General features: G+C 49.4%; 8 protein-coding genes and 1 non-coding gene across 16 annotated transcripts in view; 4 read left to right on the top strand and 5 right to left on the bottom strand.

Annotated features, from left to right (window-relative positions):
* The window catches only part of WDR3 (WD repeat domain 3), a 32,788-nt gene extending 17,706 nt beyond the window's left edge, over positions 1-15,082 (bottom strand). The window contains exons 1-9 of one of the 2 annotated variants that reach the window (XM_078598598.1): positions 14,994-15,082; positions 7,242-7,427; positions 5,174-5,422; positions 4,759-4,877; positions 4,342-4,420; positions 2,994-3,191; positions 2,773-2,874; positions 1,687-1,784; positions 505-615 (exon numbers count right to left, since the gene is read on the bottom strand). In XM_078598598.1, the coding sequence (XP_078454724.1) occupies positions 505-615; positions 1,687-1,784; positions 2,773-2,874; positions 2,994-3,191; positions 4,342-4,420; positions 4,759-4,877; positions 5,174-5,422; positions 7,242-7,412 (1,127 nt within the window). In that variant the 5' untranslated portion in view covers positions 7,413-7,427; positions 14,994-15,082. Of the gene's footprint in view, positions 1-504; positions 616-1,686; positions 1,785-2,772; positions 2,875-2,993; positions 3,192-4,341; positions 4,421-4,758; positions 4,878-5,173; positions 5,423-7,241; positions 7,428-12,714; positions 14,394-14,993 lie in introns of those variants that run through there. The other variant, XM_078598599.1, reaches the window with a different exon arrangement.
* Positions 15,083-15,857: 775 nt separating this feature from the next.
* Positions 15,858-21,837, top strand: SLC35E3 (solute carrier family 35 member E3). Its single transcript, XM_078598597.1, has 6 exons — positions 15,858-16,744; positions 16,882-17,271; positions 18,318-18,428; positions 19,444-19,602; positions 19,805-19,887; positions 21,112-21,837. Exons 2-6 carry the CDS (start codon positions 16,888-16,890, stop codon positions 21,299-21,301), a joined length of 927 nt encoding a protein of 308 aa, XP_078454723.1. The 5' UTR covers positions 15,858-16,744; positions 16,882-16,887; the 3' UTR covers positions 21,302-21,837.
* A 2,789-nt stretch (positions 21,838-24,626) lies between these two features.
* On the bottom strand, positions 24,627-44,752 carry DDX20 (DEAD-box helicase 20). The gene is made up of 11 exons (XM_078598596.1): positions 44,084-44,752; positions 43,642-43,736; positions 41,698-41,866; positions 41,192-41,306; positions 39,677-39,819; positions 36,984-37,122; positions 35,958-36,016; positions 34,560-34,642; positions 32,609-32,714; positions 28,502-28,603; positions 24,627-27,555 (listed from the first exon to the last, which is right to left on the bottom strand). The coding sequence occupies exons 1-11, from the start codon at positions 44,319-44,321 to the stop codon at positions 26,060-26,062; spliced, it is 2,745 nt and encodes a 914-aa protein (XP_078454722.1). The 5' UTR covers positions 44,322-44,752; the 3' UTR covers positions 24,627-26,059.
* Positions 44,753-46,454: 1,702 nt separating this feature from the next.
* Positions 46,455-72,875, bottom strand: TSPAN12 (tetraspanin 12). The gene is made up of 7 exons (XM_078598595.1): positions 72,623-72,875; positions 68,678-68,760; positions 64,020-64,155; positions 62,327-62,395; positions 60,582-60,689; positions 60,144-60,287; positions 46,455-52,403 (listed from the first exon to the last, which is right to left on the bottom strand). The coding sequence occupies exons 1-7, from the start codon at positions 72,686-72,688 to the stop codon at positions 52,017-52,019; spliced, it is 993 nt and encodes a 330-aa protein (XP_078454721.1). The 5' UTR covers positions 72,689-72,875; the 3' UTR covers positions 46,455-52,016.
* SAXO6 (stabilizer of axonemal microtubules 6) lies at positions 71,259-97,517 on the top strand. 4 transcript variants are annotated; one of them, XM_078598590.1, is made up of 16 exons: positions 71,259-71,561; positions 71,873-72,077; positions 72,270-72,366; positions 72,727-72,863; positions 75,806-75,872; positions 79,083-79,570; positions 80,696-80,830; positions 81,473-81,594; positions 82,606-82,708; positions 84,570-84,608; positions 87,117-87,295; positions 87,792-88,124; positions 88,767-88,885; positions 91,468-91,595; positions 94,634-94,772; positions 96,017-97,517. In XM_078598590.1, exons 2-16 carry the CDS (start codon positions 71,880-71,882, stop codon positions 96,139-96,141), a joined length of 2,409 nt encoding a protein of 802 aa, XP_078454716.1. In that variant the 5' UTR covers positions 71,259-71,561; positions 71,873-71,879; the 3' UTR covers positions 96,142-97,517. The 4 variants fall into 4 exon arrangements, with proteins under 4 accessions (XP_078454716.1, XP_078454717.1, XP_078454718.1 ...); XM_078598591.1 differs by lacking the exons at positions 71,259-71,561; positions 71,873-72,077 and having other exon boundaries at positions 72,092-72,366; positions 72,603-72,863; XM_078598592.1 differs by lacking the exons at positions 71,259-71,561; positions 71,873-72,077; positions 72,270-72,366; positions 72,727-72,863 and adding an exon at positions 74,639-74,904.
* Positions 97,518-121,593: 24,076 nt separating this feature from the next.
* On the top strand, positions 121,594-188,188 carry LOC144721188 (calcineurin-binding protein cabin-1-like). Of its 4 annotated transcripts, none has more exons than XM_078598588.1 (38): positions 121,594-121,681; positions 122,153-122,242; positions 125,876-125,989; positions 126,526-126,666; positions 127,502-127,682; positions 129,363-129,492; positions 130,699-130,851; positions 132,403-133,318; positions 134,407-134,602; positions 137,001-137,169; positions 138,743-138,876; positions 141,554-141,771; positions 145,490-145,580; positions 150,394-150,560; positions 151,625-151,825; positions 153,401-153,658; positions 160,193-160,423; positions 161,352-161,526; positions 162,943-163,097; positions 164,177-164,344; positions 166,866-167,075; positions 167,505-167,650; positions 170,179-170,434; positions 171,165-171,341; positions 172,330-172,419; positions 172,557-172,720; positions 173,670-173,773; positions 174,761-175,188; positions 176,569-176,898; positions 177,092-177,205; positions 178,750-178,913; positions 179,446-179,545; positions 181,167-181,285; positions 182,025-182,169; positions 183,461-183,538; positions 184,109-184,286; positions 184,661-185,463; positions 187,106-188,188. In XM_078598588.1, the coding sequence occupies exons 1-38, from the start codon at positions 121,679-121,681 to the stop codon at positions 187,328-187,330; spliced, it is 7,722 nt and encodes a 2,573-aa protein (XP_078454714.1). In that variant the 5' UTR covers positions 121,594-121,678; the 3' UTR covers positions 187,331-188,188. The 4 variants fall into 4 exon arrangements, with proteins under 4 accessions (XP_078454714.1, XP_078454715.1, XP_078454712.1 ...); XM_078598589.1 differs by having other exon boundaries at positions 173,670-173,920; positions 174,761-174,978; XM_078598586.1 differs by having other exon boundaries at positions 173,670-173,920.
* Positions 128,903-128,984, top strand: TRNAS-GCU (transfer RNA serine (anticodon GCU)). The gene has a single exon. It is a non-coding gene; the product is annotated as a tRNA-Ser (tRNA).
* A 5,024-nt stretch (positions 188,189-193,212) lies between the features above and the next one.
* On the bottom strand, positions 193,213-259,200 carry LOC144721187 (integrin alpha-6-like). The gene is made up of 25 exons (XM_078598585.1): positions 258,578-259,200; positions 235,583-235,710; positions 233,192-233,271; positions 231,524-231,785; positions 230,403-230,540; positions 226,983-227,193; positions 221,785-222,038; positions 220,567-220,655; positions 220,257-220,390; positions 218,525-218,617; positions 218,041-218,102; positions 216,667-216,851; positions 215,971-216,114; positions 213,700-213,812; positions 211,919-212,081; positions 210,857-210,940; positions 210,051-210,130; positions 207,985-208,062; positions 207,533-207,635; positions 205,639-205,830; positions 203,695-203,799; positions 200,028-200,156; positions 197,763-197,870; positions 194,923-195,048; positions 193,213-194,020 (listed from the first exon to the last, which is right to left on the bottom strand). The coding sequence occupies exons 1-25, from the start codon at positions 258,748-258,750 to the stop codon at positions 193,910-193,912; spliced, it is 3,345 nt and encodes a 1,114-aa protein (XP_078454711.1). The 5' UTR covers positions 258,751-259,200; the 3' UTR covers positions 193,213-193,909.
* A 4,997-nt stretch (positions 259,201-264,197) lies between these two features.
* On the bottom strand, positions 264,198-287,976 carry LOC144721186 (keratin, type 1 cytoskeletal 11-like). The gene is made up of 12 exons (XM_078598584.1): positions 284,234-287,976; positions 283,814-283,896; positions 283,084-283,240; positions 281,852-282,016; positions 280,753-280,878; positions 273,792-274,012; positions 272,286-272,359; positions 271,285-271,416; positions 269,083-269,232; positions 268,446-268,577; positions 266,093-266,125; positions 264,198-264,983 (listed from the first exon to the last, which is right to left on the bottom strand). The coding sequence occupies exons 1-12, from the start codon at positions 284,624-284,626 to the stop codon at positions 264,880-264,882; spliced, it is 1,770 nt and encodes a 589-aa protein (XP_078454710.1). The 5' UTR covers positions 284,627-287,976; the 3' UTR covers positions 264,198-264,879.
* Positions 287,977-288,358: the final 382 nt, after the last annotated feature.

Genomic DNA, 288,358 nt, shown 5'->3' with positions numbered 1-288,358 from the left:
CAGTTAAAAATTTCACGGGGCCACAATTCTCCTCTGCGCCAACGTGCCACCCGTGGACACGTGTGGGCAACCAGGGCCGCCCGTGGCTACGCATGGCGCTGCGTCGTAGCTTATCAGCTGTCCGTCTATTTTGTTGTGATTCTGACAGCGCCACACAGAGAAACAGGCAACTTAGTGAAGTTATACCGAGTCTGACCGTGGCTGTGGTTCCCCTAACCTCCTACTTTCCATCGGCCCCCTGTACTTCACTAACCGCGGATTTGCCTACCACGGTCTTTTCCAGGTACCCAACCCCAATGGTTGGTGAGGGATTTCTGTATTCTGATCCTGCCCCATGGTGTGTCGTGCAATCCCCAGCTATAATTATCCACCATCTCCCCAGCCTCTCTATGTATCGGGAAAACCATTGCCAGAAATGTAACTTATTCTATACGTCTCCTCATTAAGGCCCCATGCACGGTGTTATTATTGACCCAGCGACGAGGGCAGTGGTGCAAGACAAACCGGATCTTTGCAGAGGCTCTGATGTTTGCAACGCGGACGATTTCATCCTGCACAGTCCTCTCCACCACCTCCTCCTGCTGTTGCATGTCGTTCCCAGCCTCGGCATTCCGCCTACACCCAAACACACAAATACCCAATCACACAAAAACCCAAACACACAAAGACCCAAACACACAAAGACCCAAACACACATATACCCAATCACACAAACACCCAATTACCCAAACACACAATCACACAAGCACCCAATCATACAAGCACCCAATTACCCAAACACACAATCACCCAAACAACCAAAACACACAAACACACGCGCAGGCCAGGTAAGCGACACGAGCCGCAAATACTGGGTAAGCGTAATGCGTGCAGGGCTCTCGCGGCCAATATTATGACTCACAGTTGATTTTTGGGTCAGACCGCATTGGGAAATTGTGTCGTACACCCTCCTCCACCTTACAAAGTCACGTGAACAAACGTGCCAATTTATTACTGCTTTAGCAGCAGCACCGGTCGGTGTTAGACAGCGATCCACACATCTTTTAATAATTGAGTACGACCAGCATCATCGCCACTGTGTCAAGATGTTAACTACCTCGCTTGGTATACAGGTCGTGGGTTCGATTCCGACCCCCACGCCTGTAGATTTGGAGTTTGCATGTTCTCCCTGTGGTCGGGTCCTCCGGTTTTCCCTTCCACATTTTAAAACAAGGGTCCAGAGAATTTGGCTGCTATACATTTCCACACGATAAGCCACTTCATTGAGTTATCATTTTTGGCCAGGTCGCTTCTGAAAAAGAGCTACATAGCTCTGTGGGCCTTACCTGGTAAAATAAAAGAAAATTAGTTTTTTACTTAGTTTGACTGTCCATAATATTTTAACATCCTTTAAAAAAATGTATGTTGCTACTAGTTTGCTTGGTGTTGTAGGGTCCTGGTAAAATACGTTTAGAAACGTTTAGAAAAAATAAAGAGTTTAGCCTACCATCAGGCAGTTGCCAGAATTTGACGATAAATCGGCACGTTTGTTCTTTATGAACTGGCCTTGTCGTGTGCAGGAGGGTGTACGACAACATTACATACGCGACCCAATCCGAACATCTATGGGGCTGCTCGGCCAGTTCCCCTCTCCTGGTCGAGAGGGTTTGTTGTTTGTTTTCCGCCTGCGCGCGACGCTCGACTCACGCGGCCCGCTTGCGCTGCTTCTTCCTCCTCTTGTCGAGCACCTTCTTTATCTCCTCTTCCGTTTGGATGCGGAAAACCTCCAGTGTCTGATCCAGGCCCTGCGAGTCCGGCACAGCGCACATTCCGCATCGGCGCCAACCAGGGTCAATCCACCGCCGGATGAAGGCCTCCACCCCAAGCGGCTTGCGATGTAACAATCCATTCAGCGCCAGCACCCTACGAGCTGATCTCAATCGCTCCTCGATAGACGTCCTCTGGGATGCATTGCACCCCTTGGCTGCCGCTCCGCTATTATTCTCGACCATCGTCCCCTCTTATAACTGTAATACATCCTGCCCAAGCCCGCGTACTTTTATTAAACTTTGGATCACGTCTTAAACCTGCGGGAATTCTCTAATCCGCATGTTCCTCTATCTCTCATTCGAACTCCAAGAGCTCATCACTCCTCGCTTATTTCCATACTTGTCGATTTTTTGTGCTCTATACATCCCACACACCTCACAGCGCACACCTCACCCAGCATCCCACAGAGCACGATGCACACCGCACTTCCCAGAAACACACAAACGGCAGCATCCCACACACAGATCTCACTGCACGCATCTCACAGCTCACGACACTGAGCACACCCAATGTTCCAAACCACATTTCTTCATGACGCACCTCGAACCACGCTGTGCGCACACATAGTTCGGCGCATGCCCCACGCACGGCCCAACGCACAACGCATTCACTCTGCCAGCACTGCCACGGAAGCTGTCGGCCCAGTTACCCCACCTGGTGATGCAGCACTTGGGTATTTTCAGGGTTTGCCATCCTGAGAATGGGACTCGTGCACAAAAACAACACTGTACCAGGGACTAACACGCAAAGCAAGTAATGAAAACCTCTCAACAGCTCCTAAGCAATCACTCTCAAGGGCCACCACTCCAGTAAATGCAGCAGTGAGGCTTCTCTGTGATTGGTTGGTCTCAAGTGGGGAACACAGTGAGGCTTCTCTGTGATTGGTCACTCTGGATAGGGGGGGACCTGACATGTACGGACACGGTGGGTGGGGGGCCACGCCCTGCAGGCTGTGCGACTCACGTGACAGACCAGGAACCTCCCCGTCGGGTCTGTCGCCATGGAGACCACACGGTCTCTCCCCTCCCTGAGCAACGATCCGAGCTTGTGAGCGGCGACGATGCGCTGTCGACAGAGTAGCAGAACCGCGCGCGGACAAGCAGCAGCGTCAGCAGAGTTACATCAACGGAACTTTGGTGTTTCACCGCTGCGTTCGTTTGCATCGCCGTGGAGCGAATAGATACCTCTTCTTCCTCCTCCTCCTCGGCGTTCGCATCGTCGGACAGCTCCCCGTCTTGTGTCGCGAGCCGCGGCACCGCGGCGCGCGGCCTCTTGACGCCTGCGTCGCTGTCGGGGCACAAAAGCTCCCAAACGCGCAGTTCGCTGTCGGCGGAGCCCGTCACGAGCCGCGTGTCCTCGCCAAACGTCGCCAGCGACCACACCTGCGGGCAGCAGCATTGCATGAACACCGCAGCGGCGGGCAGCAGTCAAACGGCAACTATGTAAACGCCAACAGAACTGCAACACGGCACGGTCTGAAAGAAACCCGATATCGACTGCACCATGACACAGGCAGCCATCACAGAGCAACAGACACAGACAGTATCTTAACCCTTTACGAGACGTCTGCAAATTGGAGGGTGGGTCCCGCTCAATGCTGAATCTCGGAACGCGCAAGCAGTTAGCGTTAATTTTATTTAGAGAGGCAGAGCGCCGCTGTTTTTAAAGACATTGTACTCCCCGCAGAGAACTGTAGCGACACGACCGCACTCGATGATAGCTGGCGCGAAACTGCGCACACGCCCTCCCCGCATGGCCTTTGACGTGTACGTCATCGCAACAGAATCGAAAGAACTGATAATGTACACGTACGTCATCGGAATGGGAAAGGGTTAACATGAACAGCAAGAGGAGCTTTACAAGAACAGTGATTGCAGTGCTTTAACCTTAACCCACACTGCCATCGCTCAGAGAAGCCACAGGATGCGAATGTTGCTCATGTCCACAAACTCAGTGGAGAAGGATGCAGAGAGTGTCTGGGCTGGACAGAGAAGATGCCCAATGAAGACATCTTGAATGGCATGAAGTAAAGAAGACCGATAGAGGAAGTCATTGGGAGGAGAGAGGAGATCTGGACTGGACGCATTCTACGTGGGCACCGGTTGATGACGAAGGACATTATTGAAGAACGGAAGGGAACAGAATGCGAGGAAGGCCGAGGATTGGAATGGAGGAGCTGTACAAAGACTCGCACACATTCAGACACACTCACACAGATCCCCAGTATAGCCTTTACAGACTGTTGGGGAAAGTAATGTTAGCGAGCACCTATTAAGGCTGGCACGGCACACGAGTGGGTGGGTGGTTAACACTACGCCCGGCCACCTTTGTCTCCCCAGTGTTGATATTTACACACCGCAGAGGTACTCATTTTAGAGTCGATATAGGGGATGCCCAGAACCTTTTAAAATATTTGTCACTGTTGTTGGTCGTGAATGGGATTTGAAGTCAGTCTGCAGGGTTCGTAGCGAAGCACACAAAACGATGCGCCACCGTTCCCCGCGCCTGTACAGAGAGTCACACTCAACACACCTCGGAGCGGTGCCCAACCAAGGTCTTGAAGCAGTGCTGGGTGTCCAGGTCCCAGAACTTCACAAAAGAGTCTTTGGAGCTGCACAAGAAGAGAAAGAACCCCCCCCCCCACAACCCGCGTTAGTCCACGCACCGACAGAGGCGGCGGCCGAGTCATCACCCGCGTTTCCCTTGACAGCGCTCGTTTCGTGCACGCGGCGATCCCCGTCTCGCCACTCACACGAGGCTTGGGCGGTCCTCATGCCTACTGGTGGAAATTCCACATTCCTGTGGCACAGACTGGTCGCTCCGTAAACAGCCGATGCCGACTACCCACACAAAAGCCCGGGAACGCGGCATCTTGGGTCTCCTGGGCCTTCGCCTCCCCCTAGAGACGCCGTCCTCCATGCCACTGCGAGCTGCCGGCGAGCGCCTCACCCGGTGAGGAGCACGTTCTTTGTGGAGAAGAAGCGCGCCGAGGTGACGGCATCCTTGTGGCCCTTGAGACGGTAGAGGCCGCATTCCCCGACCACGTCCCACACGATGACATCCGTGTCCTGCAACGAAACGGCGGCGGTCATCGACATGGCGCTCGCGGGCATGCCGATACGATCTTAATATGCGCGGAGGACCGCAGTGCTTTGGCAATTGTTGGAGCCGGCTAGCTGCGTGGGTGAATTTCCCGCTCGTCTGTGGTTCCACCTCGCGCCTCTAGTTGTCCTCTCTCTCTACGTGTGTATTATCTGCACAATACTCATAACCCGAACCCCAAGTATGGTGACCCGGCGTGGGGTCGCAACCCCCAGATCCCCCACGCCCACCCTTGCGAGCCCCCCCCCACCAGCGGGCATACCTGCGAGCCGGAAACGAGGCGCGTGCCGTCGGGGTGGTACGCCAGCGCCGTGATGGCGGTGCGGTGGCCTGTGAAGGTGACGCGCTTCTCGCCTGTTATCAGGCTCAGCAGGCGCACGGCCCCATCCACGTGCCCAGCAGCCAGCTCCACACCCGCGGCATAGCCCTGCTCCTCCCGACCGTGCCGACCCCGGCAAGGGGCAGCGGCCAGCCGCGTAACCTCCGACTTGTCTCCCGGGATGACGAGCACCTGCACGAGCACGCTTCGTCAGCCCTGCTGCAGCTGGCAGTGCCACCCTGGTGCTACTAATGCCACGTGGACTACAGTGCCGGTGACACACGGCCTCCTGGCAGCGCGTGTTAGCTGCTTGAGCCGACCCTGATAGGTGTTCACGGAGTGAACTTGCCAGCGACAACCCAAGGATCATGAGGAGCGCGTCAGTACTACGGGGTATTCACTGTACAATTTCATGTTGTCCGCTTCACAGACCATGTTCAAAATCCCTTAACGTCATTTAAAGCGAGTTGGCCATTGCGTGCCGGCATCACGGTGCAAATTTTATATTTTTACCCTAATTACCCAGGATTACACATAGCAACATCTCCCCCGACTATGAAAGTACTGTCGACTGCGTCTTGTGAAATGTGGCGCCTACGTGATAGCCTTGCGCTATGAGCATGGCGCAAATACCAAACGTGCTAAATTATTACAATAGGCACCGTGCCCAAGAGTGTCAGCGGGTGCCACCACCCACAGTGTGCCTGGATGCACTCGCGCTTGCGATGCTAAACCCTGGCAAAACTTTTGCTGTATTTCCAGGGCCAGCAGGAAGCCGTGCCGAGCTGAGCCATCCACCCACGGCCACGAAAACATGGCCCGTGCCTGAACACGCAACCCTCCCGTGCGTTTACATTCAGTTGGATTTACACGAGCATTGTAAGCTAGGGATTCTGCCCCAACGCCACGCTTCTCGCCCGGGTTCATCGGTCTGCTGGGAAAGGGCTGGGCTGTGCAAGGAGGCCACCGGCGCGCGGCAAGTGTTGCGCCAGGGGCCAACCGCGCGAGGAACTGCTGATTGGGTTTCGTTTGTTGTCCTTCACCCGCACCTCCGCTGAGCAAGGTTGGCTACGTATGGTGGTATATCCAAGTCTGTTCTCCTATAAGTGCGTGTTGTTTTCATGAGACTTGGATATAACGTGATGAATGTATCAGGCAACACATTTTTAATAATGAAGGTGCGAATTGGATACAATGCGATTGAGTGAACAGAATGACGTTACGCGAGTAGGAATCCGCAGTTGTACGGCTGCCTCAGCGTCGCATCACACAAGGCCGGATGCTGCTGGATGCTTCCAGATGCTAACCACGTACCTCAGTATTTGTTCAGCCTTAGCCGAAATTGTATAACGCGATTTTTACATAACGCAGTGTTCTTCAGGAACACAACGACTACTTCGTAATAGAACACATACATACTCCGCGGACCCCACGTGGAGGTGTGCGGAGTGCCGTGAAGTAGGGTGGGGTGCCGCGGTGGCGAGATGTTAACTACCTCGCCCAGTATGCAGGTCATGGGTTTGATCCTGACCCTGCCGCCTATACATTTGGAGTTTGCATGTCTCGCTCTCCCCGTAGTCGCGTTGATTTTTTTGCCGGGTCCTCCGGTTTTGTCCCTCCACATTTAGAACAAATGTCACACGTTTAGAATATTTGGCTGCTGCTATGCATTTCCACCTGCCGATAAGCCACTACTTCACTGAGCTATCATTTGTGTTGGCCAAGTTCCCTTCTGAAAAAGAGCTAGAGCTCAGTAGTGGGCCTTACCTGGTAAAAATAAAAATAGCTTAGTTTAGAGTATAGCCCTATGTACACAAGCGTGTGTAGATCTCAGAGCTGCCATTCAGCCTCGATTATTTTGGTGCTATAAAGTCCAAAATAATGGGCAACTTTCGAGCTATCATTTGTGGCCGGGTCGCTTCTGAAAAACAAGTAAATACCTCAGTGGGTCTTACTTGGTAAAATAAAATAAAGTTGTTTGTTTGTTTGAGTGGCGCGGTCACCCTCTCACCTTCTCGCCCTTGCGCAGGTCCCACACGACCACGAGCTCGCACGTGGCCACGGCGGCGAAGCGGGAGCGCTCCCCGCGCAGCGCCACGAAGACGGCGTTGGCGCGGGCCGACGCCACCAGCCCGAACACGGCACCCGGCGCGTAGCGCAGATACTGCTTCGTGAGACCCATGCTGGAGCCTCAAAGCTGTGGTGGTGTGTCATGGAAACCACACAACCACCATTAGAAACCCCCCATGGCCAGCGTGAGAGGTGGCGCCGCAGCGGTGGCTCACGCACAGCGCAGTGAATATTCTTGGTGTTGGCACAACCCTCCCCTGAACATCAACAGCGCTTGTTGCGATGGGGGTGGCCGTGAACTTCCGCACCGTTGAGACAAACGCAGCGGATTCCACTCTCGGCACACGCGCAAAGCCGAACCCGGTGATGGGTGCCAACCCTGAGGGTCGTCCGTGCGAGTTCACCAAAGGCGTCTCCATCCGGATGTAACGCGCACGGCCCCAGCTGTGACATCCACGTTCTCGACAGCATTGCGCGGCGTTCAGCCGTTTGCGTTTACAGACCAGTGGTGGAAATTCCACATTACTTTGACGGGGGGGGGGGGGGGTGGCAGTTTATCCAAAAGCCAATCGATGCCGACTTCACAAGTGGCTGTGGCAATGTGATCAGTCCCGGGGGGTGCGTGCCCGGTTGACGCTGTCGGTGCGATCGACAGCGACGCCTCACACAGCAGCAGCACTGCGCCGTTTGCCAGAACTCTCAGTCGCATCCCGGGTCATAGGCCGTAAGGTGAAGACGTTTTACGTTTAATCCCGTTCCCATATATGGGGCACTAAATTCCTTTCATTCTAATAAAAAGATCTATTGTTTTTGGGCGTGAAAATAAAAGTTCTCCATGTCTAATCCTGCAGTTTATTTTTTATTACTGTTTAAAGTCGGCAATATTTCTTTCCTCGCGTAATCATATTTTGATCATCAGTGATGAGGCTTCGCGGAACAATCGTCACGTGCTTCCCGCTAGACCAATAAGGTGGCCGCTTTTTTGGGACGAGACGTAAACAGTCCAAGATGTCTGCGCCCTTGTTGTCAATATCGAGTAGTGAAGAGGAGGAAATTACGGCCAAACCTCCTTCAAAAGTCCGTAAAAAGTATTTTAAACAATGCTACATGCATCTCACGTCCATAAAGAAAGAAGAATCAAAGGATTTTACACGCACACGGTGGGATACATTCAGAAACTGCGTCAAACAGTGGCTTTTTTTGCAAGGTGAGAATCGGAGAATAGCAGAAACATACAAACATTGTCTAGAAATCGAGTTTGACAATGTTCCCGAAGACGCTGGATTTCACTCCACTTACTACAGGCGTTTCATTGACAAAAAGCGCTTGGATGCGGCCGAGAAACGGGCCACAGTGTCCTGAAGCTCAAGATCAAGGCCAGTCTGTGACATCGGGTAGTAACGTTAGTATCGCTGTAGTTGATTGTCCCGCAAAAAAACTTAGGTCCAGGACCGGCCTGCCAGTAGCTTGTGCTGGTCCTGTGCTTTCTGTCTTGTGCATAATTTGTAATAAAACGGACAAGTACATTCCTGTGGGAGGCAAACGCCAGAAGGACCATCTTTCACAGGCAGAAACGTCAGCAGGTAGGTAAAAACAAAACACACACACAAACACACACGTTTGAACTTTTATTCCCTTATGCTGGGTACCATGGCTAACTTTCAATTACAATTACATAATTTATGTAATGTTTATTTTACAGTCAGAGACAGATTTGCATTGTTTTGCATACAGCTACAGCCAGAACACTCAATATTGTTTAACTCTTAACACAGTTTTTTATTAGTTTAATTAGGTTTTATTTATTTATTTACAGGCAATTTGCTGAAAGCTGCTGAGATGAAAGAAGACACTAGCATTCTTGTGCATATTCGAGACAAAGACTGTGTGTCTCTGGAGGTGCGATACCACAAGTCCTGTTATAGACAGTACACCAGGTTCTTGACAAAGTCTAGTGCATCAGTTACTGTGACCTCAGAAGAACAGTGAGTTAGCAATATTTTATATTAATAAATATTAATTAATAATTCCCTCACATTTCACATTTCAAAAGTAGGAGGTTGGCCCGTGATTTCCCCCAGCTGGTGTTTCACTCCCCCAAGAAACGCAACATAAGTGAGATGGTTTTCGTTGAGACATTGTCTGCAGATAAGCTGATAGACAGGCTACCTCATCCATCAGGTACAGAAACAACAGAGTCAACTGAGGTAATTAGCGAAAGTGACTGTGAAAACAGGGCTAGTGCAAAAGCTGGTCCACAAAGACCAAGTTCAATGGCCTCCATCAATACTGCAGAGGACACGAGGACACTTTACAGTGCGGCATTAATATTAAAGATGCTTCTGTGTGATTCTCCCGGTATGAAATGCCCGTGGCCACCCACATCAGATGACCTAAATGTGAGCGAGGCAAAATCTGTCGTTCCAATTGAACTGTGCAATCTGATTTCCTGGATTATTGGTGCAACTGAGGAACCAACACTGGCCCATTATGTTGATATTCCAGATGATTTGAACCTAAAAGTGATATCTATCTGTCAATACATTGTGTATCTTGCATCTAAGGGTCGGAGGCAGACCCCTAAATCATTGTGTCTTGGTCTAACGGTTTGCCATTTAACAGGTTCATCACAAATTGTGTCACTTCTAAATAGACTAGGACATTGTGCAGCATGGGACACAGTTGTCAGTCTAGACAACTAGCCTTGCCCAACTTCAACTAGTAGATGGCAGAGACAAAATACCAAAGGGATTCTCAAAGAAGGTTCCTACAATACTTGTGTGGGACAATATTGACTTTGGGGAGGAGACACTGTCAGGTCGTGGAACTACCCACCACACAAATGGGATTATGCTCCAAAGTTCTGTAGTTGAACCTGTGTCAACAACAAACAGACAACCACTACAGAAGGGAAAACCCTCATTGAAAGTACCCCCTATCATCCCTGTCGAACAGTACCATCAGTCTAATAGACAAGGACCACAGAACTTGTTTCATCAGGAAAGTGTTCCATTACAGGCGGACACATACAAATTGAACACGGTGTCTGCTGTACAAACTGAACTGGCATATGTTTTTGAAAAGTCCATAGATGCTGAAAGATGCACAATACCAAGCTGGACAGGTTTACATACATTACTTCAAGGTGATGGCACTCTGCAAAAGTCAGCACTGTATTATCTTCCAGTCATTGAGGCTTCACCGACAGAGATGTCAACAGTAAACACAATTCTGAAGCGAAGTGTCCAAATTTATAATCAGCTAGAACTGGACCATATAGTGTTAGTTTTTGACAAAGCTATATATGCCAAAGCTCAGCAAATCCGCTGGAAAGATGATGACTTTACTCAGCGTAAAGTGATTAGACTAGGTGAATTTCACACATGCATGTCCTACCTGAGCATTCTAGGAAAAAGGTTTGGAGATGCAGGACTGCAAGACATACTCATTGAGACCAAAGTTGTTGCCCCAGGATCCATCAATGGAGTGATCAGTGGTCATCATTACAACCGCAGCATGAGGGCACACAAACTTCTGTATGAGAGTCTGCAACGCATGAGACTTCTCACCTTCTTAGATTATCTGCCACAAGAGGAGAGATATGAGTGTCTGGATGTCATCAATGAGATAAAATGTGCATTCCCGGACAGAACAATGGTTGTTTTGTGTGCAAATGAGATATTTGACAAAATGTGTTCGAAATATGAAGACTTTGTTAAACGAAGAAGTGCAGAAAACCCAACGTTTGCCTTCTGGAGTTCATACATCGACATGGTACAGATACTCCTTCTATTTGTGAGAGCAACACGAGAATCGGATTGGCAGCTTCACCTGTCAACAGTGCGCTTGATGATGGCATGGTTTTTTGCGTACAATCGTGTAAATTATGCCAGGTATTTATCTTCTTACTGGCTGGAAATGATCAATTTGCCCCTCACACATCCTTCTTGCCACAGTGAGCTCAGTGTTAAAGACCAGTGGACTGTCCAACGTCAAAGTGTCCATGGATTTGCCTCGATTGCTTGTGACCAGGCCATTGAGCAAACATGCAACAGAGATTCCAAGACAAAGGGTGTTTGGACAGGGTTAACACAGAATCGGGCTGCAGTATATCGCTGGATATTGTCGCAACATGAAAGGGCTGCCATAGCAAGACAATGTGAGGCAATCGCAGGTAAATCTCCCGATATAAAGAAACGAAAAGACCTTGACAGCACACGAATTCATGCTGATGAAAGGGCTGTGACCAGAATCATTTCCACCCTAGATTCCATGCTGAATCCTTTTGACACACACCAAGATGGCATTGTGTGTCTTAGCTCTGGGACAGTAGCAGCTGAAGAAATCATGTGGGATTTGCTCGCAGCTCCGGAAAAGGGGGAAATGCTGTCAAAGAGTTTATGGACCAAAGACTGTTATCACCATCAGTTGACATATTTGCTCCCATCAAAACACAAAAACTCAAGACCTTTAGTGACCAAGCAAAGACAAAGAAAACATCTGCAGCAGGCAAGGAAGTGATTCTACGTGCCGACAAGAAACTATTCTCCAGATTACTTGTCATAGGTCAAAGTAGAAAAATTGACCTGCGGGAAATTCTGTCTTGCTCCTTGGGAACTGTGTCATATCCTTTAGGCAGTGCTGATGGTTCACTTGCTAAAACAAACAAATCAGCTCTCATGGATTTATTGGAAACCAAAGGTGGAGACTGTTTAGTTGACAAAGTTCCGACAAATGGAGCTATTCTCTTTGATGGCATGGCAGTCATTCAAGCCATTCGGTCAATACCAAGTAACTTTGGAGAGCTTGCAGAGACCATACTGCAGTACATAGTCAAACTTGCTCTGAAACACAACTGTACACGGATAGACTTTGTGATTGACCAGTATCCAAAAATGAGTATTAAAAACCTAGAACGGTCACGTAGAGCTGGTGGTGGTACACAACTGGTGAAAATTTATGGACGGGATCAGAAGACACCAACACAATGGAAAAAGTTTATATCAGATGGAACAAAGAAGCACTGGCAGAATTCCTCTATGTTGTGTGGCGAGAGGCTGATCTTACCACTGTGGGAAAGGACTTAAGCTTGTACATAGCACATGGAGACCTGTGTCACTGCGTGACTGTAATGGAGGGTTTACATACTCTCAGTGCTGTTGAAGATCTGACATGTGATCATGAGGAATGTGACACCAGGGTGTTTTTCAACATGCTGCACAGGAACATCAAACTGTAGTCATCAAGAGCCCTGATACTGATGTGGCAGTGATTTCTTTAAGTCTGCAGCCAGATTTACCATGTAGGTTGTATATTTTCACGGGGGTTGGCAACAAAACAAGGCTCATTGACTTAGCTAAGGTGTCGTCAGCTCTTGGCACAAGTGTCTGTTTGGCACTTATTGGGATCCATACCTTCTCAGGTTGTGACTCTACAAGTGCCTTTTATGGCAAAGGCAAAAGAAAGGCATTTTCTGTTGCTTGTGAGAAAGAGGAATACAGTGATACCTCGGTTCACGAACGCTTCTGTTCACGAACAACTCGGTTCACGAACAGAAAAGTTCATAAAAATATGCTCCGGTTCACGAACTCCGCTTCGGTTCACGAACAGGAGCCGCGGCCATTTTAATGCTATTTCCAGGCTGTCACATGGTCGTGACTTCCTGTAGGAAGATCGTGGAGAGAAGAGGAGACACAGAAAAAAGTACTGTGAGTACTGTGAAGACACTTTCATGACTTTTTGCTTTTTGTGTGCGTTTTAGCACATACAGTACTGTACTACTGTACTGTACAATACTGTACTTACTGTATTGTACAGTTCACCCGTTTGAGTGCTTACTGAAGTCATCTCAAGCAAGGTTAGTGTTCTCTCTTTATACATTACTATACTGTACAGTACTAATGTGTATTGTAATTTGTTTCATATTTTTGTGCTTCAAAAACCAAAAAAAAAGGTCAGAACGGATTAACCGGATTTACATTCAACCCTAGGGGAAAATGTGCCTCGGTTCACGACCAATTCGGTTCGCGACCAGAGTCAGTTCACGAATTAAGTTCGTGAACCGAGGTATCACTGTATCTGACTGCTTTTACAAATCTGGGTATCAGTTTTAACCTAGACCAGTCTACCTTTGAGCTACTTTGCACATATGTGTGCCACCTGTATGGCCAGTCATCTGCCGAAAATGTGAACGATGCAAGATACAAAGCATTCTGTATGGCATCGTCAGCTTTTCCAGAACTATCCATGCCCCCGACAAGTGACGCCCTGTACCAACACTGAAAAAGGGCAAACTACCAAGGAGCCATAATGAGACATTCTCTGAAAGGTATAATGTGTGCCCTTTCACCCGTTGGCAATGGATGGCACCTCGAGGATGGTGAGTTAACAGTGACCTGGATGACTAGAAATCCTGCTCCTGAAAGTGTGTTGCAGGCAGTCCACTGCAGTTGCAAGCATAGTAAATGTGAGACTGGAAGATGTTCCTGTATATCTGCAAGACTGTCTTGTACTGATTTATGGCGGTGCCAAAATTGTGCAAATGTTTCACAGGAAACAGAAGACCTACATGGGATGATGGCTCTGATAGTGATAGGGATGATAGCGATGATTAAATATGCGCTGTTATAATTTAAGGTGATTTTGAGCTGTAAAGAATCTGTGGTTGAATTGTAATTTTTTTTGGCAGCATTCTAAAACAAGGGGACAGTGTAGCATTTCGAGTCATTTCAGCCAACTTGGGCCAAAGTGTGCTTATATTTGTATCTTTCTGTGATTACACAGTACCTACTGAAAATTTTGATGTACAAAACATCACAGTTTTGCTAAATTTAAAATGTTTATGTTTAATTTTGCTTAGTGCCAATCCGTGAAGTTGAAGCATAGTTTCTACAAATGTGCCATATTTCATGGTCTACATTCACACTTGAGTATATAATGCACCAAAACCTGTCTCAAGTGTTTAGGTACATGTATAAGTGTCAGTTTGAGAGATATTTGGTGTTGCTAAAATGTATATAAATAAAGTTACAAACAAAACCAGCAGCATAAGATTTTCGTTTTTTCCAATTCACAATTATATACATTTATGGATTTTGAAAAAAAACTGCAGGATATTTTGCGGAGAACTTTTAACATAAAGTCGAAAATGGTTTTGTCTATGAAAAAAATCATTTAAAAAGTAGTTCCTAGGTGTGGGAACGAAAATCATTTTCTACCCACTTTTTCCTAGTTCACCTTACGGCCTACAGGTTCGACTCCGGCTCAGGTTCGAGCGCGTCGCGGCTCCAGGCCACGCGCTTAACGCGAGCCGTCCTAACCTGAGCCATGATCCCAGGAGCCGTACTCTAAAGGATTTCCACGAGCCTGAGCCAAGCAACGGGGGAGCCGCTCACTCGCGCGCGTCCGTGGAAGCGGCTGAGGGCCTCTAGGCCGAGCCGCACTTGAGGAGACCGCGGGGACCGGCGAATCGCACGCGGGGAGCGCCCCGCTGGCTTCGCGTGCGGCCCCGCTAGGCCTCAGCAGCAGCGCACCCCCCCCCCCCACCCGCTCAGCGCTCATTCACTCCCCGGCAGCAGCAGCAACACGCACCCGCCGAGCACAAACCAGTGAGTGAATGAATGAGAGTGAGTGAATGTGGATGAGAGAGTGAGTGATGGTGAGTGTTAATGAGTGCCCGGAGTGTTACCCGCACCACGAGGCCGCTGCACGTGCTGTGCTGCCAGGCCGAGCAGTCGATCGCCGAGCAGCCTGGGGGCGGGGCGTGGGGTGGGGGCGTGGGGGGGGGGGGCGTGCGGGGGCGGGGCGCGGGGGAGGTGATCCCCAGGCCGCAGCAATCGACCGCCGAGACAGCAGCTCGGGATGAGTCGGATGAGACATTTAAACTGGAGGAATCCGAAGAGCTCCGAAGCTCTTCTTCAAAGCTGTCCGGTGGATGCACGCACACGTTCACCACGGGTACACGGCCCGCGACAAACAGCACCGTCGCAGCTGTACAAAGACAAAGATCCCCCGTGTAGCCTGTAACAGGCTGTAGGGGCAAGTGCTGTTAGCGAGCAGCAGCTGTGAAGGCCGGCATGGCACACGAGGGGTGGGTGGCCGGAATCACGCCCGGCCGCCTTTGTCTCCCCAGTGGTGATGTTTTTACACCGCACCAGGTACTCATTTGAGGCTGAGTTGACCTAGGGGGAAGAGGCCCAGGACCGGTTCAGACAATCGTCTCCGGTGTTGGCCGTGAGTGGGAATCGAACTCGGGATGCCGGGTTCGCAGCGCAGCGCGCTAACCACTACACCCACCGCTCCCCACAGACACAGTCACAGTCCGTCTCTCTCCGTCTCGGGATAATTCGACGTTCCTCACGCGACCAGCAGCAGCAGCGGCGGCGATTCGCCTCTGAATGGCGAGATGAGTGGATCGCAACCGCGACGCCGAACTGCGTTGACCACCTCCCTTGGGGTGAATGAGTTGGGATGGGGGATGTTTCCTGAGCTCAGCCCCGGACAGCTCCGCCTGCCACGGCGGGGAAGGGGGAGGACGAGGGGGGAGGGGGGGGGTGCCCCGCGTCATCAGAGCGCGCCCCCGACTCCCATTGAGGTGGCGGCGCCGGGAGCGCCCCGATCCTCACTCTGACACCAACACCACCACGAACATCACCATCACTCCAACACCACTAACATCACCACGAACATCACCATCACTCCAACACCACTAACATCACCACCCAACATCACCATCACTCCAACACCACTAACATCACCACGAACATCACCATCACTCCAACACCACTAATATCACCACGAACATCACCATCACTCCAACACCACTAACATCACCACCCAACATCACCATCACTCCAACACCACTAACATCACCACGAACATCACCATCACTCCAACACCACTAACATCACCACGAACATCACCATCACTCCAACACCACTAACATCACCCAACATCACCACCCAACATCACCACCCCAACATCACCATCACTCCAACACCACCACTAACATAACTCCAACATCACCACCAACATCACCACTAACATCACCAACACCACCACCACTAACATCACCATCACTCCAACACCACCACTAACATCACTCCAACACCACCACCAACATCATCCCAACATCACCACCACTAACATCACCACCACCAACATCATCATCACCCCGTGAGATGCGCACGCGTTGCGCTGCTCCGCGGCGGCTTCGCTGCGCATCCCGACGGGAGCCGGCGCCCTAGAGCGGGACCCGGGGACCCCCCCTCCTCGTCCTCCTCCTCTTCGCCGAGCCCCCCACCCCCCTCGCCCTCCTCCTCGCCGAGCCCCAGGCTCCCTCGCCCCCCACCCCACGAGGTCCTCCCGCGATCCGCGGCACCCGGAGTCACGGGGCTCCAGGTCCTCGCCACGTCTCCTCCGCGTCCCGAGGATCCGGACACGCAGGTTCGAACCCCACGCCTCCTCCTCCTCCATCACCCACCTTCTCTACCATCTCCTCCATCACCCATCTCCATCACTCATCTTTTCCCGCACTCCTGCCATCACTGAGTATCGCCCTGGCCGCTGTGATCTCCACGCAGGAGGAGATGCCTCCGACGCCGAGGCGCGTGGCGTGCGCCATGCTGTGCAACTTCGCGTCGTCCGTGGCCGTGGTGTTTCTCAACAAGTGGCTGTACGAGCATCACGGCTTCCCCAGCCTGAGCCTCACGCTCCTCCACTTCGCTTGCACGGCGCTCGGCCTCGAGCTGTGCCGCCGCATGGCGCTCTTCGCCCCCCGGACGCTCTCCCCGCGCCAGCTGCTGCCCCTGGCGCTCAGCTTCTGCGGATTCGTGGCGCTCACCAACCTGTCACTGAGGAGCAACACGGTGGGCACCTATCAGCTCGCCAAGGCCATGACCACGCCGGTCATCGTGGCGCTGCAGACCGTCTTCTACGGGAGGCGCTTCTCAGCCAAGGTTCAGCTCACGTTGGTGAGTGGCAGATCCTCTCAATGCTTCCCCTCCCTGACCCAGGTCTCCCTGTCCCAGGTCTCCTCGGTCTGGTCTCCCTGGTCTCGGTCTCTTTAGATCCCAGATCTCCCTGTCCCAGGTCTCCTTGGTATAGGTCTCTTTAGATCCCAGATCTCCCTGTCCCAGGCCTCCCTGCCCCAGATCTCCCTGTCACAGATCTCCCTCTCCCTCGTCTCCCTGTCCCAGGTCTCCTTGGTCTCGGTCTCTTTAGATCCCAGATCTCTCTGTCCCAGGCCTCCCTGTCCCAGGTCTCTCTGTCCGATTGGTATTACATATTGTGTTGTATTCCAGTTGTGCCCCTCCATAAATGTTTTCCCTGTGTTTGTGAAAACATCCACGACTCGCATGTAGTTAACCACTGTACTGTTAACCATGTATTATTAAAATAGTGCACCTTAAGGAATGCATATTAAGGGAAAATGCTCACTCATGATTTTACTTGTCAGCACCAGTGGACGACTGTCACTTTGCTCAAGTTGTCAGCCGAAGACTTGTCTGTGAGGCTCACTCTTCTGGGCGTACGAGTGCCATCGCCTGCATCCAGTGACACCCCGTGTGTGGACGCGAGTGCGGGGTTTTCATTGCGTGTGCGCTCCTCCTTGAGGATGTGCACGCCTGTGTGTATGCTTGTGCACCACCGTGTAGAGGTTCGCGTAGCGGTTAGCGCGCTGCGCTACCAACCCGGCGACGCGAGTTCTATTCCCGATCATGGCCAACACCTGTGACGATTATCTGAACTGGTCCTGGGCCTCCCCTAGGTCGACTCAGCCTCAGATGAGTACGTGGTGCGGTGTGTAAACATCGCCACTGGAGAGACAAGGGCGGCCGGGTGTGGTGTTGGCCACCAACCCCCCTCGTGTACCGTGCTGGCCTTCATAGGAGCTCGCTAACAGCACTCGCGCCAACAGTCTGTTAAGGCTACACGGGGTACCATTGTCTTTGTCGTACATCAGTGAGTTCAACCACGCTGACTTTGCCGCGTTTCCTGACACCCCTCTCCATGACAGGTCCCCATCACAATGGGCGTTGTGCTGAACTCGTTCTACGACGTGCGGTTTAACGTCCTGGGGAGCGTGTATGCTGCCCTGGGTGTCGTCGTCACCTCTCTCTACCAAGTGGTGAGCTTTGGGCAAACGCGTGGCGAGCGACTGCGCGTGGGGCCCCGCTCACCACCCACCCCTCCCCTCCCATTTAACGTCCCTGCCTTCTACGGTTGAAAATTGTGCGACCGTCCCTCCGATCAGCAACGGAGAGAGTTACCAAGAAGGTGCGTGCCAAATTGTTTCTCGAGCTGCGAGTCTTGTCTCAAGCGGGGCCTCCTCCCTGTCGAGCACGTCATCCCTCGAAGCGAGCACGGTGAACGTTTCTGCTTCGTGGCAGCTCCCTCCTCTCGCACTGCGCCGTACACATCAGTGTTTGTTGGAAATTTTCATTGATTCTCCCGCGCCTCTAAAGTTCAATTTCTGAGAGAAAATAACTTGGTCTGCACCGGCACTGCATTTTAAATGTGGTCATCATCGCAGCTGTGTGAGAGGCCGCGTATTTACCCGGGCGCCGAGGCACAGGGCAGGCCTTTGTGGTCCATCGCACACGTGCACACACACGGAGGCTATGTGGCGGCCCGTGCCAGGATTTGCGCGTGAAACACTATGTGTGTACGTGGCCGCCACGCCTCGTGCCACGTGGCCGTGTTCACGCCTCTATGTGTGTGTGGTCTGTATACTTTCTATAACCAGGAGATGAAATGTACCTATTGAGACCCATGAAACATAATTTCCTCTTGAGCAAGAGCAACCTTGCAGCACCAGTCGTGGCTTGCTGCTCTCAGTGGTAGCGCCACCTAGTGGTGGTGCATTTACTGCTTGTGGCAGAGGTTTGTGATTCGGAGCTGGCAGGTCGCTCTGGTTAATACTGCATTAACCCTAAATACGCACTGTCTGCTTCACGGTAATTTGGTGGACTAATTTTAAAGTTGACGATGCTGCACGTAATCTCCAGCGAAGCGTCGCACAAGATTTTTGAAAATGTTTGTTTGCTTTTCAACATTCCGTCGTTTCTCTGAAAAACTGGTCCGTATGTCATCGTCGCCCAGCAGTGACTAACGGCCACTATCGTTGTTGCGTGCGCACGCAGTGGGTGGGGGAGAAGCAAAAGGAGCTGCAGGTGAACTCCATGCAGCTGCTCTACTACCAGGCACCCATGTCGTGCGCGATGCTGCTGTTCGTCGTGCCCCTGGCCGAGCCGCTCACGGGGCCAGGCGCCCTCCTCTCCCCCTGGTCCCTTGGCACCGTGGTGAGCCACCGCCCCACCAAATGTACTTCATTATTATTCGTTACGAGTGTTACTGATACCCCACTCATGATACTTCACTAAAGATAGTCCACAAGCGCAGCTCCACTCATAATACTCCACTAAAGATAGTCCACAAGTGCAGCTCCACTCATGATACTCCACTCATGATGCTACCTGGCTCACAGTCTGGCGTCGCCCACAGGTGCTGGTGCTGCTGTCGGGAGTGGTGGCGTTCTCCGTCAACCTGTCCATCTACTGGATCATTGGCAGTACCTCCCCCGTCACGTATCCTCCGCCAGCAGCCGCTCTCCACTTTGTTGTCGTCTGCAATGGGGTTCCTTGCGGGTTTGTGCAGGGGGTGGCCCTGGATCGCTTCAGATGTTACCTGCCACTGGTGTTATCCGTGGCATACAGTCAATGGCAGGTTGCTGGGTTTATTGTGCAACGTGCGAACCACTATGCCTCCATTGTATCTACATTACATGTATGAGGATACTGTGGATTTGGAGTTCATTATTCTCGTCAATGGTTCACCTGAGCCTATCATCCTTTTAGGGGCCGATAAAGTGAGTACCAGATTAGTACCAATTTTTTTTCGGAAGCCAGCACAGGGTTGAACACCCCTGGTTTGGGGCTGTGAATGGGAGATGAGCACGGCTATGTGCTCATTGAAACTTGACTGAACTATTTTTATTTTATTTTACCAGCTAACTGAGCTATGTAGCTCTTTTTCAGAATTGACCTCGCGACACATGATAGCTTAACGAAATCGCTTGTCACGTGGAAATTTCTAGCAGCCAAATGCTCTAAACTCACGTTGATTCTGAATGTGGAGGGAACATTCCACATGGTCACGGGGAGAGAGAACACGCAAATTCCAAATTTGCAGATGTCAGGGTCGGGATCAAACCCACGACCTCCTGTATATCCGGCGAGATAGTTAACATCTCGCCACCGCGGCAAGTATTTGAGTGGGACACCAATGCCCGCGTCGCTCACGTACCTAGACCGGTCCAGTGCGATACATGGACAATGGGGATTGTCCGTGTCAATTTCAGCAGGAAATTTACAGCATTTGCAGCGCTGCATTGTTTCTCGAGCACTGCTGGTATGGGGCCAATGGAATGCACCTGACCTCGTCAGATCTCGGAAGCGAAGCAGGATGGATACTAATTTGGAGCTTTCGTGACTGCAGGAATTACTCTTTGGTTCTTTCGGTAAAGTCACATATAAAGAGAAAATAATAAATTAAATACTAGCATACGACGTTTCGATTGCAACACAAGCAATCATGAAGCAGGATGGAATCGGAGAATGCAGAGGAAACCCACGCAGAACATGTGGAGAACATACAAACTGCACACAGAGAAGGCGCCCGAGTTGGGAATCAAACCCTGGTGCTTCTTGCTGTGAGGCACGAGTGTTACCGCTGCGCAACCACCCTGATTTATCAGGTTAACCACCATGCGCGCCGAGACATTGGCACATTTTCCTGAGTCCTGGAGCCAGGTACAACATGTTCGGGCACTTCAAGTTTTGCGTGACGCTGCTGGGAGGGTACCTGCTGTTCGAGGACCCGCTCTCCGCGTACCAGGCGCTCGGGATCCTGTGCACGCTGGCCGGCATCGCGGCCTACTCGCACATCAAGATGTCGGAGCAACGCGAGGCAGCGCGTAGCCGCCTGGGACAGAGGCCCTGACCACGTGTCTGCCTGCCACGTGTGTGTCGGTGTGACCGGGGCCAGCCGGGGCCAGCCGAGGCCATCAGGGGTCAGCCAGGGCCAGCCAGGGCCAGCCAGGGCCAGCCAGGGCCAGCCAGGGCAAGCCAGGGCCATCCAGGGCCTGCCAGGGTCAGCCAGGGTCAGCCGGGGTCAGCCCTGGGCTTAACTGCCGCTCGCTGGAGTGCGCATGCTGGCAGTGGGGCCCTTGGAGAATAAAACCCAAATCTTCGTATTTAAAATGACCCTCAGTCTTTGAACTCTAACCTAAACAAGTAAATCAACGTGCCAATTTTATTTTGTAAAAAGATAGGTTTTAAACGTTTTCATTGTATTTAAGTCCATTTATGACCGCACCGTTTCTAGCCGCTGCCGCTCCCTGTTGAGCCGGTAGCGAGTGATGCGTAGATGCGTAGTGTGGAGCGAGGATGAAATTAATCACGCGGGGGTCACAGCGCTGACCGGGCAGCGTCTGCCTGCATCTTGGCCACGCTCTGCCATTAAAACCGAAGCCACGATCCCTTGTGTTGTCACATTCTGTCTCGAGTTTTACGGAACTCGTGGTCAAATCGAGTTGCTTTGAAAAGTGGAGTGGTCAAGCTGCGTGACCTGGAGGCATCGCAAAGGGCAGCTGGCCAGCATTGCTCGGGGGTGATTCCTATGTTCAGAATTCTCCAGTCTCGAGCATTTGATCTTAGTTCTGCATTGAGCCCTCGGGCCCAGAAGTTGCTCTCGTCATTGCCACTTGAGGTGGCATCGCTTCAGCGGTTAAAATTTCTTAATGTGCCCAATAACGGGCGGCGCCAGGGTCGCGAGATGTTACCGCCTTCACCTGGCATGCAGGACGTCGTGGGTTCGGTCCTGACCTTGATGCCTGCTCTATAGTTGGAGTTAGCATGTTCTCCCCGTAGCCAGGTGGATTTCCTCCCGTTTATCCATACACATTTAGAAACATGCTTTTAGTGTATTTGGCTGCTTGAAATTTCGACATGAGCCACTTCGTTAAGCTACCATTTGTAGCCAGGTCGCTTCTGAAAAAGAGCTATATAGCTCAGTGGGCCACACCCGGTTAAATAAAGAAAATAGGTTTAATAGTTTGTTTTAACACTGAATTACGTGATAACCACATGTGTGTGCCACTCTATGGAGAAGTTAACAGTGAGTGGATTACCACCTTGCCGCTCACTTGAGCAGGATTCCCCAACTCCCTGGCTTGTCCTGTCAACTTTTAGGGTTGTTCCTGCGAGGTTTTTCGTTTAATCCTCCTCGAGGGTTTCTGACGAAACACGGCAGCCGCCGTGTTGTTGGGAACGCTGCACTCGGGCTGGGCGCGTTTCTCCTGCAGCGAAGGGCCGAGACCGGCCCCCGGTGGCGCTGTGCCCCCAATTCCTGGTGCCCCCCGCTCAGGTGGCTGGAGCTGGCGTGTGCAACTTTTTCCTACCTCCCCCAACCCATTTAGTCCAGTCCTGCAATTTTCACATCAGGGCTCTACGATACATTCGACCACTATTGAGTGGTGACATAGCCAACAGTGGCGTGTAGTATAGTATCGACAAGGCTCAATTATTGCAACTCACTCTGTGGGATGTTTGGCAAAAACATTGCCAAGCTGCAGCATGTACAAAACTCTCTGGCACATGTTGTGACGGGTTATGCAAGATCTGACCATGTCAGTCTAGTGTTCGCTGAGCTACATTGGCTTCTGGTTGCCGAACGAATACATTGAGGTCGCATTCATTCCACACGAAGTCCTTGCCACAAATTAACCACAATACCTTGCTGATCTTGTCAAGGAGCATAAACCATCACGCGAACTCCGGTCATCCTAACAAGCTTTTGGCTGGCCATCGAACAAAGACCGTCACTGCATCGTGCGCTTTCAGATGCGCTTCTGATGCTGTCTGGAACGCTCTTTCTTCTGATATTAACAAGCTAATGGAGCTATGCACTTTTAAATATAGACTGAAAACTCATTTCTTTAGAACTGTTTATTGTGTTTAGTTTGTCCTTCCCCCAAACATCCCATTAGCACGGTTGGCTACATACGGTACATATGTAGTGGGTATTGTTAGCGTTACATGCGGTTACCACTACTCACCTGGTGTAGCGTCAGCCACTGGTCAACAGTGGGCAACGGTGGGCAACGGCGAGTACGGCCTGTATCAAGTAACGCCGTTAGGCCAGGGTGGTTGGGAACCAGAGGTACACACCCCAGGCCCCCAGTGGGGGCTGGGGGATTACGCAATAGTCCAGGTCCCTCCAGAAGGTTCTCGAGAATAGGCGTGGCCAGGGGCGGAGTGAGCCTGGGAGCTGTATATAAGGCGGACCCCTGAACGGGTTTGCCAGTCGTCAAGCTGAAGACCCGAAGAGCCAGCCTAGCATAGGATCCTGGGAACCCCCGGACCCGCCGTCCTTCTCAGGGCCGAGACTGACTGGGGCAGTGGTCGGACCCTGGGAACCCCCGGACCCAACGACCTTCCAAGAGCCGGGACCGAGCGGGCCAGTGGCCGGGAACTGAGGACCTTGGCTGGGTCGGGTCAGCTAGCCTCCCCAAGGTCCCCCTAGCCCAGGGGTCGGCAACCTACGGCTCCGGAGCCGCATGCGGCTCTTTACGGGCTGCTTCTTGACGATATGTACGTATGTACAGTATGTACTCAGATGCATTGCGGCTCTTGAAATACTGAATTTTGTACCGAATTGGAAAGAAATGGCTCTTCTTGTTATTTTGGTTGCCGACCCCTGCCCTAGCCGGAGGGCTGATATAGAGGAAGTGGTCCCAGTGAGTAGGACACGCGAGCCCGGAGGCTATACTATACTTCCCCAGGGTACCGGGCGGAGGGGCCGATAGCCCTTTGTGCTAAGGACCTCATGTTATAGTTGTTACTGTTAAATAAACGTGTTGCCTCGAGAAGAAGACTGTCTCCCTCATTACCACTACACATACATAAATTTGGATCTACTAGAATTCCAGGCCATTTACCTCAACGCTTAGCTCATTCCCTCACATAGGTATATTTCCCCTCGCGCATGTGAGTTTTCTCCAGATTTTCTGGTTTCCTCCCACATGTTAGCACTAATTAATTGACGATAACACCTTCATAGATGGAAGACCACAGAGCTTGGGCAATTGTTGTCAGTGGCTCATTGCATGGATGCTGCTGCTGCTGCTCATCCGTGGCTCCTCGTCAAACCTCCGAGTCGTTCTGTCTACAATCTACAACAGCCAGTGAACACACCGAGTGAAAACTGCGAGCGCATACTGAGTGAACACTGAATATCGTGAGTGAACACCATGCGGCGCCACACGTTTCATTGACTAATCACTTTATTTCAGTTCCTTCGCAGATATAGACACAGAGGTTGCCCAACACACCATCTGCATAAGCTTTTCCATCTCTTTTGTCCTTTATGAACAACCATCGTGCGGACCGCAACCCGGTGAGCTCTGCCTTGCACGCGGGGGGCTCCGAGCCACCCTCGCGCTGCCCACGTCGCACCGAGAGAAGTCGTGCGTGAGTGGGGATCGTGTGGGGAGCTGCAGGAGTGCGGATGCAAAATGTGCAGCTCTAAGTGTCGGGGGCTGCTGATGAGACCCAGGCAAGGGGAGATCCCTCACCCCCGTGACTCCAGAGGCGGATCTAGAAACTTTCCAATGGAGAGAGGGACATGGTCCCGAAATGTCATGGTATACATTAAAACAAAGTACACGACACTTTCCGCGTGTTTACACCGTGTCAATAAAACAAATGTTTGCAGGGTTTCATCCATCACCCCATTTGACCCCCCTCTGCCCACCCCTGCTGTAGCTATGCTGTGTCGGTGTGCTGTAGGTGTGCTGTGTAGGTTTGCTGTAGCTGTGCTGTAGCTATGCTATGTAGCTGTGCAGTAACTATGCTGTAGGTGTGCTGTAGCTATGCTGTGTAGGTGTACTGTAGCTATGCTGTGTAGGGGTGCTGTAGCTATGCTGTGTAGGTGTGCTGTAGCTATGCTGTAGGTGGACCGCTGTCAACATTCCCACCGCATTCCTCCTAGAACAAGACAAGCCCCACTTCACGAAAACAATCGTCACTTTGTGCCTGCGCAATAAGTGACTCCCAACACATCTCAAACATTTGAAAGGGGCACCCCCAGTGGCAGCTGTCCCTGTGCAACATGAGGCGACTCGGGCACCTGGCCTGAAATCGGAAGTTTATTCTGCCTGTGGAGGGTGGTGGGGGGGGCGAAGATCGTGATATGTACACCAATCACAGTCAACTCACCTGCGTTGGTATTTTTCAAATGTACGTGTGTATGTTGAAGTTCTTTCACAACCGTAAGTAGCCAACCTGGCCAATTAAAGGCCCGGGTCACTTTGCACAGTGAAACCGGCAACAAAAGTTTACTCCTTTCAATCGACGTCAGGAGATCTTTAACGTCCAACATGAAGCAGAAGCCGCATATGTAAGGGTAAAAAAACAAACGCACAAAGTATAAACCAGTATCGGCCCAAAACATCCCAATTGTGAAAATTAGCCGCAAACACTCAATTGAGATCACTCAGCAGCAGCAGAATCGCCCCCCTACTGCGACAACTCGGCAGGACCCTCCTCAAATATGAGTATCGCCAGCCCTGGCGAGGCCTTCCCGGATAAACAACAATAATAACAATAACAACGATAAGAACGACGGGCGGCGAAGGCGCAATCGCTGGGCCGCCACCACCACACCGCTCCCCCCTGCAAGCACCATCGCAGGCGCCCGCTAACAGCGCTTCACGAGCTCCCTTGTGTACACGGCGTTGGCATAGTACCACCACTGCCAGTAGTGCCGGTACCAGGCGCTCCACCCGCCGCCGGCCGCGTACGCTGCATGGCGACCGTGAGGGTCGGCGTCATCCCCCGCCGGCCACGCTCCCTCTGCGGCCCCTGCTGGCCACGCTCCCTCTGCGGCCCCCGCCGGCCAAGCTCCGTCAGCGGCCCCCGGTGCCGCCCGGTAACCCACCGCCGCCCGGGGCCTCGCTTCTGTGGTTCTCGGCCGGGCAGATGCCGCGTCTCGCTCAGCCGCGGCCTTTTGTTTAAGCGCAGGCCTCGTGGCGCTCGACGGGAAAACGTCGCGCTTCGCGTCTCTTTTTGGAGTGAACGGCGGATGCCTGCCCTTGGCCTCGTAGTTCTTCGGAAAGAAGTACGAGTTGTAGTCTAAATGGCTCCCACCGGCGGCTCTGCCGGCTGTCGCGCCACCCGCCCGCGCTGCCGCGTCCGAGCCCGACCTCCGCTCGGCTCGCTCGGCCCGGATTCCCGAAGCGGCTCCGTCCCCGCGCACGGCAGTGCGTTCCAGCCGCGGGTCGTCGTGTTGTTTGCTCGGTGCAGCGTCGTCTCCACCGGCCTCGCGCACCTCCTCACTGTCCATCGTGTCTGTGCTGCCCTCCTCCTCTTCCGCGTCATCCATTTCCTCGTCGCTGCTCTCCTCCTGCTCCTCCTCCCGCTCCACCTCTCTCTCACTGTGCCTCCTCGCGTGAGTGCCAACGCTCTTCTCATCGTCGTTGCTTTCGTCGCCCGCCGACCGAGGAGCAGTGCTGCCTTCCGTCCTGCCGGCGCACGCGGGCTCACAGGAGTCCGACTGCTGGGGGTCACTCTCCCCACGGGACGTGGGCCGCTTCTCCGCCTCCCCCACGCCGCCGTCGCCGACCGCCGCTCTGGCCTCGGGGGGCTTACCGACGCCGTGGCACAGAAAGTATTCGTAGTCGGCGAGCGCCTCTGCGAAATTTCCGCTCTGCGTGGAGGAGCTTCGTTTAAACAAAGCCAAGGGAGGAACTTGCGGTAAGTTACTCTCCGATGAGCTGCCGGCTTCTCGCAGCCGATTTGGAGGAAGCGGGTGGAGTGAGGCCGGCTGCCATGACAGGCAACCACCACCGCCGCCGCCGTTCTCAGCCACACGAACCTTGGTCGCGGCCTGAGCCGGCCGTGCGGCCTCACTCGAACCCCCTGCGCCAACCCTCCTGCAGCTGGGTTCGTCTTCCTCCCAGGGCCCGGCCGGGTGAGGTGCCCCACCCTTGTGCTGCTTTCGAGCTGAGGCCTTCCCGCTGTGCTCGGCCCGCACCCGTTGGGCCGGGACTTGCGGTCGCGCCTTGTGCTTCGCCGAGGAGGATCGCGACGAGGGCCACGCGGGTGGCTGCACAACGGCTGCCACTGGAAGATCCCCGGGAGCGTCCTCCTCCTGGTCAGCGAACGCCTCGGCCATGAAGTCCGACGAGATGGTTTCTAGGAGAACGGCACGGACGAGCGCTGGTTACACACACTCAGCCATCGGAAACAATGACGGGCGGCCGGGTGGCACGGCGGTAACACCGGAGCCTCACAGCAACAAGGAGCCTGGGTTAAATTCCTTACTCGGCCGCTTTTCTGTGTGGAGTGTGCGTGTTCTCTCCCTGTTCTGTAAATGGTGTTGACCAAACATCCTAGAGTAGCAGGACGCTCTTTCCTGGGTCATAAGTAATTATGATTCGTATACAAATGTAATGATTCAATGACGTATGTGTACGTCATCAGTACAGACCCGGAAGAAAAACTTAAATAAAATAACTTTATCAGTACCAAGGCTCCCACAAGGCCATGCGGGAGGGCGTGTGGCACAGTTTGGCGCCAGCTATTATAGGGTGTGGTCGTGTCGCTATGGTTCTCTGCGGTGAGTGCAATGTTTTTTTAAAAACAGCAGCGCTATGCCTCTCTAAATAAAACTAATGCTAACCGCTTGCGCGTTCCGAGATTCGGCTAATGCTAATCGCTTGCGCGTTCCGAGATTCGGCAGTTATCGGGACCCCACCCCCCAACTTGCAGTCGTCTCGAGAACGGGTGAATGTAATGCAGGTTTCCTTTGCTGTAATTTGTTTCTCCAGTGGCGCACGAAGCCACGTCAAAGTTTACTCTGACTGCAAACACCGGAAATCTCTTTCTGATCAGGCTGTTTACGGAATTGACACCGGTTTACACAGCGGTGTAAATGGGTGCACCGCAGTCGGGCGACCAGCCAGCGACAGCTCGTGGAATCGCAGCTAGGGTCGGTGCAGTGTATCGATAAACAGGGGCGACGTCGGGCTGCTCCTGGCACGCGTTTGCATGTGTGCGTGTACCCAGCCTGCCACAAGCGCCGTCGTGACGCCACCGCCACTTAAGTGGTGGATGGTGGTTGTTGTTGGGAGGCACACACCGGGCAGGGCCTGCAGCTGGAGGTTGCACTTTGCAGCGATCTTCATGAGCAGGTTCTCCTCCTCGCCCTGGCTGCAGTACGTCACCACCAGCCCATATGTGCCTGCATCACACACACAGCTCACTCAAACCCCTCTCCCAACGGTCCCATACGTGCCTACATCATACACACAGATCACACGATCCCCTCTCTCAATGATCCCACAGGTGCCTGCATCGCACACCGTCACCACAGCACTTGTGCCAGGCTATGTGCCATAGGTCGACTGACTGAGATGACTGGCTGACGCACCACCGATGCCTCCCACTGTGCCAACATGCTGTGTTTTAGCCGCCCGGCGCTCTGCTCATTGTTGTGAGAGTCGCTCCTCTGCCCTCCGTTGTTGCTGGATGGCGACTGCTTCCAACTGCCCAGTAGCGTCCTTCACGAGCCTCCACTGAGGCCGATGTTGACACTACAGGTACCAGTCATTAACAAGTCCACTCAGCTCCACATCCTCTTGTACCTCATCACTCAATCTCTTCTCTAGCCTGTGCTGTACCCATTGAGCCCTCTCTATCTGGCCGAACAAAAACTGTTTAGGCATGCGGTGGCTGGGCATGCGGGCTACATGACCCAGCCTTGCCTGCCGGAAGAACTCACCGATGCGACTTTGTCCAGATCTTTCAAGGATTTGTGAGCACCTCACACAATCCAGCCCTGTTAAACCCAGGATGGATCATAGACAGGCCAGCCTAAATGTTTCTAATCGGCGAATATGTTCCATTAGGGTGGGTCCACTTTCGCAAGCGTAGACAAGGGACGGTAAATGCCTATGGCCGAGAAGACCCGAAGCTTCGTGTGGAGCGACCGACCAGGTAGCTTCCACACAGCGTTACGCAACCGATGAAAAGATAATGCTGCTCGACTGATTCAGAGTGAGACCTCTGCTGTCAAACCGGAGCCGGTCATGAGCACACTGACCAGGTATGGGAAACTCTCCATCCTCTCCACAATTGCCCCATCACCAATTGGGAGTTGTGGGGGTGGAGTGTCTGATGGCACAAAATACCCAGGCAGGTGTTTGGTTTTGGTGGTCTTGATGGGAAGGCCCCACCTCGTAGTGGCATGCTCCAGGTTCAGCAGCAGCGCCTCCAACTCCTCCTCTGATTGAGCAGCAATTACCAGATCATTGGCATACATTACATGGTTGACCAATAGGGAGTCATCCCTTGACCGCACCCGGGCATCGATCAGCCTCCCATTGTATCTGTACCAGATGGAAATTCCTCCGGTACAGCAATCGAAGGCTTCACGAACTACGTGGTGGGAATAGATGTTAAATAATGTGGGAGCACTCCAAGGTGAACAGGGAATGGCTCCGATTCCCGGCCACGTAGTTTTACCCGCTCATTATCATAAAGGTTCTTAATGATTGTGAGCAGAGAGTCAGGGACTCCAAAAGCACGAAGAATAACCCAGAGCCCAGGCCTACTGATGGTATGATAGTCTTGACCAGGTCAATAAAGCAGATATATAGGTCTTGTTGGAATTCCCTACACCTCTGCTGTAGCAGATGGACAGAAACTTTGCCATCTGTGCAGGACCGCCCTTTCCTGAAACCATATTGGGGCTCTGCAAGCCTCTCCTCAGCGTGCCTGGAAAGGTGATGTTGAATAATCCTTGCCAGGACCTTTCCCGGCACACTGAGGAGTGAGATGCCCCTGTAATTGTTACAGTCTGTGCAGTCCCCCTTCTTAAAGAGGGGGACCACCAGGGCATCCTTCCAATCCTGCGGAACCTGTCCAGTGGTCCAGACTGTTATTATGATGTCATGTAGGGCAGTCTGTGCACAAATGCCACCCCTCCATCAGCATTTCGCTTGGGAGATCATTTCTGCCCAGTGCCTTTCCTCGTCTCAGACTCTGGATCGCCTTCATTACTTCCTCAACAGATGGCACCTCAGCCAGCCGCTCACAGGGCTGGACAACTTCTATTTGAGGCACCATAGCCTCAGCAGGGTCATCCCCCCACTTTGCCTCATGATGTTTTCCAAGCTGACGGATTTTCCCTCCCTCAAGACCTCACCGAAATGCTCAGCAAATCTGCAAACCTGTTCCTGGGGGTCGGAGATTGGATCATCGATGGTGATAGGTGTGGCGCTGCAAGTTACTTTTTTTATGGAATTAAACAGTGATTTGTGATTTCAGCCCACGTAGGCAGATTCCATCTCCTCAGCAACCCGCGACCACCATCCATCCTTGCAGCACCTCACGGCTCTCCGAACCTCCGAGTGAAGGCTGCGGTAAGCCTGTCAGACAGGGTCTCTGGGGAGATCTGAACCATGTACCCCACCCATCCATTGCAGCTGCATGAGCCGCAGTCCTGAACCTTGCCCATTTCCCCTCGGCATCAGGAGGAGTGGGGGACGATGCCAACCCCAGCTGCAAGCGATGATGAAATTCTTGCTTGCAACTTTCATGAGCTAGCTGAGGCCAGCACACTATGGGTTTGAATGGGGTCCTGGGTGTACACCCACCACCGGAGTAGAAGAATGGCAGGTGCATCTTACAGATGACAAATCAATGGTTAGTGGACAGATCAGCTCCACAGTAGGTCCTGGTGTCAAGGACATGGGCCCGCATCCGCTGTTCCGTCACTATTTAGTCCAGCAGATGTTCTTACTTGGATCCGGTGTGCATCCATGATGTTGTGTGGATGCGCCGATGCCGGAACAGCGTGTTGGTAACTACAAGCCCATGGGCTGCACAATAGTTTAGCAGCCTCCTACCGTTGCTATTGAGCTGATCTGGCCCATGCCTTCCAATAACTCCAGACCAGGTGCCAGCATCATGACCAACTCAGGCATTAAAGTCACCCAACAGGATGACTATCCCGATGGGCCACTTTAGCTAACACCTGTGACAGGAGGTCATAGAAGGCATCTGACTCATCGGCCTTGCCTGCATCGCTCCACTGATGTTCATCTTCAGTGGGGGCATAAGCAAACACGACAACCACTCCTCACCTCTGGTTGATGGGAAAGCAAGCCCAAAGTAGCCTGGGGCTTACAGCTTCCCACACCTCACCGCGACGCTCCCACATCCCCTTCATTCTTTTGTTCAGAAGAAGAGCCACTCCCTGTTGGTTGTCTCCTGCCCCGAGTAGAGGACTGTCCACCCCCCGCATGGTGCAAGGAGCCAGAGCCGGTCCTCTGGACCTCCTGAATACCGCAGAGATCCAGGCAGTATGGGTCCAGCTCCCAACAGAGTAGTGGCAGCTTCTCCTCCGCAGTGAGCATTTGAACATTCCACGTGGCCACCCGCAGTGGCTTTTTGCTGTTTCTGGAGGAACCCCGAGAGTAAGAATTCAATCTCTTGGCTCCGCCAAATGGGGTTTCGCCAGGAGACGCCATAGACGCCTGTCCACCCGGGGCCTCTGGCACAAGCTTAGTTAGATATTTTTTTCGTAATTTAGTGGTAATTAATTGAAGGTGGAGGGGTTACCAGCCTCTCGCACCCGTCACACACACAGCTCACTCGAGCCCCTCTCCCAACGATCCCACAGATGCCTGTATCACACACACCACACTATGAGACCAGTTGAAAGGGTAAAAACCTATTACTATATTTTGCCACTGGTAAAGGAGGTCTCATAGTGTAAATGCTTACCCGAGCTCTCAATACTCTGATAGTGCGCTGTTTTTGAGTTGTACGCCTTTTGGCGTCATCTGGTCCAACACCAATGGAGACTAGGCTCTAAGAAAAGCTGTCTCGGGTGTGGACCAATCAACTTCAAGGACAGTGCATATCATTATCATTATCAGAGTTGTTTCTTTTTGTTTGCTTTTTGACTACTTGTGTTGTGGCTATTGCAAACATGATGCCTTGTATAAAGGTGTCAGTTTTTTGTACCAGTTGAAAGGGTAAAAACTTATTACTGCACACACCACAGTTCACTCGAATACCTCTACCAACATCACACTCGTATGGTGTAGATGGAATGTCCACCCCCCTCTTGTTCTTAGCCCAGCGCCTGGGCCCTCCAGGGGTCCCATGGGTCCCGGAGCAGTTGCACCGCCTGCGCACCCGACAGCGACGCCTCCCCCCTGGTGAGCGCCTAACTCACCAAAGCGTCCGGCGCGCCCCACGCGGTGCATGTAGGTCTCCCAGTCATTGGGCACGTCCAAGTTGATGACGAGGTTCACCTTCTCGGCGTCGATGCCGCGCGCCATCTGCAAAGATGACGGAACAGCTGTGGCAGGTGTGGCAGCGCCCCTGTCCGCCGCGCAGCATTACGGCTGTCGGGGAAACGCTCCCCGGTTCCCGGTCGTCAACCAAAATCAACGCCAGCCAACGGAAAAAGCCGAAGATTCTCAACAAGACTCTCAGCCAACCTGGCCGTCCTGACGATCGGTTCCTGCATAGGAGAGAGATGGACTGAGGGCAACGCAGTCATGAAGGGATGGCGATGAACGATGATGGTTATTTAGTAATGTTAGGTTGAGTCCACGCAGATGCCACAGCATTTGAATGTATTGACACGTTCACACCAGCAATATCTCTGTGGGTTTAATACGCCTCTACTGGACATCTGTGAAAAAAAGCTTTATTGCTCATCGGTTTCCTCCAGTCTAGATGAAGATTCTGATTGTTTTTGGCGGCATTGTTCAATTGAATTACTGCTGTGGACTCTACCAAGTCCTGCGGTGTCATCACAACACTGAAACTTAATTCTACATAGTGCCACAAGGCCTCACTGCGCTTTGCATAAAATAACCCAACCCACAACAAACCTTTCACAGATAAAACTGAAGAGTGCACAGCATCAGCACTCACGACAACACCAGCAGTAGCAGCAGTCCGGTTCATGAATCCTCATTTGGCATTAGAATCGCCTGATATGCTTCAGGCTTCTTCAGGCTGAGTGAGACTTGGTTGTTTGAACTTGTCTGAATGAATTCCAAGTGCATTTCCCCGCACAATTAGCACGGTTGGCTACATACGGTTTGAGAGAAGTTCAAAATACATACATACAATCTGGCCGAGGTACGGAGGGGGTAAAAGCAAAGATTTTCAGAGCTGCGCGGCAGTGGCAATGGCTCCAATGAGTGCTGTATTGCGACGACATCTCACACATATGCACGCATGCGTTCAAAAGCCAGTTGAGCAATGGACGCCCTGCATTGTGCTGTGTACACCTGGGCACAATGATAATGCGCTTCTAGGTGAAACAGCACAACCGCTAAACACCGCTCGCTCTCCTCCTGTCCCTGCTCCGCGTGTGTGGAACTTCCTGCCTGCGGATGAACCCAGCAAGCGAGCGGTCCGCTGCGGTCTTCGAGAGGCACGCACCTGGGCAGCAGGCACTCGAGTAACAGCTGGGCTTTGGCCCGCGCCTCTGAATCGTGTTGGCGACTCGCTGTGTGAATTATGCACGTGCTATGAATCTGGCTCATTATATTCACCAACCTGTTTCCATTCTCCCCTAGCTCATCCTGCTACTGCTCCTCCCTGCCCCCCTCCCCCCAGCTCCGAGCAGGCCTAACACTATTGTAGAGGAGTAGAGGAGAGTGGTGGCGTCGCGTGCGCTGTCCGGTGCGGTGACATCACGGGACGTGGGGTCGCACGCGCTGGGCAGTGCACGTGACGTCTCGCCTCAGAGGGTATTTAAGGGAGACCCCGTGACGTAAGCGGGGTCACTGGAGGAACGGGGATAGTGGAAGGGGTGAAGAGGGAACCCTTTATAGTGATACTTGTTAATAAACCCTGGCGGAAGCCCCTAACTCACCTCCGTCTCCGAGTACCTCCGTCTACAACCACAACAACTACGCAACACTATGACTACCCCATTCACTACCCCTATCACTACTCCAACCCCTATCACTACCCCAGCCCCACTCACTACCCCTCCTTAAGCTATCCCACCTGTTCTCCTGTAACCATAACTATACCGCCACATATAATAACCCCCACTATTTATTTCAACCGCTATCATCTTATGTACAATTTTCAAATTTTCGTAAGGCGCTGTATAAATGTAAATAAGCTAAGCCTGTCGTCGATGTTGACGTCGTTACCAGGTCAGTGGAGATGAGGACGCGGCACTGGAAGTGCTTCAGCTTGGACATGGCGTCAAGGCGTTGGCTTTGGGTCATGCCCCCTGCAGCAAGGAGACAGACGGAATCGCGGGCTTCATCGCCACCGCATCGAGTGACAGGCGATCACACACAGCGGGGATTATTAGCCACTTTTTTTTTGTCTTGAAACCCTCCACCGCCCGATGTAGCCGAAGGAATAAAATGTCAGGTTTAGGCACGTTAAACGACGCGCCAATGATGATCGTTTCAGCTCACTCACCGGTGAGTTGAACAACGGATCCTCACACCCCGATTCACCAACGACTAAGCCATGCCAAATGCAACGGTTATTCTGACTGCCTGGTTTTAATGACCTGATGACGCTTGATGCAGTTTCAAATTAAAGATGTGTATCTAGTTGCCACGCTTGGCTGTGAGAACCGTTCTTCAACTCGCTGGTGAGCGCGCTGAAACGATCGTAATTAGCGCATCGTTAAACGCTTGAACACCGCGTGACAATTACATTTGTTTGGCTGTGTTAGGTGGTGGAGTGTTTCCTGACAACAAAAAATTGGCCAGATCTTAGTCTGGCCAAACCCGAAATCTATTATGAATGATAAACTTGGCTGAGAAAATCCACTCCACGTGAAGAAATGACTGTAATCACTCTATTGTTATCCGTACTGTAGGCCGACAAGTAATTGTGTACATTAGCTGTGCTTCAAACAAAAAAAAACTAAACTATTTTTATATAACAGTTAATTAAGGCCCACTTGAACTACATAGCTCTTTTTCAGAAGCAACCTGGCCACAAATGAAAGTTCAACGAAGTGGCTTAACATGTGGAAATGTATCTACAACGCATGTTGATTTTAAATGTGGAGGAAAAAACGGGAGGACTCGCAGAAAAATCCAAGCGACCATGGGGAGAACATGCAAACTCCAAATAAAAAGGCGTCAGGGTCGCGATCGAACCCACGATCTCCTGCATACCAGGTGAGGTAGTTAACATCTCACCACAACGTTGTCAAATTGCAGCTACCTCGAGGTGTACGGCGGCTGATGCACCCTCACAAGACAAAGATGCACCGAATAGCCTGAACAGAATGTTGGGGCAGGTACTGTTAGCGACCACCTATGAAGGTGGCCAACACCATGCCTGGCCGCCTTTGTCTCCCTAGTAGTAATGTTTACACACCACACCAGGTACTTATTTGAGGCTGAATCGACCTAGGGGAGGCCCATGACCGGTTCAAACATTCGTCACTTGTGTTGGGCGTGAGCAGAAATCGAACTTGGGTCTACCGCTACACTACCGCTTCCCACAATAACCCACACTGGCACCAACAGCAACACCTCCTAGAGCGTGCATGTGCTGCGTGTGCTGCGTGTGCTTACCAGAGATGCATGCAGCTGGGAAGCCACGCGCCGAGAGAGAGTCCGCCAGGTGCTGTGCCCTGCACACGACACACGCACCATACAAAAAAAGACAAAGATCCCCCGTATAGCCTTAACAGACTGTAGGGGCAAGTGCTGTTAGCGAGCACCTATGAAGGCCGGAACGGTACACGAGGGGGTGGGTCAGCACCACGCGATGTTTACACACCGCACCAGGTACTCATTTGAGGCTGAGTCAACCTAGTTAAGGCCCAGGACCGGTTCAGATAACCGTTACTGGTGTTGGCCGTGAACCCGATTCTCCGGGTTCATAGCACAGCGAACTAACCACTACACTACCGCTCCACACACCACGTGCACACACATACACACACACATTAAGTTCAAGTTCATTTATTAGGTATAGCCCTGTGAGCCATTCGGCTCTTGAATCGGGTGCAACCGCAACAAACAGAAAACAAAAACATGAACAAGAAAACATCTTAAAATTACTATGTGCAAATAGAAAATCCAAGAAAAGACAGCAAAATATTGCAGAAAAAGCACCGTACACCAACACTGTGTACAAAAATCCCAGTGGGATGAAGGTCAAACAACAACAACACCCACAAGACAACTTAGATTAAAGTCATCAGTCTAACTCTGTACTACAACAAACAAACATGGCCAAACAAACAAACATGAACATACACGCACACACCAAAAACACACCGGCTCAAGGTGAAGATGAGTCACGTTACCATGGTGTGTCTGTGGGGTATATGGTACGTGTCGTGTGTGTGGTGTGTGTCCTGTGTGATACGTGTGTCTGTGCTGTGTGTGCGTGTGGATGTATGTGGCATGTGTGTGGTATGTGTATGTAGTGCATGTAGTGTATGTGTATGTGGTGTGTATGTGGTGTGTATGTGGTGTGTGTATATGTGGTGTGTGTGTATATGGTGTGTGTACTGTGCAGTGTGTGTACTTTGTGGTGTGTGTAGCGTGTGGTGTATGTGTGTATGTGGTACGTGCGTGTGTGCGCGCTACCTGCTGTGCATATTGGAGAAAACCAGCGCCTGGTTGAAGGGAATCCGTGACAAAAGCTGCAGCAGCTCCTGGGTCTTGTCGCGCAGGATGTGGTGTGAGATGGCATGGCATGGCACGACCTTGTAGAACTGCTTCAACCCTGTGTTGTGACAGGGGTACAGGACACCGATCGTGTTCACGTGCTACCTGGTGCACACCACAAGCTACCATGCGCTGTCGTAAAAATCGTTAAAATTTTGGCGCCACAGTGGCGAGATGTTAACTATTTCGCCTGGTATGCAGGAGGCCCTGGGTTCGATTCCGACCCTGACGCCTGCTTAATATTTGGAGTTTGCATGTTCTCCCCATGGTCCCCTGGATTTTTGTCCGAATTATCCGGTTTTTCCCTCCAGAAACATGCGTTTAGAGTATTTGGCTGCTATAAATGTCCACATATGCCACTTCGTTGAACCATCATTTGTGGCAGGTAAAATAAAATAATTTGTGGCTGGTAAAGTATATATTTTTAAAAGTAGTTTTAGTTTCAGGAACATAATAAATGGTGCCCCCTTTCCATAAACATTCGTCTCTCCATTTAAACAAATTTAAGAATTTTTTTACACAACCCATCGGCACAGCCTTCTGCGAGTCCATCTCATCATCTGCATTGCTTCAATGTGTAATAAAGGTCGTGGAAGCGACTTCGGGAATCCGGTCTTTATTTGTCTTTCGTTCACAACACTCCTATCTTACTCCTTCACACTGCTGACAGACAGCGTGAGAGGGATAGAGAGAGACACGCGCGGCCACGTGGCAGCCTGGACCCCGCTCCAGCGTGGCCTCACCCTCCGTTCATTCCAGATCTGACCACGTGTTGTCCGTCTCCACCCCTTTTAATACCCGGGTCACGTGGTACCTTTCTACCAATCCTGGTAAACCTCTATGGAATCTTCTAGACTCCATCGTATGTTCCCAGGACCGCGCCCCTGACTCGTCCCTCCATTGGCTGTGGCTAAAGCCAGCAGATCCAATCCTCTACTTACAGATGTCACCTTCCAAATACGTCAGGGCCACGCCCCTAGACTTCCCCCCATTGGCTATGGGCAAGGACTGGTAGAGCCAATCATCGTAACGAGGTGTGATCCATCAACAACCCGGATATATCCTCACATTACTTCTGCAAGAAAACTTGAGTCGAAACCGGTCCAGAGTATTGCTTGTCTTCTTTGTTCTTTCGGTAAAGTCACGTAGAAGGGAAGTAATAAAATAATAAAAATAAAACATAATAAAACAATTCTCACGACGTTTCGGCTACAACGCAAGCAGCCGTCTTCAGGTGAAGAATGAGACACTGCCAAGCTAGGAGCTTATATATAAGCTGAGTTGGAGGTGGAAGAAGAAGAGAGCCTTAACAAAAGAATGTGCATATCAAGAGGAATTTAGCATATTCATGGGAAATGCGTAGGAGGTGGGCGGGGGGGTTTTCAAAGTCATATTATGCCCATGCATTATGCAGGATCAGCTTAATGCCAGTGAGTGGACTGCGGTCTGAAAGTCACCATAAACGTGAACAACAATCAGTTAAGATCCGAAGTGGTTTATTACGTCCTTCCAATGATTGCTGAGCCAGAATCCATCTTCTCAGTTGAAATTGTCTCTGTGTTTGTATATGTGGATCGCCTCATGAACGAATCTCTCATGGTAGCCAGAGATTCGTTCATGAGGCGATCCACATATACAAACACAGAGACAATTTCAACCGAGAAGATGGATTCTGGCTCAGCAATCATTGGAAGGACGTAATACACCACTTCGGATCTTAACTGATTGTTGTTCACGTTTATGGTGACTTTCAGACTCACTGGCATTAACTGTGTATCTTGTGTTCTCCACAGGGAATGCATTATTTGCTCCGCTGCGGATCTCCTGCCACCGTTTTCCCATTCACATGTGTCATTGCTTCTACATACTATTAACATGCCCTCCCTTTGTTAATGTTACCCCCCCCCCTCCCTTTGGTGCTGCTGATCCTGCATAATGCATGGGCATAATATGACTTTGAAAACCCCCCCGCCCACCTCCTACGCATTTCCCATGAATATGCTAAATTCCTCTTGATATGCACATTCTTTTGTTAAGGCTCTCTTCTTCTTCCACCTCCAACTCAGCTTATATATAAGCTCCTAGCTTGGCAGTGTCTCATTCTTCACCTGAAGACGGCTGCTTGCGTTGTAGCCGAAACGTCGTGAGAATTGTTTTATTATGTTTTATTTTTATTATTTTATTACTTCCCTTCTACGTGACTTTACCGAAAGAACAAAGAAGATGAATCCCTGCAGTCACGAAAGCTTTAAATCTAAAAGTATTGCTTGTGTTTAAACCAATGCTGCTGAGTGAGTTTGGAGAGGCACAGTATCTGTGAGTGAGGCTCTCTGAGCGAGTGAGGCTCTCTTGAGAGAGTGAGGGTCTCTGAGTGAGGCTCTTGGAGTGAGCACGGCTCTCTGTGAGCACGCCACACCAGGCGTGGGAGGGACAGTACATTTTAAATGTATGTTGTCATTGTATTGTTTGTTGCGGTTGCACCCGAATCAAGAGCCGAATAGCTCACAGGGTTATTCCAAATAAATGAAATAAATAAATGAAATAAATAAATGAAAATGATACTGAAAAGGCTGCTCCTGTGAGTGAATGAGTGAGCGGGAGGATCTGCTCACCGAGCAGGGCCATGTCGCTGGGGTTGAGGCGCACATAGGTCGGCTCGCGCATGTAGTGGGTGAGGTGTGACGCCAGCGACTCGGGGTAGGTGGCTGACAGCGCCAGCACCTGCTTGTTCGCCGGCAGGCTCGAGTAGATCCAGCTAAGGGGGGGAGGGGGTGGGGCGCAGACACCGGTCACTTCACCAGGCGGGCAATCGGGATTCGCCCAAAACGTTCGTTACCCTGATTCTTATCTCACAATTGACGAGGAAATTCAACATTTTACGCAATTATATGAGTAAGGATCCTCACGGTGCAACGATATTGTGCAAGGCGGACGACATCAATACCGTGGTTCTTATATCGTACAGTACAGGTAGTCCCCGACTTACGATGGTCCGACTTACGATATTTCGATCTTATGATGGCGATAGCGATATGACAACATTGTAAAATATTTTACATTTTGCGCGGCAGGCAAACGCAGCAGCATACGAGGTACGACATTGTACGTTGGGACGCTGCCGGGATGTACTGTACGCATCTCCCGCCTTGTGTGATGCCTCACTCTCACCAGCGGTCGACGGAGTTAAGTTGTCACGGTGTTAGCGCGTGTATTTTGTTCTGTTTTTTGTGTTTCAAAGCCCAATTTTTGTGAGAAAGCATGTCTTCCAAACACTTTATCATCGCCATCCTCCTCTTCTGACAACTAAGTCAATGTGGCCATCAACAACCTAAGATCGTTCAAGTATGCAGACGACGGACAAAATCTTGGTGAGTACAGTACAATATGATACGTTACGATACGTTAAATGCATGTATGATACGTAGCTTTAGCGATTTCATTTTAGGGTTACCACGATACGATACAGACGTTCAATGTATGTTAAAATTTTGTATAGCAAATAGGATTGTTTCCTGAAAAACTTTCTATGAAATTGCAGTTCATATAGGTAGGCTAAGAATTTACCTTGTTGTTTACTTTAAGTTTTACTGTGCAATACAGTATTGTAATTAATAAATACATACAGTATATAGTTTATACAGCACGGTACTGTAAATTGCTCTGTTTTGCTAAATGATCACCATTCTTTAATACTCCTGGGTAGGCTAGGCCATTTTCGATTTACGATGAGGTCGTCGTAACGCATCTCCATCGTAAGTCGAGGACTGCCTGTATATTGTAGTAGTAGAAGTAGTATTGTGATTCCGCTCGGTTACTCAGGAAAGCCTCACTGAGCCTCAAGACTCTTTTTCAGGAGGGTCCTGCCAAGTCTTCCAAGTCGGGGGGGCGACGATCGCCGTTTATCAATTAAGTCATGTGGTGAGTTGTCAAATTTGAACCGTGACACCGGCACACGATGACCGACTCACGGGACCTCTCGACCGTGTCCCCCTCCAGCCCGCGAGGCAAGCAGATGGCGCCTCGCGGTTCACGGCAAACTCACCCAACAACATTCACTAGGGCGGCCCGCCAGACTCGAACAGCGAACCCCCCAGCAACTCGCGGAATGGCGAACCCCCCGTGCTCACTTGATCTGCTCTTGGAAGCTGCCCTGCTCCAGCAGCTTGTCGGCCTCGTCCAGCACGAAGAGACGCACCGCACCCACAGAGAGGTGGCCCAGCTCAATCAACTGTTTGACTCGGCCTGCACGCCGCATGCATATGCCCCAAAACTACTACAGGACTGCGCGTACACCTGCCCGCGCTAAAAACTGCAAATGAACACGCGTCATCACTAAACATCAGCAGTTTAACACGTAGGAGGCTTTCCGACCGATATTATCCATAATAGTTTTTTTTGGGTTAGATCGCGTAACTATAAACGTGTCGTTAAACCCACCACCACCCAACACAGCCAATTAGTAAGGTTTGTCACGTAATCAAAGCATGCCAATTAGTCACTACTTCAGCACACCGGTGTGGAGAGTAAACCCACAACATTTACAATTCGAGTACCCGTGACGTTTCTCCGGCGATTACAACAACTACCAGCCTCGTCACCACGGCACTCACATCACCACGCGCACAGCACACACCGGGAGAGCCGATGGCGATGTGGCACTTGCGCAGGCGCTGCTGGTCGAGGGAGAGCGGCGTGCCGCCGATGAACACGTGGCACTGCAGGCCCTCGACGTGCGCGCCGATGGCCAACATCACCGAGTGGATCTGTACCGCGATCTCGCGCGTCGGTGCCAGCACCAGCACCTGCGGCGTGCGAGCACGGCGGCGGCACTGGTGAGAGGGTGCGGCGCAAGGGTCGCGGGGTCGTGTGCCCATCGCTCACTCACTCACTGCTCACTCACTGCTCACTCACTGCTCACTCACTGCTCACTCACTGCTCACTCACTGCTCACTCACTGCTCACTCACTGCTCACTCACTGCTCACTCACTAGTCACGCACTCACCGGTCACTGCAGTGAACAAGAGCAACAACAGCACAACAACAACCACAACGATTCTGCAGTGAAACCACGAGTCGAAGCATTGCACTCCCTGCCACCACCTGAACCAGTAGTGAAAATTTCACCACTCACTGCTGTCTCCTCACCACGTACTGCCTTTCTCACCCCCACTCACCACACACTCTCTCCTCACTACTCCCCACACAGCACAGACTGCCTTTCTCACCCCCACTCACCACACACTCTCTCCTCACCACTCCCCACACAGCACAGACTGCCTTTCTCACCCCCACTCACCACACACTTTCTCCCCACTACTCCCCACTCAGCATGTACTGCCTTTCTCACCCCCACTCACCACACACTCTCCTCACCACTCCCCACACAGCACGTATTGCCTTTCTCACTCACACTCACCACACACTCTCTCCTCACTACTCCCCACGCAGCACGTACTGCCTTTCTCACCCCCACTCACCACATACTCTCTCCCCACTACTCCCCACACAGCACATACTGTCTTTCTCACCCCCACTCACCACACACTCTCCTCACTACTCCCCACACAGCACGTACTGCCTTTCTCACCCCCACTCACCACACACTCTCCTCACTACTCCCCACACAGCACGTATTGCCTTTCTCACTCACACTCACCACACACTCTCTCCTCACTACTCCCCACGCAGCACGTACTGCCTTTCTCACCCCCACTCACCACACACTCTCTCCCCACTACTCCCCACACAGCACATACTGTCTTTCTCACCCCCACTCACCACACACTCTCTCCCCACTACTCCCCACACAGCACATACTGCCTTTCTCACCCCCACTCACCACACACTCTCCTCACTATTCCCCACACAGCACACACTGCCTTTCTCACCCCCACTCACCACACATTCTCTGCTCACCACTCCCCACACAGCACGTACTGCCTTTCTCACCCCCACTCACCACACACTCTCTCCTCACCACTCCCCACACAGCACAGACTGCCTTTCTCACCCCCACTCACCACACACTCTCTCCCCACTACTCCCCACACAGCACGTACTGCCTTTCTCACCCCCACTCACCACACACTCTCTCCCCACTATTCCCCACACAGCACATACTGCCTTTCTCACCCCTACTCACCACACACTCTCCTCACTACTCCCCACACAGCACACACTGCCTTTCTCACCCCCACTCACCACACACTCTCTGCTCACCACTCCCCACACAGCACATACTGCCTTTTTCACCCCCACTCACCACACACTCTCTCCTCACTACTCCCCACACAGCACATACTGTCTTTCTCACCCCCACTCACCACACACTCTCTCCCCACTACTCCCCACACAGCACAGACTGCCTTTCTCACCCCCACTCACCACACACTCTCCTCACCACTCCCCACACAGCACATACTGCCTTTTTCACCCCCACTCACCACACACTCTCTCCTCACTACTCCCCACACAGCACATACTGCCTCCCTCTTCACCGCTCAATGCCTCGCTCGGCACACTCCTCACGCTGCACTCGGCACACTCGGCATGTTGCCCTCGGTGTGCTGCCCTCACCTGCACGGCAAGGTTCTCGGAGACGAGCGCCTCCAGGGCCACTGTGGCGAACACGCAAGTCTTCCCTGTGCCCGATTTGGCCTGCACGACCAGGTCTGCACCGCCACGCAAGGACAAAGTCACCCGCACACGGGGACCACACGGGGAGACAGGACTGGGTGAATGTGACAGAAACATGACAAACGCAATCACACCGAAGGGATTTAGTTGGACGTTTGATATTCGTGTGACATTCTCAGCACTTTGCCACAGCATTACACCTGGATTAGGATGTCAAGTGCTGCCACCACGTGTGGCACCACCACTGGCTTCTCTCTCTGCTGTCAATCAACACTCTCAGCACCATCACTCACGGTGTCCCCTGCTGTGCCCCCCACTGTGTGCCCCCCACCATGTACCCCCCACTATGTGCCCCCCACTATGTACCCCGTGCGTGTCGTACCGAGCCCGCAGCGCGCCAGGGGGATGGCCTTGAGCTGGATGGGCGAGGGGGCTCTAAACCCCGCGGCGCTGAGCCCCGCGAGCACGCGGCCCGACAGCAGCAGCGCCGAGAAGCTCGCGGGGGGGGGCGCAGAGGGGCCCCCCTCGCCCCCCTCGGGGTCCCCGGCCCCGCGCACCCCCAGCGCGTCCCGCGTGCGGCGCCGTGACGAGGCCAGCGAGTGCGCCGTGCCCAGCTTCATGGCACGGCCCTCTCACTCGCACGGACTTCGCGTGTAGTCCCGCACACTCTCGTGTAGTCACTCACAAGTACTCACTCACACACTCTCTCACGAGCACTGTACCCTCTCTCTCACTCACACTCGTTCACTCTCACACTCACACACGTTCACTCTCACACTCACACACGAGCACTGTACCCTCTCTCTCTCTCACTCACACTCGTTCACTCTCACACTCTCTCACGAGCACTGTACCCTCTCTCTCACTCACACTCGTTCACTCTCACACACGAGCACTGTACCCTCTCTCTCTCACTCACACTCGTTCACTCTCACACTCACACACGAGCACTGTACCCTCTCTCTCTCACTCACACTCGTTCACTCTCACACTCACACACGAGCACTGTACCCTCTCACTCACTCGCACACTAACACACTCGTTCTCTCTCTCTCCCCGCCCACGTGCGCGCCCCGCCCGCCGCTCTCCCCACGTGGCCGCGCTGAGTTCGCGCGCTGCCGATTCGCGACTCGAGGCACCGCGGCGAGCGCGGGGGAGGCGGCGACGGCGGCGGTGATGAGGGTGGAGGTGGTGGAGGTGATGGTGGATGCGCCTCGCCCCGCCTTTCACGGTTCCGTCTCTTGACGGGGGGGGGGAGCTTCAGCGCCTCCACCAGCCACCCTAGACGAGACTGGGCCCTGGAGAAGGCTGCTGCTGTCTGGTGGAGATAAATCAGTTTTAAAGTCAATGTCATGCACTATGAGAGCGTGTTCTTTAGATTGCGCGTTCAACACGAGTACTGTGTGGTTAATGCAGACATGATTCCTTGCAAAAGGTTTCTGTTTGGCGTTTTAACATCTTCACACACCCCGTTTTATTATAGCCAGAATAGGTAAAACCAGAATAGGTGAGGTGAAATCTATTCTATAAGAATAGATTAAACCTCTTCTTACACCCGAGTCTTGTTTTAAATTCCCCCTCTCCTGCCGTGCGGCGCAGAACCTCTCGCGAGTGATGAACTCGCGAGAGGTTCCCTGCCTGAGTCCACATGGGCACCGCTCAGAATATTTATTCTGGAGGAATCTGATGAGCTGTCAAGCTCTTCCCACTTGCCCACGGCTCAGCCGCACCGATCGGATGCTCGAGGGCCATTCTCGTTAAGGTGACACGAGGCGTTGCCACCTTTTCCAAAGCCCAAACCGGGACACGTTTTGAGTTGCGCGATGCCACGGTCACTTCGGCTCCTGCCCACGGGACAATTTCATCGCTCCCAGCTCCACGGTCGATGATGACCACTTAGGAGGCCATCGGCACACCACTCGTGGCCGTTCAAGAAATGTCCTGCCCAAGCCTCGCTTCTCTCTCAGCAGTGTGACCCCGATCTTGTACGGTATGGGGCGTCAGGTACACAGAATGTTGTGGGCTCCATCCCGACCCTGACACCTGCTGTATATTTGGAGTTTGCATGTGTATCTCCCCATTGTCGTGGGGATTTTTCACCGGGACCTCCGGTTTTTCCCTCCACATTTAGAAACATGCGTTTAGAGAATTTGACTGCTATAAATGTCCATAAAAGCCACTTCATTGGGCTATCATTTGTAGCTATGCCGATTCTGACATAGCTTTATAGCTCAGTGGGCCTTACCTAGTACAATACAATTCTGCTGTTGCATTGCCCACGCTTCTCATACGTGTCAAACAGCTTGTAACATGTCCCTGAGGCACACCGGTACGTATGTAGTGTAGTAGCGCCGACTGGCGACCAGGAGTAGCAACTACGGGTGTACCCACCCAAGGGGAAGATCCTGAGCAAGGGTCATGGAAGGGATAATAACTGGGCCAAGGGTTATGGAAGATATCCGTCTTTAAGTTCCCAGAACCAGCTATATAGTTCCAGAAGGGTGGACAGGACCAGGCCCCGCTGGAAGGATAAAAGGGGGTGAGAGAGGGAGCTCAGGGCTGTCCATGGGAGTCAGGGTCGTCTCGTCGTCACCGTCGTCGCTTCCGCCTTTGTCATCGCTCGACGTCACCATTGACTAGATAGCCGGCTATCTAGATAGCCGGCTATCTAGTCAGTGCTGTCGTTGCTAGGTGGTCAGTGTTGTGTTACGTGCTAGCGAGTGTAACTGCAAGTTGAGTAATAAAAGTGCCTCTAAGGTGCCTCTACAGTTTATTGTCTTCAAAGTCGTACATTACATGTGCAAAAACATTTTTCATTCCAGAATCCCTTCAGCATCTTCTCGCCTCGATTAATTTCCATTTGCCGGGGTTACGCGGCCCGCCGCTAGCGCGTTTACCGCTCGTGGCAGAGGCTCGCGCGTGAATACCAACAGCTGCCCTGGTTAATACTGCGGGTGCATTAGCTGTAGAAATACACGTTTTGTGCTTCACAGTGGTTATTAAACATCCCCCTGATGTCACACACAAGGGCAGGACATCGCGTCAGGATCCAAATTAAAAAAAATGTACCTCAAATTACTCGATTGGGATTGTACATAGCAGAAATCATCACCCACCTCCCCCTACTGGCAGACCAATACCCCAGGTGGATCGGGTTCGCTTCACCTTGTGCACATCTCCCCAACCACTCATTACCTCATCCTTGTTTTGCCGTGTTTATTTGTAAATATTGTAATTGTTTCGTTATTTTCTCATGATTTCTGCCTGTACTTTTGACGAGTTCGATTCTGCCGCTGCCTGTTCCTCTACGCGCATCACTTTGATGTTTTTTTTGTTCTGTGCCGATGGACTACGGCTCTCCCTGACAAACTAATGGGGGAACTGGCTAAACGCGACTTTCTATGTAACCAGAGTATTTGGCTGCTTTAGATTTCCACATGGAAAGCCACTTCGTTTAGCTATAATTTGTGGTCACGTCGTGTCTGAAAAGGAGCTATAAATCTCAGTGGGCCTTACCTGCTAAAATAAAAAATTGTGAAAAAAAGAATAGTTACCAAATAAACATTGATTGGGGGTCACCCTTACAAATGAAACTCACCCTGGCCTGTTTGAGTATTCACCTGGTTAAGCAAAATAATCTTGATCTTTATTGTCCTAAATGCACACATTCTGATATGTTTTGACATGTGTCCCTTCCAATAATGACTTGGTAAAAAAAAAAGACACGGCCATGAGTCTGCTTGAACTCGAGATGTTTCACTCCGGCATAAATTCTGCACTGGCACACCGTGTGAGTAGAACTTTGTAAACCAGGGGGCAAATTCTTAGAGACATCAGAAAATCCCTTTGATAGTGGGATTTTTTTTTTAAATTGTATTTCAAACGGACGTCGTTCAATAATAATAGAATTTTAAGAGAATACCGCTGGTGTCAATGTTCTGATTCACGAAGCCCTATTGACAGTCACACACAAATACGATTCAACACAATACAACAGTCTTGCCTTCATTCAACATTGCTATATATTAATCAATTTCACGCTTCATTTAACTTGCTTGTTGTCAGTATGACCCATCATACAAATCCACCTCCAGCACTTTTGTCATCCCGCTGCTGGATTGGGGGGCCTCCCCACACCGTGAGGGTCGTGAAGGTTATTTGACTGCATTTCACACTGGTTCAGTGCGGCTTAGGGAAGACAGGGAGCATAGATGTACTGCACACCAATGGATGGAAAAGAGCTATATAGCTCAGTGAGTGTTACCTGGTGAAATAAAAAGGGTTTAGTTTTAGTTCGTTAAGTGAACTGGGCAATGTGACTTTGGTGTATATATACTCTGTGGTGGTCATCTCAACGAAACGCATTCTAAAAACCGAGCACAAAAATTACCCAGCTGGGTACACACGGTGTGGGCACTACATCACTGGGATGTTACAAACTTAGTTTGAAAGGCACAGCATAACTCTCTCAATGCGATCCAGTCGTAAAGACACGTAATACGGTGTGTTTTTGTAATGCACGTTAACCGTAGGCGAGGTATTAATTTCACATCCAAAGTTTTGATCGCTGCAGCTCCACATCGCTCCCTGCATGCCTCGTCACGCGACGCATCTTCACAAGGAGCACTCTGCTTGGGTGAACATTTCATTGGCAATGTTTTTATTAACGTCGGTGCGGCTATGAAAAAAATCACAAGCACCCTCTTACACAGCCCAAAAGCAGTGGTGAACTTCATGTCCTTGCGTCGTGCGCACACCCTAACGCTGCTCGGCATGCCACAGAGGGCATGAACACTGCCGTTTGTAAACCAGTAAACAAAGCAAGGAAACCACTCGACTGAGTAAACCCAAGCAACCCTTGCTACTTTGGCTCGCATTGTGCTGCATTGTTCTTTAGAGGTCTGCAGCTTTATAAAAGATCCTGCTTTTTTTTTTATAAAGGGTTAGTCCCACGATATTTGAAGAGGTTAGTCCCACGATATTTGAAGGAACTGATCCATTCTTATAATCCCGACGATGCCTTTGAGATATTCGTGTTGCCTTCTGAGCACTCCGAGGTCAAGACTGTTCCTGGGGTGATCGGGGGCTTTTTGCCAGTGCAGCTCCCATACAATGGAACGCTTTGCTGTTAAAGCTATTTAATTCTGTATTGAAATCTCACCTCTTTGAATTGGCCTGGACCCTCGAGCTCTGGCCGTTTACCCTGGTTCTGTTGATTTCATGATTTCCATGCATAGTGCATTGGGATATATGGATGAAATGCTCCTTACACCTGTAATTTAATTTTCCGACAGACCTGTTCTTCACCTGAGGACAGCTGCTTGCGTTGTGGCCGAAACGTCGTGAGAATAATTTTATTATTATTATTTTATTATTTCCCTTCTACGTGACTTTACCGAAAGAACCAAGAAGCTGTAATTTATTATTACCATTTAGCTTTCCAATGAGACACGGGGATAATACTGGTAAAGGGAAACTGTTGTACAAAGTGAAAGTTTTTGTCGAAGATATGCGATTTTGTTCCAACCCATCAGGATCGTCATCACGAGCCTTTCCTATTCCGCGCTGTTGCTAATAATAACCATCGCTGTTCGCTACTATGTGGCGGTGACGTCACCAAGACACTTGTGCCATGCTAGGTGCACATTAAGTAATGGTACTCATGACAGGAGCATTTGCATCTACACAACATTTAAAATATATATTTAGGGTTTTTTTGGTCAATATGGTAATTAGGTGATAATATGGCTCATTGTTGAAACAAGAAAAAAACATTGCATTAGTGCAATCTTATGAAAAACATATTTTACAAAACAATTACTATTTATGAACATTTCAGAAGAAAACATTGCCAGATAGTTATAAACAATTTTTTACTTATGTGATGGGGACGTTAAATATTACAACTCAAGAGGCCATTACAACCTATAATATCATTCTTCTGAGATGTATCAGCCTAATAAAACCATCAGCAACTCCATCATACCAAATAACGCGGAAAATCGTAAGTTGCTCACAGACCCAAACGTGGTTTTGTTGAAGCGCCATGGTGGCGAGATGTAAACTACCTCGCCTGGTATACAGGAGATCATGGGTTCGATCCCGACGCCTGTATATTTTGAGTTTCCAAATTCTCCCCGTGGCCGCTTGGATTTTTCACCTGGTCCTCCATATTTAGAGTATTTTGCTGCTATACATTTTCACACGAGTAACCACTTCATCGAGATATAATTTGTGGCCAGGTCGCTTCTGAAAAAGAGCTATATAGCTCAGTGGGTCTTACATGGTAAAATTAAAGTTTTTACTTTAGTTTTAGTTTGTTAAATGAAATGGGCAATGTCACATCGATGTATACATACTCTGTAGTAGTCATCTCAACGAAATGCATTTTAAAAACTGAGCACAGAAATTACCCAGCTGGATACACGGTGTGGGCACTACATCGCTGGAACGTTACAAACGTAGTTTGAAAGGCAAAGCATAGCTCTCGAAATGCGATTCAGTCATTAGCAGATGATGGTACACTTCAATCACCATGCTCATGTAAATCAAAAGCTGAAAGTAATAGTTTAGCTGCCCAACGCTCAGATGTGACTTAAACGCAGTTCTTCGTTGGAGTGACAACACCCTGGTCACGTTCAACTGAGCCAAAAACAGTTACTCCCCTCATATTTAGCAACGTTATTTTTAGCCATAGTAAAACAACTTATCTGGTTTTCACAACAGTCTCATCTGAGCTGTCCTGGAACGGACTGTTACCAATTTGGCCAAGGAGGCATTAAAAGAAGCGTGGATTTATTTTCCGTGTCAACGTCTCTTACATTCCGAGCAATTGTTACTGCTGCTGTGCAAAGCAGACATTTGGCTAAATTTGAAATCCTGCTGTCATGTCTGGTATGGAGCACCCAGACCTCGCTACAGTTCATATAATTCAATGTACACCAGTTAGATAATCCAGAACTCACTGATTAACTCATCACCCACTCACTTTTCTATCACTACTGCCACGTATACTGTGCCCTTGAATTTCACTCATTGAATCCTCCATCCATCTTCTTGGTTCTTTCGGTAAAGTCATGTAGAATGGAAATAATAAAATAATAAAAATAAAACATAATAAAATAATTCTTTTATTATGTTTTATTTAATAAAAATAAAACATAATAAAAATAAAACATAATAAAATAATTATTATTATTTATGGTTTATTTTGATTATTTTATTATTTCCATTCTACGTGACTTTACCGAAAGAACCAAGAAGATGAATCCCTGCAGTCACGAAAGCTTTAAATCGAAATCCTCCATCCATGGTAAGGACTCGGTCGACTAGACTGATTTGTCGCATCCACACTGCAGGTCACAACACAACACTCAACTACACACCCACTCACCCCAATGCAGATCAAATCACTCTACCCACCCACTCACTGACTCACCACACTGCAAATCAAATCAATCATCAAAGCACCCACTCTCCATACTGCAGATCAAAACACTCACCTATACACCCACTCACTACAATTCCCCTATGGCTTCTTCCCTCACACTGCTCGACGTTTGAACTTCCCTCCAATCCTCTCTTTCCCTGAACTCGTGCAAACCTTTCTCCATCAACATTAATGCATCAACTCTTTGTCTACAACGCCTTCAGCGGTGCCGTTTGCTTCTGGCCACTTGGGTCTTTGCACCTGTGCTCGGGTAGGACTGTAACCACTCTTGCTGGGCGCTAGACATCAAGCGGCCATGGCTACTGGCACTGCCCACCACCTGGCACAGCTTAAGGCTGTAGCATCCTGCTCGGTGGTCGACTGCCACACAATCCCCTCGGGGTCGATAAAATAGGAACCGCTTTCTAAGAATTTGTCACTGGTCATGAAGAGAATGACCCCTCTGCGGCAGGAATATGGAATTTCCACCAGGAGCTCATGACTGCCAATGGAAATGAGCACCGCCCAATGATTGTTGGGAAAGAAAGGCTGTTATGCGTCACGATTTATTAATACGAGGTACCTCTTACAAATATACTTTATAAACAATGTAATATTTAAAAGCAATATTAAAACCAAGGCTACCATTATGCTTGTGGGACTACTTTGGCTCTCACTTGCATCGCTTGTCGACCACTCTGTGCAGTGTGAGCACAGGGCAGCATCGTCTCTCATGGCAGCCGAGTCCCAGTTGGATTCTCCGTGTTTAGTGTCAATCAGAGCCACAGGCGGCTCAGTGAACTCCATCACTGGCCGAGTCCTGGCTGGATTCTCTGTGTTCTGTGTCATGCAGAGCCACTGGGAGCTGTTAAACACCTTCACTAGTTCAGTCCCGGCTGGATTCTACGTGTTCTGTGTCAACCGGAGCCACAGGGGGCTCAGTGAACTCCATCATTGGCTGAGTCCCGTTTTGATTATCCTTGTTCTGTGTCATCCGGATCCACTGGGGGCTGTCAAACTCCTTCACCGGCCGATGGCGGTGGCCCCGGCGTGGACCCGCATGGAGCCCAGGTGCTGTGCGTCGGCTCGAGTGGCGTGGGAGCCGCGCAGTGGTCGGCCTCCCGGGAGGCTTGGGAAGCTGCAGCAGCCAGAGGAAGAGTAGGGCGGCCACCATGGCCATGATCTGCGCCACGCTTACGGAGACGTCCAGCAAGCGCAGCGTGTGCAGCGGGTCGCAGCCCTGCAGCAGTCGCAGCAGCGTGGGCTGGCAGCCCTGCAGGGGAAGGCGGGGGAGGCAGCCGATGCTCGAGCGTCATGCTCCTGGGAATGCTCACCGATTCAGCGGTGGAACTCAACCGCTGTTTGTCACGTCGCCGTATTTGCCTCCTATATGGCGTGCACAGTAGTAGCGTAACGAGCGTAGGGGCAGGGGTGCCTTGCCCGCATTTTAAAAAATGTATTAATTTTTATTATTTTTATCAAAATTTCATAATCCGACATATACAACACCGCCCCTGGTGGCCAAAGCTACGAGTTTGGGCCACCTTGACAACCATCATAATATGCGTTTTCAACAACGGTGTAAAAGAACAAAACCTAATTTAAAACGCGGTTTAAATACATTTTCATGAAAACGCTTTCATTAGTAGTGGCTGCATTTTGAAAAGAAGGAGCGCCCCTACAGCGTTAAATGTTCGAGACCGCCAGCGTAATAATGTGATTAGGCAAGAGGAGCTGCGATATATATCCGACTAGCAGGAAGTACCCAGCTTTGCCCGGGGGAAACATTTCTATTAAAACGTGTCTTCTCTTAAAAAAAACATAACATATACATACACACATACTAAGCTATTGTGAAAACCCGACGTTCCGTTTGTCCATTTGTCCGTCAACAAAATTATAAGAGCCTTTCAGAAGTCCTGGCAACCCCCTCCCCCTCCAAAAATCTTTTCACCCCCCCCTCCCATCCAATTTTTATTTTGTAGGCATATATATCTACACACCCTATATACATGAGAGTCAGTAGTATCCAGTGACTAAAGTAGTATCTACTGACTATATTGCAGTATCTACCGACTCATTAGTAGTATCTACTGTCTCTACAGTAGTAACTGCACACATCAGGGTGGTGGGGGCAGAGAAGAGGACATCGCACTGTTCAGGATTTATCTCAGCGTGTGCTTGTGCAGCAGTAACTGTGGTTGTTTGTTTTTATTTTTGGCATTTTTAACGCGAAGGAGAAGTAGGCCGCTGTACGTGAGCTGTATCGTTCAGTTTCATTCCGACAAACGGGGCACTACTTTTTCTTTTGCTCAATATGTTCAACGTTAATAAAAGGTATCCAAGCAAAAAGTTCTCCACGCATTATCCTGCAGTTAATGAGAAAAGTGTAATTTATTGGCGCACTATATTGACTGCGTATTGAGACATATAAAACTGTTGAGCTAGATTTTCAACCAATCAGCATCGAAAACGTAAGTAGGTCAGAGCCAAAATCAAGCCAATATCACTACGCACATGTAAACATGGAGGAGGACGTAAGCAGCGCAGCTTCATCTGATAGCGGCGATCAAGCTCGATTAACTCCCGTAAAGTGTATTCTTCATGTCGGAAAAGATGGTGGGTCACTCCAATTACATTTACATATTGCGTGTGAATGCAATGTAATTCCATAATCAAATTATTTCTCTATAGAAGGGGGCTTTAAATATACATGTCCTATCTAATGCTCTTGGTGCCCTTCACATTTTTCTATACATACAAAAGGATCAAGACTATTTCAAATTAAATTTCAGTGACATCTGATATTCAAATTTAATTAATTACTTGTTTATTTGGTCGTGACAATGCATGTTAATTAATCTCTTACCCCCTGCCTGAACCGAGTGCATTTTTTCCATTTTGGCTTTACCCAAATCTAAAATCTTCTCAACTGGAGAGCAACAGTGTAATGCCTAAAAAAACATAGAAACCAAGGCACTCTCAGCGTAATGCCTCATTTGAAAGCTATGACCTACTAAAGTGATTGTAACTTTGTTGTCACATTGTTGCCGCGTTTTTGTCACATTTTTGTTGCGTTTTCGTCACGTTTTTGTGTCACTTTTTTGTGGCTTTTTGTCATGTTTTTGTCGTTTTTTTGTTGCTTTTTCATTGCTTATTTTCATTGCTTTTTTGCGGTTGAGGTCATTTCTTCAGTCCCTGAGCAACAGCACACTCGTTACATATCAGCCATGGAAGATCTAGTACGAGAGTACAAGTCTGAGGCAGGATTTTCATCTAACTCAGTGTCTGACATTATCAGATATGCTGTCCTGCTATGATAGATATGTACATGAGATGAACTCTGTTAATCCCACCTTTGGACTTTGGAGCTCATACATTGAAATGGTTCAACTGTTACCGAGTTTCATTAGAGCAACCAGAGACTCTGACTGGAGCCTTCACTTAGCAACAGTGAGACGTATGCTGGCATGGTATTTTGCATATGACCACCAAAATTATGCAAGGTACCTATCAGCATATTGGGTCGAGATGATCAATCTTCCAAAGACTGATCCACACTGCTATGAAGAAGTTACTGCAAAAGGAAACTGGACAGTACAGCGTAAGGATGCTAACAGGTTCTCATCCATAGCTTGTGACCAAGCAATAGAACAAACCTGCAACCGTGATTCAAAGACCAAAGGCGGCATAACTGGGATAACATTGAACAGAGGTGCCGTCCAGCGATGGATACTGTCTCATCCTGAACGTTCTGCAATCACAAGGCAGTGTGAAATGATGGCTGGAATGCAACATGAAGAGAGGGGTCATAAATAGTTGGATGCAACAAGAATTGCAAAAGACAATGCTGCTGTTATATCTTTGGTTTCAGCGGTTGAGTATATGATCAATCCCTTCCTGCCTCGTGAAGATTTTGTATGTGTTAGCTCTGGTGTTGTTGCTACAAAGACTGTCAGAGATGACATACAAAGTGCTTGTGATAAAGGTGAAACAGCTCTGAAAATTTTCATCCAAGATCGAGTCCAGTCATCAAAAACAGACTTCTTCTCTCCAATAAAGTCCTTGAAGCTCACTACGTTTGGGGATCAAATGAAGAAATCATCTAAGACAAAAGATGGAAATCAAGTCATTCTAAAAAATGACAGGAGACTCTGTAAACTTGAAAGAGATTCTGACATATTCACTTGGCAATATCTCATCCCCGCTAGCAAGCACTGATGGTTCATTAGCCAAAACAAATAAGGCTGCTCTTCTAGCTTGTTTAGAATCAAAGAACAAGGATTGTCATGTGAACAAGACTGTTGGTGATAATGGTGCCCTACTGATAGATGGCATGGCATTGATCAGGAGTCTCAAGAATATACCAGAAACATTCGGTGAGCTTGCTGATGATCTTCTTCAACTTATGATTAAGATGGGTAGAAAGTCCAGTTGTCCAAGGGTCGATTTTGTCATTGATCGCTACCCGGCAGTGAGCATCAAAAATACTGAACGATCAAGACGTGCTGTTGCTGGACAACAATTACTGCAAATATACAGCATCAAGCAGAAGACTCCAAGTCAGTGGACCAAGTTTCTAGCCAGTGGTGAAAATAAAGAAGCCTTGACAGACTTTCTCTTTGAGACATGGAGAACTGTGCCTTTACAAGCAGCTGGAAAAGACATAGCTATCTTTGTGGCACACAGAAATGTATGTCATCAACTCACTCTTAAAGATGGCATTGTCTGTCAAAGAGGTAGAATCTTTGACTTGTGACCATGAAGAAGCTGACACGAGGCTCCTACTTCATGCAAAACATGCCTGGAGTGAACTTTATAATAAGATAATTATCCAGAGTCCTGACACTGATGTTGCTATCATTTCACTTTCAATAATGGCTAAGCTTCCCTCAGCAAAGATGTACTTTGACACCAACAAAAGACAGGCAAAGAATGTTAGATCTCCAGGCTATTGGTTCTGCTTTGGGTCCTTCACTAACAGAGGCACTGATAGGACTACACACATTCACTGACTGGGACTCAACTAGTTCCTTTTATGGGAAAGGAAAAGAGAAACCACTAAATATAGTGTCTGGAAATGCAGAGTACATCAGTGCATTTGTTGCTTTTGGGAGGCAATTTGAAATGGACAGCACCGCATTTGTGACCATAGAACGTTTTGTGTGTGAGCTGTATGGAGAAAAGGTATCAGATGTTAATTTGGCCAGATACAATAGGTTCTGTGTCCAGGCCTCTTACGAACAGGCATTACCTCCAACAAAAGATGCACTTACAGACCACTTCAAGCATGCTAACTACCAAGCTGCAATCCACAATAGAGCATTGGATCCTTTTATAAATGCTCCCAGTCCAGACGGCTTTGGATGGATTGTCAAGGATGGTAATCTCATCATATCATGGATGACTAAAGATCCAGCTCCTCAACATATTTTGGGGTCACTCCACTGTGGGTGTAAGTCTGGTACTTGTACAGGTGGAAGGTGCTCATGCCACAAGGCTGGCCTGGCCTGCACTGACCTATGTAAATGTGTTCATTGTGACAATGTGAGATTAACTGAGGATATTGTTTCATGTGAATCTGATAGTGAGGACAGTGATCTTGATATTTAGTGATGTGTATATGATAATAAAATTAATATAGGATATATATATATTTAATATAAATCAATCAAAATTAAATCTTGTTTACAATAATCATTCCTGTGAATATGTACATGTAGTGCAGTTACTGCTCATGTATGTGAATTGACAATTCACCATTAAATGTGTTATTTTGAAAAGTGTTTTTTTATATATTATATTTTGGCTTAATTCTATTTGTTATTCAGATTTTACCTCAAATATTACCTTTGAATTGGAACAACATAATGAGAAGTAATTGGGATGTTAATGCTACAGCAGAAGTTTTCTTGATAATCTTATGTTTACTGTGCATAGATAGCAACTTCAGGTATATCACACATTTCAAACTGGTTTATTTTGTACTTCAAGTGGTAATTCTGCATTTTTGGGTTTATATGATAAACAGGTTTGAAAGTGCAAAATTCCCTATGGTTTCCCTTTTTTTCAAAATGGGCACCTTTAGCATCATTTTTCTCAAAAACTGCAAGGTTGTGTGCGGATAACTTTTTCCTAAGGAATCTCTATATATTTCTGATGTTAAATATAAAAAAGTAGGTAGTGCCCCACTTGGTGGAACAAAACCCTATTTCTAGGCCTATTTTAGGCTACTGACAGCGACCTAAAGCTCCATCCCGTTGCCGCTCAGCGAGTTCGTTTGCGTTTTTTGGGGCAACCACGAGTCGGCGTTTCCGCGCATGCGTAGATGCGTGCTTTGGCACGCTCAACATTATGATCAGCGTACATTGTTACAAAGTGTGATTTTCGTAGTTTACATTTGAGCAACGGGGAAAAAAACAAATTCCAAGATTTAATCCTGGGGCTGAGTTTGTTGTATCTGTGTACTTTGTTAAAATGTAAACACAACAGTTTGTCAGTTAAGGATAGGCATCCACACACACAGGCAGACACAAAATACTTTTATAGGTAAAAGGTGCGACCGTGCAAGACAAATAAAATATTGGAAGGCCCCACTTGACAGATTGCCACACCCCCCGATCTTATAATGTAGCTACTAATGCCACTGGGCGTGCGGGACACGTCCGCACTCGCAAACAACTGGTGGAGTCGATGCCTCATTCGCACACAGGGCCTCTGGCAATTGTTAGTGTCCCAGGCACAGGAACATAAATATGAAATGAGCATGCTTTAAAAGCCACAGAGGTTGGCGATTAAAAAAATGTGGGAGGTAAGATTATAAATGACGGCCTCAAGCCTATGGAGGTAGGCGGTGAGGTCGTGAAGCCTGTACAAGTACAGACATTTGGACAGTGCCTGGCCATGAAGTGTTATCTCACTGTGAAGAAGCTATCAACTCAACTTGGATTGAATGAAACTTGGTTTCAAATGAAGGAGCTATGCAGTGTTACGCCTGACATTGAAATAAATGGTCCTCACGAACATCATGCAAAGTATTGTGATATTCACTAAATTTTATATTAAGTTTAATTCCTGGGTGGAGTGGTGGCATAATGGTTCACGCACTGCGCTAATTGAGTTGAATTCCTTGCCAGGGCTAACGCCATTGGCGATTGATATCTAACCAGTTCCTGTATTTTTCTCCACCAATCCACACTAACTAGCGTGATGACGTATGGCCCAACAACCGCTGTGACTTATATGGCATGGAGAGGCTTTCACCCAGCAGTGCCTTATTTTTATGATGTATTCCACATATTAAATTAGATTGTATATTATTCGCAGCCATTAGACAAACCAGTGAAATGTAATTCCTGAATTGCCAGGCACCCTTGGTAATGATGCTGTATTGATAGTTTCCACACGTACGTCTCTCATTTGTTACCCACAGGCCACAGGAGAGCTCACACATTGTAATTCAGTTGCTGTATCATTCCCTTGAGGGATTTGTGTAATACGAGCAGACAAAGCCTACGTAACCATTTTTACCAAGTCGCAGAGTCGTATGTTTATGTTACAGCAGACGCGCTCATTCACATTGAACTATCGCCGCCGAGCCCTTGATGACTACTGAACCATGAATGCCACAAACACTGCGGGTGCGCCAGCGGCTACGCTGCATATTAATGTACAATTAGTGGTCAACACTGAAACTGACGTGAGTTCCCCGGCTCTCTGTTCGAGTCAACATTCTGCCAGCAAATATCCGCAGGGAGTTTACAGGTTGTTTTTCTTGCCAACGACAATCGAACTGCAACCATTGACAAATACCTCAACGATACCCTTTCTGGGATCCCGCTGCTACTGTCACCCTCGTAGAATCTCAGCCTGGATCCGGAAGAATGCTGGCGAATTGAGTGGAACGACGCGAACATCAACAATAATCACACCTCGTTCGAGACCCAAAACATCGCACCCCCCGGTTTAGGCATTTCTCCTCGAAGACACCGGTGGTGTAGCCATCAACCGCATCAGAGTATCAACAGGCTGATGCACACATCTTCATAAAAAGACAAGCCACAGTAGTGCAAATGTGGCCATGGCAACCCAAACTATGGATCATGTAGTAAACCCATAGAGACCCATAGAGATATGTACAGATGCATTAAAGACAAGTCACTGTACGATTGTCACCATGCAACCCAAACAATTCACCATACAGTAAACCACTGCAGTCTGTGCTCCTTCAGCGGAGGAATAGAAAAAGTACACAAACTCTTTCCTTAAGCCCTCCTGTGGCCAGCAGACCTCGATATTGGCATTGAGGTAGCCATGCACAAGACTTAGAATAGTGGTTAAGTGCCAGGATTTGAGGTCGAATGCGACCGAAATATTATTCCTTCCTCAGAGCGTCACCTGTTTACGCGTGGCACCTGGTGAATTCAGGTGCTCTGCCCTTTACCTCGGAATTCCAGTACCGTAAACTCTCAATTATCTGCGTGTGGTTTATTCGATTTGCGGATTAACCACACACCTGAGATTTTGATTTCAATGAATAACATATGGATTTTCCCATAAGCCCAAATTAATAATTTAAAAACTGCTACACGTTATTCTTGGAAATGTTTATTACAAGTCACACGGTGCTCAAATCAAACAAATATGTTCTCCGGTTAATCCAAAATCCACGTGATCACAGTGCACAGAGTTTGATTTTTTTTTATTATTCGCGATTTTGAATTATCCGCGGCTGTCCTCCCCGCCATTAGACGGATAATCAAGAGTCTACTATACCTCCATCCGGGCAGCACTGGGAACACGTGCTGCCCTCAACTAGAAGGTCACGAGTTAAAATCCTAATGGAAGGCCAAACCGTTCGGTCAATGTCCTCCATGGGGGTTGATACAAAATATAGCGGTACGTTGCAGGAAAATTTAATGGTGGTTGTTCATTGGAGAAGATTGGCCCTTGCCTGAGGAATGTGGAATGTCACCTAGTGGCTCTGTGCCGGCGGGTGAAGGGAGCGCTGCACCTGCTGGAAGACGCGCATGAGGTCATGCTGGCTTGCGAGGCGCCCGCAGCCGGGCATCAGGCGCAGGCAGCACGAGTCCGGAGGCCATGGCAGGCCCGGGCCCTCGAGCCAATCGGTGAAGTCACTCACCCCACAGCACTTGTGCTGCTCACTCACACACACATGCACAGCGAGGTCACTCACCCCACAGCACTTTTACATATAAATCTAGATTGAAAACTCATTTATTTAATACAGATTTTTTTGTTTAGTTTGTCCTTCCCTCGCACTTCCAATTAGCATGGTTGCTCCGCAAGCTTCTCAGCAAAAAATGTTGAACGATTCTGACCACACAGTACATGTACAAATGCACATACATACAATGATCACATGACCATCCAGAACGTCAAGCAGCGTGCCACACGTCACTACGGACTTGGCAATGGGGTGACTTAAGACCTGTTGCTGAAAGACATCCCAGGCTTGGGTGTACGATGTATGATTGTCTTGTCCATAGAGTTGCATTTTCTTCTGAAGACTGAGGACATCCTGGTCAGTGAAGGAAACCTGCGGACATGCCGTACATGTTATTACATGCCATGTCCTTCCATTTAGCTCTCTCCATGATACAACTAAAAAACTCTGCATTGGATCATCTTCTTAGGTTTTTTCCGGTAAAGTCACGTAGAAAGTAAAATAAAATAAAAACAAAAATCACGACGTTTCGGAGGCAACACAAGTCTCCGTCATCAGGTGGGACCGTCACAGCCAGATTAGCTGTATCAAGTGAGGCAATGATTCAAGATGTAATCCCTTAAAAGCGAGTTGAGGGGGGAGGGAGAGGGAGGGGGGAGCTCATCAGACTATGGTAGCCAATGAAAGGAACGTATCGGGAGGGAGGGGGGGCGAGGCCAAAAGGGTGGGCGATGGACGTGGAAGCGCTTGTGCGCAAGCGGCCAATTACTGCACACGCCAACACAATGGAGCGATTGTGCGCAAGCGGCCAGCCACTGCACCCGCCAACACAATGGGCAGAGAGGAGGAGGGGAGGTCTAATACACATGATAGACAAAAGAACGAAAATGATGATGGGTACAAACTTAGGGGGAGCTCATCAGACTATGGTAGCCAATGAATGGAACGTATCGGGAGGGAGGGGGGGGGCGGGGGGGGGGGCGAGGCCAAAAGGGTGGGCGACGGACGTGGAGGCGCTTGTGCGCAAGCGGCCAATTACTGCACACGCCAACACAATGGAGAGAGAGGGGGAGGGGGGGTCTGATACACATGATAGACAAAAGAACGAAAATGCCCATGTTTATACCAATGCTGGCTGAACAATGAAGAGAGTACTGTTAAAATAACTGGGGATGTTAACACTCGGTAAAGTACAGTAAAATAGTGCCTGTCAGATAAGATGGTCCAAAAAATTTGTGATTAAGTCTTTTTTGCGTGGTTGATAACATCTTTCCAATGATTACTAAGTTTGTACCCATCATCACGGTTGAAATTATGTCTGTGTTTGTATATTTGTATGGCTTCGTGTACAAACCTTTGATGGTAGCCGGGAGGTTTGCAGAGAACCTTGGTCTCGGAAAAGACAATTTCATGAGAGCCCACCGAGTTGTAGCAATGATCGGCCACGGCAGAAGAATCAGTTCTGCCGTGTTTCAGATCTGACTTGTGCTCGCGGACACGATCAGAAACATGACGTTTCGTTTCTCCAATGTAGCAATCACCACAAATGCAACTCAATTTGTAGACTCCAGGATACTGTAAGTCAGGAACGACATCCTTCACAGATGGAATCAGATCACGGATTTTATGCACTGTACTGAATCGGACTTGGATCTTATGTTTGTTTAGAATTTTGGAGATCTTTTTGGTCACGCCAGCTATGTATGGTAACGTGATGGTTTTGGTCGGGGTTTCATGTGGCTGTTTCTGTGTGGTGGGAGAGACAGCTTGGCGGATAGTACGGTCTGCATTGGATATTCCCAGTTGTAGTCAGTTGTGCAATTTACTTACGTACTTAATTCACTGTCTTCCCTGGCTTCCTATACCTATGGTTTTCTCAGTCGTAAAATTATATTATCTGTTTTCTCATTACATCAATAAGAAATCTAACTTACCTTTGATCTTAATATTTCATGAATAAACATCAACTTTTTAAACGTTATCCTCTTGGTTACACGTGCCAGGGGTACCTTGTGATGCAGGTTCCAGATGCCAGTGGCCACCTCCACACACAGCATCAGCAGCAGACCACCTCCATACTGCCGGGGGCACGTGTGGAGGGACACAATCCACGGCAAACGTATGTTTGTATGTCATATCTGTCAACCCATAGGGTTTACCTGTATTCTTGTACATGGAAATTGAGTTCAGGTCCATAAAGCGTATAGCCGTTTCAATACGGGCACAAAATAATTATCTATTTGTGTTTCTCCCCTATAATTGGACTTTGTAGGATGAATGTTGAGATGTATAAGGATGCGGGGTGAACAATAAGGTCTGAATTGGTCTGTAATAAGATAGGCACTGATACGGAGTTGATAGGTATGGTATGTATGTTGAACTTCTTTCGCACAGTATATAGCCAGCCATGTTAATCGGAGGTGCGACAATGCAGAGCAGTGGCAACTTGATCAAAATTGGAGAAATTTACCAAAATACAAAAACCTGTATTTGCAACTTGCGAGTGTTTTTTTTATTAAGTGTATAACAATAAAGAAGGGTCCAACCGGCTGGAATATCAGAGCCCCCAATTAGTGCTGCAAAGAGGAGCAGTGATTATATGTATGCATGTTGAACTTCTTTCGCACCGTACGTAGCCAACCACGCTAATCGGAGGTGGGGCGGAAATTACATAAACTAAACACAAAAAGCAGTTAGTAAGAAACGTGTTTTCAACCTAGACGCCCATATATTTGGAGTTTACATGTTCTCTCCCTGTGGTTACGTGAAATTTTCAGCAGATCCTCTGGGTTTTACTTCCACATTTAGAAGCATGCGTTTAGAGTATTTGCCTGCTGTAAATTTCCACATGATAAGCCACTTCGTTGAGCGATCATTTGTGGCCAGGCCGCTGCTCAGTGGGCCTTACCTGGTAAAAATAAAATAAAAATTCGCTTGGCAAACAGTGCCATTCAATGGGGCTGGGGTGGATGGTTACATAATAACAATACTCACCTGATTGCTGGGAAAGCACATGCGTTACATACGTGCCTGGGTAACTGGCTCAGCTGCTGCTGTATAAATGGGCTCCAGAAGCTAGAAATCGAAAGGAAGGCAGGAAGCTCTGACTACTGATGGTGGTGATAATGATGATGCCGCTATTGCGAGCCTGAGAGTTAGAGACAAAACTTGCATAATTAACCCTGTGTTGTATTATATATGTTCGGCTTCTTTCGCACCATACTAACTAAACATGCTAATTGGATGTGCAGGGAAAGGACAAACTAAGTGGCAAAATGCAGTTAAAAAGAAATTCGTTTTAAATCTAGATTTAAAAGTGCATAGCTCCAGTGGCTCCCTAATATCGGAAGAGCATTGCAGACGGCCACAGAACACCTAGAAAGCGCACGATGCGATGACCGTCTTTGTTTGATGGTTAGCCAAAAGCCGCTGCGCTGCGAGGACGACCGGAGTTCGCGTGATGGTTTATGCTCCTTAACGAAATCAGTAAAGGCATTGCGATTTATTTGTGGCAAGCACTACGTGTGCAATGAGTGTGACCTTGGAGTTCACCTAATGGCACTATAATGGCCCCCCTTTTTACACCGAGGTGGGGTGAGGGCTCGGAAAATCCGGGCACCCCCCCACCCCCCTCGGATTTCCGTGGATGTGAGGGGGGTCCTGCCGTTGTGATGGACAACATGCACTGCAAAGAGGCCTCACCACCACGAGGACTGCGGTGCGGCCCTGCACCGTGCCCCAGCAGCCCAGGATACCCAGGGGGATGAGTAGGCAAGAGACGGCCACCATCACCATCTGCAGGGTCGACGAGTAGGTCTCCGCAAACGCACCTGCCAGGCTGCCACACCACGGAGGAACGCGTTACAACACGTGATGTTATTCGCACTTCGAGCGCAGCCCCTTGTCAGTCCACTGCTGTGTGAGGGCCTCCCCATGCCATGTGGGTTGTGGGAGGGGGTGGTATTTGATCAAACCATCGCCACATTGATCGGCGCGGGGTTGTGAAGACGGGGAGGCATAGACGCTCGAGCAACGATGCGCAGTAGAATGGAGTCTGCTGCACTGCTCTCTGCAGCCCACCACGATAGCCGCACGGCCAGTAACAACATATGTGTGGCACATTAGGAATGGATCACTCTTTTAATTATGTCCTTGTGCAGCAAGGGAGTAAAGTGTGGTTCTGTGAAAGTCCTGATGTGCTGTGCAGTGCATCAATGCATGTGTGTACAGCAGCATGTGATGACCGAGTCGAGCCTGTAGGTGGCTGGCAGGGTTATTGAATGACCACGCGGATATACCAGTCACATGGTTAATGGCGACTCGGGCGCAAGGCTGGTTATAACACACGTGTTGTTGCATTTTACAGGTAAAGGACCCAAAGGTTGTTTTTGATCGTTATATAAATGTTCTAGACTTGTCCTAGACTTGTTCTAGACTTTAAGCTTGGCTTTGAATTGTTCGTTTGTGACATATGCAATTAGAGGCGTTTTAGCACTGTGCATTGTAAAGGGATGACGCACTGTAATTAGTTACTGTCATTGTAATTCTCTAACTCTAATACTGTTTAGTCTATAACCATGCCCATATACCCAGAGTATGACTACTTGCAATGCTATTGAGAATAGAACACATGTAAAGTAGTAAGCTGTACAATGGTGATATACAGTACGTATACTGTACACATACAGTACATATAATGGGTGGAATATACCGATATAAGTGGATGGTATAGATAGACATACAGCTTAGGATTAAAGTAATAGTCGAATAGTGATGTGCAAATGTGATTGTCAAAGACTATGATGGTTTATATGTAATAGAATTGGGTTTAAGAGAAAGGGTTAATGAATAACCGCACGTGTAAACCAGTCACATGGTTAATGGCGACTCGGGCGCAAGGCTGGTTGTAACACACGTGTTGTTGCATTTTACAGAGTGACGGTGCAGTTCTTCACAAGATTAATATTAACTACAATAAATAAATGTGCTTGCCCTCGATTTGGAGCACCTGCCCACGTCCTTCATTTCGAGTGTGCAACATATTTTGGCGAGCCTGGCAGGAGAGTTTCCCTGAGTTCACTGACGGGGATCAACTCTTCCAATGAGACGGACCAAGCAATTATAAAGGCAGCCTATATAAAGACATTCGTGCAAAGATCTGAACGGTCTTCACATCATGGCACTGGAACAGCTGCAGGACAAGGCCAGTACTGCTTTGAATCAGCTGCAGAAAGCCCAGCTCATGGAAACATTAAGATATTTGAAGTGTTTCAATGATGATGAGACTGGTGAAGATAAAAGCAGACGGGCTTTGATTCGTATGGCAGAAAGAGTACTTGATGAAGTTGAAGACCAAGAAGAAGATGATGAGGCCTGTGCATACGTTAAAAACCTGCTGTCTTTCATTCAAACAATACAGCAGAAAGAGAAAGACAGCAATGGAACAAGTCAAACACTGCCACCATCAAAACTTTCTGAAGATATGGATGGTGAAATACAAGAGTCACAAGAAGAATCCAGAAAAACCCTTGAAAAGAAAATCTCAAGTGAAGGTGGAACAAAAACTACAGCAGCATTGAATCCCATACGAATGGCCAGACTAGGAAATGTGCCGGAAGTCACAATATTGAGAGAATTCAGGATCTGCGGGCAGATTGGTGAAAGAGGGCAGAAAGACAAGTTATCTTACACCAATCTGATGCACCAGATCGACACAGGGGCCCGTAAGGGACATGCCGAGTCTGACATCATTGAGGCAGTAGTTAGAGCAATCAGTCCTGGTCTAAATTTGAGGGACATGCTAGAAATAAAAACTGATTTGACTATTTACAAATTAAAAACCATTTTGAAGGGACACTATAGAGAAGAAAGCACATCTGATCTCTATCAGAAGTTGATGAACATCTCTCAGGAGCCAAGAGAAACTGCACAAAACTTTCTGTTCCGAGCTGTCGAATTAAAGGACAGACTATTATTTGCATCTAAAGAAAAAGGAGCTGATGACCAGTAGAATCCAGATTTGGTACGCACGGAAGTTCCTGAGATCGATTGGCACAGGATTGCTCAGTGACGCTATCAAATTCCAAATAAAGCCCCATCTGGATGACATCAATGTCGCTGATGAGATGCTGATTGAAAAAGTCAATGAAGCAGCCAGCTTGGAACTTGAGAGACAAAATAATCCCAAGGGGGGTCAAAGGCAAGGGGTATCCTGAGGGCAGCAAGGCCCGTGGGGCCGAGGCGCAGCCCAAGGGCGAGGTGAGGGCCAAGGCGCAGAAGGTCAAGAAGAAGGTGCTGCGCAGGGTGTACGCGGTGCGCCACCGTAAGGTGCACACCTTCCCCACGTTCTGCAGGCCTCACATGCTGTGGCTGCAGCTGCAACCCAAGTACCCGGGCAAGATCACACCTACGCGCAACAAGATGGGCCACTACGCCGTCATCAAGTTCCTGCTGACGACGGAGCTGGCGGTGAAGAAGAAGCCCTACAACATGCGTGATCAAGACAAGATATAAGCTGTGGTCATATAGTTGTTAGTTGTTTAAGATGTTTTTTTTTGTTAGTGTTGTGTTTAATATGTTCATAAGGGGTCATTGTCTAAGAAAAAAAAATGGTGAGGAAAAGGTGTCAAGTATGTTGGTAGGCCGATAAGTAAATACCTAAGAGGTAAATTCCACATGGCATTTACACGCTGTAAAGGATTTTATCTTGACAGGTACTGGGAAAAGAATCCTAACCATTTCTGGTCAGTAAAATGTGAAGCATGGTTTAATAATACCAGATTGTCTGGTAATTCCAAAAGCATAATACAATGCTTGGGCTCCTATCTCTTCGTGCACAAAGAGTTGGAGCTCACCCCAAAATAGAGAGCTTCTGGAGTGGCGCTATCTTGGAAGGGATATGATCCCTAGAGAAATTGTGTTCACGATTTCATAAACTCCTTTCATGACCAGTTTAAGGAAAAAGACTGCAAAATGTTTGCAAGGAGAAAGGTGGAGTGTCGAGACGACACTCATTCTGTGGGGGAGAGTGTGGCACATTAGGAATGGATCACTCTTTTAATTATGTCCTTGTGCAGCAAGGGAGTAAAGTGTGGTTCTGTGAAAGTCCTGATGTGCTGTGAAGTGTAGCAATGCATGTGTGTACAGCAGCATGTGATGACTGAGTCGGGCCTGTAGGTGGCTGGCAGGGTTATTGAATGACCACGTGGATATACCAGTCACATGGTTAATGGCGACTCGGGCGCAAGGCTGGTTGTAACACACGTGTTGTTGCATTTTACAGGTAAAGGACCCAAAGGTTGTTTTTGATCGTTATATAAATGTTCTAGACTTGTTCTAGACGTTAAGCTTGGCTTTGAATTGTTCGTATGTGATATATGCAATTAGAGGCGTTTTAGCACTGTGCATTGTAAAGGGATGACGCACTGTAATTAGTTACTGTCATTGTAATTCTCTAACTCTAATACTGTTTAGTCTATAACCATGCCCATGTACCCAGAGTATGACTACTTGCAATGCTATTGAGAATAGAACACATGTAAAGTAGTAAGTTGTACAATGGTGATATACAGTTCGTATACTGTACACATACAGTACATATAATGGGTGGAATATACCGATATAAGTGGATGGTATAGATAGACATACAGCTTAGGATTAAAGTAATAGTCGAATAGTGATGTGCAAATGTGATTGTCAAAGACAAGGATGGTTTATAAGTAGTAGAATTGGGTTTAAGAGAAAGGGTTAATGAATAACCGCACGTGTAAACCAGTCACATGGTTAATGGCGACTCGGGCGCAAGGCTGGTTGGTCAACCACCCACGCACTACCCACGATCAACTGTACGCCCTCGTGGCACCGCGTGCATGCCATTTGCTACGGTATTTGGTGATGATCATCACCGTCAGCCCGGACAGAGCTTCCATCTCATTGTCAGAAGGCTGCCTTGAGCTTAACCCTTTCCCATTCCCATTCTGATGATGTACACGTATGTCATCAGAACAGAACCAGTAGAAAAACTAAAATAAAATAATTTGATCGATACCGATTCTCCCACAAGGCCATGCGGGAGGGTATGTAGCACAGTTTGGTGCCAGCTATCATAGAGTACGGTCGTGTCGCGACAGTTTTCTGTGGTGAGTACAATGTCTTTTTAAAACAACGGCGATGCCTCTCTCTATAAAACTAACAGGAACCGCTTGCTGCGTTCCGAGATTCAGCGGTGAACGGGACCCCACCCTGCGACTTGCAGACGTCTCGGAATGGGAAAGGGTGAACTTTGTCTTGGAACAGAGGGCGACGGCTCGACAATTGACACCACAAGAGCTGCGTGTGTCGGGCATTCATTGCAGCCTCACCTGGTGTCCGTGGTGAGGATCAGAGCTCCGTTCACCTGCCATCTCAGTTTTGCAGTCAGGCACAGCACTGCGAGGGACAGCATCTGCAACAAAGTCACCTGGTGGATACCTCACGAAGCAGTGGGCACAGCAAATGCTGCTTACTTAGTTCTTGTTGTTATTGTGTTGGAGAGGGTCAAGGTTCAACACGTTGTCTTTTTAAATCCCCTCCCCCGAACCCTTAAATTTTGTCCACACAGCACTATACAAGGGTACGGCACAGTTAGTTGATTGGCAGGTCGTGTGTGGCAGTGGGGTAAAGTGTGGGTACTCCCACCTCTTCCAAGGCATGAAAAAAACATAAGAATAGGTTTTACCTTGTCTGGCAATAGAACAGTTGTTAAGATGTTCCAACACTAAATAGCAACCTTTTGCTCACCCGAGCTATAAATGCCCTAATGGTGCATTTCCTTGTACTCTTCGCCTTTTGGCATTCTCTGGTCTGACACTGGTAAGACTAATGTCCTAAAGAAGGCTGTCTCTGGTGTGGACCAATCAGTTTCAAAGACAATGCAGAAACACTACTATCAGAGCATGTTTTTGTTGGCATGTTCGCATCAAGTACAGTATTTGTGGTTCATGCAGACATGATTCCTTGCAAAATGGTTTCTATGTGGTGTATGAAGAAAAATAATAGATCGTGATCTATTATTTTTACCACCTACGTGACTTTACCGAAAGAACCAAAGAGTATGGATTCCTGCAGTCACGAAAGCTTCAAATCAAGATCTTAACACCTGTTTTATTGCCAGAAAGGGTAAAACCTATTATTTTCATACTCTTCCAAGGCGTTTGTCCAGTGTGTGAAAGTAAGCCTAATATAGGTTTCCCTCGCTGCACTCTGTAGTAGTCGTAGTAGTAGATGCGTTCCCAAAAAAAAGGTAGCATTAAGTGAAACCGCCCGAGGAGTCAGCTGCCTGCCGAGTAGCGCTACAATACACACACAGTACACATACAGCGCACATACGGTGCCAACACGGTACACGCACGGTAAACATACAGTACATTCACAGTGTTGTCCTACGTCCGACCGCATAGCCGCATGTGGAGTGAACTTAATTCTACATAGAAGAGCGAAATTGTTTTGGTAGAAATAGTTCAGCTGCAATCATATACAGCGCAAAATCGCACATAAACCTAACCGGGCATAGAGCGAGGGAAACCCACACCCTCTCGAGGTGCTGTCCAGAGCTCCCTCCAGTAGACGCGCTTCTGCCAGCACGGTCGTGGCGTGGGGCGAGAAGATATTTCAGTGCTGCGTCTTTACCTCCTACATACAGCGAACGTTGCGAACCGAAATCGTACGCATCTCAGGAACCTGGAGTCGTTCGTTATCTCGGCTTCTCCGTTTTGTAATCGCCCGGGTGGAAGGTGCAGATGATTTTTGGGGCTTGGTTGCTATGGTGACGAAAGTGGCACCACACGACAGTCGTTGTGTTGCTGGCGGTGAGGGGGATGATAGCACAGTGGTTAGCGCTCCGTAACTCGAAGACCCGAGTTCGATCCAAGCTCACAACCAATATCGGTGGTGAATATTTGAACCGGTCGTGGACCTCCCCCTAGGTCGACTAAGCTCGAAGTTAGTGTCTGGTGTGTAAATAGAACTGGAGAGGCAAAGGAGGCCGGGCGTGGCGTTGCCCACCCATCCCTTCGTGTGCCTTCCCAGCCTTCATAGGCGCTCGCTAACAGCACATGCCTCAATCTAGTGAAGGCTATAGGGGGGATCTTTGTCATTGCTATCAAATGGTCGTGACTTAAACACATTATCTGGTGATGCTTCCTCGTTGGCAGTGGTGCACAAGCAACAATAAAAAAGATACTCCCTCAACAACATTGTGGCCTTCAAATGTAAAACTACACACCTGTCAACCCATACACTTTACTCGTATTCTTGTATAGGGAAATTTAGTTTTCTGGACCATATGGCGTACAGCCGTTCCAGAATGGGCATAAAGAAAAAAATGTCTAATTATTTGTTTCTCACCTTTTGAATGTGACTTTGTAGGATGAACGTTGAGATTCATAAGGGCACGGGGTGACCAATAAGGTTTGAATTGGTCTGTAATAAGGTAGGCACTGATAAGGAGTTGACAAGTATAAAACTATATAATAGGCGACGTTTCGGGCAATGGTCCTTCATAGAAAACACAATGGCGACACGTCAATGTGTCGCACCGATTAGCACGGCTGGCTACGTACGGTGCGGAAGAAGTTCAACATGCGTGTACATACGTACGCATCGGCTGGATTCGAACTGAGCTCATGTTGCTACACTGTATACTTGTGTAGTGACATAGAATCGGTCACGTAGCAGCATAACACTGGCTGCTGGCAGGGAAGGGGATCTGCAGCTTACAGGAGCCCTGACCGACAGCAGGCCACGTGATAGACCAGAGAGGGATCTAGGGGAAGGGTCACGGAAGGGGAACATCGAGAACCCGCGGGTAGGTTCCAGAAAGGGGGCGTGGCCGGGGGCGGAGCCAGGCCACGCTGACAGTATAAGAGGGGCCCCTGAAAGGGCCCTCGGGGCTGTCGTGTGGAGTGGGATCCCCGTCGTGCTGCTGGAGATTTCACCGTTCTTCTCGTCGTCTCCGTCTTCACCATCTCGGTGTCGTCAGCCAGGAAGTCTACCAGCTGTCCTGACTGGGAACTATAGTTACAAAGTGTTAAATGTGAGGCCGTGTTAATAAACAGAGTGCCTCCTACTCTTAGTGTCTCTGAGTCAGTCACGACACTTGCACAACACGTGACGATGCGCGTTGGGACTCGCCGCTGTGCCAGGTGGGCGGAACACGGAATGATCGGCAAGCGGCAGAGGACTCCGGTGTCAGCCCCTGGGGGGAGGGTTGGTGACGCGACCGCACCAGCACTCCGCCACTCATCTGCACCCCCCCCCACTCTCCTCCTTCACACGCGATCATATCTCGGAGGGGGGGGGCAAGCTAGCGGCAATTGTTTCAAAATCGATGAACCACCACAGAAGATAATCAGTTCTCCGGATGAGACGCTGAGCGTCGAAATAGATTTGATCCAGAAGTTATTTTTCCTCCTCCCCCTGCGGTGAACCACTGCCGTTGAAAACTGTGCACTTCAATGTGGCTGATGGGATGTGTAAAGAAATATTGGGGTTTCTCTCTCCCTCTCTCTCTGGAGGAGACGGCCCATGGCAAGGGAGTTCGTGTTGCTGCCCCCTCGTGCGCGCTCTTGCATCACGCGGACTGTGGCCGGCAGCTCTCACGAACGCGCGGTCCCCTCCTCTGAGAACGGAGGCCGGTGGAGCCGAGTGGGGAGGATGGCCTCTTTCCTTGAAAACGCAGCAGCAGCATCGGAAACTCGCCGCCTCCTCCTCTCTTCAAACGAGGTCCTTGAACAGAGCGCGCTCGTGGCCATGGTTTAAGCCTGGCTGCCAGGGCTAACCGGGGTTCAATTGTTGGTTAACCATTACACCACCACCGGCAGTATAACACGGCCATTTGTATGGGCAGAAAGTGAACCTGTGTACTCGCTTGTTTACTCGCTTGTTTACTCCGCTGTGTACTCAACATGGATCAAGGCGAGACGCACAGCAGCAGCAGTGGAGAGAGACTGCTTCTGTCGTCACGGAGGGCGCCATAACCTGTCCAGCCTCGCTCCCTCTCTCTACCTGCCAGGTGTGTTGCCAAGTCCGTTGTGTTCAACCAGGCGAGGACTCAATTGAAAGAGCGATCACAACACTAACAAAAGCAATAATGCACAAACGACGTACAAAACAACGAAGCAAAATAGAAATCTGCCCAAAAACAAACCGCGTATCGTTAAAAACAATCGATTAAAGTTGCCCACCTGTACCCCACGGGTGTCCTCACCACCACCACCACCTACGTACGGCGTGTGTGCTCCATCGCAGCGAGCGCGCTGCCCTCTTACCCAGAAGAGGAGGTTCACAGCCAGCAGGATGTACTTGGCACACTTGAGCAGGTCCTTGGAAGCCATCGCGAGCCTCAGCGCAGCCTCCGCGTGCGGTGGAGCAGATGGCACGCCGGGCAGGATAAAGAGACCAACCGCCCGCCCAGGTGCCACGGACCCGCCCAGGTGCCACGGACCCGCCCAGGTGCCACGGACACGCCCAGGTGCCACGGACACGCCCAGGTGCCACGGACACGCCCAGGTACGACGGGTCCGCCCAGGTACGACGGGTCCGCCCAGGTGCCACGGATACGTCCAGGTGCCACGGATACGTCCAGGTGCCACGGATACGTCCAGGTGCCACGGATACGTCCAGGTACGGAAGGTCCACTCAGGTGCGACAGGTGGGTCCAGGTGCCACGGACCCGCCCAGGTGCGACAGGTCCGCCCAGATGTCACAGACCCGCCCAAGTACGACGGATACGCCCAGGTGCGACAGGTCCACTCAGGTACCACAAGTCCACTCAGGTGCCACAGACCCGCTCAGGTACGGAAGGTCCGCCCAGGTGCCACAGACCCACCCAGGTACGACACAAACAACCCGGCCATTCGCCTCCTTTCCACGCCTGCGTCTCTCCACACAATACAAATACTAGTTTAGCTTTTAGTATTAGCACAGGTAAAACCCAATGGACAGCAAGTGCTCATTTTCTGAACTGCGTGGTTACGCCAGAAAAACCCTGGCGACTACAGCTTAAAAAATATAACACACGAACAAGATGAAATAAAAACAACTGCACATGGTCCAGTTACGAATGGCACGGTCATGCATTCAACGTGACGGTACACAGCCAGCAGCACAAACAACACAGAGGCCGATTCCCGTGGCGAGTGGTTCGTCCAAACCACGTCAGCTCACACGGCCTTGTGGGAGCGCATCATGTCAGCAGCATCGGTTCAACTCAAGAAAGGGAGAGAGAAAAACCCACCACACACACTCAGTCACTCTGAACCCGTGTGGACACTCGACGTCTCGGGGCCGTCAGGCTGCTCAGAGTCCGTGGCGAGCGATGCCGTTCGGGAGCGCAAAACCAACGCGCGTCTCGCGGAGCCACACAAAGACAACGATCCCCCTCCTCCCGTATAGTCTTCGCGTACTGCTCGGGCAAGTGCTGTTAGCGAGCACCCTCCTCCCCCCTCCTCCTCCTTGCCCCCCCCGCACCGCTCCCCGTGTCGGTGTCAAAGGCGCGAGCGTTCGGAACGTTGCAGGCGCTGCGGGGTCACGGAGCCGGTTCGTCACGCCGGCGAACCGAGATGCCGAGTGGATGCGAGTGATTGGGTGGGTGGGCGGGAGAGCGAATGGGAGAGTGGGTGGGAGAGTGAACAGGAGTGCGTGGGTGAGTGGGTGGTGATTGGAAGAGTGGGTGGGAGAGCGGGTGGGAGAGTGGGTGGGAGAGAGAATGGGAGATTGGGTGGGAGATTGAACTGGATTGCGTGGGAGAGTGGGTGGGATTTGAAGAGTGGGTGGGATGGGGAATGTGATAGTAGGTGGGAGAGTGAACAGGAGTGCGTGGGAGAGTGGGTGGTGATTGGGAGAGTGGGTGGGAGAGGGAATGGGAGAGTGGGTGGGAGAGTGAACAGGAGTGCGTGGGTGAGTGGGTGGTGATTGGGAGAGTGGGTGGGAGAGCGGGTGGGAGAGAGTGGGTGGGAGAGGGAATGGGAGATTGGGTGGGAGATTGAACAGGAGTGCGTGGGAGAGTAAGTGGGATTTGAAGAGTGGGTGGGATAGGGAATGGGATAGTGGGTAGGAGAGTGAACAGGAGTGCGTGGGAGAGTGTGTGGGATTGGAAGAGTGGGTTGGAGAGGGAGTGCAAGAGTGAGTGGGAGAGTGAATGGGATAGTGGTTGGGAGAGTGAATGTGGGTGGGTAGGAGAGGGAATGGTAGAGGGTGTGGGAGTGAATGGGAGAGTGACTGGGTGGGGGGGGTAGGTGGGAGAGTAAATATGAGTGGGTGGGAGTGCGAATCGGAGAGCGGGTGGGAGAGCGGGGTGGGTGCTCTTTGGACACAAAGCCCGGCACAGCGCGGGGAGTATCGAAGGACGCGGCGCCAATGGTAGCCAAGGCGACGCAGCCTGCTTGCTACTCCTCACACAGCCTCCATGCAACTCCTCACACAGCCTCCATGCTACTCCTCACACAGCCTGCCACACACACACAGCCTGTTGCTGCTGCTGTTCCTCCTCACAGGCTCCCGCACACACAGGGAGGGAGGGAGCCGCTGAACGTCTCACATCGCATGCGAGGTGAAGTGAATCCTGCGTGCGATAGCGTGTGTCATGTGTGTCACGTGTAGCCATGGTGTGTGTGTCGCCATAGTGTGTGTGTCATGTGTAACCATAGTGTGTGTGTCATGTGTAACCATAGTGTGTGTGTATCATGTGCAGTCAAAGTGTGTGTGTCATGTGTAACCATAGTGTGTGTGTGTCATGTGCAGGCATAGTGTGTGTGGAGTATGGCGGCGCAGTGCTTGGCACACTCCTCTCCCATACGCAGCAATTTGGCACAGTGGAGAGCACAGATGGAGCATTGGTCCCGTAACCTGCTGCTACCAGCGATACGTAAAGACGACACGAGGGAGTCAAAGGCCGTCGGACGTTGTGCTGGCCACCCACCTCGTGTGCTGTGCTGGCCTTCATAGGTGCTCGCGAGCAGCACTTGCCCCAACAGCCTGGGAAAGCTCCACGGGGGATATTTGTCTTTGTAGCCATGGAGTGTCAGGCAATCTGCCGTAGGCGTATGAATCATGCAAATGCTTCACTCCGTCGGCTTCACGGTGGAGTCGAAAGATCCCCCCCTCGTGACATTTGTAAACGAGCAGGGACATCGTGTGACGGTGGTGCGACCCAAATTGGCGTCGTTAACAAATCAGCAGCAAATTACTCAACCGGGATTGCGTGCAGCATCATCACGCCCTGCCGTCAGACTCTTGCCAAAGATGCCCTTTCAAATGCTTGAGCTGAGGTGTTGATGTAAGTCAGTTATCGGCGTTTGAAGCTTTCTCTGAGAATGCCCTGGCGGGAAAGCAAGGCAGCCGTGATCGTACACAAATCATTGCCATCATCATTACGTTTCCACTGTTATGATATTAACCAAGCAGGTGTCCTTTGAAAAGGACATTTCTGATCTCAATCTTTTTTTCCCCAGGAGGGAATGAAGGGAACAAACATGACCAAGAAGGTGGCTTGGGCTGGACTCCGCTCGGATGAGTTGGGTACGTGGACCGTATGCGTCGCAATCTACGTTGCGGGCAACATCGTTACGTGCAACATCGTCACGCGCGACATCGTCACGCGCGACATCGACACGCGCGACATCGTCACGCGCAACATCGTCACGTGCAATATAGTCACGCGCAACATCGTCACGTGCAATATAGTCACGCGTAATATCGTCACGTGCAACATCGTCACCTGCAACATACGACACGGGCAACATCGTCACGCGCAACATCGTCACGGGCGTCGTTGTTGCGGAGATTGCAATGAACGAAATAGCTGGGCCGATGGAGCTGCGTGAGAAAAAATACATGTACAGTAATAATGCATTTTATTGATATAGTACTTCCCTGCTCAACGCACTGAACAAAAGTATTCAATAATATACATACTAAACAAACTATTACAGTAAAAAAATGACATGTATAAAATATAAGAGCAGCATAGAGAGCATTCAATGGACGGAATATGCAGGAAATGCGCGTTGTTGTGGAGACGCTGATGTTCCGTGCTGGAGGAGACGTATCCATCCTCTTGTCTATTTTGTGCGGTGTTTCTGTAAACTTTTTTTTTAGCGTAAAGAAGCCGACAATCATATTACCACATCAATGAAAGGAACCCGTATAGGCCACGGAGAGAGATTGCGTGCACAACTGCCCTTCACGATGTAGTGAGATCTGTGGAATTAAACAACGACTCTGTAATTTTGAAGTCACACATATAACCGATGGGTTAGTATATGAGCAGTGAAATAGTATAAAATCAGAGAGTCTGACCGAACCGAAATTAACTAGAAACAAATATTAACCCATAATATTGGTTTTTTGGGTGATCGCGTAAATATATAAATGTGTCGTTACACCCGCCACCACCCGACACAGCCAACTAGTAAGGGTTGTCACGTAAACAGAACGTACCAATTCGTCACTAGTACAGCACACCGGTGTGTTGGAGAGCCAAGCCACAACATTTACAATCTGAGTACGACGTTTCGCCAGTAATTACAACTAGCTTCATCTTGTCCTTCCTGTCCATTGTGTGTATTAAAATAGCCGTACCAACAGTAATCCCTATTGATCTATCAATGGGCCCGCATAATGCGCATGCATAATGTATGTTGACTCAAGAGCGCAGAAGCGTGGTCACCACATCGACGCCTCTATATAAGGAACGAAACAGGTGGACTTCTCCACAAATCTGTCTGTCGCCTGATGAAGATAGTTGTAATTACTGGCGAAACGTCGTACTCAGATTGTAAATATTGTGGCTTGGCTCTCCAACACACTGGCGGGCTGTACTAGTGACGAATTGGCATGTTCTGTTTACATGGCCGTGTCGGGTGGTGGCGGGTTTAATGATACATTTATATATTTATGCGATCTATCCCCAAAAAACCTGATATTAGTCGCGAAAGCCTACGTGTTAAACAAAATATGAACTACTTATTTTAATGAACTGAATCTTTTTTTGGCATCAATCTAATAAGAATAGGCTTTATCCTTTGTGGCAATAATATAGGACTTGTTAAGATTTTGAAAGATCAAATAGATACCTATTGCATGGCATCAGGTCTTCATTAACCACACATACCTGTGGCAAAACTTGCAAACAATCATGCTCTGATAATATACGCATTGGTGTTTGAACATCTTAACACCTTTTTTTATTTGCAGAAAGGGTTAAAGCCTATTTATAGTTTGTCATCGTCTTCATACTGCCATAAAGGTCCCATAGGTACATCAATCTCATCTTCACAATATTAATTTTCATCATCACGAGCTGCAGCAGCAGCAGCAGCAGCAGCTTCATCATCGTCTGTGTGCGCTGTGCCCCCATTCTGCCGCGTGCACCCGGGTCCCCAGGAGCTTCTAGTTGCAGGAATGCTGTGCCAGGTGTATGGCGCTTGTCCGATGAATGCACGGTTAGCAAACCGGACCTGCAATCCAGAGGCCATCGGTTCGATCTTCCTAATCTGAACCCTAATATCCCCCCCTCCACTTCCACCACCTCGGTCCACCTAGCAGCAGCATACGTGAGTTCACCACAGTCGGTTGAATCGGCAGGTTGCGTGTGGTGGGGTAATGTGTGGGTACGCCTACTTCTTACAAAACGTCAGGCCGGTGTGGAAGAGTAGGTACAATATCCTCTAGAGCAGTGGTTCTTAACCATTACTACCTTTCGGTAAAGTCACGTCGAAAACAATCTGGCACGTCTCGCACCCTGAAAATGGAATCTCGCACCCCCAGGGGATGCGTCTCCCCCAGGTGAAAACCCGACAGCTCTAGAGGATCTCTCTTGAGCTCCCTCTCGTGGAGGCCTCTGTGCCAGCAGTGGCGAGAGAGCGAGCACTCGCAGGGCTGCTGCACCTTCACCTTTTTAAATCCTTTATATTAAGTTCACTTTGCTTGCTTGCTTGCGCGCTTACGACCGTGCAAATACTCTTTGGTTCTTTCGGTTTAGTCGCGAAAGATCGACCGTGCAAATCTTTCGGTCGTTTTTTAACCCACTTCCCGTGATCCAATCGAGCTGACATTTTGCACACAGACTCGTTGTGCGTGACAATTTATTTTCGTGAAATTTTTTTTCCTAAATGTTACACTTTTTAGGAAAAAATAAATTATATTTAATTACCAATTGCTTAATGGTGGCAGGCAATCATCTGACCCATAGGTGGCAGCCATCTCAAGCCAAAGGACGAGAGGACTCTAGCCGCCACGCATATAAAGGATTTATAGTGAAAAACTTTGTTTTTACGGGTTAATTTTTTACCTTTCCGGATGACTTGGATTTTTTTTGTCATGTGACGATCACTGCATCGCGCAGCTTTCAGATGTGCTTTTGTGGCCGTTAGGAACTCTCTTCCTTCCGATATTAAGAAGCCACTGGGAGCTATGCACTTTTAAATCTAGATTGAAAATAATTTATTTGGAACTGCTTTTTGTGTTTAGTTTGTTGTCCTTCCCCCAGCACCTCCGATTAGTATGGTTGGCTACTTACGGCACGAAAAAATGTCACCATACATACGTGCTGTTGTTTTTGCCCTGAATTCTATTTGCTTCGTTTCTGTACTTTATTTGTTTTGCTTTTGTGATTTTGGTGACCCAAGTCACTCTGGCGAATGAGACTTATCTTGGTCTCTTGACCTCTCACCTGGTTAAACAAATAAACCTCAACTTGACCGGAGGCCACCGTGTTCTGTTCCGCAGGAATTTCCCGGGAGCCTGGCTTCATTTCTAAGCGCAGGGTGCCCTACTACGTTCCCCGGGTCGGAGAGTCGCTGCAGTGGAACGCTGAGAGCCACGACCTCTCGGGCCGTGACCTCTCAGGCCGCGACCTCTCAGGCCGCGATGCAAACAACAGAGACATGAAATTCACGGTGGCCTCGAGTGCACGTCCGGTGTCGAAGGCAGAAAGGAAAAGCGCCGTTTCAGTTCCCCTAATCACCTCGCCCAAAGGACAGAGGGTTAAGCGTACGGAAGACAAGGCGGCTGCTGACATCACACCCGCTGCAGAGAGCTTGTCAAACACGGCTACGCGTGCGACTCACGAGAGACCGGCAGAGAAGTCACTTACCGCAATGGTGCCCGCCGCTCAGACAAGTCTGGTCATCCTGTCCCCACCACCTCCCAAGCAAGCACCGAGCGCGCCGGATTTTCAGGCAGCTCGCGCAGTGGAGGCCAATGTGTCCGAAGGGGTGAGTTCGGCTGGGTAGTGAGTGCTGTGAGCGGTTTTGATGTTTCCAGAAAAGAGCTAAAAATCATGTGAATTCATCATTGCTGCTGTTTGTCGTATGTTGCACTTCTTTCTCACCGTATGTAGCCATGCTAATCGGTGGTGCTCATGTTCAAATTATAATATTGCAGATAACTTTGGTGACACGAGTATATAAAAAAACATTTATATATTCTCATCTCATGAAGCACAGTGTGGTGTTAAAATAGCATCGGTGGTGGAGATATGGCCCTGGTTATTGCTGCGTCTGCACTGACCACACGACATTCTACGACGCTGTCTGCTTCACGGTGTATGTTAAAGATCCCGTGACGTCATTCGAGATGAGTAGGCCGTTGTGTTTCGGCATCGGCGTCACGTTGAAAAATTAAACGGCAAATTTTTCAGTTGGGATTAGGCGCAGTAACATCGCCCCCGCTGGTGAAACGACTGCAGACTACGTCTGTGCAACACAGTAGCGCCTTCCTTGGTGATAGCCTCGCGCTATACGAATGGCGCGAATACCAAATTAACTATATTATTAGTATAATTATTAACGAAGCCGTGTTTTAAGGATGGACTTTAAATGAGTTACGGAGGTGCCTGTCCAGAATTTGTAATGTAAGGCTGGAGGAACCTTTTGTGTGGGATCGGTCCAGGTTGGGGAGTGTACTCACATACTGGATGGACTGTGGTGTGTGCCCCTCATAATCAAGTTTCACGTTTGTTTCATGTAATCAGGTGAGGACTCAGGAGACAAGGAAAGTCTCATTTTGCAAGAGTGACCTGGGGAATTCGATCTGCTGGTAGGGGGCGATGATTGCTATGTGTGTAATCCCTAAGTGAGTAATTTGCGGGGCAATTTTTTTAATTTGTCAAATTTGGACCTGACGACGACACACAATAAACTCCTCTTGCAAATGACATTGGGCGTTCTTTACCATCCACCATGAAGCAGAGAGTGCGTAGTATTACCACGGTTGTTATTATCACACCCGCAGTAATAACCAGGGCTACCGATGGATTCAACACCCCAAACTTCTGCAACGACAACGGCCACCGTGGGGTGGCGTCGCCTGCTGATTAGTTGCGTCGGTGTCTTTTCAAGGTGAAGCACGTGCTGAAGAGGAAGGCTGGGATGAACGTTGCACCGAAGCGCAGCTTCCAGCGAAGCTCCGAGTACCAGCACCGCTACGGCGGCAGGACGTACACCAAGATGGCGCCAGTGCTGCTGGCAGAGCAGGTGGGGCCAGACGGTCGCGCAACCTCGCTCGCTCGCTCGCATAGATGCCCGAGCGCTCACCAAACAATGGAGCTTCGCCTGGCTTTCTGGATGGCTGTCAGCGCCTGCTGCTATGATCTCGTCCCGATGATGCTTGGCCCAGTTTATAACGAAAACGTTGCATTTCATTTGTTCTCAAATTCACTCACCAGTGTGCTAATAATAATACGAATAAAAACCTTTATATATGTGACGATTAAATTAGTTCAGAGCCCACCCCAAATATCAACTGTGTGTCCTCACGCCTTGTGGAGACTCGTGAACAGAGGTCACGGATGAACAATTCCCAACATTGTCGAGCTTTGTGATTTCATTTGACTCCATTTGGTCGTTCACAAGCACGAGGCGACCTCCGGTGGGACTCGATGCAGTCGCTGTGGAGTGGCGTCCCCGCGGTGTTGACGGAGCTACGGCGCTGTTTCATGGCTCGTCCTGTGGCAGCCCTCTCGACCTCCCCCAAGAGGACACCGTGACCCCTGTGGGTGCTACTGTGACCCCTGTGGGTGGTGCCATGACCCAAACTCTGGGAAACACTGCTCTAGAGGAATAGCTTTTCTCAATTCTACTTTTAAAGCCAATTACACCAATTAATTATTGTTGCAGCTAAAGAAAACAAAAGCTGACGCCCTGATCAGTAAACGGCGCCCACTGTTGGAAACTCGACCGAGGCCCAAGGATGAGCCGCCGGCGGAGGTGGCGCAGCAGAGAGACGCAGTGAGGATCAGGTGGGTGTCACAGAGCATCCCGGGCTGCGATCACTGCACTACAGTCTGCAGAGCCTCTCTGTCTCTCAACTTGTTTATGATCTGTGTTACAAACCTGGCGACCCGAGCTCAATTCCCTCTCGTGGCCAGCATCGTGACATTTATCTGAACCAGTTCTGGGATTCCTTTAGGTCGACTCAGCCTTAAATGAGAACACATCAGCGCTTGAGAGAAAAGGTTGGCTGGCTGGGCGTGGTTTTGGCCACACCACCCCCTCGTGTGCCCTGCTGGCCTTAATAGATGCTCGCTAACAGCACTTGCCCCACCAGTCTGGGGGGATCTATGTCCTTGAAACTTTTTATGATCTTTTATCTTGTCATTATCGTTTTAAAATCCAAACTCAGTATACAACATGTGGTGTATATCTGCGTGTGAATACATCGCTTTTTAAAATATTTATAACATTGGAAACATTTAAAATCCACTGACAATTGGTTTACAGTCCATTTACTTTCAACACTGCTGTCAATGTTCATAAAAAGTAAAAGTGCCTCCCTGCTGGAATGCGCCACAGTGGGGCTGCAGCCCTCGGCCCACCGTGGGAACTGAACGTTCGCACGGCGAGGGCCGGACAGCATTTGGAGCGACGCCATTAATTCGGAGCGACGCCATTCACTCGGAGCGAGACCGTTCACTCGGAGCGAGACCTTTAGCGGCGGGTCCAGTGGGGGAGGGCAATAGGGGCACCCCACCCCCTCACATCCCCACCCCCCACACCCCCACCCCTCCTTCTTGAGACCCCGAACATTGATATTTTATTTATTTACCAGAGAAAATCCACTGACTGTTTTTCTTTTATCAATGCAGGGCCCTATTTAAGAAGCTTGAAATGTCAGGACCACACCCTCCTTCGGATGTTTCTAGATTGGCCTATGATACAATTACTCTTTAAACGGACACACTGGGTACTTGAGTCTCTATGGAGTTTCCTAGTGCGTGGTTCCAATGCACGACATCTCTCCTTCCCCCCAGGAAACTCAAATCTGAGTACATGGAAAACTTCCGAGCCCCTTGCCACTACAAGTTTGGTGATGGAGGCTGGGTGGGCATTCGGAGCCAGCACTCAGCATTAAAGGCATGCATCTACTTTACAATCTAAATTAACGTATTGGTGGTACAACAATGTGCAGGATAAAATAAGCGAATTTTTTGCAATAATTACTTATTTTCCCGCGATTCGCAAACCCCGGCCAGAAAATCTTGCAGGGTGGTGCGTCAAAATCAGCTCTCGTGTTGTCGAAGCAGTCTGAAGACGAATGTCAGTTCAAATTCTGATTATAGACTGTTTATGTGGACCGGTGTGTTATGCTGCACTGGTGTACACCGCCAATACGTCCAAATACTAACCTTTAACTCTATATGGTGGCGCTTAAATAGCAACTCAAAGCAAACACCTTACAACCTAAATCACACATCAAAGGCCCATTACTTCCTCTCATCTATTTTATCCACATTATCTTCACCATTACATTCATATGTGCCATTGTTAATTCTCTCTAAAGCGGCTTAGTAATTTTTACATGGTGCCTTAGTCAAGGCACTATATAAAATTACGGTAATATAAGATAACAATAACAACCGCCATCCGCCACTAAATTGTGGGGGCATCACCACGGTGCTTGCGTCATGCAAGGCACCCCTCGTGCTGTCCCTGGCCGGCACATGGTAATCACCTGGCCTGCAAGTGGGTATTATTCTGCCAGACGGGGCCGATAATTGTTGCTGTGTATAATCGCAATTGAATCATTTTCAAATATTGGATATTTGTACTCTTTGGTTTTTTCGGTAAAGTCACGTAGGTTAAAAAAGAAAACAAATAAATTAAATCACGACGTTTCGGAGGCAACACAAGCTTCCGTCTTCAGGTGAAACCGTCACAGCAAAATTACTTGATACAGCAATTTCAGGTGTAACCGTCACAGCAAAATTGCTGTATCAAGTAATTTTGCTGTGATGGTTTCACCTGAAGACGGAAGCTTGTGTTGCCTCCGAAACGTCGTGATTTAATTTATTTGTTTTCTTTTTTAACCTACGTGACTTTACCCGAAAAAACCAAAGAGTATGAATCCTTGCAGTCACGAAAGCTTCAAATCTAGAATTGGATATTTGGACTATGACACCCACTGATTTCAAATCATTGCACGGGATCTTTACCATCCCCAGTGAAGTAGATGGCACGTAGTATATTATGGTTAATGCACCCACAGCATCAGCCAGGGTTGGCTGCCAGATTCGAACCGCGAACCTCTGCAACAAGTGGAAAATGCACTCCCACTGGGCCATTGTCACCAACCCACGCGATGTGCATAAGTTACACACTGTAATCCTTCCGATAATAAGAAACCACTGGATGTATGCACTTGCAAATCTAATTTGCAAATGAATTTCTTGAGAACTGCTTTTTGTGTTTAGTTTGTTGTCCTTCCCCCGCACCTCTAATCAGCACGATTGGTTGCATATGGTGTGAAAGATGTTCAACATATGTATGTATGTACGCACGTACACACAACCTGCGCGGCCTTCTTCAGGGGATCTCAGGGTCATGCCCAATGCAGTGACGGCCATTTATCATTATCATCATTATGAGCCATGGTCTATCCACTGCTGGTTGAAGGTCTCCCCATGCCATCCTCCATCTGTCACGGTCCTGCAATGCTACAATCCAGCACACTCCTGCAAACGAGCTGATCTCATCTCCTCGGCTGTCCGGTCCCTGACCCCGGCACGTGGCTAAATCATACACAGCCTCCTCACCCCCAATTATCCTCACGCGGAAGCCATTGGCGCCGTCGCTGTTTGCGGGACACACATGTCCCGTCCCGTCTCGCGTGTGCGGTGTGCCTGTTGTGAACGAACTTGACGCACGTTGTCCGTATTTGTCCACGCCCCGGTTGTGTTGGAATTGCCTTGCACGATTGGCTCTTGTCGTTGTGCAGGGTGCAGAGCAGAGCCGGAGCAGCGGGTGGCTTGCTGAGGTGAGTGGCTGTTGCTGGCAGAGGCTGGTCTACAAACTTCCGAATGGGGGATGATGAGTGGGGGTGCCGAGGGTGGAGGCGATCCTGAAATTTCAAGCTTTTTAAATACTGTAGGGCCCTATATCTCAGCGTATAGAAACATTCAGTATTCTTAGTTTTTTTAAGAATATGAATCCTTGCAGTCACGAAAGCTTCAAATCTAGAAACATTCAGTGTTATTACTCTGATAAATATCAACAAAATGGAAATTGTTAGATATCTCACCGAGTGGGAGATTTTCCCTATCGCCTCACTGGCTGTCGGTTGTTAGTTTTACTGCCACAGTGAAAGTGAGGAAGTTTGGCCTGAAAGCGACATGAGTTGCAGTCATCAGGCATCGCTGATGACCTCTGTCCAGAGGCCACACGGACAGAAGGGTCGTCGTACAGTCTCAATGGCAATCAGAGGCACGGATTGGGTCCATTTTCTAAGCCACCCACCCTAACCTGTGAGGTTGACTTGGGGGTTCACGTAGGGAACTCTGGGTGCAGATCCAGGCTTCAGCCGCTCGTCATTAAACTGGCTTGTATGTATGCACGTTGAATTTATTTCGCACCATATATGGCCATCTGTGCTAATCGGAGGTGCGGGGGAAGGGTAACAAAATAAACACAAACATTTGCTCAAACAAAATGAGTTTTCAGTCAATTTTTAAAAGTGCATAGCTCCAGTGCCTTCCTAATATCAGAAGGAAGAGGGCTCCAGACAGCCACAGAGGCACATCTGAATACACGCGATGCAGTGGCCATCTTTGTTCGATGGCTAGCCAAAAGCCGCTGCTGCGAGGATGACCGGAGTTTGCGTGATGGTTTATGCTCCTTGACGAGATCAGCAAGGTATTGTGGTTCATTTATGGCAAGCACTTTGTGTGTAATGAGTGTGACCTTATAAATGAGGGTGACCTTATAAAATGGCTTCACACGTTGCAGAGATGTGATGGTCTCAGGCCCGTCACCAATGACTGCAAAGATAATAATCTGATTCGTAATTGATTTTTGGGTTTGGCCAAGTAATCACCTGACCTAATTTGTGTCGTCAAGAGCCTTTACCACCTGACACAGACAAGAACGCACTCGTGCAAGCATATAACCACGTGCCGACGATGACTATTTCGGCTCGCTCACCGGTGAGATAAAGAAACATTATCACCGCCAAAGATGAGAATAATCAAAGGTGTACAGGCAGTCCCCGAGATACGATTTTCCGACTTATGAACATCCGCACTCACGAACGAACAGCCATGAAATGTTATTATGCTAACCATTCAACTTGCGAAACTTCAGTCGTACTCACGAAGCGAACCACAGCACTATTTTGTTCCGTGGAACGACCCTCCATGATATATAATGATTACCAGCATCCCACGTGATGCACACCCCTTCTGATACCAAGCCAGCATCAGGACTCAACGTAAGTGAAAATTACAGATTTTTTAAATGTTCATGTTACTTTATATTATGTTTTATTTACTATACCGTATATATTACAGGATTACATGTGTAGTGAGTTCAACCGAGTCGCAGATGTACTCTTTGGAGGCAACACATTTATTAATACCAACACAACGGGGTAACTGCCCCTTAACCAGATAACAGCCTATGGTGGTGACCACCAGGCTAACTGCACTAGTTACACCGTGACTAGCTACAATGGACCGGACCACAGCTCGTGTCCAGGTCCACGTGTTGGAGAGTCTGTAGGACGTAGAACGTAGATTATTCAGGATGAACAACAGCAGCCGGTCCCTCTCGGGGACCCGGCTGATATTCTCTGTGGCGTGGCTGGCCCCGCCCTTAGCCACGACCACCTTCTAGAATCCTCGAGCAGGATCTCGACCCTGACACGTGACCACTCCTAGCCCCCACCTGGGGGCCCTGTGTAGACTTTACCAGTCACGTGTCCTTCAGGGTCAACCAGAGTGCCATGGCGCTTAGTAACCCCATGGCCGACACTCTCACACCCTATACTGTAGGGGTCGGCACTGCACGCAGAGCGTGGTGCCATCCAGCACAGCCAGTCAGCGCTCACCGAGCTCCTCTAGGGCCAGTACTGCACCCACATACTAGTGGTGCCCGCGTTGTCAATACATCGCACGCCGTGCCTCTCGAGGGCCGGCATTACACAGTGACATCCGCGATGTCACTACACATGCAAATGTTCAATAGTTAATCTTATTTAGGAGTTTCAAATTGCTTCCTTTTTGTGTGGAATTGTAACACATTTTATAACGCTGACCAAACATACAATTAAATCTCTAGTTCAAAAATACGAACAAATCGACTTATGCACGTGTCTCGGGAACGTAAACCGTTCGTTCGTAAGTCAAGGTCTGCCTGTACTTTCATTTGCTTAATTTTGGCTCGTTGCATGTATGTATGTAGAACTTCTTTCGCACCATACATGGCCAACTGCGCTAACCGGATGCCTCCTTATGTGCGCCGCAACCGTGTGTCGCACACACGCGCGCAGGTGCGGGACCTACGGGAGAAGGCAGAATTGTACAAGCGGCGCCTGCTGGGCACGCACTTCTCCCGCGATCACCTCAACCAGATCCTGTCAGAGCAGAACGAACGCTGGGACCAGCAGAGCACCAGTAGCGTGGCCGCGGAGGACTTCAGCAGCGCCGTCGAGGCGCTGGACCTGGCCAGGTGACACCGCCGGGCCGATGGCCCCGTTCATCGTGAGAGACGTGCAGCGAGCATTGACTCGTAGCGCGAGCTTGTTTTGAAAAAGAAAGTCAAAGAGATCGACTGCTTCGATTGAGCATTAAGGCATTGGTGCGCATCTCCTGCTTACAGCCCTGCAGAGCCAGCGGTAGAAATTCCACATTCCTATGGTGGGCGAGAGGATATCGAAAGGACAACCACTGGTGACTCCCCGCCTGAGTGGTATTGCTTTTATTGACCACGGAGGGATGATGGGTTGAGTCAACGCTCAACCAGGATTTGGACTCGCGACCTTCTGATTGCGAGATGCTCGCTCTCCCGCTGAGCCACGATCATGTCGGAGAACAAAAGTCCCACACGGTGTGGTAGCAGAACCCCTCTAAGAGTCACACTTGAATCGCCTCTCTGCTGTGTGGGCTGGCGAAATTGAGTTGGCTCACGAGGATGTTATTTGTCTTCTTGTGCTTTGTCCCAACAGAGTGAGAGATAAACAGAGAGCGTGGGCTCGGAGACCACGCGAGAAGGGTGGTGGAGTTGCCGGCACGGCACAAGAGCGACAGGTGGGTAACGGCCGTGCGGACAACTTCAAAGGCGGAGCGGCGGACGAGGCTGATGGCGCAGCTTGCGTGGCGACCGAGGCCTTCGGCAAGCCTCCGGCGGATAGCGCAGCCATCTGGGGGGAGAACGCGAGTGGCGATGCCGCCTCTGCCGCCCCCACCGCCACGTTTGCCGAGACTCGGGAGCTCGTCGCGGATGGCACTCGGCCGCACACTGCGGAGGAGGAAGCAGACGACGCCCACGAGCGCTGGAGGTGACGCCGCCCTGCACCACCGTGCTCTGTGTATGCGAGCAATCTTAGCATAGCCACCTTTCTTTCCTCTGCTGTCTAGGGCCCAGCGTAGAAAGCAACTTTGGAAAAAGCTGTGCTTTTCAAAGTGGGTCCACAATAGAGCTCAGAGCGGACATTTTATTTCTTGTAAAAAACACATTTCCCCACACGGATCACACAGCTTCACCCACCCACACTGTGTGTCCCAGACTGTCTGATGTGAATCGTAAGATTCCTTAATTCTTCTTTTATATGACCTATTTCCTACGACAAGCAACGCCAGTAAAACGCTGGCCAGCTGTACTAATTGGGAAATGGATGCCCTGCTCCGGCTGCTGAAAAATCCGGCTCGCTGCAAAACTACTTACGATCAATGTAAACAACAACAACGACGATAATGATGCTCCTGTCGTGTGATGGGCAGTGTCTAACGAGCTCTGCTGTGACTGTCAGAAGCACACTCCAGGGACATTGCTGCACTGTACAGTGGTCACCGTGTGGTGACGTCGGCTCGAGTGGCACCGCGGGACTGAGAGGTTTGCTGCGAGTCGCTCGAGCGTGAGGAGCGGCATCTTTAAAGAGCACCCACGGCGTTCCCTTTGCAATTGTGAAATCGGAACGCAGCACCGCCTCGGTGGGGTCAGAGGCGAGCGGAGACGGAGGCGGCCGGTTCCCCACCCCCAGGCTGACAGCGCTCGGGGGAGCTCAGCGCACGCACCACGACCTCACCACCCCGGCGGTCGGTAAGGGCGCAGGACCGTGGCCTCGCAGGGCCGTTGGATTGGTCCACCTCACTGCCGCCCCAGTGATTCGTGCGCCGCACTACATGGAGCGCGCCGCGTGAATCACTGGGGCGGCGGTGAATTCGGCAGGCCCGTCCCTGGTTGTTGCATCGTGTTAACCGTACAAATGCAAATCTTTAACGTGTACAATACAAATATTTTACGTGGACAAATACACGTTAAAGATCCAACCAATCTCGTTTAAAACAAGTGGGCCATCATGTGCCGGCGTCATGGTTCACCTTTCCCTCATTTGAAAATGACCCACGAATTATTCAATTGGGATTCCACACGCCAACATCTCCATTTGTAAGTTTTAATTTGGCTGTGAGAATTTTTAATCAACTTACTGGTAAGCCGAACCGATAATAGCTGCTGCCTTAAACGCTCATGCTGGTGATAATTTATTTATTTAACCGTGTCAGGTGGTGGAGCGTCCATAACGACACTAATTTGGCCGAATCATTGCGTGCCCTCAACCAACTACGAATCGTAAATATTGCCTGCAAAAAGCTGCGCGTTACAAATACTTCACGAATGCCGAGTGGACGCCTCTTGCGCATGCGAGTGGTCTGTTTGGGGAATTTAGGATCTCACGGATCTCCCGGAACCCCCCCCCCCCCCCCGTGTTGTAGGAACGCGCGCTTGCTTGAGGAGCGCAGCGCGACACACGGGGGCAGAGGCGTCGTTAAACACGCGGCCGCCGCGCTTCCGCCTGAAGTGCCCACTTTTCCACGACAGTTAATCCCTCCGGCCGAACGGCACCCCCTGCTTAGTTTGCGAGCTCGATGTCCGGCTGTGGTATGGACCCTGTCCCTCACAATTGAGGACCACCTTGTGTGGAGTTACCCACAGTTATGCTGTGGAGATGCTCCCAGGATATGAATCTATCATAGTTTTTTTTGGGGTTAAATCGCGTAAATATAAATGTGTCGTGAAACCCGCCATTACCTGACACAGCCAATTAGTAAAGTTTGTCTCGTAAACAAAACATGCGTTTAGTTACTAGTTCAGCACACCAGTGTGTTGCAGCGTAAACCCAGAACATTTAAAATTCGAGTACCGTGGAGTTTTGCCAGTGATTACAACCAGCCTCATCAAGGGACAGCCAGAATTGTGGAGAAATCCTCCTGTTTCAGTCTTAAATAGACGCATGTGTGAGCGGCGCACAGTGGAGTCAAACGGGTGCGGAGAGAGAGAGCAACCAGAGAAAGGCGACTAAAAGAGAACCATAGCAGTGATTGGCTGGCTGCAAATGCAGACACGGTGTAGGCGTCTTGGAGTCTGCAGATGGAGGCGATCAGCGTGGCAGAGACGCTGCGTGAGCGGAGGCTTAATGACGGCCACCTGGGGTCTTTTAATGAGTGAAGGGTTATAAGGTGATCTGCGGAGACACGCGGGGGAGTTGTGAGTTGAGTTGGTTGGAGTGAAGAGAAGAGTGAACACAGAGTATATAGCGAGAGGCTAGCAGTAGAGAAGCTAGCAGAGTGTATAGCAAAAAGCTAGCCGCAGAGAAGCTAGCAGAGTATGTAGCGAGAGGCTAGCAGTAGAGAAGCTAGCAGAGCATTTTGCAAAAAGCTAGCAGCAGAGAAGCTAGCAGAGTATGTAGCGAGAGGCTAACAGTAGAGAAGCTAGCAAAATGTATAGCGAGAGGCTAGCAGTGGAGAAGCTATCAGAGTGTATAGCGAGAGGCTAGCAGTAGAGAAGCTATCAGAGTGTATAGTGAGAGGCTAGCAGTAGAGAAGCTATCAGAGTATATAGTGAGAGGCTAGTAGTGGAGAAGCTTGCAGAGTGTGTCGTGATAGGCTAGCAGTGGAGAGGCTAGCAGAGTGAGAGAGAGATCAGGCTAGCAGTGGAGAGGCTAGGAAAGTGAGAGTAGGTTAGCAGTGGAGAGGCTAGGAGACTGAGAGAGAGCAGATTAGCAGTGGAGAGGCTGAGAGTGGAGTGAGTGAAGCGAGCAGAGCGGAAGTTGCGATGGAGTTACGTGGTGTTGAACGCGAGGAGTTCTGTTCGAATAAAAGTGGTATAGGAGGAAAATAAGAACTCTTTGGTTCTTTCGGTAAAGTCACGTAGGTGAAAATAAAATATATATTTTTTTTTATTTTATTCGGTAAAGTCACGTAGGTGAAAATAAAATACAAAGAAATTTTTATTTTATTAATAAAATAAAAATAGAGTTTAATTTTATTTACCGAAAGAACCAAAGCGTATGGATCCTTGCAGTCACGAACACTTCAAATCTAGAAAAATAAGAAGTTGTCCGCGTGAAATAACACCACTACACATGCACATTATGTAAGTACATGAAGCATGTATATGAATGTTTCCCATTTCTTGTTGTGAGCTTGGAGACACATTGACCCTCATTTTACCGCATACAGTAGCACCACCTGCGACGAATAGATATCATTACGTATGGTGCGTATCCATCTACTGCAATAAATAAGTAAACAGACGTCGGCCCATGGGCTTTGTGAAACATCGGCGCTTGTCGAGCGGCGTTAGTTTACCGGGCCCGTGACGTTCGCTTCCACCTGCCGCAGGGGGTGCCCTGCTGGTGTCTCCTCCCAAGGAGGGGCTGGGGTCCCAGCGGAGGGAGACGCCACTGGGAAAACCGTTCTCGCCGCACAAGTATCGCGATGGAGCCAGCGCGGCTCCACCTCGCTCAAAGGTGAGGGCTCCTCCTCACACGAAGCTGAGGGCCTCGCTCGCAGGTGAGGGCCGGCCAAGGCCCACCGGGCGCGTGGGCTGGGGCTCCGGGCCCTCGTCCTGCGAGCAACGATCAGCAGGCTGGCTGGGGTTGTGTCCTTCCAGAAAAAAACCCCACATGCTTTCTGAAGAGCGTGCCCAAAGTGTGCTTACGAATGTAAATACAATTGGACGTAAAACAAACAAAAAAAACACACTGACTTTTCTCTCACGATATCAGGGAAAGTTATTGACATTGCCAAGATGAATGCCTGTGTTGGTTCATCCGAATCCATCAACAAAAACCCAGTCGCAATCTACAGTACATGCAACGATAGCGTTGCTTAAGCAACACACGCAGTCACACCTGGACGGAGATGAAGTATGTAGTGTATGCCACACGCCACGGGAATGGGGAGTAGAGTCAACGATATAATTTATGGAAGCAAAAAAAGGAACAAGGGGAGGGAAGAGACAAGAGAGAGAATGGAAGAGAAGGATGGGAAAGGAACAGAGAAACGGAGCCAAAGGGTCAGGAGAGATGAAAGGGAGGAAGAGCCTGCAGCAGGGTCTCGACGCTGCTGTTGCACGGAGGAGCAGCGTGTGTTTCCACAGCGGGCGGCGGGGAGAGGGGAGGGGTTCAGAGTGGGGGTTGGCCACACAGAAGTCAGAATCAACACATTCCTGCGGTGGGAGCTGGTAGGAACGTTGGGTTGCTCGGTCAATGGCCAGGGTCAGCGGCGGCGTGGTGTATTCCGCAAATATGGCCGACTGTGAGGGCGGGCACAAGCCGGCGTGAGTAGGTTAAACGTTTAAGGGCACCACGGGGTGACCAGCCCCTCCCCACCCAGCCCCAGTCCACCCAGTCCCACCCCTCCCACCCCCCAGCCAGCCCCTCCCCACCCTCCCCTCCCCACCCAGCCACTCCCCACCCTCCCCTCTCCACCCCTCCCATTTTTGGATGCAGGACGGACGGACAGAATTATCCCCTGTGGGCTGATGTAACCAGGAGGTTCCTACCAGTATAATATTTTTTGATCCTGGAGGAATCCGATAAGCCAGTTGGGGTGGGTAAGAACGTTACAACGAACAATACAAACACGATAGGAGTGCAAAGTACAGCAAAGGCAAACACCCAAAAAACATACAAATAAAACTAAACCATCCCGATCCTACCAGACAAAGCCCACTGAGGTGTTAACTTAATTTTTAAGATGCGACCAGGCCACAAATGATAGCTCAACAAAGTGGCTTATCATGTAGAAATTTATAGCAGCAAAATAATGTGTCGTGTTTTTATTCACGCGGACAAATTCTTCTTTTTCTCCTCTGTCACTTTTTATTGAACAGAACTCCTCGCGTTCGACACCCCGTAGCTCCGTCGTGATCTTCCCGCTCATGCTGCTTCGCTCCGCTCGCTCCGCTCCCCCTCGCTCTCCTAGCCTCTCCACTGCTAGCCTGTTCTCTCTTTCTCTCACACTCCTAGCCTCTCCACTGCTAGCCTGTTCTCTCTCTCTCCTAGCCTCTCCACTGCTAGCCTGTTCTTTCTTTCTCTCACACTCCTAGCCTCTCCACTGCTAGCCTGTTCTCTCTCTCTCCTAGCCTCTCCACTGCTAGCCTGTTCTCTCTTTCTCTCACACTCCTAGCCTCTCCACTGCTAGCCTGTTTTCTCTCTCTCCTAGCCTCTCCACTGCTAGCCTGTTCTCTCTTTCTCTCACACTCCTAGCCTCTCCACTGCTAGCCTGTTCTCTCTCTCTCCTAGCTTCTCCACTGCTAGCCTGTTCTCTCTTTCTCTCACACTCCTAGCCTCTCCACTGCTAGCCTGTTCTCTCTCTCTCCTAGCCTCTCCACTGCTAGCCTGTTCTCTCTCACACTCCTAGCCTCTCCACTGCTAGCCTGTTCTTTCTCTCACTCTCCTAGCCTCTCCACTGCTAGCCTGTTTTCTCTCTCCTAGCCTCTCCACTGCTAGCCTGTTTTCTCTCTCCTAGCCTCTCCACTGCTAGCCTGTTCTCTCTCTCTCTCATAGCCTCTCCACTGCTAGCCTGTTCTCTCTCTCACTCTCCTAGCCTCTCCAATGCTAGCCTATATACTCTGCTAGCTCCTCCACTGCTAGCCTTCCTCTATATACTCTGCTAGCTTCTCCACTGCTAGCCTCTCACTATTTACTCTGCTAGCTCCTCCACTGCTAGCCTTCCGCTATATACTCTGCTAGCTTCTCCACTGCTAGCCTATCACTATACACTCTGTTAGCTTCTCTACTGCCTCTCACTATACACTCTGCTAGCTTCTCTACTGCTAGCCTCTCACTATACACTCTGCTAGCTTCTCCACTGCTAGCCTCTCACTATATACTCTGCTAGCTCCTCCACTGCTAGCCTTCCGCTATACACTCTGCCAGCTTCTCCACTGCTAGCCTCTCACTCTACACTCTGCTAGCTCCTCCACTGCTAGCCTCTCACTATATACTCTGCTAGCTTCTCCGCTGCTAGCCTGTCTACCCTCGCTCCTCCATCCTCACCCCTGCCTCCAGCGGGGGACCAGGCATCCCCGCTGGAGAGGACGAGGTGTTGAGAGCGGGGCCCGGACTTGTCTTCACTCCAACCAACCCAACTCACAACTTCCCCGCGTGTCTCATCGCCTTATATCCCCTCACTCATTAACTCCTCATTCATTAAGCTGGCGACCTCCCGTTGCCTCAAGCCCGTGGCTTCCGCCGCTATCGCCTCAATCTCCAGACTCCGAGGTGCCTACACCGTGTCTGCATTTGCAGCCAGCCAATCACCACTATGCATCTTAATTGGTCACCTTCTTTGGTTGCTGTCTCTCTCCGTACCTGCGTGCCCTGACGTGATTTCACTGTCAGAAACTCACACAAATGTGGTTTACGGGAGGCTTGATGTGCTTTAGACAAGGAGAGAGAGGCAAAATATTTTGAGTTGCTTCGAGTCGCCGTTCTTTTAACGGCACAGCTCGATAGCGCCCACCCGGTCGGGTGACTCCCCCTACGCTGCCGCCCCACAGAGCGCAGCGCGAGCGCCGGACCTGCTACCGTGCGCGGGCACAAGGACTTTTGACCCGCTGCCCCTGCGCGAGGAGCCATGGCCCAGCTCCCCCGCGCGGGAACCGCTCCTCCACTCCGCTCCTGCCAGACTCCTCCCGGGTGAGCTCTCCGTCATCGCGCCAACAACAATCTACAGCGCATCAGCCAGCATCGCCCTCATTGCACCCTGTCAATGAGTTTAGGAAGGTCGTTTATATCGTTCTAGGGTACCATGTGGATTTAAATTGTATCGTGGTTATTTTATATTGGCAGATTCATACATGATTAGTCGCCAAATGACTCTCGTGTATGATATAATTGCACACACGTTTATAAATAACCTCACGTACCCCTTGGGACATTGCCACGTACTCCCAGGGGTCTGCGTACTCCTGGTTGAGAACCACTGGACTAAGGCATGAACTATCGTACCACCGCTCTCCAGGTTGCAATAGCTAATGGCCACTATGATGCGCTTTGCTAAATATCACCCCATGGGTTAAAACATTACCACTCTGTAAACAACTACCACTGATGCAGTTATAACTGGGCACAATGACAAGAGTTATCACTTGTTTTCTGCTGAAATTATGCACACCCAGAAGGCCGTATGGATGATTGAATGTGTAAAAAAAAAAATTTACGTGGAGGGACAGGCATGTCATGGAGAAGTGTCTGCTTATTTATTTTGTTATTTATAATCTACACAACGACACTAATCGTTTTGTGTTGTTTATGAGAAGGGTCTTCGCCTGTAAACATCTCGCAGTTTACCAGCATGGGTCCAAGCGAGCCAGACTGCTGATGAAATACTGCGTGCAGAAACCGGTCCAGAGTTTGCTTGCATTAAACCAATGCTGCTGACATGATGCATTCCCAGAAGGCCTTTCGGCTGATGGGATGTGTACAAATTACTTTCTTTCAATGTGGAGGGACAAATATGTAAAGGAGGGGGTATTGACTGTTTATAGATGTTGTTTCTCACATGGAGCAGCAGCTGTTTGGTTCTGCCAGCGCTCATGACCGTGCGCCACGGTGGCGAGATGTGAACTTCCTCGCTTGGTATGCAGGAGCACATGGGTTGGTTCTCGACTCTGTAGTTTGTATAATTGGAGTTTGGATGTCTTTCTCCCCGTGGTCACATGGATTTTTCTCCGGCTCTTCTGGTTTTTCCCTCCACATTTGTAATCAAAACGCGCTAGAAGATTCTACGTGATGATAAGCGACTTCGTTGAGCTATCATTTGTGGCCAGGTCGCTTTTGAAAAATAGCTACTTTATATAGCTCAGTGGGCCTTACCTGGTAAACAAAAAAAATGCAGTTTAGTCGTGCTCAAGGAAGGTTCGACGTTGTCCGTGCTTCAGGCGCCGAGGAGCGGATCGCGCTGCTGTCGGCGCGCTCCGAGGCATCGAGCTCCGCGGCGTCGGAGCTGCTGGAGAGGGCGGTGCAGCGCCGGCGCGACGCGTGGACCAAGAAGACGCCCGGCTGAGCGCGACTCGCACGCGGACTCCACTGTGGACTCCGCCGCAGACCACGCGGACGGACGGCACCATGGGAGCGGGGTCGTTGCGTTTTGGCGTGACGTGTGAAGCGATTCAACACATTTATGCCCGTTTTTGTTTGGATTTGGGCCATAATTATTTAAATATTCTCTTCTGACCATTATCGTGAGTGATATGGCTGTATAAATGTCCGTGTGTGCAGTGTGTAAATGTCAGATTCCACTCTTATGGAATCACAGCACAAACCATCACACCTGGTGAGATCGGTCGCCACCTGTCCTGTGTCTGACCTGGACAGTTTGGGAATTGGCACCTGTATTTGGTTGACTGGAATTGGTTTGTGTCACATCATAGCTTGTGTTACATCATAGCTTGTGTTACATGATAGCTGGTGTTACACCATAGCTTGTGTTACATCATAGCTTGTGTTACACCATAGCTTGTGTTACATCATAGCTTGTGTTACACCATAGCTTGTTACATCATAGCTTGTGTTACATCATAGTTTGTGCTACATCATAGCTTGTGTTACATCATAGCTTGTGTTACATCATAGCTTGTGCTACATCATAGCTTGTGTTACACCATAGCTTGTGTTACATCATAGCGTGTGTTACATCATAGCTTGTGTTACATCATAGCTTGTGTTACATCATAGCTTGTGTTACATCATAGCTTGTGCTACATCATAGCTTGTGTCACATCAGCTTGTGTTACATCATAGCTTGTGTTACATCATAGCTTGTGTTACACCATAGTTTGTGTTACATCATAGCTTGTGTTACATCATCGCTTGTGCTACATCATAGTTTGTGTTACATCATAGACTGTGTTACATCATAGCTTGAACAGCACATAGAGATTTGCCTTGCACAAGAGCCTTGCCTTGCACAAGAGCCTTGTCCAGACCACCAGCTCAGAATAGCTGAATATGTGGCCATTTGCCATTTTACCAGTTCCAATCGCCGAGGCACAGTAGAGCGTAATGCGTGAAAGCCCGACTGGGGTGTCTGTTTGTGCTTGTGGTTCTGTGTCTCTGTGATGTAACTGAACAAACTTTCTCACATTGCTCTGAGTGGTGTAATAATTAGTTGTGACTTTTATATCAATTAATTGACTGCTCTGGCTCATAACATGGTGTATGTTTTTAAGGGTTGCTATGGTTCTGATATTTGTTGAAGAGTTGCAAACGTTACAGATCCTACAAACGTTGAGTGTTTGCTCTGCGTCCGTAATGTGGCCTTGTTGATGCTATGTCTTAAATTTGCTTTATGGTTTTTGTAAAAACAAAACCTGTCGGGCGGGAATTATCCAGAACACTTTTATATAATTTTATAAGATTTGATAAAACTTTTGAAAGACACATTATTTCTAAAGTGTCAGTTTCTCTGTAAAAATTGTCCGTCGTTGGTACAAATTATTCAGTGATGCTGATGGGTTGACACTCAGAAATAACAAATAATCGGCGATGTTTCGGTCAACATAATTCCTGGGTTAGTTACGCCGATGATATAATTGTCCTTTTAAGACAGTGTTACTGACAGAAAATTTGGTTTCCTTGTTGCTACGCCTCTTGTTAACCAACTCCCAGCAGCCACGTGACATCATTCTGCTGCTTCATCCAAACTCTGGCTCGAGAGCAGAACTCCAATCATCTCTCCGCTCTGCTCGGTGGACCGAGTAGGGGGTGTGCGCTCGCCACTGTAATCGGTGGAGGACTGTACTGAGGCTTCTAAGGGCCCTTTCCCACGCTCAAGCTCGGGTAGCGGTGGCACACAGCGTTGGTTGTTGTATTCAATGGTGGTGCCCTCTGAATATTATTCCATTGTATTACTTCTCTCCATAGGCGAGGTTTGACTTCTATATTTCTGGGGGGGGGGGCAGGGGTTCGCTTTGTCCCCCACATTAGGAATCGCGGATGCATATGTAATGTTCTCGAAGGAGACGGAGACTTCTTAGAGGCCACACGCTTTTATTCACTAACAGTTACGACATCTTGACACACTGGGGAATGGCCCCTTTACCACCACCTAGGGAGGTACAGCCTCTGGGCTATTCTAACCACACTCCCTACTCAAGCCCTACGGCTCTTTAGCCTAGGGGAGGCTAACCCACACTGGCACCCCGCTCAGCCCGGCCCTGTCAGAGGACATCGGCGGCTTGGAGTCCAGGGTCTTCGGGCGGCTTCTTGCTTCAGCTTGAGATGAACTAACTCCCGCTCTCCGGGAGCCGTCTTATATACTCCCTTTCTCTGAGGGGCGGGGGTTTTGGGGCCCGCCAGCTCTCGCCAGCCCCCTCCCCTCAGCGCGGTTCCAACCGCCTCTTGCCCGACCGGTTCGGACCGGTTCAGACCGGTACCTACTCCTCCCCTAGGTTGTGGAGCGTGTGTCTATCTTGACCACCGCATCACCCCCCCCCCCTCCTGTACAGCACGCAGCCGTCCCGGCTGCAACACAATTCACAACCCCAACAACAATTTAAGAAACAGAAACTCGGAAGCGTGAAGAGAAGAACAATGCGTGAGCCTCAACGCAACAGTAACAACACAACAACAACAGCAACAACCCACAATAATTTACCCTAACCGGCCTGTACATATGAACACTGTGGACACACCACACCAAGGACCTGTGTCAACCGCACGCCCACACCCCCCACTGAACGCCAGGGGCCCAGGGAGGAGGGGCGGTGTGTATGCGTCGGACCAGGTCTCAAGAGAACCTGGGACACTTCGAGCGAGTCCGTGTGGCAGGTCCATCGTAAGAGTTCAGTGTTCTCTGCGGAGGGTCGGGAGGGGCCAGACGATGGGCGTTCAGAACGTCCCGAGAGGCCGGGGACAAAGCCCGTGAGCCGTCTTCCTGCAGGCCAGGCGGTCGGGCAGCTCCCCGATCCTCCGGTGAGGCCACCCTTGGTGGACTCACACCTGCAACATCCGAAAGAGTGGCAGGGGGGTGCGAAGCAACACCAGGATCACGAGAAGCCTCCCCCGGCATGCCGGACACATCACGCAATCGGCCCCTGCGAGATGAAGATGTGTGAGTGCGCGGTGCGACATAGGGTTTCAGGCGCGAAGGGTGAACGTACCACGAGCGCCGTCCGCACGCGACCCTAATACATTGGTCCCGAACGACCCGCACAATGTCCACCGGATCTCGCCAGGGCCTGAGCAATTTGGATGACGTTGACAGCGGCACCTGAGGACAATGCAGCCATGCCTTATCCCTTATGGACCATTTGTATACTGAAACCCGGCGATCATACAGACGCTCATTCGCCCGTTGCCTCGCCCCGGAATTTTCCTGCGCAGCCACCCGCGCCTCGACCAACTTCCGAATATTAAATTGAACGTGGTCGGACAGTTTCGAGCGTGACGCAGCAGCCTTGACCTGCAATTGCACCTCCATGGGTGGGTCAACATCCCTGCCATACATCAAGTAGAAGGGCGAATAGCCCGTGGCCACATGAGGTGCCAACCGATATGCGGCCAGAACTCCAGGTATACGCAAGTCCCAATCCAACTGTGCCTCATCCACCTGATGGCACAACATTGAAGTAATAGTACGGTGCAGACGCTCGACCATACCATCGGTCTGCGGGTGGTAGGGAGAAGTTCGCACCTTCTGCGTACCCAAAAGGTCACAGACCTCCCGCAGAAGGTTAGACGAAAAATTTGTCTGCTGGTCGGTCAGCAGGCGTTCCGGGGCGCCCTTATCCAGGACGTAACCCTGGAGGAACGCCTCCGCAATGGCTGCCGCCAACTGTTTGGGGAGGGGCCAGGCCATAGGCCAACGGGTGAAATATTCAACCCCAACCAGCAGGTACTTATTACCCCGAGCGGTGACAGGAAAAGGACCCAGAATGTCAAGTGCCACCAGCTCGTTGACCCGGGACACCCGAATTGACTGAAGGGGCGGGCAGGCCGCCCTAGCCGGGTGTTTCCGCCGCGCACACTGCGTACAACTATTTAACAGGTCGGCGACATCGCGCGCCATTCCAGGCCAAAAAAAATCCAATTGCAGTGTGGCGAGCGTTTTGTGAATGCCCAAATGTAGGATGCGTTCGTGCGCCGCCCACACGGCCCTGCCCTGCAGAGCGGTGGGGATGACGATTTTATAACGCCGCGAGCTGGCGTCCCATGACATGAGGAGACCATCACGCAACACGACAGTTCCCATACCCTCCTGGCACTTTCCCGCACGCTCAGCCCGACGGCGTAACCTAAGGAGGGAAACATCCTCCATCTGAAACCATCTCCTTTCATCCAGGGGCAGGTCGAGCAGTGAATCGCGAGCGACCAACTCCTGCGAGTCAACAACGGGGACAGGCTCCTCGTCGAGCAACCCTGCCGCCGCCGCAATGGGAGAAGCCGGTATAGCCACCGTGGCCGACTTGCATCTCCCAGAGCCCAAAAAACACGCACAACCATCTCCCGGAGGAAGGCGCGATAGGCCATCAGCGTTTGAATGTCGCGTACCCTTCCGGTATGTTACCATGAACGTATAGTCCTGTAGGACCTTGAGCCATCGTGATAACTGGCCAGATGGCTGGTCTATTTTTAGCGCATACTGCAGTGCCGCATGATCGGAATGAACCGTAAAATGCCTGCCGTACAGGTGTAGGGGTGTTACGGAGGAGCTGTATGTGTAGGGGTGTTAGAGAGAGAGCCGTTATGCATGGCAGCTTATGGGAAACAAACACAGTGGGCGGGGCTACGTGAGTGCACGGGGGGGGTGCTCTCAACGACGTCCGCACCAGGCAGCCCGGGGCCCCACCCCTCAGCGGGGGTGGAGTATAAAGGGGGATGTGTCAGAGGGCTCGGGGCAGAATGTTTAAGTAAACTCTTGAAGACCGAAGACTGCCTAGCTAGAGCCCTGGACTCCCCTGGGACGCCGCCCTTGTCAGGGCCGCGCAGGACCGAGCCAGCGGCGTGGTCCCGTGAACCAGAGCCAGGACTCTGGGACTCCGGGTACCGTAGCCCGACTGACCAGTGTCGGGCCAGACAGCCTCCCCTAGCCCAGTATTTGGAGGATTAGGAGGCAGGCTAGGGGTAGCTAGCCGTGTGTTCCCAGCTATCCGGGTGAGGGGGCCGATACCCCCTCCAGTACTGTATGTCCCCAGTGACTGTTGTGAAATAAATACGTGTGCCTCTACTCGGGTGTCCACGCGTCCTCAATGGTACTACATCTGGTGACAGAAGTGAACAACAACGAACATGGACACGCGCCGAACAGCTCGGGCCGGGGTGCAGGAGGCGGAGGACACCGCGGGAAGTGCGGTGCCAGAGACGGCTGATGGAGGCAACGAGCAGCCGGGGCCGAATGCATCCTTACCGGGGCATCGGGAGGAAGGGGAGTCGCCATCCGACGGACTTCGGCTGGCGCACGCGAGGCTGGCGGAGCTGCTGTATGCTGCTGCCGCCACACTCGAGAGCATCACTCGGCTGGGGGCTGCTGGACCGCCGCGGGGCGAGGACGGCCGACGACCGTTGCGCCTTCCCGCCATTTCTACTGATTACAACTTTGAATCTACCGCCATCGCCGCAACAGCTGCCGAGGGCGTGGCCAGCCTCAACCTGGGGTCCGACATCGGCCTCGCAGGGGCTGCCGCGTCACCACCAACGGACGGAGCGTCACCATCAGCGCGACAGGCGATTCCATCTGTCGTTCGTGCCGACGCTCAGCCGAGTTGCGGGGACAGTAAAGCGCGGGCCTCCACGGCGATCGCTGCGCTACGCCAAAGGCTGCCCCCGCTGAAAGAGTTTGTAGCTGAGGAGGGCGACTGGGGGGGGTTCCAGCGGCGCTTCCTCGCGCACCAAGAAATGGCGGGGTGGTCGGACGCCGAAGCCCTCTGCGCGCTGCCGGCGCTCCTCGACGGCGACGCCCTCGCCGCTCTTACGTCGGCACCGAGAGACAAGCGCTCCACTCTTCAGATGGCGCTGCAGTTGCTGGCTGGGGTCTACGGACCTTCGGCGGAATGCAGACAGCGATTTTACGATCGCCAGCGGGTGCAAAGGAGTCGCCCCTCGCCTACCGTACGAGCCTTCTGGTGTTGGCAAAGACGGCCTTCCCTCGTATGGATGACCAAGGCGTGGACGCGATGGTCACTGAGAAAATTCTTCTGCTGGCGGACGACCTGGACATCGCCATCGTCGCACAGGAGGACACGGAGATGGGTTCCCTCCAGGCGGCGCGGCTCCTCCACGCTAACCTCCTGTCACAGCGACGGAAGGCCAGCAGGGCAGCGGCCGGGCGTACGGTGGCTGCCGTCACCCCCCCGACGGAGGAGGTCTACGCCGCCGACTTCCGACAGCAGCAGAGGGTGGGAGTACGGGCGGGCCGGGATGGGTCGGGCCGCTCCGACCGTCCGTCATCACCGCCTGCGCTCCCGCGCTGCTATAACTGCGGCATCCGGGGCCACGTCGCCTCGGGGTGCCGCTCTCCTCGACAGCGGGGGACGACGCCTCGCCGGGACGCCGGCCCTCCTCCTCCTTCCAAGCTCCATCAACATGACCCGGCGAGTCGCGGCACCCCACATGTTTGGCCAAAGCACACACCCGTTACACACAAGCACACCGCAACGAACGGGGGGCCAACATTGCGCACCGTCGGGCCAACACGCACCACTATGGGGACCCAAATCGAACCCAGGCAGTGGTCCGTGTTGGCCCACCGCGTTGTGGCGGCGTCGTCGGGGTCGTCGGCCGTAGTAGGGCACATTGACGGGGTCGAAGTGCGTATCCTCGTCGATACAGGAGCGTCGGCGACTATCATTTCGGAACTCATATACAACATTCTCCCCGTCCAGAGTCGTCCTTTGCTACCGGTTAATGTCCCATTCTACGCTGCTAACGGGGGCTCATTGGGTATCATGGGTCAGATTCGCGCACAAATTTCGATCGGTGATATTAAATTGTCCGGCCCCATTTTTGTTTCCTCCTCGCTGGCGGTTCCGTGCCTGCTGGGGACGGACTTCTTGGGCAAAATGCCAATTCGGATTTTGATTGATCAAGGTTGCATTGAGCTCCCGTCGGGACGACGGATGGCGTTTTTGCCTTCCCCTACTGCGGCTCGGTCGGCGTTCGCGACGGTACCGGCGTTTGTCGTTCAAACGGTTCGCGTGCCGCCGGGGGCACAAATGTTGGTGCCCCTAAAACTTCGTAGGCCCTTCGCTAAGGGTGTTGGGGACCAGGGTGTCCTGCTGGGGCCATCTAGGGCCGGGGTTAGCGGGCCGCATTTAATTCCCGCCCAGACCATCGTAAGGGGGGACGGGGACCCTTTCATCGCGGTCCTCAATGTGGGGTCGCAGGCCGTGGTAATTCCTCAAGGGACCGTGCTTGCTCACGCAACGCCGGTGCCCTGCGAGGAACCTGTCGCCAATCACGTTGGCACTGCCACTCTGCCGCTTCCACATTCGGACACCGATGAAGGGTGGCTTGAGGCGCTTTGTGCGGGATCGACGGACCTGTCGGATGTAGAGCGTCAAAAACTTAGGACACTCCTGCGCGAATTTGCTGACGTGTTCAGTCAGAACAAATTCGATTTAGGCTGTACCCATTTGCTGCGTCACCATATTGATACGGGTGACAGCGCGCCCATACGCCAAAATCCCTTCCGGCTGAGTCCCGCCGAGAAGGACCATGTCAAATCGGCTGTTGATGACATGTTAGCCGCCGACATCATTTCTCCCTCTACCAGCCCGTGGGGAGCGCCGATCGTTCTGGTTAAGAAACAGGATGGATCGTTGCGGTTTTGCGTCGATTTTCGCCGCCTCAACAAAATTTCCGTTGCTGACGCATACCCGCTTCCCCGTATTGACGAATCGCTGGACGCCTTGGCGGGGGCGCGATTCTTCTCCACATTGGATTTGCTTTCGGGATTCTGGCAGCTTCCTCTGGACGATGAATCTAAGCCTAAAACTGCATTCCGTACACCACATGGTCTCTTCCAATTTAACCGGTTGCCGATGGGATTACACTCGGCGCCGGCGACTTTCCAGCGATTGATGGAATTGGTTTTGGCTGGATTGCAGTGGGATTCGTGTTTAATCTATTTTGATGACGTTATCGTCTTTAGCAGAACATTTGACGAGCATCTCCAGAGGTTGCGGGCCGTTTTCCTCAAAATGCGGGCTGCTAATTTGAAATTTAGACCCCAAAAGTGTCATTTATTGCGCGAATCGGTACGTTATTTGGGGCACATCGTTGGACGCTCGGGTATTGCTACCGATCCCGCCAAAACGCAGTGCGTCAGCTCCTGGCCGACTCCCACCTCGGTGGGAGAGGTCAGGAGCTTCGTTGGTTTCGCGTCATATTACCGACGCTTTGTCGCGGACTTTGCCACCATTGCTAAGCCCCTGCACGCTTTGACGTCAAAGGGGGTCCGCTTCCATTGGGGACAGGAGGAGGAGGCTGCGTTCTGCTCCCTTCGGGACGCTCTGGTTAATGCCCCTCCCCTGGTTTATCCCGATTTTTCAAAACCCTTTGTGCTCGATACCGACGCGAGCAACACAGGTATTGGGGGCGTGCTTTCCCAGGTGGTTGAGGGCGTGGAACGGGTGGTCGCGTACGGTAGTCGAGTGTTGTCTCCAGCGGAGCAACGATATTGTGTCACCCGTCGGGAACTGCTGGCAATTGTCTATTTCATCCAGCAGTACCGGCCATATCTGTACGGGCAGCGTTTCACCGTCCGTACAGACCATGCGGCGCTACAGTACACCCTGCGAGTCCAACAACCATTGGGACAATTGTCTCGATGGCTGGAGGTTCTCCAGGATTTTGATTTTGAGACCACGTACCGTAAGGGCGTTCGCCACACCAACGCGGACGCTCTGTCGCGCATGCCAACCACCCCCGAATGCGCATGCCTCCTGGGGTCGGGTCGGTGCAGGCATCCTGGTGAAATGCCTGTTCCGGTCTTGGCGGCTGCTGACGACGCAGCGTCGATGACGAATTCCATCACACAACAGGGATCTGATTCCCTGTTGGGGTTGTCTGCCACGGAATGGGGGCGTTTGCAGATGGAAGATACCTCCCTCCTTGCGTTGCGCCGCCGCGTCGGGGACCGGGGATGGGGGAGGGGTGATGCCGACGCATGGGAAATGCTCGGTGGGTTGTTAATGCATTGGGACGGGAAATCCCATCGACACCGGCTGGTGGTCCCTTCGGGGTTACGGGGTAGGGTGGTGTGGGCCGCTCACGAGCGCCTCCTCCACCTGGGAACCCAAAAGACCCTGGCCTTGCTCCAACTTGATTTTTTTGGGCCGGGCATGACAAGGGATGTCGGGGATCTGTTAGGGTCGTGCCCTAGGTGTGCGCAGCGGAAACCACCAGCGAGGGAGTCGAACCCGCCCCTGCAGTCTATCAGGGTCTCCCGGGTGAACGAACTTGTCGCGCTGGATATTCTGGGACCGTTCCCCGCCACCCCCAGGGGAAATAGATATTTGTTAACCGGGGTGGAGTACTTCACGCGCTGGCCTATGGCCTGGCCCCTGGCCAACCAGTCGGCAGCAGCCATCGTGGAGGCCTTTGTCCAGGGATATGTCCTTGACAAAGGTGCTCCCGAGCGGCTGCTGACCGACCAGGGTAAAAAATTTTCTGGCAAATTGCTCCAACAGGTCTGTGAGATCCTGGGCACGAAAAAGATTCGTACCTCTCCATATCACCCACAAACCGACGGGATGGTCGAGCGGTTGCATCGTACCATCACGTCGATGTTGTCACAGCACGTTTCGGACTCACAGACAGATTGGGACTTGAAAATTCAGGGGGCCCTGGCAGCGTACAGATTGGCCCCCCATGCTGCGACGGGATTTTCCCCCTTCTTCCTTATGTATGGCCGCGAACCTGACCCACCTGTTCGGGCCCAGCTGCAGATCCCAGCGCCACAGGGAAAAACTCAATTGGCCGAACATGTTAAATTTAACCTGGAAAAATTGACAGAGGCGCGGGATGCTGCCATGCAGAATTCTGACATGCGGCAGAGGGCTAATGAGCGCCTCAGACTGGGTCGCGCGCATGTGCTACAGTGGAAGCCGGGGGACAGGGCATGGCTGCACTGTCCCCAGGTACCACTCGCGACCTCCTCAAAACTGGTGCGGCCGTGGCGGGGCCCCATCGAGGTGGTTGAGGTCCTGAGACCTCAGTGCGTACGCATTAAATGGGGGAAGCGCCGGTGGTTTGTACACCCCTCCAGGCTCAAACTGTTCGTTGCGGTGCGAGGTCCCACTACACACGCGCGTGGCCAAACATGTGGGGGGGTGACCGACTCAAAGAGTTCGTCTCCGCTGCTCTCGCCTGACGCGTTGCCAGCTGTCCCGCCCCCAGGTGCACCGGGAGTGACGGGCTCACGCCCGACGACCCCCACGGGGGATGCCGAGGGTCTTGCGACGTCAACAACAGACTCACTCGGAGATGGACACTTGCCACCCGACGGCCTGCCAGCCGGGGTTATCCCGTGTGACGGGCCTGGGGCGAGGACGCGCGCAAAAATGCGCAGACTCTTGTGACGCACGGAGTGAAAATGGGAAAAAAAAGGAAAAAAAGAATTGTTTTTTTTGAAATATTTTTTTTCCTGTGTACGTTCACATGTTATGCTCACTGTGTGCGGCGTCGGTGGTGTGCTCCTGGCACATTGCATTGTACGAATGTTGTGTTCGCTGTGTGTTGTGTGTGTGCTGGGGGGTTTCCTGAAAAAAATGTATATACGTTGGTTGTACGGATTTCGTATTTATTCGGGGGTGGGGTGCGTCGGGTTATTTTCCCTTCCTGTTGTTCTTCTCGTTGCGTTATTGTTGTAAAAATGAGGCACACGCTGGGGGATCGAGGGGTGAATAAACTTTTATTGTCAAGGTTGCAGCCGGGACGGCTGCGAGCTGTACAGGGGGGGGTGATGTAGGGGTGTTACGGAGGAGCTGTATGTGTAGGGGTGTTAGAGAGAGAGCCGTTATGCATGGCAGCTTATGGGAAACAAACACAGTGGGCGGGGCTACGTGAGTGCACGGGGGGGGTGCTCTCAACGACGTCCGCACCAGGCAGCCCGGGGCCCCACCCCTCAGCGGGGGTGGAGTATAAAGGGGGATGTGTCAGAGGGCTCGGGGCAGAATGTTTAAGTAAACTCTTGAAGACCGAAGACTGCCTAGCTAGAGCCCTGGACTCCCCTGGGACGCCGCCCTTGTCAGGGCCGCGCAGGACCGAGCCAGCGGCGTGGTCCCGTGAACCAGAGCCAGGACTCTGGGACTCCGGGTACCGTAGCCCGACTGACCAGTGTCGGGCCAGACAGCCTCCCCTAGCCCAGTATTTGGAGGATTAGGAGGCAGGCTAGGGGTAGCTAGCCGTGTGTTCCCAGCTATCCGGGTGAGGGGGCCGATACCCCCTCCAGTACTGTATGTCCCCAGTGACTGTTGTGAAATAAATACGTGTGCCTCTACTCGGGTGTCCACGCGTCCTCAACGGTACTAAACAGGTACGGACGATATTGTTGTATAAACACGACAATAGCGAGCAGTTCACGGCGAGTCACGCAATAACGCTGTTCCGCCGGAGACAGCACCCTACTGCCGTAGGCAACGACACGTTCGACCCCGTCCACGACCTGCGAGAGCACTGCGCCAATGCCGGTATTACTGGTGTCAGTGTCCAGAATGAAGGGCAATGCAAAATCGGGGTAACACAAGGGAGGGGCCCTGACGAGGGCATCGTGAAGCGCCTTGAACGCCCTGTCCTCTGCATCCCCCCAATGGAACTTGGCCCCCTTAGCCATTAGAGCATGAAGAGGTTTCGCGATCGTCGCAAACCCCTCAACAAACTGGCGGTAATAGGACGCGAAGCCTATAAAGCTGCAGACTTCCCCTACAGACTCGGGCGTCGGCCACGTCCTTACACAATCAGTTTTGGCGGGGTCGGTGGCTATACCCGTACAACTGACAACGTGCCCGAGGTACCGCACCGATTCCTGCAATAGGAAACACTTCTGGGGCTTGAATTTAAGGTTAGCAGTCCGCATCCTAACAAACACAGCCCTCAATCTCTCCAAATGTTCCTCAAACGTGCGACTGAAAATAATCACGTCATCCAAATAGATGAGACATGAGTCCCACTGCAGCCCAGCGAGGACCAGTTCCATTAACCTTTGGAACGTTGCCGGAGCCAAGTGCAATCCCATGGGTAACCAATTAAATTGATAAAGGCCTTGTGGCGTACGGAACGCGGTTTTTGGTTTAGATGCCTCATCCAAGGGCAGTTGCCAAAATCCAGATAAAAGATCCAAGGTGGAAAAATACCGCGCCCCCGCCAAGGCATCCAGTGACTCGTTCATGCGAGGGAGCGGATACACGTCTGCCAGCGAAACTTTGTTAAGTTTTCGAAAATCGAAGCAAAATCGCAAACTGCCATCATGCTTCTTCACAAGCACAATCGGTGCACCCCATGGGCTGTTGGAAGCAGCCACAATGTCCGCGGCAAGCATGTCATTCACCGCCAACCGGACATGTTCTTTCTCTGCCGGGCTCATCCGAAACGGATTTTGCCGAATGGGAGCGGAATCGCCCGTATCAATGTGGTGGTTCAATAGATTAGTGCACCCGACATCAAATTTGTGCTTACTAAAAACATCGGGGAATTCACGGAGTAACATACGCAATTTCAATCGCTGGGACTCGGAAAGATTTTCAGCCCCCGAACAGAGAGAATCCATCCAACCATCATCGGTATCAGACTGCACCACGGACCCAGGCGTATCATCGACATGAGCCACGACGGAGTCAGTGTGGAGTGGCAACGATGCATGGGCAATCACAGCCCCCTGGTGCACAACCTTTGTCCGCAACCCTGCATTCAACACCTGAATGAATGGTTACCCCTCAGTAGGCATAAGCGTTTGTGTTCCCACCAGCTCCAACCCCCGTACGGCCGTGTTGGAAGGAGCCAGCAAAACACCCGACATAGATTCTGCCCCGAGCGGTTTCCGTAACCGAAGCGGAATTAACATTTGCGCACCCGGCGGAATTCGTACGGTTTGGGATGCCCTAGCCGGAACAGTCGCGCAGGCCGTGCGTAGCCAGGTGGGTGAGGGCAGGAATGACATCCGGCGGCCCAAAGGGAGCTCAATGCAGCCTTTGTCGATTAAAATTTTAATGGGCATTTTTCCGAGGAAGTCCGTGCCCAGCAAACAGAGAATGGCAAGGGTCTCAGAAACCAAAATGGGACCCGTTAATTTAATATCGCCAATACAAATTTGCGCCGTTATTTGTCCGATAATTCCTAAGGAACCCCCATTCGCTGCAATGCAAGGGACGGAAACTGGGGCGAGCGCCTGACACTTCTGGGGCATGTTGTATATGTTGGTTATAAAAATTTGTTATGTTGTATGCGTGCGTGGGTGAAATTATTATGTTGTATATGTGGGTTATGAATATTCAGTGAAAATAATACTAATCAAATGAAATTTGGCCAAATGTGTAATTATCCGGAAATATATTAATTTATGTAATTATGCACATTTAATTATGCCAATTCGAGAGGTAATCGTAGTAATTATGCGAGTGGGTGTAATTATGATAATGCAAGTCGTTATGATAACCAGACCCCGCCTCGGTGACGAGGGTGGGTTATCGATCGGAATAAGGCAATTAATCGTATGCAGTTATGCAGGTGTGGTGTAAGTATGCAAGATTAACTTAGATTAACTCGGCATCGTTGTCTAGGTTCGTCTCATTCTCGCTTTAACATTCCCAGAGTGGGTATTCGTGGTTATATTTTAGGTCCCCGGTTCACCCCGTTATCGCTTTAACATTTACTGAGTATGTATTAGTGTGTTTATTAAGGTCACCAAGTTCAGATCTCAACGCAGAAGCAGATCTTATGCATAGATTTCAGGAAAGAATCACACAACCACTTCTGTATTAATCAATGTATTACTAATTCAACCTCAACTATGATATAGTATGCGAACTCTCAATCCCGGAACGTCAACACGGCATCAATACAGTATCATCAACGATTGTCTGATTTCACTTTGACAACGGCACATGGATCCCGCATAACGCGATGGTTGTTAGTGAGAGAGAGAGTCGTTAAAATATGCAAATACTATGCTAAGAAAAACCTTAACGTTAATGAATGATTATACTCAATATTGTTCACGCAATACCGCACTCCTTATTGATCATACGCAACCCTTATCACGTTGTTAGCACCTTGGGTCACGGGACAGTTGAATATTCTGTAGAGGATGCGAGTACGTGCGGCGATTATGACTGAAAGATACTTGAAAGATTATACGGCGATAAAAAAACACAATCAAAAACAGTTATTATTCTTAAAGGCACCAATCTCAACAGATACATCGGCAGGTTATCTGACAACAGAATGGCTCGGAGTAAGGGCCTGCGACGGTGCTCCTTTCCCGAAGATCGTTATCTTATACCAAGTTTACTAATTGGGGACCAGATCACCTGATAAGGATCTGGTGGGCCACCACTCCCCACGTGAGCGTGGCTCGGCGGAAGGAGGTGCCAAGAATCAATTCGTATTGATGGATTTGTTGGGAATTTATGCGATTAAGAGTACAGCCCACTAAATATTAAAGATAAAAATTACGAATACACTTATAAACGACGGATGGCCATCACTCGGTCTCGTGATGCCTTCACAGCCACGGATGGCTTATGGGTTCGAGTGTGTTTGAGTGGTAAGAGTTGTCTTGAATAGTCAGTGTTCGGAGTCGGTTCTTTATGTCAAACAGACGCCTGGTGGTCGTGTGGTGAGGGGGCGGTGCGCGTCATACGTATCAGTCGCTCCCCTGTCACCGTGGCGAACTGGTTCGGATGCCCGTTGATACGCTGTCGCAGTTCGGAACCCGGTCGGTAGGTGGCGCCCACAGCTCGCTCGCAGCGTGCAGTGTTGGGTCGTCGACCAGGGTGAGCACGGAGCCTTGTCGCCAAACCGCGACCCTCACCACTCCGGCGGCAGCAGAGACCTCCGACTCGGCAGAGGTTGACCCACGCAGGCCGAGTTGAGCTGTCAAGCGGGTCTTGCCCGCCTGCAGAGGAGATGGGGAGCCGCTTGAGTCGAGCCCCGAGAGCCGGCTCCGGTGAGCCGATCGAACTCGGCTGAGTCCCAGACGAGCTGAAGATGAGTCGAGCCGACCCGCTGGTCGCAGCTCGCTCCTGAGTCGACCCTCCCGGTCGAGCTGGTTTCCAATACTCAGGGTCCTTTCTTTTATGCCGAAAAATCCCTTTAGATCCTGCCCACAAGGCGGGGTTTCTTTCGATTTACTGTGTCAGGATCTGTCCGTAGGTAGGTGTGTCCATGTGTGTGTCCGTACGTCCGTATGTCCTTGTGTGCATCACCCACGGTATATTCCGTTGTCATACTCCCTCCATAAAATCCACGAGCAAACAATCAGGTGTTACAAATTGCCTCGAGGTCGTCTCTCTGTCTGGGTGCGATATTATCTCTTGTCTGGCCTTCTTCATGAACCAAAACACAGACGTTACAAATCGTCTCATAGGCGTCTTTGTCCGTGTTGCACCACCTGGAGGGAGGGGCAACACTCCCTCCGACCCTCACCGACGCACAAAGAAATGGTTAAAAAGTTTTAACATTTGTCCCTTACCATTTCACAGTTATGATTCTGTATGTAACCTAAGGTCTGTCGTTTCCCATCGTGGTGCTTGACTCAAGTGGAGGTGTTTCCCCGAGCGTATACACACTCCTATCCCGCTCTGCGGGGATACAAAGACGGCCGGGATCTCCCTTTCTCTCCGACCCTGGGTTTAACATCGCTCTTTTATTATGTATTTTATATTCGACCTGGTGGTGATTCATCCCGCATATGTTTCGGGTCGAGTTGTATAAAGTATTAAAGTATGGAAATAACATTTCATATCAATAACTTTAGCCTACCCTGTTGTTAAATTCCGACTTTAACGTTACTTTAATAGCAATACAGAATAATTGAGCTTTTTGTCTTAACTAGGCGAACGCGAACTTCTGGTGACCCCCGCAGCCTTGTTGTTCAGCTGAGTCTGCATCCTTGAGAGATACACAACACTCTTATTCTCGTCTCACTGTGGTCATCCAACCTTCTGCTCTGGGAGTGTTATTCTTAATCAGCTCCCTCCCCGGTGCACACAGCCTTGAGCTAACCCACTTCCTTGGCCTTTTTGGGTTTATCTTTTTGCTCCCTCAGCTGCAGGAGGACAAGGCGTATTTCTACCTCCTCCCTGTGTGCACGTGTTCCAACTAGCTCGGAATCCCTAAACACACAATCAGTGATGATTCCTGGCTTTCTGTGGTTGTGATTTAGACAAAGGCGCCTCTGTTTCCTTCCATTGCCTTTGAGTTGACACTGCCCTATTATTCGCCCATGTGCTGAGGTCATAGAATTCGTTTTGACTTCAGTAATATTAACATTCAGTATTGGATTAGCAAATGGGCAATGGTTCATTGATGTAGCTCGCAGCCTGGTCTCCAATTTGAGCGAGCGCGAGGATCGATAATTTAGCCTACTCTGTTGTTGAATTCCGAATTTTGACGTTCCTTTAAAACCATGCAGGATGGTTGGGCTTTTTGCCTTAACTATGTCTGGCTGACTCTCCCACTGTCTCTGCCGCCTGCATGGGTGACATGTGCCCGTTCATCAGGCCTTATCTTTCCTTGAAGCAAGGTTGCAAATTCTGCCATCCTAGCCCTCCTCCAGTTCATTACTTAACACCTGGTGTTTTGCAGTTTGCTGCGCTTTGGTGTGTTTTCATTCATTATATATCAATTTTGGAAGAAGGGGTTAGTATACAACAGGCAACACATTGTATATGAGGTCCAAAATTATAGTAGCCTAAGCGCCCGTATTGACCAATAATCGAAATTCAACCCCCTCAATGGCGCCAAAAATAACCGACGAGCCTGTAGCCGTGGCGACAACCCTGTGGGCCAACTCCGACCACTGAACTGGTCGGAGTGGCCGCCGAACGTCAACCCCCTCCCGGCTCTGACCACTCGACCCAACGTGACTGAGTGGTACGTGAACCCGCGGTGTATGAGATGCGGGCAAGGACCGTATGCGTGAGGTGTCGCGACATGCCTGCGGTTCTTGTGGAGCGGCAGGCGAGCGGGCAGACGATGGCGGGCGACCCGGAGCACGGCGACGCGGATCGGGGCAGCCCGATGCCAGGTGACCCTGCTGGCCGCAATTGTAGCACGTGACGCGGCCCCATGCCCGCGGGGAGCCGTGTCTCCGCCGGGGTTCACCTTGGCAAGGCCGGTCAGCCGCTCTCCAGCTTGCGGCGTTAAGCGATGCGAAGGCCTTGGTATCCAGGACCTCGTCTTCCCGCGCAGCGACACGCATGGCACACACCGCCACCTGCCCGTCCCGCTGGAGGAGCAGTTCCGTGTGTAGATAATGGGCAGCACCCAGTGAGGAGAGATTCGCCTCGTCCTTGACGTGAATGGCGATCCGTAACTCCCGGGCCAGCAGCAACATCTTCTCGAGCACAATGGAGTCAAGGCCCACGTCGTCCATCCGAGGGTAGACCGCTTGAGCCAGCGCCATCAACGCGCTCTGGTAGGCTCCCTCCTCCGGCTTGCGAAGCGATGCCTAGTTTCCGATAGAGGCCCGTACACCAAGGCCATCCGATCGAGGGCATCTTGTAACGTGGAGCGAGCCTTCCGTGGGATGAGGAGGAATGTAGCCAGAGTGACGTCGTCCAACGCGGAAGGCAAGGCTCCGTGAGCGATGTTCGCAGTCCACCCTGCCGTCTCAGCGTTGGCCACAAAACGTCGGGCAAAAGCTGGCCAGTCCCCACCCTTGGCCGCGAAGACTTGCAGAGATGGTAAGCGCTGTTGCAGTCCATGGATGTAGTCTCCCCCCGAGGCGAGCAGCAGCCCGAGCGTAGAATTCGTAGCGTCGCCCAATGACAAAATGTCCGCCAGAAGCGGCGGTCGCATCTCGGAAGACAAGGCTGCCTCGAGTAGGAGGTCTCCAAGGCCGGAAGTGACGCGCGCCCCCTAGGCCACGCGACTTCCGGGGCAGTTGACGTCATTTCCTACGGAAGTGGTGAAACTCCCGGCGGAAGTGACGTTGCCCCCGGCAGCAGCATTCCCGGCGGAAGTGACGTCTCCCTGGCCGGAGATGACGTCAAAATTTAGCGCGGGAATCTTGCGTTTTTGGGCGGGAAGGGCTCCCACCCTCCGGCCTGGTCCTCCACTCGCCGCCCCTGCTCCCCCCAGCGTGAACTCGTCGAGGATGGAGGCAGCGGCATGCAGGAGATCGGCCAGCCGAACGTGGGCCGACTTGATCGCCCATCCCGACGATGGCGGACTCCCGGAGGGGCCCGGAGAATGCGAGCCCGCCGCCACGGACCCGTCCCCCGGAAATCGCGCTCCCGCCTCCAGCTCAGCGTCGGCATCGACCTCCTTGTCCGGGGCCCTGGTGAGCGCCTTCTGTCTGGTCTCCATGTCGGCGAAGTTCTTGGTCACTACCAGTTGTAATGTTCTCGAAGGAGACGGAGACTTCTTAGAGGCCACACGCTTTTATTCACTAACAGTTACGACATCTTGACACACTGGGGAATGGCCCCTTTACCACAACCTAGGGCGGTACAGCCTCCGGGCTATTCTAACCACACTTCCTACTCAAGCCCTACGGCTCTTTAGCCTAGGGGAGGCTAATCCACACTGGCACCCCGCTCAGCCCGGCCCTGTCAGAGGACATTGGCGGCTTGGAGTGCAAGGTCTTCGGGCGGCTTCTTGCTTCAGCTTGAGATGAACTAACTCCCGCTCTCCGGGAGCTGTCTTAAATACTCCCTTTCTCTGAGGGGCGGGGGTTCTGGGGGCCCCCAGCTCTCGCCAGCCCCCTCCCCTCAGAGCGGTTCTAACCGCCTCTTGCCCGACCGGTTCGGACCGGTTCAGACCGGTACCTACCCCTCCCCTAGGTTGTGGGGCGTGTGTCTATCTTGACCACCACACATACATTGAATTATTATTAATGTGAATTGTAAACGACTGAAAATAAATTATAAAGGTGTCCAGTTTGGGGCGCCCCCCCCCACCCCCCAAGGAGCTGCCCTCATTAAAAAAAGCACTCACATTACAGGAGCAGACATTGTTTTGCATTGCACACAGAGAGAGAGAGGCGTGTTTGATTGCTCTAGAGCAGTGCCTCTCAGAGTCCAGTTCCCGGACCACCAGTGGTCCGCTATGGTCCTCCAGGTGGTCCGCGGGGCTGTTATGCAAATGTAGTGGGTACAAATGGAGAAGGAGGCTTCTCTGGAGGCAACACGTTTATTATAACAATACTCGCTAGCACAAAGGGGTAGCTGCCCCTTCCACCAGGTAACCTGGTGAGGTAGTCCCTCCGGGCTAACTCGCCCTAACACAACTGGGGATACCGTCAAGCCCAAACCTCGACTCGCTAGAGTAGATGTAGCTCTCAAGGGCCTGAGTCACATCGCTGCAGAAGTAGCAAGATCTGAAATCTCTGCAACCCTCAAAAACGCTAAGATGCCAGCTAGCAACATCAGCAAAGATGAGCGTTTTGAATTAGCTCAATTAAAAAAGAGGGATGACATTGTCATCTTCTCAGCCGACAAAGGCAATGCCACTGTCATCATGGACAAAATAGAATACAACAACAAAATTCAAGAACTACTCAACGATGGCAGCTATTCAAAAATAAAAAGAGACCCCACCAACAGCCTCGTCTCTAAAACCAAAAAAATAATTTCTGATTCAACCGCATTAATTGATCAGACCAAGCAGTTCTCGTTGAAACCTTCTGCAGCCAGGCCACCAAGATTATACGGCTTGCCAAAGATACATAAAGAAGATACACCTCTTCGTCCAATTGTCTCTACTATCAACTCCCCCACCTACAAACTGGCTCGTTTTTTGTCTAAAATCCTACGGCCTTTCACTGGACAAACCACCTCTGCGGTACTAAACTCTACTGACCTGGTATCGACAATCAAGGGGATTTCCCTGTCCCCACACGACCTGCTTGTCAGTTTTGATGTGGTTTCCTTATTCATCAAAGTTCCTGTACCTGACACCATCGCAATCATTGAAGACTTGGTTCATCAAGGACTGAATGCTGGGGTACCCCCCCCTGGTGAGACACTGCTTAACCAATACATACTTCACCTGGAATGGAACTTTCTACAAGCAAACTGAGGGCACCCCAATGGGCTCCCCCCTATCTCCGGTTGTAGCCAACGTTTTCATGGAGAAATTTGAGACTGACGCCATCCAGACTGCCACTCTACGACCGACCTTATGGAAGAGGTACATAGATGACACTTTTGTTATCTGGCCACATGGCCGGCCTGCTCTAGACCAATTTCTCGACCACATCAATTCCATACACCCAGCCATCAGATTCACCATGGAAGTCGAAAAAGATGGCAAGCTACCCTTTTTGGATGTCCTAAATAAAAGGAGACCTGATGGTTCAATGAGCCACTCTGTCTACAGAAAAGCCACCCATACGGATGCTTACCTAAAACCGGATTCCCACCACCATCCATCCCAGAAGAATTCCCTCATCAAGACTCTATACCTTAGAGCCCAATGCATATCCGACCAGGAACACATTGCCAGTGAACTCAAACTCGTACGCCAAGCTATTAAGGCTAATGGTTACTCCGACGACACAATCCGCAAAGCCATCACTCCAACCATCAAGAAGGATCCTGTTGAGGAGCCTTTCAAGACCATCACCTTACCCTACATTGCTGGGGTCACAAAAAAGATCTCCAAAATCCTGATAAAACACAAGATTCAGGTCCGATTCAACACAGTACATAAAATCCGTGATCTGGTCCCGTCTGTAAAAGATGTGGTTCCAGACATACAGTACCCTGGCGTCTACAAACTAAGTTGCCTCTGTCGTAGCAGTTACATTGGAGAAACCAAACGACATGTCTCGGACCGCATCCGTGAACATAAAGCAGACTTGAAACACGTTAGGACAAACACATCAGCCGTGGCAGATCACTGTTACAATTCAGTGGGCTCACATGATATTGACTTCTCCAAGACAGAGGTTCTCTGCAAGCCATCTGGCTACCATGAGAGATTCGTTCATGAGGCGATCCACATATACAAACACAGAGACAATTTCAACCGAGAAGATGGATTCTGGCTTAGCAATCATTGGAAGGACGTAATAAACCATTTCGGATCTTAACTGATTGTGTTCACGTTTACGGTGACTTTCAGACCGCGTTCCACTCACTGGCATTGTATTCTCCGCAGGGAATGGATTCTTTGCTCCGCTGCAAGTTTCCTACTACTACTCTCCCATTGACATATTTCGTTGCTTCCTCTTAGTATCTTTCACACGACGGTCAATGGTACAGTGTATAATAACAAATAGTATAACATTTATATGCTTAATACAATGTACAAAGTAATATATAGTATCGTAATTGTATAGTGAATATAGAATAGTGTGATATATATTAGGGTGGGTAGAATAATACATAGTGTAATATTACAATGTATAAGGTGGTTTATAGCAATACCGTATATAATTTAATGTTGGGTTTGTCTATGGCAGTATGTAGTACGGTGTAGACTCGTGTGATGTAAGAGAATAAAGTTTAGATGGAAGCATATTATATATTTTTTTACGACGTAGAATTGTAATGTATTACTTACTGTTAGTAACTCAGCTTATTGTAGAGTTATTTAGTAGTCTGATGATACTATGTAGTTTATACTTTAGTTGTTTACGTGGTGGTTTTAGTTACTGCAGCTACATACTATTAACACTCCTTCCCTTTATTAATGCTACCCCTATCCCCTCCCTTTGATGCTGCTAATCCTGCATAATGCACGGGCATAAGTAGTACTATTCACATACCTGCATTTCCCATATCCCCTCCCTTTGATGCTGCTATTCCTGCATAATGCACGGGCATAAGTAGTACTAATCACATACCTGCATTTCCCATATCCCCTCCCTTTGATGCTGCTAATCCTGCATAATGCACGGGCATAAGTAGTACTAATAACATACCTGCATTTCCCATAAATGTGCTAAATTCCTCTTGATATGCATATTCCCAGTCCCGTCACCTCCTCCGCCCCTCGGCACGCCTCCCTTCTCGGCACTTCCAAAGGCCCCTGGAACCGGTCCCGGGGTCCCCCAGTCCCCCGCTTTGGGTTCATGCGGAGTGCCATGGCCCTTTGTCACCCCTGCGCCGCTCCAGGCACTCTCGCCCCCTAGCCTTCAGGGGCTGACACTGCACACGGAGTGCAATGTCGCTCAACTGCTGTGCTGTAGGTGGTGTGAGCAGTGTGTCTCCTGCTGCACACACAGGCCGGCCTTACGTTGCATGCAGTGGCATCCCCCGATGCCACTACCCCCCCCCCCTCGTAGCACTCAGCCATCCTGGCTGACCACTCCCCCAGCTGACCCATAATGGCAATATGACAACGTGTGCCTCAACAGCGAACAGGATTATAACAAAACATCCCCAGCAATAAATACCCCAGCCCGCCTGTACAAATGAACACTATATACAATTATACATATCAATAAAATGGGTAGGGGAACAAAACAAGTGCGCGAAACACACGACCCCGCACACCACCTCGTATACCATCACTCGACGACAATAAAGTAAAGGACAAAAACGGCCTGATGAGTGAGGCACTTGATGAATGGTGGGGGGGGGGGGGGGTGTGGTGCCATGACCGTGGAGCAACTCCAAAAGCACCGCGACTCCCTTCCACCCCCCGCACTAAACACACACTCACACGCAGCGCACCCACGTAGTGCCCTGGCGGGGGGTTGCCTGGCACATCGCGTTTTAATCCGTAGGGCCTCTAGGGGGAGAGTCCCATGGTTTCCCGGTGCCAGGAGATTGGCCGACCCCCACAGGACAAGTGACATTATGGTGCCCCTAAATTGGCTTAAAATTGTATGGGCGCAAAAAGAAAAGGTTCCCTGGGCCAACCGCAATGAGTTACACGCAACATTGGGGGGAGGACTGAGGGTGGAATATTAGGCACCCTGAGCAAGGCACCCTGAGCAAGGAACAATGGGTAAAGAGCGAAAATAATGAAAAAAACTGAAGGCTCGAATAACTGGGCACGGGAGAGCAATGGGTGGGCGGGGCGGCAGCAAGAGTATAAAGGTGGGAGCCCCGGGACGATTGGGTTAGTTGTCTATAACCTCTGGGCCGTCCAGACCGACTCCCTGCCGTCCTGCCTCCGAGAGCCACTCGCAGTATCCGTGTGATGCCAGCGAGTGCTGCTACGAGGCAGTGATAGGTTAGGTTTTCGCTCGTCCCTCTCCCTCCGACTCTCACAGCGTCCATGCGACGCCGGGAGTACAGCTATGAGGTACGTGGTAGATCGCTTGAGTGACTGGGCTCATAGGCAAAATTACGCTAGACTCCCCTCGCGAAATATTCCTCCTCCAGGCAGTGTGTATTGGCGCCATTAATAAAATTTAGTTTTAGAATATCAGTGTAGTGTGATTTTTGTGTGTGTGGGTAGAACCTCGGCGTGGTGTCTGTGATTTGTATGTGGTGCGTCTACGCGACAGGATCGGGGTGCGTGAGAGAGCAAGCGTGGAGCTGCAGAGTTTTGGCGCGGGTTTGGTGATTTGAGCACGTGTGAGGCGCGCGTGTATTACAACATATACGGCCGCCGTTACGCGTGTATACGTGCGTGCGTGTGGAAAACGTGAGCCTGCAGCGCCGCGTGAGTAGGGAGGGGGCGGGGTGCGATACACCCGCTCGCTGGCACTCGTGCGCGGTGTACACAGCGTATCTACACAGTAAAAATAGCATTAACGGTGAGGCGTGCACCCATTGTCCTACCGGCGCCGTTCCTTTTCCTTTAGCATTAGCCTTTGTTGAAATGGCGGATTAAGGCTTAACCACTCGGGGGGGGGGGGGGCGGGGGGGGGGGGGGGGCGCGTGCATATTCATACAGTCCTTTAGCATTAGCCTGTGTGTGCAAGCGGATTAGGGTTTAACCCCCGGAGGGTGCACGCGCATATTCATACTGCCGTTTTGATCAGCACCAGCCTTTGTGAGGGAAATACGCGCCTGCAGGGGTGTGCGCATGCACGCCTCCACGTTCGTTTTTGTGTGGTGGGGTACGTGTGCGTGGGGGAGATAACCCCGGGCGGTGGTGAGCCAGCCGAGTAGCGATGTCCCTCAGAGAGGGCGCTGGCGTGGGGGGGGCCGACCACCCAATCGGCGGGGGCGTGGTGAGAGGCGGCTGAAGAGGAGGAGGGGGGAGTGGAGGGGGTGGACATCGCTCCCCGCCCACTCACGGGGAGCGGGGAGGTGGACGTCGACCCCCACAGTTTGACTGGAGGGGGTCATGAGAAGCGAAGAGTTTTGGACCGAGTCCTCGTGGCCGCACCCCCGGTGGAGGTGGGCCCACTCGCCCCGGAGGAGCCGGGGGGGGGGGGGGGGCTGGCCCGCACGGTAGATCAGCCGGTTCTGCAGAAGGAGCATCCAACGGGGCAGACGAGCTCCCGGCGGCCGGAGCCGGGGACGTAGAAGACGGCGGTGGCTGAAGCGGCATTAGTTGCGCGGCATTTGTGGGTGGAGGCACAGACTTCCGCTGAGGGTCCACCCCAGCAGGTGCACACCCCGGCTCGTCGGACACGTCACACACTCGGCCCTGCAATTGTGGAGGTAAGATGGGATTTTGCGGCACAATGAAGGGCTTGAGGCGCGACGGGTGGACGAACCAGCACCGGCGGCCACAGCGAATTTGTACGCATTGCGGTCGGACGACGCGGACAATCACGACAGGCCCCCGCCAAGGCCGGAGCAATTTCGGCGACGTCCCCACCAGAACTTGAGGGCAGTAGAGCCATGCCTCGTCACCCGCACTCTAAACATGACGAGAAGTACACCTAGCTTGTAGACGTGAATTATAAGTAATCCTCGAAGCTTCCGGTGCCTCGGACAGCTTCTGGATGTTAAAGCGAGCCGAATCTGAAATATTGGATGTAGTTTTAGTCAGTGGTACGCGCGGCTGAACGTTGATTGGGGGATCGTGATCCCTGCCGTACATGAGGATGAATGGCGAATAACCCGTGGACGCATGAGGGGCCATACGGGTCTGCTGCCAATGCTGCCAACACGGCCGGAAGTCCCAGTCCAGCTGAGAGTCGCTGACCTCGTGGGTGCAGCGCGCGGCGCGCCCTCGCGGTGGCGCGCGAGCGGCACCAAAAGATACCGTTCCGAGGAGTGGAGACTCCGAACGCGGCCTCCGTCCGCGCCACTGGAGCGCGCCGAGGTGGAGATTCAGAACGCGGTCCCCGGCCTACCCCGCCCCCGCGCCGCCTAGACTCGACCACGCGCTGCGGTCGCACGCAACGGGGGTCGGGGAGACAGCGAAGGGGGTCCCGGGGTGAGAGGGGGTCTCGGGGTGAGAGGGGGTCTCGGGGTGAGAGGGGGTCCCGGGGTGAGAGGGGATACCAGGGGGTCTCGGGGTGAGAGGCCGCGGCGAGAAGACGCCGGTGGAAGGATACGCGGGCGAGTTCATCCATCGACATGGTGAGACACGGGGGGGAACACAGAGACCCAGGGACACGGGGGACACGGGGACAGTGGGAGACAATGGGGAGACACGGGGACAGTGGGAGACAATGGGGAGACACGGGGACAGTGGGAGACCATGGGGAGACACGGGGACAGTGGGAGACAATGGGGAGACACGGGGACAGTGGGAGACAATAGGGAGACACGGTGACAGTGTGAGACAATGGGGAGACACGGGGACAGTGGGAGACCATGGGGAGACACGGGGACAGTGGGAGACCATGGGGAGACACGGGGACAGTGGGAGACAATGGGGAGACACGGGGACAGTGGGAGACAATGGTGAGACATGGGGACAGTGGGAGACAATGGGGAGACACGGGGACAGTGGGAGACAATGGGGAGACACGGGGACAGTGGGAGACAATGGGGAGACACGGGGACAGTGGGAAACAATGGGGAGACCCTCGCCGCCTGTGCCCCCAGATTCGCATCGCAGCGCTGAACGAGGCGGCCGCGCCGAGCGGGGAGCGCGGCGCCTTCGAGGGCGCCAACTCGAGAACCAAGGAGGCGCAGGTGACCCCAGCACACACACAGCATGCAGCACACACACAGCATGCAGCACACACACAGCATGCAGCACACACACAGCATGCAGCACACACACAGCATGCAGCACACACACAGCATGCAGCACACACACAGCATGCAGCACACACACAGCATGCAGCACACACACAGCATGCAGCACACACACAGCATGCAGCACACACACAGCATGCAGCACACACACAGCATGCAGCACACACACAGCATGCAGCACACACACAGCATGCAGCACACACACAGCATGCAGCACACACACAGCATGCAGCAAACACACAGCATGCAGCACACACACAGCATGCAGCACACACACAGCATGCAGCACACACACAGCATGCAGCACACACACAGCATGCAGCACACACACAGCATGCAGCACACACACACCATGCAGCACCATGCAGCACACACACAGCATGCAGCACACAAACGCACAGCACACACACACACCATGTAGCACACACACCATGCAGCACCATGCAGCACACACACACCATGCAGCACACACACACACCATGCAGCACACACACACACCATGCAGCACACAATGCACACACACACAGCATGCAGCACACATACACACACACCATGCAGCACACACACACCATGCAGCACACACAGCACAGACACATAGCACACACAGCATACGAACCATGCAGCACACACATCATGCAGCACCCACAGCACACACACAGCATACAGACCATATAGCGCACACACAACACACACACACCATGCAGCACACACTCACGGCCATACAGACCATACATCTCACACTACACACACACAGCACACAGCACCATGCAGCACACATACAGCATATTAACCATACAGCACACACAGCACAGTAACCATACATCACACACACACATCATACTAACCATACAACACATACACACAGCAGACTAACTATACAGCACATTCACACAGCATACTAAACATACAGCACACACAGCATACTAACAATGCAGCACACACAGCATACTAACAATGCAGCACACACAGCATACGAACCATATAGCACTCACCATACAGCACACGCCATACAGTATGCACCATACTGCACACAAAACAGCATACACACTACAGCTCACACAGCACACATGCTACATACACAACATACACACTACACACCCTATACACAGCACTTAGAGCATACACAATATATGCAGCATATATGCTACAGAGCATACACACAGCATGCACCATACACAGCATGCACCGTTCACAGCATACACACAGCACATACACTACACACAGCACATATTAGACACAGCACACACCATACACACAACATACACTTAGCACATATGTAGTGCAGTCCAACCACGCGGAGACAAAGAATCCCATAAGCGCTGGTAACCGTTTATTAATACATGTTCTCACACTGCCTCCTACACTCACACCAGTGTAGGTGCACTCTATTCTCCATCCTTCACTTGGACCTGGGATAACTATACGTCGGGACTACTTCGACTACCCCTAGGCTCCCTCGGGGATACTATATACGTTGGGATCTCTTCGGCCTCCCCTAGGTTCTCTCACCCGTCTGCCTGGGGCGGGGGATCAGCCAACATCGCCCCGCGACGAGGAGAGAGACCTCTTCCAGCCGATCCTTACCCTGGCTCCCCACGACGACCACGTGTCCCTCACGTGGTCTCCCTTAAAATATATTTGTGGCTCCTTTGCGAAACTGGAAATGGCCCCAGGATATCAAGTGCCACCAGTTCCTTGACACGTGATACCGTGATAGATTGCAGTGGGGGTCGATCGTGCCGGGTCGGCTGCTTACGGCGAGCGCAATCATGACAACCCTTGACGAGAAGCTCCACATCCTCCTCTATACCCGGCCAGTAATAGTTACGTTTAATTGTTAGCAACATCTTTCGAGCTCCCAGGTGCATCACCTTCTCATGAATTTCATGGGCAAGCTTCCCTCGGAGGACCATAGGCACCACCACACAATACCTTAGCAAATCAACCGCATGAGGAGGCCATCATGAAGAGCTATGGCCGGGGACCTCGCTGGTGTGGCAATGTGATCGACCGGCGTGACGCGGCGTCGCATTCCCAATAGCGAGGCATCTTCCATCAGCAACCGGGACCGTAATCCCCAGGTAACAGCCCACTATCGGATGGAGCCGCCGCGGCAGTTGCTAGGCCTCGGCAAGGTAAGGTAATTTACCCTTTTTACCGGGTAAAAGGGTAAAGGTAAAGGGTAAAGGTGTCGACCATGCCAAGGGGTAAAGCAAAAGGTAGGGTAAAGGTAGCGTGGAAGAATTACCTGGTAGGGTAAAGGTAGCGCGAAGTATTACCCGGTAAATACCCTGTTAACTGCTCGCTAAAAGCTCTGTGGCGCAGTCTGTGGCCTCCATTTAAAATTGGAATCATTGATGTCAGACCAGTTGGAGACGGACCATGTTCTTGAGGTAGAGGATGAGGTCGAGGATGCCAGCAACGGCATTTTCGGGGTCGCTGCTAACAGCAATCGAAAGAGGTAGCGGCGTGCGTTCCCGTGGGAGCACACGCACGATTGGATGCAGGGTGATCCCCATGTGCAGCAAGGAAAGCGGCAGTGTGTACACTCCGCAAGTGGTTTTCCTCACGTCGGGGTGGAAAGCTCACCTCAAGCACAACGGGCTCGCCCCAGGCAGCGAGGTCGGGACGTCGGCGTCAGGGTGGAAATCTTTTTCATGTGTAGTATCCCAGTAATTGGGTAATTTGTACGGGGTAAGGGTAAAAGGTAGGGTAAAGATAGGCTTGTTGCTTTTGAACTTTTACCTGTTACCTGACCTTGCTAAAGGGTAAAAGGTAAGGGTAGAGTGATTGTATCGTGGTAAGGTAAAAGGTAGGGTAAAGGTAGGCTCGTTTTTACCTTACCTTGCCGCGGTCTAGCAGTTGCCACCAATTGAGGCGTACCCACAACCGCAGGCCTACAGCGACTGGCGCCCTCTGTACAGGCACACCTGGCGCCTGGCGGAAGGCACGACAAGGCATTCGCTTTACCTTGCCGTGCACCTTTCCTGAAGATGACCTCGTAGGAATACTCTGTTTACGTGACAACCCTTACTAGTTGGCTGTGTCGGGTGGTGGCGGGTTTTAACGACAAATTTATATATTTACGCGATCTAACCAAAAAAATCTCTGTTATGCACAGCATATATGTTTGTATATTGAATTGATTTTGCCAACGTGCTTGGCGGAGGTGCGGGGGAAGGACAAAAACACACTAAAGCAGCATATGCACACACCACATACAACATAGAGCACATACACTATACACAGCATACCCACTCCATACACAGACTAAATACACACACAAAACACAATGTATACACCACATCCACACAGCATACACACCGCACACAGCAAACATATTACTAGTGTGCGCCTTGACGGATTAAGACGTTACACTCACAATTTACTTATTCCACCATGAGTGAGTGGCTGAGTGTGCGAGTGAATGAATTAATGGGGGAATGAGTGAATGAGTGTGTTATTGTGACCTGCAGTGTGATGCTTGAACACAGCACAGTGAGTCTGGAATTGACCGAGGTTGTGTGTGTGTGTGCGCAAACGTCACCTGAGTGTTCCTCTTTGCAGGAGGCAGAAGCGTTTGCAGTTTACAACAAAGCTCTGGAACTTCAGAAGCACGACCGAGTCGCGGAAGCCACGGAAGTTTATCACAAGCTCCTCCGCACCCCTCTGCTGAAAGAGGTAATGCGGGGCGGCTGCCGCGCAAGGGGAGTTGAGGTGAGGGTGGAGCGAGCGGCTCGCCATCGTAAAGGTTGCGAGTTTCAACTCCTGGTCGGGGAGGTGTGCCTTGGCCCATCATGCGGACTTTACACCACTGGCTCAGCAGGTCTGTAAACAGGAGATGGGCACCAATGCCTCAATGCTCACTTGAGCTGGAAAAATCGCTTTGGTGTTTTAAAGTGTCAGAGCACCGGGCCGGCACTGCCGATAATCCTGGGTATGCATTCATGGTTTGGACTCGGAGAGTCAAAGTTGGCCCATGGTCCATGGCTTGCCTCTGGAAATGTTGGTCCGAAAGGCACCATCGGCTGACGGACTAAGAAGCTACGATATTTGATTTTGCCTAACGAGACACCCCCCCCCTCCATCCCCCCCATGTCTATTGATGTTTTCATCTACATCCACAGTAGCACACGGTGAGTATTATACAACCTCGGGAGAATGTGGAACGGTGTGCTTGTGGTGAACTGCTCGTTGTTGCTCGCTGTTTTGTGCAGGCGGTTCCCAACGACGATGAGCAGCAGGAAGGGGTGCTCAAAGGCACCGGGTTCATGCTCAAGTATTCCGCGTACAAGAACCTGGCGAGCCTCTCGGCCCAGTCGGGGAACCTGCAGACCGCTCTGGATTACTACCTGGAGGTGCGACTCCTGCACAACGCACAGTACATGCACACGAAGACCGTTTGCGATACCTGTGCGCTCGCACAAACCAGCCTTGGATACTCTCACTTAATTTTTCGCCGAAAACGGAACTTGATTGTGAAAAGCAAAATTCCAGTGTGCGAGGAGGAAAGTTTTGAATCCATGCGTAGTACCCGCGATGACTCGTAGATCAGAAACATGGACGCTGACAGAGCATGGAACAAAAGCTCAAAAATGTACGAAGAAGCACGGACAGATGCATGCAGGGGATTACAATGAGAGACAGAAAGAGGAGTGCGTGGATTAGAGAACATACAGGTTTAATGCATTGTTTTGACTGTTAAGAAGCGTAAGAGGGCTTGGGTAGAACACGTCTCTATAAGGGGCGATGAGCTGTGTGTCTGTGTGAATAAAAGGTTAGTGCGCTGCATTATAAACGCGGCGACTCAAATTAGATTCCCGCTCACGACCAATTGCAGTGGCAAATATTTAAATCGGTCCTCGAATGAGGACCCCGTGCAGTGCATAAACATCGCCACTAGGGAGACAAAGGCGGCCGAGTATGGCGCTGGCCACCCATCCCATTATGTGCTGTGCCGGCTTTAATAGGTGCTCCCTAACAGCACTTGCCCCAACAGTCTGTTCAGCCTATAAGGGGGATTTCTGTTTTTTAATTATTACTGAGTGGCGGTCAGAGGGAAAGCACCCAGGGAAGACATCCACCACACAAATGAAGAAATTTAGTTGGCTGTTGTGCCGAGTTCAGCCTGTGCTGTCGCCGTGTTCAGGCCGCTTTGTTGCCGTGTTCACTCCGTGCTGTCACCTTGTTCAGGCCGTGCTACTAGACGCCTCGGACGTGACGTTGTGGTTCAGGATGGGCAGTGTGGCGGTGCGGCTGCTGCGGATGCCGTTGGCACGGCACGCCTTCGAGGAGGGCCTGCGCTGCAGCCCCGCGCACTGGCCCTGCCTCGACCGCCTCATCACCGTGCTGTACGCACTCGGAGACTACGGCTGTGAGTGGCCGCAACGCACCAGCGCGCACCGCACCAGCACCACCACTCACTGCACCAGAACCGCCGCTAACTGCGCTAGCACCGCCACTCACTGTGCCAGACTGTACACCGCACTAGCGCGTGCACCACACCAAAACGCGTGTACCAGCACTCACTGCTTTAGAACGCACATTGCACCAGCACATGCACCGCACCGCCACTCACTGCACCAGCATGTAAACTGCACCAGCACTCGTGCCGCACCAGCACTCATTGCACCAGCATGCACACTGAACCAGAACCCACCGCACCAACTCTCACCGCACCAGCACTCGCCACTCCAGTACGTGGACTACACGCACACCTCACAGCCTCCTGCACATGCAGTGCTGGAAGCGTAATGGCAGATTCCACTCACAGAAACATTCCGTTTCAGTAGCACATTCTGCTCCGAAGTTTCACTCATTACCACCCACGATATTCCTAGACTGCACAGAATACATTGTTCACAATGGTGCCAACAACGCAGGAGCGATTGTTGTATAAGAGGCTATACTCTGCTGATGAGACCTGATAAGTAGAAACAGCGCCGAGGGTTTGGTTGCTTAAAGAAAAATCATGCTGCAAAATCATTGGTTCAGAAGGCCAATCGGCTGATGGTCTACCGCAGCGATGGGCAACCTGAGGCCCGCTGGCTGCATGCGTCCCGTGGAGCCCCTCGTGGTGGCCTGGTCTCAGTGTGTCTGTAGGGTGATGCGTTGGGTCATGGTTAGTGCGAAAGCACGATGTCAAGCTTGTGGCCCACCGAGGTGTGGGGGACCGCTCTCGTTGCCCACGGACTTGTCTGGGTTGCCCCTCGCCTCCAATTAGCACGGTTGGCTATGTACGATGCGACATATGTCCAACGTACATACATCACTGGTCTACAGTGTCATATTTCTATTTTTAAATCCTTTATATTAAGTTCACTTGCTTGCTTGCTTGCGCGCTTACGACCGTGCAAATCTTTTGGTCGTTTTTTAACCCACTTCCCGTGATCCAATCGAGCTGACATTTTCCACAGACTCGTTGTGCGTGACAATTTATTTTAGTGAAACATTTTTTCCTAAATTTTACACTTTTTAGGAAAAAATAATGGTATGACTGTGTGTGTGTGGGGGGGGGGGGTCTGTTTGTATGTATGTGCGTGCAAGTCTTCATCCTGGTTCTGGTTGTATGTGCTTGCGTGTGTGAGTGAGTGAGACGAGGTGGCCGAATGGTTAAAGCGATGGACTGCTAATCCATTGTGCTCTGCACGCGTGGGTTCGAATCCCACCTTTGTCGCGATTTTCTTTTTTAAATCCTTTATATTAAGTTCACTTGCTTGCTTGCGCGCTTACAACCGTGCAAATCTTTCGGTCGTTTTTTTTACCCACTTCCCGTGATCCAATCGAGCTGACATTTTGCACACAGACTCGTTGTGCGTGACAATTAATTTTCGTGAAAAGAAATTCCTAAATTTTACACTTTTTAGGAAGAAAAAAAAATTATATGAAATTACCAATTGCTTAATGGTGGCAGGCAATCATCTGACCCATAGGTGACAGCCATCTCAAGCCAGAGGACGAGAGGACTCTAGCCGCCACGCATATAAAGGATTTATAGTGAAAAACTTTGTTTTTACGGATTATTTTTTTCATTTTGTAACACACACACATTCAGGTTGCCTGTACTACATCTACCAAGCGCTACAGAAGGACCCCGGCTATGGCAAGGGGCTTGTGCTGATGGCAAAGATCTTCCAAGAGCAGCCAAGCCTCAAATATGACTCCTTCTCTATGTTCTCCAAGTGGTAATGCACCCTGCTGTGTGTGCTCCAGCTCGCACACCTGCATGTGTGTGTATATACACAGGTGTGTGTGTGTATATACACCACGGCTTAGCAGCGCCGTAACGTGGCGAGCGAGTACCAGGATGCAAGTCGTGGGCTGGTAAACCACGCTGTGCGCTCACAGTCGCTCGGTCCCCTCTTCTTCCCCTACCGCTGTATCGCATCTTTTGGCAGCTGAGGCTCAGTTCTGCCTCTGGAGCCGAGTGTCCGTGTCTCGGACCTCATTGCAAGAGGGGACATTTATCCTCCTTGTTCCTCGAACTGCACCCAGCTGGACTTCGGAACGCGCTCACGATAATAATTTTAGGACATTTCGTATTTGCGTCATTCTTCTTGTGCGAGGCTATCGCGAAGGAAGGCGCCGCTGGGTTTCACGGAAGCAGTCTGCAGTGGTTTCACAGTAGAGGGCGACGTCGCTACGTGTAATCCCAATTAACCGGTGGTGACAAGTTGAGTTTCGAATTTATACTTGTGTCACCAGGTGAGAACTCAAGAGGCCAGGCTGCCAGTAGTAGGGAGCTGTGTTTGCTTTGTGTGATCCCAATTGAGTAATTTGCAGTCGATTCGAATTTGGCAAATGTGGACCGTGACGAAACACAATGGCCTACTCTTTTTCCAATGATGTCGCGAGGTCTTTAACGTCCGCCATGAAGCGGACTGCACGTATTTATACAGTTTGTACACCTGGATGGCCCGCTGGATTCGAACCGCATATCTGAGCAACGAGCAGTGAATGCCCTACCGCCGAGCCTTGTGAACCGCCCCGCGGCGTACAGCGTGACTCGGCTCAACATGCTCATTGCCGGTTCCCACCTCCCTGCTTCGCCACCACTGCCTGCTTAACAACAATGCCTTGCGTGAGGCCTACGAAGTTAGTCCAGGAGAGGTCCGTTTGTTCTTAGAGATCAGGAAACATGGGTCGATGAGACGTGGAATTAATCGTAGTCGCTGCTCGACAGCCCGAGTTGGTGTGGTTTGATGTGGGTGGATGTGTGATTATCAGTACCGTATGATAATTATCTGTACCATGTGATTGTTGGCGCTGTCTGTGTGCGCCGTGTATTATTTTTTTTATCGTGTGAGCTATGTGTGATAATGCCTGTGCTGTGTGCTTGTCATTGCGTGCGCTGTGTGATGGTGTGCGATTGTGCGTTTGTGCGTGTGTAGTGACCCCCGCATACACTCGGCGCGAGTGAGCGAGGAGGAGGCCAAGGCGTTTGTTGACGAGGCATTGGAACTGAGGGAGAAGCGCCGCACCTTCTGGGAGCCTCAGGAGGCCGAGGAGGAGCCCACCCTGGCGTACCCGCTGCGTGAATTCACGTGTGTCACAAAGATCCCTCGTTTCGACTTTAACAGACTGTTGGGGCAAGGGCTGTTAGCGAGCACCTATGATGACCGGAAGGGGACATGAGGTGGTGGGTGGCCAGCACCTCACCCGGCCGCTTTTGTCTCCCTCGTGGTGATGTTTACACACTGCATCAGGTATTTATTTGAGGCTGAGTCGAACTATGGGAGGCCCACGACCAGTTCAGATAATCGTGTTGGCCGTGACTGAAATCGAACTCAGGTCGCTGGTTTGTAGTGCAGCATGCTAATCACTGTGCCACCGCTCCCCACACACATGTACACACGTACAAGGACAAAGATCCCCCCGTATAGCCTTAATGGGGCAAGTGCTGTTAGCGAGCACCTATAAAGGCTGGCACGGCACACAAGGGGGTGGGTGGCCAACACTATGCCTGGCCGCCTTTGTCTCCCCATTAGCGATTTTTATGCATCGTACCAGGTACTCATTTGAGGCTGAGTCGACCTAGGGGAGGCCCAGGATCGATTAAGATAATCGTGTTGGCAATGAGTGGGAATCGAACTCAGGTCGCCAGGTTCGTAGCGCAGCGTGCTAACCGCAACACTACCGCTGCCCACACGTACACACACACAACAACGTCGTAACTCGTCGCCGCACAGTCTACATTCACTCTCAGAAAGAGAGCGAATGATTCAGAGGCGCGGGAAACCACAGACGAGAGTGGTAAGGCAAAAAAAAACGGCACCCTGCAATGGAATGTTTGGCCCCATGAGTGAGTGTTTATATACGTGGGGGTAAATCGGAGTGCTCAGAGAAAACTTACGCATGTAAGGTGGTATACCGATGGAAATAAACCCACTTACAATACTGCCATACCCGGCTAGCAGAGACAGAGTCCCCCCACCACTCCACCATGGCTATGACTGTGACTGGTTGATGTATCTAGGGGTGTCCTGCCAGTGGTTACTTCTTCAGACGTAAAACATCGTTTCTTCATAACTGCTTTTTGTGTTTAGTTTGTTGTCCTCCCACACCTATTAACATACTATACATACAACTGAGGAGTGGTGTGTTCTCGTGTTTAAGTAGCGTTCGGTGACAATAGCCAAGTGTAATCCCAATTGAAAACATTGCAGTTGATTCAAAGTTGGCATGACGAAACACAATGGCCTCCTCTTTTCAAATGGTGTTGCGTGGTCTTTACCATCCGCCATGAAGTGGATAGCACATATTTGTACGGTTCGTACACTCGCAGTAATAACCAGGGCGGTCTGCTGGATTCGACCCGCAAACCTGTGCAACGAGCAGTGAATGCCCGCCAGCCTCAAATTTTAGTGTACAATGTTTTGATGCCCCCTTGATTGGAGGTGATATTACATTTAAAATTAATACGGTTGATGGTTACGGCTTGCATGAAAGGAGCAACACCGCGCGTCCTCTTAACTCGGCACTCGCTGCCCTCACAGCAGCGCCTATCCTGCTGCTCCGCGCTTCGTTGAAGAGCGGCGACGTGAGTGAGCGGTCTTATCGTAAAGTTGACACGAGTGGCCCCATGTTTCCTGCAGCTGGAAGAGTCTGGGCGTTTGCCTCCTGGAGACGTTCAAGGACTTCACGGTACAGGAGCTGCCGTGTCCCAGCCTGGGCCTCCACGTCGACCTCTCGGCCTATGTCAGCAAGGAGCTGCTCGCGACAGCACCCAAGGGAACATCCTCCTCCAACTCCACCTCCTCCGCCACTACCGCCGCCTCCTCCCCCGCTACCGTTTCTCCCGACGCTCCTCTCGCCGGGGTCGTCCAGGCCATGCCTGTGCCCACACCTCAGGACGCCGGCGCAGCGAGCCAAGCCCAGGGTTCGCACCGGGCCGAGTCCCCGGTGGCGGCGGTTGTGGGGGCAGCAGTAGCGGCGTTGGTGGCGCCACCCCCTGGGCACCCATCCAGCGACTCTGAGCTTGTCCTGGACACAGTTGTGGCCGAGTGGGGCCTGGCATGGACCACGGGGCCCATGGGGGCCACGGAAACAATGGGGGCCACGGGGCCCGCTGGGCTCACGTGGACTGCTGGGCTCACAGAGACCATGGCACCCATAGGGTCCATGGGAACCATGGGACCCACGGAGTCCTCTGGGCCCACAGGGATCACGGGGCCCATGGGATCCATGGGACCGACCGGGTCCATTGAGCCCATGGAGACCGCCGGGCCCATGGGAACCACGGAACCCACGGGGTCTACTGGGGTCGCAGGGACTGCGGGACCCACGGGACCCGCTGGGCTCATAGGGACCATAGGGACCATGGGATCCACAGGGCCCACGGAGCCCACGGGATCCACAGGGCCTACGGAGCCCACGGGATCCACAGGGCCTACGGAGCCCACGGGACCCACGGAACCCGTGGTTCCCATGAGATTGAGTTCGGCGGGCGACGACAATGACGTGGGCAGCAGCGACGTGTCGTCCACAGAGGCCGTCGCCGCCACGCCGCAGGTAGAAGCCGCACCGGCCCCGACGCGCAAACTCGGCGCACGCCGCTCTCACGGGCACTCATGGGGGGGTGGGGAGGGGGCGTCTCCCTGAGCGAGGTGCGCACCACCCTCGTCACGTAATCGTGACGGCCGCCTCATACCGCGTCTTGGCCACACGAGTCCACCTTGTGAGGGATCGTCGACTGTGGGCAGCTGTGGGCTGCGCAGTACGGTGAGTGAGGGGCACAACTGATCCTGTGCGTGTAGGCTGTGTTGGACTGACTGTGGGACATGTGTTAATTTGGAGGCATAGCTGTGAGTATCGTAGCATTTGCACGTTGGGATGTTTGACAAATTGGGCAGAAGGTAACTGGCACACTTTGCCCTGTGTTTTACTAAACTATACAACCAAACAATATTTTGCCAGGTAAGGCCTACTCGGCTACATAGCTCTTTTTCAGAAGCGACCTGGCCACAAATGATAGCTCAACGAAGTAGCTTATGTGGAAATTTCTATCAGCAAAATACTGTATACACATGTCGATTCTAAATGTGGAGGGAAAAACCGGAGAACCCGGAGAAAAATCCACGCGACCACGGGGAGAGAGAGACGTACACTCCATATGATCCTTATGGTGGTACCCCGGGTTACCAAATAATACAAAATGACCGAGGCAATTAAATATTTTCTTTCTGGGGACACTATTTTTTCCAGGGGTGTACTTAACTCCGCGACTGGGGTACCAATCAATACGAAATCAGTGCCACTCCGCGATGTTGAAACGCAGCGAGGACGATTGCGCTGAAACCCTGAATGCTCGTACGCACCGTAGTGGTGCATCGTGTACAGCTCTTCAAGATGAGTTGATTGCCGCATCGCCAACCATCAACAGACTAAAAGTGACTGCATCACGGATATTATGCGAGAGCCGGGGTACTATGGTACCCCGGGGTACCGCTATGAGGTTCATATATACAAGCGTCAGGGTTGGGCTCGAACCCTCGACCTAGTATACCAAGAAACCGAGATGATGATGATGGTGGCAGCTGCCTCGGGCGATTCTGAAGTGGGAACCCCGGCGACTCCACTCCTGTGCCGTGCACCCGCAGAGCTCCTCTTCGGTGTCCCAGCCACGCCCCCACCACGGCGCCACATCACCCAGCCAGGGCATCGCTGCCGTCCCGGCCGGGGGGCACACGTACGCAATCACGGCTCACGCGCGCTCCGCTCACCTTGCCGCCGCTGCCGCCGCCACCGCCGCCGCACACACCAGCAGCGGCGCCTCAACGCAGCCGTCCTTCAAAGGTGCGCCACGGCAGTGCGTGCGGCACTCCACGGGAACGCCGTTAGCGTGGCTCCACGAGAGCGCGTTCATCGTGGTGACGTGTCTATGGAAAGGCAATGACATCCAGAACAGGCAGAAGCAACTTGAAAGTGGTAATTCTCACCTACTTTAGAAGGAACGAGCGCGAAATTATGTAATGTTTGCTCAGAAATGTGTATGGTCGTGTTCAGCGGGCTATGGCCGCATTCTCAATACCCTCATCCCCCTACTGCTGTGTGTACGTTGAACTTCTTTCGCACCATACGTAGCCAACTGCGCTAATCGGAGGTGTGAAAGGGGGTCGGTGTTTCTCTTAGTATTCATCACCGAGCTTGAATATGGCCTCGTGTATGGCTGATTTATATATACCGCTACACAAGGTTGTGAGAAAAATCTGAGTGTTGGGGTGAGAGTTTGGCCAAGTTCACATGGAATGACCCATCAGCCACTACGGTGAGGTCAAAAGGCCATGCGCTGTCTCGCCTCCTCTCCAAATGACACATGGGCCACTCACTTCCATCTCGAAACATTGTTATGTATCCATAATTGAGCTTCTTTTGGGTTAGATCGCACAAATATAACTGTGATTTGGAGCTTTTGTGACTGCAGGAATTACTCTTTGGTTCTTTCAGTAAAGTCACGTAGAAAGAAAAAAATATTTAAATAATAGCATACAATGTTTCGATTGCAACACAAGCAATCATCATCAGATATAAATGAAAGAGAAAACAAAGTTATTAAACTTAGAAATATAATGCATTTCTAAACTTAGAAATATAATGCAATATAACATAACAGTCAACACTACCTGGTTGATTACATTCTTCCAAAGATGGCTTAATTTGAGAGAGAGACAAAACACAGACACGGAGACACATATACAGACACATAAGCAGAGAGATAATACAGAGACACACAGAGAGAGACACACACATAGGCACACAGAGAAACAACGCCTCTGTGTCGACGCCTGAAATAGAGAGAGAGGGGGGCAGAGAGCGGGGGGGGGGGGGGGTAGAGAAAAAGATTTGGAGCTTTCGTGACTGCAGGAAATAATAGAGTAACAACACGAGGACACAGAGAGAGAGAGAGAGAAAACACACGTAGTCAAACAAACTTAGTAACATTTGGAAATGTAATGCAATGCAACAGAGAGAGTCAGTCAACACACAATTAACGCATAGCCTGGTTGATTACGTTCTTCCAAAGATTGCTAAATTAGAAGTTAAGTGTGAAATTTTGAGAGAGAGACAACACAGAGACACAGAGAGAGATACCAAACTGCAGGAAATATTAGAGAGACAACACAGAGACACAATGTAACTGCTGCCACAACCACAACTCAGTTTGTAGACACCAGGGTATTGCATGTCAGGAATCACATCCTTTACAAATGAGATCTTACAGTTACATGCTAATTTCTCACATTAACATCACTAGCCCCGGCCACTTCTTTATGACCCTTGGACTATACCCATTTCAAACCTTTTTAAACAGTCTGTCTCAGCAGCAGACGAAGCTTTCACAACTGATGACGGACGCTTGTGTTGTGCCCGAAACGTCGTGATTTATTTTATTTTCTACCTACGTGACTTTACTGAAAGTACCAAAGAGTATGGTTTCCTGCAGTCATGAAAGCTTCAAATCAACATTTATATGTACGCGATCTAAACCAAAAAAAACTCTTATGGATAATATTGATCGCCAAAGCCTACGTGATGAACATTATTATGTATGTATATTAAACTTATTTCACACAATACGTAGCCAATTGCTCTAATCACTAATTATCGCTAGCTAAATACTTCCAACAACTAAAGCCTTTTGGGAAACTTGACAAAATTCTTGTTTGTGCGTGGTTTTTATTCCTCGCGTTTAAATGGATGTGAATTGTTGAATTGATAGGATTAGAGATGGCATGCTGCCTGCCGGGCAGAGATGCTCCTCACAAGCCTTGGTGCGGTGCAGTTAGGGTTGGGGCTAGAGAAGTGAGTGGCCCACGTGTCTGTGTGTAGGTACGAGTGGGGAGGAGGTGCGACGTGGCTGGTAGTGAGTGGCCCACGTGTCTGTGTGTAGGTGCGAGTGGGGAGGAGGTGTGGTGGGGCTGGTAGTGAGTGGCCCACGTGTCTGTGTAGGTGCGAGTAGGGAGGAGGTGCGGTGGGGCTGGTAGTGAGTGGCCCACGTGTCTGTGTGTAGGTGCGAGTGGGGAGGAGGTGCGGTGGGGCTGGTAGTGAGTGGCCCACGTGTCTGTGTGTAGGTGCGAGTGTGGAGGAAGTGCGGTGGGGCTGGTAGTGAGTGGCCCACGTGTCTGTGTGTAGGTGCGAGTAGGGAGGAGGTGCGACATGGCTGGTAGTGAGTGACCCACGTGTCTGCGTTTAGGTGCGAGTGGGGAGGCGGTACGGCGAGGAAACAAGCGCCGGCGTCTGCCCAATGACGACCTCGGCGGAGAGACGGCCAAGCGGCGCTCAGCGCGTGTTCGGAACACGCGCGGCAAGAAGGAAGAGAAGATCGACTTCCATGAGCTGCTCTCCAAGTTCCTGCCATCCCGGTGCGCATGCACGCACACCTGTCTGTGTGCGTCTGCCTCCGGACCAACATCAGTGGCGATTATGTGAACTGGTCTTCGGCCTCGCCTGGTGCGGGGTATAAACATCAGCACTGAGGAGACAAAGGCGACCTGACATGGTGCTGGCCACCGACCCCCTCGTGTGCCGTGCTGGCCTTAATTGGTGCTCGTTAACTGCATTTGCCCCAATATTCTGTTAAGGCTATACGGGGGATCTTTGTCTTTGTGTGCACATGGTAGTCTATATTTTACAGTAAGTCCTCGCTCAATGCGTGGTGTTCACAAAATGCGTTTTCACTATAATGTGGTTTTTTCAATAGAACCGTTATTACGCGGAACACGCACACTGTTATAACGCGGTTTCTGAGCGGTCGACGACGAACTAATTTCTTGAGCTCTTTCATGAGCGTCCCGCCAAATTTTCGCTCTAGGCAGTCCCTCCAGAAAAACGCGATTATGCGATCGCAAGATTTCACGCAAAATCAGCCAAAGTCCGCATATTTATGCGGGGTGCGCGTTTTTTCATATACGCCGCACTTTCGCCGCATAAATTGCAGATTTCCGCGCGCAAAATATGCGGGCTTGCATGATTTCATAATCCCCGCATTTTCGTTGCAAAAAGTCACATATATCTTAGCAGAAAGTTGAAAAATGTTGCGTTTACTTCACACAAGCGCAGCCATTTCCCCTGTTGCCATGGGAACATTATGAAGTGACGTCACTCATTACGCGACATCATTGAAAAGCTGCAAACCCCGCGATGCCAATGAAACCATGATGAAGCCCGCAAATCTTTCTCATTTGCCAACAAACATAAGCGCAAAAGACCGCGCAAAGCAGTTCCCCAGTGTGTTACATGACAGTGGGGGCAAATTATTTTGCATAGCTACCTCTGTAAAACAGGAAGCACACATTTTATTTTTTTATATTTTATTTATTCATTTTTACAGAAGTTGTAGCATATTCATTTTGTAAAGCTACAGAACTTGTTCGACTCAATGTTTTGTAAGTTTGAGCCATCTGTTTGTTAAGGTCTGAAATAAAACAAGATGAGAACTTAAATATTCCCAGCACTTTCTGTGATGTAGTATGCTTGCTTATCATAGGAAGTAATAAGAAATGACTCTTTACATTAAAGTAGTAGCCTAGTGAATAGGGTGTTGGGGGAATCACTTTTTTTTCTCTTTTTCATCAAACCGCAGTTTTTGCAAGTTCCCGCAATTTTTGCAAGTTCCCGCAATTTTTGCAAGTTCCCGCAATTTAATCGCATAAAATTGCATAAATATCCCGCATATTCCATCGCATTTTTTAAGAAAACGTGCCGCATAATCAACGATTTTTGCCCGCAACAATCACCAAAAAACTCCGCGTTTTTCTGGAGGGACTGTCTAGGGGGCGATGTTGCTGCTGTGTCCAATCCCAATTGAGTCATTTGCAGGGAATTTTTAGCATTGGGATGTTTGGCCAATATCCTTTACATTGTGCGTGTGTTTGGTGTTTACGCTCTTATGTGCCCTTGCGTGCATGTGTGTGTGCGCGTGCGTGCTTACACCAGGCTCAAGCAGGGCGAAGAGCCCAGCGACATCCACGGATCATCTCCCTTTCCCCTGGATCCAGCAGCTGAGCCCAAGTCACACTGGGCCGCTCATGAAAATAACAAAGCGGAAGACGTTTCCTTTATAGAGAACGGTACGGTGAAGGCGCAGCGCTACTATGGCCAGGCCTGCTTATGGCTGAAGCAGTGGCCCATGGGAATAGTACCACTGTGCTGGCAGCGCCGAGATCCTGGGTTCAAACCAGTTTCCGCTGCCTGTGGTGAAATTGGGTTCTCGGTGTAGCGAGTTGGTGACCTCATCACCAATCTTGTGGTGTGGATCAGGATAAATATTCTATTTCACACTGACATCCAGTACACGTGATGGTGCATCCCATGCTGGTCGCTGCTTACATCCAATCCTGGTGAAGTGAGACCGCGTTCGTACGTATTACACGATACGTTTAGAATGAAATTGTAGAACATTTCAAACAGATTGCGTCTTTACTTGTAACCTGATTCCTATAGGGCAGCTGCAATCGTTTTTGGAGAAATATTTTTTTTTTAAACGGCATCGCTCCTTGCTGTCCGTCTGGAACGCTCTTCGATATCAGGAAGCTACTGGAGCTATGCATTTTAAAATCTAACTTAAAAACGGATTCGTTTAGAACTGCTTTTTGTGTTTAGTTTTGTTGTTCTTCCCCCGCACCTCAAATTAGCACAGTTGGTTACGTACGGTGCAAAAGAAGTTCAAAATACATACACACATAGCTGTCAGCGTCGTCATCCTCGGCACAAATCTGACCCCAATTCCTTGGATCGTTTCCTGCTGCCTGAGCCGAGCGTGACTCGATACGTGGCTACCGGGTTGGCTGTAGCGACGCCAGCGGTGCACCAGAGGGCACCGCCGCCCTGCGCACAGAGTGCAGTCTGCAGAAGCGTTTGTGCAGCTCTTTGAGAAGGTGCGGAGCTGTGTGGTTTACAAGCGCCCAGGGGCTTCCACGAATAGAGCACTGGCAAGCGGGGTTCAGTAGCCCTAATTATTGAGCTTAATCTCTCATTCTGCGGCATTGTGGAGCACGATGGGTAATGAGATAAATAAATGGACCTCCATCCCTCTCTCCGCCTGTGGGATTTCCAGACTAATATTGCGCAGTAGCATTTGTGCAGGAGCTAACTGGGAAGTGGCGACATCATACTCAGGAGGTGTGGTGTCTCGAGTTTACACTGCAACAAAACGGTCAAGTTAAAAACGCAAAGCGAGACGTGAGCAGAGTGCTGTGTTACTGTACAGTGGCCACTGTTACCAGACCTATTCAAGTTTAAAATGCTACTTTTACCAGGTGAAAGGGCAAGAGACGAGGATGCAGTTTCATTGCAAGTGACTTGGGTCCTTAAAATCGCAAAATGAAAACTAACGATAAAGCACGGCAACTCCGCAAACAGAAATGGGAAAAAAAACAACCGCATCTCGTGAGAAAAAATCGCAAACACGGCAAGAGCACAAATCAGTGACAAATAATAAACCCCCTGCAGCCCACGTCCGTGCTGGTTGCGAGGCGCTGCGGTGGCGAGATGTTAACTACCTCGGCTGGTATACAGACATTGTGGGTTCGATTCCGACCCCGACCCCGACGCCTGCTGTATTTTTGCAGTTTACGAGTCTCTCTTTCCCGTGGTTGTGTGGATTTTTCGCAGGGTGCTCCGATTTTTTTCCTCCAGATTTAGAAACATGCATTTAGAGTATTTGGCTGCTATACATTTCCACGTGATAAGTTACTTCGTTGGGCTATTGTTTGTGACTCGGTCGCTTCTGAAAAAGAGCTGTGTAGCTCAGTGGGGCTTCCCTGGTCAAATAAAAAAAAAATTTTGGTGCATGGAAGGGAAAGCTGACCAGCCAAGAATGAAGCAGAAAGGAGACCGCTTACCACAGTAAGGGTGAAGATGCCGAAGTGCATAGTGAAACTGAGAGGAATATAGCGCAGGAGACATGAAGTCCTCAGAGGGAGGTAGAGGGCGGCGTCGAGGCAAGGATGAGAGGAACCAGACCGAGGAGGTCTCGTCCACATTGAGAGACAGAGCGACGAGTACGTTGAGAAGACTAAGTGTAGACAATTTAAACGCAAAGGAGACCTGAGCAGAGATGGATGACAGCACGGAGGAGAGGAGGAGTGAATGCAACAGTCCACGATGGAAAGAGGGGACAAAACAGAGACCCCACGCTCCTGGGATGAGTGCCAGGGAGACCCCATTAGGTTTCCCCCATATTTCAGTTGCTGCTCAACCAATGCAGGGGTTCCCCAACAGTACTCGGGGTGACAGGCAGGGAGCCCATAGATCACAGCTGTAAATGTTGTCTCTCTTTCCATGCGGCGTGGCATCGCATTCAAGGAGCCGTCTTAGCTGTTGGTGTTCTCGATGTGCTCTTTGTCACATTATTATAACGACTACGCTTGTTGAACCAGGAAATCCTTCACTGAGCCTCAAGACTCTTTCAGGAGGGTCCTGCCAGATGTTGCTGCTGCTCTGTGTCATCCCAGTTGAATAATTTGCAGGTAATTTTTGAGCATTGTAATGTTTGGCCAGTTCCAGCTATCTAAAATTTTTTTTAGCTCCGCAAGGAAACTGGAAAACCAGGAGGAGACCCATCCAGAACAGGGAGAGAGAGAGAGAGACCATACAAATACCACACAGAAAAGACGGCCGAGTCGGGAATGAAACCTGGGCGCTTCTTGCTGCGAGCCAGAAGTGTCACCACTTCACAATGACCACTCTGAGGCTCTTGGTGCCGTTCAAATGTTCAACGTCGGTGATGCCTGTTTTGTTTTTCAGAACGAGTTGAAGTCCTGGAATTCCTGCGGAGCAACCAGATGAACGGGGGCCTCCTGGACCTGATGGTGCGTTACCTGAAGGCCGTGTGCACGCGCGCACTCTGCAAGTGGCCCCTAGGGCTGCCGGAGATCGTGCTGGAGATCTACTACGCATGGCGGCCGCAAGTCTGCGCCCTGCCCAACGTCCTCTTCCGCAACTGCTCCGACGAACACATCAAGGTACGTGCCGCCACTACAGCGGCCACCAGATTCGGATTCCCGGGCCACGGCTTGTGTCGTTCGCAAGCGCTGTTTCAGTCGGTCCTGGGGCGCGTCTCCCCGTCGCCAGTTCAGCGCTCGCCGAAATGGCGGCGCCGCCGTCGCGTTCACATTCCCAGCCTTACGTTCGCATCCCGCGATTCTTGTGCAGCCCGGGGTGCTAGTGGGAATCTCGAAAACCGTGAGTTCCACATTTAAATATTTTGTTCAGTCAAAACTACAGTATTCGCTTCTGAGCCGAAGCTGCATGCGTGTGACAGGAGAGAAAACCACGGTTCAAATTGGACTCCATGGTGAGCAGCTAGACTGAGTGGTGACCGGCTCGACTGAGCGGTGACCGGCTAGACTGAGCGCTGGCCCTTTGAAATGACCTACGGCAGCTCTTGTTATTTGCTCACCGTGTGTGCTAACCACACACCCTGATGGTGATACCCATAAAATCAAACTGGTCTCGGAACCAGTGATGCAATGCTGAGAAATATGTGCCTGTTGTGAAATTTTACCTTTGGGGGGAGGAGGGTTCTGCTGAACTCTAAACTCACAATAAAATAACCCACATTTTATTGCTTTTGATGATTTGTGTGGAGAGGTCTTGACTTAAAGCTTGCATGACTGCAGGAATTCATATTCTTGGGTCTTTCGGTAAAGTCACGTAGATAGGTTCAAAGAAAAGAACAAAATAATAAAAAACTACTTGATATTTTTTTAACCTATCTACGTGACTTTACCGAAAGACCCAAGAATATGTGTGGAAAGGGTTTAACAAATACTGATGGAAAACTTTGGTTAAGCAGGCCGATCAGCCCATGTAACCTAATTGAGATTTAATATTTTGGTGATAAAATCCAAGCCCCGTGTTCTGACTCCTCATTACAATCTTACCGGATAGCGCATGATGCTGTTGTCCAGCCTTACGCTACTTGGGAAAGGTGAGTTAACTGGAATATCGAGGTCTGCCTTTCCTCGCCATAACAGAAGTGCAACGTACATCGATGTTTATTTAACTCGTCACGTACTACCCATCTTTACCCAAGTAGCATGCTTACTATGATGCCGTGCATCAGTGCACCTCGAACTGCCCGCCCGTACCATGCACAACTCGAAGGGAATGAAGGTAGAGAATAGTAACCGTGTGCCCAAAGCGGCATGGCGATGCTGTGCTTTGACGTCCTGCAGCGATTCCAGCTGCGAGCCTCAGCTGCTAGCGCTCATAGACTGCAGGCTGCCACCGCCAGCACCAGCACAGCCACCAACATTACCGCCACCATCGCCAACATCACCACCATCACCGCCACCACCACCACTGTCGCCACCACCATTATCGCCACCACTACCACTACCAACTCTGCCACCACCCCGACAACTGCCACCACCATCACTACCACCACTGCCACAACATATCATATGTGAAAGCCAATCGTTCGCCAGGGGATCCTGTTGCACCGCATTGGCACTCAGCCCAATTAATTATGCGGTTATTTTTTTGTTTCAATTGTTGTGGGATTGCACTCCCGAGGCCTTTGGTGGCTGTCGCTCAATTGTGGGTTACAAGCTACTGATCACATAAATGAGCTCCGCAGGAGACAGCCACCCACCATGTTCAACTGGCTCTGTGTCTCTGATAAGTGGGCATGAGGGTCGCTGGATGTGATTTTAAGAGTCCAGCGATAACATTTGTTTCACGTGCAGCAAGCACTCGGCCTTTGTGCGTTATGAAAAAAATATCGGCAGTTCCTCAAGAAGAGCATTGCGGCTTATACATTACGCTTGCTACACTATGTTGTAGGATCCACGATGAAGAGATGTTAACTACCTTGCCTGATATACAGGAGGTCGTGCGTTCAATAACGACCCTGATGCCTGTATAATTCGAGTTTCCATGTTCTCCCCGTGGTCGTGTGGATTGTTTGCAGGGTGCTCCAGTTTTTCCCTCCACGTTTAGAAACGTGCGTTTAGAGTATTTGGCTGCTATAAATTTACACGTGATAAACCACTTCGTTGAGCTATTATTTGTGGCCAGGTCGCTTCTGAAAAAGAGCTATGTAGCTGAGCAGGCCTTACCTGGTAAAGTAAAAAACATTGTTTCGTTGTATAGTTTAATAGAACACAGGGAAAAGTGGGCCTTACCAGGTAAAATAAAAACTAGAACATTTACCACATCTTCGTGACAGAGTAAACTAATGTTCCGCATGTACAATATAAGATGTGACTTTAATGAAGCATAATCATTTGGGAGACAGGTCGGAGGTGCAGTGGTAACACTCGCACCTTGCGGCAAGAAGGGCCTGAGTTCCATATCTAACCGTGTGCAGTTTGAATGTCCTCCTGTTCTGCATTGTTTTCCTCTGGGTTCCCCAGTTTCTTCCAATAGCACAAAAAAATCCCCCACAGTGTAACTGATATTGGCCAAACATCCCAATGCTGAACACTTTCCTGCAAATTACTCAATTGGGACTACACACGGCGGCAACATCTGCCCCGACTGTAAAAAAAACTTGGCGGGACCGTCCTAAACAAGAGTCTTGAGACTCGCTGAGGCTTTCCTGTGTATACAAATGTAGTGGAAGTCCTACTAGTAGTAATCACAAGATGATTCAGTTGGAGGGCCTGCGTGTTTGTCTGTCTGTGTTTGCACGTTGCATTAGGTTTTGCACGCCCGTGCTCTTCGCTGGCACCACTTGGCTCCGTTTCCCCGCGAGCGAGGGAGTGGCGGCACCGCAGTTTACGCAACCCCCCGTTCTCCGCCACATTATTTATGCGTCTGGATTTCCAGACGCGGGCGACGGGAGATTGTTATCGACGGCGTATTTTATTTGGCAGAGACACCGCACAGGTTATCTAATCACAGAACGAGATGTTGGGGCGTTGTTGGCCATACTGATGCTCCACCGTTTAGGCTGTGATGAGACTGAGTATTGTGTTGGACGGAAGGCTCTACAACTCGGTGCACAATCAACACATCTTAATAACAGGAGCAAGGTTAAATTGAATTGCTGTGGAGTTTGATTTGTATAAAAATATTAACAAAACGAAGAGCTGAAGGATGGAACATTGCTTTTATCGTTTGCAAAAATGCATGTGACATTTTCTGTGAGCTGACGACAGTGTTTGGAACGTGTGCCGACTCTGGCAGGACTGAATATAAAACTTTAATGACCACGTAATGGAGACATTGGGCAACTGTGCTCAGCACGTGTTTCCAATGTTCAGTTGAATATGAAAAATCCCAAAGATTTGTGTGAAATTTTGGATGTCCCGAAAAAGTCTTTGCAGTTTTGGGTTGATCGGAGAGAACGACGCCACAGGAAAGAGCGTCACTTAGAGAGACGCCACTTCCGAGCTGTTCCTGCCAAAAGTGCCATCGCATGGTATTGGGTGACATGACTTTGGTTAGTACGACGAGATGTTCATTATTAGATAACGTACATGTCGTGGTGGCCCTACTGATGATGTGCAGTGAGAGCGATGCTCAATGTTATGACGGTGGTGGCCCTCATGATGTGTATTGAGAGCAATGCTCAGTATGTTGTGGTAGTTAGTGGTGTTCCTACCGATGATGTACCGCAAGAGTGATGCTGGGTGATGTGGTGGTGGCCCTGCTGATGATGTGGAGTGAGATCGATGCTCGTAGTGGTGGTAGCCCTGCTCATGATGTGCCTGCGACCTGTGCCGTCCCCAGGAGGTGATGACATGTTGCCTCGTGTGTCACGAACTGCAACTGGACCAGTGGCTTGTGACGTGCCAGGCCCAGTCCACAGCTGGCACAGCAGGTGAGCTCATGGCCAGAGGCTAATATAGACACTGATTTTCAAGGTTGGGCCATTCAGAGACTTTATAAGCTATTTAACACCCCCTTCTTTTAATCTAAACACATTCAATGAATATTGTCGAATTCTATCCCTGGAATCTTACCATGGCCCATTGTGCTGTCAGTATTTGCTTCACGGTTGACGCGTTCTTGTAGGCTTTTTGCGCTGCAAAGAACTACTCCACAAATCCTGTAATCCGCGAAAATGTTTCATGTGAACCCATCAGTTCGTGATAAAATATCGGATTATAGGGGAAGCTCGTGACTTGCTACTCCGTCCGCACACACACACACACACGTGTGGGCGAATGGAGACCGAACACTCGTGTCTTTCCTTCTCTGCAAGGCTCTGAGAATAGTTTTTTTTCGTCTGAGCGCGGTGTTTCCTTGATGCTTGTGTTGCAGCACCTGCCACCGTAGAGTGATCGACTTGGAAGAGGCACGGGTCTCCTAGCTGTGTAAAGCTGGGATCAGATGTGATTATTTAACTTTGCGACGTTGAAGCAACAAACTGTTTTAACGTTGCTATGTTTAACCAGGGTGGTGCAGTAGTAACAATTGTGCCTCGCAGCAAAGAGAACCTGGGATCATTTCCGACTCGGGTACCTTTTTGCGTGGAGTTTGTATCTTCTCTCTCCCCCTGTTTTACACGTGTTTCCTGAGTGTTCTCCAGTTTTTCTCCCATAGCCAAAAAAAACACACCTTATTTACAGAATGTGTGTATGTATGTTGAACTTCTTTCGCACTGTAATTGGATGTGCAGGGGAAGGACAACAAACTAAACACAAAAATGCAGTTCGAAAGAAATTAGTTTTCAATCTCCTATTAGAAGCAGGTGTCATGCACACAATAGGTAAGGGAATGCAGCACAGTCAGCTTGGTGGTTTCACAGACTTGAGAGACATAATTACTCATAATGCAAATCATAATCTAACAACCTCTTGGAGTTCCGTAGATAAAGGAGAAGAATATTAGATCACCTGACTTTTTAGGATTCCTGGACGAGAGTAGTGGTTCTTAACCCGGAGTGCACGCACCCCCTGGGGTGCGAGATGCCCTTTCTTGGGGTGTGAGACATGGCCAGATTTTTTTAGAAGATAAATCATTGAAACACAAATTAAGCACGGGCACGGAAGTACAACTGCTTTGTTTCATTAAACCTATGTACTTATTAACATAATTGTTTTTACGATTGAGAACCAAAGGGGTGCAAGGCTGCAGTAAAGGTTAAGAACCACTGGACGAGAGGGTGTGTAACACTGAACATGCGTGTGTGTGTCCTTTGGGGAGTGGTAGTGTAGCGGTTAGTGTGCTGCGCTTCGAACCCAGCAACACGAGTTCGATTCCCACTTCCGGCCAACACCAGCGACGATTATCTGAACTAATCCTGGGCCTCCCCTAGGTTGACTCAGCCTAAAATGAGAACCTGGTGCCGTGTGTAAATATTACGACTAGGGAGACAAAGGCGGCTGGGCGTGGTGCTGGCCACCCTACCCCCTTGTGTCCTGTGCTAGCCTTCATAGATGTTCGCTAACAGAACTTTCCCCAACAGCCTGCTAAGGCTTATATGGGGGACCTTTGTCTATGTTATATAACACTGATTGTGTATGTGCGTTTATGAGACTGTGTTATATAACAATTTTTATTGTTATATAACAATTATTGTTGTATGTGTGTACTTATATAACAATGAACATGTGTGTGTAATACATCGGTCTAAGACTGAATGTGTTTGTGTATAAACCTGTCTAACACTGTGCAGCCTTTTTGATTCTGGTAATTGTTTTCATTTACACAGAACGGACTCAAGCGTCTCAATCATATTCTATAAATCAATTCCTTGAATCACATTGAAGCAAGCCATTCCACTGCCCTCAAAATTGTAGGCACGAAGCGCCCGTGTCTCGAAGGAGCCGTGTCTCGAAGCAGCCGTGTACCCATTCCTTCAGAATCAGAATCTTTATTCAGACTACAGGAGGGAGGAATCTGATGAGCTTGGAAGCTCTTTTTTCACAGATGTCCAGTATGGGCGCGGGGTCAGCGAGTAAACGAAAAAAAAACACGATAGGAGTGCAAAATAGAGAAAAAGGTAAGCAAGTCACTGAATCTTCTTGGTTCTTTCGGTAAAGTCACGTAGAAGGGAAGTAATAAAATAATAAAAATAAAACATAATTAGAACAAATTATTTTATTACTTCCCTTCTACGTGACTTTACCGAAAGAACCAAGAAGATGAATCCCTGCAGTCACGAAAGCTTTAAATCGAAAAGTCACTGAATATAAATAAATGAAAATAAATAAAGTTATATAAGTCCCGATTTATCAAGCTTGGGCAAGGCAGCAAAAACGACACCAAAACAGTCCCAGACCACACCAGGATAACACCGCAAAGCAGTTGTCCCTCAATGAAATGGCACATTAACATTCCTTACGCGAGGCCTTCCTCCTCCGCTTATCTCTTATGTTGGCCCATGTGGGAAACTCTTTTTTGGAGGAGAGATTGTCCTCTCCTGCGACATCAAGCTTTCTGGCTGCACCTTTTTCCATGTTTTGGTGGCTTTACAGCTTCTAGTGCCGTTTATGACATAATATACTGAGGATGCATCACTATGTAAAGCAATATTGTGGAATTCCTGATGAAGGGAAAAGCGGTGTACATTTGCCATGGTGATTTCACAGCTGCGCATGATGGCAATGTGGTGCAGGAGCTCGATGACAATGTTGAGGTCTGCTGCTCGCCACGATGTACATGTGTATGTTGAACTTCTTTCGCACCCTACGTAGCCAACCGTGCTGATTGGAGTTGCGGGGGAGGACAACAAACTAAACACAAAACGCCCACGATAAGAGGGCTTGAGGAGAAAGAGTTCGTGTAGTTTTGCTGTTCCTCCTCCATTGAAGGAGCTCAGACCACAGTGATACTGTACAGTCCATAGTTTGCGCTGCATGGCCACAATCGCACTGCTGCAGTTTGTGTCTCTCACGTGCGCATCGGCTTTGCCTAGCCGATGGTATCGGTTGTTTAAGGTGACGTGAAAAACACTTCAAGTGGGGGGCCCACCGCAAAAAAGGGGTCACCGTCTTCCACCCGTTGTCTTGACTTTACCACTTAGAAATGTAGAGACGGGCAGCCAGCCTGGTGTGCCGGTACACACTTGTGTTCCCCGGTAGGCTTGGGGCGATATCATGAGTTCTGCCGTAGGTGTGTGCGGCCGAATCCTCTCCGATAGCGGCGCATACGACTTCACGTTCCCGAAGTTGCCCAAGAAGGATTTGTGTGAACCTGCCTTCCTCTGGGCTAAACCTCCTCGTCTTCATCCCCCCCCCACTCATCTCCTTTCATGCATGAGTAGTTTAGGGCTGCCGGGGTTGGCTGTGTGTGGGTTTACCGTAATCGTGAATATTAATGTATATTTTATTCCAAAGTGTTTTTTTTCTGTCCGGTGGCCAACATTAAAATCAGGTGACAAGCATTCATTGATTTGTAGGATGTCAGAGTTCTAATAATATGAATAGCAAGGGTTTTATTTTCCCATGGATTTAATTACTTATTTCCCTCTTGAGCTAATGAATTACGAGTTGTGTTTATTATGCATGTGGGAGGAAACCGGAGCACTCGGAGACAACCTACGCGTGCAAGGGGGCAACACTGTCCCCTCGCAGATGAACACAGATGGACATTACATCTATGGGACCTTTTTGCCAGTATCAATAAAACAGGTATTAAGATGTTCAGACAACAAGTAGATACCAAATAGATGGAGATTAGTCTGCTTGCTGTATTGCCTTCTTTTCGTGAGCCAGGGTACGGCACCTCGATGCCCGCACCTCCGATTAGCACAGTCGGCTATGTACTGTGCGAAAGAAGTTCAACATACATGCACACATATAAGGAAGTATCACAACGTTTGTGCAGTGATCCACCAACCTTCGCAGCTGCCTCCACAGGGCGGGATCACAGGCGAGCGCCACCACCGCCTTGCCCCGGGTTTGCGCGGGAGGAACTCGTTCACCCGGCCGTGTCTTTTGAACAAGAGTGAACGCTATACCGGCAGAAAAATCACCCGAGCCTATTTTACTCAAGCTTGTGCTATAAGTTTGCTAGAAGTACGGTGCGTCTAGTTTTAACTGAATCTTAATTTTGAATATGCACGGGTTTGCAATGCACGAAAATGGCATCGTTTGCAAGGAGCATACCCACGGCTCGGTCTGGCTACGCACAGGAAACGCTGGTGTGTGTGGACTGCGTATGCACCAGCAAAGACAAAGATTCCTCGGATAGCTTTTAACAGACTGTTTACACACTGCACTAGGTCCTCATTTGAGGCTCTGAACCAGTTCAGTTAATCATCACTGGTGTTGGCCGTGAGTGGGAATTGAACTTGCGACGCCGGATTCGTAGCGCAGCGTGCCGACCACTACGCCTACCACTTCCCACACACACACAAACACACGTCCATTACCTGGGCCTTATGCGAGCCACGGTTGTTTTCATTCATCGATGATGTCGTATTTCCTGTAAGTCGTGATTACAATAAATAATGGTCATTTAGGCAAGGATATATATGGACCATGACGCCGGAATGCAATGGCCGATTCTTAAAAAAAAACACCAGGGCATCTTGATAACAACCGCCGCGAAACAGACGGTGCGAAGTAACGCACCTGCAGTAATAACCAGGGAGGTCTGCCATATATTCATGCCGCAAACTTCTGCAACTGGGCCGCCGCCACCCGATGCATTGATCAGTTTGATGGTTTTTTTTTCCCTCGCAGTGACAGCGCGCAGAGTGCAGCTGGGGCCAGATTTCCCTGGCCGCTTTTACGAGCAGGACCTCCTCCACCTCGTTTTGTCGTCATCGCAGCGCGACGTGTTCGGGGCAGACTGGCTGGCGTTCTACTTGCGCGTGAACTGGCTACGCACTCGCTTCTACGTATTGCTGGTAGGAGCCGCGTCGCTCTCCGCCTGCCCCGTGTGCCCCCTCCAACCCCGCTCTTCTGGTCGCTCTCCGGTCGCTCGCCGGGAATACGAATCCAATCACCAGGCGTGCCTAGCGCCAGCGGTCAGCACGCTTTGCCTCGAACCCGGCAACCCGAGCTTGATTCCCCACTCAAGGCCAACGTCAGTGATGTGTATCTAAGCCGGTTCAAGACCCTCCCCTAGGCCGACTAGGCCTCATATGAGTACCAAGTGCGGTGTATAAACACTGGCACTGGTTAGACAAAGGCGACTGGTTGTGCTTGCCACCCACCCCTTCGTGTGCCATAACAGCAATTACCCCAACAGTCTGTAAAAGGCTACACGGGGGATCATTATTTGTCTTTGCTACGTATGTGTAGAGTTGGTTATTTTACCGTGGTCTTGTTAAGTCCACACTGGCACTGATATAATCAATATTCACAGTATCGGACTACTTTAGACTCGCACACATTGGTTGGCATGACGTTCATACCTGTATGTGATGAGTTGAAGCCCTGTTAGCTTAGATTCAAAAACAAAATCTTCCATCTGAAGAAGGTCGCCGGAAGCATACGTGGTCACGGTTTTTTACCACGCAAAGTTAATGTTTGATTCTTTATTTGCCATCGGTGGATTGAAGATACCAATGTGAGTGCTTACGCAAACGTTTGAGGTTAATTTATTTTGGGTGAGGTTATGAACGTTTTACAATCAATGTTACCTCAGTTAATTCTTCTGCTTGGCGTACGCATATAGACACAACACAGCACGGTCTCATTTGATCTGTCAAGGAGCACAGCGTTGGACAAACGAGGCTAAAATGAAGCGATTTCACTCACAGATGAGTGCCCGCTCACTTGAAGAGAAGCTCGGCAAAGGAACGATCGATCCCCCTTAGAACATCTGAACGTGCATGCACGGACCCTGCGTGCGTTGATGGTCTCTCCCCGCTGGACTTGGCATTGCCTTGCGAACGCCGTGCTGGTGGGGCTGCTGTGCACACTGCGGCTGCTTTGGACGTCAACGGTTCGCTGTTTCCCGTGCCAGGGCGAGGCTGACGAGGCCCTGGACTGCCTCGACCTCTGCTTGGAGGCACTGAAGGAGCACGTGGGCGGCGGCGGCGACATCGCCATGGAGACGGAGGGGGGCGCAGCAGAGGCCGGCGAGAGGAGGCCGAGTGGTGCCGTGGCAGCGGTGGTGGTGCATATGCCCAACCTCGCTCTGGACTCAACCGTCTCCCTCACGCAGGTGCGGATTGCTGCTGCCAGAAGCACCGGTTCACATGGGCGCACGGGTGTGAACAAACAGGGGGTGAACACACGGGGGGTGAACACACGGGGGGTGAACGCACGGGGGTGAACGCAAGAGGGTGAACGCAAGGAGGTGAACGGAAGGGGGTGAACGCATGGGTGGTTAACGCATGGGTGGTGAACGCACGGGGAGTGAACGCACGGGGGGGGTGAACGCGTGGGCGTGAACGCATGGGGGTTAAGGCAAGGGGATGACGGCAAGGGAGTGAACGCACGGGGGGTGAACGCACGGGGGGTGAACGCACGGGGGGTGAACACTAAGGGGGTGAACACTAAGGAGGTGAACACCACGGGCGTTACTGGAGATGGTGACGCGTCCCAGTGGCCCCGCGTTTCACCCTTGTTGCAGAGGTTCACGGTTTTTGAAATCCGGCGGGATACACCTCATTAATACTGGGGGTGTATCGACCGGTACGCACCGTCCACGTCACAGTGGAAGTTAAAGGTCTCGTGACGGCATTCAAAAGAGTAGGCCATAGCGTGCCAATGTCATGGTCGAAATTTCCCAATTTGTGTAGTTATCTGTAACTCACCAGATTGGGATCGCACACAGCAGCAGGAGCAGCAACATCGCCCCTCTACTGCGAGCAACTATGCAGGACCCTTTGAGGCTCGACGATGCATTACTGGGTAAAAAAGGGTAATAATAAAAATAACACAATTGCAATATAGTTTAGAAAAGGTACGAGGACAATGCGTCATCTATTGTCATTATTTTGTTTACCCCACCAGTCACCTCTGCTTAAATCGCTAACTTATTTAACTTTGGGTGTGACATGTTTTACATTCCTAGAAGTTGTAGGTCTAGGATATTTTAAAAAAGCAAATGAAATGCAAGGTGATAAAACAACACATTATTATGCAATAAACACAGCCCTGTTATTAAGCCACATGGTCTCTTACATTGACTGTTTCATCTCATCCACACTGTGCCCAACCGTTGTACTGTTGGTCACAATGACTCACCCACCCACTCACTCACCCACTCACTCACACACTCACTCACTCACTCACCTACTCACTCACTCACCTACTCACTCACATACTCACCCACTCACTCACACACCTACTCACTCACACACTCACTCACCCACTCACTCACACACTCACTCACTCACACGTCCACTCACCTACCCACTCACACACTCGCACACTCACCTATTCAAACACTCACACACTCGCCCACCCACTCACACACTCACCCATTCACAAACTCACACACCACACTGCAGGTCAAAACACTTATTTTTCTGCTTCTTTCCTCACACTGTTCCACTTTGGAATTCCCTCCCATCATCTGTTCCCAATAACAATTACCTCGCTCAATTCAAGAAACACGTTATACCTTTGACAGTGATGTTTGTTGCTGGCCGTTTGAAATGTTGGGAAAACTGGCCCCCTGTGCTCAGCAACTGTGTAAAAAAAAAATACCAAACATGTAAACGTGTACAAACGTGCACCTGGAGTGCGAGCCCACGGCGACACGAATACTCGTCGCCACCCCTGCATGCAGGTGGAGCAGAAGATGAAGTCCCTGGAGCGGTGCCAGTCGCTGGAGGAGGTGCAGCGGCTGTTCAAGCGTGGGGAGTACGCCCAGGTGGCACGCCTGCTGCGCCCCACGCTCACGGAGGGCGCTGCGGCTGCGGCTACGACGGCCGCCCAGGGGACCGGTGGCGGCACTGCTGCGGCGGCTGCGATGGTGGCGCCATGCCAGGACGGGCAGCGGCGACCCGCCCTCCCCGAGAGGCCCGTTCAGCTGCTGCTGCTGCAGGTGCTGTTAGCGTTGCGCCTCTCGCACCGCACTTCGCCCGCCACCAGACGGCCTCCCCTCGTGGAGACGAAGCCGCAGCGTTTTGACGATGGCAACGCACGTTTCTGTCCGACGAAAGGTCTCTTTCTCGTTTAGTTTACACTGAGCGTTAGAATTGTGTCATTGTCCTGACGCGTTGGCAAACCTTGTCCACATCGAGCTGTTGAGGCACGACGCGGCAGGAGGCAATGATGGCTGTACTGTATTGATAATGCCTAACAAGGGTGAAACTGGTGTACAGTTGTACGCCAGTTTAGTTGAGTGACGTTATCTTCCAGGATTTGGTGCAAGGGCGTCAAGTCTCATTGGGTGTTACTGAGAGCACAACCTGGAAAATGGGGATTGGGAGGAAAAAGCATTTTAAAGATGGCTCTGTGCTTGTTCATGCCTAGAGGATTGTGGGAAGAATTTATCACTGTCTCTGTTGACATTGCTGACACAAGGAGCCTCAAGCAACTTCTGCAAACAATACAACTAATATTCTATTTTTATTTTACCAGGTAAGGCCCACTGACCTATGTAGCTCTTTGTCAGAAGTGACCTGCTCACAAATGATAGCGCCACCGAAATGGCTTATCATGCGGACATTTATAACAGCCAAATGCTCTTAACGCACGTTTATTCAAAATGTGGAGGGATAAATGGAGGACCCTGAGAAAAATCCATGCGATCACGGGGAAACATGCAAACTCCAAATGTGCAGGCGTCAGGGTCAGAATCGAACCCACGCCCTCCTGTATACTGTATACCAGTCGAGGTAATTAACCTCATTATTTGGTTCTTTTGGTAAAGTCACGTAGATAAAAAAGAATAACAAAGTGAATAAAAAAACCCACTACGCTTCGATCGCAACACAAGCGGTCGTCATCAGGAAAAGGGGATTAGCCTCTAAAGGCAAACTGTTTATAAAGGTTTAAAATGGGCGTAGCCCAAGTGTCAGCATGGGCGGGGCAGCTAATGTTAATGTAAGTGATGGTAGTAGTGGGCAACGACGGCGCTGGTGGTGGGTTTCCACCAATTAAAGGGCTGCCAGATAATCATTGCACCTCGCTTTACACACTCACACTGTTGATGGTGGAGGTTGCTGCTAGAGGTGAGTGGTGGTAGTCGTGGGTAATGATGGTACAGGTGGTGGGCTTCCAACAATAAAGAAAGGGCTACTGCTAGTGGTGATGGTAGTAGTGGGCTGCGATGGTCCTGGTTGTGGGCTTCCACCAATTAAAGGGCTGCCAGGTCTAAAATGGAAACATTACAGCCAGTTATGACTTGAACTGGTTGATAACGTCCTTCCAGTGATTACTGACTTTGTACCCATCTTCTCGGTTGAAATTGTGTCTATGTCTGTATATATGGATGGCTTCATGAACAAATCTTTGTTGATAGCCAGTGGGTTTGCAAAGTACCTTCGTCTTAGAGACATACATTTTGTGTGAGCCAGCCGCATTAAAATAATTATCAGCAACGGCAGAAGTAGTGGTCCTACCATGTTTCAAATCTGCCTTATGTTCACGAACACGGTCCGAGACATGTCGCTTAGTATCCCAAATGTAACTGCTGCCACAGATTCAGCTTAGTTTGTAGACGCTGGGATATTGCATGTAAGGGATCTTGTCCTTCACAGATGGGATCAGATCACAAATTTAATGTACTGTGTTAAATCGGACCTGGATCTTGTGTTTGTTCATGATATTGGTAATCTTTTTGGTTACCCCTGCTATGTATCGCAAGGTGATGGTTTTGATTGGATCCTCAAATGGCTCCTTCCTCACGGTTGGGGTGATGGCTTTGCGGATTGTTTAGTTAGAGTATCCATTCGCCTTGAGAGCTTGGTGTACACTATGGGAACCTCATTTGCCAGTAAAAATATGATAATTGGTTCTTTACCCTTCTATCTGGCAACAAAACTGACACCTTTTTTACAAGGAGTCATGTTTGCATAGACCGCAATACCTGCAGTCATAATACAAACAAAAGAACATAACTCTGATAATGTGCACTGTCCTTGAAGTTGATTGGTCCACACCCGAGACAGCTTTCCTTAGAGCCAGTCTCACATGGGTTGGACCAGATGACGCCAAAAGGCGCACAACTCAAAGACAATGCACCATCAGAGTATGAGAGCTCGGGGCAAGCATCTACACTATGGGAACCTCATTTGCCAGTAAAAATATGATAATTGGTTCTTTACCCTTCTATCTGGCAACAAAACTGACACCTTTTTTACAAGGAGTCATGTTAAAAAAGGTGTCAGTTTTGTTGCCAGATAGAAGGGTAAAGAACCAATTATCATATTTTTACTGGCAAATGAGGTTCCCATAGTGTAGATGCTTGCCCCGAGCTCTCATACTCTGATGGTGCATTGTCTTTGAGTTGTGCGCCTTTTGGCGTCATCTGGTCCAACCCATGTGAGACTAGGCTCTTAGGAAAGCTGTCTCGGGTGTGGACCAATCAACTTCAAGGACAGTGCACATTATCAGAGTTATGTTCTTTTGTTTGTATTATGACTGCAGGTATTGCGGTCTATGCAAACATGACTCCTTGTAAAAAAGGTGTCAGTTTTGTTGCCAGATAGAAGGGTAAAGAACCAATTATCAGCTTGGTGTACGTGTTTGAGTTCACTGGTTAGGTGTTCATGGTTGGAGATACATTGAGTTCTATGGTGTAGCGTTTTGATGAGGGAATTCTTCTGGGATGGATGGTGGTGGGAGTCACGTTTTATGTGAGCATCAGTATGGGTTACTTTGCTCATTGAGCCATCTGGTCTCTTTTCGATTAAAACATCCAAGAAAGGTAGCATGCCATCCTCTTCTACCTCCATGGTGAATTCGATGGCTGGGTGTATGGAATTGATGTGGTTTCTGAATTGGTTCAGAGCTGGTCGGCCATGTTGCCAGATGACAAACGTGTCATCCATGTACCTCTTCCACAAGATGGGCGTAGAGTGGATGCCTGGATGGCGTCCGTCTCAAAGTTTTCCATGAAAACATTGGCTACAACCGGGATATAAGGGAGAACCCATTGGGGTGTCTTCAGTTTGTTTGTATAATGTTCCATTCCAGGTGAAGTATGTATTGGTAAGGCAGTGTCTCAACAGGTACATCAGCATTCAATCCTTGTTGGACCAAATCCTCAATGATTGGTATCGGGCACAGGAACTTTGGTGAACAAAGAAACTACATCGAAACTAACAAGCAAATCACCTGGGGACAGTGAGATGTCTTTAATTGACGATATCAGGTGAGCTAAGTACAGAAGAGGTTGTCTTACCAGTGAATGGCTGTAAGGTCTCAGACAGATATTGGGCCAGTTTGTAGGTGGGTCAGCCAATGGTGGAGACGATGGGACGAAGGGGTGTGCCTTCGATATGGATTTTTGGTAAGCCATATAATCTGGGTGGTCTAGCAGCTAGGCCTCGGCAAGGTAAGGTAAAAGTTAAACGGTAAAAAAAACAAGAGAAACTTTACCCTACCTTTTACCTTACCACAATACAATCGCTCTACCCTACCTTTTACCCTTTAGCAGGTAAGGTAAAAGGTAAAAAAGAACGAGCCTACCTTTACCTTACCTTTTACCCTTATCCCATACAAATTACCCGATTACAGGGTAATTACTGGGGTAAAACACATGGAAAAGATGTATAACGATAAATGCTAGTTAGAGCGCTTTATTCATATAGAATACTCTCGAATCAGGCGTTTAGGCTGTCGATGACACCGTCCTCCATAACCTCCTTGTCCCAGTCGTCTTGGTCGATGGCGATCTCATCAACAACCTGATCAAGTTCGTCATTGCCATCGTCCTCGGACGAACGACAGGCAATAAGATCCTGCGCCGCTCCGGCCCAGTTAGACGGAACTTTCAGGCAGCCGGCCGTGATCCATGAGCGCAAGCACATGGACTTTATGAAGAGCGTCGTTGACAGCGACTGGCGAACGCATGTGAACTCCCGCCCGGCTCCGCTATTCGCGCGTTCACAGGGAGTTGACGTCGCCGGCGCTCCCAAGTAGTCGCAGGCCATCTTGTAGTGGGCGGGGAGCAGCTCTTTGCGGAGAGACCACCACTGCATAATGTCAATGAAGGCGCTGGTGGTCGTGACGCCCATGCTCAGAAAACGATCGACTTCATCGCGGTCGTCAATGGAGTTGCTGACGTTGCTGAAACAGGGTGCTGAACAGCGATCGCTCCTTCATATGGGCAGCAACTGCCGTCGGCGAGATCGTGAGCACGTCCGAGTAGCGATGCTGCAGGACAGAGCGGATTGTGGCCTTCAGTGTAGCCAGCTCGTCTTGGTCTGTTGTTTTCGGCAGCTGTGGATTCAAGTAGGATGCCACAATGGCGGGTTCTTGAACCAGTAGGTGGCGGTACCGCACCAGTTCGGCCTTCATCCCCATCGCAGTCAAGGGCTCATCGATCACTCTAAGGGCGGCTTCACCGTGATCGTAATGACGGACGAGGTGCTCCATCGTCACCGGCACGAGATCCAATGTCGACTTGTGGTCCGCCGACAACGAGGTCATGACCTGGCGCGGCATTCGCAGGAATGCTGTCACGCCCTCGATGTTTGCCCACTGCAGTTCAGATAAAGCACCGACACCGATCACATCCTGGAAGCGCGCCATGATAATGTCCAATGGGACACGCTTCTTGATGGTGTCGTCGCCCATGTCAAACGTCGAATGCCACCTGGTCGGCGAGTCCTGGTGCGTCGGCTCCTTGCTGGCGAGCTTGGCGATCTCAGCCTCGCGGCGGTACGACTGCCGGACGACCTTGCTGCACCTGATATTGACGAGCGCCTTGCGCAGTTCGGCATTTGTTGACTTGATCAGTTTTAGAACTTGGACGACACCGATCTGGACGGAATGATCTGCACATCGAATATGGTGGCAAGCCCGCAACTGCTCATATCCGGCGTCCACGTTGACCAGGGCGAACAACGTCTTGACAGCACTGTTCACATCGGAGCCATTGTCGCTGGTGACAGCGAGCAGCTTGGTCTAGATATTGTGCCCGAGGCTTTGGAGGTGCTCAAACAGAGCGGCCCCAATGCGCTTGCCGACACCCCTTCCGGACTGCACATTGAGGATTGTCAGCAGCATGGATTTTGACGCACCAGATTTGGTGTCGATCCAGTGCACCGTGACCATCCAAAATCCCTTCAGGTTGCGATTCGACCACCCGTCGATGGTGAGTGAGATGGCGACGTCCAGGTTGGAGAAGAACGCCCCGACGATGGGCAGCATGATGGCGTGATGCTCGACAATCCTGCGAATGATGGTGCGGGTCGATGGGCCCTCGTATCCCTGCGTCAATGTGTTGACCAAGGTCTTGAACTTGTCGCTGCCGGCGGCTCGCAAAGAGATTGCACCTTGGATAACAAAATCCACCACCGCGTTCTCAAACTTTACCAGGAGGCGATCCGGGATTGCTGGCCGGCTCAGCGTTTGCTGTATTAGGCGGCTCGCCGACGCCAACGTCCCGACCTCGCTGCCTGGGGCGAGCACGTTGTGTTTCTTGATGTGGGCTTTCCACCCCGACGCGTTCGTGTGGGTGGAAAACCACCTTGCTGTGCATGCGGATCACCCTCCATCCAATCGTGTGTGTGTTCCCACGGGAACGCATACCGCTGCCTCTTTCGATTGCTGTTCGCAGCAACCCCAAAAATGCTGTTGCTGGCATCCTCGTCCTCTAGTACCTCGACCTCAAGAACGTGGATCGTCTCCATCTAGTCCGACATCACTTTAAAATGGAGGCCACGGACTGCGCCACGGAACTTTTAGCGGTAAACAAGGTACTGTATTTACCGGGTAATTATTTGCGCTATCTTTACCCTACCGGGTAATTCTTCTGAGCTACCTTTACCCTACCCTTTACCTTACCCCTTGGCATGTCGAACCTTTACCCTTTACCTTTACCCTTTTACCCGGTAATAAAGGTAATTTACCTTACCTTGCCGAGGCCTACTAGCAGCAGAAGGTTTAAGGAAAACCGTTTGGTCTGTTCAATTAATGAAGCTGAATCAGTGATGATACTGTTCGTTTTTGTAACCTCGACTGTAACACTCCAAATGTACCTAGCCTGGCGCAAGCGTCGCGACGTCATCACCACCACTCGACAGCGGGTCAAGTGGCGGTGATGTTACACGCGTCTATTTAGTTTTATTCCCCCTGAGTTATTGTTTTTTTTCCCCTGAGCTATTCTATAGCCTGGCCGGACATTTTGTTTGTCACCAAGACGGCAACATTGTGTCTATGGGAAAGTAGTGTCAGATTTACGACGATCCGATTTACGACGACGGTGTTTCCAGGAACACGTAATGCCGTATAAGTGGGCACCGCCTGTGCTACACTTCAGAGTGTAAAGAACCGAACAAAGTAATTAATTATATATATTTTATTGCTGCCCACAATCGGGCAGCCAAAGAGCCACACACGGCTCTGGAGCCGCTGGTTTGCCCCCGGCCTATGGGGAGGCAAACGGGTTGCGCCGTGTGCACAGAACTCGCTGCTCAAGCTGGAGGACTTTGCCCGCTGCCTCGAGTGCTCGGAGCTGGCGCTGCACGAGGCGATGCAGCAGGCGCAGGCGCGGGCGGCCAGCGCGGGCGGCGCCGAGTGGAGTGCTGCGCTCGGCAAGCTCCTCGCCGGCATCGACCGCTGCCTCTCGCAGGAGTCCTCGGCGCTGCAGGGTCACGGCACCTGCATGAGCCGGCTGGCGGCCAACCTCATCCAGGTGCGCCTCCCAACGCGCGCGCGACTCGCGCGCCCCGCACAACGGAGCACATTGTGCGTTGTCAACGCCGGCTTCGTGAACCGCGCTAACGCTGCAGATGCGGCTGTGCATTTTGCTATTGCGACTGGTATTGTCTTGCGTGCCACTACCCTGTGTTTACTCCTGCATATTTTGTTGCGATTAGTGGTGTTGTCGTCCGTGTCGCTGCTCTGTTTACTGTTGCGTATTCCCCTGCGACTGGTGTTGTCGTGCATGCCACTGCTCCTTGTTTGCTGCTGCGTATTCTGTTTCTGCTGGTGTTGTCGTGTGTGCCACTGCTTTCTGTTCGCTACTGCTCCACAAGCCACTCGGTGTGCAGCAAGTGGTTGGTAAAGAGTCTCGGTGGGTGAGCGTCACCTCTGCACTCAACGGAGACCTTCTCCCTCATGTTACATTCCCACTCCTCGTTCGCTGCATCACTTCGTGGTCTACGTGAACCGGGTAGTCGGAGGGCGACTTTAACAACAACCGGCGATGAAGTTGTGCGCGCGCGGTCACAACTGTGTGGCACGTGCCGCTCATTTTGTGCTTTGGATGGTAGGTTGGCGAATCGTTCAGTTTTCATCGAGTGTGTGACACTCCAGCCTATTATATGGGGACCAGGACAGCAAATACAATTCTCACCTGTCTATGATTTTTTTAGTGATATCGTGTTTTTGATTTAAGTTCAACAGTTCCCTTCCGCATGAAAATGCTCCATACAGGATTCTAACGTCGTAGTCGCTTTTCGGATGAGAACCCTTTGAGACCTGGGTCACATGATGTCGATGGCTATCGTACTGCGACAATGGCTGTTGTTGGTGTCGATGATAGCAGTGATAGTGATGGTGTCCATGACCACGGCTGCGGCGATGACGAAGTGCCTGTGAATTCACGCGTGCACCCGTAGATGATCGAGATTTCCACAAGCTTAGAGGACGGCCGGGAGTCTTCGGCTACGCATGCCGCCTCGACGGGGCTGCACCCCGTGCTGCCGTGGATCGTGCTTTATCGCATCATCCGCCTCGAGGAGCAGCAATTCCACGCCCTGTGCCCACGCCGCGTGCTCACGCGGCGCGTACGTGGTGCGTGCATGAACACTGCTTGAACACCTAATGAACTCCGCATGAACACTGCATGAATACTGCATTAACACCGCGTGAAGACACATGAATAATGCATGAACAGTGCATGAATATTGCATGAATATTGCATGAACATTGCATGAACACCGCATGAATGTTGCATGAACACCGCATGAGCACCACGCACGCATTAAATTCACGCCGCTCTCTTGCGCACCCATGGGACACTACAAACACAAAGATCCCCCATGTAGCCTTAACAGGCTGTTGGGGCATGTGCTGTTAGTGAGCACCTATGAAGACCGGCACGACACTCTCAGGGGTGGGTGGCCAGCACTACGCCCAATCGCCTTTGTCTCCCCAGTGGCAACGTTTACACACTGAACCAGGTACTAATTTTAGGCTGAGTCGACCTAGGGGAGGCCCAGCACCGGTTCAGCTAATCGTTACTGGTGTTGGCCGTGAGCGGGAATCAAATCCGGGTCGCTGGCTTTGTAGCGCAGCTCGCTTACCGCTACACTACCGCTCCCCACCACGGGACGCCAGGAGCACTGTAAGCCATGCTGTCGCTGCACAGGCCGCACTCACAGGGTGCGGTGCCTGGCTCCTGCACGCGCCGGAGTTGCAGGCGAGCCGCGGAGTGCTCAAGCTTTGCAGGGATGACAGTGTCGGAGCCGTGAAGTGGCCGCGGCTACAACGCATGAACCCACACTCGCCCGCGCGGGTCCTGCTGCTGTGGGGGCTCCCGGAATCCTGCGATAGAGATGCATGTTGTGTCCGTAACTAACGAACTATTCAAATGTCACATTATTATAACCTGTATAGTGCCATGTTAACATGCGTTTAAACTGTTCAACATTTCAGAAAAAAAATGTTATCATGACTTTGGTGTTCACATGGACCATTCCCGTTCCTAGATGACTGCAAGTTTCAGGGTGGGGTCCCATTCACCGCTGAATCTCGGAATACGAAAGCAGTTCAGCGTTAATTTTATTTAGAGAGGTGTAGCACCGCTGTTTTTAAAGGCATTGTACTCACCGCAGAGAACTGTACTGACACGACCACACTCTATGATAGCTGGTGCCAAACTGTGCCACATGCCCTCCCGCATGGCCTTGTGGGAGCCTCGGTACCGATAAAGTTATTTTATTTGTTCTTCTGGTTCCGGAATGAAATTGGAATATGTACAATTACGTACACCAGAACGAGAAAGGGTTAATGACCCTTAATGTCGGGTTGTCTGGCACTGGGTGTGGTCGGCACGTGACAGCTCTGCACAGAGCCCAATGCGGCGTCTTCACACCCCCACGATCATTTGCGGTGCGTGGCGGCTGGGGGCAGTGGGTCTGCCGAAGCAGCATTGGGCTTCCCCCACGCGTGGCTGCAGCCTATGCCCTTGTGACTGCCGATTGCCAGACGACGAGGACGACGAGGATGATGAGGACGACGAAGACGAAGAGGACATCAGGCAGATGTTGCCCTCGTCCGTGATGCTGCTCAACACGGCGCACGAGATGCTGGGCCGGCGCTCGGCCTGCACCATCGCCGATGGCGCTCTCCTCAAGTTCTACGTGAGCCTCTTCAACAGCACTACCCCTCGCCTCACCATGTCTCTCACCAGCACGATCCCTCATCTCACCCTCACCTCACCCTCACCTCACCCTCACCTCACCCTCACCTCACCCTCACCTCACCCTCACCTCACCCTCACCTAACACCATTCCCCCCGCGTCAACTAACTCCAGCTCAATGCGCCCACCAGTCGCTTGTCCACGCCCTGCAGGCTCTCTGCCGACAATGGCACTGCCTCCGCAGGACTCGGCTTAATCCAGTAGGCTGACACCTGTGACAAAATCCCTCTTGCTCGCGTGATCTGTGGCTCCGAGGGTGATGAACACAACATTCCAAAGAAGCCACTTATCAGAGCGATCCTTGTGGAGGTCCATGTCCTTGAACAGTCACATGACCACGGAAGGGGGCCACCTGTACCGCCTGCCTGCTGGCTGAAAGGTACCTGATGTTTATCGCTGTGGGTGCGGCCAGGCTGTAGAAAAAAGGCATATTTTGTCATTTCAATCAAATTATGTTTTATTTACTATATTGGACCTGAAAAATTCGCCATGAAGATTAAGCCACTGTCAATGTTATCAATGCCATTGGCTTTATCATTCAGCATTAGCGATTTCAATCACTCGCCTCCTGCCACACGTTTACCACTAACGTCGCATCCTTCCACGAGGCTTTAGGCAATGATGCTGTGTGCTTCACACACATCGCTGTTTTTTCGGGTGATGTTCTGCTCCACAGCGGACGTCAAAGATCCCCTGATGTCATTCGCAACGAGTAGGCTATTGTGTGCCGGCGTCACGGTCCAAGATTACTTGCTAATTACTCAGTTGGGATTCCACGCACACATAGCAATCATCACCCCATTCTGGCAGACCGATACCCGTGTGCAGGCCAGGCGCCAAGTCGCCTCGTGTCCGCAGGGACGGTGGCAGCTGTCCCCGTGTTGATTGAGACGAGACGTGGCGGAGAACGGCCAGGTGTGAAAGGCGCGCAAATAAAAACAAATCATTCTCATGGTCGCGTCAACAAACACGGGTGGGGGGTCACCTCCCTGGCGCTCCTCCCGGCTGTGGTGGCGCAGGTGCGGGTGCTGCAGCGCGAGCTGGCCGAGGCCGAGGGCGAGGCGGAGGACCCCCACCCGTTTCGCGAGGAGCTGGGCACCGCGCTGGAGCAGTGCTTCTACTGCCTGCATGCCTATCCCAGCAAGAAGAGCAAAGCCCGCTACTTGGAGGAGCACACGTCGAACCAGGTAGGATGCGTGCGCCGGGCGCTGGCTCGCGACTGTGGCTCCCTGTGTCTTTGCGTGTGCGAGAGAGTAGAGCGGTTAGCGCTACGCTGCGCTACGAACCCAGCGGCCCGAGTTCAATTACCGCTCACGGTCAACACCAGTGACGATAATCTGAACCAGCCAGGGGCCTCCCTGAGGAATATACCAAGCAGTATGTACGTGTGCATGCACCAGTAGCTACCGTATTAAACAACAACCAATTCACAATTAACCCAGCAAGACTGACAAACAAGAAATGTGTTACTAAACAAAATAACGTCAGCTCTCCTTTTTAGCTTTAATCAACGTAACTTTCGATGGAACAACATCTTACACATCTATTAAACAACGTAGTATTTGATCTCAATGTTTTATCATGCATTTCAAACAATCATTTGTTGATTCGCGTATGATAACGTGGATGTGATCATAATAACTGTAATGATTGAGATCATTTTACATTCACGACGGTGTGATACCACAGGGCTATAACAAAGAAAGGCGCTGCTGTGTCTCACTGACAGTCTACGGCAGCGTCAGAGTGCGGGCGGTGTTGCTGTGTGTAACCCCAATTGAGCAATTTGTGGTGTAATCTTTCAAATTTGGTCAAATGTGGGACCGTGACACTGGCATACAGTGGCCTGCTCATGGGATATTTAGCGTCCACTGTGAAGCAGACGGCATGCAGTATTTTTCGATTATTTTGTTGCTATAACTATCTGCATGAGAAGCCACTTTGTTTAGCTTTGGTTATTGGCCAGGTTGCTTCTGAAATATAAGTTACTAGCTTAGTGGGCTTTATCCGGTAAGATTAAAAGATTGTTTAGTTTCATTTGTATTTTTTTAAGTGATTTGTTTATTTTCCCTATACTTAAACATCTGTCGTGTTTTTGTATTGTTGTAACGTTGTGACCCGCCCTTTTCTGCAAATCTGTGAAAAAGAGCTTCATACAGTGAGGGAAAAAAAGTATTTGATCCCCTGCTGATTTTGTACGTTTGCCCACTGACAAAGAAATTATCAGTCTATAATTTTAACGGTAGGTTTATTTGAACAGTGAGAGACAGAATAACAACAACAAAATCCAGAAAAACGCATGTCAAAAATGTTAGAAATTGATTTGCATTTTAATGAGGGAAATAAGTATTTGACCCCTCTGCAAAACATGACTTAGTACTTGGTGGCAAAACCCTTATTGGCAATCACAGAAGTCGGACGTCTCTTGTAGTTGGCCACCAGGTTTGCACACATCTCAGGAGGGATTTTGTCCCACTCCTCTTTGCAGATCTTCTCCAAGTCATTAAGGTTTCGAGGCTGACGTTTGGCAACTCGAACCTTCAGCTCCCTCCACAGATTTTCTATGGCATTAAGGTCTGGAGACTGGCTAGGCCACTCCAGGACCTGAATGTGCTTCTTCTTGAGCCACTCCTTTGTTGCCTTGGCCGTGTGTTTTGGGTCATTGTCATGCTGGAATACCCATCCACGACCCATTTTCAATGCCCTGGCTGAGGGAAGGAGGTTCTCACCCAAGATTTGATGGTACATGGCCCCATCCATCGTTCCTTTGATGCGGTGAAGTTGTCCTGTCCCCTTAGCAGAAAAACACCCCAAAGCATAATGTTTCCACCTCCATGTTTGACGGTGGGGATGGTGTTCTTGGGGTCATAGGCAGCATTCCTCCTCCTCCAAACACGGCGAGTTGTGTTGATGCCAAAGAGCTCCATTTTGGTCTCATCTGACCACAACACTTTCACCCAGTTGTCCTCTGAATCATTCACATGTTCATTGGCAAACTTCAGATGGGCATGTATATATGCTTTCTTGAGCAGAGGGACCTTGCGGGCGCTGCAGGATTTCAGTCCTTCACGGCGTAGTGTGTTACCAACTGTTTTCTTGATGACTATGGTCCCAGCTGCCTTGAGATCATTGACAAGATCCTCCCGTGTAGTTCTGGGCTGATTCCTCACCGTTCTCATGATCATTGCAACTCTACGAGGTGAGATCTTGCATGGAGCCCCAGGCCGAGGGAGATTGACAGTTCTTTTGTGTTTCTTCCATTTGCGAATGATCGCATCAACTGTTGTCACCTTTTCACCAAGCTGCTTGGCGATGGTCTTGTAGCCTGTATAAAAGACACCTGGGAGCCAGAAATCTTTTTGATTGAGAGGGGGTCAAATACTTATTTCCCTCATTAAAATGCAAATCAATTTATAACATTTATGACATGCGTTTTTCTGGATTTTGTTGTTGTTATTCTGTCTCTCACTGTTCAAATAAACCTACCATTAAAATTATAGACTGATCATCTCTTTGTCAGTGGGCAAACGTACAAAATCAGCAGGGGATCAAATACTTTTTTCCCTCACTGTAGCTCATCGGATTCCTTCAGTGTGAATAAATATTCGGATTTTATGGTCAGTACATCCGCAGTATTGACCTGCGGGGCCTGGCTGGATTCGGATCGCGTGCCACCGGCCCATGCGTGTGTGGCCCCCTTTGCACCAGGTGGAGCTGAAGTGGGACGACGCCGGCTGTCTGTTCGAGTACTTCAAACCCAAGCAGCTGCCCGAGTTCGACAGCTACAAGACGAGCACCGTGTCGGCCGACCTGGCGAACCTGCTGAAGCGCATCGCAGCCCTGGCGCCGTCTCCACCCACGCCGCACGCGCTCAGCGTGGAGGAGGTGCTGGCCTACGTTGAGGGCGTCACGCAGCAGGTGCGAGGGAGCGTGCATGTACGTGTGTGTACATGCGTGCATATGCGAGTGTGTGCGTACGTGCGTGTGTGCGCATGCGAGGCAGCGCGTGCCCAACGGCGGAGCGGCGGGCGCAGTGGTTCGCGCACTGCGCTACGAACCTGGCAACCCGAGTTTGATTCCCGGTCATGACCAACATTGGTGATGAATATCTGAACTGCTCCTGGACTTCCACGAAGTAGGCTTTACCATTCATGACTACCTCATACTGTGTGTAAACATCAGCATTGGAGAGACAAAGGCAGGCAGACATGGTGGTGGCCATCCACCTCTTTGTGTGCCTTGCCGGCATTAATATGTGCTCGCTAACAACGCTTGCCCCAAAAGTCTGTTAAAATCTCTGCGGGGGGCTGTCTGTGTTTTCTCCCATGCTGCCGCTGTTGTCTCCAGCCCCCCACGCTGCCCCTGGATGCCTCCCCAAGCCCCACGGTGGTCCAGCAGGTATTTTACCTGCTCGCAGACTACCACTTCAAGAACAAGGAGCAAGTGAAAGCCATCAAGTTTTATCTCCTGGATATCCGTGTGTGCCCTGACCGGTATGCTGCTTCCTCTCCTGCACCCAAAGTCTATGCCCTCAGTTCGGCACTCATTGTGAAGGTGTCCGCACAGCCCGTCGTAGGAGATAATCATTATTTAGTACATTTGGTAATGGTCGCTATCTTTTGTACAATGCTCGGCTATCGCCAAGGAATACGCTGTGGCCACAGCCACAGTCTCTGGTTGTTTCACAGAAGTGCGTTATGTTGCTCAGTGTCATCCAGATTAAGTAACTTTCACATTGTTTTAAAACATTTGACATATTTGGACCTTGACGCTGGCACGTAACAGCCACCCCATTTCGAATGATGTCACGGGATCCACCGTGAAACAGACAAAGCAGAGTGTTTACGGTTCAAACAACCGCAGTCACAACCAATGGCGACCTACCGGAATCGAGCCGTGAATCTCTGCGACAAGCGGGGAACGCACGACCGCTGGGGCCGCTTCACCGCCCAAAGATAGCTCCTCTTCCGGCGGTGGTGGTGCAGTGCTGGTGCTTCGGCGGGTTGTTCTTCACCTGTTTTTCAGTACATCTTGGCTGCATGTGTGTGCATGCGGGGATCGGTAGTGTAGTGGTTAGCGTGCCGCGCAATGAACCCAGTGACCCGAGTTGGATTCCCGCTCACAGCCAACACAGTGATGATTATCTTTACTGGTCCTGGCTTCCCCTAAGTCGACTCAGCCTTAAATGAGCACCTGGTGCGGTGTGTAAACATCGCTACTAGGGAGACAAAGGCAGTCAGGCATGGTGCTGGCCACCCACCCCCTCGTGTGCCATGCCAGCCTTCATAGGTGCTCGCGAACCGCACTTGCCCTAAAGAGTTTCCTCAGGCTATATGGGAGATCTTTGTCTTTTGTGTGTGCACATTTGTGTCTGTGTGCAGGGGTTGTGTTTTCTCATCAATGTTAATACGTGTATACGTACATGTGTGTGCGTGTATGCACGCAATGGAGGTGCATAGTAAGTGTGAGATGGTGAGTGTACCTGTGTGGATCACGACAGGCTCGCATGTTGCAGTCCAATTCAAAAGCCGAAGTGATTTGCGGCTCAAATGAGCATTGAGGTAGTGCTTATCTCCCGTTTACAGTTCTGAGACTGGTGGAAAATCGACATTCCTATGGCCGGGGAAAGTTTATCCATAGGACAACCGCTTTTGGCTTCCCCACAAAGCGGTGGGATGATGTATTATGTATGTTGAACTTCTTTCTCACCGAATGTAGCCAACTGTGTTAATCGGAGGTACGGGAGAAGGACAACAAATTGAACACAAAAAGGAGTTCAAAAGAAATGAGTTTTTGTTCTTGACCGTCCTAGGATGGAAGCTGGATTATTTATGATAAAATTGAGCACAGTATAATAGTATTTTGTGTAAATGTAATGGCAGTACATCTTGCACGACAGAATGTCATCAAACACTACACTGCATTGCACTGTAGTACTGTATTAATGGCAGTGATGCTTGCACAAACTATGTCATGAAACACCTCACTTCATATCACTGTAGCACTGTATTTAACTGACCTTAAATAAGCCTTTTGCCCGTCCTAGGACGGAAGCTGTAATATTAAAGATGTACATTTACGTTTTCTTGTGATTGTACATTTTTTTAGGAATTGTTGCACGTAAATACATTTTTCTTAACTTAAAAAATGAAACCTCGTTTTACGATATTTTGCGTGAATCTCTTGGACTGTATTAATGGCAGTGATTATTGCACAAAAGTGTAATAAAACACCTCACTTCATGTCACTGTAGCACTGCATTTAACTCACCTTCAATTAGTTCAAAATCACTGTTCTGATACTTCAATTTGTTCTGCTTTCTCTCGCTGGGGTTGTAATCAATTTGAAATCGTTACAGTGTCTGGAAAATTACGGAGAAATGTATCTATTTGATAATAATTTCGAAGCAAAAATTTGATTTTGTTTCAAGTGCTGAAGAAATAAATAAAGACACCAAATGCACTTTGTTGCTGCGTACAATTATTTATTTGATTAACTTACAATAAAGAAACATCAAATTTAAAGAGAATTTGCGTACATTTTTTTTATTTCTGCTCGACCTGCAGGAGTGTAAAAATCCACCCGCTCATGATTATTAATGAGGGGGGGGGGGCTTTTTTGCAGTGACCTCACGTACGTATGTAGCGCTGTGCTGCTTATATTTATTTTTGGCTGTCACTTTCTGTAAATAAACGTCATATTTGATGGTGGGGGGGGGTTCGGCATGTGGAGTGACGTCACGCGCGTTACGGACATTTCTGGGCTATTATAGTAGTAATATGAAAGTGCATAGCTCAAGTGGCTTCCTGTGGCAAGCCCACTTGCCTCGCCGCTGAGCCACCCGGCCAGACTCTTAAACCTATGCAAAGGACACGTGACGTCCTCCGGCCTACACAGTGGAGGTCCACTCCGTGCACATGGGATGCGCGTGCGTGCACCACGCCTTGCTGCAGCAGTGCGGCGCAACACCTTGGCGCCCGGACGGCCGTGACACATGTGCCCACGTGTGTCCGCGTGCCAGGTTCGACTCGTGGGCCGGCATGGCGCTGGCGCGGGCGAGCCGCCTACAGGACAAGCTCAACTCGAACGAGCTGAAGAGCGATGGCCCTGTGTGGAAGCCGGCGCTGGCCACCCTCACCTGCTTCCAGCGCGCGCTAGAGCTTGACCCCACCAACCTGTCACTGTGGATCGAGTACGGCGCCGCCTGCTACGCTCTGCACTCGTACTCGTCACGGCAGTGCAAGCACGGTGGCCTGCAGGATGACGTGGCGCAGGAGGTGTGCTCGTGCAGACGCGTGGTTCTCATTGCTGGTGCCAGTGGATCCACTCTAGTTTTGGTTTTCATTGCTGGTGCCAGTGGATCCAGTGTAGTTCTGGTTCTCATTGCTGGTGCAAGTGGATCCACTCTAGTTCTGGTTTTCATTGCTGGTGCAAGTGGATCCACTCTAGTTCTGGTTCTCATTGCTGGTGCAAGTGGATCCACTCTAGTTCTGGTTCTCATTGCTGGTGCAAGTGGATCCACTTTAGTTCTGGTTCTCACTGCTGGTGCAAGTGGATCTACTCTAGTTCTGGTTCTCATTGCTTGTGCCAATGGATTTGCACTGTAATTCCGGGTCTCATCACAGACCTTGGTGCGTGTGTGTGCATGCATGCGTGAGTGGGGAGCGGTGGTGTAGCGGTTAGCGCGCTGCGCTATGAACCTGGCGACCCGTGATCGATTCCTGCTCACGGCCAACACAGGTGGCTTTTATCTGAACCGGTCCTGGGCCTCCCGTAGGTCGACTCAGCCTCAAATGAGAACCTGTTGCGGTGTGTAAACATCGCCACTGGGGTGACAAATGCGGTCGGGCATGGTGCTGGCCACCCACCCCCTCGTGTACCGTTCCTAACTTCATAGGTGCTCACTAACAGCACTTGCCGCTACAGTCTGCTAAGGCTATACGGGGGATTTTTGTTTATGCATGCATGTGTGCGTGTGTGTATGTGTGTATCTGTGCGTGCGTGCAGATGGCGGCGCGGCGTGAGAAGATGCTGGAGCGCGCGCGCGACAGCTTCGTGGCGGCCGGGCGCTGCAAGGCGGCCGGCGACTCGGAGGAGGAGGCGTGGCTCATCCACTACATGCACGGGAAGATCGCAGAGAAGCAGGGAGCGGAACCCAAGACGTACCTGCATCACTATGCACAGGTGAGTGAGCGGAGCCATTACAGCATTGCCGTCACGGCAAACACATGTCAACACATCCACCAGCGCACACAGTGCTTTCATACAAGCATTCTGCTCGAGATTTGAGGAATACCACAAAGTTACATACAGATACGTCAAATTGTTTAACTGTTGTTCGTGATGAGAAGAGAATTTTCTTTAATCTCTCCAAGTCAGCACTGAGGAAGCAAAATGAATGTGCATATGTTATGAAATTGTGAGTGTGATTGTTACTGTGTAGTGCCGGGCTTACGAAGCCACGGCGGATAATGTGTTGACGTTATGTGTAGCCCGCTTACTGGGCAAAGTACCACCAGCCCTAGCGGGGCTTGGGTGAGCCCTGGTCAGCGTGGAGGCACTGCGTACAGTGTGCGGTGCGGGCTCATGGTGAGGGAGCGAGAGGGAGTGTCAGCCAGCCAGGGTTACGTTGGGGCATGATACGCTGGTTGACCTGCCGACACGTGACCGGATGATATTGGAGCGGGGCCACCGGTGGACGGGGGCTGCTGGGCGGTCACGTGGTATAGAGGAGCTCTCGGGAGCCTTCGGGAAAGAGCTCGAGAGATCTAGAAGGTGGGTGGGGCGAGAGGCGGAGCCAGCCCCAGCCCGGGCCGATATAACGGGGGCCCCGTGAGGGGCTCGGGGTTCTTCGAGTTGCTGGTGATGAAGATCCACATCGGGTAAAAGAAGCCTCTAGCCACGTGGTCCGGGACCCAGCTTGTGGTCCGGGCCAGGATATCGAACCGTGTCTAGTTCTGCCATAGCGTGGCTAGATGAGCATTCAACACCCAAGTGTAGGTTGTGTTATGTTGTGTTGAATTATTGAATAAATAGTGTTGCTCCAAAGACAACGTCTGCGACTCAGTTGGACTCACTACAAAATGATATTTCCCCATGATTCGGTCGATGCTTCACGCCACTCGTGTGCATGCCTGCGTGCGTGTGCGTACCTGTGTGCGTGTGTCCGCAGGCAGCGCATCACCTGCACGAGGTGGCGGCACGCTACCCGAAGAAGATTCATTACCACAGTCAACCAGACCTGGCGATGGAGGCCTTGGAGGTGCACAACCGGGGGGCCCCTTCAGCGGTCCCCGTGTGCACGTTGAGACACGCACAGCCCTGTGCAGCACACCATTGCTTCCGCTGCGCGTCTTTGTAGTCGAGACGTACCTCTGGGTGTCTGCGTGCCGCGTGCAGGTTTATTTCCGTCTGCATGCATCCACCCTGAAGCTGCTGGAGAAGGGGGCGCCCGGCGGAAAGCCCGACGTGGATTTTGAGGAACTCTACCGGGTCATGTGGGCCACGGCCAATGGGCCGTTCGCTCGCGGAGAGGAGAAAAACGCGTACAAACTGGCGGAGAAGTGAGGAGTGGGGTCTTCCTAGAGCAGGGCTAGGGAGGTTAGGGGTGTCGTGGCGACAGGGTGAATGTTAATGTCCGAGCTGATTACTCAAAGTCACACTGATTGTTTACATGTGATGCTGAACCAGCACATGGGCAGTTCTTACGATTAAATGAATGCATAATGTCATTTGGTACCGTTTTTTAATTATTTCTATCTCAGGTTGAAAGCAATAATCCATTAGCTCTGACCATCTGTCTGTAACAGGTGACATGAGATTACTCACTCTCGTTATGATGATCCATTATAACAGAGACGTTAGTGGAAGGGTCTGTTGCTTTCAGGGAGTTAACCTGCCAAAACCTGGCGATAAAAACCAGCGCTAAAAGTATTCACTGCAGGCCAAGGTAATGACGTCATCATATGGGACATCGCGAGATGACAATGACACCTCAAAATGAAAAATATATAACAGGTGATCTGTTCACGGGTAACGACATCATCGGGGGAGGGGGCCACACAACTGACCAAGCCAATTCTACACAAGCGTTATTACGATGGCATCCAGACACCACATCATTCACCGCTTCATCAGAACAGCTGCTGGACACCCGGGACATGTTCCTGGTGCCTTTGTCATGTGGAAGGCAAATGTAGCTGTGTTGGCGATGTTCTGGAGCCTTGTCTGGAGCTATGAATGCTGCATTTCCAGGAAAACATAAATTACTGCGACGTTTTCTGCGCTATTCTAAATTTGCAAGTGTCTCTTTCAGTCAGCTATTTGTGCCCAAGTCGCAATGATATCATACATTGAAGGAGATAGATCATGTGTTGGAAGGAAAATTTACTAAACTTTTTTTTTGGTAAATAAAAAAGTGTTTTTAGTTTAGTTTTACTCCGATGCTCTTGATTCACGGTGGTGCACTCCGGCGCTGCGTTTTACCAGAGATTCACGAGCCCCTCTTTCCAGGGACACTCGCGGTGGTGCCACAGATGACGAAGCTCGCGATCTAAGTGCCGTGCCGAGCGCGAACGCCCCTCCTCATCACGCGCAGCCACCGAATCACAGCTCAGGTGTGCCACACCACGTACCACCACCACCACCATCAGAAGCAGCCTCAACTACCGCCACCCCACCTCCCCAGCCGTGCCCTTCCGCCCCGACTGACCACGATTACATCCGGCAAGGCCTACTCACCTCCTACGCCCAGCCTTACCAGGGTACTGGCCACTAAATTTTCAAAAATTAATGCTTCAAAATTCATAACTTTGCTATTTCCCCCTGCTACTGCTCCTGCTACTGCCCCAAATGGCTTGGATTTATGTTACAAAGATTGACCAAAAAATATATCTATATATTTTTAGGCAACGCTGAGCGCTGTGAGGGTGTCTGTGCGTGTCTGGTGTGGGCGTTTGTGTATGCGCGTGTGGGTGTGTGTGTGCGTGTCAGTGGGTGTGCGTGTGTGTGCGTGTCAGTGTGTGCGTTTGTGGGTGCATGGCGTACGTGGGTGTGTGTCCGTGGATGTGTGTCCGCGCGTGTGTCCGCACGTGTGCTTGCCGGCCTGATCCCACACGCTTGCTTTCTCCGCTGCTGCACTGGGTGCTGGTGGGTGAGTTGGTGTGCACTTGTGGAATTTAATTGTTTTGTGCACTGACAAATTAATTTCGTGTATATTTTTTTCTTTCTCTCCTTTTAACATGATTGATTTTTTTGCTTTGTAAACGACTAACATATATATAATGTTTTAATATTTGTACTTTTTTTTGCTTGACACATGATCCTGGTGAAAAATTCTCACCAGGCGATGTCTGTAATCTTGGTGTTAGTGTTATTTTTAAACAATCGTACATTCTTATTAATTTGATGGCACTCGGCACAGGCTGTTGCTTTACTGGAGCAATTATGCGGACGTGAATATTCTCAAATTGTGTTTTCTCTCGTCTCTTCCGTGATGTGTACGTGCCCAATCCTGCACACATATCAACGTGCGTAAACGCACACACACACACACGCGTCATATACACACACGCATGCACACACGTACACATGGATGCACACAGAACACAGTCAGGAAAGTCTGATTGTGCTGACCTCCGACTCGAGCTCTGCCAACGACGTCTTTGCTGGAGACTTACAAACCACTTCTGGCTCGGAGGGGGAGCAGCACGGGGCACCAGCGAAGCCGGGGGGAGAGGCAAAGAGGTGCAAGACGAAGAGCCAAGGCGACATTGTGGGCGACATGGTGGGCGACGCTACAGGCGACGTTCCGGGTGACACGGTGGGCAACACAGCGGGCAACACAGCGGGGGGCGACACAGTGGGGGGTGACACGGTGGGCGACACGGTGGGCGACACGGCTGCGGGCAAGGTGCAGGGTGGAGCCGCCGTGGGCGAGGTTAAGGGCTGCGCTGGTGGCTCGACCTTGACGGTCGAAGGGCAGACCATGCGGAGCGCGGAGAATCCCCTCTCCTTGGGATGTGTAGAAGCGGTGGGTACTGGCTGTCTGCTCGGTGCTCTCACTGGGATTTGTGGAGCGGCTTCGCTGCTGCACCGTCATCAAAAATCACGTTGCCTTTGGTATTGATAGACACGTTATAAGTTTCATGTTTGTCATTAGTTCCATCATCACCAGTCCTGTCATCAGACCCATTGTCTTCATCGATTTTATTGTACCGTCATTATAAGTGGCCTCATCATTATTAGTGCAAACTTCCATACACCCAGCAATCATTATCACTATGCTCATAATAATTAGTCCCATCATCCATAATAAAGGTTTTTTGGTTAGATCGCGTTATATATGAATGTGTCGCAACCCTCTACCACCCGACACGGCCAATCAGTAAAAAATGTCTGATAATATATGCATTGTCTTTTAAACTGATTGGTCCACACCAGACAGCTTTCTTTTGAGCTTAGTCTCAAATGGTGTGAGACCAGAGGATGCCAAAAACGTGTGTGCAGGCGTACGCCTTTTGGCGTCCTCTGGTCTAACATAGTTTGAGACTAGGCTCAAAAGAAAGCTGTCTCTGGTGTGGACCAATCAGTTTCAAAGACAATGCATATACTATCAGAATATGTTTTTTGTTTGCATTCTGACCACTAGTATTGTGGTTAATGTACACATGATTCCTTGTAAAAGGTTTCAGTTTGGTGTTTTAACATCTTAACACCTGTTTTGTTGCCAGAAAAAATGAGAAAACCTATACTCATCGTTAGGCCCTTCGTCATAACGTGTGATGTATGGACGTCATGGATGATGCAGAGAAGAGGCGCTCACTGCCACCTCTGTGATAGGGAATCGGTGTTCAGCATTGGCCCAGGTTAAGCACAGCTTCAGGCCGGCTCACTTGAGCCAGAATCAAGCCTGAGCTGAGTTGCCACTAGGACACAGGCCTAAGTTCATTATTCGGGGAATTAATATTGAGGAGTGGAGTAAGGAATACACCACTGCATCTGATAACATTATTTAACTCCCTGGTCTTCGACTTACAGCAGTTGTTGTACTGAGTAGAAACAGACGGTGTCGCTGTCTTCACTTGTGTTAGAGGAGTTTCAGATGTGGCTTTAATTTGATAACTAAAACCCTCACAGCAGCAGCTGCTGCTGGCTCATGCACGATTTGTGTCGATGTATGAGGGCAGTTAGAAAAAATGTTGTCAGACATAATTATCCGTTGTGAAATTGTGCAATCAGTCTTTGCTCCGGCAGAACGTTTGGTTGTATTGCAGAAGTGGCAGTGGCGTTGTTATCCCATTGCTTAGTCGATGTGTATTTTTGGATACGGGCAGCAAATGCCTCCAGGGCTTGGACCTCTCGCGACACGCGTTGCGAAAACAACGCTCTCTGTCCTTCCACCCTTGGGTAGGAATTGAAAGCGAAAGCAGTGGAATCCAAGGGCAATCTGAGAGACCCTTCTTACTCCACGGCCTCCAACGCTGTCACCGCGTCCAACGTCGGCGCCGCCTCGGCCACGTCCAACGCCGGTGGCGGAACCGCGCCACCCCTCGCCGCTTCCCCGGCAGGCGCCGACTCGGTGCCCCCGGCCCCGCCGCTGCCGGCGTGCCGCGCCACGTGCCGCCGCGCCCTGGTGGACATGTGCGTGCGTGCCCTGCGCCTCTGCCTCAACCGCTTCCCCCAGCACTACAAGAGCCTGTACCGCCTGGCGCACCTCTACGCTCACGGGCGTGAGCACAAGGTGAGCGGCACGGCCTTGGCACGCCGTCGCCGCTGCCCGTGAAAAGCGTCACCGTCGTGATAGCCGAGCGCCACCACGTCGCCGAGAATACTAAACCAAGTAAATTATTCATTATTTTAATTCTTATTATTCAATTGTTAATATGATGTGACGCGTTGCGCCACCTCGTCTCCCGCACCTCTCCCCCATGCAGAACCTGGCGTGGGCTCGGGATGTGCTGCTGGGAAGCGCGATGGCATGGCATAAGCTTCCACACATGCCAGCACAGGGCCTCCTGTTTGAGCGCAACAAAACCAACTTCTTCAACGTGAGTCTCGCCCCCAGCGAGAGGGCGCGTGTCCCATTGTGTTATTTGCACGGCTTAGTGTGCTCCTGTCTAGACACAAGTCATATTGTCTTCCCATCGTGATAGTCCCAAGTTCCATGGGACTGTAATGATGGGAGTCAATTTGCCTCCAACTGGCCTCACAAAATACTTGCCATCAGCGCTGGAAATGCGTCACATCTTACAGACCATTTCCTGCTTTTGAATACAGAAAATGTGAGCGCAGTCTGCTGTACATGCGTCAGATGTTTGGAGTGATGAGTCTCTGTGCAGTGATGTCAGTGTGCAGTGATGTTTCAATTAGCAGTTATGTGATAATAGGTTTTTTCCCCTTTGTTCTGGCAAATAAACAGGTGTTAAGACGTTAAAGCACCAAACTGAAACCTTTTACAAGGAATCAGGTCTGCATTAACCACAATGCTTGTTGTCAGACAGCAAACAAAAAACATACTCTGATAATATATTCATTGTCCTTGAAACTGATTGGTCCACACCCGAGACAGCTTTCTTTTGAGCCTCGTTTCAAACGGTGTTAGACCAGAGGACACCAAAAGGCGTTCAGCCCGAGCAGATATGTGTCAGAGCGCAGTGGTGTGTCAGTCCGTAGTAAACTTAAAACTAAACTATTTTATTTTACCCGATTAAGCTCACTGAGCTATTCACTCTGTTTCAGAGGGGACCTGGCCACACATGATAGCGCTTCGAAGTGGCTGATATCATCACATGTGGGAATTTAAAGCGGCAGCCAAATAATCTTAATGCGTGTGTAGTGACGCAGTTCGGAGACAGTAGTAGTGGGAGGCACCTTCTTTATTCTTACCCACAATGGGGACTATCCGCACCCTACGTGGGTGTACACCATATATATGTCACACACGCAACCGTCTATCATCAGCGGCACTATCTAACTAGAACAGTTGGCAGGCTGTCTAGCTAGCGGCATCCAGCGATGGTGAAGAAGGCGGCGACGATGGTGGCGAGACAACAGCATGGCGAGGGAATCCACTTCTAGCAACAGCCCTGAGCTCTCGCTCACGACTCCCTCTTATGCTCCCGGCATGGCCTTGCTTCGCCCTGGACTCCGACCCCCACGACAGCCCAGAATCCCGCTCCTCGCTCCCTTATATCCTCCCAGCATGGCCGTGGCTCCACCCTGGACATGGCCCTTTTCTCGAACTCTCTAGCTAGTTCTGGGAACTCCCAGCTGGATCCCCTCTCTGACCCTTGGCCTAGATATTCTCCCTTTTGGTCGCTCCCGTGTATCTGCCTTTCTTTCTGCCCATACTGTTCTCAAACCCGCAATTACCACTTCTGGCCACGAGTCAGCGCACTCTCTCTACACATGTTTCTAAATGTGGAGGGAAAAAACCAGTGGACCTGGAGAAAAATCCACGCACGCATCATGGGGAGAGAACACGCAAACTCCAAATATACAGGTGTCGGAGTCAGAATCGAACCCGCGCCCTCCTTTGTACCTGGCAAGGAAGATAACATCTTGGCGCTGGTGTGCATGCCCTGGAGTGCAGGGCGTGTGGCGGATCCCCGTCGATGAGATTGATCGCCCCGGCAGCTTCGGCGCTCACATGAATCGCTCCATCGTACTGCTGCTGGACGTTCTGCAGCGGCTCAAGGACCACGACACGCTGCTGCGAGTGTCGTCCGCTCTCCACCGCACGCCTGACCAGGGGAAGTGAGACACTCACTCCCCACGTCGCTCCCACCACCATCTGCACGGTGCTGACACCACCACTCCACGTGCGCCAAGCACGAGACTCGATCAGCTCCATGTAGATTGTAGAGGCGCTCGCTGATGGGGGATCCTTGGACAAGGCCTGTCACGTGGTGAATGGGACCGGAGAGAGTATGCATGAACCCCACTCTCTCACCGTTGTGGCGGAGCTGTTAAATCATCTCTGGCCATTGTGAGAGTTACTTTTGGTAGCAGCCACCCCCCCAACCACGCAGTAACGTCTCTCATAGGACCCCATTCCAAAGCCCACCGGCACGCTGTGTTTGGAGGCAAGTCAAGTGTTAACGTGACCTCCTGCTCAAATGAACACACATTGCATTGCACCACTTCCTGGCTGTGAGTCATTGTCCGTTAAGGCGTTAACAAACGCCCCACACAGTACTTCTTGTGAATGTGTTAGACACTGTCTGAAGCTTCTCACAGTCGGTTAACCTGCTGCTGCTGTCTGTGCCGCCGTGCCGCCGTGCTGCAGGAAGTATCTGCGTGATGTGGATCGCCTGCAGTTGGCAAAGCAGGCCTTCTCCTCCGCCGCACAAGTCTTGGATGAAAACTTGCAGAACATTGTTAAAACGGTACTCGCTGTCGATCGTCGTTCACACACGACACTTCACCTTTTGTCACACTTGCCCGAGCGATTACGGAGAAGAAGTAGTGTTTCATGTCATCTGTGACATAACATTCAGAATTGTGTTTTTGTTGACTCAGAGTTGCCAGTTAACAACATTAAGCTGTTCTGAACTCGCAGTCGCTGTGTATGTCAGGGCAGTAAATAACTCTGGGTCCAGTGTTGTGTGCCCCGGTGACCAGGCTCAGCAGTAGTGGATTCACCACTTAATGCAAAGGTTGGCGGTTCAATTCTGCAGGCCACCCTGGTTAATACCACTAGTTAATACCATGGGTGTATTAACCAAACATTTTGCGTAGTCTGCTTTGCGGTGGACGTTAAGAGATCCCGTGCGCCGGCGTCGTCCACATTTTTGTAAGATGACTCGTATATCAAACGTTGCTCCCTCACCCGAAAACTTGAAGGACCCTCTTGGGGAAAAAAAACATTCTTGAGGCTCTCCAGGGTAAATAAGCATAGTCGTGGCAATGGTAGCTTGCCTATGCCGTTCCACATTTGTGACTGCACAACACCACTACCGTCGGGTGCTGTGTGGCAAGCCTTATCCACTTGCTGACATGCAAGTGGATAAGGAACCCTCCACCACCCGACACGGCCAACCAGGTTAGATAGCCACGTGGTCACGCGTTTTAACGACGCGCCAATTGTTGTTGTTCAGCTCACTCACCGGTGAGACGACGATCAACCCCTCACATCCAAATGTAGCAATTGGATAATGCAGGGTTCCAAATGACACAGATTAGGTCAGATCATTACCCAAAAATAAATTGTGAATCATAACAACATCGGCTGTGAATACCCACAGGTTAAACACACCACTTTGTGACTGCTGTGGATTTGTCAGTGCCGTAGCCAAATCCTCAAGTATGCGTCACCCTATGCCGGTGGTACAAGCGAATTGACATTGGAGAAGAGGACAAAAACATTAAACAATACCAATACAACCGTGCTTGTTATGCGGTTTCCACTCCACGAGATGGCTGGCAGACATCTCGACGTTTAACACCCAATCAAAGTCGATGGCGGTGAGATGTATGCAAGGCCCTCGTGGAGGCTGCATGGCCTTGGCCGTAGCGCTCGTGGCCACCGTGAGGGCAGCGGCGAGCGCCACCCCGTGCCATCTCCGCGAATCTGCCGCCTTGCTGTAGGTGGTTTGTGAAAGGCTGCGATGTGTCCGTGGGTAACGACGGTCTCCATGTGGGGTCTTGCCACGGGTCCGTACATGCGTGTGCGTGCGTGTGTCTGGGGAGCGGTGGTATAGCAGTTAATGCGCTGCACTACGAACCCGGGTTAAATTCCCGCTCACGGCCAACACCAGTGACGATTATTTAAACCGGTCCTGGCCCTTCCCTAGGTCGACTGAGCCTCAAATGAGTACCTGGTGCAGTGTGTAGTAAACATCGCCACTTGGGGGACAAAGGCGGCTGGGTGTGGTGCTGGCCACCCACCCCCTCGTGTGCCATGCCGGCCTTCATAGATGTTCGCGAACAACACTTTCCCCAATAGTCTGATAAGGCTATTCAGGGAATCTTTGTCATTGGGTATATGTGTGCTCGTGTGGATCCCAGGAGGAGGAAGTGGAGCAGCGTAAAGGCTCCTGCAGCAGGCCGGAGGCTCGACATGCAGGCGTGGGGAGCAGCGTCGAGCAAGGCAGAGCCAAGCCGGCGTTTAACCCCTTCACAGAGAGGTGAGGAACGCCTGCTTGGATAGGGCGCCCTTTACACCGGGACATCTGAGGGTACTTTACACGTGTTGAGTGACTTACATTAGCGGTCCCTGAGGGCACAAGGGTATTAATCTGCCAGGAGGAGAGGCGATCCTCGTGTGTTTGTTTTTGGACCATGAATGGTGTCAGGTGATGTTTAACGTCCACTGTGAAACAGATGGTACGTAGTATTTTTTGCGGTTAATACACCCACAGTATGAACCAGGGCGGCCGTCGGGTTCAAAATGCACATGTCTGCAACGCGAGTTGGACAGTTCAGTGCCTAGGCACTGTTGTTGGAACCGGAGATGAGTTTCACCAGGGCATAGGAGATGAGAGGAGTTAGGATGCGTCACTGTTGTGTGTGATGCACTTCAGTGGAGGTCTCTGGTGAGAGTGGGAGCTTAGCAGGACAGGAAGAGGAGCCAGTGGAGAGGTGCGGTCAGAGCCGGCGCTCTGCAGGGCTATGGCAATACCAGCATGGCATCCCTGGCTTGCAGAGAGATTTGCTGGGTGGAGATAGGGAAAGCCAGGGGAAGCCACGGTCAGAGAGATATAAGCAAGGGTTAGTTGATCGCCAACTCAACTAAGGACAGACCCAGCGGAGTGAGCATTGTGCAAGCGAGACAGTGACATTTGGATGTGTTGGAACGTTGTGAAGTTCAGTGATGTATTCGATTGGATATTGTTACGAGCGCTGTCATTTTACTTTCCTTGGCAGCTCCACAAAGCTGGGGCGCATGGAGCGTGTACGTTCCTTGCTGCTGGAGGCATTCCGTCTGTGGCAGCAGGGTCAGAGGTCACAGGCAGACGACCTGGGCCGTGTGGAGCAGGTCATCGTGCGCGCGTACACGCTCATCAAGCCGGTGAGATCTGTCGCACGGCATGACCGCAGCGCCCTTGTTCTCGGTGCGCATCTGCTGTCCATTTGCGTCACTCTCCTACTGTAGCAGCTCGCCAACAAAAAACTCCAAAAGCGTTGGCAGTGAAGAGTAGGGAGGGAATGATTGGTGTTGGCATTGCCATCCAGCCAATAAGGCACGCAGCGAGTCTTGACATTGGTGCTGCTGTGGTGGATTTTTATTTTCAAAATAATGTAAAATGAAACAAAGCTAAGCTAGAACCTTACATTGTCTCAGTTGTTAAAAGGTAAAAATACACCCCTGCATTGGCTTGCTCACACCACTGCTGGTGGAAGGGCCTGCCGGAGACGATATTTGGTCTGCTCTTCCACATAGACCACGCATCTTGGAAGAAGTTTGGAGTGTGTGTGCTTTATCCGGCCGCACGCGACCTGCTGATCGACTCACTGTGGTGGTTGCACCCAGTTACACCGCTGGGAGGACTCAGGCGAGGGATTTATGAAACTCGCCCCGTTGTTTTTACTGCCGCGTCGCAAGAGGGGAATTGAACCGGTGACTTCTGGATTGCACGTTCAGTGTGCTCACCACTATGCCACTGTGGCAGCGCCCTCATTCACGCATTTTCTTTAGGTGCCAGTCCATCAAAAGATAATTTAGTTGCTCATTCAAATTGAGTTATTGAGCTAAGAACCAGCTGTGGTGTGGTTCTCTTAGTGCTCAGTTTAGTATTATTATGGGGTATGGTATAAATTACTTTGTTTATTATAGTAAAAATTAGAGTGATGTATGTGGTACGTGTGTGACTTTGTATTACAAAGCAATGTATTAATATTGTCCTCCAATATTCAAAGTCAAGTGGTTTTCCATCCAGGTAAGTGTGGGTTGCTGCTCAACTCCTTTTCACAGCTCTGAGCAGTTGGTGTAGATGGCACATTCCTATGGCGGGAGCAAATCAAAGCGTCAACAACTGGTCTTGACTTGAGGTTGGACTCATTGTCACAGCGCTGGGGAGATGATGATGATGGTGAAAGCTGAGTTGACCCATAACTGGAACGTTTGAGGGCAACAGCTGTTTGCCAGCACCAAGAGGAGGATGAGTGGCACAATAGTGCGCAGCAAGTTGGCACCGTGGGGAGCATGGCTGGTGCATCTACCAGTGACCACCTGCCAGTGGTCCTTGGCCAATGCAGAGGACTTGAAAACATTAGCCGTGCGGATGTCAGCACCGCTTAGCAGTGAACGGTAGCTATTGTCGTTGTTAGTCACGTTTTATTTGTACGTTTCTATTGTGCAGCCAGAGGAAGGAGGGGCGTCTTTGGAGCACGCTATTCGATTGTGTCACCAGCAGCTGTCTGCAACGATGCAGAAGCAGGTGAACGTTTGCACTAATTTTACACGCAAAACGCTTTAAAACTCCAGTTCTATCAGTTGGCTTCTCATCATGGACATGTGTTGCCAATCTACACATGCTGAGGTTTAATAGGCAAATCAACATCGCTACACAACCTTAGATTTTTGCCATTGGTTAAAATGGCAGACATGGCCGTCGAGTGTGGTGACGCACAGAAGCTCTCTCGTGAACTATTCGCTCCATCTCCTTGCCATCGACACATTCCGTTCTTTAGTTGCCGCTCCAACATACGTACACACTCACACTCCGTCGTCATTCTTGACTACATCGGTCATCGCCCTCTCCAGCCGAGATGTGTCCTGCCCAAGCCCAATTCGTTTTCTTAACAGTTAGATTGATCTCATTGAGCTACGTACCCTCTATAATCCGTGCGTTCTGTGTGTAACAACGCGAAGGAATGAAACGTGACTCGCACACAAACGACGCGTGTACCGTGAACATCGCCAAACGATTTCAGACTAATAACCGGGGTTCGTTTATGCACCCAACGGGGTGTGGAAGAATAACACTGTTTTATTTTTCGTGATGCAGATGCCAGCGGAAGGTCCCTTGACACCAAAGTTTACAAAGGACTGCAGGGAAATGTTTGTCCCTGCCCAGCAGCAGAGCCAGCATGTGTACGTGCCCACGGCGCCCAGCCTCGTGCACGCACCCACCCGGCAGCCCCAGGGCCCGCGGCTGTGGCTACAGGATCACAATGCCAAGCCCGGTGAGCCCTCGCCACCACTGCCGCTCACGCCCCACGACGCGACTGTCGGCCGTCTCGTGGTTAAACTTGGCCCTCGAGTGCAGCAAGTTGATGGCCGCAGCCCGGTCACCATCGAGTGTAAAACAACAACCAAACCCAAGATATTAAATTGTTTTTGTATTTAACCTAACTAAACTCCAACTCTGAGACTGTATTGTTTCATAGGCACTTGTTTACATCATTTATGGAAATGTGTGAGTAGTACTGTATATTCCCTTATAAAGACCCATTCGATATTTGCATTTAAACACGTTGTGAAGTTCAGTGTCTGCCTCCCAGCATATCTCACTGCATTCCCTTACCTCTCACTGAGGATTTTCTGTCTCTCCCTGCAGGAGACGGCGTTCGCGCCAGGCCCAGAGGCACCCAGACCTCTGTGTCCAGGCTCGTCATACCCCTCAAAAATCCGCCTATCCCTTCATCAATGTCCCACTCGATGACCAAAACCATGGCACAGACGTCGCACTCCATGCACGCTTCCACGGTGCCGAAGTTTACGTCGGCTCCAATAGTTCACTCGCATTCAGCGGGAACCTCTTCCGCCGCGCTGGCCATGAGGACGCAGGCACAATCGCAGTCGGCACGGTCGTCGTTAGTGATGTCAGCACTACCCCACACGTCTTCATCCCTTGCCGCTAAACCGAGGGCTCCGTATCCATTGTCGCGGCCATCCGCGGCAGCGCCCTCCACGTCAAAATTTCCCCTCAAATCGACACAGATATCGTCCATGCCGTCAATCTTGCCATCAGGAGCCTACTACGTGGCATCGAAAATGCCGGCAGTGCCGCCCGCGACATTGCCCAGCGCGCCAATGCCGTCGTCGCATTCGACCTCGGCTTCATTCCGTGCCACGTCTGCGAGGTCTGGGCCAGCCGCCTCGTCATCGGCTTCGGCTACGGCAGCAGCTCGCGCGGTGGGGACGACGTCCTCTTCATCTCTGCTGGCAAATGTCCCAGCAACAGTGGTGGCCTCGCTCTCCAAAATGTCAGCGCCCTCCATGTCGGCCGCCAAACTGGCCCTTTCGTCACGAGCACCGGGGTCTCAGCTGAACCCCTTCGCGGTGCCACCACTCGCCACCGCCGTCACATCACACACGCTCACCGCCGGGGTGACGGAGGAGACGAAGCAGCGGTTAAAGGTGAGCCCCCCCTGCCCCGCCGCACGCGTGCACGCAACTCGTGTGGCCCTGCACGTGACCCGCTCGCTGACGTACTGATACTTTAAAAACGAATTTTTAAATGTTTTTATTGCAACAAAACGCCAGCCTGCTCCATCACGCTGAAGGATTCCAGTGGCGGGGTGCGCAGTACCAATCCTTAAGAGTCAAAGTGATTTCCGGCTCAAATGAATACTGAAACGGTGCTTGTTTCCCGTTTACAGCCCTGAGCCAGTGGTGGAAATTCCATGTTTCTCTGGTGGGGCGTGGGTTTTATCATAGAACGACCACTCTTGACTTCTCCACAAGGTGGTCGTCGTTTTTTCAACCCCCAACCAGGATGTTAATTACCTCGCCTGGTATACAGGAGATCATTGGTTCCATACCGACCCTGACGCCTGCTGTATATTTGGAGTTTGCGTGTCTCTCTCTCCGGGTCCTTCGGGTTTTCCCTACACATTTAGAATCAACATGCGTTTAGAGTATTTGGCCGCTATTAATTTGCACGTCATAAGCCACTTCATTGGGCTATCATTTGTGGTTAGGTCGCTTCTGAAAAAGAGCTACAATTTTCCCTCGTTATTTACGAACTTTCTTTCCGTAATTTTGGCTATCTGCGAATCGCATCTGGAACGCTACACGACTGCTGCATCGACAGAGAAATAAAAATAAAGTGATGAGAGATGAAGTGATAAGATAAAGTGAGGGGATAAAGTTATGAGAAACAGTGATAAGATAAAGTAATGTGATAATTTTCATGTATTGAATAGCTTATTTACGTATTTGAGGTTATTCAATATCATACGCAAAATGTTCTATTCACGAGCATCTCAGGAACATATCCCTTGCGAATAACCAGGGAGTACTGTATATAGCTCATGGGGCCTTATCTGGTCAAATAAAAAGTTTAGTTTTATAAACTCGCTAACTTCCGTTTGCAAAGCCGCTCTTTTTGCCCCAGAGCCCCGTGGGTTGATTCACGACGTGTTTACACTCGGAGTGCAAACACGCGGCGCTGAAAGATACGCCACTGTGTATCTCCACGTGGGCAACAGAGATACACACAGACACGGAGATGCACACAGTGACATGGAGAGACACCAAAACAGAGAGACGCAGCGGTGTAGGTGTCGCAGTACACGCTGGAGGTGCTAGTGGCTAGTGACGTGCCCTGCCCAAGCCCACTCACGGAGAGGCGTGCTTCCCTGTCTCTCTGTGTCTCTCCGTCTTTGTCTTTCCCTCAGTCTCTGTGTGTTTGTCTGGAATGCTGTCTGCGTGAGCGGTAGTGTGTCTGTTAGCACGCTGCGCTACAAACCCAGCAACTAGTGTTCGATTCCCGCTCACGGCCAACACCAGTGATGATTATCTGAACCGGTCCCGGGCCTCCCCTAGGTTGACTCAGCCTCAAAATGAGTACCTGATGCGGTGTGTAAACATCGCCACTGGGGAGACAAAGGCGGTCGGGCGTGGTGCTGACCACCCACCCCCTCGTGTACCGTGCCGGCTTTCATAGGTGCTCGCTAACAGCACTTGCCCCTACAGTCTGTTAAGGCTATACGGGGGATCTTTGTCTTTATGCGTGCGTGCGTGTGTGTGCGCGCGTGTGTGTGCGCTGCGAGCACAGTCCACCATCCTGCAGCACCACTCCTCGGCGGCGGCGGCGGCGGCGGCGGCGGCGCGTGCACAGCAGCGGCCGCCACGCTCCGCGCCGCGGCCCAGCGCCACCGTGGACATCTCCAGCCCGGACTCGTCCTCTTCCTCCTCCTCTGTGCAGAGCCTCTCCAGCACTGACAACGACGACGACGATGACGACGACGACGATGACGACGACGTCATTATGATGCAGTGATGGCCGGCGATACCTCTACGGGTTGTGAATCGGACTGACGTGGTGGACTGGAGACTGCGCTGATCGACCCTCATTGGCATTTGCAAATAACTAGCCAATGGAAAATAACTGAATTGCACTCGAGTGCTGGGTGAAGCTGGAACCATAGGATTGGCAGAATTCAACCTAGCACGGGTATCCTAGTAGGAATGATTTAAACATTTGTAGTTTTGTATCTGTTGATTATCAGTTTGACTGCCGTATTGGGTGACTTGTTGACTATTTTGGTACTTTTCGAGACCATTGGTTTTAACGAGGCACTCTGCACGATTCGTGTGTCGCATGCCGTGTGCAGTGTTGTGACCTGGCACGGCGACCCCACTGCAGTGCTTGTCATTACACCGGGAGTGGTGCTTGTCAACAATGTCACCGTGTAAAGTCAACTCGTGAAATTATTTTTCAAGCAACCTGGCCTTTGCAGATGACACCAGAACTGTAATTAACTGAAGGCTTTTCCATTGCTTTTTTTACATACTCAATTGCGGTCTTAATTTGAGGTGGTATGATAGGCTTGGCATTGGAATGGGAATCACACTTCAAAATGTTCAGAGGTTTACTCACAGATCAAAAAGGCACCACCCACAGTAGTCTCTTACATTGAGATACAACTTTGACTGGAAGTGGTGGTTCTAGTCTATCGGGCCTTGCTTGATGCTCGGCTACTGCATTTTCAGTTACTCGGTTTTGACGTTTGCTCGGGTATGATGGCGCCCCCCCACGTTCCTTTTGTACGTTCCATCCCTGCTGAAGCTTAAGGCGGCTCTGGTTGTATGCTGGTCAACGTGTGATAAGTTGTGCAATTAAAGTATTACACGGCGATTTTCATAACTGTGTAACATTTTTCAAATACCTGCTTGCCAGTGTCCAAATACGTTTTGTTTAAATCACAGCAATGTGCCATTTCCATTCAGAGGTCGTCGTGGACATGAGTCGTGAAGATGCCACTAATTTAGATTAAACTTGGTGCAGTTAAAACATGTTTCAGATAACCTTTTTAAAAATATATAAATGGGTTTATGTAATGTGTATAGCGTGCTGAATGAACCTTGGCCAGCGGCTCTAACTCCCGAACAACAAGCGACACTGTTGTAAACATTAGACAATGCCGTGTCACGCTACAGATTCGTTATGTGGGGGCCGCCATACACCCCCGCCCTCGCTGGGCAGGTGGGGGCACTCCCTCCTCCACCGCGTCGATCGCCCCCCCTCCGCTAGCGCCCCCTCTGAGGGGCATGGCTAAACTGCTGGCTCACCGCCGCACGGAGTTAACCCACACACTCGCTCGTGTACACCACCACTAACGTGGCGCACAGCCGCACGACCGCACCCACACCTGCAGCGATCTCTCAGCACGCCCGCGCACGCTGCAACTCTACGCTTGCTCTTCTCCCGCGCACACCGTCTCCCCACACAGTCGCACCACACGCAAATCGCAGACACCACGCCGATGTTCTGTACTAGCGTTTTATTCACGGCGCAGATACTCCCTGGGGGAATATTTTGCGAGAAGAGCCTAACCTAGCGCAGCCTACGTACCCAGTTGCTCACACGTCCTGCCACGTACCTCGAAGCCGTGCTCACGGCGTCGCACGGACGCTGTGAGAGTCGGAGGGAGAAGGACGAGAGAAAACTTTGCCTATTACTGCCTCGCAGCAGCAGTCGCTTGCATCACACGGATGCTGCGAGCGGCTCGAGGAGGCAGGACGGCACGGAGTGGGTCTTGACGGCCCAGAGGTTGAAGATAATACCCAAAATCATCCCGGGCTACTCGTTTTATTCCCTAAACTTCAAAGGCCCAGGGTGGTCGCACCGCACAGCCAATCGTGCGCTTATTCTTGGGTTTCGATCAGTTGCGATCGAAACGTCGGAGTTTTTTGTTATTTTCTTTGAACCTATCTACGTGACTTTACTGAAAGACCCAATAATATGAATTCCTGCAGTCACGAAAGCTTGAAGTCAATCGTGCGCTTACCTGCGCCGTCGCTCACTTGTACCCTGTGCCATGGGGGAGTGCTGCTGCTCCCCCCACCCATTGTTCTCCCGTGCTCTTTAATTCTGACCCCCTGATCAGCCCTTGCCTAATATTCCACCCTCAGCCTCTGCCAATGTCGTAAATGACTTATTGTGGCTGGCCCAGTGAACTTTCTTATGCCCATACAATGTTAAGCCAACTCAGGGGCACCGGAATGTGATCTGTCCTGCGAGGGCCGGCCAAGCTCCTGGCACCAGGAAACCGTGGGACTTTCCTCCTAGGAGCTTTTCGGATTAAACCCCGATGTGCCAGGCAATCCCCCACCAGGACACTACGTGTATGCGCTGTGTGTGTGCTCAGTGTAGGGTCCAGGGGGGAGTCGGGGCGCTTGCGGAGTTGCTCCGCGGCCGTGGCACCACAGTTACGTAGCTGGGCCTGGAGGTCTCCACATTCCCACCCCCCTCCTGCTCTGACTTCACTCTCCTGGGCCCCGGCTCTGGCGGGGGATTGGCTTAGAATCACTGCTTCCGCCAGGATGCCCAATGAGGGGGCGTCACACTATCACTGTCGCACAAACTTGTGATGATGACATCTCTTGGCATGACACCGTCTCTCCACAGGCGTGGCCATTCTCAATGACAGTACCGCACTCCACTCGACGTAGTGTAGTGGCGGTGAGGGCTCAATTATTGGGCTTTCATGCCCCAAAAGTTATTGGCTCCAAATTCATGAGCCAAGTATTTTGTTGGATTTGCTGGGCAGAATTGGTGGCGCTCCCATTCTGCACGAAACCCCATAGCCAATCAGAAGCTGTGGAGGTGAATTGGTTTGTGCATGGAAGAAACCTCGACGAAGACCAAAGATCCCCCGTATAGCCTTAGACTGAAGGAGCAAGTGCTGTTAGCGAGCACATATGAAGGCTGGAATGGCACACAAAGGGGTGGGTAGCCAACACCACGCTCTCCCGCCTTATGTCTGCCGAGAAGTGATGTTTACACACTGCACCAGGTACTAATTTGAGGCTGAGTCGACCTAGGGGAGACCCAGGATCGGTTTAAATTGTCACTGGTGCTAGCCGTGAGCAGGAATTGAACTTGAGTCGCCGGGTTCGTAGCGCAGTGCGCTACTGCTCCCCACTACTACAGTCCGATAATGACGTACCCTGCCAAGAGTGTAGTACTTATTTTTTGTTAAACTTTAACTTAATAATTAAATTTTTGTGATATATTAACCGTAAAACTAAATTATTTGCTAATAAAAAAAAAAAATACCACTTACCAATGTACTTTGTAAAACTGCTATTTCAAAAAGTATTGCATCATAATGCAACTTTATATTTTATGGATGCAAAACTCACAGACTTGAAGTCTAATCAGTTGTTTCATACACATGTATAGTAATTTGTTATTTCTGGTGCACCCTTCATATTAATGGTTGGTACTCCAGAATGTATACAGAGTAGAAATTCACTCGTAAATCTATGCACAATTATTCTCACATGGTGGTGAACACATTTCGCCGCAGCATCTGCATTCAATGGTTTCCAATGAGATTTCGGAATCTACTTGGGTCTGAGTGTCGGGTAGCCTTGGTGACACATTGAGGCCAGGTCTCCTAATTGCGTCTCCTTCCTTAGTTATGATGGATTCATCATTTTCAATTACTATTGGCATGGCGGGAGTGACACGGTTCCAATGCGGTTCAGGAAGGATATGCGTGTTATCGGTGCGAGCTTGCCGAAAGTGAGTCGCACGTGGAATCACCTCGGTTTTTCTATTGCAAGTCACGTGGTCAGTAGCGTAACGAGCGTGGGGGCAGGGGGTACCTGACCCCCCCTGGTGGCCAAAGGTACGAGTTGGGGCCTCCTTGACAACCACCATGAAATATACTCTTTGGATCTTTCGGTAAAGTCATGTAGATAGAGAAATAAGAAAAAATCACGACGTTTCGATCGCAACACAAGCAATAGTCCTTACCTGAGGACGATTGCTTGTGTTGCGATCCAGTTCACCATGGAAACGGAGGTGAATAACACACTCCCTTTCCTAGATATTTTGCTTGGGCATGGCCTAAATTGCAAAATAACACAGCGTTTACCGAAAGGGAATGCACACTGATGCCTATCTGAATGCAGATTCACATCATTCCCCAGCTCAGAAATCCTCTCTTATCAAGACGCTCATACATCGGGCTAAAACAGTGTCAGATGGAGAACGTCTAGTGAGAGAGATTAAACATGTTAAAGAAGCACTACGACAGAATGGATATAATAATGCTCAAATTAACAGAGCACTGAATGCCAAATCACGATTGCAAAGCAACACTGCTGAAAGTGATCAGATTATTAAAACAATTTAAAAATACCATATATCTCAGGAGTAACTGACAAATTAGCCCGTGTTTTGCAAAAGAAAAACATTCAAGTAAGATTTGGTACAGTACACAAAATTCGAAAACTAGTATCTTGTACTAAAGACGAATTACCTAAATTATCAACAGAAGGTGTATATCGGATTAATTGCTTATGTGGCAGATGCTATATTGGTCAGACGGGACGTAACATCAGCGTAAGACTAAAAGAACACCGAAGAAATATTTAATTATCTCAAACACAACTGTCGGCAATGGCAGAGCATGCTTGCCAACAAGGCCACTCAATTTATTTTGATAACGTTGAAGTGTTGTGTAAAACTAATTATGACTGGCCAAGACTAATTAGAGAATCCATTGAAATTGAGAGAAATACAAATAACTTTAATCGCTCTGACAGCTACAGGCTTAGTGCGGCCTGGAAGTGTTTTATTAAATAATAGATATTACAATTCCTTATAGGGGAAACACATACTAATTAACTGATTACTAACGTAGTATATAATTACAATAACCTCTCCCCCTCCGCCACCTCTGATTTCTGCACATGATTGGGTATAGTGATTGTGTTCAGTTATTAAATAATACACATTACAACTAATTACTAATCTACAACTGATTACTAATCATAGAAATTAACTGATTACTAATCTATTATATGATTAGAATACCCCCCCCTCTCCGCCTCCGATCTCTGAATCTGATTGGGTTCGATTATGACGTCACCCTGCTGCTCTATTTAAGACCGGGAGCAGGTGGAGGGCTTCACGATTCTGACAAATGGCCCGATGATGCTGGATGTAATTACGCGAAACATCGTACAAAAAAATTGTAAATATTGTGGATTCACTCTTCAACAGACCGGTGGGCTGAAGTAGTGAACTATTTGTCTTTTGTCAACGTGACACATTTTTTACTGATTGGCCGTGTCGGATGGTGGAGGGTTGCGACACATTTATAAATAACGTGATTTAACCCTAAAACCTTTATTATGACCATGAGATATGTTCAGTGTTCGAGGCCGTTAGTGTAATGGTGTGATTAGGCAAGAGAAGCCGCAATATATAACAGCCTAGGTGCGACCGTGCGAGAGAAATCAAATATTGGGGCTTCACCTGACCGATTTTCGCACCCCCTGAGCTATAATGTAGTCACTACGCCACTGCGCGTGGTGCAAATGGCGAGACCAGGGATTGGGTTTGGGCACTCACGGCCGCATTAGGCTTTGACGATGTCGGCCTCCAACGGAGCAGGAGGCTGACTTTGAGGTGTTAAGTGACCGGGCAACGTGGGATTGAGCCATACATTCTAGTCATGATGTTGGGGGGGGGGGGGGGGCGTTGCCCATCATCGTGATTGCAGTGACTGCTGCCGTGGAGGACACAAGCTTGCCTGTTCGAGTGCATTTTGGAATAAAGTTTCGCAGTCGGATAAATCACCCGTGCCTCACTTGATGCCATTCACAGAGAAGACAAGAATGACCAGAACGTAACCCGGAGACTTCATCTTATCAGTGTTTATTTTCAGTCGGCCTATACTCTCTCATTACAGTCACGGTTGAAGAAGAAACAGGGTCAGGCTGGTTACACTGTCAGTTGAATGGATTTACCAGGCGAAATTCTTAACATAAAATATATTATTCATCACTCGTGACATGGTTCAGATGTTGCAATGGAGCCCCAGCAGTGTCACTTGTCCATTCTATAGATTGGAGAAAGCCTTTACACTCATATTCTTGGATCTTTCGGTAAAGTGATGTAGATTGGTTCAAAGAAAATAACAGTAGTTTTTTGTTATTTTCCTTGAACCTATCTACATGATTTTACCGAAAGACCCAATAATATAAATTCATGCAGTCACGAAAGCTTTAAGTCAAGCCTTTACACTCGTTTCTCTGTCCGTTGGAGGTATGCAGGAGAGATGAAGCTGATAAGCCTCTGCCTCGTGCTAGGACCCCAATGCTGATATATTAATTATTTTCAGGCTTAGAATTCTCCAATTAGAAAGGCACCATGTCACATGTGTGGCCATTTTACATGGAAACACGCTGAAGATAAATACAACCCTGACATCACCTGCTGCCAAGTGGAGAATCTTCCTGATCCGCAAACTCTTATATGTGATATCATCCACCCCACAATTGCAAGTAAAGGACTACTGCATGTAATAAAACACCCCCCTTCCTCTAAAAAGAGTCACTAGGACTCCAGGCCTAGCCTTTGCCTATCTGATGGCTGTAAGTGGAGGTGTGCTCGGTGGTAAACGGTCTCGTACTGCATATTTTCGGTCGTGCGTTTGAAGAAGCCACACTGCAGGCATTGTAGAGAGACGGCGAAGGAGGGAGGGACAGAGACACAGATCCAGGACCGTAGTCAGCAAAGTAACTACCGTGTCGTGGTGGTTTAAAGGCATGCTACGTGTGAAAATTACATAATCAGAATCGGAATATCTAATTATACTGGTGGAACCTGATGAGCTATGAAGCTCTTCTTTTTTACAGATGTCCAGTAGGGGCGGGTAAGAACGTTACAACAAACAAAAAAACATGATAGTAGTGCAAAGTACAGCAAAGGTAAACAAATCACACAAACACAAATAAAACTAAACCATCCCCATCCTATCAGGCAAAGCCCACTTTACCTCACTACTCACGACTCCGCTTCATACAGTTACCTCCGGCGCTCTGTCCGTAGGCGAAGAGGGTGTGCGCTGCTGCACGAGTACGGTAAGTACTCGCTTAAGGCATGGTGTTCACTACAACGCGTTTATTCCATAAGGGTACATTTTTCGCACAAAGCGGAACGCGCACCGTTAGAACGCGGTTTCTGAGCAGTCGATGATGAACTACTTTCTTGAGTTGCGCGGCTTGGCGGTGTGGGAATTTGGGGAATACGAATGATACAGGACGCAGCAGCGTACCCTCATCTCACGCGTATGTCAACGGAATAGGAAATGGTTAATTCTGCACCGTCAATCCGTTGAGCCGACCTCAGAGCAGCCCACGGTAGACGTGGCCCCGGTGAGGCTTCCATTGACACCACTAGCTCGGACCGTGCTCCGCGTGGTGACGCACTCAGGAGAGGGTTGCCTGGCGGCGTCTCGTGGGGAACCGCTACCCTCTGGGCCGTAACGTAATCCGTAAAGTAATCCGTAATTTAATATGTAACATAATCGGTAATGTAATCCATTTAAGGGGAAAAGGGATGTTCACCTTCCACAGCAGAAGGATGAGCAGGGCGAGAAGCAGGAGTCCGGCCAGCACGGTGAGCAGGATGATCCACCAGGGCAGGGTGACCAGGGCAGGGCCCGGTGTCTTCGTGAGCACGGTGACGCGCACCTAGACGCATCGCATGCAACACATGCATCGCACATACCGCACGCACCACACTCACCGCACGCACCACCCTCTCCGCACGCACCGCACGTACCGCACGCACCGCATGTACCGCACGCACCACACGCACCGCATGTACCGCACGCACCGCACGCTCCGCATACACCGCATGCACCACAAACCACACGCACCATACGCGCCGCATACACCACACAGCATGCACCACAGGCACGGACCGTACAGACCGCACGCACCGCACCGCATGCCACGCCGAGCTGAGGAGAAGTTCACAGAGCCCTGCTGTGGTTTCAGGCCACGGTGGTCCTGCTCGGATGCCACATTCTCTGTCGGCTAGAGAAAAATAGTAGGGAATGTCAACAGGATCTACACCTCTGCATTACTGACCTCGTTATCGAGGCTGCTGTTATCATCACTAAGCAAATGTTTTGCTTTGTGCGTCGTGCTATTGAGCTACATGATCATATGCTCATGACCATTAATGACCTTCATGATGTAGGCAGACCCAAGTAAAGCTGCTAGACTTCCCTGTCCCTACGAAACAGCCCTCCAGTCCTCTACCATATAGCTTTACGAGTCGAATTTCCATCAAGATGGAGATAAAATGAGGACTGATCGATGCCCAGATGCAGTTCATGTGTGGCTCTCTACTAGTTGACCATGTTGAGTATGCTGATGATCTGGTAATTGATGCTCGCTCGGAGGAGTGGAAAGCTCTGCTGCTGAAGCTGGAAATTTCCGTGAAAAAGGTGAAGGTGGCACCTTACCATCAGCCTCACCAAAGCAACCTACCTCCCTGGGTATATTGTGTTCTGGAATACTCCACTCCCTCAGCTCTCCATGAACCATGGGGTTGTTGTGGAGATGGTGGAGGTGTTACCATATCTGGACAGTGTGCCCATGGTCAGTTCCAATTTAGCACTGGGGATCTCACTCCAAATCAGTTGAACGCCTAAAACTCAGCAAGTTGACACGATGGGGGAATGCAGGCTATGTGCATCTACTGGTCATCTTAAGTCGGTTAACTCGTAATAACCTGGGCCTATCACACGACTTGCTGTCAGTGACTCATTCACACTCTGGCACTAAAGCTGCCATAACATTGTGTCCACCGATTGGCAAATAGCAGCTTTTGTTGTTCATAATAAAGGTTTTGGGTTAGATCGCGCTATTTTTAAATGTGTCACAACCCTCCACCACCCAACACAGCCAATCAGTAAAAAATGTGTCACGTTGACAAAAGGCAAACAGTTTACTATTTTAGCCCACCGGTGTGTTGAAGAGTGAATCCACAACATTTACAATTTGAGTAAGCCGTTTTTTCTGGAAATTACATCCAGCATCTTCGGGCGATTTGCCAGAATAGTGAAGCCATCCACCTGCTTCCGGTCTTAAATAGTGCAGGATGACGTCATCATTGTTGAACCCCATCAGGTTTCGAGATTAGAGGTAGAGGTGGGGGTGTATGCAATTATGCAATAGATCAGTAATCAGCCACTTAGCATGTGACTCACCTGCAAGGAATTTGCAATATGTGTTGTGTATTAATTAACAATACGTTTCCAGGCTGCGCTGAGTCTGTAGCTATCACAGCGGTTGAACTTATTTAAATTCTTCTCAATTTCGATTGATTCTCTAACTCGTCTTCGTCAGTAATAATTAGTTCTGCATAACCCTTCAACGTTAGCAAAATCAATTGACTGTCCTTGTTGGCTAGCATGCTCTGCCACTGCTAATAGCTGTGTTTGGGAGAATTTAATGTTCCTTTGGTGTTCTTTTCGTCTTATACTTCCTGTCTGTCCAATAAAACACTTACCGCATAAGCAATTGATCCGATATACACCTTCTGTTGATAATTTCGGTAATTCATCTTTAGTACAAGACACTAGTTTTGGAATTTTGTGTACTGTACCAAATCTCACTTTAATTATTTGCTTTTGCAAAACACGGGCTAATTTGTCAGTAACTCCTGAGATATATGGTATTTTAATTGTTTTGATAATCTGATCACTTTTAGCAGAAATGTTGTTTGGCCTTGGTTTGGAGATTTAATGCTCTGTTAAATTGAACATTATTGTCACCATTCAGCCTTAGTGCTTCTTTAACATGTTGAATCTTTCACCAACTGACACTGTTTTTGCCCGATGTATGAGCGTCTTGATGAGAGATGATTTCTGTACTGGGTGATCATACGAATCTGTATTCAGATAGGTATCAGTGTGCATTCCCTTTTTGTAGACGCTGTGTTATTTTGCCATTTTGACCACATCCAAGTAAAATATCCAGGAAGGAGTGTGCATTGTTCACCTCCATTTCAATGGTTAACTGAATGGCTGGGTTTTGTGCATTGAGATTATAAAAAAATGCATTAAGTGTATCTTTACCATGTGGCCAGACAACCAAAGTGTCATCGACATATCGAAACCAAAAAGATTGTTTTAATGTACTTGAGGCAAGTGTTCTTGTTTCAAAATTGTCCATGTACAGATTTACTATACATAGCGCGATCTAACCCAAAAAACTTTATTATGAATAACACTGGTCGCGAAAGCCGACGTGTTAAACTGAGCTTTTGTTGTGTCCAGCCAGACGCTGTGATCCTCTAGGGGTGAGCGAGCCAGACTTATTGCTAGTGTGTGGGTGATATTCCTGTCCAATGGGAGGCAGTGTGAGGATGATGGTGCATGCTGTGCGTGTACCGGCTGTCCTTCGGGCTTAGCACCCTTGATGACGAGGTTTTTCAAAGGTTTCGTAAACCCCACGTGCACCCGGGCTACCACGTCCACCTGGTGGGCCCTTGGGTATTCCTGGTGGGTTGTTACACATAAAAACAAGAACACTTAGAGTGAGGGAAAAAAGTATTTGATCCCCTGCGGATTTTGTACGTTTGCCCACTGACAAAGAAATGATCAGTTTATAATTTTAATGGTAGGTTTATTTGAACAGTGAGAGACAGAATAACAACAAAATCCAGAAAAACGCATGTCAAAATTTGTATAAATTGATTTGCATTTTAATGAGGGAAATAAGTATTTGACCCCATCTCAATCAGAAAGATTTCTGGCTCCCAGGTGTTTTTTATACAGGTAACAAGCTGAGATTAGGAGCACACTCTTAAAGGGAGTGCTCCTAATTTCAGCTTGTTACCTGTATAAAAGACACCTGTTCACAGAAGCAATCAATCAATCAGATTCCAAACTCTCCACCATGGCCAAGACCAAAGAGCTCTCCAAGGGTGTCAGGGACAAGATTATAGACCTACACAAGGTGGGAATGGGCTACAAGACCATCGCCAAGCAGCTTGGAGAGAAGGTGACAACAGTTGGTGCGATTATTCACAAATGGAAGAAACACAAAAGAACTGTCAATCTCCCTCAGCCTGGGGCTCCATGCAAGATCTCACTTCGTGGAGTTGCAATGATCATGAGAACGGTAAGGAATCAGCCCAGAACTACACGGGAGGATCTTGTCAATGATCTCAAGGCAGCTGGGACCATAGTCACCAAGAAAAAAGTTGGTAACACAATACGCCGTGAAGGACTGAAATCCTGCAGCGCCCGCGAGGTCCCCCTGCTCAAGAAAACACATATACATGCCCGTCTGAAGTTTGCCAATGAACATATGAATGATTCAGAGGACAACTGGGTGAAAGTGTTGTGGTCAGATGAGACCCAAATGGAGCTCTTTGGCATCAACTCAACTCGCCGTGTTTGGAGGAGGAGGAATGCTGCCTATAACCCCAAGAACACCATCCCCACCATCAAACATGGAGGTGGAAACATTATGCTTTGGGGGTGTTTTTCTGCTAAGGGGACAGGTCAACTTCACCACATCAAAGGAACGATGGATGGGGCCATGTACCATCAAATCTTGGGTGAGAACCTCCTTCCCTCAGCCAGGTCATTGAAAATGGGTCATGGATGGGTATTCCAGCATGACAATCACCAAAAACACACGGTCAAGGCAACATAGGAGTGGCTCAAGAAGAAGCACATTAAGGTCCTGGAGTGGCCTAGCCAGTCTTCAGACCTTAATCCCATAGAAAATCTGTGGAGGGAGCTGAAGGTTCGAGTTGCCAAACGTCAGCCTCGAAACCTTAATGACTTGGAGAAGATCTGCAAAGAGGAGTGGGACAAAATCTCTCCTGAGATGTGTGCAAACCTGGTGGCCAACTACAAGAAACGTCTGACCTCTGTGATTGCCAACAAGGGTTTTGCTACCAAGTACTAAGTCATGTTTTGCAGAGGGGTAAAATACTTATTTCCCTCATTAAAATGCAAATCAATTTATAAAAATATTGACATGAGTTTTTCTGGATTTTGTTGTTGTTATTATGTCTCTTACTGTTCAAATAAATCTACCATTAAAAGTATAGACTGATCATTTCTTTGTCAGTGTACAAAATCAGCAAGGGATCAAATACTTTTTTCCCTCACTGTAAGTGTCAGCATCATCATCACGATCTACGGGCAGATCGCCCGTAGGTGTCCATCGCACAACTTCGTCATTTATTTCCACTTTCCTCTTTGTCTTGTGCCAATACTCTCAAGTAGTGCCTCATATTTTTGACACAAATCTCTTATGTCGTCAAGCGATTCTCTGTTAGGTCGTCCTCACTTGCACATAAGTGTACACATTTGCATGCATCACATACTAATATATATACGGGAAAGCTTGCAAAATGTATTTGTAAATGTTTTTCTTTGAACTTATATTATGTAGATGATGATCATTCTGCCACAACGTGGTACTCGTTTTATCAACCCGGGAGGGCTGACAGGCTGGGTCGACCCCCTTGCTGCACGCTCCCGCAACCGTTCAGTTGCGAGCGGAGTACTCTAACCACGGCGCATCCTCTCATGGGCACTATTCACGCATTACACAACACACACTTGCGCGTATTGCTTTGTATTTTGGTGTCCTATGGGGTGCATCCGGATAAATGGAAGGGAAAGTAAAATCACCTCCAAAAAGGTGCTGTTCCAAAGGCGAGCGCGCAGCTCGACCTGCGCCAACGTCTGTTTACCCGGCGGCGGTAGCGCCGCCAACGGACAACGGTACCGCCAGCACCGCGCCGTGCCCTCCGCACAGTCCTGCAAGCAAATATGCGCGTTCGGAACGGTACATTAGAACCAAAACAACGTCTCTAAATTTACACTTCAACTCGACAACCAAAGTTGTCAAAGCACCGCATCCATTGTCAGCACTGATACCGCAAATCGCACAAAAATAAGTCACCTCCACGGGTCGGTCCCAGTTTGACGATTCACCAATGCAAATGAAGTAGGCATCAAACAATTGCCTACCAAAGACCTTGTAAAGGACTGAATGATATAATTTTAAGTGATAGCCCAACGAAGTGGCTCATCACATTGAAAGTTAGAGCAGCCAAATACTCGAGACGCATGTTTCTGAATGTGGAGGGGAAACCCGGAGGGCCTGGAGAATAATCCAAAACATTTTTTCACGAGTAAGAGAGGGTTTGTAGAGATCACTGGCCAACTCATTTCCTGCGCTCTAATTCCTTTTTTATTCCGGTGTTTACAAGTGTGCCGTTTACAGGATGAGGTAATGATGATGGGAACATCGGTAAAGTGGGTTCCTGGGAGTTTGATGCAAAACCATTTCTGATTCCAGCTACGAAACGGGGGTGAGGGGAGGGTTGGTTGGCCAATCAGCACGCAGCGGGTTTGACAACCAGCCAATCGGAATAACGTACTTAACATGATCTGTTTTGAGCCTATTTAGCCTTATATTAGTTTGCTAATACCATAGGTGTCAACCCACAGGGTTTACCCGTATTCTTGTACAGGGATATGGAGTTTTCAGGTCCATAAAAAAAATCAACACGAGTGTGTGCATCCACTTATCAAGCAAGCAGCAACATCAGCATGCAAGATCAAAGACAGAAGCATAAGTAGCATAATTGACACCAAATTTTCTGGTGTTTTAGCTACAATATTGTGGTAATTAGTATTTGTGAACCTATATCAATAACTTTTTTGAGAATGAAGTAGTAATTAAAGGAAAAGAAGGAGAAAAATCTAAAAAGGCTTCTGCTCCGTTACTAATAATGTAACTAATAGGGTGTAATACAATGTAAAACGATTTTACAAAAAATTTTGTTGTTATAATTCATATCATCTAATAAATATTACATTTAAGCAATTTACAACTATATCACATATTATTCTATGATTAAAACGTATAATACACTTACATGTAGAACAATTATTGATTATGTAGTAACATCGCGGATGTCACTGTGTGGTGCCGGCTCTAGCGAGGCACGGCGTGCGATGTATTGCCATCGCAGACACCCCGTACATGTGGGTGCAGTACCAGCCCTAGAGGGACTCAGTGAGCGCTGATAGAGAGCGCTGAGTGGCATCACGCTCAGCGTGCAGTGCTGTCCCCTATAGGAAGGGGTGTGAGGGTGCCGGCCATGAATGGCGCAGCATGGAGGACGGGTTGTGCTTTTTCTGTAGGATTTTATTGTTTACGTATGTGATGTTGAGATTTGTGTACAATGAATTTTAGGTGTATCTTGAAATTGTATTGTTTGTTGCGGTTGAACCCAAATCAAGAGCCGAATGGCTCACAGGGTAAATCCTATTCTTAGGTTTTTTCGGTAAAGTCACGTAGGTAAAACATTAAAATTAATAAAAGTAAAATAAAATAAAAATCACGACGTTTCGGAGGCAACACAAGCTTCCGTCTTCAGGTGGAACCGTCACAGCCACGACAGCTGTATCAAGTAAATGAGAGATTACAAGAGCTACCACTCCGTATATATAATGGTTGGAGAGGGGAAGGGCCAAGTACGGCACACTTTTTATTAATATGGTAAGGTGAGGGTAAATCCTCTTCTTGGTTCATAATATAATATTATTTTTTATTATGTTTTATTTTTATTATTTTATTACTTCCCTTCTACGTGACTTTACCGAAAGAACCAAGAAGATGAATCCCTGCAGTCACGAAAGCTTTAAAGGGTAAATCCTAATAAATGAAACTGAAGACTGAATGTAGGCCATGGCACTCTGGTTGACCCTGGAAGGCACGTGACGAGTAAGATCTACGCAGGGGCGCCCAAGTGGGGGGCTAGGTGTGGTCACGTGTAGGGCGAGATCCTGCTAGAGGAATTGAGAAGGTGGTCGTGGCCAAGGGCGGGGCCACCCACGACCCGTGAGGCTATAAACTGGGTCCCCAGAGGGAACGGGCTTCAGCGTTGCTGTTGTCATCCTGAAGATCTACGTTCTATATTCTACGTCCGAGAAGAGTCACCAACACGTGGATCTGGGCCCAAGCCGGGGTCCTGTCCGTTGTAGTGACTCCCAGTGTGAGCGGTGTAGTGAGCCTGGTGGTCCACCACCATAGGTTGTTATCTGGAAAAGGGGCAGTTACCCCTTTGTGTTAAGTGTGTTGGTATTAATAAATGTGTTGCCTCCAAAGAGTACGCCTGCGACTCAGTTGAATCCACTACAATTATATAACTCTTTGATAACTAAATAGAGAAATTGACAATTTTAAACGTGAAGTGGGGGGAAATGCTATGTTTCTTGATACATATTTAGAAATATAACTTAATCTTAAATTATTATTTTTATTTTAGTCTTTTTTATTTTCTTTAAAAACATCACTGCCTTGCATATATATATCTGATTTTAATGTAGTTCTTAAAGGTTTCAACGTTTTTTACTTCAAAATCTATTGTTTTCTTATTGAATTTTCACTTTATCCACGTGAAACTATGTAAAAGTAAATACATTTAGGCTGTACGTATGATATTGTAATTTAACATTTTCTAATTGTTTATGTCACTACTATTGCCATTAAATTCAGTGATATACGGGAATTACGATTTACGAGTAACATTAGTAGAAAAAACATGACTAAGGATTTCGATTTAAAGCTTTCGTGACTGCAGGGATTCGTCTTCTTTGTTCTTTCGGTAAAGTCACGTAGAAGGGAAATAATACAATAATAAAAATTAAACATAATAAAATACAATTCTCACGACGTTTCGGCCACAACGCAAGCAGCCGTCCTCAGGTGAATAACAGGGCTGTCGGAAAGACAGCGTCTGAATGAACACCACCAAGCTTGGCAGCATATATTTAAGCTGGGTTAGAGGAGGAGAGAGCCTTGACAAAGGAATTTGATATGCAAGTTCTTCACCTGAGGACGGCTGCTTGCGTTGTGGCCGAAACGTCGTGAGAATTGTATGTTATTATGTAAAAAAAATATTATTTTATTATTTCCCTTCTACGTGACATTACCGAAAGAACCAAGAAGATGACTAAGGATTCTGTATGGTCTGGTATGTGAGGTCCATGGGGGTGACACCATGAGTTACTGCACTGGGTGACACCAATCCGAGTGACGCCACTGTCCAGTACCAGTACCTGGACATGTTAACCAGAATGCACCTGCAATTCTATGCCATGTATAATTCCCAGCCCCACTGGACTAACCAGAATGTAGCTGCAATTCTATGCCATGGCTAATTCCGAGCCCCACTGGACTAACCAGAATGTACCTGCAATTCTATTTCAATTGAATGTGTATGTTTTCTTTAAGTTCAATGTCTCTCATTGCATAATAACACTGCTAAGCACAAGGCCTGACCAGTTTGGTGTAGCCCTTCTCGTTGAGGAGAGGCGGATGCCAAAACTTCTCAATCGTTTTTTTCCGTGACGCTCCCCGAGTCGACACAGTCCGCCCCGCAACGCTCTGTGGGAGACACAAACATGGACAATAATACCTGGCTTGCGTTCGTCTACCCTAATTCTTTTTGCCATTTCCTGCCAAATTTTATCCCCACTGTCCCATTGGCATCATCTCACGCAGTGAAGTGTCCTTTTCGGATCCATCGCAGTGCTTCTGAGATTCCCTCAAGCAGGCCCGGCTCCAACTCCACGCGGATGGAGGGTCCTGTGGAACTGTTACGTGGGCCCCTAGAGCAGTGATTCTCCACCAAGGAGGATAGTGAACTTTGGTGGGAGGGCCACGGGGACATTTGGTCCACACACAGTAGCGGGCAACACTTGCCATCCACTCTGCCATATGAGAGTGAGATTCGTCTTGCGACAGCAAAACCGATATTTAAATTTTCAGAGCTGGAAATTGGCCACATTACGTACACTAGAAGACCTGGTTAATCGCGGGCAGCAGCCTGGATTCATACCCAGGACCTCAGCAGTACCATTGGCCTATCCTTCTGAATGTGTCAGACGTATGTGTGGACTATGACAACTGCCTTGCATTTTCTCTACCCTTATAAAATGCATTTTGATAGCCTAATTTACACGTGTTGCATTATTCGGGCCACCCCTCCTTCCAATACCCCGGATAATCAACACGGTCACTGACTGCATTGTTAACGAATTTTTAATTATGGGCTATCTCCTTGCGGCGTGGGAGTCTTTGGCGGGGGCCACGCTGAAGGTCGGTAAATCTTGGCCATGCTGGGGCATTGCATGGCGACGCTGTGCGGCGGTGTGCACTCCGACATTTGGGCCGCGTGAGGAGGTACTGGGTCATGGCGTCGTGAGAGGGTGCCGGTTGCGCGCTGCTGGGTGATGTGTTTTGTCTGAGCCAGTGGGTGGTGGACTGCGCTGACTTCACAGTTTTGTGAATTGGAATTTGTTGGTTCTGGCCTCCAGTGGCAGCCAGGAAGGGTAAAGCCTTTTTTTATCATCTTAATCCTGTCAAAAGAGTCCAATAGATATAACTGCTTAACCCGAGCTATATAGTGCTTTGGCATTTGCATCATCCTTGTGTATTTCCCTTTTGGGGACCTTTGGTCTCGAGCACCGGTAAGACAAAGCCATGAAGGAGGCTGGCTCCAGTGTAGGCGAATTAGTGTCAAGGACAATGCATACATTATCAAAGCATATATGTGTACATGTTTTACCACAGACGTGTGTGGTTGATGCAGGCTTGATGCCTTGTAATAGGTGTCTATTTGGTGTTTTAACATCTTAACGCCACGGTGGCGAGAGGGTGCCACAGTGTCGAGATGTTAAATACCTCGCCTGGTATACAGGAAGTAGTGGGTTTCGATCTCGACTGTGATGCCTGTTGCATATTTGGAGTTTGTGTATTATTTCTCCCCATGGTCGCGTGGGTTCTCCGGTTTTTCCCTCCACATTTAAAAATGTGCATTTACAGTATATGGCTGAAATAAATTTCTACGCGATAATCCACTTCATTAAGCTATTATTTGTGGCCAGGTCACTTCTGAAAAAAGCTATATAGCTCAGTGGGCCTTACCTTGTAAAAACATATATATAATGTCATAAAGGGTAAAGCCTGTCTTTAAATCTTAACACTGGGAAAAGGGTCCCAAAGATACAAACTCGAGTGTTTGCTGCGCTGAATGTTGGTGCACGCGAGTGAGTGGATGTTAAGACGAATCAACGTCGCCCCCCAACAACCGTGAAAATACTGCAGACCACGCCTGTGAAACACGGTGCCTTTGGGATAGCCTTTCCTAATAAGAATGGCCTGAATGTGAAATGTATTGAACTATTATTCTAAATCTGTAATCTTGTCCCAATGCCTCCTCACCTTGAGCACGAGCTCATCGACCTCCGGTCCCTGGCATGTGGGGGGCACTGCCCCGGTGGCAGCGACCCCGGCACCACTCAGTTCCAACGCGACGAGGTACAGCAGCCACTTGCCATTGGACATTTCCACTGGGAAGTGGATGTCGACGTATGCGCCACCAAGGCCCTCTAGCGGGTGGCCCAAGTTGAGCACCTGCACAGAACCAACACGTCTGATGCCGGTCCTACATTTGCAATGTGGATTGCGAGGAATAAATAATTAACATGGTCTGTTTCACCACCAAAGCATGAATTAAAGCAATATATATGTACGTAAGCCAATAGTCACTGAAGTTATTCTACTGCTTGCTGAAGCTAATCCAAGGTGGCCTGGCTTAAATGGGTGCTATGAAAAACGTGAGTGTGTATGGCCTAGAGATGCTGTTTTTGTACAATGGACCCTCGTCTGTGTATGTATGTTGAACCTAGGGGAGCGGTATTGTCGCGGTAAGTGCATTTTGCTATGAACCCGGCAATCCGAGTTCGATTCCTGCTCATGGCCAATACCAGTGACGATTATCTGAACCGGTCCTGTGCCTCCCCTAGGTCGACTCAGCCTCAAAGAAGTACCTTATGCGGTGTGTAAACATTGCAGCTAGGGAGACAAAGGCGGCCGGGCATGGTACTGGCCACCCACCCCCTCGTGTCGGCATTCATAGGTGCTCGCCAACAGCACTTGCCCCAACAGTCTCTTAAGGCTATAAAGGGGGATCTTAGTTTTTTTTGTATTTTGAACTTCTTTCGTGTAATACAGACAGATGGCCATGACGGAGTGAGTGACTGAGGTATATTCTCATGATTTTCTGGATGGGCTATGAGGGTGAAATTTCAGACCCTATGCCTCTAACTCGAAATATCTGATGTTTGAATCTAACCACATACAGATTGTATCTGCAGCATTTAAATGACACTGAACTCAAAAACTCCTGCAAGATTTACAACCCAAATGACAAAAAAGGTTAAATACTACTTCATTCTGTACAAATCTACACTTGTAACTAGAAAGATCCTAACACGCGAATTCCAAAAATGACATGTTTACAATTTCCAGGTACTTTTTGAAGAGTGTGACACTAACGCCGATCGAAAGCAGGCAGAGGCAGGTAGCGGTTACTAAAGGGAAACCCCCCGTCCGTGCAGCACTTGCGCCACCTCATCGGTATCGCTCTCACAATGTACCATGGAGTCATCTTCTCGTCTGCTTTGCTTTAAAGTTCTAAATTGCGTAAGTATGACAGCGTTGAGTACTGTACTCATAATAAACAGGGGATTATTACTGCCACAACAAGAAAAGTAAACTCGTAATCAACCAGGCTATGCGTTAATTGTGTGTTGACCGACTCTCTGTGTTGCATTACATCACATTTCGATATTTTGCGAGGTTATTTAATTTTAGTGTGTCTTTCTCCTAATTTTAAAGCTTGCGTGCCGTGCCACGTCGTCATCTTACTTGCGCAGCAGCAACACGTTGCCGTCCACTCATTGATATGCTAATTTTCTCTGCCCCCTCCCTCTCTCCGTCCCCGCCCCCCCTCCCTATATTTAAGGGACCGTCACAGAAACGACCCCTCTCTCTGTGCCGATATGTGTCCTCTCTCTGTGTGTCCTTGTGATGTCTGTCTGCTTGTATGTCTGTCTATAGTTTTCTAGTTAGATTTTTGTTGCTATTTCTCTTATGCCTGATGATGATTGCTTGTGTTGCAATCGAAACGTCGCTATTACTTTAATTCATTATTTTATCTTTAGACGTGACTTAACCGAAAGAACCAAAGAATAAAACTCCCAATACTTTAAGCCATCCGTTTTCTTCGGGAATGTCGGTTCACTTGGTTCAGCAGTACGCTGTGTGGCGGTACCGTGATGTTGAACTCCACCAGGCTCCCAGCCGCCCCCTCCCACCAGATCACCGACTCTCCACGGATTTCCCCTCCAAAGTACGCCTGGGAGGGCCTCACAGTGCTGCGCAATGGGCAGGAGCAGTGGCAGGTCAGTGATGATACGTCTTCCCAAAAAAATGCATGTGCTACTGCATTTACACCAAGACAAGGCAGACTTTGACTAGGCACTATGACAAGGCAGACTGCGAAAGGCATTCCACTCTGTGGATATTTATATGGTCTTCCAAGTGTTGACAAACCGAGGCCTAAATAAAAAATTATACAATATTTGTTACTACATAGAAGTTGCACGAAGAAAACATCAATACATCTTGCAATGAAAGATTCTGCTGAATTATCATCCATATCTCATAATAATTGAGTAAATCTGTAAATATATGATGACGATTGTATTGCATGGTCTTCCTCACCTTATGATGACAATTTCCATCTCTAGCAGCACTTTGACCTTGGCTATGACCGGCTCCAGGCCCTCTTGCTCACTTGTGCTGCACAGGCCGATGTCAAACACACAATGTATCCATACACAATGTATCCATACACAATATATCCATACACAATCCTCAGAGTGCAACACAAGGTATCCATTGCTTTGTATTTGTATAACAGACCCTCGTCTGAGATGGCCGTGAGGGAGCGAGTGACTGAGCCATATTTAAATGATCTTCTGGATGGGCTATAAGGGTCCATTGTGGTAAAAAGTCCAGTCAAAGAACCCCCAATTTATGTAGAATTTAGGTTTTTTTTACACTTTTACGGAATTCCACGTGCACGGTGCTGGAGGCGACCACTCAAAACGCGGTGAAAGGTTGAGGTGGGCTGCCGGGCCGCTCTGAGGTCTCAGTGCTGCCACTGCTGACATCCCGACATTGAATCCAGGTTTTGGTCGCCTGTGATTACACTGGGTCCTTAAAGTACAGTAAGTTGTTTCATTCATGACCGCATTTAATGTTGACCACAATCCAGCTCTGAGAATTTAAAAATAAATTGGGTGTGCCAGGTTGGGTGGGAAAGTCCTGCACCCTACTGCGTGTGGACCACAGGTCACTTGAAGTAATCTCAGAGATGTCGCCGTAACACCCTGGGCCATTCGCTGATACAAGGGGCTACACTGCTCTGCGAGAGTTCTGAATGATCACTTAGCTATTGACATGACACCGATAGAGTCAATTGAAATAAAAATTGGGAATCATTGCAAAAGAAGATGCAGGTAAACAATGTGTTAGAGAAAGAGAAGAGATGAAATAGAATTAGGTTAGGAAACTACAAAAACATAACGGTGACCGATCTTTAATACACTTTTGCATAAATCCTCAGAGTGCTTTAGTGGAGTATTCTGGGTAAAAAAAAAGATTACCTTCCCTACATGGGAAAGTAGCCTCTCTCTCCACGATGATTCAATTAATTTATTGTTCAGGATGCTCCACTACAGCACTGAGTTGTTTTATTTATGATGACCTAGGGTAGAGAAAGGGCATTTACCAACAACATCTGGTAATAAGCGGCAGCAGTGGTATGTGCTTAACTAGCCCGCTATAACTAGCCTGATGGACAAAAGCAGTCCAGAGTTTGCCTGTTTAGCCAAATTCTACTGGTTAACATACGTATACAAAGCAAAAATGTTGAGAGACTAAAATATATTTTATTTGGAAACCGAAAGTAATTTATTTAACGACATCCAATGGTTTGGCTAGCACAAACACCAGCACGGACTGCATTATGGAGACTACAGAAGCATTGGTTTGAATTTAAAAATGCTGCGAAGCAGGTCAGAAGAATATAAGTGAGCAGAGTTTGATGGCATTGGTAAGTTCTACAAATGAGAACCATTTTTGCCTGGTCATATAAGATGTTGAAATCTTTTCAAACGAAAACAAAGGATTTTCTCTAAATTGCAATGGCCATGATAATGACGTCGGATTGGCGAAACGCAACTCGCAGCGCAGCAGCTTTCAACGGAAGACGACTTCACAAAACTACTTCTGAAGTTGTTTAGACGAGGCCTCTGTATCCACACGAGGGACACTGCAGAAATAATCTTTCAATAACCTTGCTATTGTCAGCTTGGCACGTGTGCAGAGACGGTCCTACGCTTCTCTTCTTTATATTTTGAGTAGCCGAGTGGTGCAGTGGTAACAGTCATGCGTCACAGCACGCAGGTCCTGGGTTCAATTCCCGCCTCGGGCACCTCTATGTGTGGAGTGTGCATGTTCTGCCCCTGCCCTGAATGGGTTTCCTCCGGATTCTCTGGTACCTCCCATAACTATATACAATGTAACCGCCATTGATTGGGCCACACATCCCAATGCTGAAAATTATCACAAAATTACTTATTTGGGATTTAACATGGCAGCAATATCACACCCCCCAAATACAAAAACTTGGCAGGATCCTCCTGAAAACAAGCATATGAAGATTTTTTTTCATGTATGTTTGGTTTTGCGATGGGAGGCAGCACGTGGCTCAGATCACACACGTTGTGAGCTGCAGAGAAGAGCTCAGCTCCAGCGTGTCTTTTGTCACTCCTTCCGTGCTCAGGATGAGATACAGCAATACCTGAAATGACCGCATGACAGCACCAGCTTAACGAGCAGCGTGATGTACGCGCACACGCCCACGCATGAGATACATCCGTCTGTAACACAAGCCTTCGCGTGTTATTCGCAATCGCAACATTAGGATCAGATTATACTGTAGCTTCAATATAATTTTTGTTATTATTATTATTTTATAGTGAATAAAAAGGCTATTTGAGGCTTTCGTTTTACTGTATGGGTTCTAGCGCTGGATGCTAAGCATCTCGAAAAGAGGTGGCTGGCATTTGAGCACGGGTGTCTGAGAGGAATGCTCGGAATTTAGTGGAAAGCTAGGAGAAGCCATGCGGAAATCTGGAAGAGACCACGGGGCAGGAGAGTGTCGGAGACAAGATTCTGTAAAAACGGTGGTGCTGGGTGGGACGTGTGCAGGATGGGAGAGGAGGGCTGTTTGCCGAGACAGGCATTGCATCGGTATCTGCGAGTCCAGCGACCAAGGGGAAGAGAAGACCTAAGAGCGGATGGTGGGAGACTGTGAGGGCAGATCTTGGAGGTCACTGCATGTCTGCTGTGCAGCTCCTGAGGGATCTATCGGAGATAGACAGTGTTGGTGAGGTGCGGTGGCATCAACAGCTTTGGCCATAATGAAGTCTTGATTTTGACGGAAATTAAATGGAACGTCGTTCCTAGCGCTGGGAGGTTTGGTTGAAGCCTGTCCTGAAGGGATGGCAGTTCTCTGCTTTGTTACCTGGTGGCCACGCTTGAGTGGATTCCCAAGCTCACAGTCCACCACAGATGCGTTGCTGCTCAGCAGGCAGAGGGGCTGCACATCCTTAAGAGAGATGCCAACATCATGTTATCTTCAATGAATTATAAATGCAGTCATCATTCATAGAGCTACCAAATTATTTCCAAACTTGCTATATATCTTAAACTCTGCTGGCCATATTGAACCATTACTGAACATATTTTTTTTACCAGGTAAGACCCACTGAGCTGTGTGGCTCTTTTTCAGAAACGACCTGGCCACAAATGATAGCCCAATGAAGTGACTTATCACCTGAACATTTATAGCAGCCAAGTACTCTAAACGCATGTTTATAAATTTGGAGGGAAAAACCGAATGAACCGGAGAAAAATCCACGCGACCACCGTGAGAGCATGAAAACTCCAAATATACAGGCGTCAGGGTCAAGATTGAACTCACGACCCCCTGTATACCAGGCAAGGTAGTTTACATATCACGACCGAGGTGCCCTGGTATTGGTCACATTGTGCTTGGGCTTGCTGTAATAAAACAGTAATATTACACAAAATTTGCATGTAATATTACTGGAAATTGTTCTGTAAGTTGTGCAGGCCAGAAAAGTGTGTGGAGGCCTAAAACAACTTATAGTAATACTCCACACAAAATGTGATTTATAGACAGCAAAATCATGATCACTGGCTCCGCAACCCAACATACCTTGCATGTCACTTGACATCACCATACAGCGCGTATAATGTACAGAGCCTTGCTTTAGACCACCAGGAGTCCGAAATAATTGTGCCCATACGATTGTGGGGATGAAACCAATTTCCCATCGTCTCCTTGTCCTTCCACCCAAACAGCCATCATGCAAGCAGAGCACACGGTTTTCAGGTTTGCACCATGACCGCCACTCATGGCGCGACTTCGCGCTGAGCTATACGGCTCTTTTTCAGAAGCGACCTGGCTATCGCAAATGATAGTTCAACGAAGGCGGCTGATCTTCACGTGGACGTTTATAGCAGAGAAATAAATACTCTAAAGCGCGTGGCGTTGGCTGACCTGGGAAGAGCCCCAGATGTGGCGGTATCCCCGATAGCTGAGTCCGGAGGGCAGCACGAGCAGCAAGTGAGTCTCGTGGGCATCGTCGCCTATGTTGCGCACGCTCACGTTCAGGGCCAGTCCCTTGTGCTGACCGACGAGGAACAGCTGCCTGCCACCCTCGCTGGTGCACAAAGACAAAGATTCCCCCCCCGCCCCGCATAGCCTCGACAATAGGAATCAAAATAAATATTCTCGCACGTGATTCGCTTCACGTTCTTTGAGCTTTAGGAATTGATATTCATCGACGAATAGATTAGATTTTTGTTGCAAATCTTCCGCTCTTAATTGCTACACCTGTGAATTGAGTTCATGACATTATTACGGTATTGCACAGATATGTATGTGATGGAGATCAGCTGGTAGGCTGCCTATATTGAAGAATCCTTCAACCATGTTGAGGACTCGGTGTACCAAATTGACTGTTTAGTGGTATACATGCTGTGTTTAACCACCACACTGTAGATCAAAACAACATAAAGACCAAGATCCCCCGTATAGCCTTAACATACATTTGGGGTCAAGTACTGTTAGCGAGCACCTATGAAGGCCGGCACGGTACATGAGGGGGTGGGTGGATAGCGTCACGCCCGACTGCCTTTGTTTCCCGAGTGGCGATGTTTACGCATCACACCAGGTACTCATTTGAGGCTGAGTTGACCTAGGAGAGGCCCAGGACCAGTTCAGATCATCTTCACCGGTGATCGCCGTGAGCAGGAATCCAACTCGTGTTGCCGGGTTCACAGCGCCTTGTGCTAACCACTGCACTACCGCTTTCCACGTGCGTGCCCAGACGCGCAAGACATAGATCAACTACGAGGGACTATGCTGACATTGATAGCGTCAGCAATAACAATTGGAAAGTCTACTACATAATTCTTATCATACTACTATTACAAATAATGGCTGGATAGCTGGCTGCACGGGATTTTACACGAAAAAAACCTTGAATTGAAATGGCGGAAGACGTTCGAAAGTCATTGAATAACACATTGAGACTTGACGCCGATAATTAAAAACTGATCTAACTTGTCAACTTGTGCATCTATTAATGTGATCCTCTCACGAGAATATTATTTAAATCCTGGAGAATATAAAAAAATCTACAAATATTATCTTGGCATTTTATTATGCAAATTAGTAGATTAATATTAGTGCTCCAATTAACGATTATGAGAAGAGTATGAACATTACAGCTGTCTCTTATTTTATGTTGCAGAGCAATGGCTTCTCTACTCGTCAGAGTAATAATAACCTTTTCATTTACATGCCATTGCTTAGATGTGTCAGTGTCTAAAAGCGCCGTACATCCCTTCCCATATCAACCATTCAAAGGGCACTCCCATTGGCAGCTGTCACTGTGCAGCACAGGGTGACTGGGCAACTGCCTCCCAAGCTGGCAAGCAGGGCAGCATGCCAGGTTCGAACCAAAGCGGGCAGTGAATGCACTACTGCCGAGCCATGTCACAGAATGGCTGCTTACCCAGTCACAGTGTCTGTGCACATTGAGTACTGGGCGTTATCAACGTTAATCGAAGGTTCAAAGAGGGCGGTCGGGCAACATGTAGTTTATGACAAAATTATTGTTTTGCGTTTGTAGATCCCTACCGGATTAAAATCAATTGTGCAAAACTCAACGTAATAGCCAGGGCCTAAAAGGCGTGAGACCACGTCACCCGCAAGGATCAAGAGCGCCTGTGACCGCCGTGTGATCCGTTTCCTCGAGGCCTGACGAGGCTCACCTGCGCAGCTGCGTGAAGTTTTCAGACTTGATGTGCGAGCAGAAGGAGAAGTTGAAACTGAGCTCGCTCTGACAAACTTTGTCCTCTCCGCAACCCTCCTTTACGAAGTTCATCTGAGGGAAACGGCGAAGAGGCACTAATGTCGCGATACTCGCATGGAGCTCACCACACAGTTCCGTGATAACAATCCATCATCCATCATAGAGGGTTCTTTTGGGTTAGATTGAATAAATATAAATGTCGTAAAAAAACTCGCCACCACCCGAAACAGCCAATTAGTGAGGTTTGTCACGTAAACAAAACGTGCCAATTAGTGACGAGTTCAGCACGCCGGTGTGCACGAGAGTAAACCCACAACATTCACAATTCGAGTACCGTGACGTTTCGCTAGGAATTATAACAACCAGCATCATCAAGCGACAGCCATAACTGTGGATAAATCCTCTATTATGGATATTTGTTGCGAAAGGCTACATGTTAAACATTCCATCACATTCCACTTGTTGATTCCTCCACTTGGGCTCAACTACCACTCCGCAGGTCACAACACTTCTCTTACTGCGCCTTCCCTCACACTGCTACGCTTTGGACTTCCCTCCCATCATCTATTTTTCCAAGTACTTTGCTGTCAACTCAAGAAATGCATTCAATCTCATATATTACACATTAAAACTGTGACAGGAACCCACTTACAGCCGAGTGCCAGTGTATTCACTCGACAACTCTTGGCAATAAAAATTTGGGATTAATTATTCACGTAGCAATTGGATTGTAGAGGATGTATGTGTGGAATAGGAAGTTCTGAACAATTTAGCTGTGGAAATGCACAAATAATGGAGACCGTTAAGGACAACATTTGAAGTCGTTAATTTTTTAAGTTATGCTTGCCAAGGGTTTGATGTCCACCTGAGTCAGGACGTGGCCTTAGAGACGAGTTAAAGCACTGTACCTGCTTACTATGGCGACACCCAAGGCCTGGTACATTTGTAGTTGCTGGAGTAACCGATCAATTTAAACAAATCTTTTTGGTTCTTTCGGTAAAGTCACATAGAAGGGAAGTAATAAAATAATGAAAATAAAACATAATAAAATAATTCTCACGACGTTTCGGCCACAATGCAAGCAGCCGTCCTTAGGTGAAGAACATGTCTGTCGATAAGACAGAGTCTGAATGACACGTCCTAGGCTTGGAACGTCTATTTAAGCTGGGAGGGAGGAGGAAGAGCGCCTTGACAAAATAATTTGCATATGAAGAGGAATTTAGCATATTTATGGGAAATGCAGGAATGCGACTAGTGCTACTTGTGAAATGCGTAGGAGGTGGGCGGGGTGTTTTCAAAGTCATATTATGCCCATGCATTATGCAGGATTAGCAGCATCAAAGGGAGGGGGTAGGGGTAGCATTATTAAAGGGAAGGAATGTTAATAGTATGTAGCTGCAGTAACTAAACAACCACGTAAAAAGCTAAAGTATAAACTACATAGTATCATCAGTATGCTAAATATACTCTCAATAAGCTGAGCTACTAACCGTAAGTAATACATTACAATTCTAGGTCGCAAAAAATCGTGAGTCTGATTTTCTCTGAGATAAGAGCTAAGCTAGTTCTAGACAGAATTCGTTTAGCATTAGAAGAAGTTACAGCAGCAGATGTTAGTGTAAATGCGTTTGGTATTACCTTAGAGTCGCGCATCTCTTCAGAAAAGTGAGAGACTCGATTAGCTGAGCCTTCTTATCACGGAGCTTGTTGAAGGATCTCAAAGTTACGTGGAATCCCTCCCCGTATTTTTATTATTTTATTACTTCCCTTCTACGTGACTTTACCGAAAGAACCAAGAAGATGAATCCCTGCAGTCACGAAAGCTTTAAATCGAAATTTAATTTAAACAAATGTTAAAGTATGACTTTTCTTTGGATATAAATGCCCTTGTGATAAAAGAATGATGGGAATACCACATGCACTAAACTATTAATATAATCGTGCACGCACCAACATATGGCAATTACACCGCCAAGTGACATGAACCGAGATAGCATTCTGATGTCAACCGTTAACTGATCATGCAGGAAATATCGGTACATTACGTGTACCTGCATTTAATGGGTAAAATTGTCTTAGAATCTGTGACGGGGACTGTGGACGCTGTAGATTCAAATGTTCCGCCATGAGAACACAATGAGCTTCTTTTAAAAGTGGTCTGCTGCGATCGTGTTATTGCTGTTGACTCAAGATGGGTGAAGGGGCCGCGCGCAGACGCCCACGGGAGCACCTCTGTGCGCAAGGGGTTGGCCACGCTGGCGTTGAGCGTGGGAAGCAGTTCCTCCGTGGCGGCCTCTGATTTTGCCCACCGAGCCTCCTGCACCTCGTAGTGCAGGTGCAGCGGGATGGTCCGCAGCTTGTCCTTCACGTGGTCCTGCCGAAGCAACGAGCTCTCTCACAGCCGAGTGGGTGTACGCGCTGCGACGCGCAGAGGGATGGAGGTGCAGGGTGCAGAAGACACGGAGAGCGCGCGCCGGCTTTTTCGTGGTCACGGCCAAAATCAACACAGGATGTGCTCGCTCGTGTCAGATTTCAGAAGCTAAGTGGGGATCAGCCTGCACAGTGCTTGGATGGGCGACCACCAGCCAGGTTGTCGCAGGCAACTGGAGGCAATGCTGCGTGGAGGCAAGCATGGCGTATCACAGCAAATTCCATTCATGCGGTGTACTTCTATGCTCCTACATCTCTAAACATAATAATTACTCATTTAACAGAAGCACACCTAAGCCAAAATAATATTTTTCAGGAGGGACCTGGATTGGGATGCCTGTCGTTATCGGTGCTCCCCACCTTCGCCATTGCGCACCGACCAGCGTGGGGAAGAGTGCCGCACGCACACAAGTGGATGTGAGGCGAAGGAACTTGCACAGTGACCGTGCACTGAGCGTGCTCGCGAAGGCACGCCTGCACATGAACACACACGCACGTGCACACGCAGCGTGGCGTTGAAGCAGCGCGTGTCGCCCTGGCCGTCCAGTGAGACGTTTCCCGAGAGGACGTGCTCCCCGAGGAGGGTACCGGCCTCGGTGCCGGCGATGGTGGTGAAATGAACCCGCGAGCTGAGGCCTTGCTGTCGCCGACCCTCCTCAGCATTCAGTGAATAGTGCAACGCTGTGGGGGGAGGGTGGAGGGGGGGTCACAGGAGACAATGACCCACGAGGACACTGCTCTCGGGCCGAAGGCCATTTACAATGAGTGCAGCGTGCAGCAGAGGCCCCTGCTTCTCGTAATGCCGCCCACCTCCCCATCTCTAATGAACCGCTCTAATGATGATGATATTCTTGATGGAAAAACGACATCGATGACACAATTATTAAAAGTCTCTTTACCTAGTGCAACATTTGCGTATATGTTGCAGAGACCCGAGAAAAGGGAGTCGCAGAAATATAATCTCGATTTTAAAATAATAATTTTGACTTGCAACACGTCGCACAATATTCACTCGCTCTCGAACAGAGAACGCCCCAGAAGCACGAGGAACCGCTAACAAGCGAGAAGGCAGCCACGCGGTGAATCGGCACCAACGATTACCCAAGCTCTGCGGTCCTCTCAATAATAAGATGTTTTCAGCGAATTAATCAGTGTCTATACATGTGTAGTGTCAGTTATTCAGAGACGAGGTTTGTAGGAGGCACCTTTTATTAGAACATTCACGGTCTCGTCTGCACTCTCTACAGTCGCTTAACCCAGCCTATACACAACACTAGCCGTCTAACACTGACGGCGATGACTAAGACAGCCAAATATCTGGCAGCGCAATATCGAGCGAAGACGGCAGCGACGACGGCGACGAGACGACAGCAAAGACGAGACGAATCCAATCCCAGAACCGGCCACCTCAAGCTCCCGCTCTGGGCTCCTTTTATTCTACCAGCGCGCCTGGCTCCGCCCCGGCAGTGCCTCCCTTCCCGAACCCACTAGCAGGATTCAGTGGCTTCCAGACGGGGTCCTCCGTGACCCTTGCCCCAGTTCCTCCACCCTGCCAACACACCCGTGCACTCGCTCACCGGCGTGTGCACTGTCTGTCCACCATAGTTGCCACTGCTGGCCACCAGCCGGCGCTATTATGCTACACATGTACTGGGTGCTGAGAATGAGATATGGGTTAAGAATGGTTTTAATTGGGGCATTGTATTAAGAAGTCGTTGGTAAGAGACCACGGTCAGGTGGTGAATACAATGCGCAAAGCTACGTGTTATTGTGAAAAATTACACCAAAGCTCTTTTTGTAAACAAAAATCAAACACAATGTTGTAAAGGTGGCAGTGGCAGGAGGCATGGCTCCACAACCGCACACGTACTGATTGCAGGGCTGTAGGTAGGTGGTCGCGCCCAGTATGAGAAGCATGCCAGCACCCTCACGCTGAAAGAAAACAACAAATCACAAGCAGACCTTGTAATGATAAAACTAATATTTCAGCTCCAACCTCTCACAACCCGCATGTCCAGTCTTAGGAGACAGGAATAGCAGTTTTGCACGGACTGGTGAAAACGGTGCATCGTGCAGCAAAGGTTGATATTGTTTAAATTCATGGTCTCTTGAAATTATAATAATGTGTAAAGTATCATTATTGCATCCAAAGCGCTCAAATAAGTATCAAGGCTGAGCTCATCTCCTGTCTACAGCCCTGAGCCTGCAGTGGAAATTCACATCCCTACAACGGGGCAAGGCTATCAATAGGACATTCCCATGCAGAGGTACTTATTTTGTCGACCCCAGAGGGATAATGGCGAGGCCTTCATCCAGCAGTGGCTTGATCATGGCTGATGATGATGGATCCTTACCAAGTACTTTTCCCGTTTTCACAGTTCTTCACGCTCACATCAATGTCTCCGTCAGTCAGGAGGCGGACATCTGCAGTGATGACAGTCCTGGATCTGTGCGATGAACACAGCACACACGGCAGACAAGACAGAGACGAGGATATCGTTAAACGTACTTACAGCACATGAACGCTCATCGAATCTTCCTGAGCTGGTAAATTTTGCAGAGGCGATCGGATTGGCACATCTCCTCTAACACCCAGTCTTATTACACACAATTACATACAAACACTTCTCACTCGCTGTGTAATACTATTTTTTAATGTAACTAGCGATTCTTCCTGGTTATGGCACCTGTGAGTGCTGGATTGGTGGACTGGCATGCGTATGATGGGTTCTGCGATGGTGGAATAAGAACTTCTAAACAACACAGCTGTGGAAATGCACAAATAATGGAGACTGTTAAGGACAGCATTTTAAATCGTGCATTTTTTAAGTTATGCTTGCCAAGGGTTTCAGATCCACCTGAGTTAGGACATGGCCTTAGAGACGAGTTAAAGTATTGTACCTGCTAACTCACTATGACGACACCCAAGGCCTGGTACATTTGTAGTTGCTGGAGTAACCAATCAATTTAAACAAGTTATGCTTGCCAAGGGTTTCAGATCCACCTGAGTTAGGACATGGCCTTAAAGACGAGTTAAAGTATTGTACCTGCTAACTCACTATGACGACACCCAAGGCCTGGTACATTTGTAGTTGCTGGAGTAACCAATCAATTTAAACAAATGTCAAGGCATGACTTTTCTCTGGATATAATTGAGTTATGTTTTTTTTATAATTTAGGCAGAACCTATTTCCACCTTCGAGAGAATAGGTATCCACAGGGTGAAAACACAATTAGTGGATGCTTGCAGAAAGGTGTAAAGGGGAATATAATTTAGTTTGGATATCAACCCAATATTTACATTTAAAAGTGTAAGCCAGAAGGCGGTGATGCTAAATAGGGAACGTGGATCCATTTTGTCGATGGTAACCAGGCTTTTCACAGCGTGCACGTAGAACCTTGGGAGAAGATCAGGTGGGCTCGCATAACAGAGTCAATATTAAAATTACTTAATCGGGATTACACATTGCAGCAATCGTCCCTGGTGTAAAGCGCGCTCTATCAGAAACGAATCATTATTATCACAAATACCATAACAGGCATTGATTAAGGAGTCAGTATGCTGTGTGGCAAAATAAACTTGAGACGACAAAGGGTGTGATGATTGTGTCAGACTGGGCCTCTGTCCCTTCAAACTTTATTTTTCTGCTGGTGGTGGACTGGGCCAATTGTAACTCTATGGATACAACCGAAAACAATAGCATTAGATGGCCGGAGGGAACATTGGTTTAGCCATGACTATGAGGGATCATTATGGTCAGCTGTTATTTATACCGCACCTGCCATGTAGTTAATAGCGGAGTGCTCAGTTCTGGCCGAGCTCTAGCTCCTCTCGGATGGGGGGGTGGGAATCAAATTGGTGTGTGGGGGGCTACTGTACCAGTGATTCACCACTAAGCAGGAGAGTCAGCATGGTTAGGCCATAGGGACATTTGGTGGTGCGGGGCCCATGCTAGTGCCCCCCCTAGCGCTGGTCCTGATTCAGCATCTGCTGTTCGATACGAAGACATATATTTACGCGATCTAATCCAAAAACACTGTACTATGGATGATATTGGTCACGAAAGCCTACGTGTTAAACCAAACCTGAAGAGGATGACTTGATCAGAGAGCGACCCCACGAGCAAGTCAGGGTAGAGGTTTCCATCCACATCCAGGTCGCCACTTAGGGAGTATCCAAACCCCTGCAGGCCAACGTCTAAGTTCTCTCCAGCGAGGACCTGTGGCGGCAGGGGAGGCCCAGGTGTCCGCACTCAAGTCATGGGACACGCTCACCATCACATGTTCAGGCTACCCTCACCGTCACGTGCTTAGGCCACTGGACACCCTCACCGTCACGTGCTTAGGCCACAGACATTCACGCCGCAGCACTGCGTGGTTGACTGGCATGCCATACCTGTGCTGGCTTGGTGATGACACCACTTGGACCTCCGCTGTAGATATACACTCGTCCAGATTCCTCAAATGGTGCACCGACTGCAACATCTGTTTAATGACAGACATCACAATGCAAGGTCACTTTGCAAATAGCAAAAGTGCCCGCATCAGAAATTTAGACATGCAGTAATTACAATTCCCCTACACACAACAACGTATGTTAACGATTTAGCTTCACTTACAATCCCAGCTACTGCAAAAACACAAACTGTAATCAATCATGCTTCGTATTGATTCTATCAAAAACAGTGAAGTATATGGAATGCAACACAGGTTAATGCAGCATCAATAAATGTATCCTTCGGTAATGCTCCATGTGACAACTATGAACAATGTGACAGGATCGATGCATTTCTTCCGGAACTGCTGATGGTTTTTGCATAATGCACAAAGGGTTACGGTTTTTTATACACGTTTTTGTAAATTGTTGTTTGAAAATCATGTTTTTCTGGCCTGTACTGTTTTTTTCTCAAATCTGGCATAATACAAATTTGAGTACCGGATTAGGAATGCAATAATGTTTCCACTACATAAGCTACAATCTCATGAAATAAATTTCAATGACATTGAGATTGAAATATTTCTCCGGCGTTTTATTGAGGAAATGTGTTGGGGATCATTGGAGGAAAGCGAAGCAAGGGTCGGAAGCAGGTAAGAAGGAAGAACAAGTTGTAGCAGGGGCACTCTTTGGGACCCTTGTTGATTTCTACCTAGATCTGCTGGGACTGTATTGAACATTATTGCAGTTTAGTGCACAGCTCTGATGGACCTAGACTGGTTGAGACAAGGGCCCCGGATTTGGTCTGTAGAAAAGGAGACAACCCTCTGTGAGTGTCATAATAAGTCCGTGTATTCATTGGGTGGCACGGTGGCGAGATGTTACCGACCTAGCCTGGTATACAGGAGGCCGTGGGTTCGATCCTGCGGATTTTTCTCCGGGTCCTCCACATTTAGAATCAACATTCGTTTAGAGTATTTGGCTGCTATAAATTTCCCTGTGATGATAAGCCACTTAGTTGAGAGATCATTTGTGGCCAGGTCACTTCTGAAACATAAGAGCTGTACTGTATAGCTCAGTGGGCCTTACCCGGTAAAATAAAAAATATACTGTATAGTTTTTAGTTTTGAGTGTTGGTTACATCGATGATAAAACTACGCAGCACGACCTCACACGTACCTTGAAAACTGTCAAGGTCCAGGTCACCAATGGCAGCTATCGTCAGCCCAAAGCCAGATCCTGCGGTGCCCTCCAGCCTCACACGCTTCCGCCTCTCCCTGCCGCCGTGCTCATCGCCACCCCAGCTGCTGTCAGCGTGACCGTGGCCAGGGTGGTATCGACCGTTATCGTTTAGGTACACGTACACGGCTCCACCCACACTCTTCTTACTCTGGTCAAAGAAATATGGAGCTCCAACTAAGAGATCCATCCACCTGTTGTAGATGGAAGGCGTTGTGTGCAGGCAGAGAGTTGTGTGACGTTGTGATGAGAGGGAGGGAGAGGAGGAGCAGCATATGGAACGAAAACAGAACAAAAATGATTACATCATTATTAGAATCATCATCAGCAGTAGCTGCTGGACAAAGGCCTCCCAAAGCTTTTGCCATCCCTCATTACTCTGCAGTACCTAGCACAGTAATGGATAGTGCATTGAAATTAGGGGGAAAGGTAAAAAAACTGAGAAATATCTTAAACCACGAAAGACAAGTTGAAGAAGGGGAGAGTTATGGACAGAGATGAAGATGTTAAACAAAGTCAGAATACAGAGATAATTCTGTAAAAGATTTGGACAATAATGAGAAATCGGAGAATAACACAAATAAGCGATGATGTCATAGCAAGCCATGAAAGCAGCAAAGGGATGGTTATGATCTTCATCACATTTAGAAGCCAACCAACCTCGTGAGCATCACGATTGTGTAGGTACAGAAATACACTTGGTGATGATACAGTACTGTATGCCTAAGTTCTAACCACTTGAACACGTAGCCTTTCGCGACCAATATCATCCATAATAGAGGTTGTTTTGGGTTTGATCGCGTAAATATATAAATGTGTCGTTAAAACCCATCACCACCCGACACAGCCAACTAGTAAGGGTTGTCACGTAAACAGAACATGCCATTTCGTCACTAGTACAGCACGCCAGTGTGTTGGAGAGCCAAGCCACAATATTTACAATCTGAGTACGATGTTTCGCCAGTAATTACAACTAGCTTCATCAGGCAACAGCCAGATTTGTGGAGAAATCCACCTGTTTCGTTCCTTAAATATAGAGTCCTGGATGTGGTGACCACACTTCTGCACTCTTGTGCAAAGTGTGGGGGGGGATTAATGAGTCAACGAGTCGTACATTGTGCATGCGTATTATGCGAGCCCTTTCATCTTCTCCTTCCTGTCCATTGTGTGTATTGAAATAGCCGTACCAGCGGTAATCCCTATTGAAGTATGGTGCCCTGTATAGGCATGTATTTAAACAATGTATTATTTGATGATTCGCTTCCACGCAGCAATAAGTCGATAGCTATCTGAACGGTTAAAATTATTTTTTATTTCTTTCAATTTCGATAGATTATCTAATTAGTCTTGGCTAGTAACAGCTTGTTTTGCACAGAACTTCAACATTATCAAAATCTCGATTTAAAGCTTTCGTGACTGCAGGGATTCATCTTCTTGGTTCTTTCGGTAAAGTCACGTAGAAGGAAAGTAATAAACTAATAAAAATAAAACATAATAAAATAATTCTCACGACGTTTCGGCTACAACGCAAGCAGCCGTCTTCAGGTGAAAAATGAGACACTGCCAAGCTTGGAGCTTATATATAAGCTGGGTTGGAGGTGGAAGAAGAGCGCCTTAACAAAAGAATGTGCATATCAAGAGGAATTTAGCATATTCATAGGAAATGCGTAGGAGGTGGGTGGGCGGGGTTTCAAAGTCATATTATGCCCATGCATTATGCAGGATTAGCAGCATCAAAGGGAGGGGGTAGGGGGTAGCATTAACAAAGGGAGGGAATGTTAATAGTATATAGAAGCAATGAAACATGTCAGTGGGAGAGCGGTGGCAGGAGACCCGCAGCGGAGCAAATAATGCATTTCCTGTGGAGAACACAAGATACACAGTCAATGCCAGTGAGTGGACTGCGGTCTGAAAGTCACCGTAAACGTGGACAACAATCAGTTAAGATCCGAAATGGTTTATTACGTCCTTCCAATGATTGCGGAGCCAGAATCCATCTTCTCGGTTGAAATTGTCTCTGTGTTTGTATATGTGGATCGCCTCATGAACGAATCTCTCATGGTAGCCAAATGGCTTGCAGAGAACATCTGTCTTGGAGAAGTCAATGTCATGTGAGCCCACTGAATTGTAACAGTGATCTGCCACGGCTGAGGTGTTTGTCCTACCGTGTTTCAGGTCTGCTTCATGTTCACGGATGCGGTCCGAGACATGTCGTTTGGTTTCTCCAATGTAACTGCTACCACAGAGGCAAATTAGTTTGTAGACGCCAGGGTACTGTATGTCTGGAACCACGTCTTTTACAGACGGGACCAGATCACGGATTTTATGTACTGTGTTGAATCGGACCTGAATCTTGTGTTTAATCAGGATTTTGGAGATCTTTTTTGTGACCCCAGCAATGTAGGGTAAGGTGATGGTTTTGAAAGGCTCCTCAACAGGATCCTTCTTGATGGTAGGAGTGATGGCTTTTCGGATTGTGTAGTCGGGGTAACCATTAGCCTTAAGAGCTTGGCGTACGTGTTTTAGTTCACTGGCAATGTGTTCCTGGTCGGAGATGCATTGGGCTCTATGGTATAGAGTCTTGATGAGGGAGTTCTTCTGTTACATGGTGAATCTGATGGTACACATTGCCAGTGAACTAAAACACGTTCACCAAGCTCTTAAGGCTAATGGTTACCCCGACTACACAATCCGAAAAGCCATCACTCCAACCATCAAGAAGGATCCTGTTGAGGAGCCTTTCAAAACCATCACCTTACCCTACATTGCTGGGGTCACAAAAAATATCTCCAAAATCCTGATTAAACACAAGATTCAGGTCCGATTCAACACAGTACATAAAATCCGTGATCTGGTCCCGTCTGTAAAAGACGTGGTTCCAGACATACAGTACCCTGGCGTCTACAAACTAATTTGCCTCTGTGGTAGCAGTTATATTGGAGAAACCAAACGACATGTCTCGGACCGCATCCGTGAACATAAAGCAGACCTGAAACACGGTACGACAAACACCTCAGCCGTGGCAGATCACTGTTACAATTCAGTGGGCTCACATGACATTGACTTCTCCAAGACAGAGGTTCTCTGCAAGCCATTTGGCTACCATGAGAGATTCGTTCATGAGGCGATCCACATATACAAACACAGAGACAATTTCAACCGAGAAGATGGATTCTGGCTCAACAATTATTGGAAGGACGTAATAAACCATTTCGGATCTTAACTGATTGTTGTCCACGTTTACGGTGACTTTCAGACCGCAGTCCACTCACTGGCATTGACTGTGTATCTTGTGTTCTCCACAGGGAATGCATTATTTGCTCCGCTGCGGGTCTTCCCTCACCGCTTTCCCACTGACATGTTTCATTGCTTCTACATACTATTAACATTCCCTCCCTTTGTTAAAGCTACCCCCTACCCCCTCCCTTTGATGCTGCTAATCCTGCATAATGCATGGGCATAATATGACTTTGAAACCCCCCCACCCACCTCCTACGCATTTCCCATGAATATGCAAAATTCCTCTTGATATGCACATTCTTTTGTTAAGGCGCTCTTCTTCCACCTCCAACCCAGCTTATATATAAGCTCCAAGCTTGGCAGTGTCTCATTCTTCACCTGAAGACGGCTGCTTGCGTTGTAGCCGAAACCTCGTGAGAATTATTTTATTATGTTTATTTTTATTATTTTATTACTTCCCTTCTACGTGACTTTACCGAAAAAAACAAAAAGATTATCAAAATCTATTGAGTGTCCTTGCTGGCACGCGTGTTCTGCTACTGCTGACAGTTGTATTTGAGAGTATTTAATATTTCTCTGATGTTCTTTTAGTCTCGTGCTGATCATTCATCCTGTTTGCCCAACTTAACATTTGCCACAAGTGCAGTTAATTTTGTACACACCTTCTGTTGATCCCTTCGGTAATACATCTTTTGTACCAGATATTAATTTCTGCATTCTATGTACCGTGCCAAATCTGACTCGGATGTTTGCTTTTCCAAACATCTGGCTAGTTTATCAGTTACCCCCGCAATATACGGTATTTGATCATTTTAATTACTTAGGCAGTTTCAATGCTCGTGTTATTTGATTTGGAATTCAATGACCTGTTGATTTGTGCATCATTGTAACCGTTCATTTGCAGCGCTTCTTTAACATGTTGAGTTTCACTTCTCAGACTGTTGCAAAACTCATCTATCCAGTTCACCATGGAAGTGGAAGCTGACAAAACTCTACCATTTCTGGATATTCTGCTCGGACGGGGTCGAAATGGTAAAATAACACACAGTGTTTACCGAAAGAAAATGCATACTGACGCCTATCTGAATGCAGTCACACCATCAACCCGCACCGAAATCTGCTCTTATCAAGACGCTCATTCATCGAGCTAAGAAAGTGTCAGATGGTGACAGTTGACTTTTTGTATAGATGAAGGTAGTCACCCTGAAATGTGGACATGGAGACACTTAGCCCAGTGTTGTACAAGATTCCCTGGGAATGGAGTCTACACTGTCATGGATCCTTAATGATTTGAAAACCTGCTACTGTCACCCAAGAGGTGAGCAATGCCTCGTTGGTACAATTGTCATCACAATTGATCCGTTTTTTTAAGAGGTGCCGAGACAATGCAGGTACTGCAGTTATGTTACTTGTGTCATAAATGGCAAACTTAAATAATAATGTAGTACTTGTAACGCGCACAGTTTTGAATCGCCCTCAGAGAGACGTAGAATGTTTTAGAGGCAAAGAAAACCACAGCCAAGCTGGAAGAGAGGCAGAACCAGTGCTAACAATTGCCCAAGCTCTGTGGTCCTATATTGGGATGTGTGGTTACTGTGTCCAGCACAGTGACCACACATCCCTACTCCCTTGCCTCCAAAGTCCCCCTGCTCAAGTGCTTAGGGCAGTGTTCTTCATTGCAAGGCCCATATGCCCTGACGTGCGGCTCCCGACAATACACAACATGTGAAAACACCCCCCGTCATGCTGTCAAAACCCAACAAAGGTTTCTAATGTGTGGCGGACCTCACACTGATGATGCCTTATTGGCGAAAGTGTCCCAACCACCACCCCTTCTGAAAATGAGTGAAAGGACACCGGCTCAGGGTGTTATCAGAAGACTGATCAACCATACGAACCCGTCGCCATTGAGGTCAGTGAGGCAGACGGCGTATCCGTAGGCGGAGGCGAGGCCCTCCCCGCGCAGCATGAGCTCGGGCACGAGGCTGTTGTGCGAGTGGTTGACGGCGAGGAGCAGCACGGCTCCCGTGTGGGCGGCTCGCGGCGCGCCCGCCACCACACTCGCCTCACCACGCCGCGCCACGTCGTTCGCCACGTCCACGGAGAAGCCTGGACAAAGGGCGACGGAGCGCGACGGGCGCACCCGTCGGCTCGCTTCAGAACACGTGGGGCACTCCTCGCTTTGCGCCTCTCATCTTCAATAAGTTTTCTTATGATTAATCATTAAAACAATTGAGCTGTGTACCTCTTTTCAGAAGCGAGCTGGCCACAAATGATCGCTCAACAAAGAAGTGGCTCATCATCACGTGGAAATGTATCGCAGCCAAATACTCGAAACGCGTTATGTTGATTCAATCAATTTCTTTCACTAATTTGGACTCCGATGACAAATTAAACTAACGGTAGATTTGAAGCTTTCGTGACTGCAAGGATTCATACTCTTAGTTCTTTCGGTAAAGTCACGTAGGTAAAAAATGAAATTAAAAGAAAAAGAAAAGAAAAAATAATAATAAAAACGTCGTGATTTTAATATTTTTATTATTTTGTATAATTTTTTATTAATTTTAATTTCATTTTTTACCTACGTGACTTTACCGAAATAACTAAGAGTATGAAACTAACGGTAGTTACACCTTAAGGAAATGGCCCGTAACGAGAGTATAGAGGACTGGACGACAAAAAATATGTGTTTTGTCGTGAGCAGAAGTCCTATTTAATCTTAATTTTGGAGCTTTCGTGACTGCAGGAATTATTCTTTGTTTCTTTCGGTTAAGTCACGTCTAAAGATAAAATAATAAATTAAAATAATAGTATATTACGACGTTTCGATTGCAACACAAGCAATCATCATCAGGCATAAAAGAAATAGCAACAACAATCTAACTAGAAAACTATAGACAGACATACAAGCAGACATACATCACAACGGCACACAGAGAGAGGACACATATCGGCACAAAGAGAGAGGTCGTTTCTGTGACGGTCCCTTAAATATAGAGAGGGGGGGACGGGGACGGAGAGAGGGAGGGGGCAGAGAAAATTAGCATATCAATGAGTGTACGGCAACGTACTGCTGCTGCAAGTAAGATAACGACGTGGCACGGGCACGCAAGCTTGAAAATTAGGAGAAAGGCACATGAAAATTAAATAACCTAGCAAAATATCGAAATGTGATGTAATACAACACAGAGAGTCGGTTAACACACAATTAACGCATAGCCTGGTTGATTACGTATTTCAAAGATTGCTAAGTTAGAATTTTAAGTGTGAAAATTCCAAAGAGAGGACACAGGCAGAGAGAACACATAGCCAGAGAGAGAAAAGGATAAGCTTAAAACTTCCCCATAGAAGTGGTTCAATCTTAATTTTGGAGCTTTCGTGACTATTATTTTAATTTATTATTTTATCTTTAGACGTGACTTAACCGAAAGAAACAAAGAATAATTCCTGCAGTCACGAAAGCTCCAAAATTAAGATTGAACCACTTCTATGGGGAAGTTTTAAGCTTATCCATTTCTCTCTCTGGCTATGTGTTCTCTCTGCCTGTGTCCTCTCTTTGGAATTTTCACACTTAAAATTCTAACTTAGCAATCTTTGAAATACGTAATCAACCAGGCTATGCGTTAATTGTGTGTTAACCGACTCTCTGTGTTGTATTACATCACATTTCGATATTTTGCTAGGTTATTTAATTTTCATGTGCCTTTCTCCTAATTTTCAAGCTTGTGTGCCCTTGCCACGTCGTCATCTTACTTGCAGCAGCAGTACGTTGCCGTACACTCATTGATATGCTAATTTTCTCTGCCCCCTCCCTCTCTCCGTCCCCGCCCCCCCTCTCTATATTTAAGGGACCGTCACAGAAACGACCCCTCTCTTTGTGCCGATATGTGTCCTCTCTCTGTGTGCCGTTGTGATGTCTGCCTGCTTGTATGTCTGTCTATAGTTTTCTAGTTAGATTTTTGTTGCTATTTCTTTTATGCCTGATGATGATTGCTTGTGTTGCAATCGAAACGTCGTAATATACTATTATTTTAATTTATTATTTTATCTTTAGACGTGACTTAACCGAAAGAAACAAAGAATAATTCCTGCAGTCACGAAAGCTCCAAAATTAAGATTGAACCACTTCTACGGGGAAGTTTTAAGCTTATCCTTTTCTCTCTCTGGCTGTGTTCTCTCTGCCTGTGTCCTCTCTTTGGAATTTTCACACTTAAAATTCTAACTTAGCAATCTTTGCAATACGTAATCAACCAGGCTATGCGTTAATTGTGTGTTAACCGTCTCTCTGTGTTGTATTACATCACATTTCGATATTTTGCTAGGTTATTTAATTTTCATGTGCCTTTCTCCTAATTTTCAAGCTTGCGTGCCCGTGCCACGTCGTCATCTTACTTGCAGCAGCAGTACGTTGCCGTACACTCATTGATATGCTAATTTTCTCTGCCCCCTCCCTCTCTCTGTCCCCGCCCCCCCTCTCTATATTTAAGGGACCGTCACAGAAACGACCCCTCTCTTTGTGCCGATATGTGTCCTCTCTCTGTGTGCCGCTGTGATGTCTGTCTGCTTGTATGTCTGTCTATAGTTTTCTAGTTAGATTTTTGTTGCTATTTCTTTTATGCCTGATGATGATTGCTTGTGTTGCAATCGAAACGTCGTAATATACTATTATTTTAATTTATTATTTTATCTTTAGACGTGACTTAACCGAAAGAAACAAAGAATACGTCCTATTTACATGGGGCCTGCTCAAATCAGGGTTGTGTATGAATTTAAACGTATGCAAACATATGGCCCTAATATAGGTATATTAGGCCATATATCTACACATACAGGAAAAACATGCAAATGTTGACCTCGTAAAATGTTGAATGTTAACACAAGGTGTGGAGGATGAGAAAAAGGATATACAGCAGGGTTTTCATTGATGGTAAAAAAACGCATGGATACATGATTCATGATATAATTTGGGGTGATGCCATCATTTATCTGGCTTTATTTGTGTCGTTAAGACTCCACCACAACCCATTACAGCCAAAAAAATATAATTTCCATGTGTATAATGGTTTAAGTCGCCAATTATTGGTTAAGCTCGCCAGGTAAGGACAATTCTCACGACCAAATTTAGCCATTAACTTATGTGTTAATAACCCCTATCGTGTCAAGTTAAGATTAGATACACGTTCGGGCATTTAGCACAGGTGGGAATTGCAGAAGAAAAGAATGATGAAAGAGGGGCTTCAGATGTACACGTGGCATTGTAACACGACGTATGCAGTAGCAGGGTGTGTGAACATTTGCGTGTTTTGCCGTGTACACACCCATGTAGCTGTTTAAAGGGACTTTAATATGCTCAGGATCATTTTCTGACTGAGTGGTGTAAACCGTTTCATAGGGTCCATCGTCAAAAATTCCATTCTCGTAGAGCGAAGAGTTTCTGTGTGACATGGACACGAGACCTGTGTTGAGGATGAGAAACAGAAGAGCCTTTGAGGTGGAGTCAGAGCAAGGTCACGACAGACAGCACTCACAACGCGCTCATGGGAGTACAGTAGTAGTGTCTTCCGCAGTGAATTTAAAGCATGGAAAGTTGATATATTTTTTATACCAGAATGTGTTTCCCAGAAAGTTCATTTGCTCAACTTTACGGTCAACCGTATCTTATACTTTCCAGTGGGAAATGGCCACTGGAAAGCCATACATATAAAGTCAACATTTAACACCCCCCCCCCCCCCTTTATGCTTACTTAAGGTAGTCCATCACATCCGATGATGACTTCAATTACTTCTTGTGGGTTCTCTATGGAACTCATAAAGTGCAGCAACGGATACCTGCGCGCTGAAATTATTTAGAATGACGTGGGGGACGCGCTTGTCTCCACATCACTTCTTCGCTGTGGGGAAATGGACTCCAGTGGCAAGGAGAAATTCCAAGACAACCAGCACCTCCCCACAGCTGCAGGAGGATGCCGGAGCTCCAGTCTATTGGAGAACCACCTGTCGCGGGCCGACAGCACGTTGCTTTTCTCTCGGGGTGAGCTCCCCTAGCATTTTTGTTTTCCCAGACTAACCCACAAGGCAGCGGGGACAGTGGTTGGCCGGTGCCAGGGCGTGTTAACGTAACCTGGGCCTGTACACCGCACCTCTGGGGACCACTGCAGCTCCATTTTTCAATTGACCAACACATTGTTACAATTGACCAACACATTGCATTCCGTAGGTGCATTACCATCTCGACTATCGATCCAAATCCTGACATATCATACCATTCAAATGCGCATTTGGATTCACCTCATTCCCAAGGCGCATCCAAATCCACACCGCGTATGTCCTCAACAACACAAAACCAGTTTCACCGCACACGGCCACGGAAAGGTGCGGTCCTGCACGGACACGCTGCCCCGTAGCAGCCGCACGTCCGTGGCAACGGTGCCGTTGTCACCTCGCCAGTAGTGCGCGCCCGGCGACCCGAAGTAGAGGTAGTGGTAGTCGCGGGTGAAGCCCGCCGCGGTGCCTTGCTGGCAGAAGCCGTACAGCGCGTACGACTCGCCCCGGCCCGAGCAGGCGTGCCAGCCGCCCCCCTCGGAATGGTCGTTCGGGTCGAGGCCCAGGGCCTGGCCCAGCACGTAGCAACGGCCCACGGGACTGCGGATCTCCTCGGAGTTGCCCACGAAGTTGCGCCGCTCGTAGCGGTGGGCGCACGCCTGCGCGGGAGACAGATTCGCACCCGGGGCCAGGTGCGGTGTCAGCCCCGCAGCGCGACACGTGACACCCCCCTCCGCCACCGTTCAGCGGCACGCGCTCCCGGCCATAATTCGCTCCGAAGGAAAGTTGGTTGGAAGGTTATAAGTCTGTTATGGGATTTTTGTGTGTGTGAGATTCACAACCAAACCAGTGGGTACCACACATGTTCACAGCGCTTTCCATCCTGTTCCGGTTGGAATGGTGTGGCTAAGTGCTTTCGTTGCGAATGTCATTAAACGAATGTCAAACGTACAAACCAACTTTCCTTCGGTCCGTATTGCATCTAATTTTCATTCTCTTGCAGGCAAGCCTCCTCGGAATGAGCTCGTGGGGCAAGAGCTCAGAACCGTCAGATTAATCCCGCACACATGTTGCTCACTGGGGAGTGCATGCGGAGGCATGTCAAATTTGTAATATTTAACTGCTTTCTGCCACTTTGGTGGCCGAGTCGCCCTTGAAAAAGAGCTGCATGTAGCTCAAAGGGCTTTACTCGGTAACTAAACTTGTGAACTTCCGTCAGAACGTTGCTGGTTTTCTTGAGTGGCCACATTTGCTAGACACCGGAATGTGTCCATCACCCTCTTCTTCCTCTTCTTCCTCCACACATCTCTTCACCCATTGCCCCCCCCCCTGCCTCATCCCAAGCCACACACTCCACCCCCTTCACATCTTCTCGTCTCCTCCCTACCAACCCCTGCCCTCTGTGGCCAATCAAGGAGTTTGATTTGCATTGGAGTATTTATGTTTAATATTTATGATATGCAGATGCTTGTGTGCACAGCTGTGCGGATTTTCGTGGGTTTTCTGCGGTGCTCTCAGAAATGTTTCTGGGTTGCACTGCTCATTTTTCGGAGTGAACCGGCACGTGCAGCGAAACGTTGGGCATAGTGCCGAGCAGGTGCTGTAACCCGGAAACATCAGAGGCCTATATAATTGCACGTTTTTTTTTACGTTTCTTTCCATAATGTTATCTATATAAAACGCCATTCAGGCACATTTGCATCTCAAATTGCAGTAGAATTTTAACCGCGCGCAGTTTTACTCACGGAGGCGCAAGGGGAAACCACCGACAAGCGGGAAGGCAGCCAGAACCGACATCGATAATTTGGCCAACTCCAATGAATGCATATATAGTGTTACAACTCCAAACAACTCGAGTACGCACCGTAATTGTAATGCATGCCGTGTGATGACGCGACAACAAGGGGACGCCAAGAGCGGGAGAGGCGTGATTTCACGTTTTGAAGCCAACAGCGCACGTCTCGTGCAAGCTACATCACCATACTTTGCAGTAAGCGTTCTTTCTGTTTTCATTTCACAACGAGTAGAACGTGTGAGTAGGATGAGTTAGTTATCTGCTACTTACAAGGACCTTGCCACCTGGACCCTGACTTCGAACCGTCACTCCCATCCATTGATTCTCTTTGCTCTCTTCTATTAGGTCAACTGTCAAAGCACATAGAAACACACCCACATAGGCCATTCCAATCGATATTCAACCATCATGTTTTTAAAGAGAGTTTGGAAGGCAGTATGTGAATTAAAAGAGATAAACACAGTACCATTGAGTTGTTGACTTTGCGCCCGTACGGAGTGAAAATTGCGTCTATTGTTACAAATTGAATGCGGCCCATATCATAAGTAAATGAGGTTCCTTTAAAATCAGATTAATTACAAATGACTCACATTTGTTATAGGACATTGCTAAAACACATTAAAATACAACATGAGCATTGGTCTATTGAGGGTTCTCATTGGTGGTTGAAGTGCCAGTTTATGTGTATATTTGACAGGTAGACAACTTTGTGCATGTAGTTATGTGGATTTGGCATCATGTCATTCTGGCACTCCCCAAGCCATTCCCCTAAATGGTGATTGATGCGATTGCACGTCATGGCTGAAAGTTTGTTTATTTGCTATCGTTGCCACTTCCCCAACCAATACCAACTTTGGGCCATTTCTACAGTCGTGGGTAATGGTGAAATGGGTGCGTTTTTGTGTGGAAGCAGTTGCATAAATTCGGGAACTTTCTTGAATTTCAAAAAATGGCTGTCATCCCATAAAAAATGGCTGCCGAAATAGCTTCATGACCTGGGCCTACGGAATCTGTTTATAGGCAACTGCAACTCTAGGGATATGCCAGGAGTATTTTTACAAGAATTTTTTTTTTGGGTATGCTGTCCAAAAAGTTGAACAGTCCAGTATTTATACACCCACACCCAGACAATAGTTTAGCCAGTCTAGTCACTGTTACTCCACCTAATTTCACAATTTTCCATTGAATCTATCAACATTAATGTGAGCCCAGCTGTGGTCAATATAGAAACTGCTGTTAAATATTGAATTCCACATAACTGCTACATTATGTATGTGTAGTGAGTCCAACTGAGTTGCAGACGTTGTCTTCGGCAGCAACACGTTTTATTAAACTATTAGCACAACATACTCCAGGGCTATTAACACAACATACTCTTAGGTGGTGACCACCCAACTAACCACGCTACGGCGGAACTAGACACAGTTCCACTATCCCGGTCCGGACCACAAGCTGGGTCTTGGACCGCGTGGCTGGAGGCTTTTTCAAGCTTGACGTGGATCTCCTGCCTCTCCAACAGTAAGAACCCCGACCCCTTCTCAGGGCCCACCCTTATTTCGGGCTGGGCTGGGGCTGGCTCCACCTCATGCCCCGCCCACCTTCTTGATCTCTCTCGCCCTTGCCCGAAGGCTCGAGAGAGTTCTTCTTGGACCATGTGACCACCCATTGGCCCCCTCCACCGGTGGCCCCCCTCCAGTATCATCCAGTCACATGTCCCCAGGTCAGCTAAACGTAACCCTAGCTGGCTGACACTCTCTCGCTCTCTCAACGGGAGCCCGCACCGCACGCTGTGCATGGTGCCACCGCGCTTAATCAGTGCTCACCAAAGTCCCTACTAGGGCTGGTACTACACCCGATGTCCGGGGTGTACACACAACAGTATACATCCCGTCGTGGCCTCGCAGGCCCGGCACCACACAGTGACATTCCCAGTCACTACATATGTGTAGTATCAACGATTCAGAGACAGAGTTTCTAGGAGGCACTTTATTTATTAACAACTTTCACGGTCTCGTCCGCACACTCTACAATAGCTCAGCCTAGCCTGGACATAACACTAGCCGTTTAACACTGACGGCGCTGACTGAGATAGCCAACTACTATCCTTCGTACTGCAATATCTAGCGGAGACGTTTAGCGACGATGGCGACAAGACGACAGCAACAACGAGATGAGTCCATTCCCAGGACCGGCAGCCCCGAGCCCCTGCTCTCGGCTCCTTTTATGCTATCAGCGCGGCATGGCTCCGCCCTGACCGCACCTCCCTTCTCGAACCTGCTACCAGGTTCCAGGGGCCTCCAGATGGGGTCCTCCGTGACCCTTACCCTAGTTCCTCCGCTCTGCTAATACACCCGTGCTCAAGCGCACTGACATGTGCGCTGTCTGTCCACCACAGTTGCCGCTACTGTCCACCAGCCAGCGCTATTATGAAGCAGATGTGTGCTTTCTTGTATTCTCACGTTTCAATATGTAATTTCAAATATTGTATTGGTTTGGTACATGATACAGCCTAAATCAGTTACATATCCAAACAAATAATATTACTGTTGGCATTTGACCATACACTACGGTAGTTCGCTTATTTTTCAGGACCAGCTGTACCTATATTTAGTATTTTTCTTATTTCAAACACGTGCAATTCTGGGTGAACATTATACTCACCGTGGTCGTCAAATGTTAACCTTGAGCAGTCTCCGGGCTGCTGGGTGATGGGACAGGCGTAGATACCACCTGATCTTCGTGCAGCTTGTCGAGAAAGACCTTCCGCCTGAGGGGCCCCCACCAGCAGCCTGCAGAATGACGGCCAAGCGTTAAGATTGGCCACCACCACGGGACAACCTCGGAAACAGCCATTCACCGCTGTAAGGTGATCAATCTGCCTGCACGTTTAAACATTGTGCGCAGTGTTTGACAGTTGATGTAGTGACAATTCCAGGGGAACTGTCATTGAGCAGATCGATTTGCAGAGCAGTCGGTTAAAGCAGCATGTAAGGGACAAGTGCAGATATCTCTGGACCTTGATTTGGTCCAACTCCCTACACGTTCGTACATCTAAATAAAGAATTCTGAAGACTCTTACCTGTCAATGTCATGGAACTTCTCCACACTTTCATTTCGCCGATGCTGTTAAAGTAAATCTCGGTGCGGATAATGTTTTTAGCAGGCCAGATTGGGACAATGATCGTCACCAGCACTATGCATGGACGGTAATTGAACCCAGGTCAAAATTATTATATTTCAATGTGCTATTACCATTGAGTAACTGTTGGCCACTAGCACAAGTGAGTTTTACAAATATGTGCCAACACATCTTGAAAGCATATGATTTGCAGACCAACTATGTATGCAAGACATTAATTCAATATATGATTCCTTACATTCATGTGCTCCAGATTATAGTTGATTTGTGTCTTTATATTATTTCACACACACACAACACTGTGTAAAGTCTAGCAATGATGTGATTGGCTGCATTTTCCAAATAAAAAAAATGACCTCAATTATGATCTCAGACTGTAATCATCGCCCCGACTGTGAAACCATTGCAGATTATGTGCAACATGGCACCTTCGTGGTAGCATCTTGCTATAACAATGGCGTGCATACTAAATGTCCTGAATAAGTATGATTAATGTACAGGTTGTAAAACGGAATGGGTCATAATAGGAATGATAATCATCAGAGCCAAATCCGAACAAACAGCTGTATGTACAGATTTTGGAATCTCATAATGAATCTTGTTCTAAAATCAATTGTTGACCTCAAAAATATGTGTTATACAGTACTGTATATGAGATATGGGAATGGGGCAGGTGATTTATCATAGCGGTCAGTGTACTACACGCACTATAAACACAATGATCACTCGAAATTCAATTCCTGCCCGTGCCTAACATCGGTGGCGAGTGACGGCTGAACCGGTTCAACACTGACCTGCACCGACCAGCGGTGTGAAGTATGGTCAAAATAACTCCCAGAACCGACACAGTATAGAGAGACCTTCATCCAGCAATTGATTGCCAATGGTGCTGTACATTGCCCTTGTTATTTGTTAAACTGTATGCGCAGTAAATACACAGAGGTTTGGCCGAAAGAAGTGGTTCTCAAGCGGGGGTATGCGGACCGCTGGGGCTACGTGGCAATGTCCCTGGTGGTAGGTGAGGTGATTTATAAACGTGTGAAATTATATCATACATGAGAGTCATTGGTGAATAATCATATATGAATCTGATAATATAAAATGACTACAATAACATTTAAATCCATATGGTAACCCAGAACCATATAAAATACCGTTATAAACTCATTGATCGTAAATAATGTGGTTTCTAAGATCAACCAGCGAGCACAAACAAATTACGTCATGCATGCAAAGCGTCCGTCACTTGCAGTTATTGGCTAGTTAGGGATACCTCACAAATGTACAATTGGTTTAAATATTAATGTTCATTATTCATACATTTATTTTTCAGAGTCAGGAAAGGTGGTACTCGGATGAAACAATTTAACATGGGCCTACAGTAGCCAAAATAGGTTGAAAACCACTGGCCTAAATGATATGTATGAAAATGCGCTGTATACGTGTACATGTGTGAATGTTACAAGCACATGCCATGAGAACCGCTATACGCATTACACGTGCCCACCATAACCACCACGGTGGACAGAGTGGATAATTCTGCCATCGTTACGATATGACATATGCTATGGATGCCAAATTTTCCTGAATAAGAATACAGGTTCACTCCACTCCAGATGCAGTGTGCATCTACAAGGCTAAAGCCAATGTGTAATGTGTGCAGGTGTTTGACAGGTGCTAGTAGAGCTTGCAGTTACACAATTAAATCATGCTTAATATATAACATTACAGGATAGACTACGGACACGTTTATTATGGTCGGAGTGAATGTGATTGATTGTGAATGAAAATGCATCATTTATAGAGCAGCAGTAGCTATGCTCGTCTGGACTCGCACGTTGACATTGCGCCAAGTGATGTTGGATTTGGATTACGTCTATGTCTATTTTAATTGCTTAGGAACGCCTCACTGAGTCACAAGGCTCTTTTTTTGACGAGGCTCCTGCATGAATTAAGCGCCTGAGCAATACCAGTGATGAGTGTTTGGCATGTGACAGGAAACTGGAAAACCGACGGAGAAGTCCAAGCATATGTCATGCCGGTCACTGCATGGCGCGTTTTCAGACACACTTCTGCAGCCATCTGGAACGCTCTTCCTACCGATATTAGGAAACCACTGGAGCTATGTACTCTCTAATATAGATTGAAAACTAATTTGTTTAGAACTGTCTATTGTATTTAGTTTGTTGTCCTTCCCCCGCATCTCCGATTAGCATGGTGGGCTACATACAGTGCGAAAGAAGTTAAACATACATTCATGACTATGGGGCCGTCCATAAATGACGTCAGACACCTAGGGGGGGAGGGGGGTCAGACATTTGTGACGATTTGTGACGAGGGGGGGGGGGGGTTTGAGAAATGTGACGTCACATCAAAATGCGCAACTTTAAATAAATATAACCAATATAATTATTATAGCAACACAAATTTTCATTAATTTTCATTATTCACTATTTTATTATTTAAGTTTACCAAGGCCACCTTTTATTTATTCCATGAAGGAGCATTTTGCTTCTCCATGAGAGAATGGAGAAGCATACATTTTGTGAATTTTTTTAATGATTGCTATTAAACATTTTGATTTTAAAGATTCGACCAGGGCTTTTAATTCTGTGAAATGAATATGTGATTGTTATAATTGTGTAATGCGAGCAAGGACAGGGTGGGCGCGGCCTCCGCGCCACTCACGCGGGCCGGAGTATTAGGGGAGGTGGAGCCTGGTCGTCGGGGTGAGTGGGGGCGGAGTCAGGGTCACGTGAGGAGGAGGAGTCAGGGTCACGTGAGGAGGAGGATATAGGGTGAGAACCGGAAGGGGATCGGGAGTCGAGAGAGAGTAGAGATAGAAGGAGCCACGCAGGGTAATGGCGGAGGGGTGGCACGAATTGCCACGCGGTCGGAGTCACGGCACCGTCGGCCAGCGGTGTACGTGGGGCAGCGGTGTGGCTGCAGAGTGTGCGGGAGCACACGGGGCAGCAGGGTGGCTGCAGAGTGTGCGGGGCATGCGGAGCAGCAGGGTGGCTGCAGAGTGTGCGGGGCACACGGGCAGCGGTGTGGCTGCGGAGAGAGAGAGAGCGGAGGACTCGAACGGCGTGCGGAGGGCACGCGACGGAAGAGGTGCGGGTCCGACCGGGGACATCGCGGGGTGCGAGACAAGAACCCAATAAAGGACAGATGGAGACCAACATCGCCTAAGAGTCCTTTATTACATTGGAGTCAGAAGTGAGACGGCATGTCGAAACAGCTCAGAAGAAAGAATATACCTACACCATCTTCTGCACCATCTTCTAAAAACGACGACGACGATTTTTCTCCGGCAGTGGCGCTACCAACGATGGAAGGCGGGGGCGACGCGTCGGGAGTGCAAGATGTTGCCGGCTCAGCAGGACCGTCTGCGTTTGTGGGCGCCGAGGAGGGATGGCGACACGTAGCGGCCCAACTTGAGTCGCTGAAGGCTGTTTTAACGCAGTTATGCGCCCTGGTGACGCCCACGACGAGTCCTGGGAGGCCAAGCGGGGAGCATCCGAGTGGGGCCTTGCCGACGCTTCCAGCCCTTTCCACCACGCGGCACGAAGCCGCTATCTTGGGCGTGGTCGGTGAGGAACGGTGGGATGCCGCCATCTTGCTGCCTCCACCACGGGAAGCCGCCATCTTGGGTGTGGTCGGGGACGAACAACGGGAAGCCGCCATTTTGAACACGTTGCAGAGTGACGCCATCTTGTCGCCGCCGCAAGCATCACCATCGGCGGATGACGGCGGCGTGGGAACCCGCAGCCATCGTTTAACGACTGTTAAAGAGTTCTCCATTGGCGGAGATTGGAGCACGTTCGCCTGCCGTTTTCAAGCGGCAGTAAGATCAGCAAAATGGACGGATGCGGAAGCCCTGGAGGTCTTGCCAACGCTTCTTGACAATGACTCCGTCAGGTTTTTCCGTTCCATCAAGGCTGCAAAGAAAACGACGCTACAGGGGGTGTTTGAGGAAATGGCGGAGGCGTATGAGCCCCCGGACGATGCACATCGCAGGTTCGTGCAGCGGCAACGGGCACCTGAAGAATGGCCGGTGGCGTTCCAGGGTGCTGTGATGGAACTAGCTATGGTCACGTATCCGGAGACGGAGCCCGACTTGTTGGAACCCCTGATACTGGGGAAAATGTTGGAATTATCTAGGGATTTGGGCATCCCCATGCCGGTGTGCGGCCATGATAAGTTAACGTCCCGAACGGCGGCTAAGTGCCTGGATGCCCAATTCAACCTTCGCCGCTGGAAACAGGTGACGGCTTGGACGGGGAGCCCCACCGTCGAGGGCGGTACAACTGGGTGGGACCCGAAGAAGGCCGTCTACGTTCGTGACGAGAAGGGTCCTGAGGAGCTGACGGCGGCATCGACCCAGTGGCCTGGTCGGGGGGGAGCGGGGTTGCGCTCCGGGCCGCCGGCGCGGGAGTGCCAAGACAGAGGGGGTGCTGCACGGCGAGCCGACTTGGCGTGTCTCCGCTGTGGCCGTAAAGGCCACTTCGCCAGAGAATGTTGGGCTCGCATTCGGCCGCCGCCCCAGCAGGAGGTCTCGGTCACCGACGCGACGCGGGAGGACCACCCACGACAGGCAAGTCGGTACGCATCAGACACCCGGCAAGGCCTGTCATCTCATGCATCACCATCGCCATGCGGGCCGGGGGCTATTACTAACAGGGGGGCGCTTAGTGATCCGCGTCGCTCTCTGACTCAGTGGCGGAAATTGGCACGACGGGTGGTTGTGGCCGCGACTGGGTCGTCGACCGTGCCGGGTTCGATCCAAGGGATCGACGTACGCATTTTGGTTGACTCGGGTGCATCCGCGACTATTATCTCTGATGTGATATTCCATCTCTTGTCCATTCCGCCGGCGCGGGTGCGGCCGGTTTACGACTCTTGCATAGCAGCGAACGGGGGTAGTATGGGCATTGTGGGTCAGGTGGACGCCAGTATATCGGTTGGGGGTGTTTCGGCTTCAGGGACCGTGTTGATTTCCAGGTCCCTCGCGGTGCCCTGTTTGTTGGGGACTGATTTCTTGGCCAAGATGCCCATTCAAATCAGGGTGGATCACAATTGTATTGAATTGCCGGGGGGTCGGCAAATTTCGTTCTTGCCGTCACCCTGGGGCCAGTCGGCTCCTGACCATCAAGTACAGGCGCTGTCCGAGGTATTGGTGGATATTCCACCTGGCTCGCAGATGCTTATTCCGCTGCGGTATCGTAAACCGGTGCCTGGAATCGAGGGTGCGGCGGGTGTTTTGTTATCACCATCCACTGCTATAACGGATGGCTTGACGCTGGTCGGGGCACAGACGATTGTTCGGCCGGGTCAACCTCTGTTTTTACAAGTGTTGAATGGAAGCGCGGATAATGTTGTTGTACCGGCCGGAACGGTTTTGGCTCACGCTACGACTGCTTTCACGAGCCATGACGATCAGGGCCGCCGGGGCTTTGTAGGGGGGGTATCGGCCTCCACGTCACAGGACGATTGATGGATTACCGAGTTGTGCCGGGAAAATGCGTCTTTGACTGGGGACCAGCGGACCGCGCTTCACGCGCTGTTGGGGAGGTATTCCGACGTCTTTAGTGCGGACGATTTAGATTTGGGTCACACCTCCTTGCTTTCCCACCACATTGATACGGGTGATGCCGCTTCGATTCGGATGAACCCGCATCGGTTGAGTCCGCCGGAGCGGGATCACATTCGCGGCGCAGTCGAGGAGATGCTGGCCGCTGACATCATTTCCCCGTCCAACAGTCCGTGGGGCGCGCCGGTGGTCCTTGTGAAGAAAAAGGATGGCAAGTTGCGGTTTTGTGTTAATTTTCGCAAATTAAATAAGGTGTCGGTTGCGGACGCGTACCCCCTGCCGCGTATGGATGATTCCCTGGATGCCTTGTCTGGGGCGAATTTTTTTTCTACTCTTGATCTGTCATCAGGATTCTGGAAACTTCCCCTGGACGAGTCCTCGAGGGAAAAGACGGCTTTCCGGACACCGCAGGGATTGTTTCAGTTTAATTGTCTTCCCATGGGCTTGAACGCCGCCCCCGCGACATTCCAGCGGTTGATGGAGCTCGTGTTAATGGGTCTGCAGTGGGAGACGTGCTTGATATACTTAGACGATGTTATCGTCTTCAGCCGCACGTTTGAGGAACATCTGCGGAGGTTGGACGCGGTGTTTCCCAGAATGCGTTCCGCCAATTTGAAATTTAAGCCCAAAAAGTGTCACCTGTTGCAACGATCCGTGCGCTATTTAGGCCACATTGTCAGTTCGGAAGGGGTCGCCACGGACCCGGAGAAGACGGCGTGCGTCCGTAACTGGCTGACTCCGGCCTCAGTGGGGGACGTGCGCCGGTTCGTTGGGTTCGCTTCATATTACCGCAGGTTCGTTCCCAACTTTACCACGATCGCTAGGCCGTTGCACCTCCTTACGGCTAAAGGCTGCAGATTCAGCTGGGGACCAACGGAAGAGGCGGCGTCGGCACCGACGTTGGACTATCCAGATTTCACTCGACCTTTTATTCTGGATACTGACGCTAGTGACACCGGGATTGGGGCTGTTCTGTCCCAGTCTAGGGATGGCGTCGAACGTGTGGTAGCTTACGGCAGCCGCGTGTTGTCTCCTGCGGACACACGTTACTGCGTTACTCGCCGTGAATTTTTGGCTATTGTACATTTTCTTCGCCAATATCGGCCGTATTTGTACGGCCGTACGTTTATTGTGCACACGAACCATGCGGCCTTGCAATATGCCCTGAGAGTTGACGAACCGTCTGGCCAATTGGCACGATGGTTGGAAACCCTGCAGGAATTTTCGTTCGAAATTCAGTATCGGAAGGGGTCGCGTCACGCGAACGCGGACGCACTCTCCAGATTGCCGCAGGGGTCCGCTTGCACTTCGGGCACGAATAGGTGTACGCGGATTCTGCAATCCCCTTCGGCCTGTTGTGTCCGCTGTCGAAGTGCCCGAGGCTCCCGTATGCCCAGGACCGGCTGATGGGGTTTTGAACCTGCCGCGTTCGGTATGGATTCGCGAGCAATTGCTCGATGAGTCGCTGGGGACCTTGCGGAGTCGGACTGCAAAGGGCACGGGGGGACCGCTGTCCGGTGGGATGCTGGGAGCCGCTCTCCGGGATGGGTTGCTGATGTGGAGGGAAGGGTTGCATGATTGCTGGCGTCTGGTGGTGCCGTCGTCGTTACGGTACGAGTTGGTTCGGACTCTGCACTCCGAGACGTTGTTACATCTCGGGGTGCAGAAAGCCTTGTTGACGTTGCAGCGGGACTACTTCTGGCACGGCATGACGACTGATGTCGTCGGGCACATTCGGGCATGTCCCGACTGTGCCCGGCGGAAGCCGCCTAAACACCCATATGTGCCACCAGTGCAGTCCATACAAGTGTCTCGGATTAACGAGTTGGTGGCGTTGGATATTTTGGGGCCCTTCCCGCCGTCCGCTCGGGGGAATACATTTTTGCTGGTCGGGGTGGTATATCTTTCCCGCTGGGCGATGGCTTGGCCCCTACCCGACCAGTCGGCGGCGTCTATCACGGAAGCGTTCCTGTTCGGATACGTAATGGACAAAGGGGCGCCGGAAAGGTTGCTCACAGACCAAGGGCGAAATTTTTCTTCTAAATTATTGGCTGAGGTGTGTGCTGCACTGGGGACCAAGAAGGTTCGGACGTCTCCCTACCACCCGCAAACGAATGGGATGGTGGAACTGCTTAATCGGACCCTGTCAACCATGCTCTGTCACACGGTTAGCGAAAATCAGGCTGATTGGGATTTGCATATCCCTAGGGTGCTCTCTGCATGCAGGATGACGCCTCATGCGTTGACGGGGTACTCACCTTTTTTTTAAATGTACGGCCGCGAGAATGTGCCGCCGGTGGACGTACAGCTGGGTACGGGGACGAGGGGTCCTGTTAAGCCTCTCCCGGAGTACATTCAGGACGCTGTTCGTCGCGTGGCAGAGGCACGGGAGGGGGCCCGATTGGCTATGGCCAAGACCCAGGCCCGGAATGAACGTTGCGCTCGGCGCTCGGTTGGGAAATCCCCCTGGCGAGTGGGGGACATGGCTTGGCTGCACTGCCCGCAGGTGCGGGTGGGGACCTCCCCTAAGTTTCACAAACCATGGCAGGGGCCGGTTAAGCTTATTGAGGTTCTTAGTCCGCAGTCCGCACGTATTTGGTTCGGATCGCGGCGCTGGTACGTCCATACGTCTCGATTGAAACCCTACGTGGCCCCGCAGACGGATGCGTCATCTCCTAATGTTGCCTTGCCGGTGTCTGTTGCATCCGACACGCCACTGACTTTGCCTGTTCAACCTGCGAGCGCGCCTGTCATGCCTTCTACAGACGGACCGGCCGTGACACAGACGGACACAGTGATTCCTGCTCCGGGTGGGCCTACCACGGCGACGGGGACACTTGACCCCGCTGCCCCTCCAACCCCGCCACGGACACATTTGCAGGAGACCTCGGCATCGGGTCTCTCTGGGGAACGGGACCCTGGACATGACAGGCCTCCAACAGGGGCGGGCGGTTCCGATCCCGCCGCTCCTAAAACCCTGTCGCGGTCGCGGTCTGTGGGGGGGCCCCACAGACCGTTCGGGACGGGCCGGCAACCCGCACGCGTTCCAAGTCCCTTTCCTTTCGTTGACTGTTATTGTTGTTTTGTTGTTGTTATTGTTATAATCTCCGTTTGTCTTGTGATGCTGATTGCTGTTGTTGCTCGCGTTATTTGTTCTGTTGCAGCCGGGGACGGCTGGGTTTTTCATCAGGGGGGGGGGGTCATGTAATGCGAGCAAGGAGAGGGTGGGCGCGGCCTCCGCGGGCCGGAGTATTAGGGGAGGTGGAGCCTGGTCGTCGGGGTGAGTGGGGGCGGAGTCAGGGTCACGTTAGGAGGAGGAGGAGTCAGGGTCACGTGAGGAGGAGGATATAGGGTGAGAACCGGAAGGGGATCGGGAGTCGAGAGAGAGTAGAGATAGAAGGAGCCACGCAGGGTGCTGGCGGAGGGGTGGCATGAATTACCACGCGGTCGGAGTCACAGCACCGTCGGCCAGCGGTGTACGTGGGGCAGCGGTGTGGCTGCAGAGTGTGCGGGAGCACACGGGGCAGCAGGGTGGCTGCAGAGTGTGCGGGGCACACGGGCAGCGGCGTGGCTGCGGAGAGAGCGGAGGACTCGAACGGCGTGCGGAGGGCACGCGACGGAAGGGGACATCGCGGGGTGCGAGATAAGAACCCAATAAAGGACAGACAGAGACCAACATCGCCTAAGAGTCCTTTATTACAATTGTACTCTCCATTTTGCTTCGTTCTACTACAAAGTTTCAAGTATTTTTTTTATAGATATAATTACTTTTAATACTTTATAATTATAAGATAATTTCAATATAATAGACGAATATTTTCAAGTGACTATTATGCTACATTTCAGCTTTCCAAGGCCTCCTTTTTAATACGTGTTTTCTCCTACAACATCTTAGTGCAGCGTCACATTAAATACGCACTAGAATGGCAATAGTTTAAAGTGATTTGAAGCATGTTTTATTTTCAAAATGGAAATATATTTTTGGGGGGGGGGGGGGCAGAGCTTTGTGACATCATATTTGAGGGGCGTCTGACTTTTTGTGACGCCGTTTGACGAGGGGGGGGGGGGGTAAAAAATCGGCCAAAACTGCGTTACGTCATTTATGGACGGCCCCTATGCACGTCTTTATGAAATTAAATATCGTAACTTTAAACACCACGCACACCATTCGTTTTTATTTATTAACTCAACATGTGTATAATCGTCAGTGAAATTCCATTATATTCTTGCATATGACAGGCAATATGTTCAGAAGCTAAATGCTGGCCACGAGAGGGCTTCAGGAGAGAGAGTTCATGTAGTTGTGGTGTTTCTGATTTGAACGAGCGCAGTCTACAGTGGTTTACTATATGATCAATCGTCGTGGTTTGAATTGGTGCCAGTGAAATAAATCCACGTGTAGGACTCGTACAAGTGTTGTCTTTCTCTCTGCTTTATTTTCCTCTTAGAGTCCACCTTTGCCGCGCCACCGCTCCACGTCTCGGCGCGGCCTCGCTCCGCTCCGCGTCGCTCTGCTGCGCCACCGCTCTACGCCTCTCCGTGCCCTCACTTCGCTCCGTGTCTCTTTACCTTGTTATCGCTACCCTTGTCGTCTCTACGGTTTCTCCTACTCTGCATCCTTCCGATGCATGGCTATGTGATGCCGCCGCCACGAAGCCGTTCAGCGGGAGCCCCACCCTGACCTCGCCACCACCAAGTGACGGAACCGACCCCCGCGTCCCCCTCACCTCACCTCACATAAACACACCCGCACGCATTTCCCCCCCCCCCCCCCCCCATAGAGCTCCGAGGGGAAGTCACCTGGCCGACCGGTTTTAATCCGAGAAGCCCTTATCGGGATTAACCTTCACGGTTTCCGGCGACCAGGGAATTGGACGACATCCCCCGATGCTACTTCGCACCGCGGCGCTGTGACCGGCATTAAGATTGCATGGTCGCGGCGAGGGGCATTCGGCCACCTCGGTTGAAACGCATCCCCCACACACACACCCACGTATCGACGAGACAGGCAGAGGAGGGACGGGACGGCATAATTTAGCATGACAAAATGGACTCGAGCCCGCAGGCACCATTATTAGGGAAATTAGGGAAGTTAAAGGATAAAGCTGAAATTACGAATGATCAGAGGTATGTGGCGGTCCGTGCATAAATTCCCACGGCAAGCTTTTGTGATGGATGCCGCCGCATAATTGACATAACAAAGGCGTGCATGAGAATGGGATGAACTAGAATGAGCGCCGGAGGGGCGAGTAAGGGCTGGGGAGGCGGGGCCTGGGTCGGGGAGATAGGATAAAAGCGATTGTAGCAAGGTAGAGGGAGATCTCACTCCAAGAGGCCCGCGTTCAAGACGGCTCCCAGCTTTGCCCTCCGGACGTCCGCGTGACGTGTCCAGACGAGCATCGAGGAAAAGACACAGGACGCCGAATACTTCGAACCGTGAGTAACAAGGTGAAATAGTATCGTAAGCAGATAAATCGGGAATAGGCATAGAGGTATCAGCGTAGGCCAGCCTCGTCGATTCATACTGACTTAACAGTAAAGCGCAGTCACCGAGAATAAATCATTAATAGCTGATCGTGGCCTCGTGTGATCTCGCTGAGAAGTGTGAACGCGTGTGGTGCTGTGTATACAGCGGCTCGCCTCGTGGGAGCGCTGTGCAGAGCAGCGCAAGAGAGGGTGTCACGTTTGGAGTACACGGAGCTGCGTGTGTGTGCGTGTATGTACGTTCACTACGTGTATGATACAGGTGCGCTATCATAACGTGAGTAGTCAGTGTTGAGGGAGTGCCGCGCGGAGCTGTATGTGTGTGTGCGCGTACAATCACTACGTGTCTGATACAGGTGCGCACTGGTAACGTGGTTATTCGACGTGGAGGCGAGTGCTGCACCGGGCTGTAGACGGGCACATGCTCGCAGCGTGCGAGAGCTGTACGTAGCGGTGTAGAAAGGGGGAGTATGGCGTTTGATTGATGATGCTGTGCGTACGTATGCTCGCAGCGTGGGAGCGCTGCGCGAGGCTGTATGAGTAGGGGGCGTCGCGTTCGAATGCCGGCGAAACCCTAGCGGGTATTAGGAGGCCAACGGCCCCCACAGCTACCCTGGTTGCTCACTGCGTTCTCGCTACCACTGTCACTCTGTCCCTTACTCCACTCACTGTTTCTCTACGCTTTACTCTACTCGCTGTCTCTCTACGCTCTGCTCTACCCACTGTCTCTCTACGCTCTACTCTACTGTCTCTTGCTCAGTGACTCCGACTTCCCCCGGGCACCGTGGCTGCAGCTCCATCTCCGACGCCAACTCGTACAGGACTCTCTTCTCTCCATTGCGCTCTGGCTTATATCCCCACACCAATTAATCTGCCCTAATTATCTCTACCTCCCGCTTATCGCTCGCCCCCTGGCCCCCCGTGTCACGTGGCCTTGTTTTCGCCGCCAGAGCGACGCCGGCTAATTGCCCAATTCCCTTTTCAGCCAATCACTGGCCTGTGTCCTCCCGGCTACCCCGACACCTGTCTCAACTCTTAACGACCCACTTCGCCTAAAGCCAGAACAACAACCATTACCTCACTTGACCCCACTGTACTGTGCTTTCCTACATAGCAAAAGAGGCGGGGGATGCGTGGCGCGCTAACTCAAGCCCTACACACGTAATAACAGCACACATGAACGGACCTGAGAGAATGGCATTTCATTATACATGCCGGGATTTTCGTGTTGCTTTTTGCTATCACCATTTGACACCGAATTCCCTCTCCGTGTCTCCTCTGCTCAATCCCTCTGCCTCTGCCCTGATCCTTCCGTGAACTGCAACGATGATTCCCCCTCTCGAGTTCCCTCTCCTCATCTCCTATCGCCATCCTGCTTCGAGAATGTTACATGGAAAACTACTGGAACCTTCTCATCCCTTTTCAAACCATCTCCATTCATCCCAGTCAACACTCTACCCAGGGGCCATAACGCACGCGAGGGGTTGATACTCAATAGTCCGTGCAATTGTAGTGACATAAGAAGGGAGGGGCTGCTGGGGGCTCTGGGACCCTGGGTGGGCCAGACGCTTAAGCCTCTTGGCACCAGGCGTTGGGTTCCCAGGCGGGTCCAGATGCTTAAGCCTCTTGGCACCAGGCGTTGGGTTCTCAGGCGCTTAAGCCTCTTGGCGCCGCCAACGGGGGGAAGGGGGGGGGGGGGCTGTGTGTGCTCTGTGGGATGTCTGGTGGCGCACACGGCCCCACCCCTCGTTGGACCAGGCATAAAAGGAGAGCTCCCTGGACGATCAGGGCCCAGTCATAGCTCAAGACCCAAGACCCAAGACCAGCCATCGGAGGACCCTGGGACGCTGTGAGAGCCAGTGGTGGGACTCTGGAACTCCCGACTCTACGACCTTGTGAGGGCGAGTTCCAGAGCGTAGCCAGAGTAGAGTATCTAGGCTGTGTACCTAGGCTGTGTACCTAGGCTGTAACAGAGTATCAGGACTGTTGGAGTGTTGTATTGTAATAAAGAAGTTACCTCTACAAGTGTCTCCGGAACCATTACATTTGGTGTCAGAAGTGGCAATGGAGACAAGAAGTAAGCCACGTACCTTCAGTCCTGACGGCGATGTTGAGGAGCAAGCGGCGACGGGGCAGCCAACTCGGGCCGACAACGACGCCGCACCGCCGGCTGAGCAGTCGTCCACCACACCTGCCGATCCTCCTCCAGCGTCGGGAGCAGCAATGGAGGAAACGCTGCTTCGCCTCACCGAGCTGCTCCACGCCACCGTCTCCATCCTGGACGACATGCGTCGCTCACAGGCGGAGACAGGAGGGAGAGAGGCGGCGCAGCGGTCGCACCATTCCGCCGGCTCCAACACAAAGATGGCAGCCGTTCCCGCCGCAAATACATCCGGGTGTGTCGTCACTTCTGCCGGGGGAGCAATGACCGCTGGGAGCGACGTCACTTCCGGGCGCAGCATGGGCCAACCCGACGACGCCGCGTCATCAGCGCTGTGTCCCTCACCGCCGGGTGACAGCTGTTTGCAACCTAGCAACGCCGCGTCATCAGCGCTGCGACCTTCACTGCCGGACGACAGCTGGCTTCAACCTAGCATACCGCGTCATCAGCGCTGCGACCGGACAGTGAGGGCGCCATTCTTACTGTAACCGGCGCCGGGGCCGGCACATCGACCGACATGCTGGTCGCCGCCTTTGCTGCTCTGGCCAAAGGTTGGAGGTCGGGAGACCAGGCCCCTGACATTTCGTACATTTACGCGCTCCGGATTAATGATTTTTTTGTTGACATTTTCTTCATTGTCGTCGGGGAGTCGTGACTGTTGTTGGGTAAACTGTGTGGAGCATTGCTCGTGAGTGTTGTCAATGTGTGTGCGAAACTTTGCTTGTGATTGTTAACAATGTATGGTTTGTATTGAGCTTTGTTCGTGATTGTTAATGTATAGCTTGTGCTGTCATTGTTAACGATGTATAGACTGTATGGGGCATTTATCTTGAGATGATGACATGCTGCCAAGGATTTGGAATTGTCAGGCTGGCTCTCAAATATCTTGGGGTGCAGATCCTGACCAGGATGGGCCAGCGGGTGTTGCGTGTCTAACACGAGAGTTGTGGTCCCGTCATGCTATGGCTGACGGCTTGACCTGACAGCCCGGAGATAGAGACACTCCGTGGCATGTCTAGCCTAGTGGGCTGTGTGCTCACATGGCTCGGAGAGTGTGGACCTGTCATGCTATGGCTGACGGCTTGACCTGACAGCCCGGAGATTGAAACACTCCGTGGCATGTCTAGCCTAGTGGGCTGTGCGCTCACATGGCTCGGAGAGTGTGGTCCCGTTATGGAATCACTGACGGCTTGACCTGACGGCCCGGAGGTTGAGACCCTCCGTGGTGCGTCTGGAGCAGTAGGCTCGCCCTGACGGCCCGGAGATTGAAACACTCCGAGGTGCGTTGAAACAGTGGGCTGGAGATTCGTGGTGTTCAGGTGTAGTTGTCCCGTTACGTTGGGACTGCATCCCTCAGTTGTTAGGGTGCATGTTGTGCAGGGAGTGAACGATGGGTCATCTCAGCTCGGTCGGTACAGCTATATGCTGCGATGCGAGTCTTGGAGAGAGATTGGGTCTCAGCTCGGTCGGTACAGCTATATGCTGCGATGCGAGTCTTGGAGAGAGACTGGGTCGTCTCAGCTCAGTCGGTACAGCTATATGCTGCGATGCGAGTCTTGGAGAGAGATTGGGTTGAAGCCCCCCGATAAGGCCGACGTGCGCAGTTTTAGGATGGAGACGCCACGTTGGAAAGGCGGGGGGTGCTAACGGTTGACATGTAATGTCGGTGGTGGTCCTCTTTGAGGGCTGCTGGGACGCAAGCACGGGATGCCTTTTGGAGATGCGATTCGCGCGTGCGGCCACCATTTCTGGGCAGGAGCAGGCAGATTTATTTTGTTTGTGTCATGTAAATTTTATATATATATTTAAAAATGTAAATACTGGAGCAGCCCTGAAGTGCGACTTCTTTGCCCAGTACATGGGTCGGCCCTGAAGTACGACTTCTCGACCCGGGACGTAGAAAGACGTCCAGATTAGTGTGTGTAGAGGGATGCTCGACATGTTGGTCTTCGCCTTCTCTCCACCTGACGGATGGGAGGCTGGCAAGGGTGGTGTGGAACCCTGCCATCCATGCGGTGGTTGTGTATCCAACGTGTCGGAATCTGTATATTTGTTGTTGTTAATTCCCCATTTTCTATGCGGATCCCGAGGAGGGCTAGGTGTGCCGCGGGTCGTTTGTTCACGTGTCATTGCTTCACCTTTTTGTTGATTGATGCTTGTATATAGTGTAAAGTTGTACAGGTTGGTTATGGTATTTATGGTTGCTTTCTTGTTCTCTTTTCTTTTCCTGTTGAGGCTCGCGTATTTTTTTTTCTCTCGCTCCCTTTCGTTAATTTAAACTTTCTAATTATTGACAGCCGGGACGGCTGGAGGCTACATAGAGGAGGGTAATGTAGTGACATAAGAAGGGAGGGGCTGCTGGGGGCTCTGGGACCCTGGGTGGGCCAGACGCTTAAGCCTCTTGGCACCAGGCGTTGGGTTCCCAGGCGGGTCCAGACGCTTAAGCCTCTTGGCACCAGGCGTTGGGTTCTCAGGCGCTTACACCTCTTGGCGCCACCAACGGGGGGGGGGGCTGTGTGTGCTCTGTGGGATGTCTGGTGGCGCACACGGCCCCACCCCTCGTTGGACCAGGCATAAAAGGAGAGCTCCCTGGAGTATCAGGGCCCAGTCGTAGCTCAAGACCCAAGACCAGCCATCGGAGGACCCTGGGACGCTGTGAGAGCCAGTGGTGGGACTCTGGAACTCCCGACTCTACGACCTTGTGAGGGCGAGTTCCAGAGCGTAGCCAGAGTAGAGTATCTAGGCTGTGTACCTAGGCTGTGTACCTAGGCTGTAACAGAGTATCAGGACTGTTGGAGTGTTGTATTGTAATAAAGAAGTTACCTCTACAAGTGTCTCCGGAACCCATTACACAATATTCAATCCCGTGAATGGACTAAATCTATCTACGGACCGCATCCGTTGCGTAGCAGCACCCACAGAACACACGCCTAAAACACCTAGTATGCACTGATGATCACGCATCCAACCAAGCATTAAACAGGCTTGAACCGTCTTGAGTTCTGAGATCTCAAGGAGATTGGGTGCAGTCAGGGCACTTTAGTCACAGGTCACCGTTCACTTGAATACTTTTTGTATCAGCACGTGAGCTCCCACGTATTTCGCTATTTATGAAATACATTTTTTTCATATATCACAAACTGCAAAAAAATGTGTCTCGTTCGGTAAAGCTGCAGAGTGCTTCTGTGCGGAATTGATGGGATACGCATTTAGTTACTGGTTTAAGCACGTGAACACCTCGGCACCGCACTCCCAGAAACATGCCGATGTTGTTAAGTTCCTGGGTTCCGACGTTAACTCCTGTTTATGGTCGTTTAAAAAAGATTATAAAAAAAAGAATACACGTTTGATGCGTAACCTTGCATTTGCGTTGTGTTTAAATCGTGAAAGGAATGTGTTTTGTTTTAAAACAAATACCATCTCGCCATGCACGGTGACTAATCTTTAGTTTTCCAGTGGCATCATTCTCTCTTGAGTGATAGCGTGAAGGCCTGTAATATACACGTGGTGGCTGGTCGGACTACGGTGTAATCTCCGGTGCTATTCTTATCTCCGCACGTAGCTAGATTTTGTATTCTCTATTCCGCTGGCATGAATTCCTATTCCAGAGAACAGTTCCGAGTATGAACACGGACAAACAGCGACGACAACAACAGCAGCAGCAGCCACCACTTGCTATCAAGTGGCGGTGACGTCACCATGGCGCTTGTGCCAGGCTAGGTGCAGCCAACAACGACGAAACAAAGATCTCCCCTTTAGCCTTTAACATACTGTTGAGGCAGGAGCTGTTAGCGGGCACCTGCGGCCAACACCACACCCGACCCACAGTTGTCTTCCTCGTGGCAACGTTTACACACTCCACCAGGTATTATTTTGAGGCTGAGTCGACCTAGGGGAAGCCCAGCACCGGTTCAGATAATCTTCACTGGTTTTGGCTGTGATTGGGAATCGAACTCGGATCGCTGGGGTTCGTAGCGCAGCGCGCTGACTGCTGCACTACCGCTCCCAACAGGCAAGGTGCAGCCAACACGAACATATCTATAGTACCTGTCAACCCCTTATCAGTGCCTACCTTATTACAGACCAATTCAGACCTTATTGGTCACCCCGTGCCTTTATAAATCTCAACGTTCACCCTACAAAATCCCATCACAAGGGAGAAACACAAAGACATGGACATTTCTTTTTACCCGTTTTGAAACGGCTGTACGCCATATGGACCTGAAAACTCTATTTCCCTATGCAAGGATACGGGTAAACCGTATGGGTTGACAGGTCGTGTGTGGGAGGGCGGCCGTTGTACCGAGAGCATGAATTGACCCCGCGCTGTGCAAGTGTGGTGGGGGGGGGGGTCACAAGTGCAGCAGAGCTCCACCACTCGTGCCATAAGCACACCGTGAAGGCGACGTTCTAAACGTCGGCGTGAGGGCGGGGTGGGGGTGTTCCAAATTGTGTGTTTTTATTATTATTTATCTGGAAAACAAAAAAATACATTTAAAACATTGGACCGAGACATGAAGTTATAATTTCCCCGACAAAAGGAAAATGTTGTGGATTGATCCAAGTGGATTGACGTGGCAGGGAATATCGTGACGCATCACACCCACTGCTCTAAATTGCTACAAAGTGGCATCAGATCTTGTCACCTTTGTTTGCACAGAAACACGTTAAATTGCATCCTGTAATTTACCTGAATTAGTCAAAAGGTTGTTACAAAAATACATACAAAACCCTTAATTATTCAATACAAAACTCTTCCCTCGTGCATGTGTGATGATCTCAAAGTCAGGGTTGAGATGTTCCCAATGCAGCACACCTGGGCACATGCCACTAATGTACAGTCCGCCCTTCGCGTCCATGTTGCTGCCAGCACCCATCCTCCTCGGGTCTGACCTGATCACTGCCTCAGCATCGCAACTTATGTTGTTTGGCGCCAAGCTAAATGACCATGACATATTCTGGTGGTGACGTTCACATTTTAGACTAGGTAGACCATCATCAGCAGGAGCACACGGGTAAGATGGAAAAGTTTAAGTTGATGGACCCAGAAGAGACGCTGAGAGAGATGCCCGAGACTCGGGGTTAAGTGAGACGTGGGGTAAAGGAAGTGGAGAATTGTGTGGGAAAGTTGAAAACCAGTGAGACAGTCAGACTAGCGGCCAGCATGGTCAGAGAAGAGAGAGAGCATGGAGCGGGCGAGAAGACAGAGATGATGAAGGCAGCGGACGATAATTTAGAGACGAAGACAATTATCCATGGGGTTGTTTTGGCGGTTAAATGGAATAAACTGATGGGACAACATCGTGGATAATATGATCCACAATTCGTTCCCCACATCACCACGGACGAGTTCTCCTGAATTAACCATTCAACCTACGTGTCTGCAGCTTCATCACAGTATTCATCCGTGTGCCAGCGCCCCAAGGTCAATTGCATTGACAGGGCCAACATCCGCTGGGCTGTGCCACAGCCCGAATGCACCACTTAGACATTACCACATTTAGGGTGCGGGGCGAGAGGCAACAGCATGTGCAGACTTCATAAGTTAAAAATAAAAGAACAATTTACGTGCACACAATACTCGTAAACAATTCTAACTTGGTCACAACACTATATCAATGCATTTTAACCAGCTGAGAGCCCAGCGGGATTGACTTACAGTATTTAAAATGTGAAATGGAGACCCGTTGCATCGGGGACATTAACTAAAGTTATATACAGTATATAACAATAACCCCCCTTGTCATTCCACTGCTGGATGAAGGCTTCTCACATCGTGCCAGTCCCGGTTGCGGGGAGGCGCGGCACCATGACCGCCACTCGGGTCCCTCGTGGTGGCCACGAGCTGTGCCCCACTACTTGCACAGCAGAGGCACGCATGCCACCCGCCTTGTCGTGCACAGAGCGCTGTGCCGTGGAGTGGATGCTTGCATTCACTCCCGTGATTTCATCTGGAAATTCTTGGATAATGGAATTTACATTGAACTACCCCTCACTGCAAATAACAAACAGGAGTTGTAAGGAATGCTGTGCATACAGTCCAGATGAGACATCTGGATCAATGAAACTTCTCTTACCAGCAGCTCCCCCCCCAATTCTGTGCAGTTCTGGAGTTGATGTTTATTAAACATCAACGAGTTTGTGTCGGGCTGTTCACAACCAAATGCATCACGCGGACACCCACAATGCAAGTCATTTGTGTTGACCCTTGTTGGGGATGAGAACAAACCCTAACCCTCTGTATGACTGCTACCAGAGCGGCCACGCTTTATTACTGGAGGGCCAGGGCCGGAGAACTGGGCCAGAATGCCACATGGCGTTGGCCCCTGAATTCAAAGCGGCAAAAACCGGCCCTGTTGTGAGACCTTATTGCATGAGGTTAGGGGAACGTTGCCTCATTCACCCCCTCCAGCCCACTGTCTCGGGGACCGGGATTGATTGGCACTGCTCGTGTGGACAGAGACCAGCAGGGAATGCTGGGTGAGGCATTTTCCAACTGTAATAGGAGACAGCCGGTTATCCCCATGTGCGAAGGCTAACCGAGCAATTCTTGTTTTCGTACATTTCACCTTCACTTTATGCGTTTGTAATATTTACTTAAAGATGACAAATGAAAACGCATACTTTGCGAAGTCTTGTGCCAAAGTGAAGCCCTGTCTAAAATGGCATCGAGGTGGTACTCGTCTCCCCTTTAAAGCCCTGAGGCTGTGGTGGACGATTCCACGTTCCTATGGCAGGGGCGTCTAACTATGGGACAATCAATTTCCACTTCCTCACAAAGCAGACCTATTCAGCGTGGGCTAAATAGTTTCGAGGGCATCCGCAATGGTGGAATCGTAGCAATGCCAGCAATGCCGTGTTAATGGAAACAAGCCGAGCAAATCGACAGTGATCCCTGGGGTATGAGTGCCACTTGCATATCGACTGCTCACGTGTTGTGTGTGGGCAAGGCGTGCTTGCTGCGTTCCTCAATGCACTGCACTCTAAATATAGCAGCCTGGACTATCTCTCCGGCACTGTGAATTCACAATTAATATAATCATCTGAACATTCAGTTGTTTTTAAGTTCGGACTAACTTGCACCTCCGATTAGAACAGTTGGCTATGTACGGTGCAAAAGAAGGTCAACATACCTACATGCATAACTCAATTGTAATCACAGCACTCTCTCTTTATAATGCGAAGCGTGTGCGCTACATCGATACGATATCAAGCACACGAAAAACTTTCATTCGCTTGACAAACAAAACACGTGTTTAAAAAAAAATTGGTAACAGGGACATCGATTTCTCATTCTTATACATGTTTGTGTGTACACGATGTTGAAGTTTTTTCGCACCGTGCATTGCCAACCGTGCTCACCGGGGGTGCGGGGGAAGGACAACAAACTAAACGCAAAAATAACGTCACATGAATATAAATAGCACATCTTCTTGGTTCTTTCGGTAAAGTCACGTAGAAGGGAAATCATAAAATAATAAAAATAAAACATAATAAAATAATTCTCACGACGTTTCGGCCACAACGCAAGCAGCCGTTCTCAGGTGAAGAACAGGTCTGTCGGAAAGACAGCGTCTGAATGAACACCACCACGCTTGGCAGCGTATATTTAAGCTGGGTTGGAGGGGGAAGAGCGCCTAACCCATCAGCCACACGGCCTTCTGGAAATACATAAATTCAGCAGCACTGGTTCAATGCAAACAAACTCTGGACCGGTTTCGACATTCATTGTCTCGTCAGAAACATCATGATCACATTCATAAATCATGCCAATATGCAAATCCAGAAACAGCTTTCTCAGCGACTGCGCGGTCAAGACTAAAGCTCTGCCTGACGTTGTGTCAGACTATCAGCCAGGGTGTACACTGGTGCGTTTGTTCAGTGTCCTAATGAGAACCAAGCCGTGGTAACTCATCTGCGCGTAAACAAGGCACAGCCAGTTACAGCACGCCGCAACTAACTACACGCAGCTCTGCCCGTGTCAGTGCATTGCTCGGATGTGTACCCTGCAGTGTCTGACGCGGTTTTGAAGCTCTGGTAACGGGATACAAGACTTTCAAATGACCATCAAACGTGCCGCCATATATTACCACTGACGGCGATGCTCGGATGTATTAAAGGTATGGGCGTATTGTCACAGTTATAGTTTGTCACTCGGGTGCTGTAATGGTGCACTTGCTTGTAACTTTTAAGTGTAATTTTCTTCCATAAAAAAACATCAAACTCATGCCAGACGGCCCTGGATACACAGCCTCGGCAGATGAGAGGTGCATTATTGGGTCACCTCCTTTACTCAACTTTACCCTGTTGTGTTAGAGCCTTTAGTCCGTTCATATCCAGCAGGGATGTGTGTCGGGAAAGCCAAGAGCCCAAAACCGGGTCCAGATCGCAACAACACTATTAGGCTCCTCACCCAGACATCTGTGTGAAGTTCATGAGAACATTTAGGGTGATGCGGAGGTGACTCAAATTATTTGTTTCTTAACGATACAGATGAGCAGAGCCTGGTTATTACAATTCTGTCTTCCAAAACACTGTTCACCCAGAGGGCAGGGGGATGCAGAGAGCGGTTATTTTTGATGTATGCAGCATCGCTTTCGTTGCCCTCCACTTGAAAAATCAACTCGTGCGAAAATATGAGGAGACCTCAGGGGCATTGCTCATAGCACACTTCCTGTCCAGAGTTAGAATGGGTCACAGAAGGTTTGAATGAAGCACCTTGTGGAGGTACAACAGGTTCAGTTTGACCAAATACATGCATGAAATATAATTTCCTTTTGACGTTATCCGTTTTCTCTCAAGTATTTACGTAATTGTGGAAGTTTATATGTGGGTTTGTTCTGTTTGAAAAAACATTTATCTTCGGATTTTATATTTAACATGTTACAGTAGGGTCCAATTAAACTGACATTAATGAAAGCTGGAGCTAGATATCATAAGCATTTGCGTGTATAACTACGCGTATCCCACAGGACAATGACGCATCAGCAGGATAACTTTATTTGCAGAAAGCAAAGTTTCCTCCCAGATTTTTTTACTTTTTATATTAATTTCCCTGACCTTACGCATTCTCTTCAAATGTATGACAATCCTATAGAATATAATTGAAAACATGAGACCCTTTTGCATTTTAAGTTTTGATATGAAGCAAGTGAGCCAGTATCGTATTCATTGCATTGTTATTATTGACCGAGACTTAAAACAATCCTCATCTGCTCAGCACAGGAGTCACACGGCCAAAACACCCAACACAGCACCCACAGACATGTAGACACTCACATGCTTTTGATCTCGGGCAGCACTTGCTTGTGGAGTGCCACGGAGAAACCAAAGAGGCTACCTTCGTCTCCTTCTTTGATGATCGGATGATCCGTGTCAAGGTTGAAAGCATGGCAATTGATGAAACAGTCCATGAAAAGAACGGTGGTCAATCGAAGGTAAAGCAGCTTCATTCCGAGCGGACTGGTCTGCTGCGTGCTCTATGTGTGTGTGTACAAGAGCGGTTTATTTTAAGAAAAGCCAAACAGTTTATTTTAGATTATGCTGTTTTTGAGTGTGTGTGTGTGTTGTGTGTAATTGGCACTTGCTGACGTGCTATGCGCTCATGAATATGTAGCTCTGCAGGAATGGAAATTCACTTATGGAAAACCACACCTCCTGCTTCCACTCAACGGCAAACTCGCGGCTTTGGAGTAACCAAATGCAGTGCAATTTTCACGACACGTCTGCTTGTCAAACCAAATAAGACCCAACCGTGAGTTTCCCAAATTTGTCCTCGTACTTTCATCGGTGCCTCGGAGTGCTGACGACGGACCACTGTACGCTGACATATCGCACTCGCCACTCTAAAAGTAGGTAAAGTTATCGGCCACTGCTCCAACCTTCTTCAAGGTCAAAACACGGCCCATATCAGTGGAAATTAAATACATGCCCTCCCAGCCAGAGTACACACCCTATGAGTGGATGCTACCCACGCAGTGGAGCAGGGTGCTGGAGCCAAGCCTGACATGAAGCGCTGCCTTCAACCGCTATGCAGCAGGGAAGGAAACGACCCCCTTTGCTTTAGGTTTGTGTGAGGTTAATTTTACCACCGTCACCAGCGGCGATTCGATTAATTGCGATGATCCAGGGCCACGATTCGATCCCGTGATCTAATAATAGCGTATGCCCGTGGCCATTCGTGACTGCAATGGTCATGTGAACTGCACGAACACAATAGGAATAAAAATAAACATTTTCGCACGTGATTCGCTTCATACTCTTTGGTTCTTTCGGTAAAGTCACATAGGTATAAAATAAAATATATCACGACGTTTCGATCACAACACAAGCGATCGTCCTCAGGCGGAAAAAATATAATCCAGCAGTGGAACTGCTGAACCAGCGAGAGAGCTGTTACAACAAGAGGTTATATATGTGGCGATGGGCAAGCAAGCGGGGTCTGAGCTGGAAAGGAATTCCATCCACGAACGCAAGCACGTCAGTTGTGTTTGCTCGCCCATCGCCACATATATAACCTCCTTGTTGTAACTGCTCTCTCGCTGGTTCAGCAGTTCCACTGCTGGATTCTATTTTTACCGTCTGAGGTCGACCGCTTGTGTTGCGATCGAAATGTCGTGATTTATTTTATTTTTTACCTATGTAACTTTAGCGAAAGAACCAAAGAATATGGATTACTGCAGTCACGAAAGCTTCAAATCAAGATTCGCTTCATGTTTGATTAACTTAGGAATTGGTATTCATCGATTTGATTTTTGTTTCATTCTTCCACCCCTAATTGCTATTCCAGTCAATTGAATGTATTGCATTCTTACGGTATTGCACAGATATATGTGTGGTGGAGGTCAGTTGGCAGGCCGCCCATGTTAAAGAATCCTTCACCCATGTGAGGACTCGGTGTAGCAAACTGACTGTTTCGTGGTATGCATGCTGTGCTCAACCACTACACTGTAGACCAAAACAACACAAACACCAAGATCCCCCTTATAGTGTAGCCTTAACAGACTTTTGGGGCAAGTATTGTTAGCGAACACCTATGAAGGCACGGTACACGAGGGGGTGGGTGGCTAGCACCATGTCCGACCACCTTTATCTCCCTAGTGACGATATTTACACACCGCACCAGGTACTCATTTGAGGATGAGTCGACCTCCGGCCACTCAGATGGTAATGAAGTACGCTAACCGCCACGATTGATTTTTAACTGCTTTTTGTGTTTAGTTTGTTGTCCTTTCGCTGCACCTCCAATTAGTACGGCTGACTATCTATGGTGCGAAAGAAGTTCAACATACACAACCGTTCCCCACAACTCGAACCACTCACTCACCCACCCACACTCGGCCACCACACTGCATTTAAACACACTTACTTCTCTGCTTTGGAGTTCTATCCCATCGTCTCTGTTCCCATGATCTTATCACCTGCCTCAGCTCAAGGAAGACGTGAACTCTTATCTATTACTCCAGTGATTCTCAACCTTAGTTGGCGACTGTACCCCCCTTGTTTAATTTTGTTTCAACCGAGTACCCCCTTTCCTAACCCATCGTGGTTCTGAGAACGAAATGTATGAATAATTCATAGCAATATTTTAACCAATTGTCCGTATTGTGAGGTATCCTAACTGACTAGTCACTGCAAGCGAACACAAAGAAAAAAACGGATGTTCTGCATGCGTGACGTATTTTGTTCGCGTTTACTGGGTACTCTTGGAAACCACATTGTTTATCATTAATGAGTTTAGAAAGGTATTTTATATTCTATGTTACCATATGGATTTACATTTTATCATAGTTATTTTATATTGGCAGATGTATACATGATTATTCACCAATGACTCTCATGTATGATATATATTCACACGTTTATAAATCACCTCACGTACACCTTGGCTGCTTGGCATATTGGGCTCCGTGCTCAGCTGTGTTTAAACAAATACGTCTCGGTAATGAATTTATAACTTCACATTAGGAGCTAATTCTGAAAATTGTGAATGTACCTTTGTTATTAATAGTGGTAGGTTCGTATATAACAAACGTGCCAATCATGTCATTTGGAAAAATCCTTATTGTCTACAATGTTTTTGGACACATTCCATATACGGGTGTGTCTCGCTTAACGAGCGAGATACGTTTCTCGAAGATTGCTCGTTAAACGATCATTGTTTTCCCATCGACTCCCATGTTAAAAGCTAATTCAGCCCCAAAAAATATCCAATCTTGAACAGCTTTTATAATATGAGATGTACCAATTATGGTATAATTAAAAAATTGAGTAATTAAACATCAAATGAAATACTTACTACACATGAAAAACCACAGTGCAAGATCCCCAGTATAGCCTATGATATCACCTCCTTACAGCTGCATATTCTATTTGAAATCAACGCTTTCACACTCTCTTTCTCTACTCAATCACACAGCCCTATTGCGCGCTCCCCACACCCACTCCTCCCCGCACCCATGGCACAACTGCCAAGCAAACAGCTGCGGGACGAGGTGTGCCCACTACCGCCACGGGATGCATTTGATCGATTGGTCTCAGCTCGTTACGCGAACATTTGCTCGTTTTGCGAACAAATTGGGCTCAATTCAAATGGCTCGTTATCGTGAATTCCCGCAAAAATCACATTCGTTAAGCAAAGCGCGCCTCTAATGCTACCATACGTTCACTCTCGACCTTCTACGTGACTTTACCGAAAGAACCAATAAGATGAATCCCTGCAGTCACGAAAGCTTTAAATCGAAATTTCACCACGCTGGTCAGTGCGGGTTGGTGAAGATGGGGTGCATCGATGTGGAAGCATATAAGTACAGAACAACAATGGATTTTGATGGGCTGCCTTCTACTTGCCACTACGTAGCCCCGCATGACGCTATAGCAACCACAGTGGTCACCCATCCAAGCACTATCCAGTCTCAAATCGGCTTTGCTTCTGAGCCCTGACGAGATACAGGATCATTCCATGTGATTCGGTCAGAGGCGCCTGCTAACACCAGGTATTAATATAACCATGGCAAGATATTATAGTACTCTATTCATTCCACCATGAACAATATTTCGTCGCAGTGTTACATGTAATCCTAACTCTGCAAATCAAACTTTCGTATTCGGAGCGAATGGCCATGGATATTAAACATGATTGAAGTGCTATACAAAGTAAAATAAGTATCTCCGTTTCTTTGAGTTATTCCTACTGCTCTGTATACAGTTGTGTTATATTGAGAGCCCCTTTGGGGATAGGACGGGCAATGGCGTTGTTGTGCAATGCCATCCAATGCACAAGCAATGCTCTACATTTGACTTTGTGAATGACGATGGCTTGCCAAAACCAAACAAACGGCTCACATTACAAGGAGAGGCTAAATAGAGTCACGCCGTGGATGGGGTGCTTACGCTGTTGCAGAATGCCACGCGGGTGGGGGACTTCAATGATGCACCATGCCTGGCGTCTAGCTGGGGGGGGCCTTTACATTTTACTTAAATTGTAGTTTTTGAAAACATAGCAATATATCATCAAAAACACAAGCATATCGACATATTAACGAAATATTACTTTACTGGCTGACAAATTCCTAGAGCTCAGTCTTCTGACCCAAGAGGCCCCATTCGTGAAGGAACGAGGAGTGCGCGGAACTGGAGATGCGCACGTACATGTCATCAACCGCCTGTCAGGCTCCGTGTGTTCCATGAAAAGTGACAAATGCGATGTGGTCCCCTGACACTTTTAGCAACAAACAGAAAGCCGATTGCGTTAATGCCTCTTCAACGGTGGTTACAGACATCTAGGGTGTATTCTGAGAGCAAGGTTGATCTCACTGGCCATTGTTCTTGCTTCTTCTTCGCTTGTTCACCTAGGAAAACCTCAGGAGGGTTCTGCCAAGTTTATCGCAGGAGGTGGCGATATTGCTGCTAATGTGTAATGCCAATTGAGTAATTTGCAGGGGTTTTTTCCAGCATTGGGATGTTTGGCCAAAACCAGATACATTCTATGGTTGTTTTTGTTGGGTTAAAGAAGGTAACTGCAGAAACCTAGATAAACCTCATGTTGAACAGGGGAGGAACATACAAACTCCACACAGAGATGCACCAGAGCCGACAACAACCCCAGAGAGGCACAAGAATTACCACTGCGCCACCCTGCCGTCAAATATAGCTAATTATTGTATACACTGCTGCGTTTAACTTAGAATAATCATTCATAATGTACAGCCTTTTGTCAACCCACTTCTGGTTGAAGGCCTCCCCACGTAAAATTGGTCATTAACTATTTAACTACTTTTAAAATTACATTTTACCAGGTAAAGCCCACTGACCTATATAGATTTTTTTCATAGCCCAATGAAGTGGCTTAAGTGGAAATGTATAGCAGCCAAATACTCGAAACGCATGTTTCTAAATGTGGAAGGAAAATCAGAGGACCAAGAGAAAAACCCACTCCACCACAGGGAGAGACACGCAAATTCCAAATAAACATGCGTCAGAGTCGGGATCGAACGCACGGCCTCATGTATACCAGGCGAGGTAGCTAACCATACTTAATCATACTGGTCATTTTGGGTGATGAAAGGATTGGACCTGGGTAACCCACAAATTGCTGCGATTTATTACATTTTGTATTGCGGATTTTTGGAGTTCTGCTGTAATTTTAAACTTGACAAATTTGGACCAATGATAGCAGAGGAACTTTAACATCTACTGTGCAGCAGACTGAGTGCATCGGTATGGTCAATACACCGACAGCGATGACTAAATGGTCACCAGCCCCTCCCTGCCTTCAAAGCAATGGAACATAGCGAGGGCCTATGAGCGAATGAAATTCTCCCGCTGAAATGCATTTGTTCCGACAATTCAAGAATTAATCAAACTGTGCTCCCTCCACATTGACGCAAAAACAAGCGTATGTCGATTACCAACATGTTTATTGGGGAAAGCAAGCAGAAGTGCACAACATTAGATCAGTACCAAATACCCAGGAAATAAACTATCGTTTGTTGCTTCCCATACACGTGTGCCCATTGTGAAAAAACCACCAAGCGATGTCTCCTTATGTATTGTAACATTTGTGTTGTGTGTACTTGTGTCGTGTGTACGTGTGTTGTGTGTAATTGTGTTATGTGCACTTGTGTTGTGTGTAGTTGTGTTGTGTGTAGTTGTGTTTTGTGTAGTTGTGTTGTGTATACTTGTTTATGTGTACTTGTGTCGTGTGTATTTGTTTGCCAAAAGCATGAGGGATATAGAGCCTCCATTTGTAAACCGCAATACGCATTCAACTTTCATTGAACACATCAATCCAATAAAACTTCCCAATGTGCTCTGTGAACTCTATTAAGAAGTTAACACTTGTCCTTGGTATTTAATTTGCTGGAAATGGCTGAGATATATGCCCACATCAATGCGTACACATATACAGTACTGTATGTAAAAAAGTGTGTTTGGATTTACATTTTCAAATCCAATGAACATTTTCACAACGTGTTAGCTGATAAAATTAATGCCGCTTGGTATTGAGACATGTAAGCTGGTCTGGAAAGCTTTGGGGAATTACGTTTTGTGAAGTATCTAAGTGCCATGTTAAGCATCGGTTAGTTGGGCAGGGTTTTCTCAGCCACTTCCTCCGTTGACTCCACCACTTGCCCATCCACGATGGTCTGAGTGATGATTACGGTTTTCGTTGTCTTGACTTCCTCTGGAACAGTTAAGATATCACAATTGTAAACTCTACAAACATTAACAATATACAATCATTTGTTTTTGATAGAGCCCCTCCTTTATCCTGGGGCATATCAGAGCACTTGACATGCAATAAGCGGCTTGTTCACATCTCAATTCAAAGATGTGAAAGGGTTGCAGGTGTCACTCTGTTGCACAAGATGACTCAGCACCTGGCCTGCCAGCGGGAATTAGCCGGCCAGTAGGGAGTGTTGATTGCTGCTCTTTGTGCTCCCAATAGAGTAATTTGCGGGTCATTTTTAAAATTTCTAAAACTTGGACCATGATGCTGGCACGCAATGACCTACTTTTCTCGCATGATGCCAGGGGCCTTTAACGTCTGCTTTGGTGCGGATTTGAACCACGAACCTCTGCAACAAGCAGTCAACTCGCTAACTCTGGACCGTGTTACCGCCCATGTGACATGGAGCTCACACCCAACTCTAGAAAAGTGCTTCCAAATTAGGGAATCAACATCCATGTCTGTTACAACCTAAGACAAATATCCCCCCGTATAGCCTTAACAGACTGTTGGGGCAAGTGCTGTTAGCGAGCACCTATGAAGGCCAGCACCTCACGCGAGGGGTGGGTGGTCAGCACCACGCCCGGCCACCTTTGTCTCCCCAGTGATGATGTATACACACCGCACCAGGTACTCATATGAGGCTGAGTCGACCTCAGAGAGGCCAGGATAAATAATCGTCATTGGTATTGTCTGTGAGCGGGAATGGCGCAGCGAGCTAACTGTTACACTACCGCTCCTGTAAGACACACCTATTCCTACACTCGCTCTTTCAAGTCTAGAAATTACATGTATATGCCTGATGTGATACTATGTCTTATTCACATGTCCTGCCATGAATATTTATCAGAAGCATTACAGGAGGTAATTGTCATGGGGTTTTTTAACACCAATAACAATACGTCACAATTTTTGGGATAACTTAATTAGTTGCAATTAGGCAATTTGACAATTATATCAATGTTCATTCCGTTAAAGATGTTTCCTTTTGAAAATGTTATCTGTAATTCCAAATAAAGACAGATCGTACAGAGTGCAGAAACGGGGAGAAACATCAGGGTTACCTCGCTTGGGTTCTGGTTCAATCACGACTTCCTCTGTAAAACAAAACAAACAGATGTCAGCATTGCCACCAATTCCCTCACTCGTGTTGAAGACTCGGTCTACAAGACTGACTGGTTCGTCTCATCTTATCTAAATTCGTAAAAGCCTTATTCGAAGGCGCTTTACATCAATTTTAGTCTTTTTTACATAAGATGTTAGTGGTTGAGATAAAGAGTGGGGTTATTGAAAGTGGTGCAGTTATGGTGACAGGAGAACATGCAGGAGAGGTTAAGGAGGGGTTGGGGTAGGGGTGTTGATAGGGGTAGTGATAGGTGTTGGGGAAAGTGATAGGGGTTGGAGTAGTGATAGGAGTTGGGGTAGTGATAGGGTTTTGAATAGTGATAGGGGTAGTGATAAAGGTTGGGGTAGTGATAGGGGTAATGATAGTGGTTGGAGTAGTGACAGGGGTTGGGGTAGTGATGTGTGGGCATCGTAATAGAGGTAGTGATAGAGGTAGGGGTAGTGATAGTTGTAGGGGTAATGGTACGAGTAAGGGTAGTGATAGGGGTAGGCCCAGTGGTAGCTGGGGAGTGCGTGGGCAGGGAACAAGATGGGCTAGGGAGAAGAGATGGGTTCTAAGGAAGGAACGGAAGCAGGTCAGTGAAGATGATTGTTCTGTGTGCTGCAGTGGAAGTTGGTTTCAGTAAAGGGGAGCAAGAAGCGAAAAGGAATGCAAGTATGACTGGGCGCAGGGCAAGGGAGGCATAGAGAGGGACACTGACCCATTCACACACTCAATTATCCACCAACTCACCCACAAACAAAGACCCCCCATATAGTCTTAACAGACTGTTGGGGCAAGTACTGTTAACAAGCACCTATGAAGGCTGGCACGGCACACGAGGGGGTGGGTAGCTAGCATCACGCCCGACCGCCTTTGTCTCCCCAGTGACGATGTTTAAACACCAAACCAGGGTACTCATTTGAGACTGAGTTGACTTAGGGGAGGCTCAGGACTGGTTCAAATAACCGTTACTAGTGTTGGCGGTGAGGGGGAATCTAACTCGGGTCGCTGGGCTCATAGTGCAGCGCGCTAACCACGACACTACTGCTACTCACTTACCCACTCACTCACCCAATTACCCACTCACCCACCCACTCATTCATTCACCCACCCACTCACCACACTGCAGGTCAAAACACTTCTCGTTCTGCGTCTTTCCTCCCACTGCTCCATTTTGGAATTCCCTCCCATCGTCTCTTTTTCCAAGCTATGATAACAACTTCACTCATTTCAAGAGACGTTTTAACTCTTATCTATTACAACTTCGAGAGTATTGTTTTTGCTGGCCTTTTGACATTTTGGACATTCGGGCCTGTGCTCAGCAACTGTGTAAAACATTGCAGACAACCCCAATGAGAAGGGGACGGCTGTTTGTACATTGTACACGTGTAGCCCTTTTGTCACTCCACTGCTGAATAAGGCTCTACCCACACAGTGTGGGTCCGGGGAGGGTTCATGAACATACTTCAGTGCGCTGGTTAGTGAGGGTTGGTGAAGGCAGGGAGCATAGACGTACAGCACAACATCGTTTTGTGCTGCACTGCCCTCTGCTGACCACGCAGCACCTCTGACGCACGGTGGGGGTTGCCTATCTGGGCAAACGAAACCGGCGTTCCAGGCTCCTGCTTAAGCACTGTCCAGGCTCGACTCTGCTGAGCTTCTGAGCTCTGACGAGATCAGGTGCATTCCGTCAAAGTGAAGAAAAACATGTCCGAGGAAATTCGTTTAATAACAAAAACCCATGATGCCAAACTTGTCGTGCATGTGGATGATCAATACAAATTCAATCAGGCTTTGCTTCAAAATGACAGCCATTAAAATTCATGTTAATTCATCCGCAGTGCTCTTGTTGTGAATTGTCTGTCTATTTATGCTACATTATTATGATTGTCTTTTTACCATTGTGCTTTTTTTTACCCAGGAAAGTTTACTAACGTTTTACAACTCTTTTCAGGAGGGTCCCGCCAAGTTTTTTTGAGTAGGGGGTGATGTTGCTACTGTGTGTGATACCAAGTGAGTAATTTGCATGCAATTTTTCAATAATGGGGTGTTTGGTCAATACCAGAGAACCCGGAGTACACCCATGGAGAACATGGGGAGAGAGAGAGAACATACAAACTCCTGCAACAGAAAGGCACCCGAGTCGGGAATTGAACCCAAACGCTTATGGCTGTCAGGCACGTGTGCTACCACTGCTGCCACCCTGCCGTCCTGAGATTGTAGATGTGACTTGAGCATGCACTCTACTCCACACTCCATGAAACAGCACAGGGATGAGAACAAACTGCACGCTGAGCCGTTTCACTCACTGGTGGTGGAGGAGGTGGTTATGGTCGTGGAGCTGGAGCTCGAGCTCGACGCGTCGTTGTCTACGACAACGGAATTAGAAGCGGCACCAAAGGCGCCGTCACTTGAAAGCGAACTGGTCTGGCTGGTGGTCTCTGTTAAAAGATCATCGTCACCACCACAATAAAAAAGTGAAACATATGAACATTTTAGATACAACAAATACATAGTTCCGTATACAGCATGAACAAAAAGTCTATGTAGTGAACATGTATCAATTGTGCTAGATGTTAACTACGATCGTGTAAATGTGAAAGAAAAAAACGAATATCCAACTGCATGGTAAAATATTTCCGCCTCAATTTGTGTCGAGGATTTCGACGTCATTCTGCCAAAAATAGGTGGTCGTTTTCGTGCAAACTCGGGGCTATTCGAAAAGCAATACGTGGCCACCATTCTGCAAGGTTCTTACGGATATCAACAGATTTGTAGCAGCTTTTATCTCCCAGAATGGGGTCTGATGTCGCTAAATTGACGCACGCATACAGATAACATGAATATTATGAAGACGTTGTTGGCAGAAACTTTCTGCTTCGCTAAACGTGAGCTATGATATCTAGTTAGGCAAGAGGAGAGATGCAGGGTAGCACTACGACTCACTGGTGGTGCTGGATGTCATGGCAGTGCTGGCTCCTCCTGTGGTGCTGGATCCTCCTGCGCTCTTTGTGGCAGAGGAAATGGAAGATGAAGCAGCCCCAGAGCCAGAGCCGGACCCGGTGGTACTTGAACTTTGGTAGCTGGAGTTGTTCTCTGTTACCGAGAATGTCATCGCATTCAGAGAGGATATGTGGCAGCGCATTCACCTTAGAGCATTTGTCTCTAAACTATTAAATGAGCTGCCCCGATCTGTAAGGGAGGCTCCACTTTGGCTGTTTTTAAGATACATTTGAAATAATATTTCTATCATATAAAATTTACAGTTGTGTAAATTATATTTTATTACTTGCTTCATCTGCATTCCCATTATTGTGCATCATTATGTATGCTGATATATCTATTTATTGTCTGTTATTCTTTTTATTTTATTCATAATTTTTTTATATGTACTTTGAGGTGATTGAATGTTGGTTCAGCATCAATGTCGGCATGGGGCTCTGTTACTAAGAATGCTATCGCATGATTGGCAGTTGGCATCACGAGCAGCAGTCCAATGTTCACTGAGTCGCCCTCTTGTGAACGTGGTGAGGTGCAGTCTGTTCATCATATAACCAACCATTGCACGTATTGTGTGCTTGCACAGAAGAGGGACGGTTACTCTTATGTGTCAAGCAACTCCTGATGCCACCAGATGGATGATCAGACTCGGCATACAGTTGTAATATTTTTGCCAGATGCTTTTCAACTGCCATACGAAAGAAGATGACTCTAGAGACGGATCTGGAAACCTCCCAAGGGCAGGGAGGAGGTCACGAATGTGAAGCGTTTTAATTATGGCCGAACATTATTCTGGATCTCAAGGAAAGAGCGATTCCCCATCGCCCAATCCACACCGCCACCCTCGATCCGCTAGTGGCCTATTTGAGTAGCAATATGTCACCACCATTCTGTAACGTTCTTAACAAGGAAGGACAGGGTGAGAAATGAAGGAGTGAGAGGAAGACTCAAGGTGGTATAAATCACAGAAAAGATGAGAGAGAAAAGGCTGGTGTGATTCGGTCATGTGGAGAGGCAGTAGGAAAATTATGTGGGTCAAAAGGTGCAAGTTATGCGAGTGGAAGGAAAGAGATCAAGAGGAAGGCAGAAAAAGAGGTGGGGCGATGTGGTGCCAACGGACATGGTGGCCTGAGGAGCTGAAAGGGAGATGGCGGAGGACAGGGCAGTGTGGAGAAGGTTGGCAATGACAGCGGACCCCACATGAGTGGGACAAACACGTGGAAGAAGAATATTCTGCAAGGTTCTAACAGATAGCAACATATTTGGAGCAGCTTTTACCTCCCAGAATGGGATCTCATGTCGCTAAATCGACGCATGCATACAGAGAACACAAACATTATCAAGATGAAAATTAGGAAGACGATGAAGATTCAGAAGATGACTGAAACGATGACAATGCTGATGCAGGAAGATGATGTTGAAGGTAGTCGGATTTTGTTGGTAGAAACTTTACACTTCGCTAAGTGTGAGCTATGATCTATAAGACGTTTTTTTTGGGTTAGATTGCGTAAACATATATAAATGTGTTGTTAAAACCCACCACCCCAAGACACAGCCAACTAGTAAGGGTTGTCACGTAAACAGAACATGCCAATTCGTCACTAGTACAGCACACTGGTGTGTTGGAGAGCCAAGCCACAACATTTATAATCTGAGTACGAAGTTTCACCAGTAATTACAACTAGCTTCATCAGGCGACAGCCACATTTGTGGAGAAGTCCATCTGTTTCGTTCCTTATATAGAGGCGTCGATGTGGTTACCACACTTCTGCGCTCTTGCGCAATGGGGGATTAATGAGTCAACATTATGCATGTGCATTATGGGAGTCCTTTGATCATGTCCTTTCTGTCATAGATGTGGTTACCACATCTATGCCGTACTCAGATTGTAAATGTTGTGGCTTGGCTCTCCAACACACCGGCGTGCTGTACTAGTGACGAATTGGCATGTTCTGTTTACGTGACAACCCTTACTAGTTTGCTGTGTCGGGTGGTGGCGGGTGTAACGACACATTTATATATTTACGCAATCTAACCCAAAAAATACCTCCATTATGGATGATATTGGTCGCGAAAGCCTACGTGTTAAAGTGAGCTATGATATCAAACCAGGTAAGAGGAGAGATGCAGGGTAGCCCTGCGACTCACTGGTGGTGCTGGACGTCACAGCAGTGCTGGCTCCTCCTGTGCTCTTTGTGGCAGAGGAAACGGAAGATGAAGCAGCCCCAGAGCCAGAGCCGGACCCGGTGGTACTTGAACTTTGGTAGCTGGAGCTGCTCTCTGTCACCGAGAATGTCATCAGATTCAGAGAGGATATGCATGTGGCAGCACATTCACCTTCAGAGCGTCGGTCTCTACACTGTGGAACGAGCGTCGGTCTCTACACTGTGGATCGAGCGATCTGTAAGGGAGGGGTCCTTCTGGCTGTTTTTAAATAAGTCTTAAATCATATTTCTATGATATAGAATTTACACTCGTGTAAATTATATTTTATTACTTGCTTCATCTGTTTTAAAGTATTTGTTTTGCACCATTCCTATTATTGTGCATCATTATGTACGCTGATATATACATTTATAGTCTATTGTTCTTTAAACAAATTTTGCCATGCACTTTAAGGCAATTAATTGTCAGCGTGGGGCTCTTTTACTGAGAATGCAGCCACATGATTCACATTTGGCATCACGAGCAGCAGTCCAATGTTCACTAAGGAGTTGCTTGACGCACAAGAGTAACCGTCCCTCTTGTGAACGTGCTGAGGTGCAGTCTGTTCATCGCTTAACCGACCATTGTAAGCATTGCACGCTCACACACAGGAGGGACGGTTACTCTTGTGCGTCAAGCAACTCCTGTTGCCATCAGATGGGTTACCAGACTCGTCATACAGTTCTAATATTTTTGGCAGATGCTTTTCAAGTGCCATACGAGAGAAGATGAGTAGCAGCAATCCATGTTGTGTAACGGTGTGTGTACTACATACATGGGGATCTGGGTGTGTTTAGCTCTACAGTATGGGAATATTTTCATGAGTGAGCATGCACATTTACACTCAATATATTTTATTTGCCTTACTGAAGTCTCTAAACTTGATGAATGCAAGCACGTGTGATTGTACGACCATGCAGGTAAATGTTCAGAACACACAGTACCTCCTTTGGAACCAGTGCCAAAGCTGAAACACGACTGCATCGAGTGCGAAGATTCCGAGGAGATATTCCTCAGCCTGCGGGGATCGGGGTGTTGGGGAGATCACAGGAGAGGGAGGATGCATGATTAAAATATGTCATGAGCATTCTAGAAACTATTTGAACTATTTTTTATTTTCCCAGGTAAGGTCCACTGAGCGATATAGCTCTTTTTCAGAAACTACCTGGCCACAAATAATAGCTCAACGAAGTGGCTTACCATGTGGAAATTTATAGCAGCCAAATACTTAAACGCATGTTCTAAATGTGGAGGGAAAAACCAGAGGACCATGGAGAAAATCTACGCAACCATGGGGAGAACATGCAAACTCCAAGTATACAGGCGTCAGGGTCGGGATCAAACCCACGAGGTCCTGTATGCCAGGCGAGGGAGTTGACATCTAGCCCCCATTGCACCCCTCTCACATTCACTCAAATCGCCCTTTAATAAATGCCCATATGGCAGATTTTCACTATTTGGGTGTTATATTAAAATCATGAGCTAGAAATCAGTGCATTTATTGGAGTAATATAGCTGTTTGTCATGTGCCACGCTTCCCCTAAAATCCTCAAATATTTTGCGGACTCATTCCTCCTGTAATACACGACACACGACATCAGTGCAAAAAGAAAATCCAGAATTATAAGTCTAATCTCCGCAGTGCACCATGCATTACAGTCCACAATATGATCCCCTGATATCAGTGCAAATGATTGGATTCATGCTATAGATCAAACATAGCTGTAGGGTCTCACAGAAGGAAGCAATGGTGGTGTCATCACACCTGATTAGTTGACATGACCTTCTCACCTTGACCCGTGCAATGCAATAGCCATTCTTGCTCTCATTTAATGTAACTGTTTGTGGTCAGCGTTAGGAGTAGAGATTGTTAGTGCAGACGCCTTCCCGAGACTGGGCGTGAGCTGAGTATGGACAAATGGTGACAAGTCTGGGAACATTTAGCACAAGGTTAACCTCACAGTGCAACATGTTGTGAGTCATGGACAAGCATCTCCACCTGCTATTATGTGACGAGAGCCAGTGCACTCATGTCTGCATTTGCGGGCAGTGACGTGATACCAGCGGTAGTGCATTCGCCTCTTTTTCCAGAGGTTCGTGGTTCGAATACGGCATGCTGCCCTGGTTCATACTATTGGGTGCGTTAACCCCACAAAATACCCACCACCGTCTGCTTCACAGAGGACGTTAAAGATCCCCTGATGTCATCCTTGGGTGCCAATGTCGTGGTCCAAATTTGGCAATAAAAAAAAAATACCTGCAAATTACTGAATTGGGATTACACATTGCAATCACCTCCCCCAAATGTGAAACTACTCCAGACTGTGTCAGTGAAACATAGCGCATTCACGTTAGCCTTGTGTAATGAGAATGGCACAAATACCATCTGTACTCAATGATAATAATCATTATTATTACAATGATTATGTGACTAGAGCTAGAACATGTACCGGCTGTCTTCTCCCTCCAGAAGCCTCCTGTAGGTGCTGATCTCCTGCTCAAGCTTCATCTTCATGTTGAGCAGCTCTGCGTAGTCCTTCAGCTGTTGGTTGATGCCCATTTGCACCGAACCCAGCTCTCCCTCCAGCATCTGAATATGCACGGTGTAGGATGCCAGCTCGCGGGCTTTGCGGTCCTCCGTATCGTACAGCTGATCTTCCAGAGAGCGAATCTGGTTGTCGTGGAACGGAGAAAGAGAGATGTGGATGAGGAGATCATTTATTTGAGTTTTGTAACAAAATGGATGAACGGGACAGTGAGTGCCATTACATAATTAAAACTCAAATATTTCAAATCAAGATCAAATATTTTGTTTAAACCCAGAAGAGGTGTGCACAGTTGTGGGTCCTGGAGCAAGGAATGCATTTCCTTGCTCAATGTCCCCTCTCTCCATAGCCCAACATCTGGACCTTCAGGCCCATAGGCCCCCCGTGTATTTGCACTGCCTGCAGCACAGTCAATAGCTACGCCACTGAGTGCAGCTGTGACGTGTGTGTGAAATAACTGTGGTGTATGTGTGGGGTAACTGTGGTGTATGTGCGTGGTAACCGTGGTGTATGTGTGGGGTAGCTGTGGTGTATGTGTGGGGTAACTGGTGTATGTGTGGGGTAACTGTGGTGTATGTGTGGGGTAACCGTGGTGTATGTGCGTGGTAACTGTGGTGTATGTGTGGGGTAACTGTGGTGTATGTGCGTGGTAACTGACTGTGGTGTATGTGTGGGGTAACCGTGGTGTATGTGTGGGGTAACTGTGGTGTATGTGCGTGGTAACCGTGGTGTATGTGTGGGGTAACTGTGGTGTATGTGTGAGGTAACTGTGGTGTATGTGTGGGGTGACTGTGGTGTATGTGTGGGGTAACCGTGGTGTATGTGCGTGGTAACCGTGGTGTATGTGCGTGGTAACCGTGGTGTATGTGTGGGGTAACTGTGGTGTATAAGCGTGGTAACCGTGGTGTATGTGCATGGTAACCGTGGTGTATGTGCGTGGTAACCGTGGTGTATGTGTGGGGTAACTGTGGTGTATGTGTGGGGTAACTGGTGTATGTGTGGGATAACTGTGGTGTATGTGTGGGGTAACCGTGGTGTATGTGCGTGGTAACTGTGGTGTATGTGTGGGGATAACTGTGGTGTATGTGCGTGGTAACTGACTGTGGTGTATGTGTGGGGTAACCGTGGTGTATGTGTGGGGTAACTGTGGTGTATGTGCGTGGTAACCGTGGTGTATGTGTGGGGTAACTGTGGTGTATGTGTGAGGTAACTGTGGTGTATGTGTGGGGTAACTGTGGTGTATGTGTGGGGTAACCGTGGTGTATGTGTGGGGTAACTGTGGTGTATGTGTGAGGTAACTGTGGTGTATGTGTGGGGTAACTGTGGTGTATGTGTGGGGTAACCGTGGTGTATGTGCGTGGTAACCGTGGTGTATGTGCGTGGTAACCGTGGTGTATGTGTGGGGTAACCGTGGTGTATATGCGTGGTAACCATGGTGTATGTGCGTGGTAACCGTGGTGTATGTGCGTGGTAACCGTGGTGTATGTGTGGGGTAACTGTAGTGTATGTGTGGGGTAACTGGTGTATGTGTGGGATAACTATGGTGTATGTGTGGGGTAACCGTGGTGTATGTGCGTGGTAACTGTGGTGTTTGTGCGGGGTAAATGTGGTGTATGTGCGTGGTAACTGACTGTGGTGTATGTGTGGGGTAACCGTGGTGTATGTGTGGGGTAACTGTGGTGTATGTGCGTGGTAACCGTGGTGTATGTGCGGGGTAACTGTGGTGTATGTGTGAGGTAACTGTGGTGTATGTGTGGGGTAACTGTGGTGTATATGTGGGGTAACCGTGGTGTATGTGCGTGGTAACCGTGGTGTATGTGCGTGGTAACCGTGGTGTATGTGTGGGGTAACTGTGGTGTATATGCGTGGTAACCATGGTGTATGTGCGTGGTAACCGTGGTGTATGTGCGTGGTAACCGTGGTGTATGTGTGGGGTAGCTGTGGTGTACGTGCGTGGTAACCGTGGTGTATGTGTGGGGTAACCGTGGTGTATGTGCGTGGTAACCGTGGTGTATGTGTGTGGTAACCGTGGTGTATTTGTGGGGTAACTGGTGTATGTGTGGGGTAACTGTGGTGTATGTGCGTGGTAACTGTGGTGTTTGTGTGGGGTAAATGTGGTGTATGTGCGTGGTAACTGACTGTGGTGTATGTGTGGGGTAACCGTGGTGTATGTGTGGGGTAACCGTGGTGTATGTGCGTGGTAACTGTGGTGTTTGTGTGGGGTAAATGTGGTGTATGTGCGTGGTAACTGACTGTGGTGTATGTGTGGGGTAACCGTGGTGTATGTGTGGGGTAACTGTGGTGTATGTGTGAGGTAACTGTGGTGTATGTGTGGGGTAACTGTGGTGTATGTGTGGGGTAACCGTGGTGTATGTGCGTGGTAACCGTGGTGTATGTGCGTGGTAACCGTGGTGTATGTGTGGGGTAACCGTGGTGTATATGCGTGGTAACCATGGTGTATGTGCGTGGTAACCGTGGTGTATGTGCGTGGTAACCGTGGTGTATGTGTGGGGTAACTGTAGTGTATGTGTGGGGTAACTGGTGTATGTGTGGGATAACTATGGTGTATGTGTGGGGTCACCGTGGTGTATGTGCGTGGTAACTGTGGTGTATGTGCGTGGTAACCGTGGTGTATGTGCGGGGTAACTGTGGTGTATGTGTGAGGTAACTGTGGTGTATGTGTGGGGTAACTGTGGTGTATATGTGGGGTAACCGTGGTGTATGTGCGTGGTAACCGTGGTGTATGTGCGTGGTAACCGTGGTGTATGTGTGGGGTAACTGTGGTGTATATGCGTGGTAACCATGGTGTATGTGCGTGGTAACCGTGGTGTATGTGCGTGGTAACCGTGGTGTATGTGTGGGGTAGCTGTGGTGTACGTGCGTGGTAACCGTGGTGTATGTGTGGGGTAACCGTGGTGTATGTGCGTGGTAACCGTGGTGTATGTGCGTGGTAACCGTGGTGTATTTGTGGGGTAACTGGTGTATGTGTGGGGTAACTGTGGTGTATGTGCGTGGTAACTGTGGTGTTTGTGTGGGGTAAATGTGGTGTATGTGCGTGGTAACTGACTGTGGTGTATGTGTGGGGTAGCTGTGGTGTACGTGCGTGGTAACCGTGGTGTATGTGTGGGGTAACCGTGGTGTATGTGCGTGGTAACCGTGGTGTATGTGTGGGGTAACTGTGGTGTATGTGCGTGGTAACCGTGGTGTATTTGTGGGGTAACTGGTGTATGTGTGGGGTAACTGTGGTGTATGTGCGTGGTAACCGTGGTGTATGTGTGGGGTAACCGTGGTGTATATGCGTGGTAACCATGGTGTATGTGCGTGGTAACCGTGGTGTATGTGCGTGGTAACCGTGGTGTATGTGTGGGGTAACTGTAGTGTATGTGTGGGGTAACTGGTGTATGTGTGGGATAACTATGGTGTATGTGTGGGGTAACCGTGGTGTATGTGCGTGGTAACTGTGGTGTTTGTGTGGGGTAAATGTGGTGTATGTGCGTGGTAACTGACTGTGGTGTATGTGTGGGGTAACCGTGGTGTATGTGTGGGGTAACTGTGGTGTATGTGCGTGGTAACCGTGGTGTATGTGCGTGGTAACCGTGGTGTATGTGCGTGGTAACCGTGGTGTATTTATGGGGTAACCGTGGTGTATGTGCGTGGTAACCGTGGTGTATGTGTGGGGTAACTGTGGTGTATGTGTGGGGTAACTGTGGTGTATGTGCGTGGTAACCGTGGTGTATGTGTGGGGTAACTGTGGTGTATGTGTGGGGTAACCGTGGTGTATGTGTGGGGTAACCGTGGTGTATGTGTGGGGTAACCGTGGTGTATGTGTGGGGTAACTGTGGTGTATGTGTGAGGTAACTGTGGTGTATGTGTGGGGTAACTGTGGTGTATGTGTTGGGTAACCGTGGTGTATGTGCGTGGTAACCGTGGTGTATGTGCGTGGTAACCGTGGTGTATGTGTGGGGTAACCGTGGTGTATATGCGTGGTAACCATGGTGTATGTGCGTGGTAACCGTGGTGTATGTGCGTGGTAACCGTGGTGTATGTGTGGGGTAACTGTAGTGTATGTGTGGGGTAACTGGTGTATGTGTGGGATAACTATGGTGTATGTGTGGGGTAACCGTGGTGTATGTGCGTGGTAACTGTGGTGTTTGTGTGGGGTAAATGTGGTGTATGTGCGTGGTAACTGACTGTGGTGTATGTGTGGGGTAACCGTGGTGTATGTGTGGGGTAACTGTGGTGTATGTGCGTGGTAACCGTGGTGTATGTGTGGGGTAACTGTGGTGTATGTGTGAGGTAACTGTGGTGTATGTGTGGGGTAACTGTGGTGTATATGTGGGGTAACCGTGGTGTATGTGCGTGGTAACCGTGGTGTATTTGCGTGGTAACCGTGGTGTATGTGTGGGGTAACTGTGGTGTATATGCGTGGTAACCATGGTGTATGTGCGTGGTAACCGTGGTGTATGTGCGTGGTAACCGTGGTGTATGTGTGGGGTAGCTGTGGTGTACGTGCGTGGTAACCGTGGTGTATGTGTGGGGTAACCATGGTGTATGTGCGTGGTAACCGTGGTGTATGTGCGTGGTAACCGTGGTGTATTTGTGGGGTAACTGGTGTATGTGTGGGGTAACTGTGGTGTATGTGCGTGGTAACTGTGGTGTTTGTGTGGGGTAAATGTGGTGTATGTGCGTGGTAACTGACTGTGGTGTATGTGTGGGGTAACCGTGGTGTATGTGTGGGGTAACCGTGGTGTATGTGCGTGGTAACTGTGGTGTTTGTGTGGGGTAAATGTGGTGTATGTGCGTGGTAACTGACTGTGGTGTATGTGTGGGGTAACCGTGGTGTATGTGTGGGGTAACTGTGGTGTATGTGTGAGGTAACTGTGGTGTATGTGTGGGGTAACTGTGGTGTATATGTGGGGTAACCGTGGTGTATGTGCGTGGTAACCGTGGTGTATGTGCGTGGTAACCGTGGTGTATGTGTGGGGTAACTGTGGTGTATATGCGTGGTAACCATGGTGTATGTGCGTGGTAACCGTGGTGTATGTGCGTGGTAACCGTGGTGTATGTGTGGGGTAGCTGTGGTGTACGTGCGTGGTAACCGTGGTGTATGTGTGGGGTAACCGTGGTGTATGTGCGTGGTAACCGTGGTGTATGTGCGTGGTAACCGTGGTGTATTTGTGGGGTAACTGGTGTATGTGTGGGGTAACTGTGGTGTATGTGCGTGGTAACTGTGGTGTTTGTGTGGGGTAAATGTGGTGTATGTGCGTGGTAACTGACTGTGGTGTATGTGTGGGGTAACCGTGGTGTATGTGTGGGGTAACCGTGGTGTATGTGCGTGGTAACTGTGGTGTTTGTGTGGGGTAAATGTGGTGTATGTGCGTGGTAACTGACTGTGGTGTATGTGTGGGGTAACCGTGGTGTATGTGTGGGGTAACTGTGGTGTATGTGCGTGGTAACCGTGGTGTATGTGTGGGGTAACTGTGGTGTATGTGTGAGGTAACTGTGGTGTATGTGTGGGGTAACTGTGGTGTATATGTGGGGTAACCGTGGTGTATGTGCGTGGTAACCGTGGTGTATGTGTGGGGTAACTGTGGTGTATATGCGTGGTAACCATGGTGTATGTGCGTGGTAACCGTGGTGTATGTGCGTGGTAACCGTGGTGTATGTGTGGGGTAGCTGTGGTGTACGTGCGTGGTAACCGTGGTGTATGTGTGGGGTAACCGTGGTGTATGTGCGTGGTAACCGTGGTGTATGTGTGGGGTAACTGTGGTGTATGTGCGTGGTAACCGTGGTGTATTTGTGGGGTAACTGGTGTATGTGTGGGGTAACTGTGGTGTATGTGCGTGGTAACCGTGGTGTATGTGTGGGGTAACTGTGGTGTATGTGTGGGGTAACTGTGGTGTATGTGCGTGGTAACCGTGGTGTATGTGTGGGGTAACTGTGGTGTATGTGTGGGGTAACCGTGGTGTATGTGCGTGGTAACCGTGGTGTATGTGCGTGGTAACCGTGGTGTATGTGCGTGGTAACCGTGGTGTATGTGCGTGGTAACCGTGGTGTATGTGTGGGGTAACTGTGGTGTATGTGCGTGGTAACCGTGGTGTATGTGCGTGGTAACCGTGGTGTATATGTGGGGTAACTGTGGTGTATGTGTGGGGTAACCGTGGTGTATGTGCGTGGTAACCGTGGTGTATTTATGGGGTAACCGTGGTGTATGTGCGTGGTAACCGTGGTGTATGTGTGGGGTAACTGTGGTGTATGTGTGGGGTAACTGTGGTGTATGTGCGTGGTAACCGTGGTGTATGTGTGGGGTAACTGTGGTGTATGTGTGGGGTAACCGTGGTGTATGTGCGTGGTAACCGTGGTGTATGTGCGTGGTAACCGTGGTGTATGTGCGTGGTAACCGTGGTGTATGTGCGTGGTAACCGTGGTGTATGTGTGGGGTAACTGTGGTGTATGTGCGTGGTAACCGTGGTGTATGTGCGTGGTAACCGTGGTGTATGTGTGGGGTAACTGTGGTGTATGTGTGGGGTAACCGTGGTGTATGTGCGTGGTAACCGTGGTGTATTTATGGGGTAACCGTGGTGTATGTGCGTGGTAACCGTGGTGTATGTGTGGGGTAACTGTGGTGTATGTGTGGGGTAACTGTGGTGTATGTGCTTGGTAACCGTGGTGTATGTGTGGGGTAACTGTGGTGTATGTGTGGGGTAACCGTGGTGTATGTGTGGGGTAACCGTGGTGTATGTGTGGGGTAACCGTGGTGTATGTGCGTGGTAACCGTGGTGTATTTGTGGGGTAACTGGTGTATGTGTGGGGTAACCGTGGTGTATGTGCGTGGTAACCGTGTACAGGGCACAGTGATTCTCACGAGGGCTCGCAGTGACTCGAGTTCGGCCGCGAGGCTCTGCATGGCGTGCCGCGTCTCCGACACCTCGCTTTGGGCCGCCGATGCAGCTTGACTCTGCTGTGCACCTTGCACCATGGCAATTTCCGCCTGAACACAAACGCATCTTTCGTATCAACTCAATCGTCATATTCTTAAATTATTTTTTATTTTATTATTTCCCTTCTACGTGACTTTACCGAAAGAACCAAGAATATGAATCCCTGCAGTCACGAAAGCTTTAAATAGAAATTCAGTCGTCATAATACACATTCCTAGTTCAATTAACAGTCTCATCATTGTTTCCCCCTATGTCAATGGTTTTATCAACTTTAATTCGGCATCCCTCGATTATAAATACAATTGTTATCTACGTGCAACCTGTCTGCCACCTTTGGCACCACGTCTGGCATCCGACATAGTATCATTAAGCGTGCCCTACATAATCGCCAATTTCACACACGCTCATGAGAGGCTCACTGACGCGGATGATATTGCCGGATAATGATCTGGCATGGTAATTGTATTTGAGGGAAAATGCTCGAAGTTGAGCTCCACATCTCGTGGGCCAAGACGAAGATTCAGAAAATGGGTGCTCGCTGAGCAGCGCCACAACCTCGCCATGAACGGCCAGATGGTCAAAAGCGTTCACAACTCCATCTACCTTCGAAGCCTGTGAAGTTGAGAGGGCGTAAGTCTTTTATGGTGAACACCGCTGCACCCAACACAATGACTGCGTGGAGTCGCACAGTCGTGTGCGTGCAATGCGAAGAACAGTACTGGTTAGCGTGCTGCACTACGAACCAGGCGACCCGAGTTCGATTCTCGCTCACGGCCAACACTGGTGAGGATTATCTGAATCGTTCCTGGGCCTCCCTAGGTCGACTCAGCCTCAAATAAGTACCTGGAGTGGTGTGTAAACACCGCCACTGGGGAAACAAAGGCGGCCGGGCATGGTGCTGGCCACCCACCCCTTCGTGTGTCTTGCCGACCTTCATTAGGTGCTACTCGCTAACGGCACTTGCGCCAACACTCTGTTACAGGCTATATGGGAAGTCTTTGTCTTGTGCGTGTGATCCAGCACCTGCTTGTTGAAGGCCATCTCTGCGTTGGCGCGGTTCACGGCGATTATGCCCTCGTACTGCGCCCGCATGTCGTCCAAGATCTTGTGGAGGTCCTGGCCCCTGGTGCTGTCGACCTCCACCGACATGTTGGCGCCGGACAGCTGGGCCCTGAGAGCGGCCAGCTCCTGCACGGCACGAGCGAGAGACCCCCATCCGCATGCAATCGATCGCACGCACACGTGGGTGACTGAGCCAACCCTCGGACATACACGGTGCGACACTTGACGTAGTCAGCAATATACTGAGTCGACTGTTGTATTTTAACCGCATAAGGAATTTGAAATAAATAACGTGTCAAGCATGCTAATTGCATCTCACAACGCTGTACAATAATTACATGCATCTTGACTTAAAGATTTCGTGACTGCAGGAATTCATATTCTTTGGGTCTTTCGGTAAAGTCACATAGATAGGTTGATGAGGATCGCTTGTGTTGTGATCGAAACGTCGTAGTTTTTTTAAATATTTTATTTCCACCTATCTACGTGACTTTATCGAAAGATCCAAAGAATATTGCATGCATCATCACATGTATGTGGTAAATTCTATTTATAGCAATATAATGAAGTAAATAAAATACTCAGAACATATAAAATGAATAAACAAATAAAAAAATGGTATAAAACAAAAGGTATAAACAGCAAACGAATGATCACAACGTAGGTATAGAACAGCACGTATGGTAAAAACGTCTGGCTCAGGGGTCAGCCGCATGCAGCTCTTTGGCTTCCCCCTTTCGGCGCTTTGGCTGCCTCCTTGCGGGCAGCCGTTTAAAGAAACGGAATTCTTAAAACATAATTTAACGTAAAGATAATTTATTAAATACGGCAGGCAATGGGTCACTGTGGAATGTCTTGGTGACAACAATATGTACAACAGTCAAATTGTGAAAGAATAACTAAGGGGGGAAAACTAAATAGATGCAGTTCATTCCATCACCTATTTTGTTTATTTAAGTCAGAATGTATTTGTCATCTGCTGTATGCCTGCTGCTGTGTTTGTGTACGTGTGCAAGTAGCTCTCAAAGAAAAAACAAATGGCTCTTCTACTTTGAAAGGTTGCCGACCCCTGGTTCTGCTCTTAGCTCCTCACCACCAGCAAATATCCATTAGTCCACTCAGTGACAGCCCAAAGCACAATCCCAAACACACAGCAACATCACACCTTTGCACGAGCTAAAAAAGCAACTCACGTCTTCATGGTTCTTTTTCATGAAGATCAGCTCCTCTCTCAGGGCCTCGATGTCGCCCTCCAGGCCCATGCACGCCATCCCGTACTCGTCCAGGAGGCCCCGCAGGTTCCCGATGTCCGCCTCCACCGACATGCGCAGTGCCGCCTCCGTCTCCCACCTGAGAAGCACGCGTGGCCGGCAGCACACAAGAGTTCCCCTTTACACACCGCGACGGTGGTTCAAGTTGGCTGTTTATGCATTACCGGTAACCGCGTCGAAAATACGGTACAAACACCAAAACCTGTTATCGGTTTGACACATAGGCAAACATATCTGAGAAATTAGGGGAGTTCGAACTCGCTACTCACAGGTCGCCAGTTCGAATCCATTCCTGACGCGGTAGTTAAATCAATGGTGCAGGTTCGTCAAAAACGCTGCCCACCCCCACCATCCTCTCTGCCTACATCCAAGCCAGCAATGTACAGCACAGTCGAGCCAGTAAGTAGATCGTGTGTGGTGGGGTAAAGTGTGGGTACGCCCACCTCTTCCTACTAAAATTCAACTGGAAATGAATACCGGTTCTGAAAACGATCATCAATTTGCCCATTATCATTTAACATTGATTAAAACTGTGATGTTTGGCGCAGTGATGTGGATGCTATACTATTGGTTCTGAGGTGATGCACCCCCTCCTAGGTGATCTCCTGACCTCCCGTTGTGCCCGGCAAAACCGCACATGCTCTCCACTCACTTGCTGCGGAAGTCATCTGCGGCCAATCTTGCGTTGTCTATCTCCAGGCTGATTTTTGCATTCTCCAATATTTGGACAAAGATCTGTAAAGGAATGGCGGGACAGAAAGGAAAACACGCGGCAACATTTTAACGAGCCAGCTCGACAGACATCTATAACAGTGTTTTTTTTTTAGTTAGATCGCATAAATATAAACGTGTCGTTAAACCTACCACCACCCGACAGAGCCAAGTGGTAAGGTTTGTGTAAACAAAAGATGCCAAATCGTTACTCGTTCAGCACACTGGTGTGTTGGAGAGTAAACCCACAACATTTACAATTCGAGTGCGTCGTTTCGCCGATAATTGACAGCCAACAATGTCGACAGACATTGTCAATGAGCACAGGGTGAGCGAGACAACACAGGAGGACATCTCTAACCTTTTCCCGCAGGTCCTCGATAGTGGAATAGTAAACACTGTAGTCCTTTGCGGTGGACCCTTTGCCTTGCAGCATCTCTTTGATTTTGAGCTCTATGGCCTGGTTTGCCGATTCCAGGAATTTAACTTTGTCCAGGTATTCGGCAAGACGCTCGTTCAGGCCTTGCATCTCCACCTTTTCACTCGCACCGCTTTGTCCCCCCACGATCATCTTGAACTGTGAGCTCCCCCACGCGCCTCCACCGCATCCCGCGGAGCTCCCCCGACCAAAGCTGGCCGAAGAAACCCGGCAGCTACTGCCACCATAGACGCTGGCCGCTCCGCTGCGACCCAGGACAATTCCCCCTCCACCTCCTCCACTGACTGAGCGTGAACTGGAGCTGTAGTACGCCATCCTAATAAGATCTGCTTTGTGGTGATTACGGTTAAGCTACAATTTGCAAGGGTATGTTTTTAGCGAATCGATTTTGACCTATAATAGTAACCGAGTGTCCGATGCGCGGGGAGAGATCCGCGGTGCAGTCTTTTAGTAAGTCGCAGACGTAACGATTTGAACACGCAAGCGGCAAATTTTGCAAGTGAGACACGCGCAGGTTTGTCTACGGCTGTGCCTGAAATTTCTCGTCAGGGTTGGCACCTTTTAAGGTTGAACATTGTGGGAGGGCTCTTTCAATGGCAGACAGGTTGATTGATCGATGATCCAATAAGAAAACAAGAACACAAGCCTCGGGTGATAGGAGGCTCGGAGTGGGTATAAGGGAGGGGTTAAGCTGTTCGTAAAAAAGAGTAATAGCAAGGAAGCATTGTAAGCATAATACATAATTTACAACCACACCTTTGTTTTACCATACTTCACCACGGTGGACAATTTCGATTTGTGAAGGGGTTAGGGGGCCTCGGGACCGCTTCAGATCGCGCGCTTCTGATGTCAGCCGTGGCCCGTAGGGGATGCATAGCGTGGTTCCGAGTGCAGAGCAAACGACTGCACCGCCGCTCCACAATGAAGCGTCGTAGTAACTACCCGGGGTTGCATTTGCACGTCTCTCATTGTGCGAACACAGCAACACGCACGTCGAGTCCCACGCGCTGAGATCCCCTGAAGCGAGAGCTCCGTGCGTGTGGCTGTGGATGTGTACGTGGGAGCGGTAGTAGAGCTGTTAGCGTGCTGCACTAAAACCCCGGCGACCGAGTTCGATTCCTCGCTCACGGCCGACAACAGCGAAGATGATCTGAAACGGTCCTGGCCTCCCCTATGTCAACCAGTGCCGGATTATTCTCGTAGCAAAAGTAGCTGCACATGTAGTAGCTGCACATGTAGTAGCTGCACATGTAGTAGCTGCACATGTAGTAGCTGCACATGTAGTAGCTGCACATGTAGTAGCTGCACATGTAGTAGCTGCACATGTAGTAGCTGCACATGTAGTAGCTGCACATGTAGTAGCTGCACATGTAGTAGCTGCACATGTAGTAGCTGCACATGTAGTAGCTGCACATGTAGTAGCTGCACATGTAGTAGCTGCACATGTAGTAGCTGCACATGTAGTAGCTGCACATGTAGTAGCTACACATGCTACGGTCCCCACACTTTCAACGGCCCCGCGCCAAATGCGTTCAAGCTATCAATTCCGGTTCAGTGATTCTGTACTTGCTCTATTACTATAGTACTATACTGCCTTCAACTTTTATGAACGACTGGGTGTTTAAGGTTAGCGATATAGAAAATGAAAAAATGCAATTACTTTACTATGCAAGTGATAAAATTGTGTTTTAATATTTCTGTTTTTTTATTTTTCATTTAGGGCTCCTTTATAACATATGCTACAGGCCCTGCACGAGCTTCATCCGGCACTGAGGTCGACTCAACCTCAAGTGAGTGCCTGCTGCTATGTGTAAACATTCCCGTGCCGGTCTTCATAGGTGCTCGCTAACAGCACTTGTCCCAACAGTCTGTTCAGGCTACAGGAGGGATCTTTGTATTTTTGTATGTGCACACTTCAGTGGTGGGGTAGCGGGTTGTAGTCGCAGTGTCCTGTCCCAGGGCTGCCAGCCAATTCCAATCACCTCGATTCGTTTCGTAGCCAAGCACATCAGTGACAATTGTGAACTACTTTGGTCGTGATGATTGCATGTAATCGTATATCTCAGTACCATACGTTCCTTCAGTTCCTCAGTGAGCTGGCATATGGCAAATTAAAGTTTTTTTTTCATAATTACGTTTTTCTTAACACGTAGATTTTCAGAGCCAATATTATCATTCTTAATTGATCTTTGGGTTAGGCCACCTAGATCTGGCCAAATTTTTGTTGTTAACACCCTCCACCACCCGACATAGCCATACAAATTACACCATCACGTGTACAAGGGTTTTAACAAAGTGGCAATTAAAATTATTATTGTTTCAGCTCACCGGTCAGTTGTAGAACAATGATCACAACCATCATTAGCAATTAGATATGAAGATTCCCTTGAAACTACGTCAAGCATTTTCGGGACAAGATCAAGGAAATTAGACTGTGTGACCTGTCACTGCATTGCGCGCTTTCAGATGCGCTTCTGCAGCTGTCTGGAATGCTCTTCCTTCTGATAAGAGGAAGCCACTGGAGCTATGCACTTAAAAATCTAGATTTTAAACTAATTTCTTTAAAACTGCTTTTTATACCACACAACGCTACGGTCCTACACGTCTGCGTTGGTTTTCTGTCCGAGCCGCCTATCCCGCTATGCACCACTCACCTGGCGTGGAAGTTGTACCCCCCCCCCCCCCGCCGTGGTTGAATCAATATAGATAACTCGCCTTTTGCCCGTCCAAGGACGGGTGTATTGCAGTAAATCTGAAACTTGTAAGCGGAAAGCAGACCACGACGTGATATTAATTGGATTAATGCGTGTGCAATTTGTAAGGGGCGCGGTGACACAGACTCATTTCATTTTAAGGTTATAATCCCTTGTTCATCATGACGTCCTTTTTTACTTTGATGTCTCAACAACAGCGTTACGGAGATCGCGTGACGTGAGGGTTCTGCCTTTGTAGTGAGGGTTGTGAGTTGACGCTGAGGAGGGGGGAGGAGGCGCCTCGGCCCCCCATGTGGAGTGACGTCACCCACTAATTATTATGAATGGGGGGGAGGGTGTCCATTTGGAGGACATCACCTGTTAATGATTATTAATGAGAGGGGCTGGTCGATGAGGAGTGACATCACGAGCGTTAAGGACAGTAGTAAGTATTGTAGTATGTAGTATAGTATGTAGTGTAGTATGTAGTGTAGTATGTATTTACGTTGTCCCTTCCCCGCACCTCCAATCAGCATGGTTGTCAACGTACGGTGCGAAAAAAGTTCAACTTCCATACATCATAAAGGTGTCAAATTTAACTTAGAATTATTGTTGTTTTTCTTCAGCCAATCGAGACCAGTGAGATAACCCCAACCCAATGCAAAGGCAGCCACAGGTGCCTGAAACCCACGTCTCAGCATTGCTGAGTGCGCTGTTGTGGTAATGGCTCCCTTGCGAATTCAATAATTTTAAAAGTAATCAACTGTGTTATTCACTGCGTTATTTGCGGCTGAAGCTTTATTATTACAGTGGCGCACAGCCAGCTCTAGAAACGTCCCAAGTGGGGGGGGGGGGGTCCTGAAATGCCCAGCTTCTTAAATATATCCCTACGTTTATCTAAATATATATGTAAAAACACATATATTTCGATTTAAAGCTTTCGTGACTGCAGGGATTCATCTTCTTGGTTCTTTCGGTAAAGTCACGTAGAAGGGAAGTAATAAAATAATAATTATGTTTTATTTTTATTATTTTATTACTTCCCTTCTACGTGACTTTACCGAAAGAACCAAGAAGATGAACACATATATTATTATGGCATATATAAATAAGATACCAATTTTTTGGGACCTCAGAGGGGGGTAGGGGGAAATTTCCCTCTTCACCCCTCCGTGTTCACGTTTAAAAAATAACAATATGTGCATGAATATTGTATTCGTCTGGTGAACATCGTTGACTTTGTTTTATTTCCAATTAAATAAGTGCATGTAATGTTTATTAGTGATAATTTCTTATCATTAATGAGAAGCACAAGTTAGAAAGTTGTTAATAAGAAACAAAGCTTCAAATCAAG

The sequence above is a fragment of the Lampetra planeri genome, chromosome 11, assembly GCF_965212315.1.
Source record: "Lampetra planeri chromosome 11, kcLamPlan1.2.h2, whole genome shotgun sequence".
NCBI lineage: Eukaryota > Metazoa > Chordata > Hyperoartia > Petromyzontiformes > Petromyzontidae > Lampetra > Lampetra planeri.
The sequence above is the reverse complement of the archived record's forward strand: the minus strand, read 5'-3'. Positions and strand labels throughout refer to the sequence as shown.

Coding starts and splice junctions, on each gene's coding strand:
- TSPAN12 (XM_078598595.1), bottom strand. CDS start 72,688: ATGGCTTCCAAGGACCTGCTCAAGTGTGCCAAGTACATCCTGCTGGCT. Junction 64,156..68,677: donor ATCCTCACCACGGACACCAG/GTGAGGCTGCAA, acceptor GTGGTGTGGCAG/CCTGGCAGGTGCGTTTGCGG. Junction 52,404..60,143: donor TCATGCGCGTCTTCCAGCAG/GTGCAGCGCTCC, acceptor CTTCCCCTGCAG/GGCTGCCAGCCCACGCTGCT.
- SAXO6 (XM_078598590.1), top strand. CDS start 71,880: ATGGCAAGGGAGTTCGTGTTGCTGCCCCCTCGTGCGCGCTCTTGCATC. Junction 82,709..84,569: donor GCCAGCACTCAGCATTAAAG/GCATGCATCTAC, acceptor GTCGTTGTGCAG/GGTGCAGAGCAGAGCCGGAG. Junction 87,296..87,791: donor GAGGCGCTGGACCTGGCCAG/GTGACACCGCCG, acceptor TTGTCCCAACAG/AGTGAGAGATAAACAGAGAG.
- LOC144721186 (XM_078598584.1), bottom strand. CDS start 284,626: ATGGCGTACTACAGCTCCAGTTCACGCTCAGTCAGTGGAGGAGGTGGA. Junction 271,417..272,285: donor TGGCACTGGTTCCAAAGGAG/GTACTGTGTGTT, acceptor TCTCGGTGACAG/AGAGCAGCTCCAGCTACCAA. Junction 264,984..266,092: donor TGAACCAGAACCCAAGCGAG/GTAACCCTGATG, acceptor TAACTGTTCCAG/AGGAAGTCAAGACAACGAAA.
- LOC144721188 (XM_078598586.1), top strand. Junction 163,098..164,176: donor GCGCTCTCCTCAAGTTCTAC/GTGAGCCTCTTC, acceptor GTGGTGGCGCAG/GTGCGGGTGCTGCAGCGCGA. Junction 184,287..184,660: donor GGATCACAATGCCAAGCCCG/GTGAGCCCTCGC, acceptor CTCTCCCTGCAG/GAGACGGCGTTCGCGCCAGG.
- LOC144721187 (XM_078598585.1), bottom strand. CDS start 258,750: ATGAAGCTGCTTTACCTTCGATTGACCACCGTTCTTTTCATGGACTGT. Junction 220,656..221,784: donor GGACCTTGACAGTTTTCAAG/GTACGTGTGAGG, acceptor GTCATTAAACAG/ATGTTGCAGTCGGTGCACCA. Junction 195,049..197,762: donor CTAAGCCCGAAGGACAGCCG/GTACACGCACAG, acceptor CGATGCGTCTAG/GTGCGCGTCACCGTGCTCAC.
- SLC35E3 (XM_078598597.1), top strand. CDS start 16,888: ATGCCTCCGACGCCGAGGCGCGTGGCGTGCGCCATGCTGTGCAACTTC. Junction 17,272..18,317: donor CCAAGGTTCAGCTCACGTTG/GTGAGTGGCAGA, acceptor TCTCCATGACAG/GTCCCCATCACAATGGGCGT. Junction 19,603..19,804: donor CCTGGTCCCTTGGCACCGTG/GTGAGCCACCGC, acceptor CGTCGCCCACAG/GTGCTGGTGCTGCTGTCGGG.
- DDX20 (XM_078598596.1), bottom strand. CDS start 44,321: ATGAAGCTGGGCACGGCGCACTCGCTGGCCTCGTCACGGCGCCGCACG. Junction 39,820..41,191: donor AGCTTCCAAGAGCAGATCAA/GTGAGCACGGGG, acceptor TCCCCCCCTTAG/CTGGATCTACTCGAGCCTGC. Junction 27,556..28,501: donor CCAGCTGCAGGCCCTGCCCG/GTGTGTGCCTCC, acceptor CCGTTCTCCTAG/AAACCATCTCGTCGGACTTC.